The sequence below is a fragment of the Balaenoptera borealis genome (assembly GCF_965194805.1).
Source record: "Balaenoptera borealis genome assembly, chromosome: 6".
Taxonomy (NCBI): domain Eukaryota; kingdom Metazoa; phylum Chordata; class Mammalia; order Artiodactyla; family Balaenopteridae; genus Balaenoptera; species Balaenoptera borealis.
In genome coordinates, this window is record NC_138863.1 from 22,156,868 (window position 1) to 22,445,225 (window position 288,358).

At 38.4% G+C, this 288,358-nt stretch overlaps 1 protein-coding gene and 2 long non-coding RNA genes across 3 annotated transcripts; 2 read left to right on the forward strand and 1 right to left on the reverse strand.

Moving 5' to 3' along the window:
- The first annotated feature begins 36,434 nt into the window (after nucleotides 1–36,434).
- BARD1 (BRCA1 associated RING domain 1) lies at nucleotides 36,435–118,028 on the forward strand. Its single transcript, XM_082395856.1, has 11 exons — nucleotides 36,435–36,740; nucleotides 48,157–48,213; nucleotides 52,077–52,225; nucleotides 66,136–67,097; nucleotides 76,692–76,772; nucleotides 78,471–78,643; nucleotides 93,190–93,298; nucleotides 99,488–99,620; nucleotides 100,227–100,319; nucleotides 109,910–110,007; nucleotides 111,046–118,028. Exons 1-11 carry the CDS (start codon nucleotides 36,598–36,600, stop codon nucleotides 111,376–111,378), a joined length of 2,331 nt encoding a protein of 776 aa, XP_082251982.1. The 5' UTR covers nucleotides 36,435–36,597; the 3' UTR covers nucleotides 111,379–118,028.
- A 10,710-nt stretch (nucleotides 118,029–128,738) lies between these two features.
- Nucleotides 128,739–158,294, reverse strand: LOC309630544. Its single transcript, XR_014245747.1, has 2 exons — nucleotides 151,959–158,294; nucleotides 128,739–129,016 (listed from the first exon to the last, which is right to left on the reverse strand). It is a non-coding gene; the product is annotated as an uncharacterized lncRNA (long non-coding RNA).
- An 8,390-nt stretch (nucleotides 158,295–166,684) lies between these two features.
- LOC309631053 lies at nucleotides 166,685–171,930 on the forward strand. The gene is made up of 2 exons (XR_014246044.1): nucleotides 166,685–167,374; nucleotides 167,687–171,930. It is a non-coding gene; the product is annotated as an uncharacterized lncRNA (long non-coding RNA).
- Nucleotides 171,931–288,358: the final 116,428 nt, after the last annotated feature.

The window sequence follows — 288,358 nt, forward strand, 5'->3', positions numbered from 1 at the left end:
TTCAAACTACCAGTGGTGATGTCACCAAGTGCAGAGCTGGGAAGACATGGGTATGACCAGCAAGGGCAGGGAAGAACCAGCTCCAGCACACCACAGGGTGTTTTACAGTAAGGACACAACAGACAACCCCAGGGACATCCAAGGACAAGAAACAAATTATTGCTAGATCTTCTTTTAAAGCATTTGATGAGGAATCTTGTAACTTTTTTGCTTTTCTTTGGACAGATTCACTGATTTTAATCATGCCACTGACATGACATGTTTACCTTACTAAAGTACAACTTTCAGAGTCCAAACCAATAAAGGGAGCTAGTGTGTAGAGTCGTTTACAAAAATATCATTCTCTTTACAGAGACTGAGTAGGGCCAGTCTCTATGCTGTTCGTGGAGTACAGAGGTGGGAAATACCAATGCTCTCCTGTATAACTCAGTGGTGTGCCACAGGGGACAACCATCTGATGAAACACAGCTCTGAAACATGCAGCAAGAAAAACTAAGATTTATAGCAGACTATTCTCTTTTCTACATCCTGGAACTTCTATCACAGCCCAGTGACAATTCTCTAGAAGGAGCCTTCTGTAATCCACTGAATGGACAGTTTCCCTATGAGAATGATGCTGAGAAGAAAAACCAGGAATGGGATTAACTACCTTGGAAACTTCCACTGACAGCGATTATGAGAATTAATATCTTGTCTCTAGCACACTTTGGGACAAATAGTAGATTCTCAATAAATATTTTTGAATTGATAATTTTTCAAATACTAGCACATACAAGTATAAAGTTTATTTCATTTGACAGGATTTTAATGTGATCAATTAAAATATTTTAAAATTTCACATATAACTTGAAACAAATGGTTTTGTCTTTGTAATAGTTACCTTCCCAAATCTTGGAGAATGATTAATTTCTCTGGCCAGTGGTGATGTCACCATGAACCAGGTGTAAGGCTAGCTGCTGCAAGGGCAAGGATTGATAGAACACAGTCCTTTAGGAGCTCTAGACTAACTCAAACTTTCCAATTAAAACCAAAAACAAGATTATGAGATTTTTTTTTCAAAAATAAATTCAAATAAATCCAAAAGCCATGTTTTAGTCATCTTAATTTTCTGTTTTTTTTTTTTTTTTTTTTGGCTGTGTTGGGTCTTTGTTTCTGTGCAAGGGCTTTCTCTAGTTGTGGCAAGCGGGGTCCACTCTTCATTGCGGTGCGCGGGCCTCTCACTATCGCGGCCTCTCTTATTGCAGAGCACAGGCTCCAGACGCGCAGGCTCAGTAGTTGTGGCTCACGGGCCCAGTTGCTCCGCGGCATGTGGGATCTCCCAGACCAGGGCTCGAACCCGTGTCCCCTGCATTAGCAGGCAGATTCTCAACCACTGCACCACCAGGGAAGCCCTAATTTTCTGTTTTTAGGAGCAAACATCTGATAGTAATGCACTTTGTATGGGCTTTCCTCCCTTTCTTACAAGAACAATAGGAGTACTTCTTGTTAAATGATTAGCACAGATGCCTGGCCTGTTATGCATCTGTGTATCTTTTATTTAACATTATGATGAGCAGGTTACCACGGTCAGTGACCAGAGCTCAATCTTGCTGCAGACTCTTTAAGAGAATGTGTGGAATACACTTCAGAATTGTGCCACTGAGTTGTGAGTCCCAGGCAAGCCCCTTCCGCTATTTGTTGAGAGTTGGGTCTCTACTACTGGCACTAACCCTCCAGCGTCTCTGGGTGGCATGAGCACCTCCTTCCCTCTAGCTTCCCATTGCCTGGGGCTCATGCAAAGACCTCTCCTGAGGCAGATGCCTCACAAAATGATGTTTCTTCTCCTCAAGATCTGCTTTCACCTCCCCTCTTGGCTTCTAGACTAGTGACTGGGGTCAGGTCTCAGCATGGATCAAATGGGGGAAATACTGTCCCTGTTTTGTAGAAAACAGCTAATTTCCCCAGAGTTCTTCAGAACCTGGCTAGTATATATCAGCAAGAACCAGGAGCTTTGTATGATATGAATTTTGAGGGGGTTGAATGGGGGCTGGGGGTAAGGTGGGGACCGAATATTAACTTACTAGGGAAGAGTTTATCAATATGGGGTGCTCTCCTGTGACTTAGAGTGCAACACCTTGACAAGGATGCCTGGAGTCGGTCTCAGTACGCTGCTAGAATGACGCCTTGAACTTGGAGATAAGGACGTCTACAGTGGAGATGGAGATGCCAGCACTGCCTCAGCAAAATTTTGAGAAAGGGGTCCTGATACTCAAAGGGATGGGTTTATTACTTAAGTCCAGGGAACGCACTAGCTGACTCCGTTATCCAGAAGGGCCTGGGCAGGCACTCTTCAGGAAAACTCGAAGCATGCACTAGTGAGGGGGTGCCGGCATCATTGAAAAACTAAGTGATGGATGTCATCTCTAGGTCAGAGTTGACAATAGGGGAGACTGCTATGAAACTGAGCTTCCTGGTGATGAGGGAGATGAAAAGATTCTGGAATAACAGAGGCCAGGTGGCATCACTTAACTATTTCTATAACAGGCACAGACTGTAGTGGTAACCAAGGAAACTTGATCCACAAGGATCTGTGATGATGGTTAACTGACCAGGGTGTGCCTTGGAACTAGATAAGTACGCAACCAATAACAATTGTTGCTTGATTTGTATAAGCAAAAAGCTGGAAAGCAAATAGTTGATGTCAGCCATTGCAACAGCAAATTGTGATCACTTAACTTGTGTTCGCATCTGAGTCAGTTATCAGACCCACGACTCATTAATTAAGAAGAGGAGGCCAGGTTCCCTTCAAAAAGGGACTTGCAATATCATAGCAAGTATATAAAATAAATATTTCACCAAATCTTCTCCAAAAGAACCTCAGGCTTTTTATCATATTAACTTTCCACTAGAGAAAGGGTAACACCCAGACCTTTCAAGGATTGCTTGAAATAGAGTCAAAGATGACACTGATGCTGAGGGACACAAAATGTCATCATGGCCCCTGTTCAAGTGGGAATACACGGAGGCCAGATGACAAATAAGGGGTCCTGTCCCATGTCTATCTCACACTGAGTCCAATGAGTCCCCAGGTAATTGATCATTTCTCCATTATAAATGCAAAATTGGATATCCCTTGCAGCTAGCAGAAACCTCCCATTGGCTCCTTGACTTGCTAAATAAGTGCCATGGTGCTAGGAAAAACCAACGACAAGTCTTGGAAACTGGCCCTGCAAAATAGTAAATCAAAATCAATCTATATCTCAGTTGGAATGCCAGAGATTTTTGCCATCCTCAAAGTCTTAAAAGATAGACTCCATTGCATTCTCATTTAATCCATTGGTATAGCCCCTATAAAAATCAGGTTGATGACTGCACATAATAGTGGACTGCCATAAAACTGACCTTATTCACAGCTACTGTCATATGCGATATTGCTACTAGAACAAATCAACACAGCTGCTATTGACCTGAAAAATGAATTTTTAAAAATCATTATCAGGAAAGAGCATCAAAAGCACTTTACATCCATCTGGATGGAGAGCAGTATACATTTAGAGTCCTGCCCCAGGTCTTTGTAAACTTTCTTGCTTTCTCTTGCCGTAGAAGCTAAAGGAGCACTCCACAGAACATCATCCTGGTCCACTAGGTGAATAACATCATATTAATCAAACTAGTGAGCATGAAGTGGCAAATGCTCTGGAAAGTCATGTGTGAACTGGAAATTAAATAAACCCTAGGGACATCGCTGGTGGCACAGTGGTTAAGAATCCGCCTGCCAATGCAGAGGACATGCGTTCGAGCCCTGGTCCAGGAAGATCCCACATGCCACAGAGCAGTTAAGCCCGTGCGCCACAACTACTGAGCCTGCGTGCCACAACTACTGAAGTCTGCGCACCTAGAGTCCATGCTCCACAATAAGAGAAGCCACCGCAATGAGAAGTCCGTGCACCACAGTGAAGAGTAGCCCCTGCTCACCGCAACTGGAGAAAGACAGCATGCAGCAATGAAGACCCAACTCAGCCAAAAATAAATAAATAAATTTATAAAATAAATAAATAAACCCTAAAAAAATTCATAGTACATTAGTGATATTTTTATGACCCAATGTTTTGAGGAATGCCAGGACATCCCTTCAATACTGAAAAACAAGTTATTATACCCTTACCACAAAGAAAGAGGCACAGCCCTTTAGTTCTCTTTGGATTTGGGAGATACCTTATCAGTAGGGTTAACTATCTGACATTCCTTGCTCCTTCGTGGTAAAATTCAGAGATATGTTTTTCTCAGTCTCTCAGAAGATCCCCAGCAGGATTGAGCCTCAGTTGTCCACAATGGTGACTTCTCATTAACAGTGAATCTTTTATTGGCTTTTCTCCTTATTCTTCTCTCAGCACCACATCCTACAGTGCTTCTCAGGAATACTTCCTAAATAAATTACACCCAAATTCTTGCTCAGGATCTGCTATTGGAGGCACCCAAGCCAAGACAGTTTATAAGGGTAGAGACCGGGAAAATAGCTACAAAGTTATTGCCAGTAATCCAACAGGAGTTGATGATGGTTCAGTCAGGGTGGTAGCCCTGGAGATAATTGGAGTCATCAGGAGAGATTGAATTCTGGATGTATTTTGAAGTTAGATGTGTATAGTTGGATGTATGATATGAGGTAATGAAGGGGCCCAGGATGTTTCTAAAGATTTTCCTGGATTAACTGGAATGACTGAGTTTCTTTCAAGTAAGATGGAAAAGACTTCAAGAAGAGCAATTTTTCTGGAGTAGATACAGAGCTCAGTTTTGGTCAGCTGCACTTTGAGATGCCTACTAAATATTCCAGAGAGGCTTTCAAGTAGTTAGTTGGAAACATGAGTCTAGAGTTCAGGAGGAAGCTCCACCAAAGGGATACAATGGCAGTCATTGGTATATAGATGATATTTCCAGCAATGAGATCATCAGGAGAGTGAATACAGAGGGAAAGAGAAGACAACCAAAGCCTGAGCACTGCACCCCTCCAATGTTAAAAGGCTAGAGGGAAGAGAAGGAACAACAGAGATCAAAAAGAAGCTAGCAGTAGAATAGGAAGAAAACCCAGGAAATGGGATGTCCAAATGCGAGGCCAATGGGGCAAAGAAAAATGATGTATCAAGGAAGAGGTAGCAAATGCTGCTGCTAAGTTAGGTCAAATAAGGACTAAGCATTTATGAGTGGATTTAGCAATGGGAAGGTCAATTCAATCCTGATGACAAATTTTGGTTGTCTAAACACTTCATAAATCCAGTGAGCTTCAGTGGATATCTGAGCCTTCCTGGGACTAGATACAATCCATGCTTTCTCAAGAAGATGAAGAGGGTATGCATGAAAAGAAGGAAGGACTCTTAAAATGTACTTTGGCTGCTTTGCCATTTTGCCTAGGGTCAGACATGTCACTGACAATAAAACACTGGGAATAATATGAAGGGCAGAAGAACAAACTCCCCTCGGTGCTCTGGGGGAAAAATACTGGAACATTAGAATCTCCTGGCAATCAAGCCAGATTAATTTACTCAATGCTTTGTGATAGATTTTGCTGTAAAATAAATTGGATAGTAGATTCTTTTGAGCAATAGTACCTAAAATTTCCAATTTCAGAGTATTTTGGCTTATTACAATCAATGGGAGGCCCCTAGATGCCTGGAAATGATGGCTGGATCCAGGATGGTGCAGCCTCCTAATGATAATGCTGGAAATCGCCCAACAGTAAGCCTTCATTGTTCAATGAAAACTCAAGAGGGATAATGCCAAAAAGCCTTATATACAAAAAGCAACTGACTCCCAGAAAGGAGGGGGCAAAATAAGTTCACATAATCACATCATCCATCCTCTATGTGGCAAAAGTTGTTCTGTGTCTGGTTTTAACGTTGGTAAAAATAATAGATTATTTTTCTCTCTTGATCGTATTTGATTTTGATCCAGGAATTACCTTTAGCTTTACTTCATTGGTGCTCAATATCATCTTCTCTCCTGATGGAAAATCCTACCTAGTCAGTGTTTGCATTTCTTCATCCACCATCCTTCTCATGGCAATAGTCACACTTGGGATAAAAATAATACCTATCTATAGGGTTGTTGAGAGTATCATGCAACTTAATCTAGCTCATTCACTTAAAACAGTACTTGGAAAAGAGCTTGTGCTGTGTGTATGAGTGTTTCCTCTTATTTTTACCTTTATGTGGTAAATGTTCTACCTTTGCATGGCCTATGTTCATATTGGTTTCTGTTCTTTGTGACCGTGACAATTGTAAAATATAGAGTTTATTAAATCATTGTGAAAATGAATATCTCTAATTCTAAATGTATGAATGTGCTGGAAATGATGATCCTGAGACCTTCAGAAACCCCACAAACTCTGGAGACAAGAGTAAATATGAGCCACTCATATTCCAAAGGCCTGGATCAGACCTCAGAGTCTGAAGATCTCTGAGTCTGAGATAAGCAATCGACATATCCTAAATGAGTATTTACAGCAATTACATACTTCTAAGAAAACTAACGCACCTATCCCTCTGCCAACCCACTCCCCCCCCACCTCAGATTCAGTAGGTCTTGTCTTTGGCCCAAATAGGTCACAATTTATTGTCCAAGCCTGGACTTTTCTTTGTAAAGAGGTATTATTGATTACATGAGCACTGAGACCCTTGCAGAGGCTGGGAACTTTGGTGATTGGATCCAGCCATTCTTCAAGCTCCTAACACCTCCTTGGGATGCACTGAAGAGGTAGAGTGCAGGTCTGCTACTCCCAGGACCCCTAATCACCACCCTCCTAGGACCCTCTTTCAGTTTTGTCATGTCCAGTTCCTGATCCTAGGGCCTCAAAGCCCATCCCCTTTCTTGGACTATTTTCTTTCACAAAACAAAATTTTCTTAACTCTGCAAGATAAGGTCCAGTTCTCCATTCAACCAAAAGCCTAACCGGGACGGACGGGTTTGAGGAGGAGAGAAAATTCTTGTGCTTCTGCTCCATCTATAGCTGTGCAAACAAAACACAAATGAATTCCTCAGTGAATGATTCTGGCACATAGTAGTAAAGAGGGCTGTACCACCTCTTGCCTCTGACTTTCACACATGTCGCTTTCTCTGTCTGGAATAGTGCTGCTTTTCCTTCCTCCTTACCTGGCTAACTCCTACTCACTCTTCCCATCTTAGTCTAAACATCACTTAGCAAATTTAAACTATGCCTTGATTCATTATTTTAAAAAATCAGCACAGCTGAACATTTTCAAGAACATTAATACACTTTCACACACAATGTTCACTAGCACAGCTGAAAGTGAGGACAGGGTGGCCTGAGATGACCTGTGAATAAGGCCAGGTTTCTCTTCAAGGGCTCCTACTTCCTTCCGGCAACCTCCTCACTACAGGACGTCCACATTTTCTGGAGCTGAGTGCTCCCAGACTCTTGCACCTTTTCCTAAAATCTTCCTGCAGAAAAGGATCTGTAATCAGTCATTTGCATCTTAATGGAAATGTAAATTGCTGTGTTAAGTCTCCCAGGGCAGCTGCAGCTTAAACCTAGGTACTTTTGTGGAATAAGAAGCTTTGTTCCCAAGTAAAATGAAGTTAAGCTGCAGGGAGGATTTTGCTTATTTCAGTACGTATTAAGTGACTTTGGGCCTGCGCTAAACTCTCCCTATCAGTTAAATATCACCAAACTTATTCTGATTTTCCCAAGGGTTATTTTGAAAACCAAATGAGATAATGTACTTGAAAGTGTCCATAAACTATAAAGTATTACACAAATGTTAGTGCTATTATTAGTAAGTTATGAATTTGACATTCATTGGCATTCAAAGCAAGTCTAGAGATTCCTTATTCATAATTCCCAGACCTCAGACAAAGTTACTGTATTCTGTTCTGCATTCAGTAGAGTTTGTAATTCCATGTAGATTTAGGGAGAGGTTCTGAGTATTGTCATAAAGCAAGAAAGCATTTTTCTTTAAGAATAAAATGATACATGTGTCTTGCAATGATTTTTTTAATCTTTTTGAATTCTATCTTTTGTCTCAGTGGGAATCTTCCAGCCTTCCTTACTTTTATCCCGGAAGAGCATTTTATTTTCCTATATGACTTGATTTTTTTTTTTTCTGTCTGATCCAAGAGCTAAACTTTAATATTTATTAAAATAACTCACTTTTTCATTTTCAATAAAAATGGATCAGATCCTCTCTTAACTCCTAGTTAATTAGGAGAAAATATTATATTTATTACTTCTTATAAGCGAGTTACACAGAGCTATAGAAACATATCTTTTAAAAAACTACTTTTTTCTGCCTACCAAATGTGTGCAGTTCAAACATTAGCATGTATTTCATATTTCCTGCATATCACTAAGCCACTAAATTTTTCCTTTAATCAAATGTTTTGAATTTGCATGAATAAAAGTGATCACTGTCTATTCATATTGAAAGTTTATGTAAAGATTGGTCTCTGTTTAAAGTGGTCTTTGTGAATCTGTTTTTCTCTGAAGCCAGAAAATAGTTTCAGAAAATAGGCAGTGAGTTATCCCAGGAAAATAGAAACAAAAGAATCTGTTAGTTTATTTTCTGTTAAAGTGATATCTACTAGGTAAGAGTATGGCTGCTCCTGTTGCTAAATCAGAGGCAATGCCCTCTCAACCCAAATCAAATGAGCCACTGAGCTTTACTGACCCTGATGCACAGTAAACAAACAAATAAATCCATCTATCCATCCTCAAACTCAAGTACCTACCTCATGGGACCATTTATGTAGATACGTAGCTCTGAGTGTCAGAAAAGCGAACTGCAATGTCATGAGTCACATTGAGACTCTGTTGGCCTTTTAAAAAATTTTTTTTCATTCAAGTATTCATTTACTTACACATGCAACAAGTACTTTTGGCCAACTATGCGCCCGGCAACCATTTAGGTGAACAAGTGCCTGATCCAGGCATTCAGATGAGTAAGAGAGAGAGGATCCCCTGGCTTCATGGAGATTACGATCAAGTGGGTAGAAGGAGACCATAAACAAATGCATAAAACAAGATCATGAAGCCCTGCAATGAGGGAGACAGATTGGCAAACAAAGGGAAGGTGACTCATTTAGATTGGGTGTCCAGGAAACCCTCTCTGAGAACATGAAATCTGTTTGAAGATCTGAAGAACAAGAGGGAGCCAAACCCACAAAGAACTAGGGAAGAATGTTCTTGGCCCAGGGGATAGAAATGCAAAGGCCCTGAAGAAGGAAGAGACTTGGCCTTTTTAGTATTTCTGCAAGGAGCCAGAGTGGCTGCAGCTTAGTGAGCAGAGTGGAGAGTGACAGGACAGGAAGTTAGAGACGGAAGTGGGGCCCACATCGTCAAGCTTATGAAGATTACAGAAAGGGGTTTGAGTTTTACTCCACGTGGAAGAAGAAGCCACAGAAGAGCTTTAAGTACTGGAGTTACAGGGTCTGTTTACATTTACAGCATCACTCTGGCTGCTGTGCAGGGAATGAATTGCAAAATTGCAAGAGCAGAAATGGGAAAACTAATAGCAAAGTAATTGCAGTAGACTAGGTGAGAGATGGTGGTGGATCAGGTGAGAGCAGAGGGGATGGAGATAAGTTAATGGGTTTGTGGTACCTTTGAAGGTAAAGCCAATAGTTATCAAAATACTAGATTAGATACTGAGGAGGAGATGAGAGAAATCAAGGATAACTCCTAAATTTTTGAAATGAGGCACTGTGTTGAAGGCCATGCCATTTACTGAGATAGGAAGGCTAAGGGAGGGATAAGTTTTTGATAAATCAAGAGTTCCATGAAGAGTATGAAACTGGGCAGGAGAAGCTAACATACCAGAATACTATATCTATCAGGTTAGACAAAAAATAAACCAATCACTGGTAGCAGAACTGCAATTAGGGAGGCATGAAACATGGTTCTTCCAGACTTATCTTTTTTTCTGCTTCAAAGACTAGACAATGGGCACAAATAGTTTAATGGGCTCTATCTTGGGAGGGCTGTGATTGTGTTTAGCTGCAGAACACATAGATTCACGGTTCTACAAAACATTGATACATTTAATTTAATCATATAAGCTAGAAATATTTTACTAGCAGAAATATACATATATTATAGAACTAGAAAAGTGCCTGGTATATAGTATATGCTCAAGAAATATTTGTTGAATGAATGCAAATATGTATAAAATATAAAATAATTATGAGTACGTGTGTTCATGAAAAACTAGACTAAGAGTCATAAACTATTTATAGATGCATTCAGCAAAGTGGTGAGCATAGAGAAAGCCCGTGTGGACACAGATTAAGTGCAATTGTACTGTTGCTGATTCCACAGTTCCTATCTTTTCATTTTTTTCAAATAGGGAGAATCACTCAAGGAACATGTAATTTTAAAAATCAGCTTTCACCTGATGATACGATGAAATCTGCATCCACAAGGAAACGTGAGGATGTGGCCAGATGAAGGATATTCCTTCCTGGAAGCTGTAAGGACTAATGCTATAATTGATTTGGCTGTATTCTAGGGATGATTAAGTGGCCATAGATCATTGGGAAATAGAAGATTAACTAGAGAATATGTTCTTTGCTTTAGAGTAATAAGCTGGGAGTTTATGGTTTTTGATAATTTCACTATCCACTTTACATTTTTATTAAATCTGTGTTATCGGAGTACAAGTTAGCTGACTTTAGATGTAGCTTGTTATTCGTTGCAAAACATAGCTTTCAAGGAAATGCTGATATGGCTTCTAAAGGTTAAAGTTTCCAGTGTCAGATTTTCCTAGGCAACAGTTTAAAAGGCTTGACATTTGCTGAATAGCTGCTGAGAAAGGGCCTCTTACTAAAAGTGTTCTTCTTCTTGGCACATAGCATTTGTAGGAACTAGACTCATTCAACAAACATTAATCGAGGGTCTACTATACACTAGGCATGCTGGTCTGAGGCCTTGAGACAGACCTTCTATCTAATACAGAGATTAAATAGACCAACACCTACCCCCTTCCCTTCTCCACTGTTTAGTGGGGAAACAGCACAGCAAGGACAGGTACCCTGAGAGTCTAGAGGAGCAGCACCAGGCCCATTGCTGGAGCCTGGTGGCCCAGGAAGCCTTTCTGGAGGGGAATGACAAAGCAGCTGAGTTTTCAGAGATGAGTAAGATCTAAGGAGTTCACATTTCTAACATCTATCACCATTGTCTATTAACTGTCCGTTGTTCCTTACTTGTGGAATTTATATCATGTAAACTGTCATCTAAGGAACAATATTTTCTTAACTGAAACTTTGCATATTCAAACTACAAGAGTTCCAACCAGTGTGAGTATGTAGTTACTCTGAAAACTATGCTTAACTCACCTAATTGTTGAATTCATTATAAAGATTGAATTTAGCAAATTACATCCCAGAGCAAAGGTATCTGGGAATATCTTTAACAATAAGGTGCACATGTGTATGGGTGCTGTAAGGTTTCTCAGGCTTTGAGAGATATACTCAATTCCTGGAAGTTTGTTGGGCAAGTATGGAAGAATAGAAAGCCATTGCCTAGCTAAGCCTCACAGAAACTTTGGGTAATGTTTCTGAGTCAAGAAGCTTTTAAAATAGCTTTAAAAATAGTGGCTTTTAAAGGGAAAAAAAAGTTTCTGATACTGAGGTTGATTTATATATATATATGTATATATATACAAAGGTAAGACTAAGCCTAAACTCCTTAAGCTAATAGCTCTTATAAACTAAAATACATAAATAAAAAATAAAATCAACAAAATTGCAAATTAAATATAAATCAAAATATAAGTCTAATGCAGTTTAAATTGAAAACATTAACTATGTCTCATGCTACTATTTCAGTAAAATTAAATAGAAAACTAAATAAAAGACTGGATAAAATAATTAAATAATAGAAGGATTTGAAAGATACAGACTCAAGTCTTATATTTATGTATACTTTTTTTTTTTAACCACTGTGACAATCAAGGACCTTTATTCTATTTTTGTTTTCTACCATCTTTACCTGCCACTTCTTACAGTATTATTTCAACCCCATCTTATGTTAAAATATGTGTACATTTTTTAACCTCAATAATACTAATATGAATAAGGCTAATTCACATTAGTATTAATAATTTCAAGAATTTGCTTGCTATTTGAAGATAATCAGATCTTGTAATTAACTGAATTTTGTCCAGAGCAACCCTTGATTGTCAGTTTATTGAAATTTGCATTAAATAGATACCTAACTCCAGTTAGTGGTGAGGAAAAGAAAACAAATTTCTAATGTGTATCTATGATTCTATTTACCAAATACAAAGCCGGAATATGCCCATACATCTCTGTATTAGTTTCTTATGGTTGATGCACAAATTACTACAAACTTGGTGGCATAAAACAACACGTATGTATTATCTTGCAGTTCTTGGAGTCAAAAGTCCAAAATCGGTTTCACTGGGTTGGATTAAAGTGTCGGCAGGGCCAAGCTCCCCCGGGAGGCTCTAGGGGAGAATTTGTTTCCTTGCCTTTTCCAGCTTCTAGAGCTGCATTGCTTGTGTTCCTTGGCTTATGGCTCCTTCCTCCATCTTTAGATCTGTCTTTGCTTTACCATCACACCACCTTCTCCTTTTCTGTCTCTGTAGTCAAGTCTCCCTCTACCTCCCTCTTATAAGCCTGCCGCAACCTCCTTGCAAGTGTGGTTGTACTGTGGTGAAGACTTTTTTGAACTCAGCATGTTGTGTGGTCACTCAATATTTCCAACACTTTTCTCAAGTTCCATTCCTGGGAAACTCGCACTGATTTTAGTTGGCCTTTACTTGGTACATAAAATGTAAATGCAGTGTAGACACAAGCATGAGATTGGTGGCCATCCCAGTGATCCATGCATGAATCGGCTTATTTTTTCAGACTATCACATTTTTCAGCACATAAAATCTCTCTGGCCTGTTTGTCTACCATCATGGCAATTTAGCTCCTCTGAGCCTGAGTTTTGACTTCCCCAGGGTGAGGATTCAATTGGTTTGCCCAGCAGCATTTATAATAGGTTATCTCCTTTGGACAGAGCTTTTGTGCCAGACTGCCTAGCCTGGGCTAACAGTTATGGGATAAGCATCAGCAGGTCCAGTTATGCATAAAGCACTTTCTCTGGGGAAGGTAGGCAGTTTCTCAGAAGTGGGCAATCTAAATGCAAGTTTAATTGCATAATTTCTTTAGTAAAATTGGAATGGATTCCGTGATTCTAGAGCCTATGCAGTAATGAGGGTCACTAAATTGCTACAGTTGAGGAGATATGATAAATTCAAGGAAGAATACCCAAATTGATGAAATCTTTTTCACTATCAGTTACAGCTATATACAAGGCTAAAAGGATTGCTAAGTGCTTAGGGTGAAGAGGAAGGTGGGTTAAATTTGAGAAAACTGTCCAAGAGTTGTTATATCTTTATTGATTTCTTGCACGAAGAAAGGTTCTTCTCTTTGGAAGAAAGGAAGGGAAAAATACTTTCAGTGCAGGAATAAATACAGAAGAAAGTAAAAGTGTGAGAAACACATAGGAAAGATCAAGGTGCAATTTGTTTGACTTCAGCGGACAAATTAAGTTGGAGCAAAGCAGATAAGGGGATGCAATAGAAGCTTAAATTTATGGGTATTATGACTTCTCTAGTGAGTGAGAGACCCACAATTTAGGGTTCTTCTACCATAATTTGATGTCTGTCATTTATTTTGTCATGAATTTGAAAGCTTCAGAGAGGTAGAGTAAAATGACAGATGATGTTTATAGTTTCCATAGAGATTGTTCGGCAGAAAGGCACGGCAGTTACCATGGTCTAGCATTTTTATAATCTATTTTTTCTCATTCACCTCTCACAGTAATATATAATTTTTAGACCTCCTTGGGAAATTTAAATCATTTGGTAATTTTTATGTACTGCTAAGTTTCTAGGAACTTACTAAATTTTGATATGCATGAACTAAAATTACTGTGTGATTGAGTTTATTGAAGAATTTTATTCAAAACAAGACTAACAATAATTGAGAATCATCCTAAGACATCATTGTTGTTTATATTATTTCCCTGACCTATTCTTATAGGATGCTACTTCTTTGTTACTCATTGGAAAGTGAGAGAAATAGTGTATATGAGACAGAGTTCTTTTGCTCCTGCCATGGACCAAATTCTAAAAACAAATCTTATGGCCATTGTCCTAGGGAAATTGGTTGGTCATTTCTAATAATTACTAGAGCATGTTTGTGGCTGACAATGGGGGAAAAGTGGAATCAACAGTGTATTGTCAGAAGTGGTCCTCATTGTTTAAAGCAATGAGACGGTTCACAGGATTCTAAATAAAGAAATGACTGAAAAAAAAGGATGTTTCAAAAAGGGCAAGATATAGACCAAATTACTAGAATAGACAAGCATTAAAGATGGCAGAAAGGGGGTGCATCTCTACTGAATCTTTGCATTTACTGAATATCTGTTGGCCAATAATGGCTTGGTTTCTAATGCAACCAAATGCAAAACAATTTGGGCACTGAAAGTGCTTCTTCCAAAAGCAAATCTTTTTTTTGGAAAGCCAAACAAGTGAATTTTATGATGCATTATGATGATTTTTCCTAAATCGCTAGTACAAATAGAATGTGGAGATTTAAAATTATATGTGGAATTTTGCCAGAATGCCCATTCTTAATTATTTTTTGAATAGGATTGGATAGATTTAAGCTTGATTTACATTTTTAATCATCTTAGTTTCTTATGTAAACCTGATTTGAAAATTCACATTTATCCAGAGAAACTTTCAAAATGAATCAATACATCACTTTAAGTGAAAATTTCCAGAAATGCTAATTGGTAGAGAGAGCTTCATTTCCTAGCAACAAGTCTCATTCCAACGTTGTATTTCTCTGACTGTGAATATGCATTGTATCATAAGATTATAATTGCATTTAAAATTGTCATCATTTACAGTTATCTTTTCCCTACATATACAACTTAACAAAGTTAAAGACAAACCTAACACTCTGACTAATCATTTTTTTTTACCAGTTTAAACTGCCACAGAGAAAAGCAATTAAAATAGAGAATCTTTTGTTTGTTAACCGCTCACCGGTCAGACAGTGGGTAAGCAATTATTTTTCTGCTTTTTTTTAAGTTAAATTTTGAGATGAACAATTAACTTGTTAAAGACTAGGCATATATTCCCAAAATATATTATTATGACATGAGAATAGCATAACAAGATTTCTAAGGGTGAAATAATATTTCTCAATTTATTTCTCAATGATTTGAGAAATCATTTCTCAATGATTACATTTCATTTATATAAAATGATATTTCTCAATGATTATATTTCATTTATATAAAAATCAAGTCATTATAGGATGTTTGGGAAGACAGGCCATTCTTGATTATTTAGAGATCAGAGAGGTCTTTCTTCTGAGTTGTCATAATCAAATTCCTGGATTTATACAAGATTGTATAGGAAAGAAAATACAAAATACTTATAAATACATAATACAAAACTGGCCATTTATAAAATTAGTACTCACTCAACACAGAATTCTCTATGCCTAACACTAGATTGTATATCCCTGTTGCTTAAAGCATCAGCATCTGGACAATGTGATATAAATACAATGCAAATCAAATTCAAAGTAAAAATACAAATATTGCATAAGATGCAAACTTTCTTGAAGTCACTGAAAGTGACAGTGGACAGTTTCTAGAATCTTGAGCAAATGAGAATTTCACCACTCAACCACTGGAGAAGAGAAAAGAAAGCAGTAGCAATGATGACAAGGTAGGAGCTTCAAAAGAGAATTATTTGACTATCAAAGGATTAAGAGAGGCCCTTGGGAAAAGGTGGATTAATAATGCCATGTCCAACTATCAAAAACATTTCTTTGCCATGTTATACCTCAAAGCAATGAAGTTTTGGCTCATTCTTGGTTCATTCTAAAAATGAACACAAGGGCTTCCCCCTGGTGGCTCAGCGGTTGGGAGTCCTCCTGCCAATGCAGGGGACACGGGATCGAGCCGTGGTCCGGGAGGATCCCACATTAGCGGAGCAGCTAAGCCCATGAGTCACAGCTGCTGAGCCTGCGCTCTGGAGCCCACGAGCCACAGCTACTGAAGCCTGCGCGCCTAGAGCCCGTGCTCCGCAACAGGAGAGACCACCGCGCTGAGAAGCCCGCCCACTGCAACGAAGAGCAGCCCCGGCTCGCGGCAACTAGAGGAAGCCCGCACGCAGCAACAAAGACCCAACACAACCAAAAACAAATAAATAAATAAATTTATTTTTTAAAGAATGAACACATAATTGCAGTTATAACCTAAATGTTAAATAACATAATTTATTTTCACAATTTAAATTTCATTTTTTAAGCTAAAGATCCATCAAATCTCTTTTATCTTCCTCTTCATTCTTCTCCGTCGCCTCTTCCTTCTCTTTTTTTTTTTTTCGTTCTCCTACTTTAATATTTGTTATGAAATTTTGCCCCGGGGTTAAGAGGGCCAACCTCAAGTGGACCTTCCCCAGTACGAAATAGTGTCAGATCCCAGGGACCTACTGGGCAAAAACAGAAAAAGGAATGAGCCAGAGGCATTTCAGATCTCAATATTCTGAAAAAGATGAAAGAGCAGGCATTTTGGGACATAGGTAACAACACTTGTTCTGGAATGCCATCATCTTTTGGGGGTAGAATATCCAAAATCGGTGGCCTTTTCCCAGTTCTCAACCCTTGACCTCTCAGCGCTGGAGGAGAGTTTTTTAAAAAGAAGAATGCGATCGCGATGTTTTTCAGTCTCTTCCTCCCTGCACCCACCTTATTCACGTACAATCCCAAACTCTTCTTCAAAATAAGTTTTTTCAAACTTAAGTGATGCTTCCTCTATACCTGAATTTTTTCTTTTAATCTGCATCATCTTGCTTCTCCTGCCTCCTGATGTCATCAGTTCCCTAAGGTTCTTGTCCCTCTTCCTCAATACTTTCTCCTTGAATGTCCTGGATATCGAGAATCGGGTTTTTGAAATGCTTTATTTACCATGTGGTAAACAGGGACATTTTAGAGATCTTTCTAAATACTTGTCTGACCAAACAAAATTTTTTTCTAACGGAAATCAAGTTTCAACAAATCGAACAGGTACAACATGCACAGTCTCAGGAGGAGGCCATTCTGGTTGCATTACTATTCTACAACGTGTGGAAGCAAATCTCTCACATCCTTCCCTTTCATTCTGGACCTGAAACGGAATCTCTTTCTATTCAATGCATTCTTTTTGTTAATTCCAAGTATCAGAGAATACCATCACCAGAATAAATTTTCAGTCTCTCCCCGGCTTGAGTAATTGAAAAAGGGGATATGACTGAAGAGCTTTGCTCATTATGATTCAGCCAAGAGCATCCATACAAGTGAGGAATAAGAACCATGGGTACCTACCCTCCCAGTGCTTTCTAATGAACCATAGGTCATTAGTACTGGGTCATTTGGTCACCCCTAGTTCTAGTATAGATGCCCAATAAAAATATTAAGCATAAATTTTAGGTTGAGTTTGAATCTTAAGAGGCTGTCCATATTTGCAGTTTATTTTCTTCAGATACCTTACAACTGATCTTAATAGATTATTTTAAAGAAAATCTCACCAGTGACATAGCTCCAATATAAAATGTGAAATCATTATGCCTTATAAAAACATGATTTATACAGGATTTTATTATATTTCATGTAAATAGTTATTAAGTAAAATGTAGTTCATTGACTGATTATAAATTTTTATAAATTGTTTCATGATATTCTTCATTTCATTTATGCAGAATATGAATAATATATCATAGAAAGGAGCTGTTATCCCCTCCGAAGTCATGTTGGAAAACTACAAAAGAAAGTTTATTATTTTAAAAACAAATTCACAATTGTAAAGTTTTTCTTCCTATACTTCATTTCAGTGAGTTAAAATATTGATTTTCACAAACATGAATATTTTTAACTTTTACTGTATTAAAAAACATGCCAAACCTTGTAAAATAATGAGCACTGTATTTGTATTCAAATTTTCATTAGGAATTTTAATAAATATACTCTATGTATTAAGTAGTATACAAAGAAGATAACAAGTGAAGCTACTTTAAAATACAGAGGCTGCAGTACAATCAACTTGGAATAAGATTGTACTTCTCTTCCAAAGAGCTTGGTGCCATTTTTCTCCTTAAATGTTTCCTTTAAGAAGCGCATTGTTTGGAGATTAACCAAGATGGCGGAGTAGAAGGACGTGCTCTCACTCCCTCTTGCGAGAGCACCAGAATCACAACTGGCTGCTGGACAATCATTGACAGGAAGACCCTGGACTTCACCAAGGAGGATACCCCACGTCCAAGGACAGAGGAGAAGCCACAGTGAGACGGTAGGAGGGGCGCAATCAGAGTAAAATCAAATCCCATAACTGCTGGGTGGGTGACTCACAGACTGGAGAACACTTATACCACAGAAGTCCACCCACTGGAGTAAAGGTTCTGAGCCCCACGTCAGGCTTCCCAACCTGGGGGTCCGGCAACGGGAGGAGGAATTCCTAGAGAATCAGACTTTGAAGCCTAGTGGGAATTGATTGCAGGACTTTGACAGGACTGGGGGAAACAGAGACCCCACTCTTGGAGGGCACACACAAAGTAATGTGTGCATCGGGACCCAGGGGAAGGAGCAGTGACCCTGGGGGAGACTGAACCAGACCTACCTGCTGGTGTTGGGGGTCTCCTGCAGAGGCGAGTGGTGGCTCTGTTTCACCGTGGGGATAAGGACACTGGCAGCAGAGGTTCTGGGAAGTTCTCCTTGGCGTGAGCCCTCCCAGAGTCTGCCATTAACCCCACCAAAGAGCACGGGTAGGCTCCAGTGTTGGGTTGCCTCAGGCAAAACAGCCAACAGGGAGGGAACCCAGCCCCACCCGTCAACAGTCAAGTGGATTAAGGTTTTACTGAGCTCTGACCGCCACAGCAACAGGGAGGGAACCCAGCCCCACCCATCAACAGTCAAGTGGATTAAGGTTTTACTGAGCTCTGACCGCCAAAGCAACAGTCAGCTCTACCCACCACCAGAGCCTCCCATCAAGCCTCTTAGATAGCCTCAACCACCAGAGGGCAGACAACAGAAGCAAGAAAAACTATAATCCTGCAGCCTGTGGACCAAAAACCACAGTTACAGAAAGATAGAGAAGATGAAAAGGCAGAGGGCTATGTACCAGATGAAGGAACAAGAAAAAACCCCAGAAAAACAACTAAATGAAGTGGAGATAGGCAACCTTCCAGAAAAAGAATTCAGAATAATGATAGTGAAGATGATCCAGGACCTTGGAATAAGAATGGAGGCAAAGATTGAGAAGATGCAAGAAATGATTAACAAAGACCTAGAAGAATTAAAGAACAAACAAACAGAGATGACCAATACAATAACTGAAATGAAAACTACACTAGAAGGAATCAATAGCAGAATAACTGAGGCAGAAGAACGGATAGGTGACCTGGAAGACAGAATGCTGGAACTCACTGCTGCGGAACAGACTAAAGAAAAAAGAATGAAAAGAAATGAAGACAGCCTAAGAGACCTCTGGGACAACATTAAACGCAACAACATTCGCATTATAGGGGTCCCAGAAGAAGAAGAGAGAGAGAAAGGACCAGAGAAAATATTTGAAGAGATTATAGTCGAAAACTTCCCTAACATGGGAAAGGAAATAGCCACCCAAGTCCAGGAAGCGCAGAGAGTCCCATACAGAATAAACCCAAGGAGAAACACGCCGAGACACATAGTAATCAAAGTGGCAAAAATTAAAGACAAAGAAAAATTATTGAAAGCAGCAAGGGAAAAACGACAAATAACATACAAGGGAACTCCCATAAGGTTAACAGCTGATTTCTCAGCAGAAACTCTGCAAGCCAGAAGGGAGTGGCATGATATACTTAAAGTGATGAAAGGGAAGAACCTACAACCAAGATTACTCTACCCGGCAAGGATCTCATTTAGATTTGATGGAGAAATCAAAAGCTTTACAGACAAGCAAAAGCTACGAGAATTCAGCACCACCAAACCAGCTCTACAACAAATGCTAAAGGAACTTCTCTAAGTGGGAAACACAAGAGAAGAAAAGGACCTACAAAAACAAACCCAAAACAATTAAGAAAATGGTCATAGGAACATACATATCGATAATTACCTTAAACGTGAATGGATTAAATGCCCCAACCAAAAGACATAGACTGGCTGAATGGATACAAAAACAAGACCCATCTATATGCTGTCTACAGGAGACCCACTTTAGACCTAGGGACACATACAGACTGAAAGTGAGGGGATGGAAAAAGATATTCCATGCAAATGGAAATCAAAAGAAAGCTGGAGTAGCTATACTCATATCAGATAAAATAGACTTTAAAATAAAGAATGTTACAAGAGACAAGGAAGGACACTACATAATGATCCAGGGATCAATCCAAGAAGAAGATATAACAATTATAAATATATATGCACCCAACATAGGAGCACCTCAATACATAAGGCAACTGCTAACAGCTATAAAAGAGGAAATCGACAGTAACACAATAATAGTGGGGGACTTTAACACCTCACTTACACCAATGGACAGATCATCCAAAATGAAAATAAATAAGGAAACAGAAGCTTTAAATGACACAATAGACCAGATAGATTTAATTGATATATATAGGACATTCCATCCAAAAACAGCAGATTACACGTTCTTCTCAAGTGCGCACGGAACATTCTCCAAGATAGATCACATCTTGGGTCACAAATCAAGCCTCAGTAAATTTAAGAAAATTGAAATCATATCAAGCATCTTTTCTGACCACAACGCTATGAGATTAGAAATGAATTACAGGGAAAAAAACGTAAAAAGGACAAACACATGGAGGCTAAACAATACGTTACTAAATAACCAAGAGATCACTGAAGAAATCAAAGAGGAAATAAGAAAATACCTAGAGACAAATGACAATGAAAACACGACGACCCAAAACCTATGGGATGCAGCAAAAGCGGTTCTAAGAGGGAAGTTTATAGCTATACAAGCCTACCTCAAGAAACAAGAAAAATCTCAAGTAAACAATCTAACCTTACACCTAAAGAAACTAGAGAAAGAAGAACAAACAAAACCCAAAGTTAGCAGAAGGAAAGAAATCATAAAGATCAGAGCAGAAATAAATGAAATAGAAACAAATAAACAATAGCAAAGATCAATAAAACTAAAAGTTGGTTCTTTGAGAAGATAAACAAAATTAATAAGCCATTAGCCAGACTCATCAAGAAAAAGAGGGAGAGGACTCAAATCAATAAAATCAGAAATGAAAAAGGAGAAGTTACAACAGACACCGCAGAAATACAAAGCATCCTAAGAGACTACTACAAGCAACTTTATGCCAATAAAATGGACAACCTGGAAGAAATGGACAAATTCTTTGAAAGGTATAACCTTCCAAGACTGAACCAGGAAGAAACAGAAAATATGAACAGACCAATCACAAGTAATGAAATTGAAACTGTGATTAAAAATCTTCCAACAAACAAAAGTCCAGGACCAGATGGCTTCACAGGTGAATTCTATCAAACATTTAGAGAAGAGCTAACACCCATCCTTCTCAAACTCTTCCAAAAAATTGCAGAGGAAGGAACACTCCCAAACTCATTCTATGAGGCCACCATCACCCTGATACCAAAACCAGACAAAGACACTACAAAAAAAGAAAATTACAGACCAATATCACTGATGAATATAGATGCAAAAATCCTCAACAAAATACTAGCAAACAGAATCCAACAACACATTAAAGGATCATACACCACGATCAAGTGGGATTTATCCCAGGGATGCAAGGATTCTTCAATATACGCAAATCAATCAATGTGATACACCATATTAACAAATTGAAGAATAAAAACCATATGATCATCTCAATAGATGCAGAAAAAGCTTTTGACAAAATTCAACACCCATTTATGATAAAAACTCTCCAGAAAGTGGGCATAGAGGGAACCTACCTCAACATAATAAAGGCCATATATGACAAACCCACAGCAAACATCATTCTCAATGGTGAAAAACTGAAAGCATTTCCTCTAAGATCAGGAACGAGACAAGGATGTCCACTCTCACCACTATTATTCAACATAGTTTTGGAAGTCCTAGCCACGGCAATCAGAGAAGAAAAAGAAATAAAAGGAATACAAATTGGAAAAGAAGAAGTAAAACTGTCACTGTTTGCGGATGACATGATACTATACATAGAGAATCCTAAAACTGCCACCAGAAAACTGCTAGAGCTAATTAATGAATATGGTAAAGTTGCAGGATACAAAATTAATGCACAGAAATCTCTTGCATTCCTATACACTAATGATGAAAAATCTGAAAGAGAAATTATGGAAACACTCCCATTTACCATTGCAACAAAAAGAATAAAATACCTAGGAATAAACCTACCTAGGGAGACAAAAGACCTGTATGCAGAAAACTATAAGACACTGATGAAAGAAATTAAAGATGATACCAACAGATGGAGAGATATACCATGTTCTTGGATTGGAAGAATCAACATTGTGAAAATGAGTATACTACCCAAAGCAATCTACAGATTCAATGCAATCCCTATCAAATTACCAATGGCATTTTTTACAGAGCTAGAACAAATCATCTTAAAATTTGTATGGAGACACAAAAGACCCCGAATAGCCAAAGCAGTCTTGAGGCAAAAAAATGGAGCTGGAGGAATCAGACTCCCTGACTTCAGACTATACTACAAAGCTACAGTAATCAAGACAATATGGTACTGGCACAAAAACAGAAACATAGATCAATGGAACAAGATAGAAAGCCCAGAGATTAACCCACGCACCTATGGTCAACTAATCTATGACAAAGGAGGCAAAGATATACAATGGAGAAAAGACAGTCTCTTCAATAAGTGGTGCTGGGAAAACTGGACAGCTACATGTAAAAGAATGAAATTAGAATACTCCCTAACACCATACACAAAAATAAACTCAAAATGGACTAGAGACCTAAATATAAGACTGGACACTATAAAACTCTTAGAGGAAAACGTAGGAAGAACACTCTTTGACATAAATCACAGCAAGATCTTTTTTGATCCACCTCCTAGAGTAATGGAAATAAAAACAAAAATAAACAAGTGGGTCCTAATGAAACTTCAAAGCTTTTGCACAGCAAAGGAAACCATAAACAAGACGAAAAGACAACCCTCAGAATGGGAGAAAATATTTGCAAATGAATCAACGGACAAAGGATTAATCTCCAAAATATATAAACAGCTCATTCAGCTCAATATCAAAGAAACAAACACCCCAATCCAAAAATGGGCAGAAGACCTAAATAGACATTTCTCCAAAGAAGACATACAGATGGCCACGAAGCACATGAAAAGATGCTCAACATCACTAATTATTAGAGAAATGCAAATCAAAACTACAATGAGGTATCACCTCACTCCTGTTAGAATGGGCATCATCAGAAAATCTACAAACAACAAATGCTGGAGAGGGTGTGGTGAAAAGGGAAACCTCTTGCACTGTTGGTGGGAATGTAAATTGATACAGCCACTATGGAGAACAATATGGAGGTTCCTTAAAAAACTAAAAATAGAATTACCATATGACCCAGCAATCCCACTACTGGGCATATACCCAGAGAAAACCGTAATTCAAAAAGACACATGCACCCGAATGTTCATTGCAGCACTATTTACAATAGCCAGGTCATGGAAGCAACCTAAATGCCCATCAACAGACGAATGGATAAAGAAGATGTGGTACATATATACAATGGAATATTACTCAGCCATAAAAAAGAACGAAATTGAGTCATTTGTTGAGACGTGGATGGATCTAGAGACTGTCATACAGAGTGAAGTAAGTCAGAAAGAGAAAAACAAATATCGTATATTAATGCATGTATGCGGAACCTAGAAAAATGGTACAGATGAGCCAGTTTGCAGGGCAGAAGTTGAGACACAGATGTAGAGAATGGACATATGGACACCAAGGGGGGAAAACTGCAGTGGGGTGGGGATGGTGGTGTGCTGAATTGGGCGATTGGGATTGACATGTATACACTGATGTGTATAAAACTGATGCCTAATAAGAACCTGCAGTATAAAAGAACAAACAAAAAAAAAAAAAAAAGAAAAAGAAGCGCATTGTTTGAAATTCATATTGCTCTCTCTTAGTAAGGTTAGGTCCTTTGTTGCCTTGACAGGATATGGATGTCTTGATTCATGTTTGCACAGAACTAAACCATCACGGTGTATCACATGACTACTGAAACTATTTTATTGTCTTTCTGTCACATTACAAATTGAATTTAAAATACATTTGCCTTATAAAGACAAAAACTGCATTGCTTGTGCTTAAATATTGCATAAACCAAATTTAGTGATCTGTTTATTCTTTATGCTTGCTTGGGCCCAGTTGTTAGCACTTTGGAATGTCCAACTGTCTGCAATAATTTACTGCAGAATAAACTCTTTCCTATATTTCTAGAGTCTGCAACTCTTTAACCTTATGAATTTAAGAATGAGTCAGTTTAATCTTATATCCTACTACAATAATATATTTGTATGTATGTACTATTACATTTATATGCATTTGATCTTAGTTGTATATGTAGTGGTTTGTTCTGTGTTTACTTGGTTGTAAATTTAAGTAAAGCACAACAGAGAAATGAATACACATACTGATTTATTGACAAAGGCTGCAAACGTAGTTCAGTTTGTAGGAAAGAAGGTGATGTATTTATCTATTTTATTGTCTTATGGTAACCTTTATTTTCAAAAGTTAGTGGCGTCTTTATTTAGAAGATCAATGGATCAAATACTGTTTAAAGTAGGTATTACCACTATTTCAAAACTGGTATGCTTGTCAGCAAGTAACACTTAAAATACAAGAAATACTCATTTCAAGTAATACTTAATTTTTGAATAATTATAACACACTTAAGCAGAGCTGAGCTTGTCAAGATTGCTCGACCTGTGACCATGTTAGTGCTGTAATTTTATTTAAAGAGATATAGCACATGAATGAGAATAAGAGAGGATGTGGGGCTATGGTTCTGTTTGACTTGATATTAAATTTATTCTCTGAGTAAGCAAATTAAATTGTTACTTTAATTCAGTATTTTAAAAAATGATCTTTAGATTTTCTTTTTAAACTATGTTGTACTAATGTTGTGTAATTAAATACTACCTAAGTCTGAGGATATCTCTATTCAAATTATAGGATTTTCTTTTTTGTCTGTGGTTCAAATATCAGAACAGAATGAGTGCGATTTTGTGATTCTCCCCCAATGCTTCAATCATTTATTCTGGCACCCTATAATTCAAGAAAAGAAATTTAATTCCTACTTAGAAATGAAATGAAGAGGAGACATTTCAAAGCAAGCCACATTGTCTACTGATCATAATGGGAGTTGCACAAAATCTTGATAGATTTTTTTAAAAGAAGGTATTTTTTTTCGGCAGAGGCCATTGTGCACTGATGATTGAAGTTTAAAACATTTGTTTTAATTTTAACAAATGTAGGGTTCGCTGAGTACCTCTTATTTTGAGTTTGGATAAAGAGAAATATAATGATAATCATTCACGTGTATAGTTTACAAACTGCTTTTTTTTTTTAACATCTTTATTGGAGTATAATTGCTTTACAATGGTGTGTTAGTTTCTGCTTTATAACAAAGTGAATCAGTTATATATATACATATGTTCCCATATCTCTTCCCTCTTGCGTCTCCCTCCCTCCCACCCTCCCTATCCCACCCCTCTAGGTGGTCACACACCACCGAGCTGATCTCCCTGTGCTATGCGGCTGCTTCCCACTAGCTATCTATTTTACGAACAAACTGCTTTTACGTAAGGTATTCTCATTTGATCGTCACAGAAACACTATAAGAAGGCAATTATTATTTTTCCCATTGTAGGGTTAATAAAAGGGAAGCAGAGATTGTAAACTCTGTGATGAGGGGGTCAGGTTGGGCTTCCAACACCTAAGATAGTGACTGATACGTAAGCGCTCAAGAACCATCTGATGCGTGAGATAATTGGAAGAATGCATTAAATGGCTTAGGTAAAACAAATTAGCAAATGGCAGGGCCAGGGCTTGACCATGTATCTTATAGTTTCAAGGACAATGTCCTGTCTTTGTTTTTGTTTTGCCTATTCATTAGTTGTCATCCCACCTCTCCTGCTTTTTCCTGCCTGCTCCTTCCCCAAGAGATGCTCATGAATTCTCTTAAAAATATGTATACTTTTAAAGTATATTTCTCCTTTTAGTTTTAAATACTCTTAACCATTAAAAAGAGCTGGAAAACAAAGGGTCTTTTTCCTTTTCCTGTTCTTTCTGGGTTTTGATAATTACTGCTATCACAGCATCCACATTCACCTAAAATAATAAGCCAGAAAGATGTGAAAATCTTTGACATCAAGTCACTGAGTGTGAAAATAGAACTCTATTGAGAAGATAATATGATCAGAAAAAATTTCAGGTAATATATTTTACCCACACGGACTGTCGTTTCTTGCCTCTGGCAGGATAAGCCTTCATTTGCTGGGCTGTTTGGACAGTTTTGAGAGTGAGACGATAAAAGCCTGAAACATCTTCCAGCACCACGGCCTTTGTCCATCTTGTTCCGTAGCAAACCGTTTCCCCTTGGGGGCAGGAAGTATCTGATATTTAAAAAAAAACACAAAAACCAGAAGCTTCTTACCCAGCCCTACTGAGATAAAACAAAAGATTAGATTTCAAACCAGACTGGTGCAAATCTGAGCTCTCACCGTCTTTGCTAACAATTTCATACTTTCCTCATCATTTCAAGGTCCCGGATTGCCAGCCAGCTCCTACCTTTTTTTTTGGCCACATGATGATGTGCTCTGACGCTGATCTGTAAGCAATAATGTGTTCACCCAGTTCACTTGCACAAGAGACCTACCTGTTCAGACATGAAATATTATCACCTCTACAATCAGTGTACACAGCATCCTTAGCATTTTCCAGGGAGCCAGGCGCCATAAATCCATAGATTTCCGGTTTGTTTCCACAGTAATCCTACATCCAGCTAAAAGAGTTCCATAATTTAGGACTTGTTCTTAAGGTTCTCAGTCACCCAACTCCTGGGACTCTTCACTGGCTGCCTTTTCTTTTTGCAGTTCCCATCTCGTGACAATCTTGTCGCCTCCTCCTTCTGTCCCTCTCCCTCTCTTCCCCTTCCTCCTTCCCAAGCCCCAAACCTAATTTCTCTTGTCCATGGAAAGTAGTTTAAACACTGCCTGTTGCTGCTTTGGCTTTTGCTAATATCCCTCTTAGCCAAGCACCTTATCAAGAATTTTCCCAAACCATCTCACAAAAGAAATTCCAATCTGAACCATTAAGAAAATGCTTTTTTTTTTTTTTTTAACATTCTGATTTAACACACTCATAGGTTTTATTTCTCTTCATTCAGTTAGATTACATTACAACGTTCCAGTTACAACTTCATGTATGACTGGGGAATGGTGTGCGGAGAGGAATCTAAGCAATACCCACCAAGGAGAATTTAATCATCTTTAGAGAACTTGGAGGGCACAAATGATTTAGGAATGTCTAGAGAAAACAACAACAACAACAAACTTATCTTAATTAAAGAGAAAGTAGAGCAAGTTTGGTCCAGAAATAATGCCCCCAGCATCAAAGGGCCAAGCTGATTCTGACTACAGCGTATCTGTCGCTTTGTCCTCATTCATTCACTCACTCATTCATGTAAATACCTACTAAGCTCCTGGTGCTGTTCTGTGTGCTGCGGTTATAGCAATGAGTAGACAAAAATCCCTGCTTTCCTGGAGCTTACATTCCATGAGGAAACACAGATACTAAATTAGATAAATATAAGTTAAATATATAATGTATTAGCTAGTGATACCCGCCAGAAGCACACGGAGAAGGTAAAATAGGGTAGGAAGTGTTCCACCAGTCCGGCCCCTCACAGGCATGTGATGTGAACATAAAAGCACAGCAAAACCAGAAGCGTCAACTTCATACATCCTTTTTGGGAGATACTGAAGGCACTAGGCAACATAATTAGTACAGAGTAGGTACAAGATTGGGGAAAAGGAAATCTCCCTATTCTAATAAAGCAATGTTGACCCAGAATACCTTCCAAAGGCAGCAGCTAGAGATGATTTTGAGCTGGAGGGGTTGTGGAGTCCAAAGGAGTAAGAATCTCACCATCTCAGAGCGTATCAGGCTTCTGAGCCGAGGCAGCAGAAATCACTGCAGGGCTCAGAATCAAAGCCTAGGAAGAGGGAAAATCTAGATGCCAATACTGTAGCCAATAGCACTGTGTTTGTGAGTAAACGTGAAATATGGCCTGAAGACTTCCACTGGGTTGGGGGTGGGGGGTGCGGGGGAGACACCAGATCCAACACAGCAGGAAGATGCGCTGGTGTACGGGTAAATGTTGAACAACTGGCTTTCTGAGAGTAATTCCCACACACGTTCACTGATATTTGTGTTCAATTCATGAGTAACATAAAAGTGAAACTTGTTTGTCAGTGATGTGAGTGAACTGTTTGCTCAATCAGTTTTGAATACTGGAAAAATAAATCATCAGTTTTTTGTACCTATTCACGACACAAGAGCTATAGACATGACATATTAATCTGTATTATTAACATAGATTTCGAGCTACCAAGGTGATGTTACTGAACGTGGAGTTGGCAAGAAATGTGCAAGGGCATACCATTATATACTATGGCATGTACATTATAGACATTTTTTTAAAATGTAATTCACATTAAGAGGTTAGATAATAAAAAAAAAATGTAGTAAAACATTTAGGAAGTGATGAGTTTTAAATATTTATTACTTTTGTTTTAAGAAATTATGTAATTCTAAGTTTACACAATATGGTTTTTAATAATGGCTGTGTTTAACAAATAGCTAGTAAATTTCCTACAAATATAAGGTTGGCTCCTATGAGCCTGTATAAACCAGCTAGCACACATCACTGGTAGATGCCAAAACTATGTAAATGTAGATTGTTATTATTAATAATGTGACAATTTTTATTCTCAGGCTCAAGTTGCCCTGAAAGGGCAAGTTAAAAAAAAAAATTCAGTCCTTTAATTTTACTCTATTTGCTTTGATTGGACTGGGGCTTTTCTTTGAATCTCTAAGCAACCTATTTCCAAATCTCTCTTACAATGCATAAATGAGCAAATAATAATGTCAACCATTATTTGTTGATTCCTGCTAGCTTCCCTCTCAAGAAGGTGACTTTTCACTAATTCCTCTCCAAATTCCAGAAGTTCCTTTTTGCGTTCAGCTATGTACTATATGTAATCACTACTAGCTAGTATGCATTAGGTTGAGCCAGATGAAATTGCTGTTATCTGACCATTTCTGACCTACAAAAACAGTAATTTCATATGCTTCAGTCTAATGTCTTTGCTGTAGTCAAACTGGTGCCGATGTTCCCCCATCATTTGTGTCTCTGTGTTTATATCATTTTGCCCATTTGAAATAATCTTCCTCCACCCTTCTACTACTTTAAACCTCTCTGTCTCTAAGACTTAACTTCTGCTTTCACTTCCTCCACAAAGATATCCACGATCACCCCAGTCTTCTTTTTTAATAAACTTATTTATTTTAGGATCTGTTGGGTCTTTGTTGCTGCATGCAGGCTTTCTCTAGTTGCGGCGAGCGGGGGCTGCTCTTCATTGCGGTGCGCAGGCTTCTCATTGCGGTGGCTTGTCTTGTTGCGGAGCACAGGCTCTAGGCGTGTGGGCTTCAGTAGTTGCAGCACGCAGGCTCAGTAGTCGTGGCTCGCGGGCTCCAGAGCGCAGGCTCAGTAGTTGTGGCATGCAGGCTTAGTTGCTCCACGGCATGTGGGATCTTCCCGGACCAGGGCTCAAAACTGTGTCCCCTGCATTGGCAGGTGGATTCTTAACCACTGTGCCACCAGGGAAGTCCTCCCCAGTCTTCTGTAAGCAATTTTTTTTTTTTTTTTTGGCCGGGCCACAAGGCTTGCAGAGTCTTAGTTCCCTGACGACCAGGGATCGAACCTGGGCCACAGCAGTGAAAGCGCTAAGTCCTAACCACTGGACCAACAGGACCCTGTAAGCAATTTTAAGCATTCTCTTCCCTGACCTTTTGTGATACTTACATGTGCACCACATAACTGAACACTTAATTATAACCTGTCTCATATCATATTATTTGTATTGTTTCTTATATTAATCTTGTCTGTAGACAGTAAATTCTCTGAGAGGAAAGACTATAAGTTAAACTTCTTCTGTAATCGTACAATGCATAGTTGTGCTGAAAATCAGTACGCACCCTCATATTTAAACTGACTTGGACTTAAAGTCCTTGGAAGTTAATTAAAACTAGGTTATGCAGGTGCTTAAAATCTGGTCTTTGAAGTCAGGCAGACCTGAATCTATTTCCCTACTCTGCCGCTTATAACCTGTGTGTCCTTGGGATGATTACTAAACAACCTGAAGCCCCTTTCCCCCTTCTGTCAATTGGATAGATAATGACCTCTTTACCTTCAGGTGATGGTTAGGATTATATGGTAAGTCTAAATTATATAGACTCTTTGTGGAAACTTAAAACCAACGGATACAGTTGACCCATGAACAACAGGGGTTTGAACTGCACAGGTCCACTTATACGTGGACTTTTTTCAATAAACACAGTTGGCCCTCCATATCTGTAGTTTCTGCATCCACGGATTCAACCAACCATGGATCCCAAACTTAATACATGATCTAAGGTTGGTTTAACCCTTGGATATGGAACCCCAGATACAGAGGGCTTACATGGGACTTGAGCAACCTTGGATTTTGGTATCGTGATAGGTCATGGAACCAACACCCCCTCCATACCCCCTGACCCCTGTCCCATTCTGAGGAATGACTGTATATTTTTCTCAATGATTTGATTAATTCATGTAAAGGAAAGACTATCATTGTGTATGTCTGGCTTAACAATGAAAAGTGTTGTTATAGTTATTTTTAAGATAAGGTTTATTCGTTGAGGTAACGTCCCAATCTCCCAATTAACACCTAAAACTTGCATATATATATATGCAATTTATATATATATATATATATATATATTATTATATTATTTTGAGGCTGGGGGGAACAGATATTTTTAAAAGTTGAAATATACTGGATTGCAGTCTACCTGACTATCCAAGAGGATATTGTTCTTATTATCTAAGAATAAATTTCTTATCATTTTCTTTTTCTTTTTTTTTTTTTAATTTATTTATTTTTGGCTGTGTTGGGTCTTCATTGCTGCACATGGGCTTTCTCTAGTTGCAGTGAGCAGGGGCTACTCGTCGTTGCAGTGTGCAGACTTCTCACTGCGGTGGCTTCTCTTGTCGTGGAGCATGGGCTCTAGGCGCTTGGGCTTCCGTAGTTGTGGCGCACGGGCTGAGTTGCTCCGCGGCATGTGGGATCTTCCTGGGCCAGGGCTCGAACCCCTGTCCCCTGCATTGGCAGGCAGATTCTTAACCACTGCGCCACCAGGGAAGCCCCATTTTATTATTCTTGAACCTAGAGTAGAGTAGGTTTGTAGAGTAATAAGTGACAGCATTTATTAAGAACTTACTGTGTGTCAAGAACTTTGCTAAGGTTATTAGCTTATTTTATCCATGCAACAGCAATGAGGTATTTTCTATTATCCCTACTTCACAGATGAAAAAATATATAAGCTATCTTTTGAGATAGCGAGAAAAGCAACTAAATGAAGGCAATGCAAAAATATTGAGGAGAGATTTAATAAACTTTCTGTCACAGAGAGTGACTTTACAACAGTAGCTAAATTTTAATTCAATATTCTCAACTCCAAAATGTATTTCTAAAGGCCTATTAAGGGGTATTATCAATACTAGCAAAATGAATCCAGTATGAACAAGGCATAATTTCCAAAACAGTATATGTGAATGGAAAAAAAATAAAGCTGAAATGCACTTGGTAACTGGCCATTGCTTTCAGGGACAATGGTATACAGTCATTCACTCATTTCCCTATTTATCGAACATATACCGTGTCCAAGGCATACTTAAATATACTGGTTACCTTTTACGTGTCCTTGGAAAGAAATTTAAATTATTGTATGAATTTTGATTGCACTGATTACAAAATTTTGAAACACAGTGGAACCCAAACTAGGGTCAATGCTCATTTCCTAAATGAACATTTTATGTGCAAACAAACAGCTGCTGGAATTCAACAGAATTTAAAACAAGCTGTTTGTAAATTTTACAAACAGCTGTTTTTGGTGATTTTTGTCAACAGAATCTTCCTGCTTTGCATCACAACATTCTTTCATTATGGTGTCCCGTCAAAGAATAACTTGTTGGCTTTAATCACATTTACAGAGATTTATGACTTAATACTTATTCAGTGGTAGAGCTTCTCAACACAAAATGTCAGTGAGCCTGTTATAAATTGCTTCTGGCATTCCTACTCTATCTTTTATTTGGCTGGGAGTATTTCCACCTGAAAGTGATAAATTCCTGCTATAACCACTTTATGTGCTTCAGTAATTACACTGTACAGAAAAAGGGGGTTTCTACTGAGATCTCTCCTTAAAAACAGCAAGTGATAAAAGGCAGTGGAATGAGCTGAACTCTGAAGTCTGTTGAACCAGAAACAATGACCAGTGAAATATCTGTGTCAGACTGAATTTGATAAATGATCAGAAAATACAGAAGATACCAAAACCTTTAAAACCATTGCTGAAGGGACATAATAATATATCTATGTCCTTAGACTACATACTTTTGATTCTGTAACAGAAATTTGGCAGGTCAAGAATGGGGTTAACATCCTTTCAAAAACCATTTCAAAATATCTAGATGCTTCTAGTGACTTAGGTAATTTTTCAGTAAATGCCAAGGTCTACATGACACTGAGACTGTGTCTATATGTGCAACTCAGAGAGACTGTAGCCACTAACTTGATCAATACATGTATGTACAACTGTACTGCCCAAGTAGGGGTCCACATTCATCATATGGTGTCTGTGGGTGGTAGGTACTGATTAGTTTTGGCCATACTGTTTTGTTTGCTTCATATAAGCTGTCTATAGTACATAGGGCAAAATTACTGTTTTTAATTGTTGAGGTTTCCTTGCTCTTAAAGGAAGAACAAAATAAATAAAAGATCTCCAAGTTAACTGAACAAAACTATAAGGGTTTGCCAAGGATGGTGTTAGGAATTCAGTAGATAACTTCATTTGCGATGATACTAAGAGAGATTATGGTCATTAAGCAAAATTCAAGCTTCCTTTCAGAGTTATTGCACCATATTTGCAAAGGAATTGCTACGGCAAGTATCTATGTTCCATAGTCACGGAATTGAGCAGCTCCCTCTAGCTCAGAAGATGTACTCTTTCGTAAGAGAACTTTAAAACAAGCATAACTGGCTTAGTGCAACTCAACAATGCTAAAACCAGTTCTAAAGATGGGAAAATGTGTTGTGCGCTGTGACTTAAGCTTCACTATATGTATTAAAGTTCAGGACAGTCCATTGTGAAGGGATTTGCATTGGTTGTGCTGCATTCCTGGTTTAGACCAGTTTCATAGTTTGTAATTCCTTTCTCACGGCAACCCTGTGAGAGGTCGGTATACATTGATCTGACATTTACAAAAGATGAAACTAAGTTCCAAGATAGGTTAAACAACGGGCCCATGGGCGCAATTCTAGGAAGTGGCAGGGGTCGGTTTATAACCCAGTTCTGCTTGACTCCAGAGCTCTATGGCACTTAATCATTATACCACATTGGATTCCAGAAAAAATGGCACAGAGCTTATGACTTTAACTTAGGTTAATGGCATTTTCACGTAGGAAGGCTAGCTCAGTCAAACGCAGAGAGCAGACACCACACTCCTCGATGCTGTGGAGGTTTGTTCCACTCCATCAATTACCACATTCAATTGTTCTTTATCAATTGTTTTCAAACTGCATTTTCTGGGGGTAACTCTAGGTTTCATAGAGGTCCTTGCAAACAAAATTTATATCTGTCAAAGAGAGTGCACTCAAAAGAATTGAGGTCGTCGATTTCACTGCATGACACCATAATTCAAAGCCAGAGAAGAATTAGTGTACGTGCTGAATTTGTGAGATAGCTTCACATTCCACGGGCTGAGAGTCTGGGTGTTACTCTTGTCCCATTTTGCTTGTTCTATATGTTTATCCAAGTGAATATGAGGAAGATTTACTACTTGTAAAATACTTCACAACACAACAGAAGAAAAAAAAATTGCATTTAGACTGTTTTTAACAAACTGTTATATTGAGCCTAAAGATTGGGAAAGAGATCCAGGCTGGAGATGCCTTTGGAGTACAGTAGAATTACAGATGGTAATCAAAGTGATGCAGGGCAGGGCATGGAAAGAGAAGAATGGGTAAATAGGCTAAAGCAAGCCAATTTGTATGCCTCAGAATCCCCCCTGGGACCAGAGAGTTACACTGGGGTAGGATGAATCATTTTGGAAGGGTTGAAGGTTCTAAGGTTCTGGGGAATACTGCTTAACTGGAAGAAGAGGAGGATAGACTAGGAGTGAAATGGAGCAACAAACCTAAACTTGATGGACTCAGGAGGTCCTTGCAGGGAAACGGAAAGGGAAATAGGATACCATTTATCCCTTTTTAAAGTGGAGAGGGGGTATTATTAATGCCCTAAGCTAAGGCTTTACCAGGACCCTATAGCTGGACTGCATTTCCCTGGGGAACTTTTTTCTGGGAACAGAATTTCAGGATTTCACACATTGTTGGTGTACCTCATCCTGGGTAGGTCACCCATCTTTTACCTGCACACATAATGGACATGGGAGAAAGAATTGGCTCTTGAAATTCAGGATCCAGGCCTGCGAGGAAGAGTTGGTTCAAAAACACATACCCCATCTCCACTAAAAGCTAAGCATCAGTCACCTGAGCTGTAGCACTGCAGGGCTGGGAGGAAGCAAATGGAAGGGGAAGTGGCAGATGGAAGAGTAACCTTGCTTATTCTCTTGACCAGTGTACTATGGCCACCATGAAACAGCTGCCGAGAATTTCGTGAGTTTGAGGAGCGCTAATGGAGCAGTGGTAGAAGGAAGGAAGAGGAAACTAATAGGAGAAAGAAGTCATTGCACCTGCATCATAATTCATTTAATAGCCCTGTACGAACAGGCCAGTAACAATTGTTTGGTCCTCAAAGCATTTGACCAAAATGTGAAATTTTCATTTACTCTGATCACAGTTAAATTACGCCCTAATAAAAAAAAGCATCTGATAAAAATATTCAATGTCATTCTCTGTGGTAAGTAAAGCATTCACAGTACTGATCATCTTCACATTAGTTTTGAGTACTTATTATGTAGGTGCTTTTACATTTACTGTAATCCCACAAATCTACAGGATAAATACTATTATCCCGGTTTTGCAGATAAGGAAACAAATGCTCGGAGAACTTAAGGCTTGACTTAAATCACACAATTATTCAGTGGAGGAAGTGGGATTAGAAGTAGGACTTCTGGCTCCTGAAGTCTCCAGCTAACTGCATTATACACCATAGCATCTCTCCAAGTTCATTTAACATTTTAAGTTCTCTAGAGTTTGATTTCTCTGCAAAGGGTAAGCAATGGCTTAAAAAAATCAAGGATTAACTTCTTGGCTACCTGTGAGGTTAAATATATATATTTATATATATTTGGTTAATTTCATGTGCTATCATAGGTCAGGTAAAACACCCTGTAAGATCTTATTTAGTTTTACTCGTTCTGCGTCTACTAACCACGTGTTTATTTGGAAATGTTTTAGATGGCTGCCGTGTAGCTTAAAGACTGAGCGGGACTTGGGTGGACACCGGGTTATCAGCTAGAAGGCTATGGGAACACTCCAGGTGAAAATGATACAACTGGGCCTGTTGTGAAGACAGAGAGAAGTGGAAAGATTTGAGAGTAAGGGGGGAAAAAATGCAAGGGTTTGGCAGCGGACTGAATGGGGAGGGTGAAGGGGTGCGTAGTAGGTGTATCTGTATATATGGCCATCAATGAAAAGCCGGGGGTGGCGTGGGGAGAGAAAAGAAAGTTACTTTCTTAGGAATTAAGAGTGTCAATGTTACAAGCAAAGCGTTTCCAAGCTCAGCAGTAGTCGAAACAGCACTCCTTATAGACCATGCTCAACTAAAAAGTTTCTCGGTTTGTGACTTTCCATTGATTAAATTCAGCCAAGGGTCCCTAGAATCCGCGCTCTGGGAAAGCAAGGACTTGCTCATATTCTTACTTTTACGCCTCAGGGCAGCCTGTGGCCCCACCCCCTTTCCCGCCGACAGCGGGGGTCCTACCGCAGCCGCGCCCGGCGCCGAGGCCCCGCCCCGCGCCGAGGCCCCGCCCCCCGGCCCGCGCGCCGGGACTTTTGGCGCGTTTTGGCCGTGCCCCGCCCACCCCGCGCGCCTCGTCCCCTTAGGCGTCCCGCCGGCACAAAAGCGGGAACAGCTGGGGCGGGGGGCCCGGGGATCAGGTCGCAGGCCTGCGCTGTCTGGGTGGTTGCCCGAGTTCGCCCTGCCTCCCGCTCTCCCAGGAGCCTTCTCCGCGAGGGCGGGGCGATGCGGGGGAACCGGCAGCCGAGGATCCGCTCCGGGAACGAGCCTCATCCCGCGCCCGCCATGGAGCCGGCAGGTCGCGGGGCCTGGGCCCACAGCCGCGCCGCGCTCTACCGGTTGGAGAAGCTGCTGCGCTGCTCGCGTTGGTAAAGACCGACCCTCGAGGGGGCTGCCGGGAGGGCCTCGGCGGGGGCAGGCGTCTTTTCAAACCTCCGGTTTCCTCCGTTCATTCCCGTCTCCCCACCTCCCCCAGCAGTTGGGCCGCCGAGCAGAGTTAGTACCTGACCAGGGATCTGGTGTTATTTATCCCCACTCCGGGCCCCCATTCAACCCTTTCTGGGCGGCTTTCTAGCCTTTCTTGCACCAAACCCAACTAAGATGGTAGTTTTCGAACTTTAGCGGGCCTAAGAGTCTAGAGGCGTGGCTGAAGATGCGGATCCCTGTTCCCGCCTCCAGAGTTTGAATCTGTAGCTCTGGGGCATCTGCACTGTTCACCGGACCCGTGATTCTTGTGACCAGGGTAATTCCAGAACCTTAGGCCGAGGACTGTTAAGTTTGAAGAGGCCCACTAAATTTGAAGCAGCTGTCACTGTTTGCTGAGCTGGCCCCTTTGACCTTTTCTCCGTCGCAGCCTTATTTGGGGAGGGAGGAGAGTTTGGGGGACTTTTTTGGGGGGTAGATTGAAGATGGAGGTGTGATGGACACCGCCAATTTCTCATTCAATATCACATTTCCTTGGTTTGATCAAAGACTGTATGGCTTGGGGTTCCAGCTCTTAAGAGATGCTGTTTATTATTACTTTTTGCTTCTTATTTTCTTCATGCTGTTACACCATGGGAATCCTTTAAGTTCAAGGTTTTCCTTCCATCTGAAGACATCACTTTCTTGACTGGTCCTCCTTGCTTCTTCTTTTCCTGTAGCTCCTCCTAGTATAGAAATAAAGAAGATTTATAAAACCCAGGAAGGGCTTATCTCACTTTTCATTTCTTCCAAAAGCGTTTATTGAGCGCCTGCTGTGTGCACAGCTCAGTATTTCTGCATCAGTATCAACTCTGGCAGGTTTTCTCTCTGCTCGTAGCCGTTCTACCCTATTTGTTTTTTGGACTTTGTTTTGATTTCTTTTTCCCCCCTCTGATGTCCAACTTGCAGAACTTTGTTGTAGGTAAAGCGTAAGTAACATAGCAACTCTTTCTTTAAAAATGGAAAGGATGTAACTGTCAGAGTTTCGCACTTATATTTTGTTTTACGAAAACTGTAAACCTTGTGACAAAATGACATCATTACCCTCCTTAGAAAAGTGGCACTTTTGTACATGAAGACATTCTGATGTTGTGTGTGTTTTCCCATAGCACAAGGGTCATCCATCAGAGACTAAGAAATTTAAAACTGGCTCTGCTGGTTGCTATAATAGAAGCAATTGTAGTCACACCTTCATAGGTCAACGAAAGTTAGACGTTCAGATGGCACATTTCTGTATGGAAGGCACTAGGGCGGCAGCGGCATGCCTCACGTAGACCGTAGCGTCAGACTGCTGGGGTCAGGTTCCAGCTTTGCTACTGCTGAATGGCCCTAGTCATCCAACATCTCTGTGCCTCAGTTTCCTTATCTGAGTGACGATAGTGCTCAGCTCATCCTCCTGTGAGGATTCATTAATAATAAAAAAAATATATTATTGAACACCTACCAAGTGCCAGACTACTCTAGGCATTGGAGATTCATTAGTAAGCAAAGCAGACAGAAACCCCAACCCTTATGAAGCTAACGTTCTATGGGAGGGAAGAAACTAAATGAAATTATACACGTAAAGTGGTGAATGTGGTGATTGTTATAGAATAAGTGATTAGCAGCAGGTGTTTTATGAAAATACAGAAATACAGTCTGCTTGCTGAATGGTTTGGGGGAGACAAAAGAGGAATAATTTATGGCTCGTCCTGAAATCTAATAAAGCCAGTTTCACTTTTATCCCCTACCAGTATTTTTCCAGTTTCTAACTGAAGTGAGCAGACAGTAAGAGCCAAAAGACTGAAAGTAGACATCAGTAACTAGGTCCAGACTTTTAATACAACCCGTTTTGGATGGTTAATGATACTGAACTCCAGTGATTTGTTTATTTATGAAAAAACATTTTTTTTTTTTGGTCCGCAGCTCGCCATGCGGCTTGTGGGATCTTAGTTCCCCAACCAGGGATTGAATCCGGGCCCTTGGCAGTGAATGCGAGGAGTCCTAACCACTGGCCTGCCAGGGAATTCCCTCCAGTGATTAAAAAAAAAAAAAATTAATATACGAACCACTGATGGGTTAACTAAATCTCAGCTGTTTCTTTTAGTGCGTATTTTAACATAGGGCTCTGCAAACTTTCTCTGTTAAGGGTCATATGGTATATATTTTAGGCTTTGCTGTCACAAACAGTGTCTGTTCTTGTTTTTTTTTACAACCCTTAAAAACATAAAAAAAAAATTCTTAACTCAAGGGCTGTACAAAAACAGGCTACTGGCTTGATTTGGTGCATAGGCAGTAGTTTGCAAAACTGTTTTAACAGGTAAAACATCTTAAGGTTAAAAATCCTTTTTGGTGTAAAATTTAATGTCCCATGGGGTTTAGTGTTTAGAAGTGATTAGTGTTCCTCTGCCTGTCACTGCACGTTTGGCATTGTCTGTAGTGAGTAAAGCATAGGAAAAAACCAACCCATTCTTCCCTCCTGTGCTTTGCCTAGTAGCTGCCTGACATGATTACTCCAAAGGAGCAACTCAGGATGGCCTGCTTCTTGCTTTTGCTACCCGTCGTTCAACACAGTGTCATATTATTTGAAATTGTGTGTCAGTGTGTCTGTCCTTTTTACAGAGCTTCCAAGTTTTCCCCAGTGGGCTAGTGACTACCCCAATTACCCTCACATTCAGCTTGCAGCTGTCACCCATCTCGCGCTCCCAGCTGTCAGCTGTCCTGTGTAGCACATCGGATCTGTTTTGCAGCAAGCGTTACTTGTGAGTGAGGGCGGATTGGCTCCATTCCAGGGCATCTTTTCTTGACCTTTAACATAAGTATGACTCCAAGGTGAAGCTGATGAAATTGTTCAAGAGGCCAGATGTGACATATGTGTCAGGTCCAAGCCTCACAACCAGATAGAAGCTATTTAAAGATTTGGGAAAATGAGACAGGAAGCATGAGAATAATGGGTTCCTAAAGGAAGCAGGAAATGGGAGCTGTAGTGAAAAAGCCCAGGTGTCGCATGACACTGTTTTGGGAATTTAAATAATTAGATACCTCTTGATCTGTTTTTTGGTGGGTGCTGGGGTTTAGCATCTACCACAATTTTAATTCGGAGTTCTGGTGACTTTTATTTATTTATTATTATTATTTTAAAAAATTTTTATTTATTTATTTATTTTTGGCTGCACTGGGTCCTCGTTGCTGCGCGTGGGCTTTCTCTAGTTGCCGCGAGCGGGGGCTACTCTTCGTTGTGGTGCACAGGCTTCTCATTACGGTGGCTTCTCTTGTTGCAGAGCATGGACTCTAGCACGCAGGCTCAGCCCTGTGTGGCGCACGGGCTTAGTTGCTCCGCGGCATGTGGAATCTCCCCGGACCAGGGATCAAACCCGTGTCCCCTGCATTGGCAGGCGGATTCTTTTTTTTTTTTAAAGATTTATTTATTTATTGATTGATTGATTGATTGCTATATTGGGTCTTCGTTTCTGTGCGAGGGCTTTCTATAGTTGGCGGCAAGCGGGGGTCACTCTTCATCGCGGTGCGCGGGCCTCTCACTATCGCGGCCTCTCTTGTTGCGGAGCACAGGCTCCAGACGCGCAGGCTCAGCAATTGTGGTTCACGGGCCTAGTTTCTCCGCGGCATGTGGGATCCTCCCAGACCAGGGCTCGAACCCGTGTCCCCCTGCATTAGCAGGCAGATTCTCAACCATTGTGCCACCAGGGAAGCCCCTGGCAGGCGTATTCTTAACCACTGCACCACCAGGGAAGTCCTCTAGTGACTTTTAAAATTGTAGTTGATTTACAATGTTGTGTTAGCTTCCGGTGTACAGCAAAGTGATTCAGTTATACATATATGTACATTTTTTTATATTGTTTTCCATTATGGTTTATTACAGGATATTGAATATTCTCTGTGTTATACTGTAGGACCTTGTTATTTTTTAATCAACTTTTAGTAAAAAGTCAAAAAGCAGTCTTGTGATTTTTAAGATAGGTGATTTTATTTTTCTAAATTATCTCTTGTCGTTTTAGTAAAGGTGATTGAGATTGTTTTCTCTTATATTTTGAGGCTGCATAGTTTAGTGGTTAAGAGAATGGATTTTGGACCCTGGCTTCAAATCCTGGCTCAGTGATTTTGGGCAAATTATTTCATCTTTGTATGCTTCCTTTTCTTGACCTGCCGATGAGTTAGTAGTAGTTTACTACCAGTTAGTAGTAGTTTCTACTTTATAAGTTTGTTAGGGGAATTAAAAGAGTTAATTTGTAAGGTACTCAGAGCAGTGTGTGCTATGTTCTAAGTGCTATATGAATGCTTGTAAAATAAAGGGTAGATTTCCTGACTCCAGCATTAGCCTTTGTCTTTCTTCATTAGTTTGGAATGTTGAGAGGCATTCTTATAGGCCATTCATCCTTTGATGGGATGATTGCTCCCTTCATTGTTAGGATGGCAAACAATCCCTGAGGCACTGTAAGTGGTGGAAGTGGTGATGCAGAGAGGCTTTCCACCCTGAAGGAGCGATCCTTAGTTATAAGGGATGAAGTGTACACACAGTTCAGGGTAAATCAGGATGACCAGTGGAGGAAAGATTCCTGGACTTTTGAATTGGGGCTTGGAGAGATTTTTATAGGGTTAGAGGGGTAGAGGGTTATAGCAAATGAAAATATGCTAAAAAGTATGTAGAATACAGGGGGAGTGAGTCAGGTGGGCAGTGTTAAAGACAAGGTCAGATCCTAGGGATTAGAAGTTTAACATTGTTTCACATAGTTACTCCCTGAGGAGAGCAATTTGTGTAACTTTCCCAGGACTCCGGTGTCCTCATATGTAAAATGAGGAAAATGGATGAATTGATTTTTCAGGCTGTCTCCAATTCACAGGTTCTGGAATTATTAGTGTCTTTTGGATGCAAAATATTGTTTAAAACTTTTTAGTGAAGTTTGACATACACATAGAAAAGGGCACAAATCATTGGTGTTCACGTATCATATGCCCTCCAAATTATGGGATTTATTTACTTTTGTGGTATTTTGATTCTTTGACACCTGTCTCCTTCAGTTATACTGTACATTTCATAAAGACAGGCTCACATTTGCAGTCACAGTGCTGGACACATAGTTTCTTAGTGTTTGTTAGATTAAGACATGAAAAATTAGGTTAAGTTAGGATCACGTTGCAGGTGGAAATACCAGAGGACCTGGTTAATTCATTTGAATTGCCAAGAATCCTCCATAGGTTCCTGGTAGTAAACAGTGACTAAAGTTTCAGGGGAGATGTAGAAGGTGTAGGTCTTTCCCCCTGCGATTTAGAGCTAGAACCACGACATGCACAGTCCTGTTACAGGCTACACATGCCTGGTGTTATATAGGGCTTGTGACTGCCAGGGAGACTTACCAGACACATTGAGCACCCTTTAGTACTGTTCTCCATAGCAGAGGAGATGGAATTACAAGTGAAGTTACTGTTATGCAGGTCTGGGGCCCAGAGGACAGTTTTCAGGCCGAGAGTACAAATTTGAAAGTTATCTGCATATATGTGGCAATTGAAGGCATACTTCTGGAAGTGAGCTGGGAAGAGGGTATAAAGGTGAGTGCCTGTGTCTGAGCCTGGAAACTCAATATTTGAACATCGGGTGGAGGAAGTGATGCTTTAAGGACAGGAATATCAGCAGTTACTTAGATACTGTTTTGCTTTGGAGGAAAGGGAATGTAGAAGACAAAATAACCAAAACTGTTTGAGCTGGGTATACATGATATTGTCTGTGGCTTATCTGTCTCCTAATAGTAGATTCTATTATAAATAGTCATTAATAGATAGAATTCTATTACCCCTTTGATTTTGGGGATATTTGACTCATTGATTTATTCAGTATTTATTGACACTGAACAATTAGACATGAGTTACTCTTTTTCCCATGTGATTTACTTTAATATGGCATACAAAATAACTATACAAAATAAGATACTTTCATGTCATTATCCATATCCCTTACTTGTTAACAAGTTTATTTATTCTCCTCAAGAAAAATAAAGCCAATTGTTTAATTGGCTTGGGGATCCTCTGCATTTTGGTGTTAAATGTGTTGGTCCACACCTAAAAATAGCATGGGAATTTTCTAAAACGCAAGAGCACTGTAGTAGCTATCTTGCCTAATATTAAATAGCAGTTGCTATCTCATGGAAGCTTAGGGAGTCATTCAGTTAAGAAATAGGTCTGCCTCTGTATTGTAATCTCAACTGAATTTACTTTCCTTTTCTTCTTTGCACAGAAAATTTTCTCTCAATAGGACCTTTAAAAAGAAAAAAAAAAAAAAAGTTTGTTTTCCCTACTTAGTTCTTCCCTAAGTTATAATCCTCTGACTGTACCGGTCTTTCCAAATCAACTACATATAAAGTAGCAGACGTATGACTGCAGATGGAAAAAAATAAAGCAGCTGAATTTTCAAGGTACAGAAGTCCTGTTACCATGCAAATGTCTTTTGTTATTCTTCTGGATTCTTTTTCCTTCTAATATATATGTATATCAAACAAAAAATAGGGTAAGGATAAAATAGAATTGTTAATATAAATGCATTTTGTATGTAGTCTTCCACTTAGTTCGTTCACTAAGGATTTATTGAAATCCTGCTGTTCGCATAGCACCATGCTAGGTAGGTAATGGTGTGCTGGGGAGCTCAGAAGAATTGAAAGTCAAGATCTCTTGTCTGTAGGACTACAATCTATTTGGAGACTTAAAAAAAAAAAAAAAGAAAAGAAAGAATCAGGCAGATAAAATACAAAATACTTAGTTTTCAACATTGATTTCCAGAGCCCCAGCTTGATGCCATCTCTGGAACTTTAGAGCATTTTGTACTTAAGTCATATGTTAACTTGGCTTATAAAACTACCCAGCTAGATTATAAGCCCCTTAGGAAAGAGTGTAATGCAGTCAACTTTGTGTCCTTTGTATGTGTCTGCTGCAGGGTACAGATTCTGCACAAGTGATGGCATGGAAACTAAATTCCAAGACATTCTGTGCTTCTTTGTTTAGTGTCATTTTTATTGTATCATCCTGGATGGTATTTGGAAAATGTGTTCAGCTTGAATAGTTTTGTGGGAGGAGGAAGTATATTCTAGGCTGGGGACAGTCTGAGCAGTACTAGGCTTGGAATTGGTCATAAGGTGTTTGACAAATGTTACAGACACTGACTGGCCTGATAAGAGCAGTTTTTGTTGAGGAGCAGTGAGAACAAAGGTTGCCTGGCTTTGGAGTAACCAGACTGTGAAAAACTTTTTAATATTAAGTTTTTAAAAATTGAAAGTAATACATCTATATGCCAAATAATTAAAATAACATGGTATATGGTTATTAAATATTTGTTAAATGAATGACAAGTAAGTCTGAATCTTCTTCAAGAACCCACTCTGATCAGTTTCTTGTGTATCCTTTAAGAGATTCTCTATGTTTGTACCTCAGATGAGAGGGTACCAGTCATCAGGTAGATGTATCATGATTTATTTAACCATTTCCTTGGTAGAAATTTAGATTGTTTCCAGTCTTGTACTGTAATAAACACAAGACTTATGCTGGAGTGAATATCCTTGTCCATGTGCCTTTACATTAAAAATTTTTTATTAGAATTATACGTGAACACAGTTGACAAAGTCAGTAGGACAGAGATTATAATGAAAACATTCTTTTGCCTCATCCCTTATCACCCTTGAGTTCTATACTCCAGATACAACCTCTTTCATCTCTTTTAATTCTTTAATTTCCACATTACCAAATGTGTTTCTATTGCTAGTTCTAGATTTTTTTTTTCCATTTTAGACATTTTTTGTTAACTTCCTAACTTCCTACTCTGAGAGATGAGTTTTTTTTAATTACCAATGATCAACTTTCTACTATGGAAGATGACTGGATATAGAATTCAAAGTACAAAATAATTTTCAGTCATTACTGTGAAGGCCAAATGTTTGTTCCTTGTCACCCGTGAGATGTTTTATGCTATTCTGAATCCTTTAAAATATATATATATATTTATATATATATATATATTTATATACACACACACATATATGTATCTGACATTTTATTATTTCTTAGTTCCTGGAAGCTTTTGGTATTTTGTTTCGATAGATATCTTTAGTGTTCTGAAATTTCAATTTTTCAAGCATCTGAGATTATCTGAAGAATAAATTCCTTGCAGTAGGATAGTTGAGTTAAAGTTTGGTACATTTAAAATTTTGATAGATACTGTCTGGTTGTAATAATTCTTTTATTCCAGAGTGTCTTCTCAGCTAAGCTCTAGACATTTTCAGAAAGTCTCGCTTTGACAAAGATCCGTGCCACCCTCTGTGCAGTGTATCTATTCTTTGAGCTCTTCCATTAAAATTCTTTTGAACTTGGCACTACCGTCTCCCACCTTTGGCTATAACACTCCTCTCTCTGCTCCTTCCCCCAACACATGCGTGCACATACTTTTCATTCCCTCTCCCAGTGTCTTTTCTCATCTATTAACAGCAATAAAAAGTATTTTCTTGGTCACTAATTAGAATAATTAGTACAGTTGATCAATTATTTGTAGTACTAGATTCATTGCTACTTGCACTGTAGCATCTTGTTGCTAGGGTGAAGGGTAAGAACTATAGATCAAGGGGTACAGAGTCATCTTAGGATGGAAATTTAAGTTTAGAAATAGAATCAAGGCACTGAGTCAGGTATTGGCAGAGAAAGCCAGAAGGCTGTGGACTGCATCCTGGGGGTAAACCTACATGGAGAGATGGGAAAAGAAGCAGCTAAGGACGAGCTGAAATCAGCACATAAATGTGCTATAAGGAAATTAAAACTCAGTGGAAGGGAAGGTTTCAGGAAAGAAGGTGAGGTCGATGTTATTTCACAGAGGGTCAGGGAGAAAGAGGACCACAAGATGCTTTGGTGAGCAGTTTGAGCAGAGTGGTGGGAATTAAAGCTAGGAAGGAAAGGAGATGGAGTTAGCTGGTACAGAGCACCTACAGAGAACTTACAAGAACTTACATCCGCAAGAAAGGGAGGAGCTGGGGCAGACGGTAGAGTGGGGGGGCAGGGTATAAAGCAGGGGTCCCCAAGCCCCGGTCCGCGGCCTGTTAGGAACCAGGCCGCACAGCAGGAGCAAATGTTCATCTGCCTCGCTCCCCGTCGCCTGCATTACCACCTGTACCATCGCCCCCATCACTGGCCTTACTGCCTGATTCTGTCCTGCCGTGCCCACCCCGCCCCCCGTCCATGGAAAAATTGTGTTCCATGAAACCAGTCCCTGGTGCCAAAAAGGTTGGGGACTGCTGGTCTAAAGGGCTTTTTGTGTGTTTTAGTTTGCAGGAGAGATTACCTTTGCATGTTTAGATACAGATGGAAGATGAAAGGTGACTGTAATTATGAGAATAGACTCTTAGAAAGCAGAGAAGGTAAGGGGTCTAAGGACAATAGAGCAGCACATTTTATGAAGGAAGAATGACTGAAGGAGTTCTTTTCCTCTGAGCCTGGAGGGAGGGGTAAGATTATGGGTGGAGAGGTAGGAATGAGTCTGGTGGTGAAAAGCTCACACTGCTTGGCTTCAGTTAATGGGATTTAGGGCCTGGGGATTGTTTTGTATAGCCGTCTATTCATTTGTTTACCCACAGAACATCTACTACATCACTTTGGTAGAGATACAGAGGTGAGGAAACTACCAGATGAGTTTGTAGAGACAAGTTTGTGTATCTTCCTGTCTTTTTGTAATGGTTATTCAGAGCCTGAGAGCAGGCACGGGAGCGGACTGGTGAGCCTGTCTAGCATCGTATCAATAGATTGGCATCCTTGAGTGTCTAAGAGGTTAGTAGAATTAGGGTGGTGGTGAAGATGGCCCAGACCAAGTTAGCTCTGTGGCCTGGGCTGGTAGGGAATCCAAGGAGCTAATACTGAATGGAAGTCTTTCCATGTGGAAAGCAAACTGAATACGGAGGTTTGGTCAGGGTGATGGGATAAAAGAGAAGGGGGGGGATGTTATGATAGGAGGAAGCAAGATCACACCACTTTTGGGATCTTAGGGGCAGAGCTCGTAATGAAGTAGAATTCAGCACACTTGATTCGAGATCAGAGGTTAGGTTTGATAGGTCAAGTAATGAACAAAAATTACAGGACCAGCATGAGCATTGTAGTAAGGATCCTCTGAACTGCCAGAGTCACAGAAGTGGCTGGCACGTCGCAAGTCATAATTTTATCACCATGTTCTATGTAGTGTGATAGAAAAATCAGATATTCTGAGTTTTTAAAAAGTGATGGGTTTTATAATGTCAGTGAGCCCCATTTTCGATATCTTGAGTATAACATTGTGGGTGTGCTCTGTTTTTAGCACTCTTTCTGAAAGCTCAATTTCACTTTAATGTTCATATCTATTAAAATGTGCAGTGTGATACTTTTGATCTTTCAAGAAGTGTGGAAAACTGTTTTTATTGATATATGGTATGTGTACAGAGGTAATTGGATAATACTGGTGTAAATACCTACAGGTCCTAGGGTTAGTATAATAAACCAAGCACAAAAAATGTTCGTTCTTTAAAAGCTTTACTTCTCCTGTTTGCTCGTGCCTCATTACGCCCTCTGAATATAATGACTTGATATGTGTTTATTAGTTAAGTAGCATTACCTTCTTAGGATTATCAAACTTGGCAGGTGTTTTTTGATGGAAACGTTGGGAATACTTAATTGTCTGCAGACAGCCAACGTGATGATTCATTCCCATTTGCAGTTGCTTTAAAGAAAACAAACAACTTCCTATAAAATGAAAGAATGGCTGCATTTTTGATAAGACATCTGTAAAAAAATTGGTGGGTACTTGGCAACAACCGGAAACCAAATTTTTAAAATTCTTATGGTCAAAGTGACCAGATGTCCTATTTTTCTGTGGCAGCCCTGCTGTTCTATCTAGTTATCATTCCCCTTCACTCTCAGAAGTGTTCTCATTTGGACAATACACTACATAGTCATTCTACTTGTGGGTCTCATTTTGAGATTTATGGTCTACACTTTGAATCATTAGTTGAAAGAAGCAGCCAGTGGTTGGTTTTGCCTGTAAGAGGTTCAGAGATATTGAACAATGTTGCTTCTTTCTATGATTTCACAGTATATGCATTATAAAAAGTGTTACAATTTGAACTGAGTTTGGTAGTTGCTATTTGAATTCAGCAGGTGTGTGATGATACAATATTTAATCAGGGAGTAACAACCTTTCAAATGAATACATCCTTAATGTCTTCTGTTTTGAGAAAGAAATATGGTAGTGTTAGGCCTTGGACTTGTGAAATGTTGAGTAAAAAATGTTTATCTAACAACGACCTAAGTCTTGATTATTTTTCTTTCTTCAAACAGCACTAATATTCTGAGGGAGCCTGTGTGTTTAGGAGGGTGTGAGCACATCTTCTGTAGGTAAGTAATTATGGTTTATGATAGATACACACACATACACACAAATTTAGTGTAACTATGTTTTTTACTAGGTAATAGTCATGTAATCATGTTGATACTAGTATTACCTATGAGAGTTGTGTAACTCTCATAGATTGCAAAGTGACTTACTGTACATTATCTCATTTTGGTCCTTTCAACTGTCTTAATTTACAAATCAGAAACTAAAAGCTCAAAGAGGGTGACTTGTTGACAGTTACAAAGCTTAGTAAGTGGCTTTGCTAAGTTTTGGGGAAAAATTAATATCTGTTGTATAATTCAAATATGTCTCTTATTTTTCCAGTTAGTTTTGAATCCAGACTTCGCAAATTGTGAAACTTTAGTTCTTATCGTTACTGGATTAGTTTCCTAGGGCTGCCATAACAAAGTACCAAAAACTGGGTGGCTTAGAGCAACAGAAATTATTGTCTCACAGTTCTGGAGGCTAGAAGTGTGACAGCGAGGTGTCAGGTAGGTTGGTTTCTTCTGAGGGCGATGAGGGAAAATCTGTGCCATGCCTCTCTCCTACCTTCTGGTGGAGAATCTTTGGATTCTGGCATTCTTTCCTTGGCTTATATAGATACATCACTCTGATCTTAGCCTTCGTGTTCACATGGCAGTCTCCCTTGTATGCGTGTTTGTCTTTGTGTCCAAATTTCCTCTTTTTATAAAATACCAATTATATTGGATTAGGGTACTCACCCTGATGATCTCATCTTAACTTGATCATTTACAAAGACCCTATTTCCAAATAAGGTCACATTCACAGGTCCTAGGGTTTAAGACTTCAGCATCTTTTGGTGGGACACAATTTAAGCCATAACAGTTATTATAAAATTATATCCATTAAAGCCCTGGCTGAGAGGTTAGAATATTAGGTTTTCGTCTCATCTTATTTCTTATTCAGGAGGAATCAATTAAAGGAGTGAATGTCATAGTTTAATTGTCTGAGACAGGGTTAATATATCCTCCTTTGAAACTTTTAATTATTTCAAGTTATGACTGTGATTATCTGGCATGCACAGACTGCGATATGAAGTTTAAGCACATGTGGAAGTAATTTACTGTATGACTTCAGTGGGCTGGGGATGTGTGGAGGGCAGCTATGCTTGGGGTCCCAATTTTGTTTCTAGAAACATAGGTCTGTTACATAGGGCATATCCAGCAGGAGGATGGGGTAGGAAATAGTATCTATTGCCTACCTGATGTCTCCATCTGGATGACGAAATGGATTTCAGACTTGATATGTTCAGAGCAGATCTGTTGATCATCCTCCCCTTTACCCTGTTCCTGCCTCGGTAATCTTCATAGCAGTAACTGGTGCCACTGGAATAAATGGTATCAAAGTTGCTCAAAGCAAAAACCAGTAGTCATACCTGGTTGCTATTTTTCTTCCTTATCCCACGTCATTAAGTTCTGTCAGTTTCACCTCAAAATGTGCCCTAAATCTTGAATTTTCCCACTTTTCTCTATATTTACTACTGTTTATACTTTGGTCCAAGCCACCATCAAATTATCTCTCCTCAGACTATTGTCAAAAGTTCATAGCTGGTTCGCTTCCCCATTTTCTACGTTCTTGTGAGTGATCTCACAAGAGATCTTTTGGAAATGTAAATCACATTCCTATCATTACGGCTCTTAAAGTCCTTCAGTGACTTCCTATTACAATCAGAGTGAAATCCAAACTCTGCACTGAGGCCCACGAGACCCTGCGCAGGGCCCAGTCCTTGCCTGCCTCTCGGACCGCACGTCCCTCTGGCTCACACTGTTCAGCCGCCTTCTCCTTTTAGTGCATTAACACATCAAACTCACTCCTGCCCCAGGACTTTTGCACTTACTATTCCTTCCATCTAGAATGTACTTCTGCCAGATTTTTGGGAGGCTAGCTTTTCATCAGTTCCATTTCAGCTCAAATATTACCTCCTCCAAGAGGCCTCCCATTATTCCTGTATAAAATTTTGGCCACTCCCTGTCTTCACTCTGGAGCAAGCAGATTTGTTTCAGGGGTTGTACTCACTGTATATGACAGATTAGTGACAAATCTGGAACATAACAAACTTGAAATTGTATGTAATGAAATTGTATGTAAAGCTTGTGTATGTGTGTGTGTTTCATACATTTAATTGGATTCTAAAGGGGTCTGTGACTTAAAGTGGCCAATGAAAGATTAAGAGAGGCATGAGAACATCTTAAAAGAGAAAATGGTCATCTGTATATGAACAGAGGAAAGAATTGATTCAGTGTAGTTTTGGTTCATTTTCATTATATGATGCCAAGAATTAGGGTAGCTGTTTGTATTCTTTGCAGATTTGGAGATACGTAAAGCTGCTGAGCAGTGCTATAAATGCCATGAAGTTTTGTTTTTATTCTTTTTTTGGGGGGGGGGGCGCCACGCTGTGCGGCTTGCGGGATCTCAGTTCCCCAACCAGGGATTGAACCCGGGCCATGGCAGTGAAAGCCCAGAATCCTAACTACTAGGCCACCAGGGAACTCCTGCCATGCAGTTTTAAAAGATGGTTTTGATATGTCACAGTGCAACTGAAGCATTGGAGTCAAGGGGAGGTTGGAGGGAACACAGTTTTTTATCTTATTGACATGTTCTGCTAGCTTCAGAATACTTTCATGCCAATCCCTAATAAAAGTAGTCCATGAACTCTCTTTAAGACGTAAGTTTAAAAAAAGAAAGTCTTTAAGTCATGTGACAGGGGGACCCAAACTTTTTGGTCTCAGACCACTTTACACTCTTGAAAATTGATGACCCCAAAGAGATTTTGTTTACTTGTGTGTGTATTTCCCATATAAAACGGAGACATTTAAAAAATACTAATTCATTTAAAAATAACAGTAAAAAACCCATTACATAATAACATAAATAACACTTTTTAAAGAGGAATAACTATTTTGCAAACTAAAAAAAAATAGAAGAGTGGCACTGTTTTTACATTTTTGCAGATTTCTTTATTTTGCTGAGTAGAAGACACGTTACATATTTGGAAGGGCGCTCCATTGTAAGAATCCTCTGGCCCTACAAACGGGAGGGTCACATGAAAAGGGATGTAGTGTTTGGAGTAGATGTGGCTTTTATGACTATTATATTACCCAGTCCTGCTAGAGCCCATCTGGTGAAGCTAAGGGAGGTGTGGATTTAGAGCTTTCTTATTTCAGGATTCACAGATAGGCTTCAGGGGGGATTGTGAACAAACGCTTGTGCACATCTTCATCAGAGTCACAAAGGGTTTGTAACCCCCAAAGTTAGGAGAAACCTTTCTAACTATGAGACTGTAACTCTTGGACATATAACCCAAGGTAATTTAATTGAGTCTACAGGTTATAAAAGTACCTGAAGGAACCAAACATCCTTTCTCAAAAACTAAAGCCTTTAGACACTTGTACAAAAATAAAAGAAAAAACACCTTTCCCCATTTCTTTGCAGTAATTTTAGGTATCTCCATGAAGCACAGTGTTAGGTTTAGAGTAGGAAAGGTTGAGATGCATGGCTTACATGCATTAGGTACTAAATATTTTTTTTATATCTCCCTCTGTACTCTCACTCTTTAGAAACTATAGATTTATTTGCAGGGAAAAATTATGCAGACTATTGTCTGGCCAAGTGTAGTCTCTACATAGCAAATTACATAAGCAACTTTAGATTTAGATAGGGTGTGTGTGTGTTTGTGTGTCAGTGTCATACTCTTTCAAAAACACTTTTAACTAATATTTTATAATTGACCATTGTTTATTAGAACAGCCTCTGCTTCATTTACTTCAGTTCAAACTGTTTATTTTTTTCAATTCAGATCCTGCTGAATGTATTGATCTCTATATATTTTTTGATCCTTTTTAAGTAATTGTGTAAGTGACTGCATTGGAACCGCATGTCCAGTGTGTTACACCCCAGCCTGGATACAAGATGTGAAGATAAATAGACAATTGGACAGCATGATCCAGCTTTGCAGTAAGCTTCGAAATTTGCTACATGGCACTGATTTTTCAGGTGAGAAATTCCACTATCTCTCTTAGTTAAATAACTGATAAATTCATATTGATTTCATAAAGTATGTAAAATATGAATGACATATTTCAGATGTTAAGATTTATAGTGTTAGGAATCATTTTGAGAGGTGACAGATACCTTAGAGGTAATTAGGTCTGACTCCCTTATTTTATAGATGAGAAACCAGGGTCCAGAGAGGTTAAATGATCTTGCCTGAAGTCACACATGCAGTTAGTACCAGGAGCAGGAGAAATAGAGCCCGTTTCTTCTGATTGTCAGTCCAGAGACTTTTTCACCACCTATACTACCTGCTTTTTACAGTTATAATAATTTCTGTATAATATATATGGAATAGTGATTTTGTCCTTAAACTCAGTTAACTATTATTGCACAAGATAGAATACAACCTTTTGGGTATCACTTTTCTACAAATTAGTTAGATTAATTTTGCACATTTTTGGAAGAGCAAAAATCTAATATTCATTTTCTTTTCTATTTAAATGGAGGTTAATGTTTTTCAAATTGTTCTTACACTCTGTGTATTAACTATATATTTTCCCATTGTGCTTTCCGCTGAGAACTAATTAGCTGTGGAAAGCAAGTAAAGTGTTTTGAATCTTCATAATCAGATATTGAAATTGTCTTTTTGTTGACCAGATAACGTCATTTTAGCTTGTGTTTATGGGAGAACCTTTTCTTGACTGGCAGGATGCCATGAATGATTGATAAAGCTCATATAAAATGGTTGAATTTCTGTTTTGAAAACTTTTGATCTTAGCTTTCCAACATGATGTGTTATTGTCAGCTACTAAAGGTGAAGTTGATTGGGCAAAATAAAGAAATAAGGCAACTACTTTGAGTCTTATTGACAAGGTCCATATTTCTGAGAAGAATTTAAATTGCAGTTTACCTAAGAAATGTTTTCTTCGTCTCGTTTTCTGATTATTGTATTAGACTCCATTCTTCCATGACAAAATGTGCTATGGTGATAAAGTTTTACTGATTTTCAGATGTAATTATATATGCACATGTTTTAAAAAGTATTTTAAAAAAATGATATGTAGTAAACCTCTTTAACAGCACAGTGAGGAAAAGTTTTATTAGTTCCTCTGTATTGTTTTCCTTCTTTATCAAAGACAGTGCTGATAGTGTTTTATTTTCTGTTTAAAACAGATTAGTGTATGATCCGTTCCCCCTCCCCGCACCCCCTTACCATCGATTAAAACAGGAGTTCTTAATTAAGAGTCCATGCATCTTTAGCAGTGAACTAGCTAAAGTCGGGGGGAGTTAGTGAGTCTCTTGAGTTAAGTGTACAATATGAAAAATGTTCATGTCTATGTGAAAGTGGCTTTCCTCAGATTCTTAAAGATGTGTGGTCTGTTAGGAATGTTGGCCATGCATTGACATTTGGGTGTTATCTATATTTTTTCTGTGGCTGTCATGATGTTTGATTCTTCTTCAGTTGCTGTAGAGTAATACATTAGCTTGCTAGGGCTGCTGTAAGAAAGTACCACAGACTGGGTAGCTTATCAACAGAAATTTATTGTCTCGCAGTTCTGAAGGCGAGAAGTTCTAAATCAAGGGCTAGGTGAGTTTGGTTACTTTGAGGTCTGTGAGGGAGGCGTGTGTTCCAGACCTCTCCTTGACTTGTAGAAGGCGGTCTTCATGTTCACATGGCGTTCTCCATGTATGCGTGTTTGTGTCAAATTTCCCTTTTTTGTAGGAACACCATTCATACTGCATAGAGCCCCACTTTCCTCATCTTTACCAATTATATCTGCAATGACCCTGTTTCCAAATAAGGTCATGTTCTGAGGTAATGGGATTAGGACTTCATTATATGAATTTTGGGAGGGACACAGTTTAACCCATAAACAAGTAATGTGACATTTTTTTTTTTTTTTTTGACATTTTTAATGGTGATAATAGGGGAGCAGAATAACCTTCAGTGGGTTGATTGTAGTCAGTTATCGCATGCCGGGGTACTGCATACCATGTGGTGCAAAGAATTAGATGACTCCTCAAGAAATTTTGCTGTAGTTAGTGATGTTTGAATTATCAGTATGGTTTTCATATTTTGTGGACCATGGAATATGAAATGCCTTAATATTTCATCATTAAAAAAGATATTTAGGAAAATTGCCGAGTTGAGAACAAGTTTTTGTGTGGGACCTGAGGCCTTCTGAAATGCTGTCTTTCTCATCTCAGAGGAGAGGTGGAGTTTGGGGAGAGAATTATGGTGATTCACTTTCCAAAGGCCATTTTGTGTTCATTTTCCTTATTATAATGAATAATAATTACATTAGTCATTACCAGACTTTAGCTGTGCTGGCTTTAATATTTTACTTATTTTAAGATGAATTGAAATTTCACTGATTGCCTAACCTATAATCAGAATTTTAGGATCTTTATTCTGTAGGTGAGGAAATTGAGGGCCTAGGTTAAGCAGGGTGGTCATGCTGTCAGTTTCTTGCTTATTGTTTTATCATTTAACACGGTGCTTTTGTTAGAAGTGTGGGCATTTGTTTTATTTGTTGAATTGTGTTGGAGAAAAATTGGCAGTGTTAAGACTAATTCATATCCTAGAGACTAGACTTAATTAAAACAATTTTAAAACAAACTCTTAGGTTTTGGTTTCACTAATCCATTTTATAATGGTGACATCATCCTTTGCTACATTTAGAGAAGATGAAATAAGTCTAGAGTATAAACATATACTCTTCTATCTGGATCTGTAATTTCCATGGTACAAAGCGTTTTCTACTTATTGTAAGTTGCATTGTTATCAACTTTTCCTCCTAAGGTCCTCCAAAACAAATTTAGCCTCGAAGGGCATTGGAGGTGTTTTCTTTCAGTATATCCCTTGGTTCCTTATAGTTTATCTGTTCAATATATTTCATGTATATATACCTTTATGTTAGTTTATTATCTAGCAAGTACTTCTAAAACTAAAGTATAAGGCAAACTAGGTGAATACGTAGAGGGAACTAATAGTTGGGGACGAATAACGGTTGATCCTCTTTATAATGAGGAAATTGGAAAATGATATCATTATAAAATAAAGGTATTAGATTAAGTGATTCCTGAGTTCTAGCTCCAAAATCATATGGTTCTGTTAAATAGTCAAGTGCTGAAGATGATGAATTAAGTGGAATGGTTGGACATCTCCCACATTTTCTGTATTTATTTTTTTAAACCTGTAGTTCACAATTCATCTTCCAAATTAACCTTGTTACTTTCATTTACTATAAAATATATAATTACTATAATTAAGATGGGTAATTAGGAAGAACTTGTTAAATCGTGGGCATAGTATATAGTATATTGGAGATAAAGAAGCTTGATTTATAGTAATACTTTCTCAAATGAACTTCTAAATACTTGAAGAAATTTTTGTTGGTTCAGTGTACTTTAAAGAGAAGAGGTTGTCTGTCATAAATTTTTCTGACAACCATTTATGGATAATTTTACCTTATTCTTTAAAACGTAGTCTGCTTTCTACCAGTGGCGTTAAATTTAGAAGTTTTTATTTTCTCTTGCCCCCTATCATATTAAATCAGACCTTGCAGGTGCTGGTTAGGTTTTGTGAAGCATATGTTGGTGTTGGTGACATTAGAAAAAATGCTTTGATTATGCTTTCATAGGATCCCAACTTTCCTTTCTGTTTTCTGGTTTTGGGAGAGATCCTGGTCTTTCTGTAGCGAATTACATAGTGTTTCATATATGCTATGACTTTTTTATAATAGATGAAGATGAGCATTTGAATAGCTGTGTGGCTGTTGTTTTGTTTTAAATAGAACTGAATACTTCTTAACTTACAAAATAATCATTCTTTAGTGAAGGCGTTAATGTTGCACAGATGGTAGCAAAGTACTTTCCTTTGATTTTTAATAAGGGACTAGTTTGTCAAAGAGATTTCTCAACTTCTGTTGTGAAACCTATAATAGAGAATAATTTGAAAGGCACACAGTGTACATCATTATAATCCTTTGATGTAGATTAATGATAGCTAAATCACATTTTCTAATTGCCTCCCTTTTCTATAGTTTATTACTAAATTTTAAGAAAAACACTTGGCTAAGCAGCTCCTTAGCAACATGTGTGTGTGTGTTCCTCGAAATTTTGTGGTATACTCAGAAATATTTAAATTCAGAGAGTAGAATTCTTTTAAAAATGTCATCATTAAGAAATTTACTATGTAGAGGAAGGACCAATATTTTTCTTCATGAAATGAGTATGATAATTTATCATGCTTAGAAGCATTCACCCGTAAAAACGGTTGTAGCTGTTAGTAGTATGATTTATGTTCCAGCAGTGGTGGTGTTTTTGCTTTTTACAGTCTTAACTTAGCTATACTGTGCAAAATCCAGAACTTAAAATCATGCTTGCTGTAGTGGTTCTTGCTTAGTTAGGACAAGATGCATAATCAAAATCTTCTTAAGTAAATTTATTACTGGATGATTAGTGAGATTATTGTGTACATGTAAACTACATAAATATATGCTCTCTGCATTTACTCCTTTGTAAGTTAGGAAATATGTGCTCCTGAGTTTGAAGTTTTGTTGTCTTTTTAGATTTAGATTTTTTAGTTGATTGAGTGTGTTGTTACTACCTACAAGCCTTAATTTTCCTTTAAAATGCCTAATTCTGCATTTTGAAAGTTTTATAAGTGTGGAGGACTTCAGAATTCGACATTGTTTTTAAATGAAAATGTCATCAGCTGTGTTTAATAATAAATTTTAAAAAATCAAGTACGAGTTTTTACAGACTACCAGAGGATTAACCTTTAAGTCTTTGTAATCCGGAGTCTTTCTTAAAAAGTAATCCTGATAACATTTCATTTTGACCTTTTCTCTAGTCTCGAGATTATGTCGGAAAGGACTTGGTTTTGAAATCTACTTGTCACTGCAGAGAAAAGACCTTGTTGAATTTAGACATAAAGTCTGTGTGAATGGATCCTCATTCTGATTGTTTTTATTTCCAAGATCCTGTCCTAACAGCACTTTTCTGAGCAGGTGATGTTCAGTTCGGATGTAAAAGGGTGACAGAGGGTCTGCTCTTATTCGGATACCCACTCCTCCTTCCAGCTGGGTTTATCATTTACTGACTTTTCAGTGCAGTGCTTTCCTTTTCCATTTCCAGGAGGAAGGGATAGCTTCTTTGAAGTGGAGTGGAGTTTGAATTCTTTAGCTTAGCAGGAATCATATCCCTGAAATTTCTACAGAGATAAATGCTAATTGTTTTTCAAAATCCACTGTTTCATTTTTTTCTTGTCTGTTTAAAGTGCTGTCTTTTACTTGGCAGATCTATTTATAAAGATAGGACTTTTGTACTTAAGAAACATGAGGTGAAAGAATAGGCAAAAGAGATTTTGAATTTTAGAGAAGATCTGAGATTTTAGTTTATTAATCTTCTTGTGTATTAATAATTTTAAACTGATAAAATAACAAAGTGTTCTGTGTGAATAAAGAATATCTAAAAGGAATTCAAAAAATAATATTTCATAACTTCCTTTTCTTTTGCTAATATTTTAAGACATGAGAAATGTTGAAATGTATTCCCAGAAACAATAAGAAAAATGAAATTAAAATTATGTTGTCTCTTTTAAGTATGAAAGCTTTGTAGGAAGAGCACACTTGACAATTTTATATAACACTGTAGTAACGTCAGACGCGCTTATTCCCTACACAGTGGCTGTCACCAGTCCTTAGGCGAAAGATGCACCGCTGGCTGTTGGTTTTCTTCTTAAAGTAACTTAGTGTTAGAACTTGGTTCATTAAGATTTTCCTCTTGATTCCATAATGTAAGAAAACTGTTATACAGAGTTCTCTTCAGCTTCAATGAGGAGTGACCTCTCAGGAGAAAAACATGATGCAAATAATGTCCTTTTTCCTTCTTTTTAAAAAAATAAGACAAATAAAACATATTTCAGTTGTCCTAGTTGGTTATAGGAGATTCAGTCTGTGTTAATTTGGAGAATGAGTATCAGGCAATACGAAATTACTTGTTAGTCACTGTCAATCCTGTCAGGTGGTGGTGGTCGTGGTGATGGAGTTTTTTCCAGTTTCCCTGCCTTTCTGGTGTTCTTTTTGTACCTGAAATGGCCTCTTGATAATCCAGTTTGTGTGGAGAGAAGAGCACTGGATTGGGAGTTCGGAGACTCCCTTCCTCTCCTTTTTTAACTTTAATGCCTCATATTTAAAATGAGAGAATTGGACAGGTGATCCTCAAGACTTCTTCTAGCCCTTAAACTGAATTCTCACCTCCCTTGTATAAATACCTGTCAAGATTTAAGAGAGGATATCAGATAATTTATTCATCAGTTCATCAATGTTTTCTGAGCACGATTTATGTGCACACCTCTGTGCTGGGCTGACCTGGGTTGGTTTTACGTGCCTGTATGGGGCGAGAGAAGAGAATTTTAAGGGAATATTTTTTAAAGAAAAGTGAATGGGCTTAAAGGCAAAAACAAAGCAAGAGAACCTGAAGAGGGATCACTGCCAGAATCAGAAAGGGAAAACTGTACAGTTCATCACTATTTCTGGAGCGTCTGTTAACACGCAAGGTCGGTAGGTCTGAAAAAATACAGTACATACAAAGATTATACTATATGTGTGTAGAGAAAGACTCACTTCTCCTTTGTGCCTCCTCTACTCACACTACTGTGTTACATACAGTACCATTTCACTTATGACACCAGATGTGTGGGTTTTCCACACATCATGCCATTCTGTGACATCGGCTGGGTGTCCTACAGTTTACTCAATTCTGACACTGTCCACCTGGAGATAGCGTCAGATCTTACAGGTTAAGAGTCCCATAAGACCGCCCCGCCCCCCGCCCCCGCCTCCACTCCCCCTCCCCCCCCCAGGTGCAAATCTCAAGTCCAGGTTGTGCTTCTGACCAACTGGCTATAGATTGGAAGCTCCCGTCAACTCCTCAGGTTTGAATAATTTGCTAGAGTGACTCACAGAATTCAGGAAAACATTTTACTTACCAGATCACTGGTTTATTATAAAAGGATATACCTCAGGAACAGCCAGGCGGAAGAGATGCACGGGGCCAGGTATGTTGAAGGCGCAAGGGGCTTCCAAGCCCCCTCTGGGTGTGCCGCTCTCCCAGCAGCTTCGCACGTTCATCAACCTGGAAGCTCTCCAACCCTGTTTTGGGGGTTTTTTAATGGAGACTTCTTTACATAGGTATGATTGATTAAATCATTGGCCATTGGTGATTGGCTCAACCTCAATCCCTCCTCTCTTCCTGGAGGTCAGAGCGTGGGACTGCAAGTTCTAACCCTATAATCCGGGTTGGTTCCCTTGGCAACAAGCCCCTATCATTAGGGGCTTTCCAAAAGTCACCTCATTAACATTAACTCAGGTGTGGTTGAAACTGGGGCTTGTTATGAATAATAAAAGACACCCATTTCACCTTTTTCATTGGAGCTATTTTGGGAACTGGGAACACAACTAAGTATAACAAAAGATGCCCCTGTGGTTCATACAGGAAACTACAAGGGTTTTAGGAACTATGTGCCTGGGACAGTGGACAAAGACCAAATATATATTTCTTGTAAATCACAATATCACATATAGTGTGTACTTAGTGAAACTTTTTTTTTTTTAAACATCTTTATTGAAGTATAATTGCCTTACAATGCTGTGTTAGCTTCTGCTTTATAACAAAGTGAATCAGTTATACACATACAATATGTTCCCATATCTCTTCCCTCTTGCATCTCCCTCCATCCCACCCCTCTAGGTGGTCACAAAGCACCGAGCTGATCTCCCTGTGCTATGTGGCTGCTTCCCACTAGCTAGCTATTTTACATTTGGTAGTGTATATATGTCCATGACACTCTCTTACCCTGTCACATCTCACCCCACCCCCTCCCCATATCCTCAAGTCCATTCTCTAGTAGGTCTGTGTCTTTATTCCCGTCTTGCCACTAGGTTCTTCATGGCCTTTTTTTTCTTTTTTTTTTTTTCCTTAGATTCCGTATATATGTGTTAGCATACTGTATTTGTTTTTCTCTTTCTGACTTACTTCACTCTGTATGACAGACTCTAACTCCATCCACCTCATTACAAATACCTCCATTTCATTTCTTTTTATGGCTGAGTAATATTCCATTGTATATATGTGCCACATCTTCTTTATCCATTCATCTGTCGATGGACATTTAGGTTGCTTCCATGTCCTGGCTATTGTAAATAGAGTTGCAATGAACATTTTGGTACATGACTCTTTTTGAACTATGGTTTTCTCAGGGTATATGCCCAGTAGTGGGATTGCTGGGTCGTATGGTAGTTCTATTTGTAGTTTTTTAAGGAAACTCCATACTGTTCTCCATAGTGGCTGTATCAATTTACATTCCCACCAACAGTGCAAGAGTGTTCCCTTTCCTCCACACCCTCTCCAGCATTTATTGTTTCTAGATTTTTTGATGATGGCCATTCTGACCGGTGTGAGATGATATCTCATTGTAGTTTTGATTTGCATTTCTCTAATGATTAATGATGTTGAGCATTCTTTCATGTGTCTGTTGGCAATCTGTATATCTTCTCTGGAGAAATGTCTATTTAGGTCTTCTGCCCATTTTTGGATTGGGTTGTTCGTTTTTTTGTTATTGAGCTGCATGAGCTGCTTGTAAATCTTGGAGATTAATCCTTTGGCAGTTGCTTCATTTGCAAATATTTTCTCCCATTCTGAGGGTTGTCTTTTGGTCTTGTTTATGGTTTCCTTTGCTGTGCAAAAGCTTTTAAGTTTCATTAGGTCCCATTTGTTTATTTGTGTTCTTATTTCCATTTCTCTTAGTGAAACTTTTGAATGTTTACTTAGTGAAAACATATGAGTTCAGTTCATATGAACTGCCAGTTCATATGAAATGCCAGCTCTATCACCAATTAGGTATATAACTTGATGCAAGTTTTATTTTCTATTTGTTTAATTTACCTAAGAAATATAAGAGAACATTCTCTTAGCAACTGATTAAGCAATATAAAAGTGTATAAAGTGTGAAAGTCCCCCCTTCACCCTTTATCCCCCACCAAAAAACACAAAATCTTTTTCAGAGGTACTGTTTTCATTGTTTAACCTTCCTAGTCTTTCTTTTACGAATTCATGAAAATATTTGGACATAAACACAATAGAATTTTTAAAATGTAAATAGGGTTGTGCTACACTTAAAGTGTCTTGGGGATGTTTGCATGTTAATTGACATGTATCACGGCTACATAAGATTTTGTAATATAAATGCTCCGTAGTTAACTGATTTCCAGTGAGTGAACACTGACTTTTTTCCTAATTTGGGCTATTACAAATATGGCTGCAATTAACACACATCTATGTTTGCAGGCAGGCACATGTATGAATATTTTGTATATTTTGTAAGATAGGTTACTGGAGGTAAAGTTGCTTTGTGAAAGAGCATGTGCGTGTAAAATCTGCAAATATTTTATCACATTGCCCCTGAAATTCCTCAGTGCAGTGCTGCATCTTTGATGATACTTGGCAAAGGGCCTATCATGGCTTCCTGCACGTACAGGGGGTTGCGATACAGGAAAGGAGCTCTGAGCTTTGGGGAACTGACTGTTTTTATAGTAAGCAGAAATAGGCGTGCTTTTTTTCCCCTGGGGAGACGCTACTGCATCCCTCACGGTGGCTTGCTGCAAACACAGCCCTGAGAAATGGCCTGGGTAAAAAGCAGCCAGGGCCTTGCCTTCTTGGTACATCTGCAAGAGTGTGTAGGGATGTTTAGGAGCCCGGGCGGCCTGTCTCTTCCAGCATCAGTGTTTTTTCTCTAGGTGCCTTCAGTGGTGTAAGCCAGAAACATATGAATTGTTTTTGTCACCTTCTCCTTTATTCATTTCATCACCAAATCCTGTAAATCTTATCTCCTAAATATTTTTCAAATAATTCTACTTCTTTCTTTTTCTACTATCACCTCCCCAGGCTGTCATCTTCTACTTAGACTCCTATTTCGGCCTCTTAATGATTATTCTTGCATCCACTCTTGCCTTCTTCCGACCTATTCTCCCACACTCAAGCCAAGCGGGATCTTTTAAAAACACAGGTGTAGTCATGCCACCTGATTCATATAAAGCAATTTATTGGTTTTATATTGCTCTTAGCATAGGATCGAAGTCTTTAACATTGCCAGCAAGAACCTGCACGGTCTGGCTATTGCTTTATAGTCTTCATCTTTAAACCACTTTCTTCCTTGGTCTCTCTGCAAGGCAAATATACTGGTTGTCTTTTAGTTACTGAAATATATCATACGCTCTCTTGCTACTGGGCTTTAAGCATTTTATCATCTCTCCCCTGCCTATTTGTTTAGTTAATTAGTAGCCTTTTAGGTTTTGTATTTTACCATTTCTACTGCTACAGTGCTTGTCAGAGCCACTGTGATCTTTCTAGTGGATGATAGCTGTGTAATTGGTCACTGTGTCCATTCTTTTCTTCTAAAGTTCCTTCTCAGTAGCAGCCAGAGTGATCATTCTAAAGCATAAAACATTATTCTCCCTGAATTGAGTCTGAATGAGATCCAGCTTGCTTTAGCTGGATTATGTGATCCCATTAATTTCATTCATTTAGCAGGAGGTATTAATTGAACATCTACTATGTGTTAGACATTGAGTGGACACTGGGGAATGGCAGGGTAGAGATACAAACTTCTGCCTTCCTAGAGCTTCTATTCTGATAGGACGAGACAGACAAGATACAAAAAGAGATGTAAATAAGTAGGAGGTGAGAATTTGTAAATTTAAACAGAGTGTCAGGGATGATCTCACAAAAAATGTGACATTTGAGCAATGACCTGTAGTTGGTGAGAGGGTGAGCCATGCACATATTTGGGGAAGAGGTCTCCAGGCAAAGGGTCAGCAAATGTGAAGGCTTTGAGGCAGAAGCATACCTCGTGTGTTTGAGGAACAACAGGGAGGCCCAGTGGCTGGAATGGTGAGGAAGGAAAGAACAGGATGTGAGATCAGGAAGGAAATGGAGGGTCTGGTTATTTCTGACCTTTTAGACTAAAATTGTGGCTTTTATTAAGAGTCAGATTGACAGTCTTTGGTGGGTTTTAATGACAGGATCTGACCAGTTATAAAAGGACCACTGACTGCTGTGTTGAGAATCGACTTAGAGCGGAGGAGGCAAAGACATCGTCAGGGAGAGCACGAAGGAGGGTGGGGCAGTAATCTAGTGAGACAGTATGGTACCATGGTGGTAAGAGTGGAGGTGCAAAAAGTAGTCAGATTTTGGATGTATTTTTCAGGTAGAGCTGGTAGAACTTGCAATTTGCATACGGGATGTGAGAGAGAGAACAGAGACAAGTTTGACTCTTAAGGGTTTTGTCCTAAGGCATCTGGACCGATGGATATGCCATTTACTGAGATGGGAAAATTGTAGGAGGAGCAAGTTTGGGAGGATGTGGACCAGGAGCCCAGTTTTGGTCATGCTTGGTGTGAGATACTTACTAGGAGTAGACATGCAGGTAGAGTCGTTAAATAGGCAGTTGAATAGTGGAGCCTGGAGTCCAGGGGAGAGGTCTGGGCCGCACTTATACATTTGGAGTTGCCAGTGTATACATAAATAACTGCGTGTATGTTATATATATATATATGATTATTAAGGGAGAGACGGCAGATAAAGTCCTGATCCCTCCCACTTCAGAGGTCAGTGGAATGAGGAGTACCAGCAAAAAAACCCGAGACTGAGCTTTTTATAGAATGCTTCTGCTTACCTGCCTGACTTCATTTCCCTCCATTTTCTGCTCCTTCTACAAGTTCCAGCCACAATGGCATGCTATCCATTGAATATGCTAAACTTGTTCCCATCTTAGGACCTTGGCACTTACTCTTCCTTCTGCTTGGGAAACACTTTCCTAGATCCTTAAGTGGCTGCTTCCCTTTTGTCATTTAGGTCTCAACTTAAAAGTGAGCTCCTTAGAGAGGCCTTTCTTCATGACCTTAGCTGAAGCAGCAGGTGTTTGTGCAGAAGAGTGCTCACTCACAAAATGTCACACCTTGTCTACTTAGGGACAATGGTTATTTTCTTTTTTAAAATTCTACCGAATCTTTGTGTTTTAATTCCTGATTATAAATACGTATTTTTTTTAAAAAACTTTCTTTTATAGTATATAATACATACATCGTAAGTGTATATAACTTGATGAATTTTCACAAACTGAACTTACCCAGAAGAATAAACAGTACTCTAGAAGCCCCTCTCATTGCCTGTTTCCAGTCACTGCCTCCTTTCCCCATAGGGATGATCACTGTTCTGACTTAACACGTTAGGTTAGTTACAGCTGTTTCTATGTTCTCTTTTATATCTGGCTTCTTTTGCTCAAGAGTATGTTTGAGTATATAGTTATAGTTCATTCATTCTTGCTATTTTTCGTTTATATAGCTCGAGGTTATATTAGATGGTACCTGAAGAGTTGTGACTATTATCTTTAATTCCCTAGATTCATTTTGTCTGAAGTAAGTTGAAATCAGGTAGCATAGTCCTTTCAACTTTGTTCTTCTTCAGTGTTGTGTTGGCCATCCAGGTCTTTTGCTTTTCCACATTATAGTTACTTTGCTTTTCCATGCAAATTTTAGGATTAGCTTGTCTATTATTTTTTTAAAAAACATACTGGCATTTTCCTTGGGATTATGTTACAGTCTATAAATCTGTCTGGGAGAATTGACATCTTAACAATAATGAGTATTCCAGTTCATGAACACGGTATGTCTTTCCAATTGTATAGGATTTCTTTCATAAATATTGTTAATTTTCAGCAAGCAGAGCTTGTACATATCTTGTTAGACTTGTACTTAAGTATTTTTTTGGTACTATTACAATCAGTACCAGATTTTTAAAAAATTTCAGTTTACATGTTCATTGTTAGTATACAGAAATACAGTTGCAGTTGAACTTGGTACATTGACCTTGCATTCTATGACCTTGTTACAGTCACCTGTTTTATTAATTTTTTTTAAAAGATTCTCTGGGATATTCTATATAGCCAATCAAGTCAGCTGTGAATAGATACAGTTTTAGATCTTCCTTTACAATCTGTGTATTATCTTTTATTATCTTTTTCTTACCTTGGTGTGCTATCCAGGACTTTCAGTATGACGTTGAATAGGGATGGTGAGAGCAGACATCTTCACCTTGTTCTTGATGACAAGAACAAGATAATAGGAACAAAACAGTAGTTCCAGTCTTTCTTCATTAAGGATGGTACTAGCGGTGTGTAGTTTTGTAGATGTCCTTTATCAGGTTGAAGAAGTTTCCTTTTATCCCTAATGCTGAACCTTTTCAAAAATAATGAATGGATGTCGGATTTTGCCAGATTTTTTTTTTTCTATATCTGTTGAAAAAAGTCACATGGTTTTCTTTTAGTTTGTTGATACAGTGAATTATATTGATTGATTTTCAAGTCTTTTTTTTAAATTAAGCATCAGTTAATAAGTGTTAATTTTTTTTTGACTACTGCTTATTAAATCTCATACCTGCTTATCAGTCTGTTTATTTATTTAGTATAGCTTTTCTCCATGGCTCTTATCACTACCATACAGCAGACTGTATGTTCTACTTATTTATTTGTATATTTTGTCTTTCCCAGTGGAATAAATATACAAATATTTATTTGTATATTTTGTCTTTCCCATGTTTCGTTCCCTGCTGTATCTCCAGCCACTAGAACATTGTCTGAAATAAAGTAGGATTCTGTAAATATTTGTTGAATGAGGATATCTGCTTTCAAGGAGTTCAAAATCTAGGAGGGAAGGAAGAAGTACACAAATAAAAGGTGATACACCTTAGGAGAACTATCAACAAAATTCTTTGGGAGCTCAAGATGGGAGAGATTAAGTCGTAGAGATTAAGTCGTGTAACAGATTTCTTTTCCTTTTTCCTATCAGATTTGAAAGAAGAAACATCTAGGAAAAGTTTATTTAGTGATGCAGAATATAAGAAGAATTCAATAAAAATGTGGTTTAGTCCTCGAAGTAAGAAGGTCAGGTATGTTGTGAGTAAAGTTTCAGTGCAAACTCAGCCTCCTGTGATAAGTGATGAAAATGCTCAGCAGGCCTCCATGTACGAATTTGTCTCTACAAGCCCTCCAGTGGATGTTTCTGAGAGGGCTAAGAAGGCTTCCACAAAATCTGGAAAAAAACAGAAAAAGAAAACTTTGGCTGAAATCAACCAAAAATGGAATTTAGAGGCAGAAAAAGAAGATGGTAAACTTGACTCCAAAGAGGAATTTAAGGAAAAGCTAGTATCCTTCTGTAGCCAACCATTTGTTATTGCTAGTCCGCAGATAAATGGTAAAACAGACTTACTAGCAAGTGGCTCCGTAACAGAATCTGAATGTTTTAGAAGCTTAACTGAAGTCTCTTTACCATTGGCTGAGCAAATAGAGTCTCCAGAAATTGAGAGCAGGAATGAAGAAGTGACTCCTGAGAAGACTCTCTGTGAAAACGATCTTACATCTAAGAAATCCTTGCCATCAGGTCATATTGGGAAACATGGGCGTCGCAACAGACGTTCCAGTCCTGTTTCTAAGAGATGTAGAAGCAGCAGTCCGAGCACCAGTGGAAATTCAGTTAAGCAAACAGTGCTCTCAAAAAACGTGCCATTGCCTGGATGTTCTTCACCACCTTCAAAGGAACTTACAGTTGGTGACACACTGAGGAGGAAAAGCAGTAATATATTAGATGAATCCATTAACCTCTCACCAGGTACGCCCCCTTCTACACTGAATAGTCCAAGTTACAGACGAATGATGTGTAGTCCCTCAGCAATGAAGCTCTCGCCCAGTAGTCTTATGGCTATGAAAAGAAATCATCGAGGAGAGACTTTGCTCCATATTGCTTCAATTAAGGTAGGATGCTTACTCGAAAATACAACTTCAGAATGAGACCCAGTATAAAACAGTTTCTTTGGAGTTTGTGGAAAATGATATAAGATTACTAGGCTAATTAACCTAACCAGATGTGATACTCCCTGTGAACCAGAGAAGCAAAAATTCATAAGGACTGTATCCCTACCTCAGAGCAGTGGCCCCTGGTCCTGAGGAGCGTGATCTTGCAGGAGAAAACCAGTATTTCCGTATTTCAGCTTCAGCTTTGCCAAGCGCTTTTATTTTCGTCTATTCCATAATGTTTTTTTTTCAGTTTTCACCATTTTGTTTACCCATTCTTCTCATGCTTTATGGATATAGACAGACAACTGCCAAGTTACTGCTGGCAACACATCTTTATTACCTAACTTCAGAGCTCAGGGGCAGTGTGAGAGGGGATGAGCTTCTGTATTGTTGACACTCCTAGTGGGTACTGCCGGGATCTGGGAGGTTGCAAGACGTGGTCTGTACATTTCTCCAGTGACCTGAAAATTTGATTGTCAGAAATGGCTCCTGTGGTTCACCATAAAGGGGCTTCTCTGGGGCCCACAGTCAGCCCATTCCTTTTACTAGCCTATTCACTGAGTTACCTTTGTTGCCTCTACACCTGGGATGCGGCAGTGTTCATTTTCCGGAACCTGGCTAGTTTGCCGAGCATGTGGTGTACGTGCTTGCAGTGGTTAATCTTTGAAATTGACGCAAGTGCTGCACGTAGAGGGGAGCAGTTAGCATCATAGCTTTATAGACTTTGGTCTGTGAATCCATGCAAGTGTTATGAAAATACAATATGGGAGAGATTACTACTAAATTAGCATAGCTTTTATGATCTTTCAGTAAATTTACGGGGAAACCCTTGGGTCCTTTGCATGGATAAGGAACTTTGGGAGGTCTGGAAAGAGCCCCTTGAGACCCTGAACATGAAGCTGGTGAGCAACATAAAGTGTCTGGGAAGAACATGGAGTAGGCATTGAGTCCAGGGATTTCTGTATTTTTCTGTGGAGAAAGGGAAAAGCACAAAAGTGAGTTTCTTCCAACGCTTTTTTTTTTCTTGCTTTATCTTCCAATAAATGATGAATGTAGGATCTCTACGCCTGATGCCAGTAAGGGGAGAACCTGCCACATGACTACTTTCTAGGCATTTCGTATCCTTTGAACAACTTGAATTTTTGGAGTTGGCTCTGGTTACGTTTTAGTCTGATTTTTGCAAAGCATGATTTTAAAAAGCAGACTATATTTTTTGTCCTCTTTGTTTTATTTATATATATGTGTTTGTGTGTGTATTATATAATATATAAGGTATAATAATCCTAACATTATAATGTTATTAATGCTTCATAGATATAAGTAGCTAGCATAATAATAAATATTTTTTGTTCATTTTTCTGGCTAATACATACATGTAGACTGCTTTAGTTTCTACATTTTGCTTACTGGGAATTATTTTCAGACCAGCAGTTAAGCATCTGCTTTCATTGGTAGAGAATTTTTCACTCAGTCGTAAGAATCATTTATCTTTATTAGTGAGGATCTCTAGGACCTAGAGTCTAGGCCATGGTTTGGCAAATCTTTCTTAAAGGGGCAATTAGAGTAAATATTTTCGGCTTTTTAGGAATATAGTCTTAACTATTCAACTCTGATTTAGTGCAAAAGTAGTCATAGATAATATGTAAACCAATAAAACTTTACACATGAAATTAGGTGTCGGGCCTACAGGCTATAGTTTATCTGTGCTTGGCGTAGGCTGTGGAAAAAAGCCCAGTGGAATCTTAAGACAGGAAAAAATGGTGCCATGATGCCATCTTGGTGAATTTTCTCCATTGATATGTTCAAGATTGCTTCAATACAAGTTTTGTCAGATTGTCATTTTACTTAGCAATTGTCTTGCCAGAATTAGAATTACTCATTTTGATTCTCTTGAACTTATCAAATACTATACTGTCATTCATTGGCAGATTCTGATATAGTACATTTAAGAAAAGTTAATTGATTTCTATTGTTTTTTAAAATGCCTATTTAACAATAATGTTCTCTTTTACAAATTTATTATAAGTTGAATGCATGTCCCCATCTCAGCTTGATTTTAATAATCAAACAAATACTTGAAGAAAAATCAAAGGATTTATCAGTATATTTATCCTTTTATAAATAGTATTCATTTCATTTTCTATCCTAATTTTTTTGTTTGCAACCAAGAATGAATAATCTGTGCCTACTTGAAAACCAAATGCTGCAATCCTGCTGTCTTGTTTATGCTTTGTATCCACCTACTTCAAAAAAGGATTTGAGGTGGCTCTAAAGTTAAAGCTACAGTTGGCCTTTGAACAAGGCAGGGATCAGGAGTGCTGACCTCCACATAGTTGAAATCTTCGTGTAACTTTTGACTCTTAAAAAAGTTAACTACTAATAACCTACTGTTGACTGGAAGCATTATTGATAAAACAAAGTCGATTAACACATATTTTGTATATTATATGTATTATATACTGTATTCTTACAGTAAAGGAAGCTAGAGAAAAATATTAAGAAAATCATAAGGAAGAGAAAATACATTTATGGTACTGTACTGCATTAATTAATTAATTAATTAATTAATTAATTAATTAGGGCTGTGTTGGGTCTTCGTTTCTGTGCAAGGGCTTTATCCAGTTGTGGCGAGCGGGGGCCACTCTTCATCACGGTGCGCGGGCCTCTCACTGTCGCGGCCTCTCCCGTTGTGGAGCACAGGCTCCAGACGCGCAGGCTCGGTAGCTGTGGCTCACGGGCCCAGTTGCTCTGCGGCATGTGGGATCTTTCCGGACCGGGGCACAAACCCGTGTCCCGTGCATTGGCAGGCGGATTCCCAACCACTGCGCCACCAGGGAAGCCCTGTACTGCATTTAGATAGCATAAGTTTACGTCATCTGTTCATAAGATGAATTATCTGTCAGTACATGCATCAATGTTGTCTTATATGATACAAAACACTGTAGTCGGTATATGTATTACTAACACTAGACATCAAAAATGAAAAGCTATTGTGAAAGAGAAAGTCATATTTATTTACAGGTATAATGATTGATGCATTGATAAGAAGCAGCAATATGATTGCTTTATGGTAGACTAGTGTAATTGATAGAGTTGCATCACTGTAGCCTAGCTATATACTATAAATGAATCATAAAATTTTATGGCCTAAGTATTACAGTCATATTCATATTACAGTATTGGAAACATCGTTACGTTTTTTTAAAAACCACTTACCTGTGATGATAGGCTGATGGGCAGTTTCTCCAATTACAAGAGAGAGGCATGCTGTACAGAGAGGCATCTTGTATGGTAACGTAATTCTGTGAGAGCCAAGGTATAAAACAGTAAGAAGACTAACACGTTATTAATTTTATATTAAATATCACCTTATGTCTTTGTAAGGATAAACTATTATCTACGTATATTTTATGCATTCATGACATAACTAACTTTTCTTAATTTTTTTGATAGTTCTGTGCTACCTGGATTGTCTGCAAGTTTTTTCAAATTGTTGCAAATCTTCCAAAAACTTTCCGATATATTTATTGAAAAAAGTGTGTGTCTAAGCAGACCCGCACAGTTCAAATCTGTGTTGTTCAAGGGTCAGCTGTACTATAACATGGAACGAGGAGCAGGGAAAAGGAAAGAGTTACTGCAGCTGAGTCATGAATACAGACCTGATAACTTTGCAGGTAGCCAGAACAAATGAGGTTTTTTGCTGTCTAAGGTAGATTTTGTTGTTGTTATTGTAGTTGTTATTTTCCCCTGAAACATCTTGTAGACATGCAATGTCCACATTTTCCATGTTTCCCCCAGATCCTAAGTGTGCACTGTTGCACTGCGCGTGCCTGGTGGATGCGCTGAGGGCAGAGAGCCCCACGGTAGTTCTACTCTTCTGTTGGGCTAGTTAGCTTCCCTTGCTACAGTGATGGCTTTATAGAATGATCTTTGAACTTGGTCACGTCATTAATAAAATTCTTTAATATCTTGCCCCAGACCTACCTCTGGGCATCTTTGTTGGCCATAGCTATCACCCTAGTGGAAGCTACCTGTATTTTCTTGTCCTGACCACTTGAAATAGCTTCCTATTGCTGTCATAACAACTTTCCACAAATTTAGTGAGTTAAAACAAGGCAAATTTATTTTCTTACAGTTTTGTAGGCCAGAAGTCTGGTATGAGTCTCACCACACTAAAATCAGTTCGTTGGCTATGCTACTTTCTGGAGACACTAGGAGAGAACCCGTTTCCTTGCTTACTTGGGTTGTTGGCAGGAACTGTGTACTTCCTTCTGGTTGTAGGACTGAGATCCTGTTTTCTTGCTGGCTTATAGCTGAGGGCCCTTCTCAGGTTCTAGAGACTGTCACATTCCTTGGTGCGTGGACCTCTTCCTCTGGATTCAGAGCGGGCAGCAGCAGGTGGAGTCCTGGCATTCCATCCTTCTGCCCCAGCCAGGAAGAGTTCACTGCTTTTAAGGACTCATGTGATTAGATGGGAGCCACTAGGACAGTGCAGGATAATCTTCCCCACCTCCAGGTCTGTACACTTAATCACGTTGCAGAGTTCCTTTTGTTGTGTAAGGTAACATAGTCACACGTCCCTGGGGATTAGAACGTGGACATTGTTGGTGGCAGTGTGGGTGTTGTCAGTTTTCATCCACATCACTGAACTACCTTCTCAGCTTTTCCTCTGTACTTAGTGCACTCAGTGCTCTGTATAACAGCCAGAGTCATCTGACCAAAGTCATAACTTGTCTTTTCTGCGCTGCCCTACCAATAACTTCCCGGCTCACTTAAAATAAAATCCACAGTCCTCCTTATGGCCTATACAGACCTCTGCTCAGATGCCACCTCTTCAGAGAGACTTTTCTGAACTTACCTAAAATAGCAGTCTCTGCCATATGCTTAGCTTGTTTTGTTTTTCTTCCTATTATTATTTCTTGGCATCATTATTGTAGATCTCTTTGTTTCCTGTCTTTCTCTTTAGAATGAGAGCAAGAGTTGTTTGTTCAGTGTTCTGTCTTCAGTGTCTAGAACATTGCCTGGTATGTAATAGATTGATATTTGTTGAATAACTGAGTGATTTTCCCACTTAGCCATGATCTGAACCCTCTTCTTCTGACACTGAACTTTAATGCTACCAATACTTGGCACATGTTCTTTTTTCTGCCTCTTATATCCTTTCCTCCGCATCTTTCCCTTTTCCCTAATGATCCTTTGTATCTAACCTTCAAAATCTAGCTTATAGCCTGCCTTCTGAATCAGTCTTTTTCAGAATTCCCAGAGTTGGTTTTTCCTCTATGGTGACATTGTTTTGTTTGCATTTATATGTTTTTAGCTTTCTGTTTATTATATGACTCCTCAATTTGACTTTGTGGTTATGTGGAGTTTATTCCCCATTTAAAATGTAATTTCAAAATGTGGGTAATAACTTCATGCTTCAAAAATAAGAATAAAAGTACTTACAGTGGAAAGGCTCACTCCCATTTCTGTCCTCAGCCACCCTCTTGCTGAACAAGCCCTTTCTTGCTTTCTTGTGTATCTTTTGTGAATTTCTTTACACAAATATAAGTAAATGCTTTCCATATTAGTACACACTTTCTGTACATTCTGTTGTAGCATAGCGTTCCATGAATTTTTATTATTCTACTGGTCCCTTACTGATGGATGCCTGTGTTTCCATTGTTTTGCTTTTATAAACTGTGCTGCAGTGAGCAATCTTTGTTTCACATGTGAGCAGGTATATCCTTAGGATAAGTTCCTAGAAGTGGGACTTTTGGGTTAATGTAAAGCATCTGTTAACCTTATTTATCTTGAAACGGTCCATACTTGGCAGTAGAAGGCTCTTATTAAATATCCAGACTGCCTAAATACAAGGCTGCCTGAATGTAGACAGTTACTATATCATCAGCAGATAATGTTTATGTTCTCAGTTCTCAGATCCTTTTCTCCTCAGGATCATGGGCTTATAGGCCAGCCAGCTAGTTTTTGGACATTCAGTGACATTTGAATGCATACCTTAGACAGGATTATTTTTGAATTCTTTATTTATACATTTATTTTCTTACACTATGGAATTTCAAGCAGTATATTTATTAATACTGTGTCTGGGATGTTGTGAGTATCCTTATTCAACCAGAACAAAAGTTGAGATTCACTGTGCTCTCTTCACGCCCCCATGTTTGTACTTGAATATCTATGTCATCTATGGCTAAAGTGATTTTGAGAACATGATGTTATAAACAAGAGATTTTACGAGGAAATGTTATGCCTACATAGAAACTAAGATAAACACTCATTGTTTATTCTTCTGATTTAATAAGAAGAATCTTAGTATTTGACATTTCATTATACAGAGAGAAAAATTTGGTTTGTTATTCTGTTTTTTCACCTTTGCTTGAGAATTTGTTGATGCTGGAATAAACCGCCCCAAAGTTCTCTAGCACAGATTCTTCAAATGGTAATGATTACTCATAATTCATTGCCATAGCAGTGAATGTATTAGAAATAGAAGAATGACTTGAAGTTGACATGCCATGATGTATTTAAGGTGCAGACATAATAGATAATATTTTGAAGGCAACTTACAAGGGATGGTATGCCTAACATAACAAAGGTGATGAGGATCTTTTAGGTAGAGAGAAAATCCCCTGTGAGGCATCTCCTTTAGGGTTTGACTTAGTAACCATTCATTATACCTTAAGGTAGTCATGTTATATTGTGTGTAAAATCATGTTATTACTTATCCTCCATACTGGCTTCCTCAGACAATAACAAAGGACTCAAAAGCAAACTGGCATCTGTGATATTTTCAAGATTTCAATTTCTAGAGCACCTCTTGGAGTCAGTCTCCATTTTTCCCTTTGTCACCCACCATCTTTGTAATACCAATAACTTACTGTCACGATGGCTAGGTTGTCCAAGTCATCTGTGAAATTATTTTATTCAGTAAATAACTAAGACACCCAGAAAATGTTTAATAAACTTTAGAGCTCCGTTCCAGACGACTAAACTTTTTTTTTTTTTTTTAACAACACCTAGTTGCTAAAAGGAGAAATTTTAGGTACCTGGTTAGTTCATTTATGTGGAAAAGCTTAACTGTTTGGGTAAGTCATCATTATTGTACTTAATTGTAATGTCCTGTACTATTTTTATAAAAATATTTATTCTTAATAGTATTTTAAAAGAGCTAACCTTTATAAGGAAAAAGAGTTTTATTTGTGTGTGTGTGTATTTGTTTTTGGAAAGTTAACTTATACTACTGCCATATGCATGTATGAAGAATATTTCCTTTGAATGAAAGGTTAGCAATAAGAAAATTCAATGTGACACTCATGTTCCCTTATTTTCAGCCTTTAAGGTTTTATTTGAAAACACCGAGTCTGTTTAAAATTTTTTATAAGCCTTGGTAAATACTTTTTTCTTAGATGGTTTTTTCCCCCCTTGTGGTTTTAAGAGAATCTCAATTATTCTTTTAAGTTGTGAGAAGCCTAAAAGTGAGTGCTTATTACTCAGAAAATATTCTGTTTGAGAAGAAAGTAATTTAAAGAAATCAGAAGCAGAAGTTAATTTGTTTCCTGGAAACTTTATATTGGTTCAAGCTTATGCAGTTACTGTGGACCCTATCTAATTATCATAATTTTATTTATGTGCATGACATTAAATTTACATAAAGTAGAAGGAGAAAATATGACAAACTTTTAAGTACTAGGGAGGAAAAAGCAGATCGGGTATAAAAAGCAAGCAATTTGCAAATCAGCTATACATTTCAGGGAAGTATAGGGGTAAAATGTTAACAGAAGACACCTTTGATAATATGAAGAGGTGACATGAAAGAAAAATACCACTGGCTAGCAACCTGAAAAGAGATTCTGCTTTTAGCTTCTAAATTGTCACTAATTGTCTCTGTGACTCTTCCATGGGACTCTTCCATTCCACAGTTGTGTTTATATTATTTTACAGGCTTCTTTAGGTTAATATGTTTTTGTGATTGCCATGTAGAATTAGATTGAGGACATTTTTGAGAAGGTTTACATGTATTTTTTTGTGGATACTTCATTTTGAAGGTCAGGAATGTGTGTGGTTCTGGCAGTTCATCTGCCCCAATATTCATGGGATCGTTTAAAAAAAATCAAATTTGTATCTTGACAGATTTTCCTGAGCTCATTTGGAACTGACTTGAATATAGTGCAAAAGTCGCTAAGTGTTATGTTAACTTGCGCTAGAGGTGTAGAATTTGTACCTCTAAGGAACTATGGGAAATATTTTTTTTATTGGAAGTGGGGCATTTGATTTGAAACATATAGAATACTTGTTTTTTTAGGCCCATTTAATATTTAAGGTCATTTTGCTAATTTAGAATCTTAAAAATATATGTTGTATGCGGGTTTGTTTTTTTTTAGAAAACTGAGTAAGCTACCATTTTAAGGTTTGCTGTATTTGAGAGGTAGTCTGAAACAATCCAATACAAGCAAATGTTACTGTATTTAGGGGACTTAGTGACTTCTACATTTTTCAAACCAATAGGGAAAAACTCATTTCAGAAGAGTGCTGGGGCTGGGAGTGGTAGGAGAGAGGAGATGTCCTTCTCCCTAAAGAAGCTCTTCTCAAAACACAACATTGGGGCTTCCCTGGTGGCGCAGTGGTTGAGAGTCCGCCTGCCAATGCAGGGGACACGGGTTCGAGCCCTGGTCCAGGAAAATCCCACATGCCGCCGAGCGGCTGGGCCCGTGAGCCACAATTACTGAGCCTGCGCGTCTGGAGCCTGTGCCTCGCAACAAGAGAGGCCGCGACGGTGAGAGGCCCGCGCACCGCGATGAAGAGTGGCCCCCGCTTGCCACAACTAGAGAAAGCCCTCGCACAGAAACGAGGACCCAACACAGCCATAAATAAATAAATAAATAAATAAAAAAGATATCTTAAAAAAAACAAACAAAGAAACAAAAAACACAACATTGGCATGTATAACTTTTGTCATATGTAACTTTTATTTATTCAGCCTTTTTCAGAGTAAGCTGTCAGTTATTTTGGAGAAAATAAGCTTTGCTTTTGCCTAAAAAATATCTTTGAGCAAATAAAGTGAATATAAACTAAATTAATATCTCGAGGATAAGTGGATTAACTGCCAGTAAGACAACAGTTTTTGGCTTTCTAACATTGGTTTCACTGAGCAGCCCTCTTGGCTTTAATTTTGTTTTAAACGGAAATCAGAAACCATTTTCATGTATGCTCAGAAAGGATGTTTTTCACAAACGAAATGGTGACTTTAAAAACTTCATTTTGATCAGGTGATCTTTGGCTAGTGTCCTTGGTATTTTGAAATGAATTTTGATACAGGTTGCTAATAGCAGAGATTTTGTACTCTGTATTCAGTGATGGACCACATGGCTTTGATGAGTTGGCACCTCAGAACAACCCATGCATACATAGCTTACTATTTATTGACTCATGAGCAATAGGCATAGAAGAGAGAAGATTTAAATTTTATCTTGAAGATAAAATCTTAAATCTTAATTTTTTTTTTCTTTCCTTGATGATTTTTAATTTCTTTCTACCTTTTCATTTTTCTACTAGGGTGACATACCTTCTGTTGAATACCTCTTACAAAATGGAAGTGACCCGAATGTTAAAGACCATGCTGGATGGACACCATTGGTAGTTTTCTAGTTGTTTGTTTTTATTATCATTCTGTTTATGTTTTATAGTTATTATAGTTTATAGTTATGTAGTCATCTATATATCATCCTCTACCACCTATACAATCTCTTTGTAATCTGAAGAACTTATATTTTCAACAAATAAGAGTAAATGATTATGTTTTGTCTAGCTTTTCTGTTGTGATGGGTGAAAAATTGGCTACCTTTTGACTGACTACATTTAGATTTGAGAATCCAGTTACACCATATTGCTGAATTTAGCTCATTTATGGAGAGGTAACTGCTACAGCTGACATCAGGCTCCATTCTGCAGCATTGCATGTCATTGGAACCACATTTCTTGGAACAAAGAGAGGTCAGAGGAACTGGGTGTAGGAATGTATCACAAGGCAGTGATTCTTATTGAGGATCTGTCTTAGGCTGACTTATACCCTATCCAGGGTATAACACACAGAGGCAGTAGAAATCTTTGCTCATGTTAAACATTTTTTAAAGTCTTTGCTTATTATTACTAAAAAAAAAAACTGTGAAGGATAGTCTGGAAAAAGAATGGTACAAATACATGGGAACAAGTGCTATATCGGCTAATTACATTAGGACAGTAGCATGTGGCTTGAATGCAGCCATAGAAGTGTTAAGAGATGAGGTGGATGCCCTTATTCTGTGAACTGTAAATTCACAGAAATAGAGAGAGTCTCATTAGAACAGGTGCAAAAAGGTTTTAAATTTGTGTATAATGACTTCTCCTTGCCAATTTTTTAAGCTGGGAGTGTTTAGTCTGGATCAGAGTCACTTTGTTGTTTGGACTCCACAGGCTGGCTAACCTTTTCAAGGAATGGTTAATTTTTCTTTTAAGCCACTAAGGCAAACTGTAGTAGAAGTTGGTGAGTGATTTAGAGGACCTGATGCCTTATTTGGATTCCTTTCTCCTAGAAATAGACCTACAGACATTTGATGTGGTATATCGCCTATTAAGATTTCAATGTATGTACTTAAAAAGTATGGCATGCCAGAGGTTTATTAGAATAATACAACATAGTGGCATTGTTAGCAGATCATTAAACATAAGGAAAGATGTGCATGTAAAGCATCTTTGAACATTCATTCAGTAAGCTCTTTTTGAGTGCCTACTCTGTGTTTTTTCTGTTATCATTGGCACCAGCCATACAGTATCTGTAGCTTCAGCAGTTGGAGAAGCTTTTCTTGTAAATACTCTAGGATATTCACTTTGTTAGGCGCTTATATATACATGCAGGTGCACCGCTTCGCTTATGGCTAAGCCCCTGATTTGGTGAGTTCTATTCAGCCTTGGAGGATTTCAGATTTTATGCATGATCTGGTTGTTAAATATTTTCTATGTTTTTTTTTTTGTCTTGTTTTAAATTTCTTACTGTAGAACAATTTAGGAGCCATAATTGGCCCAAAGCTATATTTTCTTCCAAATTAAGAGAGCTTGACCCAAGGCTCAAATGAAAAAAATCTTTTTCCATGAATTGCATAAATCTTGATCGCCATGCATCTTACCATAAAGACTATTAATAGTGGCTTTTACTCTGTCAACAACTTATGGTTTAGTACGAGTATTTAGGTAAGAACCAATTTACTGATTGAGGTTCACATTTATTTTTCTGAAGTGTGGTTTTGTTATGATACTGTTCATTGCTCTTCCTCATCACTCTTCTTTTTCTTTAATTAGCACGAAGCCTGCAATCACGGGCACCTGAAGGTGGTGGAATTGCTGCTCCAGCACAAGGCGTTGGTGAACACCACTGGGTATCAGAACGACTCACCTCTTCACGACGCAGCCAAGAACGGGCATGTGGATATAGTCAAGCTGTTACTCTCCTATGGAGCCTCCAGGAACGCCGTGTAAGTAGTTCAACTTAAAAACTGTTTTTTTCACTGACTTATTCTTGAGTCAAGGTCTGTGATGAAACAGACTTTACTACCCAAGTTGATGGCTCTGTTTTCTTTCACAACTAAATTTAGATGTGGCCATTATATTCTGGATTTAAAATCAGCATTCATGCCCTTTTCCTTTATGATACTTACATATTTGAGGGAGATTTGCTCTTTTAATTCAGAAACAGTTGTCAAGTTAACTTTGGAAGCTTTGACTTTCTGGAAAAATTCACTTAGTTTTTATATTATATAAAGTGATTCATACTTATTAATAAGGCAAGAATTAGAAGCATATAACTACTTTGTATGCTTCCCAATACTTTAGAATTGTTTTAAATATTCTGTGCCTTTTCTCCTTTTTTTTTTTTTGCATATTTAGTGTAACCACAGTTAAAATATGTAAGAATTCAGATGTTAGGCAAGTGCAGTCAAATTATTTCTTAGATTTTTTTACATCATTCAAATGAGCTCTGGGTAAATTGTTTTGCAGTGTTAGGGCAGAGACACACATTAGTGAATGCTGGCGGCTGCATTTTAAAATTGCTGTTGTCAAGAGTGTCACAAGCAAATGCTGTATGTGGATTTTATATCTTTAATCTCTAACTTGGTTCATGTCTCCCTATATCTTATTTTACTCTTTTCAGTTAATGAGGTAGTTGAAATGAAAATGCAAGAATTGCCTCTCTGTGCCAGCATTACTTCTACAGGTTTGGAAGGAGCACACAGAAGTCAGGACTTAATGCTGGTTACAGAGGCAAATAAGGATTACAAAATGCAGAGCTTCTAGGTTGTAATTTTTTTATAGGTAATCATATAATGTAATTGAAAAACAAGTTAATAACACAGGAATGTACCATACCTTGGTGCTGTTAGTTTTGGTAAGTGTTTTTAATATCCTTTATTTCCCATCACATGTAATAAGATAGGGCAAGCTCAGGGAATACATATCTTATATTTTTAAATTTTTCTGTTTTTTTACGTACACACACATACACGTACATGGTATGTGTTCATGTATGTGTGTGTGTGTGTGTATATACATATATATACATATCTAACAGATATGACCCTCCTGTGGGCATAGCAGTCCATTTGATAGAGCAAGTGGTTGCTTGGGTCAGGTGAAACAGAATAGTTTCTATTCATGGGTTCTTAAATCAGCCATGACTACTCTAATGAATGGAGCACTGGTCAGGGCATTAGGGATTCCAGCTTTTATTTGTGACTCCATTATTGACTTTATAGCCTCAGGCAGGTTAGTTTCTGTGCCTTGGTGTCCTTACCTATAAAACATGGGTGATGCCGGCTGCTTTTCTATTTCTTCAGAGCACAGTGAGGATTAATGAGCCAAAACACAGGACCTGTCTTATGGTGTGTACACCATGATTCTTCGCTACATTGTGAAGCTCATTAATACCCAAGATGAGGGCCTGAGACAGTGAGCGGGTCTGCCTTCACAGGTGCCTTCTCAGATAGCTGTGTTGGTCTCAATAGGCTTACATAGTGAAGTGGCAGTTTTAGGTACATCGATAGCCCAGCATGTCCAGTAGATCTTTCTGCACTCATGAAAATGCTCCATATCTGTGCTGGGCACTCAGTAGCTACTAGACATCTGTTACTATTCAACACTTGAAATGTGGCTATTGCTACTGAGGAAATAAAATTTAAAATGTATTTTAATTAATTTAAATAGTCACATATGCCAAGTGGCTACTGCATTCCAGAGAGCTGGTTGATATAGTTAGGATAGTAGGGAAGGAAGGTTTATTTGGTGACAGAAGTTGGGAATGATGTTGGATAGAGGATAGTAAGGCAACTATAGGGCAAATGCAAGAGTCGATTTAATCTTGGGTATAACAGGGTGGGAGCTGTTTCTAAACATCCTTATTTTGTGGACTATTGGTCATTATACTTAAGTATTTTCTGTGTTTTCTGCTTTCTGTTTTATTTTGTGGTAGTTGTTGTTGACCTGATTGGCTTTGCCATTTACTAACTGGTTTCCTTTTCAGATTACTTTTCATAAAGCAGCCCGAGAACTTTAAAAATATGCAATTCTGGTCAAATGACTTACTTGCTTAAAACCCTTCACTGGCACCTCTTAATGTTTTTAAAATAGAAGTCAGACTTCAGAACATGGTTTGTGGGGCCCCAGACGGTCTGGCTCTCCTCATCCCTCCAGCCCCGTCTCTCCGCAGTTCCTCCTGTTCCCCTTCTCCTTCAGCCTTTTTTTGCACTAGTGTTTCTAAATTTTTATTTCCTTAAAATGTGCCAAGCTGTTTTGCTTCCTAACCTTTAAATATGCTTTCCCTTTTTCTGGAGTATTCGTTTTTGGTGGTCAGTTTCTCATTCTTTGGGTTTCATCTTAGGTATCATTTCTTTTTGGCTGGCTTTCCCGAATCCTTTGTCTGTATGTGACGCTTCCTCCCAGTCACAGACCAGAGGTGGTGGTGCCTCTGCCTCTTACTATCTTCTCATTAGGTAGTATGCGCTAGGTACCAGGGATCGTGCCTGCTCTCCCAGGCCCTGCCGAGTGCCTAACGTAGTCCGTACCCACATTTATTTGTAGAGTGAATTGGTAAGTGTTCCAATGCATAAAAAGATGGTATATTTTTTCCTCTCTTGATAAAAGGGGCTGATGAGCTGAAAATAGGAATTGCTTCCCTCTGCTCCCAACTTGACTGTAATTGTGAAGAGAATGTCTAAAACCAGGTTTCCATAAGCTGCACCTTGTCTAGGCCGGTAGAATGGGTTCCTGGTAGATGTCAGGGTAAATGATGTGAGCTCCCTGAGCAGAATTGTTAGTCTCTTGCCCATTAGGCATCCATGTTACCTTTTGTGGGATCGCAAAATAATTTCCCAAAGTAATTCCTCCAGCCTTGGCATTTTTAAGGTCTATTTTTCTTTCTGCCAGTGTTCTGGCTATTTTCTTTCTAGAGTTAAGTACTTCCAGGTGAGAATAGGTGACGTTTGTTCCTGTGCCTTCCTCCATCCCTTAAGCAGAGCATGGGGAGCGGGGCATAGGGACTATATAGGGTTCTTACTACTCTTTTTTTTTTTTTTGCCTGAAGTTCTTGTTCCTTTTTTTTTTTTTTTTAATTAATTAATTTATTTATTTATTTTTGGCTGTGTTGGGTCTTCGTTTCTGTGCGAGGGCTTTCTCCAGTTGTGGCGAGTGGGGGCCACTCTTCATCGCGGTGCGCGGGCCTCTCACTGTTGCGGCCTCTCCTGTTGCGGAGCACAGGCTCCAGATGCGCAGGCTCTGTAGTTGTGGCTCACGGGCTTAGTTGCTCCGCGGCATGTGGGATCTTCCCAGACCAGGGCTCGAACCCGTGTCCTCTGCATTGGCAGGCAGATTCTTAACCACTGCGCCACCAGGGAAGCCCTCTTGTTCCTTTTAAGCCATTAATATCTCAGACTCCAGACTCTGAGTTGGCAAACATGCTTTTCTTTTTTTTTTCTCTGTTACTCTTAATGTATCTCTTTTCTCAATAACCAGGACTAGACTCTTTCCATTCCTGGGAGAAGAGTAGGGAACTTCTCCCTACTCTTAGAGTGGAAGAAAGAGTAGAAGAAAGGGCAAAAACTATTCTTTTATCTTTCCTTTGTTTGGGCTTGGTACTTTGACTAATTGAAGTTGTAGATAAGTAGGGTCCTTTTGCTTATTCTAAATTTCTAAATGGCATTCTTTAGCTCTAGAACAGACATTTTGGCAATCTTTATTATCTCAAAGTTGAAGTCTTCTTTCTACTTAGATGCCTTCTTTTCCTGGGTTTCCAGTGAAATGCTGTTAGGTTTTCTCATTCTCTTCTCCATCACTCCCTTTACTTCTTCATCTCCCCAGTTGTTTTATCTGCTACTTGTATTCTAGTAGGAGTGAACAGACAGTTATATTGGTGGTTACAGAACAGTATGATACAGGCCTTCATAGCTCAGTGCCCCAAGATTCTATGAAAATCCAGGGTAGGGGCTAGAAATATGACTAGAGGACGTCATGAAAGGCTTTCTAGAGGAAGTAGCACTTCAACTGAATTTGAAGAAAAAGAATAGGAGGATGGGCTTTTCAGAAAGAGGATGATGGGTGCTAAGGTACTACGGCCAGACTGCTTGTTGGTTCACTTCTAGGAGCTGATACAAGACTGGAATGAAGGGAGGGAAGAGGATGAGATGAGAGGCCAGAGAAGGTGGGCAGAAGCAGTGAAAGGCCTTGTGTGCTAAAGAGTTCAAATTTTAAGTTGAAAACTTTCACCTCCACACTGGGCAGGAAGTTCAGTGAAGAGGTGTGTTCAATAATCTAGGGGACAAGTGATGAGAGTCTGAATTAAAGTGGTGACAGTAGCAGTGGGGGGTGGAGGGGGAATTGGCTGTTTTTATCAGTTTATTCCTTCACATGAAGTTTGATTTACTATGTTAAGTTTCAAAAATATCCTATTATGATTTTCATTAAAATTGGGTAAGTGTATAGATTATAGTAGATTAATAAAGTTGATTTCTCACTCAGGACCATGGTATGTTTCTCTGTTTATTTAAGTCTTCTGTTATACATCTTAGTCAAGTTTTTAATCTGTTTTATATATGTGTGTTTGTATACACATGCAACTAACTATTTATTGAGATTTTCCTAGGTATTTGAGCCTTTTGTTGCCCTGGTGAAGTGGATATTCTGTTAATAAATATAACTTGTTATTCCTGATACAGAGGAAAGCTGTTGATTTTAGTGTGTTTCTCTTATACCTAGCCAACACCTAATTTGAAGGATTTAATGGTCATTTATTAACTTTTATTTCTTACTGCCTTTGTCACAGTTTCCAGAACAATATTATAAAATAATATTGATAGTTGGCATGCTTATTTTATTCTCATTTTTAAAAGATATTGACTGTAGGTTTATAAGTCACTATTAAAATCAATATTAAAAGTAAAGATCTTCTCATACAGATGGCGAACAGGCACATGAAAAGGTCCTCATATCACTAATTATTAGAGAAATGCAGATCAAAACCACAGTGAGGTACCTACCACCTCACACTGGTCAGAATGGCCACCATCAAAAAGTCTACAAGTAATAAATGCTGGAGAGGGTGTGGAGAAAAGGGAACCCTCCTACACTGTTGATGGGAATGTAAATTGGTGCAACTGCTATGGAAAACAGTATGGAGACTCCTTAAAAAACTAAAAATAAAGCTGCCATATAATCCAGGGCTCCCACTCCTGGGCCTACACCCAGAGAAAACCATAATTCGAAAGGATGCATGCACCCTGATGTTCATTGCAGCACTGTTTACAATAGCCAAGACATGGAAGCAACCTAAACGTCCATTGACAGGAATTGATAAAGAAGAGGTGGTATACGTATAAATATAATGGAATATTACTCAGCTATGAAAAAGAATGAAATAATGCCATTTGCAGCAACATGGATGGACCTAGAGATTATCATACTAAGTGAAGTAAGTCAGACAGAGAAAGACAAATACCATATAATATCACTTTTATGTGGATTCTAAAATATGATACAAATGAACTTATTTACAAAACTGAAACAGACTCACAGACATAGAAAACAAACTTATAGTTACCAAAGGGGAAAGGGGATGGGGGAGGGATAAATTAGGAGTTTGGGATTAGCAGATACAAACTACTATCAATAAAATAGGTAAGCAACAAGGTCCTACTGTATAGCACAGGGAACTGTATTCATATCCTATAATAAACCATGGTGGAAAAGAATATGAAAAATATATATATATCTGTGTGTATATATGTATGTATAACTGAATCACTTTGCTATATACCAGAAAATAGCACAACATTGTAAAGCAACTATACTTCAATAAAAAAAAAAAAAAAAGATCTTCCTCCCAGTTGTTTTACCATTTTTAAACAAGACTGTATTTTATTTTATTAAATGATTTTGAGATGATCTTAGAGTTTTTGCCTGTTGATGTCATTAACACATTTAAAAATATTACACCATGTTGCATGCCTGGGATAAACTTGACTTTGTGTATTGTGTTATTCTTTAAACAAATACATTAGTTTGCTAGGGTTTTATTTAAGACTTTTGCATCTATAGGTATAAGTTAGAATGGTTTGTTGTTTTAGGTTTCATTTTTTGCCCTCAAATTTTGATATGAAAATCATACTTATAGCTTCTTAAAAATAATCAGGATGCTTTCCACCTTCTCTGGTCTGGGGGATGTGAATGGAGTATCTTACAGAAATAATTCCCACCCTACCTCCTGTTTTCCATCCCCTGTCCCTTGTCTCCAACCTGATATAACATTATTTAGATAGCTTTCATACTGTATAATATTTGGAGATCTCTCTCAATTTGGTTACTAGTTGTTATCACTCTGAAATACTAATGTGTTAATAATAGAGTACAGGAACTAAAGAGAAACGGACTTTTTGTTATCCCATTAAATTTATTCCGAAATCGTCCCTGTGGACTATAATACAAAGTTTACCTATTTTATAATTTTATCTGAGGCCATATATGTACTTCTGACTTTATCTTTTATTTTGATTTAATTTTAATATTCTAATACTTTACTGTTTTCTTTAAGTCACATTTTGCTTAGAGTACTTTCTTACGTGCTCTGAGCTTTCGCTGCGCAAACTTTGGCATTTTTTAAATGCCTCTTACATTTGAATACAGTGTTAATTCATTTAACTCTGAATTTACTTGTGTTTTGCATGAGAAATTTACTTCTTAAGGACTAAAATAAGAGTCCATTACCTAAGAAGGAAAATTCGTTCTATGTTAACTTCAGATATGAGAATAAGGGTCTCATATCTTCTATACTTCTGTGTTGCTCAAGAATATTCATACTGATGACTGTTCAAAACCTCACTGGCTCTCCATCTGCACTGCTTTCTGTGCATCCCAGTGTGAACTTAAAACCAGCGCTATTCCAGTCACATCACAACTATTTTGAGTGTTTGGAGAATATCATAGAAATACAGAGTTTAGGATTTGGTACTTTGTCTGCTATTAACAGAGTTTTCCTTGCAAGGATGTAGAATTCTTAATTAGAATAGTATATAGACCACTGGACTTATTAATTATTCCACTGCCCTAGTTAATGTTTAAAAAATTAATCTATAACAGAGATAATTTATGTTTTATAGCTTTTAGAAAAACATGTTGCTCTTTTGAATTTCTCTGCTTTTTCTTGCTTCACCGCAATTCAAGTGACTTGAAAGCTTAAAATCTATGTTTGCAATTTCATAGTTGTTCATAAAGGATTTCATCATGGACCGTCTTGGTATTCTGTCATGCATGATAGGTTTAGCAGTAGTAAAAAAGCCTTTTTGCATGTGTGTTTGGGATTGAATGATCTATATGTGCAAGTGCAAGTATAAATTTTCCCATCTCTCCTTCTCCCCTTCTACTAGTGGTAAAACTCATCTTGGGCACAGTTGTAGGTGGGTGTCTATTCTATCATTCTTGAGGGGAAAAGGACATTGAAGTGCTATACTATATTCTGAACTCTACCTTTGGGGTAAAGCCAAAATGTTAAACACCTGAAGAAAAGCTGAAGTGTTAAACTTCCTTTTTATTAGCCTTAGTGGTTAAAAAGAATCCTAGTGAGGAAAGGAATTTTCAGTCATCTAGTTTATACTTTTTTTTAAAAAATTAATTAATTAATTAATTTATTTATTTATTTATTTGGCTGTGTTGGGTCTTTGTTTCTGTGCGAGGGTTTTCTCTAGTTGTGGCGAGCGGGGGCCACTCTTCATCGCGGTGTGCGGGCCTCTCACTGTCGCGGCCTCTCTTGTTGCAGAGCACAAGCTCCAGATGCGCAGGCTCAGTAGTTGTGGCGCATGGGCCCAGTTGCTCCGCGGCATGTGGGATCTTCCCAGACCAGGGCTCGAACCCGTGTCCCCTGCATTGGCAGGCAGATTCTCAACCACTGCGCCACCAGGGAAGCCCCTAGTTTATACTTTTTTATCTTTACATTGTACCATTCATACTTTTTATCTTTATGTTGTACCATATAGGAAAACATAAATCTACTCCTATTTTAATGTTGCTAAGAAACCAGGCTTCTGTCCTTCCCTTTAGCGTACATCTAAATTGTCATTACAAAGCATACATGAAGTATGTCATAAAATTGGAGAAAATGAAGAGAAGAGGTCAACACTGGAGATGTAACTTATGTTCCTATATCTTCATTTTGTATCTGTCTCCCCCAAAATGCCAATCTGATAATATTAATAGCAAGCAATTATTGAGCACTTACTATCTGCCAGGCACTGTTTTAAGTGCTTTTGATACATTAATTCATTTGATCCTTACGTATATTAATCCTGCAAAGTAGGTTGTATTCTCATTTTACAGATGAGGAAACAGAGGCATAGGAGGTTAAATACCTCTAAAGTCATACAACTATTGAGTGGCAGAGCTGGAATCTAAATTCAGGCCGTCTGATTGTGTAACCCTAGCTCTTAGCTACCCTGCTCTGTTGATGATATCCCTTCTGCTTGCAACCGTCTAGGGAGCTGTTCAGGGTTTCTTGTGCCCTAAGGAGACAGTCCACCTCTTCAGTACCATCCTTTTTGTTTCTGGTCACAGCTTACATTTCCAGAACACCCCATTCTTCTGTGCATTCTCTCTCTTCTCTCTCTGTCTTTCTCCCCCTTCTTCTCTTCTGTCTTTCTTGCTCTTCTCTTTGTTTTTAAATTTTTTGGTGTTTCTCATTTGCCACACTAGCTCACTTCAGCGCCTTCGCACAAGCTTTTCTCTCTGCTGGGAGACTTATTCTACTTCTGTACCTCCTTTTATTCTACTTCTGTACCTCCTTTTATTCTTTCTCCTTTCACATCTAAGCAGCTTCACCAGGCTTTTAAGTTCTTCCTATTTTCTTTCCTCTGCTTTTGCCCCACTGAGCTCTGTGCAGACCTTATATCTCATTGGTTCTTTAGTGACTAAAAGAGTCGTTAGAAGTACTTGAATGAACGACTGTTTGTCAAACTGAGTACAAAGTGATGTTTGTAGCTTTTCCCCTATATGTACACAATTACCACTTGGTACCCACAGAGGACTGGTTCCAGGGCCCCCCACAGATACCAAAATCTATGGATGCTCAAGTCCCTTATATAAAATGGCATAGTGTTTGCATATAACCTATGCACAACCTCCCATATACTTTTCTTTTTTTTAAATAAATTTATTTATATTTTATTTATTTATTTTTGGCTGCATTGGGTCTTCGTTGCTGCACATGGGCTTTCTCTAATTGTGGTGAGCGGGGGCTACTCTTTGTTCCAGTGGCTTCTTGTTGTGGAGTACGGGCTCTAGGCACATGGTCTTCAGTAGTTGTGGCACGTGGGCTCAGTAGTTGTGGCTCGCAGGCTTTAGAGCATAGGCTCAACAGTGGTGGCACACAGGCTTAGTTGCTCCGCGGCATGTGGGATCTTCCCGGACCAGGGATCAAACCTGTGTCCCCTACATTGGCAGGCGGATTCTTAACTACTGCGCCACCAGGGAAGTCCCCTCCCATATACTTTAAATCATCTCTAGATTACTTATAATACCTAATACAATGTAATGCTATGTAAATAGTTGCTGGCACATGACAAATTCAAGTTTTGCTTTTTGGGAACTTCCTAAAGAAGAAAAAATTTTTTTTTTTAATGTTTTGACTGCTCTTGGTGAATCCGTGGACGTGGAACCCGTGGAAACGGAGGGCTGACTGTATGCACATATACTCATTCTGTGTGTGTTAAATAAATAAATGATTATTACTAGTTGTGATATATGTATATTATGCATATTAATATATACATGCATTTTTATGTTGAATCCATTAATCTGTATCAGTAACGATGATCCTTCAATATTTCTTAGTTACATTTTGATAGTAAAAAGCAATAACTTATGGGCACTTAGATCTTCAAAAGTCATATCTTCAAAAATTTTATATGAAATATTTTTAAAATTATGATTTAAAATCACAGCTAAAGGAATAGAGCACGAATATATCAGATGGAAAAAAACTGGTAAAATTTGCCAATGTACTGTGTTGTGAAGGAACAGAAAAAAAAATTTGGAATCAGAGATACCTTCTTGGTTAGTGACTATATAAAATGTTTCAATTACCAATTTTTATGATTTAGGATTGATAAAGTATATCTGTATGTAATCATTTGCAATTCACTGAATTATAAAGGGCTTTTTTTGATAAGGTCATTAAGAGAACTGAATTGTCAAAAGTGGTGCATTTGAAAGCTATTAATATACTGTCGTGTACTATATGTAAATTCAGCAGTGAAGAAGTTGATGTTTTCCTGTGTTCTGAAAATAGTTTTAATTATATTGGTGTTGCATTGACCCATATAGTTTAGCCAGTAGACAATTATGCTTCTCTGTGTTCACAGCTACATACTATCTTTGTCTCTAATGACTATTGCTTTATGCCTGATTATTTCATCAATTCTCCATATTGTGTTTGGCTCAGACACATGAGCATACAGTAATTAAACTCTTCAGCCTTGATAGAAGGCTTTCTTCCATTAATTCCATCCATTTCAACAATCACATCGCTTATTCCCTTTACAGGCCTTTCACATTCATCTACCAAATTCTAGTTTCTAGTCCTAGGTTTGAGGTCATTTTATTTGCTAATGTGTATCTTTTTTTTTTTTTTTTTTTTTTTACCTCCTTTGAAATCCATCTCACATTTTGCCTCATTACTTGTGCCTTGGTTTATACCTTATCAGTTTTATACTTATCTCTTGAATGAGTATTTGTCCTCAGTAGGATTACAGGCAAAGACAGTGTTTTCTAAGTTTTATGTATCCCTCCAAAATACCTAGTTTAAGGTTAAGGTTTTAGGTTAAAGTATGTCAGAAAATAGGGAACATGCTCTATTTAAGAACATTTAGAAAAAAATCATTCTATAAGCTCCCTTAGTAACCCATTCTAATAAAATAGCAAATTAAATTATTGATGTTTATCCTGAGTCCATGGTGTTGCAATAAATCTAAAACAAACAAAACACACTTCTTCCTTATGTAGAGATGGGGAATAATTGATATATCACTGTCTTCAATTAATAGTCACATTGAGGGCTTCCCTGGTGGTGCAGTGGTTAAGAATCCGCCTGCCAATGCAGGGGACACGGGTTCGAGCCCTGGTCCGGGAAGATCCCACATGCCATGCGGAGCAACTAAGCCCGTGCGCCACAACTACCGAGCCTGAGCTCTAGAGCCCACGAGCCACAACTACTGAGCCCACGTGCCACAACTACTGAAGCCCATGTGCCTAGAGCCTGTGCTCTGCAACAAGAGAAGCCACCACAATGAGAAGCCTGCACACTGCAATGAAGAGTAGCCCCCTCTCACCGCAACTAGAGAAAGCCCACAGGCAGCAACGAAGACCCAACACAGCCAAAAATAAATAAAAGATAAATAAATGAAAAAAATAGTCACATTGATAGTCCCTTGTGACTTGTCCTCCATGTATTACCTATTTTTTTAAAAAGAATAAATGTAATTATATATATTTTAAACTGATTTTTCACATAAATCTGTAAGCAAAGTATTATTCCATTCAAATATATCATTATGAGAAAAAAAAGTTTAATGACTTTCTTGTGCTCACATAATAAAGGAGAAGTCTTACGTATGCTCTGTCTTCTCTTGCTATGGTTTTCGAAGGTGTCACAAAATATTTTGTCTAATTCCAAATTTCAGTGGTCCACGGCAGAGCAGAATCATGACAGGATTTAATAGGCTCCATCTCTCACGATGCAGGACTAAGGGTTAACTGATTATTTCAATCTGTAGCTTTTTTTTTTTTTTTTAATTTATTTATTTTTGGCCGTGGTGGGTCTTTGTTTCTGTGCGAGGGCTTTCTCTAGTTGTGGCAAGCGGGGGCCACTCTTCATCGCGGTGCGCGGGCCTCTCACTGTCGCGGCCTCTCTTGTTGTGGAGCACAGGCTCCAGACGCGCAGGCTCGGTCGTTGTGGCTCACGGACCCAGCCGCTCCGTGGCATGTGGGGTCCTCCCAGACCAGGGCTCGAACCCTTGTCCCCTGCATTGGCAGGCAGACTCTCTACCACTGCGCCACCAGGGAAGCCCCAATCTGTAGCATTTTTAATGTGCCATTCTCCAGTTCATTAGCAATGCAGGAGGGCTAAGGGTTTAGCAAATTGTGTATAAGCAGAAGCCATCCATAATCCAAGTGGAGAAACCACATGGTTAAAAGCCATATCAGATAGTAAGCTTTTGTATTAGGGACTCTAAATGTAAATTAGGATCTTGCTAGTCATTTTATGAAGCAATTCTTTAGATGGTGAAAGCATCTTGTTTAAAGACAATTGTTTCATTGGTTATTTTTTGATTTAAAGTCCTTGTTAGCTGATAGTTGTTCTTTGGGAAGTAGTTTCACTTAACATTTTTAAATGTTGTCGTAGTGGACTTTTATTTGTATTTGTGTAAAATATCTATGCTGTAGTTGCTGTGCATTAAGTACACTGATTGGGCTCTTGAATTTTATTTCCTTGGAGAAATATACATTTGTCTTCGTGAAAAAGTCCTTATGTGTGCATTGATTGGGTTTTTTTTTTTTGATGCATGTAGTGACTTTTTTTTGGTTTGTTTATTCATTTTTGCACTTGGTGATTTAAGATCTAGAGTATTGATTCCTTTTTGATACATACTTACAACATATGTATGTGAGGAGTTTGTATATTTGGTACCTGGGCATAATAGAGAATGAAATTGCGAAGTATCAAGTGTAGTGGATGAGATCAGCTACCTTTTGAAATAAGGTGAGCTTGTCTGCTTTAATGTATGGGAATTTGGGAAGACCCAATTTCCAGTACAGTAACTTGTGTCACTTTGCTGTAAATCAGAAAGTTGAAATACAATTGATTGTATTGTACTTCAGTTCGAGAAAAACTGTTGCCAGAAGAAAGTTACAGGTTATAGAACCTGGGCATATAGGTGAATCTGAGAATACACGTTGACCAGTGTTTTTTTTTTTTTTTTTTTTAACATCTTTATTGGAGTATAATTGCTTTACAATGGTGTGTTAGTTTCTGCTTTATAACAAAGTGAATCAGCTATACATATACATATATCCCCATATCTCTTCCCTCTTGTGTCTTCCTCCCTCCCACCCTCCCTATCCCACCACTAGGTGGTCACAAAGCATTGATCAGTGTTTACGTAGCATTTTTCCCAAGAAGGAAGAGTGACTGAACCTGATAGTCACGAATAGCAGTCATTAGGGAAACATTTGCTGTGGTTCATTTCTTAATCTGTTAGCTTTCTTTTCCTACTCTGCCATCAAAACAGCTTTCTCCAAGGTCATTAATGACCTTATCTCTAAACCCGGTAGATGCTCGCATCCCTCATCCCTGTGCCCTCCAGGCAGCATCAGAGTTGACACCTTCTTCCTTCTTCCCCTTATGTTTCCCTCCGTTTCCTTCCAGATCTGTTTCTATACATTTAATACAAATTTAAAAACTAGTATTGTACCAGGTTTATCATTTTATATCCTGTTTAACACATTGCATTTTTTTACATGAACATTAATGACCATTATATAGATATCCTGTAATCTTAAAAAGCCATAGAAGATTTTAAAAGAAATGTTCATTTTAGAAAATTTTTCTGCCATGGTATAATAAAGTCATTTTGAAACCATATGTAAGGAAGTGGAATAAAGGACAAAGTGCTGTAGTTGTAACAATTTATTTATGATTGGAAGACTAGTCATGGGCAATATGGAATATTGTTGGAATGAATAGAAGGAAAATGTGACCTTTGTCAAGTCATTGGAACCTTTCTGTCTGTTTTCTAATCTATGAAATAACCATTGTACCATGTTTCTGAGGTCTCTTCCAGTATAATATTCTGTGACTCGTGAATTAGTGCATGCTGGGAATTCTGCATCAGTATGTTCTCTGCATCACATCAGTTTGCTCTGTGATGGCTGTGATTATTATAGATTATAGTGTACATACATAGTAAAATTAATTTTAAAAGTGCCCTGTTTACTACTTTATTAAATTGTTTGTCATGTGGCATAGTTTTCCTTCTAGTGGATCTAAATTCCTATCTTGTGAATTTATCTAATTTCTGTATTTATTTATATAGACTATGGAGCCTATAATAGCTACAGTAAATGATTTTTATTTGCATTTGAAATCATCTCACCCCATAGTGATTAATGATTATGAAGCTATATTTTAAAATATGAGTATGAATACACAAGAATACAGAGTTGTGAAAAAATTCATGTGTAAGTAACAATATATTCAGTTAGAAATACTCCCTATAATGGTCTGGTGTCAAATTGAAATTTTATATCTTTTTTCTAGTCAGCAGCTTGTGGTACTTGATCCTTATGCCTTATGTGAATTCTTGAGTCATTTATTTTAGTAAAAATTGTATGTTATTAAGGAAGTTGAAAAAGTTGTGCCACTAGTGTATTCATTTAGTTAAGAATCAGATCACACATTTTATTTACTTAAACCCATCTGCGCTTATTTTACCAGTAACATATTTGGTCTGCGGCCTGTGGATTATACAGACAGTGAAAATATGAAATCGCTGTTGCTGCTACCAGAGAAGAATGAATCATCATCAACTAGCCATTGTTCAGTAGTGAGTATGGTTTTAGCTTTGGGAAATTTATGTATTTTATTGAAATCAGCTATAAAATGAACATAATGGCAAAATTTCCAGTTAGCGAACTGCTTTCATTCACCAATTATTGAGCACTTTCTGTGTAGTAGCTATTGTGAATTCAAATTCAAAGACATAATCAGAATAAATCAACAAATACTTATTGACCTGCCCCCTCTATATTTTAGGCAGCACTCATACAGCAATAAATATGACTGATAGAACTCTTATTCTCAAGAAGCTTACATTCTAGTGAGAGCTAGGAAGGAAAAAGACTGTAAATATGTAAACTAATATAAATAAAATAATTTCGGGAACGTATAAATGAGTGCTTTGAAGAAGATTTTATAGAGTGTAGCGGAGTGGAGACAGTGGGCTCCAGAAAAGGCACTGTTTCAGCTGGGTCATCGAGGAGGGCCGTTAAAGAGCCGATACTTGGCCTGAAACCTGAATGAGGATGAGGGGGCATCCAGGTGACTATCTGGAGGACGAGTGTCCAAACAGAGGGAACAGCAAGTATGTAGGCCCTTCAGTGGATGACCTTGGTGTATTTGAAGATTAGAGAGAAGGTCATTATTGCTAGTGAATAGGGCATGTCTAAGAGTAATGGGAAACCATTGATAGGATTTAAAGCAAGGAATGGTATGATTTGATTTATGCTTTAGAAAGTTCACTCTAGCTGCTTTCTAACCAAGAGACATGGGGTGGCAGCAAGAGTGGAAGCAGGGAGATCACTTAGGACTGTTTCCTTGTGACAGGAGAAAGATACCGTCCTGGATTAAGGTAACAGCAGTGGAGATTATGAGAAGTAATGAGATTAGTATGTATTTTTTTAAATTAATTAATTAACTTATTTATTTATTTTTGGCTGTGTTGGGTCTTCGTTTCTGTGCGAGGGCTTTCTCTAGTTGTGGCAAACGGGGACCACTCTTCATCGCGGTGCGCGGGCCTCTCACTATCGCGGCCTCTCTTGTTGCGGAGCACAGGCTCCAGACGCGCAGGCTCAGTAGTTGTGGCTCACGGGCCTAGTTGCTCCACGGCATGTGGGATCTTCCCAGACCAGGGCTCGAACCCGTGTCCCCTGCATTAGCAGGCAGATTCTCAACCACTGCGCCACCAAGGAAGCCCAGTATGTATTTTTGAGTTAATGCCACCAGAACTTTTGGATGGATTACATACAAAGTGTGGAGAAGGAGTAGAATTAATAGTGGAGAAGATGGTGGTGCCATTTACTGCCTTGTGGAAAGAATGCCTATTCCTTAGGAACCTCTAGTTTAGTGGGGAATATGGATGTAAAAAAAAAATATTACACACTGCAGTGAATTTGTAATACATGCCATAGAAAATGTACAGTAGAATCATGAAGGAAGAAGCTGACTTTAGGAAGGATCAGAAGAGAAGGTGACAAGGTGTTTAAGTAAGGCTTTAAAGGTACAACTTTTAGCAAGGTATCTAATAGAGTGCTAGTGACTGCAAATAACAGAAAACGTTCACTCAAACGCTTAAAGGCAGTGTATTATCTTTTTTTTTTTAAATTAATTAATTAATTAATTAATTTTTGGCTGTGTTGGGTCTTTCGTTTCTGTGCCAGGGCTTTCTCTAGTTGCGGCGAGCGGGGGCCACTCTTCATCGCGGTGTGCGGGCCTCTCACTATCGCGGCCTCTCTTGTTGCGGAGCACAGGCTCCAGACGCGCAGGCTCAGTAATTGTGGCACACGGGCCTAGTCGCTCCGCAGCATGTGGGATCTTCCCAGACCAGGACTCGAACCCGTGTCCCCTGTATTGGCAGACGGATTCTCAACCACTGCACCACCAGGGAAGCCCGGCAGCGTATTATCTTATATAAAGATAATCCCAATATAGGATAGCTCTTAATTTGGTTAGTTTAGCAATTACGTGGCTGCACCAAAGACCCAAATTCTTTCTGTTGTTCTACTTTGCCATCCTCCGCTTGGTGGCTTTGTCCTCACTAATCTCCCTCCTAGTGGCTGCAGGATAATTGCCACAATTCCAGATGTGACAGTGTCCAGCGTTACGACTAAAACCTTTCCCAGAAGCCTTCCGGTGGACTTCCCCTTTATGTCTTACTGGTCAGAACTGGTCACACAATTGTTTTTGGCATACATCACGGTTGAAGATAGGGTCAGTCCTTGAAGAGTGGGTGTCTGAACAAAATTAGGATTCTCTTAGTGTGGAGGGAGTGAGGAATGGATTTTGATTGCCTGCTGCAATCAGGTATACGAAGCAGGGATGGCAAGCCAAATCTAAGGGACAGCTGGTCAGAGAAACAGAGACACGAAGGACCTTAGAAATTTGAGAAACTAGAGTTTAGTGTGAGAGGAGCATGAGGTGCGTTAAAGAGGAATTGGAGGTAAGGAGATTGTGAAAGAGCTTGAGTTCCCTGTGGAGTTTACACTTTATTCCCCAGTTAGTGGGGCGCCTTCAGCGTGTCTCTAAGTGGAATGGGGCTCTGCAGGGGATAGCTGGGGGCAGGCATGGACTGAAGACTGGTTAGGAGGCTACTGAAGTGGGGTCCAGGTGTGAAATGGTGAGGACTGCAGCTACACGTGGCGGGGGAAGGGGCAGGTGTGTGGAGAGGAGGTGAGGGGTTTTAGAGAGAGAGGGATGGTGGACACACTGTGTCTTAGCAACTGCTCAGACGGGGGAAAATGAGAGGAAAGGATGAGCTGAGATCTAGAACTGTTCAGAGAAGACTTCTTGTCTAGTGAGGGCAGTGGAGTAGTGATTGACCCCATTGTTTAAGATAAGGAGGTAACCGAAAGTGTTTATAATTTGAGGTGGTCATAGGTGCTGTCACAGGCTGGTTACCCTTATACTTTGCAGACTCTTAATGTCCTGCTCTAGACTTCAGCCTTTTAAGTGTGCCCCATCTATAGAATTGGAAGAGAACCTAGATATTAGCAGTTTAATTTCCTCATTTTATAAATGAGAAAACTGAGATGTAGTGTGATTTGCCCAGGGTTAACCAGCCATAGGAAAAAAAACTTTTTTAATGGATCAATTAGAACTTAAATTTCTTAAATCTTAGGTCAGTATTCATTCAGTCCCATCATACTTAACTATAAATTGGCACTTACTTTATTCATTTGGACTTGAACTCTGCTGGCAGAACATAACATAACTAAGTTGTCATTTGCCAATGTTTCTTTTATGTAAAGGCTGGGAAAGGATTATTTTAGATATGTCAAAAATAAAGATATCTTTATGGTATTATCGGAATCTGAGAGTGGCAATCTTCCTTTTAATTCAACTATCCAATTACTATAGTGTTTTTATTAAATGTAAGAAACCTATACTTTCTTCATGTCACATGGACATAGCCTGTGAATGTTGTTATTTACTATCTTAATGGTAGATCCTTGGCTAAGGAAGCGATAATGAATGGTAACAAGTCCTTAAGTTGAAAGGGTTGTTTCTTTACGTGCACTCATTAAAATCAAGCTCTGGGATCTGCTTCCCCAGCCACTTTCAGACTCCCTTTCACTCATCGTTTTCAGCCACATAGGCTGCCTTGCTGTTTCTTGAATCCCCCCCAAACACGGTCCCATTTCAGGTCCTTAGCATGAGCTGTTTTCTCCACCAGGAACAAATGTTGGGAGCCAGATGTACACATGGCATGCTTCCTCACTCCCTTCGACTCTTTGTGTAGTTTTTCAGGTCCTATTATTGATAGACTCATTAATTTTGATAAATTCAGAGTAACTAATTTTTCTAAGAAAAAGTTTCATATCTAATTATTCCTTAAATAAGAGTGTATTTAATGCCAGTGTACATAATATCTAATCTCTCTAAAAGCAGAGTATTGAAACTTTTGGATATTTTCTGAACATCTTCTGAACCTCCTGGTTCTGAGACCTCTGCTTACTCTCAAATCAGATGCCTTCCCCACTCCCACCTCCCACCCCACATCAGATATGTGGCTTTGATAGCTGTTTGCTTTATTTTATTCATTTTTTAAAGACCTTTCCTTAACTATGAAAAATTAGTGCCAGTTTCTATTTTTTATTCTAATTTAGAAACTGGATAGGAAAATGCTTGACCCACTTTGGTGCTTTCCTGAGGTTGGTGGAAATAGTATCATATGCTATATTTAGAATTGATATCTTTTCATTTTTCATTTCGTGCAGAGAACTACTTTAGCTGAAGTGGAGTTATATAAATTGAAAAGTAATGTGTTCCATTTAGAGCTATTTTATGGCACTTATTTGTATAAGTGACAAGAATATTTGAAATGTTGTTTTTTAATATTATCATTGTATAGCAATTGAATGATTGATAAAGTAGACTGAACTATTTTCACCTTATGGAGTGTTTACAGTGTTTAGGTTAGGCATGGTTACCTCATCTTATAATTTAGTGAATAGGAAAGGTAAGTGGACAGAAATGTGATGTCAGTATGTGTGTGGTGTGTGCACAGCACATCCAGGAAAACCTTTGCAACTTGAACCTTAGAGAAAGAAGTAATTTAGGAAGCTGAACTTTTAAGTGTTGAATATTGCCATTAAAAAAACTTTTTATAGAAATCTTTTTAAAAATGTCTTGAATACACACTTAAATACATAGTAGAATCTTAATGTATTTTGAGTGAATGAATTATTGAGATCAGTCTGTTTACAGTTGTAGCCAACAATTTATGTCTAATATTGTACGGCATCAGACTGGGTAAATTATCGCTACTCAGATATGTGAAGTGAATATTTAAATATCAATTTTCTCCCATCTACTTGCTGAACTATACTGGTAATTATACCTGCAGTGTTTCACTCATGTTCTGTGGAACTTTTGAGAGCCCAGATGTCCAGAATACATACATACTCATACATGTAGGAGGACCCTTTGTATGGTGTTTGAAAATTAAAGTATTGTGTTTGGCTTTTTATCTTGTAATACAGTAGTGCTGATTTACGTTTTCTTTCTTATCTGCTGGGTCATTGCTTTTCTTTTATCAGGTAGCTTTTGGCTAACTCTCACTCCAATTTCATTTATTAAATTTCTGTTGGTTGCTATTGAAAACACTGTCCCGTTGCTTCTTTGAATCTTCCATGTCTAATCTTTAACGGTATCCATTGGTGCCTCCTTTTTATTCTTCTTGTCTTTTTTGTCTTCTGTAAGTTCTAAGTCTTTCTATTAAAATGAAAATATTAGTCTTTGTTAGATCACTTCCCTTTTCATAAGCTGCATTGACTTACTACTGTTGGTGGATCTGATGTAACTTTGGTATTCCCTTGTCTGTTTTCACTTTCTTGGTTTCAAGAGGTAACTCTTTTAGTGTTAAAATTTTGTTTTCTGTCTTTGAGATCAGTGCTGTTCCAGAAGCCTTAGTTTTCTTTAATTTTTTATGTAATCTCAGTTTAAATTAAAAAGACCAAGTTGAGTTTAACTCCATTGGAATAAGTTAGTGGGGGGGAGATAGAGAATTGATCATTTTAAGTGGGTATTTTGGGTTACTTTAAAAAAAGGGGGGAGTGCTTACTGGTGACAGAATGAAGTTGTAAAACCCTAGGGAGACCCAATTTAACATCAAGGAGGGACTTCCTAGTGGCACAGGTTTTAAGAATCCGCCTGCCAGTGCAGAGGACACAGGTTCGATCCCTGGTCTGGGAAGATCCCACATGCTGTGCGGAGCAACTGAGCTCGTGTGCCACAACTGCTGAGCCTGCGTTCTAGAGCCTGTGAGCCGCAACTACTGAGCCCGCGTACCGCAACTACTGAAGCGCACGCACCTAGAGCCTGTGCTCCACAACAAGAGAAGCCACTGCAATGACAAGCATGTGTACCGCAGTAAAGAGTAGCCCCCCACTCGCCACAACTAGAGAAAGCCCTCGCGCATCAATGAAGACCCAATGCAGCCAAAAATAAATAAATAAAAAATAAAATAAATTTATTAAAAAAAAAAATAGAATCAAGGAAACAAGACATCCTGGGTATAGACAGCTAGCCCAGGTAGTGTTTTATTGGGAGAAGGGGGTAAAGAAATAGAAAAACAGTTGTTCAAATGCATTGAGCATTAAGGTTCAATGGAAATTTTTGAGAATTACTAGATAAACTAAGGAATGAAATCCAAGCTTGTATCAATTGAAAGTCAGTTTAATTTTTCTCTAATCTTTAAATGTTTTTAACACTGTGGCATCTCCTCTTCCATTGACAGGTAAACACTGGTCAGCGCAGGGATGGGCCTCTTGTACTTATAGGCAGTGGACTTTCTTCAGAACAACAGAAAATGCTCAGTGAGCTTGCAGCAATTCTTAAGGCTAAAAAATGTGCTGAGTTTGACAGTACAGGTGAGGATTATTTATTTATTTATTTATTTTTGGTTGAAGAAATTTTTAAATGGGTAATTCCATTGTAGAGCTCCCTTTGATAATTTATATGTTTTAACCATTGGGATCTGACTATATACTTTGAATCTGGTAATAATTCTAAAATGTTTTTACAGTTATAAACTACTTACAAGTCTTAATTTAGTTAGGAAATATAAAGTTTAAAGCTTTGCACCTATCTTTAAGACAGAACAATACGTCAGAGCAATTTTATGAGTTTGCTAATGACAAAAATATTGTAATGCAGCATAATGCTTTAATTCCTTAGTTATAATTTGAAATAGAAAAGAAAAATTTGTGTTGGCTACTGTGGCTTTAAGATATATGGTTTATTTAAAAAAAGAAAAATATATGGTTTATGATCTGGTTTTTCATGTTGGTAGCCAGAATAGAGAATGAAACTAAATTAAAGAAGTCTTATACCTAAGTATAAAAATTGTTGCCTTTCAAGAAAATTCAGGTATAAGTTTATAAAATGTAGACTTAACTGGTTATAAAAAGCAAACTGGTTAAAAAATTATTTCGGTTTATATTTCTGTTTCTCTTATTGCTTTTTTTGTTTTCCAGTAACTCACGTCATTGTTCCTGGTGATACAGTTCAAAGCACCCTGAAATGTATGCTTGGGATTCTCAGTGGTTGCTGGATCCTAAAATTTGAATGCAAGTATTGGATTTGGGAGAATTACAAAAGGAATTAAGTGATGAAATAAAATGAAATTGACTAATTTCATTTTTATAATGCACTACTGCCAATAATTATTTAAGGACCTTATGCTAATTTTTTTACCTCTGGTTAGTCACTGCATTTTGAAAAAGCATCTCATATTAATGGTATCATTTAGATGTTCTTAGTAAATATCCACAAGTATGTCCTGGTTTCAAAATCTTTTATTCTACAGTACCAACTATTTTAATCAAGAGTAAATGGATTATGTAATAGACCTGTAAGCTTAAACAATCTGTATTACCATTACATGATACATTTAACTTAATAAATGCATGTTTTAAATATAGAACTATGAAATGAAAGTAGTTTATTGCTTTCCCTTTTTGATTCCTACAAACTTAACTGTATAACTCTCTTTTGCTCTCTTAGCTAATATGGTATATTTTAGGAAGCTGTTTGGCAATTTAGACTGCCCTGTACTACCTGGTTTGGGGCGAATACACTAGGTAGTCTCTAAACCTCTGATGAAAATGTGTCCCCATTACCCCTTTCTAGTTACGTAGTCAAACACCACTACCTTTGGAGCTGCCTCTCACCTTCCCAGCTCTCACTTGTCTGTTTTTCTTAACCTTGGATTCACCTAGGACTTAACAAAATAAAAAGAAAGCTCATGCAAGGTTATTTTCTACTCCTCAATCACTAAAGTATCTACTTGTGTTATGATGGCTAATACAGGACAGTGAAATGACCTTTTTTGCTAGCTAATTGTTTATAAAAGAATAGTGGCTATTAAGGGGGTACACAGGGAATCTTGTTATGATGCAGTTGAGTATCTTGATCCTAGTGGTAGTTATGTTACACAGTCTACACATGTGATTAAATGTCAGATGTACGTGCGCATGCGCGCACACATACACAGAAAAGAGCATGTATAATTGATGAAATCTGAATAAGTTCTTTGGATTGTATCGGTGTCAGATTCTTGCTTTTGATAATTGTGCTATTGTTGTGTAAGATGTTAACATTGGAGATAGGGTGCATGGAACCTCCCTGTATGTTTCTTTGCAACCACCTGTGAATCTATAATTATTTCAAATTAAAAAGTTAAAAAAGAATAGTGAGTATTTTTAATGAAACTTTCCTTTTAAGGAGCAAATGATGGATTAGTTTTGAAAAATCTTTTGTTTTATAGCTTTGTGTTTTGAAGGTTTCATGGCAGAGATGCTTGATTTAATCAAAATCTTTATATTATTAATTTAATCTGTTGTTTGAAATTAACTTGGTTTGTAAAAAAGTTTCCTTTTAGCAACTGATATTCACATCTTTATAAAATATAGCTACCACTTTTCTTGTGATGGTAGTCTCCACTGATTTGGTCTGAGTCAGCTGTGACTAGCAATGCTACTCTATCTGTTCTCATCAATCAATATCTGTTACTAGTCTCTGCCAGTCAACCAGTTAAACAAGTATGATAAACAATTGGACTGATTGGCCATTTACATAGGAAAAAAAGTTTCTCTTTATGTCTCTTATTTTTGAACTTTCATTTCCTTTTCTAATCTGTGGCAAGCCTTATTGGGCCTCAGTATTTAAAAAAATGACTTAAAATGGTTCCAGGATTATAGATGTTTTTGTACTGAACTTGTGCCAGAAACCTTGCCTGTGGTTATAGGAAGGAATGGATTTTCATAATAATAAGGTCTCAATAATAAAGAAGCCATGTGAAATTTTGAATATTAAGACAGTTACCACCTACCCAGTAAGTCTAGTTCTTGTGAATTTGCCAAACTTGCATCTGGTTACGTATACAGACTACATGATTCATTTCCATAATATCTGCCTTCTTTAAGAAATGGAAGTTTTGTCACTTTAATGGCTTGGTCATGTCATTTTTATAGAATCACTGATGGACTCAAGCTGACCTAATAGCGTGCTGCTTGGTGATTTTCACAGTAGTGAATAATATACTCTAATATCAATCGTTCTTTTAGGATAAAAGATGGATGGAATCTCTTACTGAAGTTCATATCCCCATATTGTCTAATACAAAGTTCAAATAGGTTTGAGAAATAGGTTTAGGGTTTGAGACAATCACTTTAAATAGCCGCTGGGTTTATTAAAAGAAAGCAAGAACCCTCAAATACTTTCTATCCTAATACATTTTTCTATGGTTTCTGTGTTGTTCTTAATGTCAGGCAACTTAGTGTGATTTTTAAAAAAGTATTCACAGCTATTCAAAATTAGTTGAAAACCATCTATATTAAGGAAAGATGTGGTCGACCAAAGCTTTCAAAATTAATCATAAAGATTTATGACTTATTAAAATTAGATCTTGTGTTTGAGTATATCCACCAGCTTGCCTGGTAGACAGAAGCTTTACTGGCTGAACTATATAGAAAGTTTAGTATCAACTTTTTATGGCATTTTCCACAAACCAAGTAGATTAAAGAGGAAATTTCATCTAAATTTTCTCTGTAGAGAACTGTCTTATTTAAAAACTTAAGCAAATTTAAACAAATTAACAAAAAGAATTATACAAAACAGTCTGGATCCATTGGATCCAAATTTAACTATTGGAAGTCTTCTGTTGAAACTTACTTTGTCTTAATTGGTTCATATCTCTTATTTTTTTATATTATATATATATAGAGCATCTTACAGTGTCATAGTTAATGAACTTTGAATGAACATTCTAAGAATAGGGCATAATTATACTATTGTACTAGCCATTCTGTCTCATCATATTTATTTTACAGATATTTTATCAAATGGTATTTATCTTTATTTTACAGAAACAGGAGACACAGCTAAGAAAGTTCATTCTTCAAGATTAAATTTGTGCCTGAGATTCTGCTTTAGTCCTAGTTTTGGTGCTAATTACTCACAGGCAACTAATAACCATCCCCGTACAGGGTGAATTTTGGTAATTAAAGAGGTGACTAGAATGAAGATTAGAAGATATATAAATATGCCATTTTATTCATCTCTTAGAGAATGAAAAAGGTGGAATTGCATCCTAAGGATGTAAACTAGCCTTCAGAAAGTGAAAATGTATTTTACTGACCTGTTCTTTCAGTACACTGCTTTCAAAATCTCCTCTAGCCTAACCTTTTTTAAAAAAAAATTTAATTCTGCCTCTTCATTTCTCATCTCATTGTGAAGGGGAGAGCAGATGACTGTCCTCTTTTCTTTCATAATCTCTTCCTCTTCTCCACTCTCATCTAAGTTTAAGTAAAATTGCTGCTATAGAAATTCTGAAAGACCTCAGCACCTAAGGGAATTGCTGTGGGAATGTGCCAGACATTTTGCACTGGACTTGTGTCTGTGAGGAGAGGAAGGGCCAGATACGGTGTTTCTTTGTTTTTGTTTTAGATGAGGAAGATGGAGCCTAAGAGGCAATCCTTATATCATCGTTTTATAAATGACTTCATGATCAGATTAATAAACTTAAACTTTTCTATTAAAATTTATTTCTTCAAATGGATGTTGAGTGAGCTGTGGAATTTTAAAAATACAGGTAGTTTTTACTAGTCATATTTTGCTAATTATCAAAAAATAAGTATACCAAAGCATTTCTGTCAGCTAAGATTGATTAGGCAACTTCATGCTTAGAGAAATATTTTACAAAGATTGTCTAAGAATAAAAAAAAATTAACATCTGTTGATATAACATCTGTCCTACTTCTGAGAATGTACTCCAAGCAAGTAATAGAAAAGAAAGAAAAAAAATTATTTGCATTGTTATTTCTTATAACAAGAAGTAGGGGGGAATAACCGGAATATGAAAAAATAAAGAACATTCTGGAGTGCTTAAAGGTGTTTTCTGAAAAAAATTTTATTTTTATATGATAACTAGTAGGAGTGAAATATGAAAAAACAAATTTGCTTAAATATTTTAAAGAGCATAAAACAATTATATCTTCACTGTCAGTATATAAATGTGTGAATATGTACAGGGAAAGAAACAATCAAAACAGTTGTAGATCGGTAGGTAGAGGTCTGTTTGTTTATAACAGTTTTAAAATCAATGTATGTCTCTTAAATTCAAGTTTTTTGCGAAGAAGTTCAAATTCTCAAGTTCTAATAACAATTAGATCTTCTTTTTGATCTTTTCTACAAATTAATTGGGTAGGTAAGGGTTTCATTCTTAATCAGGGAAATTAGAACCTGTGCATGTATATTGCTCGCGTCCGGTGCACCGGATTGTTGACACCTGCTGTGCAGACCGAGCAGATACATTTTAACATGGTTGTTGTCCAAGAAAATGGAAGTCTTACATAAATATTTCAGTTTTAAATATATGACTAAAAAAAGAACACCAAGTATGAGTTTTTAAATTATTGAGAAAAATTTTGGACATTAGGCTGAGTTTGGTCTTTAACCACATTTATAAAGAGAAGGATTGTTTTGATATTATTATTCATAATACAGGGTTTTAGAATTGATACCCAAATTTTGCCCAAACAAATTTTATGATACAGTAATATATTTTTGTGATAGAATTTGACCAGCTTCTCAATATGCATTAAATAAAATAAATAAATTTAGCAAACTATCCTATGAGGAAATGGATTCTTATGTATGAATATGCTTATAATTAGAATATTGGCTTAAAAAGTAGCCAAAAATAAACAGTTGTTCAGTGGTATTTATTTGAAAACACAAAATCTAATGATCTGTGACAGGTGATTTCCTAAATCTAAATGTTTATGATGGCACGAGAGGAGCATTTACTTCTTATTTTACATTTTCAGCCTTCATTTTGTTGTCCTTCCACTCTTCCCTGTGGAATATCATAGTATTGGGCTTAGCTCTTCTTTTACTTGCCATCCAATTTTTAAAAAATTACAGTGAGAGTGAAAGTTGTTTTTCCATTTTTGTCATTGTTGTAAAAAGTTTCCTCTTAAAAACCATTTCCTTTTGTCTGAAGTTTAGTGATATCATAGCGTGTTTGACTAAAAAGCCTACTAGAAAAGCATCTAAAAGTAATTTTTTTTGTTTTTACAACTTGGGTGTTCATTTTCAATACAATCAGAAAGGAAATTCTTCAGTGTTTATTTTACTAATATGCGGTTTTCTTGAGTTACATAAGTGCCCAGTTTGGATCTAATGACATATATTTATTAGGATTTTTGATTTTGACATAAAATATTTGATTCTGTATTTTCTTTTTTTTTTTTTAGGATAACATTTAGTGTTGGCTAAGAGTAATATTTAATTCTGATTTTCAGTGCTATTTCAGTTACAAATAGCCAGTGGCTCCAGAAGAATAACAGTTCTTTAAATTAGGAATTTATTTATTGCTCTAGCTTTTGAAGAGAGTAAGCACATTCTGTGGTCTTCATGGAGGGATACTTTCCCCTTTGGACATTTGGAATTTTGGGCATTTAACAGATCTCCATTTTAACGCTTCATTCTGTCTTCATTGTATTCTATAATCATTTGTATGTAGCTGTAGATTCAGAAACCCTTTTTTCTACTCCCTCCCGTTTGTGCAGTCCTTCTTTTCTTTCTAAAACTAGGAAAAGTGACTAAGCTTGATATAGATTAATGAGCATCATCAGTGGTTCATGCAGCTGAAATGAAAATACACATCCATGGATATATGTGCTTTTATGAGGTAGGAGGCAAGAGTGGCTACTGGAGATTCAGAATAAAGGAATACATTTCTGGATGGTACAAGCTTCTTTTAAAAAAAAAAAATCATATCCCAGAATTCATAAGCTGCATTAGTATACAGATTCTAGACTTTGCTTAGGTAGCCAGAGCTACCTTAATGACTTTGAGTTAATGACTTTGAATTAAGCAGTACTTTGGGAATTGGGCTGCTTACCTCTATATAAAAAAGTAATAAAATCAGGGCAAAAGGAAAGCTTACCTGAAATGGTAGACATGATCCGGAATACATCTGTGCTGAAAAGAATCTTAGTTTTAATAAGATAGGTAGTTGATTCCTGTACTTCTGAAAAATGATAGCTTTGGCCAAAATCTTAAAATATAACAGAACATGTGAAAAGTAAGAAAGATGATATAAAGCATACATTTTACAAGGATAGTAGCTTGACGCATTTTAAAGTATATATCATTCTGGCATATTCAGAAATCTCCTGTGTTTACATAAACAATATAAATTATTCATGTATAGTCATTTCAGTTTGGATTCAGATCCTCCTATTTAGCTGAGAAAGTTAACTAGTGATCTTGCATATGCATATTTCTTCACAAGAATCCATTTCTGCTAAACTATTTTATTGGCAGATAATGGAATAATATGGACTTTATTAAGTACAAATACAAAATATAATTTGGTTGAGTTTTAGGACGTATTTTTTAATTGAAGTATAGTTGATTTACAGTGTATTAATTAGTGTTGTACAGCAAAGCGATTCAGTTATACATATATATACATTCTTTTTTATGTTCTTTTCCATTATAGTTTATCATAGAATATTGGATATAGTTCTGTGTGCTATACAGTAAGGAAGTAGCTTTAAATTGGGGGAAAATGACCTGTTTTAAAATCTTTATAGAGATTAAGGATTACAGTATATATTATACTTTAGATGAGTTTATGACTAGGAATGTTGTGAAAGTTCTGATTGTTTAACATGGAAAATAGATTTAACAATTCTTGCTGCAGTTTGCTTAACTAACTTATATTGAGTAATTAAAACCTTAAAATATTATCTATTATTTAAGTTTGTTAATTAGGTAGTATTTTGGCTTGTAGATTCTTCCATTTCATTGATGATGTTAATATATCAGCATTTAGGTTGCTGAAAGTTTAAAGCATTTCATTCTTGTTTTGGTAAATCAGTTCAATTGGTTTATCTCAAAAGAAATCTACTAGGAAGTTGATATGAAATGTAATTATCGTAAATGTCTACTGAGAAGTATGAACATTCTGAAACTCATAGGGTACAAATGAGAGAGTGGCAGCTTTGGCATCAGTCAGATTAAACAAACTCATTGATTCACTGAAAACAAAGCCAAATGCATTGTTCTCCCCCCTCCAACCCCCCCACTCCCAGGTAGTCAGCAGTTTTTGACATTTTGGTATACTTTTTGGCTAATCTCTTAAAAATAAGGATCTTCCTATTTAGTCATCTGTTAAGTGGTTATGTCATTTATTTTGAGATTCAGTATATTAAATCTGAGTAGACAGTACCTGGCATTTCCTAAGATGCTTTATTTTTTTGATAAAATAAAGATAAACACTGATCTAGAAGTTGGAGGATATCTGAGTTCTCATCTCACATGTATCACTGGGAAAGCTGTTTAAATCTCTTAGGATTTAAGTTTCCTTATCTATGAAATGAAGAGGTTGATTAGACAAGCATCAAGAGTTTCAAATTGGCAATCTAAGTCCAAAACAGATACAATTTATGTGGTTTAGTTCAGCATAATCATTTAATTTTTGTGTCTTTAGGTATCATGTACATTTTCCTATTTGTTACAGTCTCCATAACTCCCTGCCACTTAACACAAGGTTCCCCACATGATTATGTAATTTGAATGGCCCTTGTAGGGGTTCGAGTGACAGTCTTTGGACTAGATGTCACACCCGAGTTTCAAAAAATTCTCCATGTTTTCTGTTCCACAACAGCAATTCTAACGGATTGTTAATAGACCTAGAAACTGTTCCTTAGTGTTCAGGGGGAAGCCGTATTTTCCTTCTTTAGCTGATATTAAGTGGTAGAGAGAGTTGGCAAATTGTTACTTGGAATAAAAGGATATCAGAGGAGCACATTCTTCATGTAGCTCAGTAATTGTAATTAGAGCATTGGATTTTTCTTTCTGCCTTTACAGAAATTTACTGAACAATCGCTATAAGGCTGAAAGTTTTGTGACTTGAGGCATATTTACACTGAAAGAGTACTGGCATCTTCCTCTGGTAGTGCCATGCTGCCCTCTTGGTGTCTGCCATCTCATTTCTCTTGATGCCATGCTTATCTCCTTCTGGTATCTGTTAAGACTACATTCTGTTGATTGACTAGTGCTGGCATCTTGCCCAGATCAATTGAAACCATTTTAGTATGCTTTTTTGATAGTTTAAATAACCAGTCAAATAAACCCATAAAATGGATAAGCAGCCAGCATAGGCACAGCCGATTTATTTATTTCTGTAGTTAGACATTAGCTGTTTACTTGTTACAGTTACTTGATATTATAGGAGTATTCAATGTTCAGTCCTTGGCTTTATATGCTGGCATATACAGTTCATCTAAAGATACTGGTATAAATGCTCTTCAGATATCATCAGGAAAGGAGGTTTAGGAAGGGGGTTACATGCTTAAGTGATAAAAAGTAAAAGTAATAATTTATATGTGAAATAATGAGCTTGAGGTAAGTCAATGATTTGGCTAGATTGGTAATGTTTTTTGCGTTGGTGTTTAATGTAGAACCAATATGTGATGTCATGTAAGCACACTGTCAGTGTTTCTTGTATGGTTTTGACCTAGTCAAAAATTTTATTTTGAGACTCATTTTCAGTATACAGTAAAGTTAATATTTTAGTATTAGCTTCATTGGAAAGATAGTTTTTTATACCCTGTGAGTAGTTATTAAAAATTCTATTTTTAAAATATAATTTTTACTACATGCAAAAAACCAACAATTTTTTATAAAAACCATCATATTTATGATAAGTTAGTGAGAAGAGTAGAATTCAGCATAGCAAACTTAGCTAAATATGATCCTTGTATTGAAAACACTGGGGACGAAAACACAGGCAAAACTAGCAAAAAATTAAGAATCACATAATAGGGAATTATAGATATGCCAGGGTTGAGTGTTCAACTGGAATATGCATTAATAGTCCCAAGTTAAAAAATTCAGTCCCTTGACAAAGCTCTGCTTTTGGCGAGATAGATGTATTCAGTCATTAAGATATTCTAACTTTTATATGTTACGCAGTGTCTTGGAATATCTCAGTTGAAGCAGCTCTAAAACATTTGAAATATTCACCAAGTCATCTCTAGACTGGTGACTTCAGTGTGTACCTGTCAATTCCAAACACGTCCCAGACTCTGCTTTACTGTTTATTTTAACAAGAGCTGTAGAGCCCCTGTTATTTGACCAGCTTAATAAGCGAGGTGTTCTGGACTCAAGTACTTTCCTTAATGTCAGATCGCTTTTAGTCTAACAGGAGGTTAGGCATAGGACTGCCAGAATGAGTGGGGTAGATGATAAGACCTCAGGGTCAGATCATTGTGGGCTGAACTAAATGAGAGACTTTTTATTCATCTTAATTTTGATAATGGTTATAAATTAAAATTTAGATTTTTATTCTTGTACATGAAATAATGTACTGATTTAGGTTTTTCAGAAAGAAAACTAAAATTTGTATTCAGTACTACTTCATTGCTCAGTCCTCTGAAGGGAAGATTTCTTACATTTTCTTTATGTGGAAAACCAGTTTTATTACATTTTGTTTTGGCATAAGTAAGGTTTCTTTTTCTGTTTCAGAGCAATATTTAACCATGAAGAAGAAAAATCACTTAGGTAAATGGCATAATTTCAATGTGAAAGAAATAATGCTCACTTGATATTTATTTTGCTTTTATCCTCATTTTTTTCCCAGGGGTGAAAGCATGTCTACAAAGAAAAGAATGTGAACAGGAAGAAAAGTATGAAATTCCTGAAGGACCACATAGAAGCAGGCTCAACAGAGAACAGCTGGTATTTTCCTTTTGATACTACTTTTATTGTTCTTATTATAACTTAATACTATTATTACCGTCAGGAAAAACTTCTCCTGCCCTTTCAACAAGTACAGGTGACTGATTAAAATTTTAACTGTGCTTATTTCAAGCACTTGATTCTGAGAGATGATCACAATGAGCAGTAAAAACCAGAAGGTAATAATTTCATGCTGTTACTAGATTTTGGGCATCTTGAACATTCCCATAAACGTTTCAGAATCTGAGGTGGGTCTCAGATATAGGAAGTAGCTTGAGAGAAGACTTAGAGCTACTGCTCGGATTTAGTTAACCATGTCTTTATTACCACATATTGTAGTTTTAATGGCTAAAATTCCATTACCCTGTTGACATATAGGTATATTAAAAATGCCAAAGAAAAGTTTTTGTAGAAGGGACTTGTGAAACTTTTTCTGTAAAGCTCACAGAAGTGTGTTTCATATCTAATTGGATCCCTAGCCATGGCCTTATAATGTATTGTGTTCTAAGGAAAACATCTCTAGAATCCTGGAGGCCACACTCCCACATCACTGCCCTGGCGACCTTAGATTGGTAGTATCTAGGAACCTAAATATGGATGGGCAGAATTGGAAAACTCCATAGAAAAGCTGTTACTCTTACAATTAAGTTTAGCTTGGTATCCGTGAAGCATGTTTCAGATACCCTAGGAAGGAATTCTTGGGGCTTTAAGTCCCACGAAATATGAATAAATATTCTGATATAAGAGGCTTGATGAACAGGTTTTATGTGTATGTATACCACACACACACACAGAGCACACCTAAATGTGAGAAGAGTGAAAAGCACCAGAGTCTTAAGGAAAAAATTGTATAGGAAACCTTTATTTGCATGAGTATTTTTTTTGACCTAAATGGTTTATTTGAAATACAGCTTGTCCTAGCACCTCATTAAGTAGCTTCTTAACTGCTTGTGACTTTTATTTTTATTTCCCTATTCATATGCAGTGTTTTTAAATATTTTGGTCTGCTTTTAATAAGCTTTTTTTTTGTTTTTTCAGTTGCCAAAGCTGTTTGATGGATGCTATTTCTATTTTGGGGGAACCTTCAAACACCATCCAAAGGACAACCTTATTAAGCTTGTCACTGCAGCTGGGGGACAGATCCTCAGTAGAAAGCCCAAGCCAGACAGTGACGTGACTCAAACCATCAATACAGTCGCGTACCATGCCAAACCTGATTCTGATCAGCACTTCTGCACACAGTATATCATCTATGAGGATTTGTCTAATCATCGCCCAGAGAGAGTTAGGCAGGGCAAAGTCTGGATGGCTCCTTCCAGCTGGTTTATAGATTGTGTGATGTCCTTTGAGTTGCTCCCTCTTGACAGCTGAATCCTATAGCAGATGTACATTTCAAATTGAACTTACACAGTGTGAGAGCCCAGTGACTGCACTGTTTTGATCATTCACATTTTTACAAATAGGTAGACTCATCCATACATTTTTTTTTCCCTTGAATTAAAAAAAAACAAATTGTTTGCCAGATTATGAATTCATTCTATGTTTACCATTTAGATGCGGAGATTGCTTTAAGGGATTTTTCTTTTTAAAACTGGCATATGTGTTGATTCATCATGTCTTTCTATTCACATTATCAGCTGTCAGAGATTAATGAGGGGATCAGAACTGTTGGTTAAACATACAAGTGGTATCACTATGTCTCACCCTTTTAATGTTCTTTGATGAAAAAAATCCACACCTGCCACCAGCAAAAATACTTGCCTTCGTTTAGTAAGCAAATAATATTGTCAAATAATTTATTCTGGCTTTGTTATAATGAAAATAGATTACCTGGTCTAAATGTGCCACCATAGGTGTTAAATTCTTCTCCTGTCTACAGTTGTATTTATTTTGCTACTTATAATTTACTTGTTCCTACATTTTTGTTCCCTTTTTTAAAAAAAATCTTGTCTCTTAATCAGGAAATCATGATTTGAATCTAAACATTACTGTTCTCTGTTGGTGAAAGTCAACATTGGGCTCATGATATATATTTTTATTGTATATATTTGCTTATTGTTAATCAACTTATAACTGTTAGTAATATATATATATGTGTAGAACATTTTCTCTAACACATTTTAGAGACATTGTCAGTCAAATGTAAATAAATTAGGGAGCAGTCTTTCTGGTAGACCTTACGTATTGCTAAAATAATTTTTTCTGTAGGTCTTAATTTCTTTCTTCATAAATTGTTTTTCATTTTTGGATTGCTGGGGAGGCAGAAGTTGGTGATTACTTGATTTAGAACAGATTTTTGTCCAGGTGATACAAAAGGCTATGACAGTAAGTTTAACGGTAGTAGTGAAAAGGATTTATTCATAATACCAGGACCATCAAGGCTGCAGAATAGTAGACAGGACGTCACCTGAGAATGGGGAGACCTGGGAAGGTTACTGTGGTCTGAGTGTTCTTATTTGTGAATCAGTAAGGTAGACTAGATCATTTTAAAACATTTTCTGAGAAGTAGAATTCTTTAATAAGTCTTTCTAGAAATTTAGTGTACTTATAATATTAAAGACATGGAAAGGGTGTTACTGTTGAGACTTGCCAGTTTGGTCCCTTTTGGGCCAAAGGGAATGAATAGTTTGGTAACCACTAGATTAGAATACTGAGATTCTGAAGTTCATGAACATTTTAAGATCCATTTATTTGAAGTTTGAGATTCGGCTGATTATTTCAAAATAAAATTTACTTTAATCCCTTCTTTGACATGTTATTTTTCCATATCAAGAAATAAATTATGTGAACACAATAATACTGCTGACCTTGACCTTCAAGGGTGAATTAGCTCTGAAACACTCTCTCCAACCAGTATTGTGTTTGTTCCACATTTCATTCAAATGGAGAATGATGAACAACATAGCACCAAGCAAATCTGAGGGGTTAGATAATGTCTGGATTAAATAATTTAATAAGACTCTGGGATTTTGGTTGTCATTTTTGATTTATAACTGACTTGTAGTCACTTTCTATTGCCTCATTGGTCATATTCCTAGACAGGTTTGTGTTTGTTCCTCTGATCTGAATTCCCGTTTGTAAAAACACTTTGGGGAGTTGCTACTCGCTTTCCTTCATTCACTTTCTTGGTTTGTCCTCCTCCCTCTTTGTTGTATTTTGTGTCCCACTATTAAGCAGTTTTGTTTTTGGTTTCTTTAAATATTTATTTTGGCAGCAGTTAATTGATGTTAAGCTCTTGAAACTTGTATTTTCTGTATAGATATACTTGTAATTATTTTCATTTTTCAGTCATAGATTCAAGCTTCCTTTTTATTTACCATAAATCACTAAAGTTCTTTGTGCTTCCACATCTCTGTTTCTTCTATAGAGGTGACTTACTCTGCACTGTTGCAGAGCGAGCCTCTGCAAGACTTGTGAGGAAATCTTTCAGCTGACAAAAGCTTGTCTTTTTGACCGCTGTATTTCTGAAGTATATTAGGTACTTTATTACTTAAATAAACTTTTTTGAATGCAGTGTAACCTCGGTAGTTTGGAATCATCATTAAGACTGTCATTTATTACACAGTGATTCCCTTGTGGTTCATTTTTTTTTAAACTGAAGTGTAATAGACATAGTACTGTATCAGTCTCATATGTGCGTCATAGTGATTCAATATTTTATATACATTTCAAAATGGTCACCTTGTTAACTAGTTACCATTTATCACCACACAAAGTTATTACAATATTATTGACTATATTTCCTGTGCTTCGCATTACATCCCCATGACTTTATGTTATAACTGGAAGTCTGTACCTCTTAATCCCCTTCACTGATACTGCCTGAACCCAACCCGCCAACCGCTTTCCCCTCTGGCAACCACCAGTTTGTTTTCTGTATCTGTGAGACTGCTTCTGTTTTGTTTTTTAGATTCCACATATAAGTGAAATCATAGAGAGATTGTATTTCTCCGTCTTATTTCACTTAGCATAATACCCTTTATGTCCTTCCATGTTGTCGCAAATGGCAAGATTTCATTCTTTTTTATGGCTGAATTTGTTGATATTGTACATAAACATTGTACATATAAGTCACATCTTCTTTTTCCATTTTCTCTTGATGGGCTCTTAGGTTTTTTCTGTATCTTGGCTATTGTAAATAATGCTGCAGTGAACATTGGGGTGCACATATCTTTTCAACTTAGAGTTTTTGTTTTCTTCAGATAAATACCCAGAAGTAGGATTGCTGGATCATATGGTAGTTCTATTTTTAACTTTTTGAGGAACCTCCATATTGTTTTCCATAGTGGCTGCATGAATTACATTCCCACCAACAGTGTACAAGGGTTTCTTTTTCTTCACGTTCTCTCCAACACTTGTTATTTTTTGTCTTTTTGATCATTGCCATTCTGACAGGTGTAAGGTGATAAACACTGTGTTTTGATTTGCATTTCCCTGATGATTAGTGATGTTGAGCATCTTTTCATGTGCTTGTCGGCCATCTGTATGTCTTTGGAAAATGTCTCTTCAGGTCCTCTGTCCATTTTTAAATAGGGTTTTTCTGGGGTTTTTTGGGGGTTTTTTTAGGGGGGGGTTTGTTTGTTTTATTTTTGGATATTAAGTTGTAAAAATTCTTTATATAGTTTTGATATTAGCTCCTTATAGAATATATGATTTATGAATTCAGTAGGTTACCTTTTTATTTTGTTGATGGTTTCTTTTGCTATGCAAAAGCATTTTAGTTTGATGTAGTCCCATTTGTTTAATTTTGCTTTTGTGTCCCTTCCTTGCCTGAAGAGACAGGTTCAAAAAAATATTGATAAGACCAGTGTCAAAGAGCTTACTGCCTATGTTTTCTTCTAGGAGTTTTATGGTTTGCCTCCAGCTTTGTTCTTTCTCAAGATTGTTTTGGCTATTTGGGTCTTTTGTGATTCCATACAAAGTTTAGGATTCTTTGCTCTAGGTCAGTGAAAAATGCCATTGGTATTTTGATAGGGATTGCATAGTATCTGTAGATTGCCTGGGGTAGTGTAGACATTTTAACCGTGGTAATTCTTCCAATCTATGAGTATGGTATATTTTTCCATTTATTTGTGTTGTCTTCAAATTCTTTCAGAGTACAGGTCTTTCACCTCATTGGTTAAATGTATTCCTAGGTGTTTTATTCTCTTTTTATGCAATTGTAAATGAGACTGTTTTCTTAACTTCCTGATAGCTTGTTTTTGGTATATAGAAATGCAACTGATTTCTATAAAGTTTGTATCCTGCAATTTTACTAAATTTATGTATTCCAGTAATTTTTTCATGGCGTGTTGGATTTTCTGTATATAGTATCATGTCAACTGCAAACAGTGACATTTTTACTTCTTTTCCAGTTTGGATTCCTTTTATTTCTTTTTTTGTCAGATTGCTGTGGCTATGGCTTTCAATACTACACTGAATGAAAGTAGTGAGAGTGGGCATCTTTGTCTTGTTCCTATCTTAGAGGAAAAGGTTTAAACTTTTCCCCAGTGAGTATGATGTTAGCTGTATATTTGTCATATATAGTTTTTGTTATGTTGAGGTACATTTCCTATACCCACGTTATTGAGTTTTTATCAAGAATGGCTGTTGAATGTTGTCAGATGTTTTTTTCTGCATCTGTTGAGTTGATCGTATGATGTTTATCCTTTGTTTTTGTTAATGTTAATGTGGTATATCACACTGATGGATTTGCAGGTATTGAACCCTCCTTGCATTCCTGGAATAAATCCTATTTCATTATGCTTCATCATGATGTATGATCCTTCAATGTATTGTTGATGACTTTGGTTTGCCTTTTTTTTTTTTTTTTTGGTGTCTGGTTTTGGTATCAGGGTAATGCTGGCTTCGAAAATGAGTTTGGAAGTGTTCCTTCCTTTTCAACTTTTGGGAACAGTTTGAGAAGGATAAGTACTAACTTTAAAAATTTTTGATAGAATTCCCATGGGAGTTTTAAAATTCCTGTTTCAATTTCACTACTAGTAATTAATCTATTCAGATTTTATCTTTCTTCATGATTCAGTTTTGGAAGATTGTGTGTTTCTAGGAATTTAGCCATTTCTTCTAGGTTGTCTGATTTTTTTGGCATATGATTTTGTTCATAGTAATTTCTTATCCATGGCATTTCTATGGTATCAGTTGTAACTTCTCTTTCATTTCTGACTTTATTTGGCTTCTCTTTCTCTCTCCACTCCCCCCCCCACACACCCCCTTATGAGTCTGGTTAATGATTTATCAATTTTGTTTATCTTTTCAAAGAACCAGCACTTACTTTCATTGATCTTTTCTATTGTTTTTTATTTTTCTAGTCTCTATTTCAGTTATTTTTGTTCTGATCTTTATTGGTTCCTTCCTTCTACTAACTTTAAGCTTTGTTCTTCTTTTTCTAGTTTCTTTAGGTGTAAAGTTAGATTGTTTATTTGTAAATTTTCTTTTTTCTTTTTTTTAATTTTTATTTTTTAAAAATGTATTAAGATATAGTTGATTTACAATATTGTGTTAGTTTCAAGTGTACATTTTCTTATTCACATAGTCTTGTCTCTCTGAACTTCCCTCTTAGAGCTACTTTTGCTACATTCCACAGATTTGGGAAAGTTGTGTTTCCACTTTTATTTGTTCGATATATTTTGATTTCCTCTTTGATTTCTTCATTGGCTGATTGTTTAGTAGCATGTTGTTTAGTCTCAACGTGTTTGTGTTTTTTTCCAGTTTTCTTTTTGTAATTGATTTCTAGTTTCATACTGTTGTAGTTGGAAAAGATGCTTGATGATGATTTCAGTCTTATTAAATTTATTGAGACTTGTGTTGTGGCGTAACATGTGATCTGTCCTGGAGAATGTTTCATATGCACTTGAAAAGAATGTGTGTTCTGCAGTTTTTGGATGGGATGTTTTGTGTATATCTCTTAAGTTCATCTGGTCTAATGTGTCATTTAAGGTCAACGTTTCCTTATTAATTTTCTGTCTGGGTGATCTATTCATTGATGTAAGTGTGGTATTAAAGTCCCCTACTATTTTTGTATTACTGTCAATTCCTCCATTTATGTTCACTAATATTTGCTTTATGTATCTAGGTGCTCCTCTGTTGAATGCATAAATATTTTCAAATGTCATATCCTCTTGTTGGGTTGACCCCTTTATCATAATGTATTGTCCTTTGTCTTTTGTTACAGTTTTGGTTAAAGTCTGTTTCATCTGATATAAGTATTGCTACCCATGCTTTCTTTTTGTTTTCATTTGTATGGAATACCTTTTTCCATCCCTTCATTCTCATCCTGTTTGTGTCCTTAGATCTGAAGTGAGTATCTTGTAGGCAGCATATAGATAGGTCTTCTTTTTTTTTATTTTTTTATTTTTATCCATTCACTCACCCTATGTCTTTTGATTGGAGCATTTAGTTAATTTACATTTAAAGTAATTGTAAATAATTAGGAACTTACTGCCATTTGGTCAATTGTTTTCTGGGTTTTTTGTAATTCTCTGTTCCTATTTTCTTTTCCTATTCTTTTTCCTTGTGGTTTAATGATTTTCTTTAATGTTATGTTTGGATTCCTTTCTCTTTATTTTTTGATATATCTATTAGAAATTTCGGTTTGTAGTTACCATGAGGTTCATATATAACAGTCTATATATAAATCAATCTATTTTAAGTGGATAGTTGCTTAAGTTTGAGCACAGTTTAAAACACTAGGGACTTCCCTGGTGGCATAGTGGTTAAGAATACACCTGCCACTGCAGGGTACATGGGTTCAATCCCTGGTCCAGGAAGATCCCACATGCCGCGGGGTAACTAAGCCCGTGCGCCACAATTACTGAGCCTGTGCTCTAGAGCCCGCAAGACACAACTGCTGAGCCCATGTGCCTAGAGCCCATGCTCCACAACAAGAGAAGCCACTGCAATGAGAAGCCTGCGCACCTCAACGAAGAGTAGCCCCTGCTCACCGCAACTAGAGAAAGCCCGTGCACAGCAACGAAGACCCAACACAGCCAAAAATAAATAAATTTATAAAAATAAAAACACTACATCCCCCCCAAGGTTTATGTTTTTTACATCATATTTTACATCTTTTTGGTGCTTATTCTTTTATTACTTATTGTAGTTATAGTTGATTTACTACTTTTGTCTTTTTATCTTCATACTAGCTTTGTAAGTGGTTAATTCACTACCTTTACTATATATTTGCCTTTACCAGTGAGATTTATGTTTTTCATATATCAATATTTTCTTATTTCTATTTATGGTCTTTTCTGCTTAAAGAATTCCCTTTAACATTTCTTGTAAGGCCAGTTTAGTAGTGATGACTTCCTTTAATTTTTGCTTATCTGCAACACTCTTTATCTCTCCTTATATTCGGAATGACACCCTTGTCAGAGTGTTCTTGGTTGTAAGTTTTTTCCTTTCAGTGTTTTGAATATTGCATGCCACTCCTTTCTGGCCTGCAAAATTTCTGCTGAAAAGTCTGCTGATAGTCTTGTGGGGGTTCTCTTATATGTAATTAGATGTTTTTTTCTTCCTGCTTTTAAAATTCTCTCTTTAATTTTTGACATTTTAATTATAATGTGTCTTGGTGTGGACCTCTTTGGGTTCATCCTCTTTGGGACTCTGTCCTTCCTGGACCTGGATGTCTCTTTTCTTCCCCATGCTAGGGAAGTTTTCAGCCGTCATTTCTTCAAATAAATTTTCTGCCCCATTCTCTTTTCTCCTTCTGGAATCCCTATAATGTGAACGTTAGCACGCTCGATGTTGTTCTAGAGCCCCTTAAGCTATTCTCATTTTTTTTAATTCGTTTTTTCTTTTCGCTGTTCTTTTTCTTTTGCTGATCTGTGCAGTTTTAATCTCAGTTATGGTATTCTTCAAGTCTGAGTGGTTCCCTCTTATATTTTCTAACTGTTGAAGTTCTCACTGTGTTCATTCATTCTTTTGAGTTCACTGAGCGTATTTCTGACCATTACTTTTAATTTTTATCAGGTAGATTACTTATTTCTGTATCATTAAAGTCTTTTTCTGAGGTCTTGTCTTGTTCTTCCAGTTGGAACATATTTCTCTGTTTCCTCACTCTTCTTGGCTCTCCATATTTTTTCTATGTATTAGGCAAAACTTCTACTTCTCTTAGTCTTGAAGGAGTAGCCTCGTATAGGTGCTGATTCTTCTCATTCAACCCTGCACTAGCTCTTGGTTGTCTCTTGGGTCTTTGTGGTTGTCTATACTGCCTAATTTATTTCTGATAGGCCTCTGTTGTTCAGGGTGTGCTAATACCTGTCAATGTTCCAAGGGGATCTAGAGGTGTTCCTTGAGCAACAGTTGCAAAAATTAGGGCTCCTGATGAATGTATAAGCTCTTTTATGGGGAGTCTCCTTGAGCTGTAGGAAGACCAAGGAGGTGCATAAGGGTGGTGTCCCCTGCTTACATTCCCTGTGGGTGCCCCCTAACCTCTACATCTGTGGAAATCCTGAAGCCTGCCCCTCAGGATCAAGCTCCAGGCTAAGTAAATAGGCTTTTCACAAGGAAGATGGGTTGTGTTTCAGTCTCCTGTCTGTGTAGTTTCGTTGGGCAGGTTGGCCCACCTGTGCTAGCAGGTTAGGTGGGGAGTGCAACAATGGCCTCTCTCAGCAGCTCAATCTCTGGGTAGTGTTTCCACCATCCCAGCCCCTCCAGCTGATGCTTTCAGATTTGCAAATATCTCTCTTTCACACAGTCTTAGCACATTTCAAACTGGTGTTATTTAGCTGGGTCTTGATTTGAGAGAGACCACATGTGTGCCATTTAAGAGTGAAGTCTTAGTTTCCTATAGCACTTTGGGACCTTTTCTAAGCCAGACATTTTTGAGGCTGGTCTCTCTGGTATAGATCCTAGGGGCTGGGGTGCTTGATGTGGAGCCCCAACCCCACGCTCCTCCAGGAGAAGCACCTGCCTGGTGAAATCCCTCCTTATTGTGTGCCACCAGGTGTGGGTGGGATTTTTTGGCAAGAGTGTTTCTCTACCACTCCTACCCATCTTGATGTCCTTTTATCTTTTCTTGTGGAGCAAGTATTCAGTTCTCAGGTTCTATTCAGAAGGAATTGATCCAAATGTAGTTTTGTATTTGTCGTGTTTGTGGGAGGAGGTAAGTTCAGCCTCTTCCTATGCCGCCATCTTGAATCACCTCTGTCAGAGTCTTATGGTTCTACTGAAGTCAGGGTTGGGAGCTTTTCTACAGTGTTACACATGGCTATTTTCTAGTTCTAGTTCTACCGGTATCTTGCAGTTTTCCCCTTGACAGCTGCTACTTTATAGCTACTTATCTATTTCCATGAATACATTACCCTATCTAATTTGTTAATTTTTTTTTCTTTTGACTTTCTGGGAAGTGGAAACCAGATAGGAAGTATATTAGAATTATGGATGAAATAAGGATAAATAAACAATGTGTGAGAGTTTTAATGATTCACCTAAGAGTTAGATACTTAAATTTTCATAGGTAAGACTTATCATTTATCTCATCTTTCTTGATTTCTTTTGAGCCTTCTTTGTGAATTCAGCAATTAAGTGACCTCTGCATAGATGAAGATTGTGTTTTGGAAGGTTTGATGTTTCCTGTGGAAATAAGATGCAGAGAGGGGGACCACATTACACGTTAGCTCTTACTGCCTCCATGAGTTGGGGTAGAAAAAAGAGTCAGTGATGTTCTAAAGGTTTGTGGACCTCATCATAGTCACAAATGTCTCTTCTCTAAATGTGGCAGGAAATAATGTTTTTATTTGATAACAATAAGCCACTCTTTTATTTGAAGACGGAGTGAACTACAAATTGTGAACTTACTGTATATCTTTATAAGTCAGCCCTTTTCAAGAATGTGCACATCAAAGCAACTAATAAATGAAAACTAAGCAGTTCTAATTTTTTTTTCCCAGTCAACTGATATGTATTATGTTTGGCTACTTAGCTGCATACTCTCTTATGAATTAGGGATTGTTGATTATTTGTATAGCTTTCTAAGGCTCTGAGTGCACCTTTCTATACCTGGAAGTTTCTATTAGAATGGTGATATGGGAGAAGTGAGGAAAACACTGAACTGTTCTGACTCTGACCTGGCTTAAAGGGTTTGTGACTAACACCCCAGCACTTATAAGGATTCTTTTGGTCCTAGTGCTCCAGTTTGCCTGCGCAAGCCACTCTGAGAAGGTCAGTGAGCCTAACATCAGGCTTGAAGATTGGATTAAAGACCCAGGAAGGGCATGCCTCCTGCACAAGCTTTGAAGTCAGTTGGACTTGGGTTTGTTTACCATCTCTTTACTAGTTTAGTTAACCTGTGTGTACAGTTATAAAGTTGGGCTAATACTGTCTGTCTCACATGGATGTCAAGGTGGATGAAAGCACTGAGCACCTTGTAGGCACTCACAGGGTCACCTTTCATTCCTATGTGAGCCAGGTGGATCAGAGACACCTCTAAAAGCAGCTCTTGACAAGTGGCTTTAGGTAGCACAGCTTGTCTTGGTCCTGAATCATCCTGGCTATTGTCCCCATCTCCAGCTCAGCTGCTGGCTGTCCTATCTTCACTTTACTGACATTAGCCTTAACAACATCCAGGACCTGGCTTGTCTGGCTAATTTCTCACGTCTGACTTCTCTCCCCAGCTGTGAGTGAAGTTTCCCCAGCTATATGTAGCCTCTCCTACTCATTCAGGTAAGATTTTGTTTGGCTTTCATCCCCTGAATGCATGTACTTTGGGTACCAAGACTACTTACCTTCCATACTTAATATATGCCCCTTAGAAAGCACTGGCCAAACTTCTCCTGTCAGCATTGTGTCACAATCCCTTTTGGACACCTCAACCCTTCTGCTGTATGACTTCGGGATAAACTTACTTTACACATCTCTTAAAAAAAAAAAAGGTTGATTTTTTGCTGCCTTTGGTTTATAATTTGTGAAACTCATATTTTCATTATGAATACTACAAAATTTTCAAAATCACTCCCCATTGCCCGCTGGCTAAAATAATATTGCCAAAATATTCTTCCATCAGTGAAATATATAGGTCTTTTTCTAAATTTTACTAATGTGCCTACCTTCAAGTTTTTATAACTCTTCTTACAGAAGTATTACATAGTTACTGTAGAAAATTTGCAACATACAAAAACACAAGGAAGAAAATAATAGCCAAATTCAGGGACCATAAACTGACAAATTGGTTTTTGGCTTTCATAATGTAAAAAAATCGATTGAATGCTATTGAAAGGTCATGTATGCTTCGGGTTTCCACAGTCCCCATCACTCCTTACTGTCTTACCCTGCTTCCACTTTATTCATTTACTTGGGCCCTGGAAATATTGAGTTAATCCACAACTCAGAATAACGACTATTAACATTCTTATCTTTTCTTCTATGCAAGCACACATACATATAGCTTTTATAACTAAGGATTTAAACCCTGAAAATACTTCCCATATTTTTCCATGTAATTAAATATTCTTAAATGTAATTTCCTGTAGTTGTATAGTAACCTATCAACAACATGTAGTATAATTTATCAAATCTGTGCTATTGAATATTTGGGTTATTTCCATTACAGATAAAGCTGTATAAACATCTTTATAATACATTTTGGTCCTGGGGGAAGGGAGAGATTTTCTTTAAAATGTCAAGCCAAGTCAGTATCTACCATTACCATCTCTATAAAATGCAGTGCACACTCTACATATTTAAATTAAGACCTATAGTTATGCTTAAAATATAAAAATTAGAAAATGAAAAAGAAAATGAGCCTTCGTTGATTGCTATGATTTCATGAGTTGATGAGGCTTTACATGTAAGGTTCAGAACACTCCAGCTCTTATGGGTTAGAAGCTAATTAGAAAAAGAAGCAGAAAAGGAATTTTTGGCTGTTTGGTAGAGATCTTACGGGTCATCTTGCCAGTGAGGAGCTCTTGTGTTAAGATGAGGAAACGGGCCTGGAGACCTTTAGATCACATACCTCGTTGTTGTCTGGGCCCAGATTAAAAGCATGCATTCTTCTATTTCTGCCACGTCACCTTCCAGGGTACATTGCTTCTTTAAGAAATGCAAAGCACTCGCTGTTATAGAGCCTATAATCTGACTTCTACTTAAAAGAACTTATTAAGCTGATAATAGAGCATCTAGAAGAGTAGGTGGCATCCATCCGCTGCATGCTGTGACCCCCACCCGCCTCTACCTCAGCAGACGTTACTAATCATTACTTCTGTTTTTGAGACCAAAAAGGGTCTTAAAATCTTTCTCAACTCTTACTTCAGGCAGCCACAACCAACTGGTCAAGTTGGTTTATCAGTTTGGATGTATTTACCATCACTAAACTGAGCCATGCTTGAAAAACTTAAGGAATCTTTATATGTGCATTGCTTTCCCCACAGCATACGGGAAGTATAGGACCTATTCCAGTCAATAATTGTGGCTCAGTATAGAAGTGATTCTTAACTGGGAGGCCATGCCCTCCTAGTTGAGGGTTGAAGGAGGATAAAAGCTCAAAGACAGGGAGAAAGTGGGAAGGAGGAATATGGTTTGAAAAAGCTCTCTAGGTGATTTTAATGCCTGCACTTCCCACAGTACAAGTTACATCTTTGGTACTATTTATTGTTGGAAATGTATTTGTGATGTGGTCACACCATTTAGAGATTGTATTCTGATTCAGGCACCTATTGCAATGCAAAATGTGCATGTGTGTATTTGACTAGATGTAACTCTATATTGTGTATGTAATATATCTGATTCCTCAAGACATGCATTTCTAAAGGCAAGGTATGCGGTGTTTGCTATAGAATGTGGTTGATGCATGTGCCTTAAAACCATCATTCTCACTATAATAATCATTTCTTTTTTCTGTGAGTGCTGGAGTTCTGATACCTGGTGGTAAATTCATATTATTTTTCTGGGCTGTGGAAGTAATGATTAATAAGTATCATGTTTACTTTAAAAAGGAATTAATACATTGTGAAAAGTAAATGAAGTGTGAAGCTATTTTTCATTGACTTTTTTTTTTTGCAGATATGACAGAAGCACAAAGGGCAGGCAATTGACTTTTTCAGTAAGTATCCTCTTCAAGTGCTATGCAAAGATTCACTAGTAATTACACATAGCATTTTATCCTTCTCCATTTGAAAAATATAGATCTGATGTACGTTTTCAAAGGAGGTTGAACAAGAGTCTGATACTGATTCCCTCACTACTTTGTACATTGATTCATCAAATATTTATCTGGAAACTGCTGGATATCAGGCTTTGTTGCTCGGTTGGAGCAACGAAGGTGAATAAGACATGGTCGTAGCCCTTGAGGGGCTTACACTCCAGCAGGAGAGCCAACAAGTAGAGAGATGACTGCACAGGTGGTATTGTTTCTGGCAAGGCTGGCGCCTGTCACCTGTGCAGGAAGAACGCCTTGGTGGAGACCTGTACCCTAGTGGGCATTTCTATGTCGGAGCCTCAAGAAGGCTTCCTCACACACAGCCATACGTGACTGACTTGGCAGAAGGACCAACCAGCGTTTGCTCTGGATAGACAGGTATGTTTTGAAAAGGTTTCTAGGACTCATTCTTAGGACCAGATGAATTAATATTCACCATAAAACATTTTTTGATTTCCCTTGAGTGATATTTCTAAGAATGACATTTTATCAATATGTTATTAGGTTTTTTTTTTTAATTAGAAAGTCAAGTCAGAAATAGGAAGTGTAGCTTGCTGAAGCCATGAATAGGAAATGAGGTTTTTTTTTTTTTTTGGCTGTCAGTGTTTAATTTGCTAAGTTATCACATTTAATCTCAAGATAATTTAAACAGTAGTTAAAGCTATCCAGATTATGTCATCTACCTTTTTTCCAAAAAAATGCATATTTTTAATATTCATGCTGGTTTTCTATGAATTCAGATGTAGTCATTAAGAAGGGATTTTTTTTTTAATGTAAGAAAGGCTTTTTATATGGATTGTTGGCATTTAAAATAATTTCCATTCTGTAGCAAAGTAATTTGTGTACATAGTTTAAAAAGTCAAATAATACTAAAAGATTTAGATGAAAAAGCATCAGTCTTCTGAATCTCTCTCTCAGTCTCTCCCCAGAAACAATCATTTTGCACCCTTTCAGCAGTTTACTTTGGTATTTGCCTTCTCCATTAGTATGTATATGTGCCCTGCATTCTCTTGATTCATCCATTCTAGACACCTACTGATTTCCTCTTACGGTACATGGTCATCTTGGCAGTCTGAGATTCTGTCTCCTTTCGTCTCCAAATCTTCCTAATAAGTGACTTAAATCTCTCTTCAGGGTTTTCACCGTGATGACTATGGAAATATTCCCTGCTCTTTCAAGTTATTTGCAGTGATTGCATTTCCTGTCTGCAAACCTTTTTGTTTTTCTTGAATTTTTGTTAGTTTTTAAAAGTTACGTTCAAATGTTTGAACCTATGTATGTCTACATCTTCCACTACTTCCTGGCATCTTTGAGAAAGGTCTCACAATATAATTTTTCTCCAAGATGAACCTGTTTGGGTAATAGACTGGTTTCAGTGTTTTTCTGGACACTTCCCTCCTAAGCCCTCTGTTTTCCCCTCTCCAGTGTGGACTGCTCACCGGTAATATCTGCTGCATAGCTTTCATCCTGCGACTTCTCTTCTCTCCCAGGTCCTGGGAAACCCCTCTGCTTCTCTTCTCTATTGGAATCCCTGTTTTCTGCTTTACACCGATATTTTGATGAAGGATATCCTCCAGTAGCTTCATGAGAAGCAATACAATCTCTAAATATTTTGTCTGAAAAATGTTTTTATTCTCCCATCACCACTGACATTTGGCTTGGTAAATAATTCTTAGGTGGTAATGGTTTTCCCTCAGAGTGGGGTTTTAAGGGGTGAGTCAACTTCTTCCTCCTCGTCTGTGTTCCCTCTGCAGGCACTGGGGTTTGACCTTCCTCCCATTCACGAAGTCATTTTCATCTACTGTATACTGTTTTCATCCACCGTATATTGGGTTCTGCAGTGTGGTTTCCAGGCAGAGAAAGGGGCAAGCAATGGAACAATGCCTTTAACATCTGTACTCATTCTTCTGAAAACCAGAAATTTTTACCTTTTATATATAGTTAATAAAACAGTGCTTTGGACTACTTTGTCATTTGGAAATAACTGGGCATAGTTTGTTTAAAATGGTGTTCTCTGGCCCTCTTAGAGTAATGTTTGACAAAATAAGGCAGGCTAGTCATGTGGGGCTTGGAGCAACTTGCTAACCGAACTTAGTTAAACAGTTCCAAATGAGATTTGGGCCCTTGAATGGTGATTTTAAATGGCTGAATCATTCTTTGCCCAGAAAAGCCCACTGATTCCATCTGTAGTATTCTGTATACAAACTATCATGATATTCATGGTTAATCTTTTTAGCAGCAAGCCTTCGCACCTAATGTTTCCTGACCAGGCATGTTTTTCTTTAGGTAGTACTATTGAGATTTATAAATCTTAGAGCCTAAAAGTAAAGGCAGTATTCACAGGAGATCTGCTGAAATGAAATGAAAGTCATCTAGATGTAGGGGAGGTGATGGGGATTTTAAAAGGGCATAAGAAGAGAATGCTATCAGGTAATGATGACACAAAAAGATAAGGCCAATTGATGATGACCAACTGGACATTTTGGAGGGTGGAATACCAAGTAGAAAGTCTATCAATCTGCTAGAACTATGGTTGAGGAAAGAGGAAGAAAGAATAAACAAAATGAAGCATACATAATAATTGCTTTAATAAATACACAAATTACGCTATAATTTCTTAAGAATTGGCAGATAAGCTACACCTCTTCATTCAAAGGTAAGCTTGTGGTTTTGTGGCTTTTCATCTGTTAGAAAATATAGTCATTCAATTCTCAATATATCTGTATATTGTGGGAGTTTAGGGCAATAAACCTCTTACCCTGCTATGAGTGGTAAATAATCCATAGAAATATCATATTCAGGTGGTTATCTCTGGAGAATATCTTAATATTATATAATAATTTTTGAAGGAAAGGAATCCATAGAACAACAAAAAAAAAAATTCAGAGTTCAACATGTCCTTGATGGGATCATCCCTAGTAATACTGTCAACTTGTGTTGAGTTTCAGGAACTTGTGAATTAGAATCTCGATCCTGAGCCATTTTCTTCTCTTGTTTTGAACCTGTTCCAAAATTTTGTTCCATTATAAATCATTTCCATTTGTAGGTGATCTAAGGATCACTAAATATAGCATGTTGCTTCAGTTGTCTCGTTTAAAATGTTACATCAGGGCTTCCCTGGTGGCGCAGTGGTTGAGAATCTGCCTGCCAATGCAGGGGACACGGGTTCGAGCCCTGGTCTGGGAAAATCCCACATGCCACGGAGCGACTGGGCCCGTGAGCCACAATTACTGAGCCTGCGCGTCTGGAGCCTGTGCTCCGCAACGAGAGGCCGCGATGGTGAGAGGCCCGCGCACCACGATGAAGAGTGGTCCCCACTTGCCGCAACTAGAGAAAGCCCTCGCACAGAAACGAAGACCCAACACAGTCATAAATAAATAAATAAATAAATAAAAGAACGTGAATTTCTTTAAAAAAAAAAAAAAAAGCAAACTGCGCTATTCATTAAAAAAAATAAAATAAAAAAATAAAATGTTACATCACATATAAACTAAAAGGCTACAGAATTGGACCTAAGGGGTTTTTTTTCCCCCCATTTTTCTCCACTTTATATTTGAGTGTTTTCGTATTGCCAGTTCTACCACCAGATATTTTTAATACATTCTTCCTTAATAGAAAGGTCTCTGCCTCTACCTCTGCCCTACATCTGCATCTTGAACAGGAGACTGATTGCATTGTCTTTGGTTTCCTTTTTTTTTTTTTTGGCTTCAGCTAGACTTCCATTCCCCCCATATCACCATTCTCCTGCTTTCTCTGTATTTTTACTTCTCATTGACTGTTCAATGGCATTCAGTCTCAAAAAGTCTGTTTCCATGCTCCCCAGTGATTTTCTAGCTTTGTCATCCAAGAGGAAACAAGGTTCCACAGGATTCTTGGAATTGTCTACTTTTATAAAGCCATCAGAGGTTCACCCACTTTAGTAAATAAAACAGTACTTTTTTTTTTTTTTTTTTGCCTTATGAATTATTAGCTTTTTTTCTTTCTCTCTTTTTTTTCTCTCCAGAATTTGGGTTTTACTTCAACATTGACTCAGTGTGGCTATCAGAAAATTACCAAAACTTTTATTTCCAGTTACTGGTGAAAGTCAATGGTCTTTTGGCTCTTACGAAGGAAACCATGACCTAATTTGTATAAGCTCCTTAAAAGTCAGGACTATATAGGAATCAAAGCAGTGAATGCTTTCTTGTTGCATGCCTACCATGATTAGACATCATTTTCATTGGTTTACAAGTGTTAAATAATTCTTGTAACAGCTTTCATTTCCTTGGTACAATTTTTGTCCCATTTTAAAGATAAGCAAACAGGCTTTGAAAGTTTAAAAGTACTTTGGCCAAAGCCTTACAGATAGCTTTAGTCCTGCTGAGACTTGAATCCAGATAATCTCACTCAAGGGCGTGAACTATTTACTACCTCAGCCGTCCACAACATCTTGGAACGCACATGTGGCTCCAGAAGAGTTTTTAGTGCAAAGAATCAGTCCCTAAGCTCACTGAAGCAACAACTCTAAAGAGGATGAACTCGGAAAAGCAGTGTGAAAGAGAACGTAGTATAGTGGTTAATAATGGACTAACTTTAAGGAGTTTTTTGTTTTTTTAAAAAATTTATTTATTTATTTTTGGCTGTGTTGGGTCTTCGTTTCTGTGCGAGGGCTTTTTCTAGTTGTGGCAAGCGGGGACCACTCTTCATCGCAGTGCGCGGGCCTCTCACTATCGTGGCCTCTCTTGTTGCGGAGCACAGGCTCCAGACGCTCAGGCTCAGTAATTGTGGCTCACGGGCCCAGTTGCTCCGCGGCATGTGGGATCTTCCCAGACCAGGACTCGAACCCGTGTCCCCTGCATCGGCAGGCAGATTCTCAACCACTGCGCCACCAGGGAAGCCCTGGACTAACTTTAAATTATAAAGTTAACTTAAATGATTCGTGTCTGACACTCAGTTTCATCATCTGTAAAACGGGGACAAAAATGTCTTGAAGGGTCATGAAGATTAAATTAATACATATAAAGTGCTTGGCATGAATAGGGTAATAATTATACATGGAATCTGTCTTAGGAATAGATCAGTCACATGGATCTGAAAGGCAGTGGTCTAAATGAGGTAGGGAATTATTTTTATCTTATGTAACAAAAAAATCTAGAGGCAAGTGGTCCAAGGCTGGTACAGTGGGTCCCATTCTCCACCTTACAGCATTATTAAAGGTGTTCACTATAGCTTTGGCCATCTCGTCTGCATTTTAGACTGGAAGGAGAGAGCCGGAGAGCTACCAGCTCTGTCAACCACACCTAAAATCTGCTTCTTCTGTCTCATTGATCAGAAAGTCACATGATCACCCCATCTGCAAAGTGTTGACCCTTAACAACAACAAAAGAAAATGGAACTGTTAGCAACGAAGCAGGAGCTAGCCAACATAGGTATGTGAGTGTGCGTGTGTATTTATACATGGTGCTTACATGTGTGTGTTATGTACCAGAAGCCATAGCAGAAAGAACAAACTACCACAAAACTAGGGAAGAATTGGAGCAGTAGCAGCTATAGCCAGCAGCAAACGTAAGGAGCAACACCTCATAGAAGCCGGAGGAAATAAGTTAGAGAGGGAATGAAAGGATGTTCCTGCTACAAACATTAAAATATTAAGACAGAAAAAAATGAGCTTGACCCTTGCAAAAGAATGGTGTGCAGATGCCATTTTATATATATATAAAGGTCACAGTCACGTCTTAAGAAGTTACCTTAGTTGGTTAGGCAGAGTTATCACAAAGCCTCTGTATTGGGCTTGAACTCCACAGAGATTAATTACCTGCCCCCTTATCGTCTGTCCTTGGCCAACCTTCTCATAAATGAGTGTAGTCCAGACAGTAATGAATGTAGATTTTTTTCAACCTATCTTCTCTCCCATGGGGAAAGCAAACCCAAACCACAAAACATCCACTCAGTAGATAATGAACTGATAGCATCATCTTTGCTCTAAAGGACAAGAGGTGGTCTGTGGTGATAGAAGGCACGTGGTTGGCTTGGGGCTTTGTGGCCATCAGAAGGGGCCCATTTGTCATCAGCCCACTGCACACTGTATTCTTTTCTAGAGTGACATTTTCACATTGGAGGTCTCCTTACCAACATGGTCCAGTGGATTGACATTTGCCCTGCAAATGGTTGATTTCATTAGCCTTATTGATCTGTAATGAAAAATACTTTCAATGCTGAGGCTCCATTGCTCAAAACAATTATATAATCAAAGGTTAATTTAACCGTGGATACATGATCAGATTATATTTAGATGACATTTTGGTGTCTTTTCGTTTGACGAGGCTTAAGTTCATCTGAGGGTAAATGCAGATACAGTTATGCCAAACACATTTCTGAGGTTGATTTAAAACAAGGAAATTGTAACTATAAAACAGGGTAATAATTTTAATGATACTGAGTTTCACTCAAATAATTCAATTGGCAATATTTAATAGCTAAGATGATAAACAACAGGTACATATATTTCTTTAGCCATATATGTAATGGGTTAAATAAAGGAATCTTCAAGAGTGCCAATGCAAGATGGATGGAACAGATAGAAATATAACCCATGAAGAATAATGCCCAGGTTCACTGTTAATAGTGAATTTCTTATATAGTAATGCTGGGAAACAGCCTGGCTGAAAAAGATAACTATGATTTTTTCCCCCTATGTGCTTTAAAATATGAAGGTAATGTGATTTTAATATGCCTGCATTTGAGAGAGGACAGTGACCTGTATACATTTCTTTCACCTCTGGTCCGATAAAATTCATTTTTACCCTTTCAGAAGATAGGCTATTTCAGAGAAGATTCTTGCTTGTTAGGCAAAATGTACTAGTAACAAAAGAATGCAGAAAAGAGGGAAAATTTGTCCCACCTAGTGAAAAAGAAACATTTAAAAAATTGGAGATATATTTAAGTGCTGGGCTGTCTTGGGATCTTACCAGAAAATCCAGAACTGAGCCTTTAGTGTTTAAGAGTCGTCATCGCCCTTGGAGGAAGATAGGCATATTTGTGTCCTGCAGTTATGAGTCAAGCCCATTTCATTGTGGCATTGATGGAGTTTGCTGGCTTCAGCTGCTCGGTGTTTGCCGTTATAAAGATAAGAGCTGATGCAATCACACAGAATCTCCTGTTATTTATGTCGATGTACTCTCTCTGGCTTGAAGGATTCTGCTTTACCTAATTTCAAATCACTGCTAGGCATGATTGGGCCAGTACAGTGTTTCTCAATTTCTTGGAGCTTTGCTACATATTTCTGCCACACAAAAGTCAAGGATTTATGAAATTAAATCACCATCTCCTAATAATAAGATCTGCAACTGCCACTCTTACATCAGAGCGCACTCTCACATCCAGAAATTAAGATGTCAAGAATTTCTGCCTCTATCAGGACAAATTCAAGTATTTCTGAAACAGGGTTCAAATATAACATTTTGCCAAATATTTGTATTTATTTTATATATTAAGAACATAGCACTGAAACCATTTTTTTTTTTAACAAAGAAAGTTTCTTTTGGCTTGTATATCATTGCCAACAATGGTGACTCTGAAATCAGAATTTAGCCAGCTATATTTTTGATTTATGAGTACAGAATAGCATGCATTTTGCTCTTCTGTAGCAAGATTGCTTCCTCAGAAGGGGTGGTAGTAAAAAATTTATGTTTTCTGAGTAAGCTAAGCAGACGTGAATCAGAAGACACACAGGGAGGAAATATATGTTCTGCTGAGGCACTGTTTTTGCAAAGGCTCTTCTTGACAATAACCACACGTTATGTCCCCGTCCTTTACAATATTCTGTAATTTCTAATACAACATAAAATAAATGTACACTTTCCTTTTTAAGTCAACAGTTGTAGGTTCTGCTATCAATCCCTCAAATTATAGTATATTGTGTGGTTGGAAACAGCATGATACAGTAGCAAGTGCATTAAACCAGGCATGTCCAGACACTATCAAACTCTTAGAGGAAAACATAGGCAGAACACTCTATGACATACATCACAGCAAGATTCTTTTTGACCCAGCTCCCAGAGAAATGGAAATAAGAACACAAATAAACAAATGGGACCTAATGAAACTTAAAAGCTTTTGCACAGCAAAGGAAACCATAAACAAGACCAAAAGACAACCATCAGAATGGGAGAAAATATTTGCAAATGAAGCAACTGACAAAGGATTAATCTCCAAGATTTACAAGCAGCTCATGCAGCTCAATAACAAAAAAACGAACAACCCAATCCAAAAATGGGCAGAAGACCTAAATAGACATTTCTCCAAAGAGGATATACAGATGGCCTACAGACACATGAAGGAATGCTCAACATCATTAATCATTAGAGAAATGCAAATCAAAACTACAATGAGATATCATCTCACACCGGTCAGAATGGCCATCATCAAAAAATCTAGAAACAATAAGTGCTGGAGAGGGTGTGGAGGAAAGGGAACACTCTTGCACTGTTGGTGGGAATGTAAATTGATACAGCCACTATGGAGAACAGTATGGAGGTTCCTTAAAAAACTACAAATAGAACTACCATACGACCCAGCAATCCCACTACTGGGCATATACCCTGAGAAAACCATAGGTCAAAAAGTGTCATGTACCACAATGTTCATTGCAGCTCTATTTACAATAGCCAGGACATGGAAGCAACCTAAATGTCCATCGACAGATGAATGGATAAAGAATATGTGGCACATATATACAATGGAATATTACTCAGCCATAAAAAGAAATGAAATGGAGGTATTTGTAATGAGGTGGATGGAGTTAGAGTCTGTCATACAGAGTGAAGTAAGTCAGAAAGAGAAAAACAAATACAGTATGCTAACACATATATACGGAATCTAAGGAAAAAAAAAAAAAAGGCCATGAAGAACCTAGTGGCAAGATGGGAATAAAGACACAGACCTACTAGAGAATGGACTTGAGGATATGGGGAGGGGGTGGGGTGAGATGTGACAGGGTAAGAGAGTGTCATGGACATATATACACTACCAAATGTAAAATAGATAACTAGTGGGAAGCAGCCGCATAGCACAGGAAGATCAGCTCAGTGCTTTGTGACCACCTAGAGGGGTGGGATGGGGAGGGTGGGAGGGAGGGAGATGCAAGAGGGAAGAGAAATGGGAACATATTGTATATGTATAACTGATTCACTTTGTTATAAAGCAGAAGCTAACACACCATTGTAAGGCAATTATACTTCAATAAAGATGTTTAAAAAAAAAAAAAAAAAAAAACCAGGCATGTCCTGGATTGAGTCCCCACTGCGCCATTTACTAACTGTCAACTCGGACAAGGCTTTTCACAGTCTCCTTTTTTTGACCTGTACCACAAGAATAATCATCTTTGGCTATCCCATGGGGTTGCTTTGCACATCAAGTAATAATGTGCGTGTAAATTGTTAGGTCCTTTATAGATATAAGAAATTATAATTTAAGAGTCTTTTAACACCATACTAGCCTTTCTAAGTTCAGGGTTTATTCTATCAAGGGAAGAAATTTGCTGATAGATGTACTTGATCCAGGCAGGCAAAGTTATTGGCTGTCAGGAGAAATGGGAAGAGTTTTTGACATCAAACAGGTATGATATTTTAGAGATGGATAACACCTCCAGATGCTCTCTAGTTTCAAGATATAGGATTGCAATAATTGTAATATTATTGTCAGAATATTAGCCACCTATCTAAATTTGAAATATTTTATAGATGTCATGTAATTAAAGGTAAATAAAATCAATGATATTTTCAAATAAATGGTTTACACTCTATCAAAATAACAGATACATTATTTGTTACCGAGATACAATTATCATGCAGTTCTGATAATAATTCAATTCAGATTATTTATTATCCTTCCTTCATATTTAAGGTAGTAAGTTATTTCTTGGAAAAGGTTAATTACATTCTTAAGTGTGGAGATATTCTCAAATAAAAATGTTTTATTCCTAATCCTCTTTTTTTTTTAAACTTACAGAATAGAAAGTATATCTTCTTGGCTATTCTTCATAGTTACATACTCTCACTGGGATCAAATAATCATAAATTGCAGCCAAGATTAATGTTTACATTGGATTCTCAGTCACGCATATATTCAACATCACCTTCAAGAATTAAAAAGGGGAACTTTAGTGGCATAGACTATTGAAATCGCAAAGTAATCACATGAGAGGTATCTTAAAAAATGCATGTATTTTTGTTCTTTACAGTGTAGTAAAAATATGTGAATTTGAAATTTGGCTTTGAACTTAAAAACTTGCAAAACTCTACATGACAGTACAGGAAATATGTTCTCAAAAGTAATCAGAAACCAAAGGTCAACTCAATATGACCAACAGAGAGATTACTAAACGTTATTTTCTTTTTTTCCTTCCATTTTTTTTTTTTTTTTGGTTATTTTTTTGAAGGAAAGCATTCCATCTGTTAATGTCATTCTCCTTTAAATGCTCAAAATAATTTCCAAAAGAATGTCTTTTATTGAGATTTTTATGCTGCTTATCAAAAACTTTTCATTCTTTACACCCCATTTAGTCTTTTTTTTTTAAACATCTTTATTGGAGTATAACTGCTTTACAATGGTGTGTTAGTTTCTGCTTTATAACAAAGTGAATCAGTTATACATATACATATATCCCCATATCTCTTCCCTCTTGCATTTCCGTCCCTCCCACCCTCCCTATCCCACCCCTCCCATTTCGTTTTGACATTATAAATGTATATCTCTTGAAAAGCATCATATCTTAAATAAATATTTACAAAATGACCAGCTATACTACTGCTCAAGACAGTATGGACTTAAAGATAAGACATAGTTTTTGATTCATGAGGAGAAATTGTCTTTTCCTGATGATTTAACAAGTTTAAGAATCATTATTTTAAAGAGACAACAAATATTTTAAGTCTAAGTCAGATGAAAACAAATTGTATATTTTATCATCAGTCTAACATGGGAGGATGTGTATGTCAGTTATATATTACTGTATAACAAGACTTAGTGGCTTAAAAGTTATATTTCATGAACCTCTGGCTTGATTGGACTCACCTGGATGGTTCTGTTCTACCTGGTATCAGCTGGGACTGCAGACATCTGTAGCTTTGACTGGGTTGGGCCATTCAGTATGGGTCAAGTGAATCAACTTCTCTGCGGTACACACAGACCGGCAATCAACTACCCTATTGTCTGCTCCCTCTCCCCTCCTGTCCTTTGTCTTACCTATTCTTGGTCTTAAGTTGGAGACTTGATTATCTCTCTACTGCCCTGATTCCTACTTTATTTGAACTCTAGACTACAGCTTCCACAATTTTATCTCATTTGTCAGCACTCTTCCATCTGCTTTTTCTCTTCTAGAAATATGTTGAAACAGCCCATCTGCTGAAGGCCTCCATCTAGTCTTAGAGGACTTTTATCCTTTACTATCTTTTGAATGGGGTTCAATAAAGAGAGGAGACAAAGTCAAACCGCAGTCTAGAACAGCTGATCAATTGATGCTCTGCAGTGTCAAAGTGATTCAAAGGGATGTTTTTCATCTCTTCCCAGGCTCAGCCATGAATTGATTTCTGACTCCTCTAAATTATGTTGATAATCAGGTTTGTAACGTGATGCTCCAAGATCCTTTCTACTCTTTAGATGCTCTCTCACTGGTAAGAGTTGCAGATAGCATCTTGGTGTCTGCTTTTGGTCTGACCTATGTGCACTATATCTGCCCCACATCTCCTCGTTTCTGACATAGCTACACAATTTTTTTCCTCTTTTGATTATTTGAGTAGAAATCAGTGTGGTGTGGAGTTAAATGCCCACCTCAGTTGCCATTTGACTTGGAAGTCCTTTCCAACCCCTTAATTTACAGATAAGGACATTAAGTTCCATTAAAGTATGTTAAGATAGTAACAGCTATTTAGTAACAAGGGTGGACTTACATACACTTAGATCGTCTGACTCCTTCCCCAATGCTCTTTATACTACATCACTGCTACTAACTGGTTCCTGGGGCATGTATTATTCAGGGTCACTAATATCATGAATCATAGGTATCAATCATTTATTCTATCTTTCTGTCCTACATTCTGACTGTTGAATTGTTCTTATGTATGTTGAGCTAAAATTTGTAGCCCAGTTGCTAGTACCAGCTGGTGCTGGCTTTTTCTTAAGGTCACAAGAATAAGTTGTGTTTTGTTTTGTGTTTTTTTCCCATGTAGTGATTCTTCATTAATAGATTTGACCTCTTTCTTCTATCTTTTGACCCTGAGTCTTTCTCTTTTCCTGGTTAAACAATCTTTGTTCTTTCAGCAGATTTCCTTTTAAGCTTTTAATTGTGGTAAAATGCACATAGCATAAAATTTACCATCTTAACTATTTTTAAATCAACTGTTCCATAGTATTAAGTACATTCGCATTGTTGTGCAACCAATCCCCAGAGCTCTTTTTCATCTTACAAAACTGAACCTCTATACCCATTAAAAATGACAGCTCCAGAGTTCCTTGTGGCCTAGTGGTTAGGATTCTGGGCTTTCACTGTGTGGCCCGTGTTCAATCCCTAGTCGGGGAACTCAGATCCCACAAGCCGTGCAGCGTGGGCAAAAAATAAAATAAAATAAAATGGCCACTCCACATGCCACCTTCCCCTGAGTCCCTGTCGCAATGAATTTGACTCCTCTAAGACCCTCATAGAAGTGGAATCATAAAATTTTTGTGACTGGCTTATCTTACCTAGCATGTCCTCAAGGCAGTTCTTTTATACAGGATTTCAAACCCATCCCAGTCACTTTTTTTTTAATTTTCTCTTCTTTTTCCACATCCCATTCAAGAAGGTGAGGTTCAAATAGCACATATTAATCTAGGCATAGTCTGTGAGGCAGGGAACCCGTTCTGAATATTACATTTCTAATAAAGAATGTGTGAGAGTTTTTGATTGCCTCCTGCTACTGTTGACTCATATTGAGCTTTACTATCAACTCAGACTCCTAAATACTTTAAGCCACTTCTTCCCTGCTGCTCCTCCCTCACCATCATGTCACACCAGGCACAAGGAACATTAGAAATTGCATATTAAGGTCATAATGAGATTTTGAAAATCTGCATAGGATCTGCATGATGATGAATTTTCTTATGCTGTTTCTTTTATAATAACATTTCATGTTTTCATTAAACTCTGGTCCATAGGTAGAATGAAGGCTGTGACCTTGGGAAATAGAAAATAATAAAAATTATTAATATACATTGACCCTGTTCTCCAAATGCATGTTCTATAATGATCCAGAATTACTGTCTTTTTTTTTCCCTCTGAAGACACAACATATGAAATTGAATTTTTTCTTTACAGACACTTCAGTTTGCATTTAACAGGTTAACAGTTCTTCAAAACGATGTCAAGCCACACTTACGCAACTGTGATAAAAATGGATTGTGAACCCAGATATAGGTCGTTTGTTACTAACAAGAGTACCAAAGTTTATAAATGAGTTAGTTACCTTTTGTTAAAAATTAAGATAGACCCAAGATTCTCTCTCTTACGTGCTTTCTGATATGGGAGGAAAGGGGTGGAGTTATAATCATTAGCTAAGTGAGAAATGTTCGCATTTCACAGCCTGTCCTTGAAATGCAACTGCTGCTTATGTACTGATAATATGTGAGAGATTATGAATCATTTAAATCCTAATAAGTTGCAATTATTATTATTATTATTTAGTTTTAACAGTAAGGAAGACCGTAAGGATAAAGAAAGTATGAATAAAAATGTGAATTATAACTCTGCATTACATCCAGAGGTCCCAGCTATTTCTTTCTTTGTGTCAGCAAAATCTGTGTAACCAAGGGAATGGAACTTGTGAACATTGGCCAGTACATACGTTAAAGCTGAAAAAAAAAGTGTTGAGAACCACTAATGTAGGCAATTAGGATAAAACACATACATGTATATTCTATATTTATATATAGGATATACATATATATGTATAACTGAATCACTTTGCTGTATACTCGAAACTAACACAACATTGTAAATTAGCTATACTTTAAAAAACATATCTGGGGACACGAATATAATTTTTACATTATAAAAACTTATACATGTATAAGTCTATATTTTATGAGACACCTGAAGCATTGGTATTTAGGCAAGCAGTTACCTGGTACTGGTGAAATTCCCTAAGAATGTAATTTACTAGCCCCTGCTAGGGTAGAACTTTTGTAAAGTAGTCCTTAAAATGGATTTCAGAGACTCTGGGAGGGCTCACACCAAGGAGTACTTCCCAGAACTTCTGCTGCAGTGTCCTTGTTCCCATGGTGAGCCACAGAGGCTGCCCCTTGCCTCTGCAGGAACCCCTCCAACACCAGCAGCCGTGTGGCTGACAGGGCCTTCGTGCTCCAGCCAGGTGTCAGGCCTGTGCCTCTGAGGTGGGAGAGCTGAGTTCAGGACACTGGTCCACCAGAGACCTCCCAGCTCCACATAATATCAAACAGTAAAAGCTCTCCCAGAGATCTCCATCTCAAGGCTAAGACCCAGCTCCACTCAACGACCAGCAAGCTATAGTCCTGGACACCCTATGCCAAACAACTAGCAAGACAGGAACACAAAACCACCCATTAGCAGACAGGCTGCCTAAAATCATAATAAGGCCACAGACACCCCAAAACACACCACCGGACACTGTCCTGCCCACAAGAAAGACAAGATGCAGCCTCATCCACCAGAACACAGGCACCAGTCCCTTCCACCAGGAAGCGTACACAACACACTGAACCAACCTTAGCCACTGGGGGCAGACACCAAACACAACAGGAACTACGAACCTGCAGCCTGAGAAAAGGAGACCCCAAACACAGCAAATTAAGCAAAATGAGAAGACAGAGAAACACAGCAGATGAAGGAGCAAGGTAAAAACCCACCAGACCAAACAAATGAAAAGGAAATAGGCAGTCTACCTGAAAAAGACTTCAGAGTAATGATAATAAAGATGATCCAAAATCTTGGAAATAGAATGGAGAAAATACAAGAAACATTTAACAAGGACTTAGAAGAACTAAAGAGCAAACAAACAATGATGAACAACACAGTAAATAAAATTAAAAATTCTCTAGAAGGAATCAATAGAAGAATAACTGAGGCAGAAGAACGGATAAGTGACCGGGAAGATAAAATAGTGGAATAAGTACTACAGAGCAGAATAAAGAAAAAAGAATGAAAAGAATTGAGGACAGTCCCAGAGACCTCTGGGACAACATTAAACGCAACAACATTCGAATTATAAGGGTCCCAGAAGAAGAAGAGAAAAAGAAAGGGACTGAGAAAATATTTGAAGGGATTATAGTGGAAAACTTCCCTAATATGGGAAAGGAAATAGTCAATCAAGTCCAAGAAACACAGAGAGTCCGATACAGGATAAATCCAAGGAGAAACATGCCAAGATACATATTAATCATACTATCAAAAATTAAATACAAAGAAAAAATATTAAAAGCAGCAAGGGAAAAACAACAAATAAAATACAAGGGAATCCCCATAGGTTAACAGCTGATCTTTCAGCAGAAACTCTGCAAGCCAGAAGGGAGTGGCAGGACATATTTTAAGTGATGAAAGGGAAAAACCTACAACCAAGATTACTCTACCCAGCAAGGATCTCATTCAGATTTGATGGAGAAATTAAAACCTTTACAGACAAGCAAAAGCTAAGAGAATTCAGCACCAACAAACCAGCTTCACAACAAATGCTAAAGGAACTTCTCTAGGCAGGATACACAAGAGAAGGAAAAGACCTACAATAACAAACACAAAACAATTAAGAAAATAGTAATAGGAACACATATCGATAACTACCTTAAATGTAAATGAATTAAATGCTCCAACCAAGAGACAGACTAGCTGAATGGATACAAAAACAAGACCTGTATATATGCTGTCTACAAGAGAACCACTTCAGACCTACTGACACATACAGATTGAAAATGAGGAGATGGAAAAAGATATTCCATGCAAATGGAAATCAAAAGAAAGCTGGAGTAGCAATTCTCATATCAGACAAAATAGACTTTAAAATAAAGACTATTATAAGAGACAAAGAAGGACACTACATAATGATCAAGAGATCAATCCAAGAAGAAATATAACAATTGTAAATATTTATGCACCCAACATAGGAGCAACTCAATACATAAGGCAAATGCTAATAGCCATAAAAGGGGAAATTGACAGTAACACAATCATAGTAGGGGACTTTAACACCCCCTTTCAGCAATGGACAGATCATCCAAAATGAAAAGAAATAAACACAAACTTTGAATGATGCATTAAAAAAGATGGATTTAATTTATATTTATAGGACATTCCATCCAAAGAAACCAGAATACACTTTCTTCTCAAGTGTTCCTGGATCATTCTGCAGGATAGATCATATCTTGGGTCACAAATCAAGCCTTGGGAAATTTAAGAAAATTAAAATAATATCAAGTATCTTTTCTGACAATAATGCTATGAGACTAGATATCAATTACAGGCAAAAAATCTGTAAAAAATACAAATACATGGACACTAAACAATACACTACTAAATAACCAAGAGATCACTGAAGAAATCAAAGAGGAAATCTAAAAATACCTAGAAACAAATGACAATGAAAACACGACGAACCAAAACCTATGGGATGCAGCAAAAGCAGTTCTAAGTGGGAACTTTATAGCATTACAATCCTACCTCAAGAAACAACAAACATCTCAAATAGACAATCTAACCTTACACCTAAAGCAATTAGAGAAAGAAGAAAAGAACCCCCAAAGTTAGCTGAAGGAAAGAAATCATAAAAATCAGATCAGAAATAAATGAAAAAGAAATGAAGGAAACAATAGCAAAGATCAATAAAACTAAAAGCTGGTTCTCTGAGAAGATAAACAAAATTGATAAACCATTAGCGAGACTCATCAAGAAAAAAAGGGAGAAGACTCAAATCAATAGAATTAGAAGTGAAAAGGAGAAGTAACAACTGACACTGCAGAAATACAAAGGATCATGAGAGATTACTACAAGCAACTCTATGCCAATAAAATGGACAACCTGGAAAAAATGGACAAATTCTTAGAAAAGCACAACTTTCCGAGACTGAGCCAGGAAGAAATAGAAAATGTAAACAGACCAATCACAAGCACTAAAATTGAGGCTGTGATTAAAAATCTTCCAACAAACAAAAGCCCAGGACCAGATCTTCTCAGGCGAATTCTATGAAACGTTTAGAGAAGAGTTAACACCTATCCTTCTCAAAGTCTTCCAAAATATAGCAGAGAGAGGAACACTCCCCAACTCATTATATGAGGCCACCATCACCCTGATACCAATACCAGACAAAGATGTCACAAAGAAAGAAAACTACAGGCCAATATCACTGATGAACATCGATGCAAAAATCCTCAACAAAATACTAGCAAACAGAATCCAACAGCACATTAAAAGGATCACACACCATGATCAAGTGGGGTTTATCCCAGGAATGCAAGGATTCTTCAATATATGCAAATCAATCAGTGTGATAAAACATATTAACAAATTGAAGGAGAAAAACCATATGATCATCTCAACAGATGCAGAAAAAGCTTTTGACAAAATTCAACACCGATTTATGATAAAAACGCTCCAGAAAGTAGACATAGAGGGAACTTATCTCAACATAATAAAGGCCATATATGACAAACCCACAGCCAACATCGTTGTCAATGGTGAAAAACTGAAACCATTTCCTCTAAGATCAGGGACAATACAAGGTTGTCCACTCTCACCACTATTATTCAACATAGTTTTGGAATTTTTAGCCTCAGCAATCAGAGAACAAAAGAAATAAAAGGAATCCAAATCAGAAAAGAAGAAGTAAAGCTGTCACTGTTTGCAGATGACATGATACTATACATAGAGAATCCTAAAGATGCCACTAGAAAACTACAAGACCTAATCAATTAATTTGGTAAAGTAGCAGGATACAATATTAATGCACAGAAATCTCTTGCATTCCTATACACTAGTGATGAAAAATCTGAAAGAGAAATTAAGGAAACACTCCCATTTACCATTGCAACAAAAAGAATAAAATACCTAGGAATAAACCTATCTAAGGAGACAAAAGACCTGTATGCAGAAAACTATGACACTGATGAAAGAAATTAAAGGTGATACAAATAGATGGAGAGATATACCATGTTCTTGGATTGGAAGAATCAACATTGTGAAAATGACTACACTACCCAAAGCAATCTACATTTTCCATGCAATCCCTATCAAACTACCAGTGGCATTTTTCACAGAACTAGAACAAAAAAATTTCACAATTTGTATGGAAACATAAAAGACCCCGAATAGCCAAAGCAATCTTGAGAAAGAAAAATGGAGCTGGAGGAATCAGGCTCCCTGACTTCAGACTATACTACAAAGCTACAGTAATCAAGACAGTATGGTACTGGAACAATAACAGAAATATACATCAGTGGAATAGGATAGAAAGCCCAGAGATAAACCCCCGCACATATGGTCACCTTACCTTTGTTAAAGGAGGCAAGAATATACAATGGAGAAAGGACAGCCCTTTCAATAAGTGGTGCTGGGAAAACTGGACAGCTACATGTAAAAGAATGAAATTAGAACACTCCCTAACACTGCATACAAAAATAAACTCAAAATGGATTAAAGAACTAAGTGTACGGCCAGACACTATAAAACTCTTAGAGGGAAACATAGGCAGAACACTCTATGTCTTAAATCACAGCAAGATCCTTTTTGACCCACCTCCTAGAGAAATGGAAATAAAAACAAAAATAAACAAATGGGGCATAATGAATCTTAAAAGCTTTTGCACAGCAAAAGAAACCATAAACAAGACGGAAGGACAGCCCCCAGAATGGGAGAAAATATTTGCAAATGAAGCAACTGACAAAGGATTAATCTCCAGAATTTATAAGCAGCTCATGCAGCTCAGTATCCAAAAACAAACATCCCAATTCAAAAATGGGCAGAAGACCTAAATAGACATTTCTCCAAAGAAGATATACAGATTGCCAACAAACACGTGAAAGAATGCTCAACATCATTAATCATTAGAGAAATGCAAATCAAAACTACAATGAGGTATCACCTCACACCTGTCAGAATGGCCACCATCAAAAAATCTACAAACAATAAATGCTGGAGAGGGTATGGTGAAAAGGGAACCCTCTTGCACTGTTGGTGGGAATGTAAATTGATACAGCCACTATGGAGAACAGTATGGAGGTTCCTTAAAAAACTAAAAATAGATCTACCATACGACCCAGCAATCCCACGAATGGGCATATACCCTGAGAAAACCATAGGTCAAAAAGTGTCATGTACCACAATGTTCACTGCAGCTCTATTTACAATAGCCAGGACATGGAAGCAACCTAAGTGTCCATCGACAGATGAATGGATAAAGAAGATGTGGCACATATATACAATGGAATATTACTCAGCCATAAAAAGAAACGAAACTGAGTTATGTGTAGTGAGGTGGATGGACCTAGAGACTGTCATACAGAGTGAAGTAAGTCAGAAAGAGAAAAACAAATACCGTATGCTAACACATATGTATGGAATCTAAAAAAAAAAGAAAATGTTTCTGAAGAACCTAGGGACAGGACAGGAATAAAGATGCAGACGTACAGAATGGACTTGAGGACACAGGGAGGAGGAAGGGTAAGCTGGGGTGAAGCGAGAGAGTGGCATGGACATATATATACTATCAAATGTAAAATAGATAGTGGGAAGCAGCTGTATAGCACAGGGAGATCAGCTCGGTGCTTTGTGACCACCTAGAGGGGTGGGATAGGGAGGGTGAGAGGCAGGGAGGCACAAGAGGGAAGAGATAGGAGATATATGTATATGTATAGCTGATTCACTTTGTTATAAAACAGAAAGTAACACACCATTGTAAAGCAATTATACTCCAATAAAGGTGTTAAAAAGAAATGGATTGCATTCCAACCTCTGAAATAGTATTAAATATTAATAATGTTTATAAATATTAATACATATCTTTGAATTTGGAAAATTGTTTGACAGGTATAGTTTGCTGACTCTCCCTCTTAAAATACATGTAGCTTCTTAAAGCTATATTGGGTTTTCCAACAATATCAGCACCTTCAGAAAATACATATGACTCAGAAATAATACATTTATTACTGAAAACTAATTTGTGTACTTATTTATCAAAAAGCAGGGATAGAGAATTACTCTCTACTTTTTTACTGAGATTCATTCAAAAAATGTCAAGATGCTCAAATTGTTTCTAACAGCTAATTTATTAGCTTTACTTGACCATAATTGCCTTAATTTTCATAGTTTTCATAATTTTCATAAGTTTAGCTTTTGTTTTCTGATCTTTAGGTCATACTTCCATAGAGTTATATTTTATTGATAATTCTTTTCTAATTACATTATTCTATTTAAATTGCATAACAATCTCATGTTTCCTCTTTTAGGATGACTATAGATTTTTCTGCTTCTCTCTGTCCTCACTCTTTTGCTTCTTTTGCTTTGTGCATTTACTTATACACCCAATTGTTTTGCTCTTACTTTCTTATCATTTAACTTATCATATTGCACATATTAGTCCCTATAATCTCAGTTATTTCAGTTTGAGTTGATAAAATTTAGTTTGCTACTAAATGAGTAGACATTAAACTGCCCATTCACTGCCCCCAAGTTTTGTTACTGTGTAGTAGGGTTTCAGAGTGGTACCATTTAAGATTCTTTATGCAGTTATTGAACTTTTTCTTTAAAAATTATTTCTTTTTTACTAAACACTCTCTAGATTGCTGGGCTGGCTGGACACCCGTGCTCTTAGTGAAGGCCACAGGGTCTGAAGTGGGTGTAGCTGTCCCTTTCCCCTGCTGCCCTGCTTGGTATCTTCCTGCTGTCACTGTATTATTACACCTGGAATCTCTACAGTCAGCTCTGCTCTTAATTGCTCCCTTGACCCTTTACTGTGTTCATCTGTCTTCTTCTTTCTTACTTTTTTTTTTTTTAATAAATTTATTTATTTATTTTTGGCTGTGTTGGGTCTTCGTTTCTGTGTGAGGGTCACTATCGCGGCCTCTCTTGTTGCGGAGCACAGGCTCCAGATGCGCAGGCTCAGCAGTTTTGGCTCACAGGCCCAGCTGCTCCGCGGCATGTGGGATCTTCCCAGACCAGGGCTCGAACCCATGTCCCCTGCATTGGCAGGCAGATTCTCAACCACTGTACCACCAGGGAAGCCCTTCTTTCTTACTTTTTGCATTGTTCTTCCCACCCATCTGGCTTTGGTGTTGAAAAGCCTGATTTTAACCATTGCTATAGGTGTTTGTGGATTTCCTTCCTTATGGTTCTTCAACCAGCCAGGCACATGTCATCTTTTGTGGTGTTCCCATGTTTAACTTTAGCAGCGAATATCACCAATGATACTGGTTCATCTTTTGGCCATACCACTTTCTGCATGATGGATCTTGCTTCATGCTTGCCCCAGCATGGACAAAGATGGCTGCAGCAGCTCCAGACATCACACAGCAATCTCCCGTGTCTAGAAGAGTGTCTGTGCTTTTATAAGAGCAAAGAAGACTCCCCTACAAGTTACATCAACAGAATTGCTTTCTCATCTCAGTGGTCAGAACTGAATTGTTGGACCAATTCTGAAACCAGTCACTTGGGAGAGGAATGGAATTGCCATGATAGACTTATACTAAACAAGATCTTCCCACAGATCTGGGGAGGGGCCCAGCTTCCACTAAAGACGAGGGTACAGATTCTTGCACAGAATCAAGACTTTGTTAGCAAGAAGTCAGAGATGGGATTGGCTATTGATTAGGCCACAAGTACAACTGCTATAGGAATGAAGATATTTGATTGAACATGTATTGACTGGAACCAAATAACTGAGATCAGACTTGAGGAAGTATTCTATCCAAAAGGCTTTTTGTCAGGCCAAACCACCAGTGTCCTTTTGATTTCTGAAGCAACAGTTGATATAATACTCACTGACACTTAGCATATCTGAACTTTTGGAGTTAATTATCCTCTCATGTCTACGTTCTGTTTCCCCAACTAGATAATGGTGGTGGATAATATTTTGACATGTGGCAATCAGCAAAAGGACAATTGAGGGTTTCAGGTTATGACCTTGTTCCTAATCCCAGTCACACTTCCATGTACAGAGCAGAGATTGGCCCTGAGCACTGAATGTCTCCTCTTGCCTTCTCATTCAGGGGCTGCAGACTGCCAGCTGTGGGTGTGTCAAGTTCACAGACATGCTTTGTTTCAGTATTACAATGTTTTTGAAAAAAATTTTCTGAATAGTTATTAATATTTACAAAATGAGAGATGTTATATAAAATCCTGATTTCTCACTTCTTTTGAAAGATCTGATGCTATGACACCACTGGGTCTGCATCCGTCAGGGCCGCAACTGGCTCGGGCTGCCCAGTGCTGGCCTTTTTAGAAGGGAGCCTGTGATCTCCTTTCCTCCCACAGCTGGGTTCTCTTTACACTATGAGCATTTCATTCACTTAAGGTAACTGATTGGCCCCTAGACCATTTATATTTGAGACTCCTATTCCAAATCATTCTGTACAATACTGTCATATTGATTTTTAAAAACACTCTTCTGTTCTACACTTTTGATTTCTTCTAGTTGTCTTTAAATAGTTTTCAGCCTCCTTAGTAGCATTTTGTCCTACCACTTAAATGGAGATCTCCTACCTCCATTGCATAAACCCTTACCTCACCATTCCTCCAGTGGTGGTATCCCCACCTGCTTCCGTGCCTCTCGTCGGAAAACTTCTGTGGCCTGGAACACTTTCGTGGTAGGCTGAATAATGTCTCCTCTGCCCCAAAGATATCCACATCCTGATCTCTGAAACCTGTGAATATGTTACCTTATATGGAAAAGGGAACTCTGCAGATGTGGTTTAGTTAAGAATTTTGGGATGGGAAGATTATTCTGTATTATCCAGGTGTGCCCCATATATGCACAGAGTCCTTATAAGAGAGACACGGAAGATCACATTGGGAGAAGGTGATGTGAAGACAGAAGCAGAGATTGGAATGATGCTATTATGAGTTAAAAAATGCCAAGGTAGCCTTTAAAAGCTGGAAGAGGCAAGGACTGGATTCTCCTCTGGAGCCTCAAAAAGAAACCAGCCCTATTGACAACCTTGATTTTAGCTCTCTAATACTTAACGGTAGATTGCTGACTTCCAGAACTGTATTTACTTTGAGACAATATTTGTTTTGTTTTAAGCCACTAAGCTTGTGGTCATTTGTTACAGCTGCAACTAGAAAATCACTGTAACCTTCTTTTCTATATTTGCTTATAAATGTTACCTTCTTGAAGCACTTCTGGGTTTTCAAAACAATGCACAATCTCTCATTGATTTTGTGTGTATATATTTCTTAGTTCCCCTTCTGAGTTCCAAGCTCATTGACAACAGGCCATTGGTGATTGAGTGCTGTGTTTTTCCCAGGACTTACTGAGTGTGTGAACACAGTTAGTAGTTAAGGACTATTTGTTGAGTGAAAGGGAAGACTAAGGATGTCGGTGGCTAAAATGGTCATGAGAAGCAATTGTCGGTGAGCGAGTCGATTAGGATGCTTAAATAACAAGAGTTTATATGCTTTAGTATCTTGAAAGGTTAGTGCATCTAGGTTACTTGCATTGGCCTGATGAACCTGAAGGAGAGGAGAACACTATTAAAATGGAGTGATTTCCCCTTCAGTTTGGGTGTGGTATGGGTCCTGAAAAGCCTACGTTGCCTGTTGGATCCCAGGAGAAGAAATTTTACTCACTGAGTTTTAAATTCAGCTTCTATCGAGGGCTCCTCCCAGATGATATGGATTATGGATTGCTAAAGCGTTTTTTCCTTGTGGGAGCTTTGGTTTAGAAGGCTACTCCATGCTAGAAATTGTAGATTCCCTTAGCAAATGAGGTCAAGATAATTTTTATTTGTTTTTCTGACACAGTAGAGTAGGTTACAGCTATCTAAGTAGACAATGTGTTATTTCAGTTATACCTAGACAATGGCATCCAGACAGAATTTCTCCAGGGAAGGTGACACATTTGCATAATGTCACTGAAGGTTTGTGTTTCTGTATTAACTGACAGAGATGGGCAATGACAGGATGTCAGACGGCTGCAGTGATGACAGAGCCCTTGAAAATAGAGACTGCGTGTTCCTTCAAGACGACATCACTCTTCTGTTACAGGAAGGTGGGAGGACACCCAGAGGAAGGAGACAGGGGAAGGTGGGAAAAGAGCTGCTGAGGACTTGAGAGGGTGAAGAGTAGTGTTTGATCACTGAAGGAAGGAGGGAAGCAAATGTTATAATTATGTTCAAATTTTGATAACAGAATGAGAAATTTGGCACAGAAATGGCACAGATGAGTTAAGCATTTTAAATTTATTTATTTATTTATTTATTTATTTATTTATGACTGTGTTGGGTCTTCGTTTCTGTGCGAGGGCTTTCTCCATTTGCGACAAGTGGGGGCCACTCTTCATCGCGGTGCGCGGGCCTCTCACTATCGCGGCCTCTCTTGTTGCGGAGCACAGGCTCCAGACACGCAGGCTCAGTAATTGTGGCACACGGGCCTAGTCGCTCCGCAGCATGTGGGATCTTCCCAGACCAGGGCTCGAACCCGTGTCCCCTGCATTGTCAGGCAGACTCTCAACCACTGCGCCACCAGGGAAGCCCAAGTTAAGCATTTTATATGACTAAAGTCTAGGGTAAGACTAATATATTTCTGTTGTTTTCCCATTCCGTCTGTTTGTTACAACTTAAAATCTTGTATTTTATATGTGTAACCAGAGTGAAATGCACCCTAAATCTCTGGACCTGTATAGGTTCACAAGAGCAATTTCGGCATTTGTTTTTTGCCTCTCCTAATGAGGAACTCAGCACGTGGTCAGTTCTTCAAAAGAATCCACTCATGTGTGTGAACATCTTAGTGTGTGACATAGACATTACTTGATATTTTACAGAGGAGATGACTTGAATATGTGTGTATGTGGGGGAGTGGTTATATCACACAAATACCAGCTCTGTCTCAGCAAAATTTAAATTCTCAAATCCACTGAAAGAAAGGGCTCTCCAGTTAATAGGCTCTGCCAGTTTCAGAGGGCGGATTGCCTTTTCTTACCTATGCATCCTTTTCTTGTTGCAGCCAACACTGAAGTGGCTCACTGTCTTAGGTTGGGTTCTCAGAAGCAAACCCTCAGATGAGAAGTCAAGTGCAAGTGATTTATTTCAGATGCTCCCAGGAGAAATTGGAGAAGAAGTGAGGGAAGCAGAACATAGAAGAGGAAGAAGCCAAGCAAAGGTGTAACCTCAGGCGAAACCCTACCCTTGACATGATGCTGTGTGATACAAACTACACCTCATAGTTTGTGACTTAAGGCAAGAAGACTGGGCTTCCATGCGCTGGCACCATCGGTCATTGGCCAAGGGCCAACCTAAGGGTAATAAACTCTCATGTATTTGAGGCTGTCTGTATGTGCAGGCAAAGGACTCCAGGAGCCTAAGTACAGTCCCTCAAAGAAGAGGTACTACCATGGGCCTTGAGGGGCAAGTGCACGTTGAAGCTGGGATGAAGGTGCACAAAGAAACAGAATGAGGGACCCAAGAAGATGTAGGCTGGACACCGACAGTGTCTGCTACGCTATCAAAGTATTCTTTCCAAAGAGTGACTGCCCTTTCCAAGGGGGATTCTTGATGACATCTTTCTCTCCTATTTTATCCTTATTGCCCTTCACCAGAAGACTTTCCTGCTCTTGAACATTATGATGGGAATTGATCAAAGCATATTGCCCTTTAAAAATGGCATAGAGAGAGAGATGGGCGATATGGGTCAAAAATTTTCTTTCTACATGAGGTCTTCATTCTCTTGATTCCATTTGAGTACTCTGTCTAAACTGACTTTTTGGGCTCTGGTCCAGCACCCCCAAGTGACTTAATTGTGGTGCTTCTGCTGGTTTTCTAGCTAATCTAAAGCTTCACTGGTTTTGGAGTGACATCTTGACAAAATGCTTTCTTTCCATGATCTCTCTAGGTTTTAACCCTGCTCTGAATTACTGAGGTTCATTCCTCCCTTTTTAATGATAATGATGATAACAATAAAAGTGACAGCTACCATTTATTGAGTGCTTCTCAGGCAATTTAGATATAAATTCTCACTAAATTCTCACATCGGCCCTGAGAATGAGTAGTATTATCTTCCTTTTATGGGTGAGAAAACTGAGGCTAAGTAGGAAAAACAAAGACAAGAACAAAAAAACAACTTTCCCGAGGACCTTTCTACTCTTTCCACATGGTACACTGGGTTTATTATATCTAACAGCTCTTCTCCCCTCACACAGCCACTCAGTGTTCTCTCTTGGGCAAGTGACTTTTGAATTTTACACACTTGAGGCAAATTAAAGGCAAATACATGTTTTTTCAAGATCTGCGGTAGGTTGTCTTCTTTAGATGAATGACAATCTATTGTTCAACCTCTATGCGTGGGCTGTAAACTAACAGCAGAAAGGATAGTTAGCTGTTCCTTTTGAAGCCTAATGTTTTTTGGAATTGATGGTTTCCTCATTAGAGGCTCTCAGCATATAAAAATGCTGTTTTAAAAATCTCTCTGAGAATCCAAAGAGCAAACACAAGCACATTTTGATGTATTCATAATGAGGTGAGCTACTTCAGTTAATAAACAGGCCACAGCACTATGAATAGAAGTGCCCCCACAATGGTCCGCACAGATGAATCTAGTGATGTGAAAGCCCCCTGAGAGCTCGACATTTCTACTAGGCCGGGACTCCCATGACACCACTAAGTGGTAAGAGCAGGGAAAAGACCGTCTGCACTGGGACCAGTCTGGGCAGCTTTTCTTTTCCTTTTAAAGTCTAGATTAAACCAGTTTTAGATTATTTTTGTTTTCTTTTCAAAATCTAGGCTGGGATTTGATTCATCTGTCTCTCAAAGCTGCATCCTCATTTGCCACCATCTCATGACGATCTGGTTATCAGTTGTTGTGTAGTGAACCAGGCCAAAATTAGCGGCATCTTTAAGAAAAAAATTTATTATATCTCACAATCTTGTGCATCAAGGATTAGGTCAGAGCTCACCCAGGTGATTCTTTTACACTATGTGGCATCAGTGAGGATGAATCAGTGGTCCTCAGTTAACATTTAAGCTGTTGAAATAACTTGATGAATGAGATGAAGTGAAGAGAAAATGCAATCGAAGTAGGAATTAGTCAGTTGGAAAATCCAGTTGAGGGACTTTCTTTTAAGGCATCAGAAAAGGGTTTAAAAAAAAAATGGAAAGAATGAAAGAAAAGAGATATGAAGGCTAGATGTAGAAATGCCAACACTTCTTTAATATTAATCTCAGAAAGAAAAAAAAGGGAAGGGAGAAAATATCTAAGTAAATAATGATGGATACAAGTTTCACATACAAAAGTCAATAACTTTCTTCTGCAAAAGAGAATAAAAACTAAGTAGAAAATATAAGAAAACAAAATGCCTTTCATAAGAGCAACAGAAACTATGAAATACTGAGGAATAAAACTAACAGAATGCACAACATCTTCAGTAAAAAAAAAATTTTTTAAGCTTGTAAAGTTAGTAAAAGAAGACAAATAAGTCAATAGATATAATGTATTCAAAGATGAGATTATATGATATAGTAAAGTCCTAGTTTCTCCCCAAATTAATCTTAAATTCAATGCAATTCCAATTAGAATTCCTAGAGGATTCTTTTATGAAATTTGAGAAGCTGGCTTTCTAAAATTTATGTGGAAAAATAAGTCTACGAATAAGCAAACTCTTTTTAAGCACAAAATTGAGGACTATGTCCTATTAACCCTTGGGATCTAGTGCAAAGAAATAAAAACAAGATGGCACTGGTTCAGGAAAAGAGAATTGACTAATGGAAAAGTGTAAAGATCCCAGGGTTAGATCCACATATGTATGGATATTTGGTATATGACAGTAGGTATAGGGTGGATTATTAATAGATGATCTTGGAGAAACTCTCCTTCTATAGAGAGAAAAAATAAAATTGGATTACTACTTAATACCATATGAACCTCAGATGAGTTAAAGATTTAAACTGGTAAAGATTTTTTTTTTTCCAATCCTTTTTATTGAAATCACCAGCTTTTTAGTTTTTGTTTTTGTTTTCAATGTATTTATTTTTTTCTTCCAGTTTTATTGAGATATAATTGACATACAACACTGTATAAGTTTAAGGTATACAGCATAATGATTTGGCTCACATACATCATGAAATGATTATCACAATAAGTTTAGTGACGTCTGTCATCTCACAGAGATACAAAATTAAAGAAATAGAAAACAATTTTTTCTTGTGATGAGAACTCTTAGGATTTACTCTTTTGACAACTTTAATATATAACATAGAGCAGTTTTAATTGTATTTATCATACTATATGTTACCTCCATAGTACTTATTTATCTTATAACTGGGAGTCTGTACCTTTTGACTGCCTTCATCCAGTTCCCCTCCTCCTACCCCTTGCCTCTGGTAACCACAAATCTGATCTCTTTTTCTTCGAGTTTGTTTTTGAAATAAAACTGACATACAACACCATGTTAGTTCCTGGTGCATAACATAGTGATTCCATATGTCTATAGGTTTCAAAATGATCACCACAATATGTCTAATTATGTCACCATACAAAGATATTACATAATTGTTGGCTGTGTTCCCCACACTGTACATTTCATATCTGTGACTCATTTATTTTGCACCTGGAAGTTTGTACCTCTTAATTTCCTATTTTTAATTTCACCTATTTCTTTCCTCTTCCTACCTCACTCGCCTCTGGCAACCGCCTGTTTATTCCGTGTATCTATAACTCTGTTTCTGTTTTGTTATGTTTGTTCATTTGTTTTTTAGATTCCACATATAAGTGAAATTATCCAGTATTTATCTTTGTCTGACTTATTTCACTTAGCATAATACCCTCTATGTCTAACCATGTTGCCTAAAAAAACAAGATTTCATTCTTCTTTTATGGCTGAGTAATATTCCATTGTGCACGTGCGTGCACGTATGTGTGTGTGTACACACACATCTTCTTTATCCATTCATCTATTGATGGGCACTTAGGTTGCTTCCATATCTTGGTTATTGTAAATCATGCTGCAGTGAACATAGGGGTGCATATATCTTTTCTAATTAGTGTTTTCATTTTCTTAGGGTAAATACCCAAGAGTGGAATTGCTGGATCATATTGTAGTTCTATTTTTAATATTTTGAGGAACCTCCATACTGCTTTCCATAGTGGCTTTCCAATTTACATTCCCACCAACAGTGCCTGAGGGTTCCCTTTTCTCCACATCCTTGCCAACACCTGTTATTTGTTGTCTTTTTGATAATAGCCATTCTGACAAGTGTGTGGTGATATCTCATTGTGGTTATGATTTGTATTTCCCTGATGATTAGTGATGTTGAGCATCTTTTCATGTGCCTGTTGGCCCTCTGTATGTCTTTTTAAAAAAATATTCAGATCCTCTGGCCAGTTTTTAATCAGGTTGTTTGTTTATTTTTTCTAGTGTTGAGTTGCATGAGTTTTTGTATATTTTGGATATTAATCCATTGGATATATCATTTGTAAATATCTTCTCCTGTTCAGTAAGTAGCCTTTTCATTTTGTTGATAGTTACCTTAGCTGTAAAGATAAAATTTTAAAGTTAATAAAACAAAACATATGAGAACATCTTTATGACTTTGGATTATGGAAGGATTTTTGAAAAAATCAGATTCCTCAAAGCATTAACCATCAGGTAAAACTTCATGTTTGACCTTTATCATAAATCAACTTTTTTTGTTTAACAAAGTTTACCATAATGAAGTTAAAATATGATGGTAGATTGAGAGAAGATATTTTCAATTTCTAAAATATAAGAAGGGATTAAAACCTAGAACATAGAGGAAATGTCTGCAAATTAACAAGGAAAAGGAAGGAAACCCAATCAAAAATTGGGCAAAGACAGTGAATAGGTAATTCAGAGACAGGGAAACCAAATGGCTAAGAAGTATATGAAAAGATGTTCACTTTTTTTCAGTAAATAGAGAGACGCAACTTAAATTTATGAATAACACTACTTTGACAAACATCAAAATTGAGGAAGTCATGATGAGAGTGGGGAGGCCCTGGTCAAGGGAAGCATCACATACAGTCATTTGGGGAATGTCCTGCCTGTGCTTAGTGACATTAAATACAGATGGACTTGTAGACCCCACAAGCCCATTCCAGTGTATATACCTCAGAGAAACTGGCACAGACCCATGAGGGAATGTGTTTGACGAAGCTCACAGCTGCATTTCTATTGGGCAAAATTTGGTCCTTGATACATGATGGTCTTTAGGGGAATCAGACTCAAACTGTGGTAAAACCACACGGTGCAATATTATACTACCATCACAATTAATTAACTAGATTAACAACAGTGTGAGTTAGAACTCAAGAAAAGTGTAACCAGAAAAATTTAATAAATACTAAGATTTAAATCTAATGTTATTTATGAAATTTTATAAAACACAAAAGTATTTTAAGGGTACCTGTTTATCTAATATACATAAAGATGGTATATTAGGGGTATATTTTAAATACAGTAAAGTAGGTGACTGGAGACGAGAAAGGGAATGGGATGGGGACAGAGACAAAGCAGATATGTAATAAAATAAAATGAAACAAAGTAAATAGCTAGTGATGACAGTGGGCCATGAGGAGAGCCTCATTATCTTAATTGTACCTAAGATAAAGGAAATAAAGACAAAAAAAAAAAAAAAAGGAAAATAAAGAGAAAAGACAAGAAGAGCAGAAGAGCAGGAGAGAGAGTGAAACAGCATGAAGGGACCTTGTGGAGTGGGGACTTTGAGTCAAAATCCAGATACTGCACTGACTGGCCCAGCAAATCATCAGTTTATAATTCCCTAAACTTCTACAGTCCTTTCAATTCATTCATTCAATCCATAGGAAATTTCCTTCAAGCTTGTTGATGAAATTAGGAAGAATGACAACAGCTACACTTGGTACAAACAGCATTAGAAATATTGACAAAACAGGAAATAAACCCAATACTCTTGTTACTAAAGCCTCTAAAAAAAAAATCATACAATTCTGCTGACTATATTCCAACTTCTATTAAAAGTGCACTGTTTTTGAATTTTTTAAAATTAAAGTCATAGGCAGAAGAATCTATTTTCTAAAAACTGTTCTTAATCTAAATGTTGATTTAATCATGGGCACCAAGAATGGGTGTTTTATTTTCTCTGTGTTGCCCATCTTCACTTTTCACTGTCTTTAATGTGCTATCAGATGAGAAACTGAAAAGTCACTCGAGTGTGAAGTCACACCAAGTGTATTTTCTCCTAATGACTCTGCCATCACCTTGAATTTGGAAACTTGGGTATTGACTGACATGTGCTCAGAACCTCTTCTGGCGAAAGCCCATTGGCGACGGTTTTGGGAAATGTGAGATGGTAGATTTCTTTCCAAATAGGAAATAGACAAAGAGCATCAGTTGGAAATATTCGAGATTTTCAAAAACAAAACAACATGGCAAAAATCTGATGATTTTTTATACAGTTGTTTGGCTTCAAATTCTAGAGTCTAAGGGAGTCAGACCAAAATAGAAGACTGTGAGAATTCTAGTCTTGTTTACTTTTTTCATGAGATTATAATGACAGGAACTTCATACAGCTCCTGTAGCATATTTCTTTTAAGGATAGTTACATATAAAGAGGGAGGTTTGGGGACCAGATACGTAGACAGCAGACACCCAGAAACACTTAATGTAGCTCCTGCCTTCAGAGCCCTTTAAATATTCCGCACTCTCACCTCTGCCTTAATGGGGTTCTGAGAAAGCATTGACGTCTGGGGTTTTCTTACTGTCCCTCATGATGAAGAACTGGACTCCATAAGGAAGACAAATAGCACAAGTAGCAGAATTATTCTCCCTTAAAAAAGTCCCTCATTTTGTTCTTGGATAGCTGTGTATTTTGAGTACAAAGTGACATTAAAAACACATCTTAAATTGTTCCCAAAGAGTCTATGTATCTGAAATGATGATCATTACTAAAAAAAAAAATACATATATACATGTGTATATACACAAGTATATGTGTATACATATATACACGTATGCATACATGTATGCACGTATAGATGCATATGCATATGTACATATATACCTGTATATACATATATGCATACATAAGTATATGTACATTTATCTGTATTTACACATACATATATACACTCAAACTGTCGTGAACTGACCTAAACCCACTTGATCTGTCAAAAGTCCTTTTTGGAAGCTATCTGTGGCATCCAGTAGATAAAAGAAGGTGAGGGGCTATTGGTTCAGTTTGCTTGGACCAGATTCCATCAGTGCCTGTTATTCTAGTGTCCCATTCAGTTTAGTAGTTTAGCACTCTTAAAAGTGCCCTGCTTGGATGATAAATTATATGGTTACCCTGCTTTGGTCTCCTCCCCGACAACCTCCTTACCAGGTAGTATATTATATTGGAAACAAGTCTTGGACCCAATTCTGTCACATATAAAAACTTTTATTAGCAAGCAGGCACAAAAACAGTCATGCAGCCTGTTCTGAAATCTTGATTGAGAGCCATCTCTTTGTTCTTACAGGCCCTCGGGCAGCACCTTGCTTAAAGATCGTGTGTGGCCCAAAACTTAAATACTTCTGAAAGCTCTTTTTTACAAATTTATTTATTTAATTTTCCGTTGCATTGTGTCTTCGTTGCTGCGCGTGGGCTTTCTCTACTTGTGGCGAGCAGGGGCTACTCTTCATTGTGGTGCGCGGGCTTCTCATTGTGGTGGCTTCTGCTGTAGCAGAGCACAGGCTTCTAGGCACGTGGGCTTCAGTAGTTGTGGCACACCGGCTCAGTAGTTGTGTCTCACGGGCTCTAGAGCGCAGGCTCAGCAGTTGTGGTGCACAGGCTTAGTTGCTCCGCAGCATGTGGGATCCTCCTGGACCAGGGCTCGGACCTGTGTTCCGTGCATTGGCAGGTGGATTCTTAACCACTGCCTCACCAGGGAAGTCCCTGAGAGCACTTTTTAAGAAAAAAATAGTACAAAACTCCAAATTCAAAACTACAGGTAAAAATAAGTATATATTTAGAAAGAGAAAAGAAATCGCACAAAAAATTATTCAGTTTTTGTGGAGCTGACAGATATCACAAACAGTAAAAAATTCAGACAAATAATATAATATCCTGCCTGACTCTTTGGACATTTCTTCATACGTAAATTTATGTTATGTAAGTATATAAATTATAAATTATTTAAATTAATAGTATTTCGCTTTTTAGATTTATGTCTGCTGAATTTTTAATGGCTATTATAAAATGTATTTACTTATTTATTTTTGAATTGTTGAATATTTTATTTATTTTTTTAATACAGCAGGTTCTTATTAGTTATCCACTTTATACATACTAGTGTATATATGTCAATCCCAATCTCCCAATTCATCACACCATCCTTGTCTTGTTCGTGATATTAGAGGAAATGCTTTCAGTTTTTCACCATTGAGAATGATGTTGGCTGTGGGTTTGTCATATATGGCCTTTATTATATTGAGGTAGGTTCCCTCTATACCCACTTTCTGGAGAGTTTTTAACATAAATGGGTGTTGAATTTTGTCAAAAGCTTTCTCTGCATCTATTGAGATGATCATATGGTTTTTATTCTTCAATTTGTTAATATGCTGTATCACATTGATTGATTTGCGTATGTTGAAGAATCCTTGCATCTCTGGGATAAATCCCACTTGATCGTGGTGTATGGTCCTTTTAATGTGTTGTTGGATTCTGTTTGCTCATATTTTGCTGAGGATTTTTGCATCTCTATTCATCAGTGATATTGGTCTGTAATTTTCTTTTTTTGTAGTATCTTTGTCTGATTTTGGTATCAGGGTGATGGTGGCCTCATAGAATGAGTTTGGGAGTGTTCCTCCCTCTGCAATGTTTTGGAAGAGTTTGAGAAGGATGAGTGTTAGCTCTTCTCTAAATGTTTGATAGAATTCACCTGTGAAGCCATCTGGTCCTGGACTTTTGTTTGTTGGAAGATTTTTAATCACAGTTTCAATTTCATTACTTGTGATTTGTCTGTTCATATTTTCTACTTCTTCTTGGTTCAGTCTTGGAAGGTTATACCTTTGTAAGAATTTGTCCATTTCTTCCAGGTTGTCCATTTTATAGGCACAGAGTTGCTTGTAGTAGTCTCTTAGGATGCTTTGTATTTCTGCGGTGTCTGTTGTAACTTCTCCTTTTTCATTTCTAATTTTATTGATTTGAGTCCTCTCCCTCTTTTTCTTGATGAGTCTGGCTAATGGTTTATCAATTTTGTTTATCTTCTCAGAGGACCAGCTTTTAGTTTTGTTGATCTTTGCTATTGTTTTCTTTGTTTCTATTTCATTTATTTCTGCTCTGATCTTTATGATTTCTTTCCTTCTGCTAACTTTGGGTTTTGTTTGTTCTTCTTTCTCTAGTTCCTTTAGGTGTAAGGTTAGATTGTTTATTTGAGATGTTTGTTGTTTCTTGAGGTAGGATTGTATTGCTATAAACTTCCCTCTTAGAACTGCTTTTGCTGCATCCCATAGGTTTTGGATTGTCGTGTTTTCATTGTCATCTGTCTCTAGGTATTTTTTGATTTCCCCTTTGATTTCTTCAGTTATCTCTTGGTTATTTAGTAATGTATTGTTTAGCCTCCATGTGTTTGTGTTTTTTTACGTTTTTTTTGCTGTAATTGATTTCTAATCTCATAGCATTATGGTCAGAAAAGATGCTTGATATGATTTCAATTTTCTTAAATTTACTGAGGCTTGATTTGTGACCCAAGATGTGATCTATCCTGGAGAATGTTCCGTGTGCACTTGAGAAGAAAGTGTAATCTGCTGTTTTTGGATGGAATGTCCTATAAATATCAATTAAATCTATCTGGTCTATTGTTTCATTTAAAGCTTCTGTTTCCTTATTTATTTTCATTTTGGATGATCTGTCCATTGGTGAAAGTGGGGTGTTAAAGTCCCCTACTATTATTGTGTTACTGTCAATTTCCCCTTTTATGACTGTTAGCAGTTGCCTTATGTATTGAGGTGCTCCTATGTTGGGTGCATATATATTTATAATTGTTATATCTTCTTCTTGGATTGATCCCTTGATCATTACGTAGTGTCCTTCCTTGCCTCTTGTAACATTCTTTATTTTAAAGTCTGTTTTATCTGATATGTGTATTGCTACTCCAGCTTTCTTTTGATTTCCATTTGCATGGAATATCTTTTTCCATCCCCTCACTTTCAGTCTGTATGTGTCCCTAGGTCTGAAGTGGGTCTCTTGTAGACAGCATATATATGGGTCTTGTTTTTGTATCCATTCAGCGTGCCTGTGTCTTTTGGTTGGAGCATTTAATCCATTCATGTTTAAGGTAATTATCGATATGAATGTTCCTATTACCATTTTCTTAATTGTTTTGGGTTTGTTTTTGTAGGTCCTTTTCTTTTCTTGTGTTTCCCACTTAGAGAAGTTCCTTTAGCATTTGTTGTAGAGCTGGTTTGGTGGTGCTGAATTCTCGCAGCTTTTGCTTGTCTGTAAAGCTTTTGATTTCTCCATCGAATCTGAATGAGATCCTTGCCGAGTAGAGTAATCTTGGTTTTAGGTTCTTCCCCTTCATCACTTTAAATATGTCAGGCCACTCCCTCCTGGCTTGTAGAGTTTCTGCTGAGAAATCAGCTGTTAACCTTATGGGGATTCCCTTCAATGTTGTTTGTCGTTTTCCCTTGCTGCTTTCTGTAATTTTTCTGGGTCTTTAATTTTTGCCAACTTGATTACTATGTGTCTTGGCATGTTTCTCCTTGTGTTTATCCTGTATGGTACTCTCTGTGCTTCCTGGACTTCGGTGGCTATTTCCTTTCCCATGTTAGGGCAATTTTTGACTATAATCTCTTCAAATATTTTCTCGGGGGCTTTCTCTCTCTCTTCTCCTTCTGGGACCCCTATGATGTGAATGTTGTTGCGTTTAATGTTGTCCCAAAGGTCTCTTAGGCTATCTTCATTCTTTTCATTCTTTTTTGACTATTTTGTTCCGCAGCATTGAATTCCACCATTCTGTCTTCCAGGTCACTTATCCATTCTTCTGCCTCAGTTGTTCTGCTATTGATTCCTTGTAGTGTATTTTTTTTTTATGTTTTTTTCTTGTCAACTTTAAATATTGCAATTATGTTTTTCAAGTTTATAATCTGCCCTGCATTGAGCAGAAATTCTTCATTTTGATATACTTAAATTCATCACATTTTCTAACCTTTTGTTATGTGGGGTTTTAGCCTTTCCTCACCACTGTATCACAGCTATTCCCCAACATTTTCTTTCATTAGCTTCCTAGTTTTTTTATACTTATATCTTGAATTCATGTGGAGTTCCTCTCTAAGTTGTAAGGTAGGAATTCTGCTTTATTTTTCTTCATATTTGAAGCCATTTTTCACCAATCTCTCTCTCTCTCTCTCTTATTTTTTTTTTTTTTTTGGCTACACCTGAACGGCATGTGGGATCTTAGTTCCTCAGCCAGGGATTGAACCCGAGCCCCCTGCAGTGGAAGCACAGAGTTTTAACCACTGGACCTCCAGGGAAGTCCCACCAATCGCTCTTAAAAAAACCTGTCCTCTAGTGTATTTTTCATTTCAATTACTGTATTGTTCATCTCTGTTTGTTTGTTCTTTAATTCTTCTAGGTCTTTGTTAAACATTTCTTGCATCTTCTCGATCTTTGCCTCCATTCCTTTTCCGAGGTCCTGGATCATCTTCACTATCATTATTCTGAATTCTTTTTCTGGAAGGTTGCCTGTCTCCACTTCATTTAGTTGTTTTTCTGGGATTTTATCTTGTTCCTTCATCTGGTACATAGCCCTCTGCCTTTTCATCTTGTCTATCTTTCTGTGAATGTGGTTTTTGTTCCACAAGCTGCAGGATTGTAGTTCTTCTTGCTTCTGCTGTCTGCCCTCTGGTGGATGAGGCTATCTAAGAGGCTTGTGCAAGTTTCCTGATGGGAGGAACTGGAGGTGGGTAGAGCTGGGTGTTGCTCTGGTGGGCAGAGCTCAGTAAAACTTTAATCTGCTTGTCTGCTGATGGGTGGGGCTGGGTTCCCTCCTTGTTGGTTGTTTGGCCTGAGGCAACCCAACACTGGAGCCTACCTGGGCTCTTTGGTGGAGCTAATGGCGGACTCTGGGAGGGCTCACGCCAAGGAGTACTTCCCAGAACTCCTGCTGCCAGTGTCCTTGTCCTCATGGTGAGACACAGCCACCCCCTGCCTCTGCAGGAGACCTTCCAACACTAGCTGGTAGGTCTGGTTCAGTCTCCTGTGGGGTCACTGCTCCTTCCCCTGGGTCCCGATGCACACACTACTCTGTGTGTGCCCTCCAAGTGTGGAGTCTCTGTTTCCCCGAGTCCTGTTGAAGTTCTGCAATCAAATCCCACTAGCCTTCAAAGTCTGATTCTCTAGGAATTCCTCCTCCCGTTGCCAGACCCACAGGTTGGGAAGCCTGACGTGGGGCTCAGAACCTTCACTCCAGTGAGTGGACGTCTGTGTTCTCCAGTTTGTGAGTCACCCACCCAGCAGTTACAGGATTTGATTTTACTGTGATTGCGCCCCTCCTACCATCTCATTGTGGCTTCTCCTTTGTCTTTGGATGTGGGGTATCTTTTTTGGTGAGTTCCAGTGTCTTCCTGTCGATGATTGTTCAGCAGTTAGTTGTGATTCCAGTGCTCTCGCAAGAGGGAGTGAGAGCATGTCCTTCTACTCTTCCATCTTGAACCAATCTCCCTATTATAGAATTTATAATACCTATTTTTAACTTATCAGAGTCTAACTTAAAATACTATTATAGTACTTCATATGTAAGAGTCTTAAACAGAGTTATGTCCATTTCTCTCTCCTGTCCCTTTTACTATCATTGTTTCATTATATTTTTTCATGTGTTATAAATTCCACAATATATTATTATTTTTAATAAGTCAGAAATTTGGAAAATACAAGTCATATATTATCTACACATTAATTGTGTCTAGCTTTCTTCATTCCATGATGTACATTTGCATTTCCATGAGATATCCTTTTATTTCAATTTGAAGAACTTCTTTTAGTGTTTCTTGCACACAGGTCTGCTAGTGATAATTCTCTCCCTTTTTTTGTTGTCTGATAAAAGCCTTTATTTTCCCTTCATTTTTAAAGTATAATTTCACTGGACATAGAACTTGAGGTTGATAGTCTCTTTTCCATCACTTTAAAGATGTCATTCTATTGTCTTTTGGAATATTTTCCTTAAAGTGATGTGTCGTTTTTCTCTGGTTGCTTTTAAGACTGCCTTCTTATCACTGGATTTCAGCAATTTGATTATGATGTGCCTGCTTGGGGTTTGTTGAGTATATTGGATTTCTGTAGGTTTTTGTTTTTCAATAAATTTTTAAAAAGTTTGGACATTAGTTCTTTAATTTCTCTTCCTTTGCCCCCTGCTGATTCCTCAATTTCAATATTTAAATTTCTCGTATATTTAAAGTCTTGGTACTGTCCCATAAGTAACTGTTTGCTAATTTTTAGGTTTTTTTTTTTTTTTCCTTTCTGTGATTCAGTTTGGATGGTTTCTTTTGCCATAACTTCAAGTCATTATATGTGTCTTACCTGATATTAAGCACATATGGTGAATTTTCATTTCATACTTTTCATTTCTGGAAGTTCTTATTACTTCTTTTTTACATGTTCCATTTCTTTCTCCATTTTGCTTGTGTTTTCCTTTAAATCCAAGAACATATTTATAGTAGCTGTTTTTTTTTTTTTTAATTAATTATTTATTTATTTATTTATGGCTGTGTTGGGTCTTCATTTCTGTGCAAGGGCTTTCTCTAGTTGCGGCAAGTGGGGCCACTCTTCATCACGGTGCGCGGGCCTCTCATTATCGCGGCGTCTCTTGTTGCAGAGCACGGGCTCCAGACGCGCAGGCTCAGTAATTGTGGCTCACAGGCCTAGTTGCTCCGCGGCATGTGGGATCTTCCCAGACCAGGGCTCGAACCTGTGTCCCCTGCATTGGCAGGCAGATTCTCAACCACTGCGCTACCAGGGAAGCCCTATAGTAGCTGTTTTAAAGTTTTTGTGTACTAGTTTCATTATCTCTGACATTCTGTGACTTTTCCTTTTGGTTGATGTTTTTTCTTGGTTATGGATCACATTTTTCTGCTTCTTTGCATGTATAATAATTTTTAATTGGATGTCAGACATTATCATGTTAAATTATTGAGAATCAAGATTTTGTTGTCTTTTTAAGAAAGAATGTTGAATTTTGTTTGGCAGGCAGTTGAGATAGTGTGATACTTTTGAGGCTTGTTCTTAAGTTTGTTTGAGTGAGTCTTGTGTAGCCCCTACTATAGGACTGGTTTAGCCCCATTACTAAAAGCATGGCCCTTCTGGGGTCTCTACTGAATGTGTAGGTGCTTCAGTGATGTCTCCACTTTGGCTCACTAGAACTTGGATGTCTCCCAGCCCTGTGTGAGCAGTGAAAGTTATTCAGCTTACAGCTTATAGTTTTTCTGACTCAAGAGGTTGCCTAAGCAGGTTTCTTTGAGTTCTTTCTCTGTGTAGAAACTTTCTCTCCAGTGCTCTGCCCTGCAAATTTCAGCTGCCTCCATGACTCTGATCTTTGTCTTTTCTAGTCAGCAAGACCACTGTGGTTTGTTAGGGGTCCCCAATTTCTGTGCTACTGGTTGGAATGTGACTCCAGGCAGAAAGCAAGGGAAACATGTAGGGTTCACTTATTTGTTTACCTTCCCTTAGGGTTCACTGTCCTGGGCGCCCTGTTTTTCAGTGTCTGTAAACACTTATTTGTATTGTTTAGTTTTCAGATTGTGCTGGGGGCAGGGCAAGTCAGGTACTATTTAATCCATCATGGCTGGAAGCAGAAGTCAAATCCACTAATCTTACCAGGAAAAAAATTTTTCAAAAAATATATTAGATCCCTACAAGAATATAAATTTCTCTTTTTTTAATTGTTGTTGTTGTTCACTGATTTGGACCAAGTGCTGAAAATGCCTTTTATCATGTTGTTGCTCAATAAATATTTCTTAAATACATAAATAAATCAATAAAATCTATTTTGTTAAACTAGCATGACCTTTGCTATTAATCAGAAAGCAAGATTGATGATGTGATATATTAGCCTATTTGTGGAATGCGGGCTTTTGATTAAATAATTTTAAATACAAGTTATTAATAATAATAGTTACTATTAATAATTATTTAAGTGTGTATTCCTGATTAAGGCACTTCAAATATTAACTAACCCCCCAGGGTACAGGGATAAGTTTAAAATACTGAATGTGCACATGTATACCACACTATCTATGTTAAAGTCTTTTAGAGAAAAGTACAGACAACAGCCAACACAGAAAAGGTAAAAATTCTTCTTTCTGCCCCTAATTCTTATTCTCTCTCAATTCTTTTCTGCATGATTATTATTTTTTATTACCATCTTATGCATAGACAAGTTATATATAAATATCTAATCCCTCTTTTGTCCCACAAATGATTGTGTATTATATACAGTAAACTGCACCTTTTTAACTTCATGTAATTAGATCTGTTAAGGAGAATTTCATAAATCACTTCATTATTTTAACATTTACCTAGATTTCATTAAACAGATATGTCATAATTTATTTAAAATATTTCCTGTTGATAGATATTTAGTTTTTCCCCATTTATTTTTGGCTACAAACAGTGCTATAATCAAAAGCCTTGCATGTATGTCATTGTGCTTTCATGTGCCACAGATTCCATCATATGATTGTACAAAGCAGCAATAAAAATGTACCCCAAACCAAGTAATGAACAAGTAAGCCTTAAGTACAATAGTCTTTTATTGCTGCATTATAATTGCATATCCCCAGTTCAAATTATTCTAATAAGGAAATTTAGGTGCACAAATTTCCACAAAACGTGAACACTACTTTGTAATACACCTCTGCCTCTTCTCAATGGACTCTGTGTCATAATACATGGTATTACTATGGTAAAAGTCTTTTTTACTAAGAAAAAATTACATGCTTCCACTTCTTTGGTCTCTGGATTAGAAAGAAACAAATTTGAAACTCTGAGCCTTTTGTGTGTGTGTGTGTGCAAAAAAAAGAGAGGGGGTTTCACATAAATCGAGTCAATCTTGTTTTCATTTTCATTTTTTGTCTACTGTGTAATTCATTAAATTAGCTGTTTGCAGTCACAAGAGAACTGCATGTTTCTTGCTTTATTTTCTCATTATGTTGTCTTGGGATGCTACCTCTGACAGAGGAAACTCTTTTTTGCAATTCTAAAACACACGATAGCCTCGTGCAGATAGAATTATGGCTACAGCAAGTTATCCCTGAGAAGATGAGGCACAACTATTTTTTTCATATGTTAACGAAAAATCCAAGTCTCCCGCCAAATAATTGTAGGGCATGAAGTCCTTCACATACGTTTCTTGTTCGCCAATTAATATCTTTGTGTATTGAAGAAATTCGCAGTGGAAGCCTAAAGATGTTATTAAAACAAAGCAGAAGGTTGGATTTTGTAATGTAAAGATTCTAGATAGACACATGAGAGCCTAGACGGGGAATAGTTCTAAACTATTCCCAATTAAAGGTCATTTGGTAGGACACTGGAAATGTAATTTCCTTAAGGCTTTGATCCTTCATTGTTTTTTCCTTATCAACACCTGGAGGGTTCCCCAGACCTTGCATACTTCAGAGTGTTCCTTTTACAACAACTACCCAAAATGTTCAGAGCAGGTGATCTTAGAAAAGTCTTGTTAGGAGGGAGAAGAGCCAGAGGGCGATTTCTTTGGGAGACAGTCTGCTGGGTTATTCGTTCAGGTCACAGCACGTGCTAGCATTGGGGAGGGATAGAGGGTGCCTGCAAGATGGGAGGGGAGAGACCCAGATTTTCTGGAAAGCCAATGGAGCCATGCAGTTGTGGGAAAAATAAGGTGACACTCCAGGAACCGCTTCTGTTGACATTCCACTTGTACCTTCACTGCCCTGGGGTCTATGGTAAACTCCGATTTGACTAGCACTGTGGTGTTCAAATAATTGGAACTTGCTGAACAAAACCTCTCCCCTGATACCCAGCTTTACAGTAATGACAACTATTAAAAAAAAAGAAAACCTGACAGCAAACCATTGTTATTATTTAGCATTTATAGAATGTCAACAGCATGCTTGGTGTTGTGAAAAATGAGGACTGCAATACTGAGATAGCTTGATGAGTTTATGTTGTCAAGAAAACAGCAGCAGTTAGAGCACTTAGGTTATCCCCATGAAAGGGACAGGACAAATTTGTTGAATTCAGTGATTTGTTTTTCTTTGCCTCTTTGCTCCTTCTTTGTTTTTCTTGGATGTCTCATATCTCACAGCTCAGTGTTTGTCAAACTTGGCTACCTATAGGAATCACCCAGTGAGCTTTTAAAAATAAGATGGGGGCTTCCCTGGTGGTGCAGTGGTTGAGAATCTGCCTGCCAATGCAGAGGATACGGGTTCGAGCCCTGGTCTGGGAAGATCCCACGTGCTGCGGAGCAACTGGGCCCGTGAGCCACAATTACTGAGCCTGCGTGTCTGGAGCCTGTGCTCCGCAACAAGAAAGGCCACGATAATGAGAGGCCCGCGCACTGCGATGAAGAATGGCCCCCACTTGCCGCAACTAGAGAAAGCCCTTGCACAGAAACGAAGACCCAACACAGCCATAAAAATAAATAAATAAATAAACCCAAAGTTTAAAAAAAAAAAAAAAATAAGATGGTTCTCTAGAAAAATGGTACAGATGAACCAGTTTGCAGGGCAGAAATAGAGACACAAATGTAGAGAACAAACATATGGACACCAAGGGGGGAAAGTGGCGGGGGGGAGTGGTGGTGGTGGGATGAATTGGGAGATCGGGATTGACGTATATACATTAATATGTATAAAATGGATAACTAATAAGAACCTGCTGTATAAAAAAATAAATAAAATTCAAAAAAAAAATAACATGGTTCTTGCTTCTTATGCTTAACGACATTGAGGTAATAGATCTAGGGTGTGTTCTGGGCAACAGGATTTTTAAAAGTCCCCTACATGATTCCCATCTGCAGCTAAGGTTGTGAGCCACTTTCGTGGTTTTGTTTTTGTTATCGTTGCGTGTTCATTTTTTTTAAACATTTATTTATTTATTTATATTTATTTTTGGCTGTGTTGGGTCTTCCTTTCTGTGTGAGGGCTTTCTCCGGTTGTGGCGAGCAAGGGCCACTCTTCATCGCGGTGTGCGGGCCTCTCACCGTCGCGGCCTCTCCCGTTGTGGAGCACAGGTTCCAGACGCACAGGCTCAGTAGTTGTGGCTCACGGGCCCAGTTGCTCCGCGGCATGTGGGATCTTCCCAGACCAGGGCTCGAACCCGTGTCCCCTGCATTGGCAGGCAGATTCTTAACCACAGCGCCACCAGGGAAGCCCCGCTTGTTCATTTTTAAATCAACTGCCCCTGATAGCAGCACTTCAGTTAAAACCACCTTGGTCTTTATTCTAGTTTTTTTCTTTTCTCTTTGTGCCTTTTGCAAAAAAAAAAAAAAAAAGAAAAGAAAAAAGAAAAAAAAAAAGGAAGTTAACCGTATTAACAACCCCACCCTACTTCTGCCATAATATTAATGGAAGAGTGTTCTTGCTCCTCTCCCATGTGGCATTTTAACTGGAGTCTTCTGGAGACAATGTCTTATTTCTATCCAAAGCTGTGGGTCTAATGGTACAGATTTTAAGTGAATTATTTGGTAATAAGCCTCTACTTAACTCATGAATCGTGTTCCAGCCCTCAGTCTGTTTGCTTGGAGCAAATATGTAAGAAAGACCTCTGTTAAAGTCTACATGTTGTGCTTCTCAACCAGCTTCAGGTATTTGTTCTGGATCAGAGGGATGTCCTTCCCTTACGCAGCATCTTTATACAGACCCAGAGAGTCCAGATCGAGTTACAGCTGCACTTTTGCCCACCCCACATCCTTCTTCCTTTTCTTCTATCATCCAAAGAGCATACTGGATCATCTTTAGGTTCTGGGATGCCATCCCAGAAGTAGTTCTCATGTTGGGGTGTGGATATCCTAAGACCGCGTATATACAAAATGTAGGCAATGTCTAACTCCCACGTTTCAGGAGTAGGTAGGTGTATTAGTTACCCTATTGCTGTATAACAAATTACCCCACATTTTAGCAGCTTAAAACAACAGACATTTATTATTATCTCACTCAATTTCTGAGGGTTAGAAATTCAGAAGTGGCTTAGCTGAGTGGTCGTGGCTCAGGATCTTTCATGAGGTTGCCGATAAGTTGTCATCTGAAGGCTTGACGGGCTGGAGTATCCTCGCTCACATGGCTGTTGGCAGGCCTCAGTTTCTTGCTGGCTGTTGGTCAGCTGTCTCATTTTCTTACCACGTGGGGTTCTCCATAGGGCTGGTCATTATGTGGCAGCTGGCTTACACCAGAGTGCCTGTCAGAGAGAGAGAGAGAGAAATAAAGAGAGATCACGATATAAACAGAAGTGACTGTTATAATCAATATTGGAAATGACATGCCAAATTTCTGCTGTATTTTATTGTTCATACAGATTAATGCTGGTATAATATGAAAGAAGACTATATAAGGACGTCAGTACATAGAGATGGGATCATTGGGGGCCATCTTAGAGTCTGGCTACCACAAATGGACTGGACCAAACACAAGAGAATTGTATGAATTTTGTTGAGATTTACCACCTATTCTCATTAAGCATTCTACCCAGTTGTCTAACTGTTCCAGTCCTGACCGATGAAAGGGGGCAGGCGAAAGTCAGTACTCTCACAACTGAGCATTTCTTGGAGGTGGCTCTCTAGGATCCAGAAAACCCATTCACACTGATGGGCACTTGCTAGGGCCTTAGTTTGAACAGCAGACTTTTCCCCCAATGATAGATGGATGAAGTGTATGTTCATCATCTCTGTACGGCTTTGGTTTGTTTGAAATATACAGAAACACCTTGTGCCTTGTATCAAACCCTCAGAACTTGGACTCTGAATCTTCCATATAATTCTACTATATTATTTTCCATCTTAAGTGGTAATATATCATGCCTTGCCAGGGATTATGCTTGGAAAGGAAATGTTGATTATCAAAGAGATCATGATGACATCTTAAAGCTAGATTATGGTCCCTCTCACAAGCGTGATATTTTTGAGTTAGAGAGGATCGTGGAGACTTCGTTTCATACCATAGGGACTTTTTTGTCATTGTCATTTGTCATTGTCATTCTCCTATTTCTACTGTTTCATTTAACCACAATGTCTTGTGGGCTCTTTGGGAACAAACTAATTTTTGTGTCACAGTACATATAACACTCTGTAGATGCAAGGACTCTATAAAAAATATAAATTAGATGACACGGTTTAGATTACTTGATAAACATGTACTATATATTTTCATAGATTTTGCAAAATGAATGCAAATACTAGTATTTTAATGTTATACAGACTTGACCTTCGTGGTAATCTTGCAAAGTGAACTAGACAAATATTTTCATGTCATTAATATAGAACAGTCAGTGAGTGAAAATGCTAGACTCAGAACCCAAGACTTTTGACTCCTGCATTGTCTAACACTCCGTATACTACCTCCTTGGACAATAAAACATTCACTCTCAGAGACTCTTCTGATCAGGTAGCCTGATGAAAAAGATCCCTGTGGGATAAATGTCAAAATAATTATGTGAAGGAAAGAAGCCAGACAAGAAAGAGTATGCACACACCATGTGATTTCCTTTGTATAAAACTCTAGGACAGTGGTTCTCAATCAGAGCCAATTTTGCCCCTAGGAGACATTAGGCAATGTCTGGTTACATTTCTGGTGGTTATAACTGGAGCACAGGTACTACACACACATCTGATGGGTAGAGACTAAGGATGCTGATAAACCCCCGGCAATGCAGATAACAGCCCTCTACAACAAAGAATTATCTGGTCCAAAATGTCGATAGTGCTGAGGTTGAGAAACTCTGCAGTAGGAAATGCAAACTAATCTATAGTGACAAAGAGGAAATCAGTGGTTGCTTAGGGATGGGGGCCAAGGAAGGATGGGAGAAAGGGATTACAAAGACCACCAGGAAACTTTCAAGAGTGATGGAACATTCACTGACTTGATTTTAATGATCAGTTCATGGGTATAAACATACATCAAAAATAATCAATTTGAAAAGTTAAGTGTGTGCCATTCATTATTTGTCTATTATGCCTCAATAAAGCTGTTCCTTTAAATACTTGAAGAATGTAATGATTATATTTGGAGAATGTAAGTAGTTTAGAATTGATGTAGTATGAAAGAAGAGATTGGATCCAGTGGTGGGATATGAGCAAAAAGCAAGAGTCAACAAGAAGGAAACATTTTATCTTACTGATTAGTTTGGACTTTTGTTTTATAAATGGCAGGAAGTTAGTAAAGTATTTTAAGCAGGAAACACAAACTTGTTAGTATTTTGGAAAGACTGCTTTGGTGCGGGTGTGGAGAATTGATTTAATGCCTGTTCTCATTACTGAAGTCTAGAGATTTTTATTTCATCAATATTTTATTACTTCATTGTCATAAATTAATTGATTTGTACAATTATGTTTCATTACTAAGTGGCAAAAAAATGACTCTTTAAAAAAGAGAAGTAATTCCTTAACATAATTTCAATGTAAAGAGCCAGATAGAGAATTTTTTTTTCTTTTTTTATTGGGGTTTTAGTTCAGTAATGACAGTCTGAAACTACTCTCTGCCCCCATTAAGACATTAGAAGTCCCCAGTGGCTGAAGGGTGAGTGGGAGCAGGAGACAGGGTGAGCAAAACTGCTCAGGTCGTGATGAACAGCAGGAAGCCTCCTCTCAGGAGAGGGAAAGGGACGTGTTGCCCTTTAGAAAAAATGAGACTCTCAGCCTCTTCTGTACTGAAGAGGGAAGCAGGATTTACAAGCCACAAAACTCTGTCAGTTTCAGAAAGAAAAAATTCTCAGCTAACAGAGATCATTAATATTTTATCCTCCTGGACAGATATTGAGACCCTTTTATAAATCTGCAATGTCCTCTTGTCCTGGACAAACACTGTGACCCTTTATAGATCCTAAATGTGCTCTTGTACAATCCTGTGACCTCCTTCCGACGGATGTTATTGGTACCCCTTTCATAAAGCTTTTGTGTTCTGTGCTAACGTTTAAGTACACAGTGCATCCTTTCCTATTGAATGCCATGGTTTCTCATCTTTTTTTTTTTTTTAATAGTGGGTAATGTAAAGACTTCAGATGAAATAGATTGAGAAACTGATTGGAAATTGAATGCAAACTAAGACCACTTGACTGTTACTGAAATGAATAGCCCAGTTTGCGTTTTTTTTTTTTAAAGAAATTCACGTTCTTTTATTTATTTGTTTATTTATTTATGACTGTGTTGAGTCTTCGTCTCCGTGCGAGGGCCCCCCCCCAGCTGTGGCAAGTGGGGACCACCTTTCATCGCGGTGCGCGGGCCTCTCACCATCGCGGCCTCTCTTGTTGCGGAGCACAGGCTCCAGACGCGCAGGCTCAGCAATTGTGGCTCACGGGCCCAGTTGCTCCGCGGCATGTGGGATCTTCCCAGACCAGGGCTCGAACCCGTGTCCCCTGCATTGGCAGGCAGATTCTCAACCACTGCGCCACCAAGGAAGCCCTCTCATCTTTTTTTTAACTGAATATCATGTCACCTCCCTGCCCTGCTGACTACAAAGCAAATCTTGGAGGGTCTTAGACTGTAGTCAGGTACCAACCAAAGCCTATCATGTAGATGTGTTAGGAAACTGGATATGTTGGTTCATTCTTTCGGTGCTCTTTACTTCCTGCAGGACAGTTCGTATAAATAGCGAAGTCCTGTTTTTATAGTCTTAGCCCTAATTGATTTTTTTCTAGAACAGTATTGATTTAGCATATCATGTGGGGGGCCATTTATGCTCCCGGAATGGAAAAGTGGATATTGGAAAACTTAGGACCGGAGGAGGAAAATCAGAATGTGAGGAAACATCTGGGTACGCAGGAATGAAATGTAGCCAGGCCCGAGTCCTACACTTGCTGGGGAATGTTCCTGGAAACTTGCCTTTTTAAAAGTCAGTCTCACAGTAAGCACTTAGTAAACACAGTAAACACTTAGGCTCATGCTACATTATTTCTTTGCACCTGTTGAGTATATAAACAAAGACTCCATCATAGGCAGGTTGAGAAGAGGCCATGAGGACATAACGTTTCCCCAAGAAAATGCAAAAATGAGCTTATATGCCTGGCAGAATCCTCACTCTGAGAAGAGAGGTAGGTGGTATTCACACCTATTACTTCCATGCAGAAATTTGGAGACCTGGAAAGCTCTGTCTCCATTCAGGAGCACATAATTTTGTCTCTCTAAATTTTTAAATATGTGCTGTTAAAGGACTTCTCAAGCTCCTAACCAAAATTGCGGCTACTTTCCATTGATCATGTCACTATTCTGTTGAAACACACATGAGCATGTCATAAAATCTATAGGAAAAAATGGTACTCTAGGAAAACAGAAAAGATATGTGAGTGTGAACAAGAAAACATGATTAATGTCTTCAAATATTTGATGGGTTATCATGAGCTAGAAGGATTAGATTGTTCTATGTGGTTTCCAGTAGTAGAACTAGGACCAGAAAGCAGATATTGGGTCAAGATAGGGAAGATTTTTTTATATTAAGTGATTTAAGCTGGTCACAAGCAGCTTTTTACCATTGGATGTATTCAAATGAAAGTCTAATGACATCCTGTTAGGTCCAAATTGAGTCAGACTAGATATCTTCTATGTCTCTTGGAAATGGAATATTCTAGAATTCAAACAATATGATATGCTTAATGTTAAGGTTGTAAACTATGATCTTCATATAATTTTTGTGTCATTTGGGATAATCAAGTCACTACTTGTTTCTGTTTGCATCATAAGATGTCCTTGTTTCTCTTCTGTGACTGTTACTTTTTGTATTCAACAGCTATTTAATTTGTTCTTTCATTTGTTTATTTGTTCATTCAATCACTTATGCAACAAACACTGCTGACTTCCTCATCTATAGTACTAGTTACTGTGTTAAGGACCCAAAGATGAAAAAGACAGTATATCTGCTTTGACCCCATGAAGATATGAGTCTATGCTCAGCTGCTATCAAACTTGGAGCTTTAACTTTAAATGTATGTGATGCTTTTAGTTTTTTTTATCGGTTGTTTAGACCCTTAAAATAAAATATCATCCATTCAACCTGATGGTTCCAAGCAAGGATGAACTGAAAACAAATGTTCCATGAGTTAAATGAGAAGGCATATGAGAGACATTATTCAGTGGCATATTTTAATACTTTCTCCTTGACCATGACTGGGTGGTTGAACTTGTTGATGGTCAGTGCTTAAGGGCAAAGGCAGGGTTCAAACAGCACGATTCAAATTCTGCTTCCTCTGTTGATTAGCTATGAAACTTAGCTACCTAACCCTTCAGTGTCTTGATCTTTTCATCTGGCAAAGAGAATTATAATAGAACCTACCAATGAGGGTTCTTATGGGCAATAGAAATAATGTTTGTAAACTGCTTACCACAAGGCTTCACAGATAGTAATTTCTCAATGACAATAAGCTATGATTATGGTACCTTAGAGGAGGCTCTCCTCTGTGCTTATTTCTATTTTAGCGTTTATTGCATTGGATTTTAGTAACTGCAGTGGACCCTTGAACAACACAGGTTTGAACTCATGGGTCTACTTATATGCAGATTTTTTTTCAATAGTAGTTTAACAGGTTCAGTAACTGTTCTGTTGATTTTTTTTTCTGTTTTGAAAAGACTTCTACTCTCTAGCTCCATTCTTGTGCTTTAGAATTTAAATATTCTTTCTATGTTTTCTGCTTTCCAAATGTAAATCCTATGTCTTGAAATCTTGAGCTCCTTTCCCAAAATTTCCTTCACAGGAAATATGATGCCTGTCCAAATGCCTTGGAGTTTACAAGCTGGTTTAGGTTCTCAATTTCTCACTTAACTACCAATCACTTGCATGTACACACTAGTTTTATAAAGGATCATCAGGAGCAAGACATAAGGATATCTAATGTCTAGGTGAAGTTTCTATTTACTGTAGTTTAAAATTTCATGGCAATTGTTAGGGGGAGTTGCTTATTTCTCTACTTCTCTGTAGTCTATAGAAAGGGTTTTTTCTTAAATGCTCTAAGCCTCTTGCCTCAATCATTAGTCATGGAGGTGAAATAAGCTAATTTGTTGCTGGGTGAAAGGCATTGATTCACAGCTTTCGATTGGGTGGAGCCAATATATTAAAAGTTCTCAGGCATAGAGGATCCTGTCCCTTGTAGCTGTCCTATTTTCCCCTAAACAGTGCTAGGCACTGATCCTCAAGAATTGCATATACTCTTAGACTCCAACTTTTTCTTACGTAGACTGTTCCAAAATATAAACCAGAGTGGGGGTGGGGCAGGATGTTTTAGCGGATCTATTTGGCTCTTACACTAAGTCATTCCCTCCAAGATGGCTTTATCAGAAATCAGGTTGCCATTATGGCTTTCACCTCTCTGGTTTCTGTATCTGTATCTCAACTGGTTCTGAATTCAGGCAGAAAAGAGGATTGTCATTTATTAGGCCTTCCAAAATGCCAATCATATTCAATTGTTATTTATTGGTATTCAATTTGGATTAAAAAATAATCCTGAAAATAGAAGTGATATATATAGATGGTAAGACATTCCAACCATACACATGAATAAAGTGAAACATGAAATTCTCTTTGCTTCCCCTTGTCCTTCCCTACACAGTTAATCACTGTTAACATTTCTGTGAATCTTTAGAGAAGAAAGCACATACGCTCACATAGGTTTTTATGTACTCTAGAAAATGTAGACAAAACCTTGGGTTAGGCAACAATTTCTTAGATATGACATCAAAAGTACAAGTTATTTAAAAAAAGGAGATTGATAAGTTGTACTTCAAAGTTAAAAACTTTTGTGCTTTGAAGTACATCATCAAGATAGTGAAAAGACAACCCACAGAATGGAAGAAAATATTTGCACATCATATATGTGTTTAACGACTTGTATTCAAAATAAATGAATAACTCCTATAACTCAATAATAAAAGACAAATAACCCAATTGAAAAATGGGCAAAGGATCTGAATTGACATTTTTCCAAAGAAGATATATGAATGGCCAATAGCACATGAAAAGATGCTCAACATCATTAGTCATTAGGAAAGTACAAATTAAAACCAAAATGAGATGCCACTTTATACACAGTAGAATGGATGTAATAAAAAAGATGGACAGTAACAAACGTTGGTGAGGATGTGGAGAAATTGGAATCCTCTTACGTTGCTGGTGGGAATGTAAAATTCAGCCACTTTGGACAACAGCCTGACAGTTCCTCGAAATGTTAAATATAGAATTACCATATGACCCAGAATTTCCATTCCAACGTATATAGTCAAGGGGAATAAAAATATATGTCCACACAAAAACTTGTACACAAATGCACTTAAGAAGCATTATTCATCATAGCCAAAAAGTGGAAACAACCCAAATGTCCATCAATGAACAACTAGGTATATAAAATGTGATATATCCATACAATAGAATATCATTGGACCATAAAAAAGGAAGGCAGTACTGATGTATGGTACAATGTGGATGAATCTTGAAAACACTATGCTAAGTGAAAGAAGCCAGTCACAAAGGACCACATATTGTGTGGTTCCATGAATATCAGATGTTCAAAATCGGCACATCCGGAGAAACTGAAAGTAGTTTAATGGTTATCTAGGTCTGGGGGTAGGGAGAAGGTCAGGGACTGTTAATGGGTGCAGAGTTTCTTTTTAGAATAATGAAAATGCTCTATAATAAGATTATGGTGATTAGGTGTACAACCCTGTAAATACACTGAAAATCATGGAATTGTACAATTTAAACAGGTAAACTTATGGTATGTAAATTATATCTCAAAAAATATGTTAGAGGGGCTTCCCTGGTGGCGCAGTGGTTGAGAATCTGCCTGCCAATGCAGGGGACACGGGTTCGAACCCTGGTCTGGGAAGATCCCACATGCCATGGAGCAACTAGGCCTGTGAGCCACAGTTACTGAGCCTGCGCGTCTGGAGCCTGTGCTCCGCAACAAGAGAGGCCGCGATAGTGAGAGGCCCGCGCACCGCGATGAAGAGTGGCCCCCGCTCGCCGCAACTAGAGAAAGCCCTCACACAGAAACGAAGACCCAACACAGCCAAAAATAAATAAATAAATAAATAAATTACTGTTTATTAGTTTCTTAAAAAAAAAAAAAAAAAAATGTTAGAAACAAAAATGTCCACATATATAGTTATGGTATACACACTGCCACCTTACTTTTTTCATTTAACACATCTTAGTGTGTTTTTTTCCATATAAGAACATATAAAGCTGCTTATGTTTTTTTTTAAATTTTTTTTCTGATTTTTTAAAAATAAATTTATTTATTTATTTTTGGCTTTGTTGGGTCTTCATTGACATGAGGGGGCTTTCTTTAGTTGCAGCGAGTGGGGGCTACTGTTCTTCACAGTGTGCGGGCTTCTCATTGCGGTGGCTTTTCTTTGTTGCGAAGCACCGGCTCTAGGCGCACGGGCTTCAGTAGTTGTGGCACGTGGGCTCAGTAGTTGTGGCTTGCGGACTCTAGAGCACAAGCTCAGTAGTTGGGGCACACGGGCTTAGTTGCTCTGTGGCATGTGGGATCTTCCCAGACCAGGGCTCGAACCCATGTCCCCTGTATTGGCAGGCGGATTCTTAACCACCGCACTACCAGGGAAGTCCCAAGCTGGTACGTTGGGACTTTTTAAACGTCCCATTTACGTTTTTAAATGGTTATATAATATTCCAAATTATGGGACACTTGATTGTTTCCTATAATTTAAATTTATATCACAGAGTTTCCTGAAGTTAAAAAGCTCCTTGTTCTTGGCCTGTCTGTATCCTACAAATGACCACAATTAGGGGATGAGAAGCATTTAGAACCAGTACAGCAGAACATTAGGGCAAAGAGGTGAATAGGTTTTGTTGCTGTTGATGAGGCCAGGAGTACTGGAAAAGAGGCAGAATGGCTGCAGGCTGCTCATTTCTTTCTGAGAATCTTGCCTTGTCTGACCCCATACTTTTCCAGATATTAAAAATGGACCACCATGCCTGCCCTCAATAAGATGAACTTCATCAGAGTAAACTCAGTGCACCGGTATGGCAGGTGATTTTGCTTTTTGATTACACCTGTTTTGCATTTCTTTGTGGCGGTCTATAGGATTTTTAATATTTTATATGTTATTTTAATATTTTTGCCTCCTTTCCCAGCTCAGGTCTGTCAGTTTATTTTTATTCATAATTGAGTCCTTGGAGGTAGTAACTATTCTTTTATAAATATTTAGAAATATATTTTGCTGTTGGTTTCTGATAAGTCCTTTTATCAGGTTAATGATGTTTTCTTCCATTTCTTGATGAATAATTTTTCTTAAAAATCAGGAATGGATGTGGAGTTTTACCCAATTTGAGGGGATATGCATCATAATGGTTTATTTTTTTCTCCTTTAATCCTTTCATGTGATGAATTGCATTAGTGCATTTCCTAATCTATTTTCAATCATTCATTTGGCATTCATTTCACACATATTTATTTAGTGCCTTCTACATGGCAGATGCTGTGCTGAGCCCCAGTGATACAGTAATAAGCAACACAGACATTTTTCTTTAAACACCTTGCTAAATGCAATCTGCTAACATTTAACTTTTCTTGCATTTAGATTTTAGAATCTATCTCAAGAAATATTCAAATATACACTCACAGATATATTATAAAGCATGGTTATGACAACATTGTTTTTAAATGTTAATATGTCCATTTATAGGAGAATGTTGAAATATATTTTAGTTTTTCCACAGTGTAGAATAATATGTAGTAGTTCAAAAGAAGTTAGCTTAGTACACACAAATATGGAAAGATTTAAAAAAATCAAGTTGCAGGATTTATGTATATGTCATTATTGTAAAAATGAAAAAAAAACCAAACCCTGTGTGTTCATAGTTTCTATAGGCATGAAAAATAACTGGAAGAATATGAAACAGCAAACTAGTAAACATGGATTCCTTTAGAATATAGGATGAAGGGGTAGGGAGCGCGAGGAGAGATTTTTATTTTTCAGTGAATAACCTTTGTATTGCTTGATTTTTTTAATTTATTTTTTTTTTACAACAAGCAGGTATTATTTTTTTTTCAACATCTTTATTGGAGTATAATTGCTCTACAATGGTGTGTTAGCTTCTGCTGTATAACAAAGTGAATCAGCTGCACATATACATATATCCCCATATCCCCTCCCTCTTGCATCTCCCTCCCACCCTCCCTATCCCACCCCTCTAGGTGGTCACAAAACACCCAGCTGATCTCCCTGTGCTATGCGGCTGCTTCCCACTAGCTATCTATTTTACATTTGGGAGTGTATATATGTCCATGCCACTCTCGCTTCGTCCCAGCTTACCCTTCCCCCTCCCCGTGTCCTCACGTCCATTCTCTAGGTCTGCATCTTTATTCCTGTCCAAGCAGGTATTATTGTTGTAACTACAAAAGGAGAAAAATTAATGGTGGCGCTTAAGGACAGGAAGGAGGGCGAATGGGAACATTCTGAGCAGGACTCCATGGGGCAGGGCCCAAGTGTAAGCAGCAGCACCACTGGAGCTAGTTTTAAGCAGAATGGGGTTTTTTAACTATGGATAAGACAGCTTAACAATATTCTTGGAAAAGCTGAAGGAACAGGTGGTAGGTGGAATTTCCAGGAGCACCTCCAGATTCACCCTGCCTCCCTTGTGATCAGGGCAAGTTACTACCACTGCGGCAAGAAGCTAGAGAGTCAGGACGCTGCGGAGTGGGGACCTCAGAGCCACACAGCTTCTGCTGTGACCTGCTTCAGTCTGTGCCCCACAGACTGCCTCCCTTCCCATTCAGCTCACTTTCAGATTCTAGCCTCACATGACGGTGTCTGATTGGCAGAACCCAAGTCTCATCTGGAACCCTAGCCGCCAAGGAGTCTGAGTTATAATTTTCAGCTTTCCAAACATTGCAGTGTAGGAAGCTGTACTAGAAAGAGGCTGGAATGCATATTACGCAGGCAAGCTGCACAGTATCTGCCACGATGAACAAAGAGCACCTTGCTTTTCAAATACAATAAATGGCTATTTTCCCGCAAAGGCTGGGAAGATCATTGATTCACTGGCAAAATCTTTTTTTTGCATTATATAAAAATATATTGATATATTCTTATTGTAGAAAAATGAGGAAATAAGCTAGCACAGGTCAGAAAAAGGTAAATAAAGCATCTGAAATCTCACCATAGAATGTTAATATTTTGATGTATGACCTTTCAAACCCCTGCATACGCCATCCCCGCTCCCCCACCCCACAGACGCACAGACTTAAAACAAATAGGGACTTCGCTGGTGGTCCAGGGGTTAAGACTCCGCCTTCCAATACAGAGGACGCGGGTTCGATCCCCGGTCGGGGAACTAGGATCCCACGAGCCACGGGGCTACTGAGCCCGCACTTGCCACTACTAGAGAGCCCCTGGGCTGCAATGAAGAGTCTGCACATCTCAATGAAAAATCCCTCGTGCCGCAACTAACACCCGACACAGCCAAAAAAAAAAAAGGATAATCATATCACACATCGACAGAATCTGTTTTAAATGTGTAGGAAAGCTTGATCCAATGTATAAAAAGTAAAGTTAATTAAAAATCATAAAACACACATTGATGTAACAACTTGATTTATAAACTCATTGAGGTAATAGACACTGAGTTTTTTTTTTTAGACACTGAGTTTTAAAGAAAATGAAATTCACTTTTAGATCACTTTCATCAAGTCAAAAATAGGTTATCTTTTCTTCATTTTTAATGAACTCTAATTTTCAATCTAATCAGGTTTTGTTTTCAATTAACTTTTTTTAAAATTTGAAAAACATCTCCCTTCATACCTTGTTTCCTCCGGGATTGGGGGAAATTCTGTACACTGTCCAGTTTTGGTTTTTTAAAAAATTTATTTATTTATTTTTGTCTGTGTTGGGTTTTCGTTTCTGTGCGAGGGCTTTCTCTAGTTGCGGCAAGCGGGGGCCACTCTTCATCGCGGTGCGCGGGCCTCTCACTATCGCGGCCTCTCTTGTTGTGGAGCACAGGCTCCAGACGCGCAGGCTCAGTAGTTGTGGCTCACGGGCCCAGTTGCTCTGCGGCATGTGGGATCTTCCCAGACCAGGGCTCGAACCCGTGTCCCCTGCATTGGCAGGCAGATTCTCAACCACTGCGCCAGCAGGGAAGCCCCACTGTCTAGTTTTAAAACAATGGAAAGAAATACCTCGGTCAGTTGTTAACTATCCACATGACCCACACCAGCCATAAAACCTCTCTGTATCTTTGTTTCAATGTCTGTAAAGTGAAGAGGTTAAACTGTACTCTCAGGTTCAGATCTACGAGACTGAACATTCTATGAAGAAATTTCCATTCTTGGGTAAAGGTTTCAGTCTGCAGAATCCTGGCTTTGATTTCCAGGCCTGCTTTTTATGGACCAGGTGACCTTGAGCTCATTATGAACTGCTGGATGCCTGAGTTTATGTATCTGAGCCCTGAGATTAAAAGTAGTTCCTATTTACTTCCTGGAGTTTGACAAGGGCTGCCAGCTCCCTTGCAGAGAATTCCTATATACATATTATAACTAATTAAAGTAAAGACAGTAATGTGGTCCAAGAGACAGCTAAACAGAATTCTTTAATTTTGGTGTAGATTTTAATTTTGAGATGGCTCTGCGAGATGTAAAAGCAACAGTGACAACATTTTAAGATAACAAAAGAGCACAGGAATTTGTTTCAGCTAGTGAATGGATTAGATGATCACTCCAAAGGAAGAGTTTACCTAGCAACATATATTACTCTACTGCAACTACCAATCTACTGACTTACATTCCATATATCTACACATATCTATTAGAAAGGCTTTTACAAATTAAATGTGCTCTTCTCTGGGATGAACTTGCAAGTGATTTTCTGAATTTTCCAAGTTATTAATTAAATTATTTACCTTTAGTGAACAGAGGATATTTTTGTATCTAGAAAAAATATAATCAAGTATGTTTTTAAAATGTGTTTTAATGAAAAAAGTTGTGCTTTGCTGCATATATTCTAAGACTGCAGCAGGTAGTAACAAGGGAAGGAAGAGAATATACCTATTAAATTATTCTTCTCTGTTACAAGGAGACAGTGAGAGACCCAGTGGGTAGAGAGTTCCAAGGTCCTTTTAGTCATTCGTGACCCTAACTCCTCACCTGTCAGATGACCTTAAACTTTCACCTAGTTTTAGATTTATCTGTAGGAATCAATGTGGTCTTCTCAAAACTCATTTGTCTTCCTCAAGTTATATTTTCCAGTCTTTTACCAGAACTGGACTCATTCACTCTCTCCCTCATCTTCTTTATTCAACAATCATTTAATCCCATCCTTTTAGCACTTGAAGAGGTGGGTTCTGGGATTGCTAAGGAGCAGGGTGACACCGTCCCAGAGGAGCCTTTCTGCAGATGTCACCAGACTATTTCAGTAGACTCCTGTTTCTCACTGTCTCCAGTCCCTCCCCTAACCATTTTACAATCTCTTTCCCATTATTTTCTGAAGCACAGCTCTGATAGTTGCACTCCCTTGCTCAATAATCACAAGTGCATTCCCAGTATAGGAAAAAAACCAACTAAAACAAAAAAAACCAAACACAAAAAATACACAAAAAACCCAACAACAACAATCAACCAACCAAACCAAAAAACACCAAAAAAAATCCTCCAAAGTATTTAGGTGGATTTTCAAGGCCTTCTCGTCTGTCCCAACCTATCTTTTCAACCTATTCTTTCTTCATTCTACAATCCCTCCCTCTCCTGCTCTTTGCCTCTGCTCTTGCCAGTTCCTTGGACTGCCCTTCTCCATCACCTCCACACATCCATCTCCTTGTCATTTAGGATTCAGCTCAAACCCCCAGGAAGCCGTCCCCAATTCCCTTCCTTGAACTTCTCTATGCTTGCCTCTCTCAACTCCCGTAACAGTCCACTGTCTCTTTCCTTGGGCACTTGCTACCTTCTGCTGTGTATTGTGGTTATTTGTGCTCTCTGGGAGCCCAGCCATAAACACTCTGTCTCTGATCTGACTTGGTATTTTCTATTGAAGGCTTGTAATAAATATATGCTATTAAAGAATTGGATCCAACATTATTTCTGGGTTAGATCCCACCAGGGTAGCTATACAGTGGATGCCTATTGAGCTTTTGAAAAAAAAAATGAACTTCCCCAGGCCACAGAAGCACCATTTAGTGCATGAGGGTTACAATTTATTAAATGATCCAGACTTAGTTATTTTCTTGATGATGAATTGCCCATGGTTAACAATACACTGTCTTTTGAGGGGTTGTGAGCTCTTTCTTGGTACTAGCCCCTAAATCTGCATGGGTGCCTCTGAAACTAGAAAACGGAAAAGTCATTTATCATGGCCTTTGAAATCACAGGCAATGGAGTAAATTTTAAACTTACCACATTTTGCCCACTTTTCCTGCTTTGCCTCTTGCACCTCTGATTTATTTGTTTATACTTTTCTTTCTCATACAGTTTGGCTCTAGGCTATTTTTTAGAGTGATTCCTTTGGGGTAGCTGCCAACCTCTATTAATGACAACCTGTGAGTGCTTGAGGAGGTGGGAGCGAGTTTGGTGAGAAAGAGGCAGGGAAGGCTTTTTTTCTGAGGAAGGGGGTGTTTCATCAAGGACAGTGGAAGACCAGATTGCCCCCACCCCGGGTTATGTAAGCCATCCACCCCATCTTGTGTGGATACTTGAATCCATGAAGGTGATCCGAAATCAGCAGATGATCATGAAATGACCAATGTTAAATTTCTCCACTCAGGACTTCCCTGTTGGCACAGTGGTTAAGAATCTGCCTGCCAATGCAGGGGACACGGGTTCAAGCCCTGGTCCAGGAGGATCCCACATGTCGCAGAGCAACTAAACTCCGTGCACCACAACTACTGAGCCTGCGCTCTAGAGCCCGTGAGCCTCAACTACTGAGCCCGCGTGCTGTGACTACTGAAGCCCGCGCACCGAGAGCCCGTGCTTTGCAACAAGAGAAGCCCATGCACCGCAATGAAGAGTAGCCCCTGCTCGCCGCAACTAGAGAAAGCCTGCAGGCAGCAAGAAGACCCAATACAGCCAAAAAAAGCAAAAACAAAAATAATAATAAATAAATTTAAATAAATAAATAAATAAACAAATAAATGAGTAAATTTCTCCACTCAGCAACATGATGTTTCAGAATGGAAGATTAATTCAGATAGAGAACATAAAGTAACATTTCTTGAACAACTAGGTTTATGATCTGAAATTTGAACCCATTACATATAAATCATTTGTCACTTTCAGATGATTTTGTTTGATTATTCTGAGTCTGAGAAATTCTGGAGTCCCTAATCAAGTTGATTTTCTGGACTGTGAAGAGCCGTGATTAAGTCCTGGATAATGGTGACTTCACCAGAGATGTGGTGTTCTTGAAGTCTTTCCTTTGTAAGCCTTTGAACTTATCACCACAACTCTTTAAATTACTACAGAAAATATTAATGGGGAGAGAGAGGAGTGGCATTGATGTGGGCATGGTGACATGTTGTAGAGGTGGTTTGTTCTGGTTATTGATGTGGCAAAATTCTAAAAGAAGCTTGTAAATATTTTTATAATTATAAAGGGAATGATTCTATACTTTAGTTAAAAATAATATTTAAAATGTGTGTTGAACAAATATATGTAACTGCTGCTAAATTGTTTTGACAAAATTAGCCCTGGATACGCTTTTTAAAAATACTCATTTCTTTCTCTGATAGTGAACTAATTCACATGAATATAGGAAAATTAAAAGAGAAAAACATACAGAAGAAAATAATGCAGCAATATGGTTAAAATGGTACTTTTTAAAAAAAAATCGTTAAGTGTCAGCAGAAACTCCAAAGGCTAAGAATAATACAATAGGTTTCAGGTACCCCACATTGAAAAGTGAGATGTGTATCACCTGTGCAGGATGCCTGAAGAGATGGAGGGACTGGGCAGAGTGATCTCCCACCTGGAGAGCATTGAAGAGGTAAGAGCATTGAGAAGGTGAGTTGCTTCTTCCTCACCTTAGTCAAGTGAGACGAGGGATTTCAGAAGATCTGCTTGGAGGACTTGATATTCATCCCCTGGAGTCTGCTGAACTCAGAACTGGGGCCTGTTTCTTTCCAGGAGAAATCCTAAGGTAAGGACTGACCAGGGGATGCTGGGAGTGAACTGCGCTTCCTCTGAAGGTGGGACAGAGGTGTTTCTTTCTTGGGGACCAGACCCCATTGGAAGGAGCAGCCTGTCCAGAATACTATGTGTAAGGACAATAGGACCCCAGCCTGGATGTGGAGTGCTGGAAGTCCAGGGGCCCAGGGAGTGTCAGAAGTGTATTAGAGGAGAGGAATTGAGGGTGTAAGAGGAAACAGTAATCAGGGGTATCCAGGGATGAATGTCTGAGGAATTTGCAGAAGATCCCTATGAAAGAAACAGCCAGCTCTGGGCTGCCATTTCCAGGGCATCAACACCAGACTATGAGTGCGTCATTCTGGAAAGCTCTTCCCTGCACCTTTACCTCTCCACACGCTTCACCCTCAACCAACCCCCAAGAAGCACATATTTCAGTTAGCAAGCTGTGGAGGATGCAAAGGGAGAGGCTGAGCTGTCATCCCTTTTCCCCTGTGCAATCTTTCGTCGAAAGAGGGCCCAAGCAGTGGGACTGCTCAGGATACGTAAAGAGATACACTGAACATGAATTTGGAGCTTTAATAGTACGCCTGACTGGAATTGCGTGATTCATAGATTGTACCAGACTTTGTATTAGCCGGGAAAAGACTATTCCTTTATTATTTGAGTCACCATAAAAAAATATGGAAACTCTGTGAAATTTCATCCAACGGCGGGGCATAGCAGGTTCGTAGAGTGGATTAATAGAAGCAGCACTGAGAAAACGTGGCTGGTTTCTGCGTGCTCTTAGAGTACCAACCACCCGAGATAGCAACCGCCACAGATAACCAGTGCATCTCAGTTTCTTTCTTTCCAGCCTCTTTTCTTTGCCTACATACATTTTGTAAAAACAAAATTGGGATCGTATTCTGTTGGTTACAGTTACGTTTTCCATCTGTTTTCCTTAGTCCTTTACTAAAGTTTTTTTTAAAAGTTAGACAACAATAGCAAAATCCTTAAAAAAAAAAATAAATTGGGGTGAATCTGGAAGAGGCAAGGCACTTTAATGCCATCAATTTTCCGTAAAGTTCAAGGCAATTGTGTAATTGTGGAATGATTATCATTAAGGACTATTACAGTGCTTTGCAAATCGGTTACTTTTACTGGCTGAATTTTGTTGGCAGAAGTGAGGCATCGCCGTATCTGAGAGTTTTACATTCCATTTCTGTCCTGTGTCGAACCCAGAGTGTGTGTGTCCCTGGTCTGCCCCCTTCACCACGAGTCATCAGTCTCTGTTGAAGTATCAGAAACACCTGATAATTGCAGCAAGACAATAATTTTGGCACTATTTCATTAATTATGTTTCCTTCCCAGCTGGTGTTTTTATTTCCAGAATTTTTTTTTCTTTCCTGTGTAGATTTCATGCCCCTTGGGCAGGGGCCATATTTTGCATTTTGTCTTGTCTTCTGCTATTGCCTAACAAATGCTGAAATATAATTTAAAAAATGGATTTGATTCACTGAGTTAAGATTCATCTACAGAGACTGGCAATGCCACAGGTGTTTTTCAGCCTCGTGTCTTATGCTCCAAAGTTTTAGCTTTTCCAGCACCTTCTGTCGTCAGGAGCACATGCGCAAAGGACTCATGACTGTTTTGTAAATGAGGATGCCAGATATTAAAGGTATTCATAATCAGAAGGGACTACCCCTTTCAACTAAGGTGTGACATTGGCGAAGTTGCTGGTTTTTTTCTCTATCACAGTTGTAAATTGACAGCCTCGGATAGGCTTGTTTTATTTGCTTTACACATTTTTTGTATAAGTTGAATTAATTGATAATATATACAAATCAAGAGGCTCACATAAATGTTTAAGATAAAACAAAACAAAATTGCTGGCAACTCAAGGCTCACTCCTGCTTGACAACAATCAACTGAGTAGCTATTTTGCTTGTGGATAGGGCGTACACACTCCATAAGGCTACAGTCTCCGCTACTCTGTACTGTTACCAACTCTGTGGCAATATGATATTTATCACTTAACATTGCTTGCATTTTTTTCTAGGCACAGCCCACTTCAATCATTCGGATAGCTTGCCTTGTCCCTGTATGCATTTTACCTTTTGGCTGTGCAGCGCAGCATGTGGGGTCTCAGTTCCCCAACCAGGGATCGCACCTGTGCCCCCTGCAGGGGAAGCGTGGAGTCTTAACCACTGGACCACCAGGGAAGTCCCCTTGTTAGCATTTTAATTTTCTAAGTTCTGCTCCTTTCCTTGTCCAAGCCACCATCCTTTCTAGAAAACCCTCCTAACTTGTCTCCTTGAATGTCTCTTGACCTTCTCCAGGCAAGGCTTGGACAACAATGGCTTCCCATTATCTTCAGGACAAAATCCACTGTAATTAACAGCTCTCCAAGACCCTCCACCTTCCATTCCAGCTGGGATCTCTATCGTCTTTCCAGAATCCTTGTCTTTTTTCTGCCACCTCCAGACTCCCTCTCCTAAGGACATCATGCATGCTTTTTGCTTGTCCTGGAACACTCTTACCCCCTCAATTTACTTTATGTTTACTTTTCATCTTTTTTTTTTTAATAAATTATTTTATTTATTTATTTTTGACTGCACTGGGTCTTCATTGCTGCTCACAGGCTTTCTCTAGTTTCAGCAAGCGGGGGCTACTCTTCATTGTGGTGTGCAGGCTTCTCATTGCGGTGGCTCCTCTTGTTGCGGAACATGGGCTCTAGACACGCGGGCTTCCGTAGTTGTGGCACGCGGGCTCAGTAGTTGTGGCTCGCAGGCTCCAGAGCGCAGGCTCAGCAGCTGTGGCGCACGGGCCCAGCTGCTCCGCGGCATGTGGGATCTTCCCGGACCAGGGCTCGAACCCACATCCCCTGCATTGGCAGGCGGGCTCTCAACCACTGTGCCACCTGGGAAGCCCTACTTTTCATCTTAAACTTCCTTTCTCAGCCAGTGCCTCTTCATAATCGTGGGTACTCTCCTAGTATGCCATCATTTCCCTTTTGAAACAGCTTTCACATTTTAACTTCTTTGTTCAATATCTTGATCTCCACTAGGCTGTAAGGTTTATGATTCTATTTGTCTTATTCACAGTTGTAACTCCAGTACTTAACTCAGGGTCTAGTACCTGCTTTTTGTGCTCAAATACATGAAAGGAACCAAACATGAAGCCGTGAGGCTCTGTCAACATAAGAAATATGTATGAGAGGTGAAAAACCTGAGTGAATTGGTTATTTAGCACTAGAAAATTGTGCAGTTTTGTTACAGGAGTCAAGTAGAAAAACCATATGATGCAGAAAAATAAAGATAATAAAAATCACTCCAAATCCTCCTTTCAAGATAAATGAGAACTGTAAATATTTCTGTATAAATCATTCCTGTGTTTGATTCTAGGCACATATAGATATAGGCATAGGTTGGTAATTTGATTTTTTCTTGAACGTATTATGAAACTACTCCAATGCCATTAAATATTCTTTAAAATGTCATTTAATGCCCATGGTATATATGTTTCACAATTGATACCCACATTCTTGCCTATTATAGAATTTTTAGATTGCTCATATTTTAGTTTTTGCTTTTGTTTATACCTTAAGCATTTGTTTATTGTATGTCATGTCACGGCTGTGCCCTCTGCTTTCGGAATACTGGGAAGGACAGTATATTTTTGAAAGGTCTTAATATTGAGAAGTCCTACAGCAGAATGGTCAAGAGCATGGACTCTGGAACTACATTTCCCAGACTTGGATCATGACTCTGTCATTAACCAGTTTGTGTGACTTTGAACATGTTACTCAACTTCTGAGTGCTTTTGTTTCCTTATCTATAAAATGTAACATAATGCTGAATCAGGCTTTCACGAAATCTCACTTGGGCTCTTTCAATGGACTTTTTTCCTACTTTCCTTTGATCCTTCCTTCCATTCCAATTTATCGTCTGTTTTCTATTGACTCTTGAAGTACAGCTCTGATATTTTCATTCTGTTGTTCACAAATCACCAGTACCTTTCTATGTGGAAAAAAGCTGTAGACCCCTTTAGCTGAATAGTCAAGGCTCTCCAAGTCTGTGCTCCCACTCTGCCTCTTCACTCTTATTCTTTGTTTGTTTCTTGCTCTTCACCTTGGCTCTCGTCAGCGACTTGGCTTGGCACGCTCTTCCTAGCCTCTACTCATCCCTATTCTTATAACTGAGGACTCAGCTCAAACTTCTAGGAAGTTCAAAGTCCTTATTTCCTTCCTTTGAAGTGCCCTCTTCCCTCCTCCACATGCTCATTACACTTTATCTTTACTTCTCCTTGGTCACTTATGTTTTTCTCCGGTTGCATTTTGGTTATTTGTGATTTGGGGAGCTCAGCATGTGGTAACATGTGCACCATCTGTCTCTGATCTGGTTTGATTTTCGCTACAGGACTATGCCTTTGTAGGCATGCAATAAATATGTGCTAAATTAATAAAGGGATTCCAAAGTGTCTGGGGACTCGATCCCACTTTGCTTTAGGAAAAAATTAACTTTTCCAGCCCATAGTGTTTAAATCATGCAGTTAAAACAAGAATTAAAGCAACAATACATGCAAAGCACTTTCATCTAATTTAGTTCTGCTTTATGCATCTTTTCCTATACCCCCTATATTTTTCTCAGATATTCTATACCCATGGATTAAAAAAGCAGTATTTTTCAGCAGGGATTGCTAGCAGGTTTTGTTCTTTCATCCCCTCCACATACAGTACTTTTCGTGTAAACAGGTGCAATGACTATATCTGTGGCTCTCCTCTTTGCTCTTTCACTATCACATTTGCTGCTGCCTGGCTGCATTCTGGAATATACTATTTGTCAATTCATAGTAAAAGATGAGGGTGAGGATAGGGTCATGAGTATAGTGTTTAGTTTGTCTTGAAGAACAGTACTTTCATGCAGTTGAAGGGTGGTTGCCCAGGGTTTTGGTTGGCATAAACTATAGAACTCTCGTGTCAAGAAACAGATAGTAAAGGAAATCAACATGCCTTCTTACCTTAATTCATGCTGCCTGTGATTCATGAGGCACAGCCTGGGTCAGTTTTCCTGAGCCCATCATCATCATCAGCATCTCACTCCACCTGCCTCAAAGTTAGGGCAGAGACCACCCAGATTCTGGCACTGGGCTATCCGATAGTCTTCACTGTGTTACTTGTGAACACTGAATTTAAGTGGAAAGTGGGAAGTGTGTACTTCAGGTGTTCCTTGGCAGGTGTCTCTGTCAATTGGAAATCATGCAAAATAATTTTTTAAAAAAGTTTAATTCTTTTCTATAATTGAAAGTGTGTGTATGTAGCTGGTATGACTTATCATGCCACAATAGCAGCTTGTAACACCGTTTAAATGCCTAAGTCACGGCAACGGTCAGTGAAACTCCCTGTACAGATGGCATCCCACTTACTTGGTGGCATTTGGATATATATCCAAATACTTTCCACGTGGTGTAGCTTTGATCAGGATGAAAATGAGCCTTGTCAGTTTCATTTGGGAGGGAGAGTTCCCCTTCAGTTTGACATCGGATATGAAAGCCAGAAGGAAATGGGAGGAAAGAGAAAAGTTTGAGCCCAGAAGCTTAGGTCAAGCTCACCAAGCTTTCAGTGGTTCTGCTGGTGGAAGCCTAAGGATTGATGCAGAAACCAGGATTTTCCCGAGAAGTCAAACACAGAACTCCAGGTATCTATGCGTATATTTTTATCAAGACCCCATTTGTCGACACAAAGAGAATGAAGGGAGGACACACATTGGTTTTAGAATTCAGGAGTCTGGATTTATTTTCTCTTAATTATTATAAGCCCTGAAACTTGCTTATGCTGCACTTTGTAGGATCATAAGACATACATACATTTCTCATGGCATAAATATTTCTCAAATATTAGCATATTGACTAACTGACGGTACTGAGTTAAAATTTTTAAAATCAAGCAATCAAGAGAAACAAGGAAGTTGACATTATTGCTTCATAATGAGGGTTTGAAACTAGTAATTTAATCATTAGCTGGTTTGTGATTGCCAAGCAATCAGAAAGCATAAAGTTCCGTGAAAAGGCTTTGGAAGAAACACGGCGAGGTCAGACAGTGCCTTTTAAGTACATCATAAAGCAAATGCACAGATGGTGGCTTGGAATTTTTTTTTAAATAAAGGAATAATTTTGGAAACTCTTAAAATATTGCCTGTTTAGTATAGAGCTTTATCTTCTTCCTTCCCTGGCTTCCCCGTCCAGGCATGTGTTTTTGAAACTAGTGAACAGCGGTGGGGGGAAGCTGGCAGAAACAGCAGCACCAGTCCTCTTGAGGTGTGAGAGGCACCTACATGGTGCTGTGTCGCAAGGATCGCGAGGCCTTTCCTACCACACCGCCCAGGGCAAAGACACCCAGCTACTCCTGAGGCTGGGGCTTGCTCCTTTGGCCTCAGGCTGTAATTTGCAAATCCTGTTTGGCCACTATCTCTGGTTTGCATCTGGGTTTCCCTGGATTTGGTCAGCCTTCACCCAAGTTTGGTGTTGTGCTATCTGCCCCCTCATCCTCTGTGGAGCTAGTGAAAACAAAGATTCCTGGTCTCCATTCCAGACCCACAGAATCAGGATCTCTGGATCCTGAAGTGAGGCCTAGGAATCAGCATTAGCAATTCCTTTGGAAAGATTTAAAAACCCAAGAAAGTAAAATTAATATTTATCAAATACACGTATACCCTCCACCAGAATTAACAGACTTAATTTTATCACTTTTGTCTTGAATTTTTCAAAAAAGAGATAGCACATTTCAGGTACAATTTAAGCTTCTATTTCTCTCTCTCTACTCAACCCCCTGCCCCTTTTAGTTGTAATCACAGTTGTGAATATGGTTAATATTTCTTGCATCCAGGTTTTATATGTAGATTATGGTTTCCATGTGGGAATTCCTTGTTAGCATTTTTTGGGAAATTTATGTATTTTTTTAAATCCCAAATCTTGAGAAGAATCAGCTGAGAAATTGGAAAAATAGAATTCTCAGAGACATTGCTGATTGGAAGGAATTCATTCAAGTCGAAAGCAGAAGATACTGACAAGTGTTGCTGAAGGTTAAGGTTGATGCCTTCAGGAACCAGGACAGGAGTGGGTAGGAGAGAAGTGGTCGCCATTTGACCAGATAGCCTTGCTTCTGACTGTGGCCATATTAAAAGTGTGTGAGTATGAGTTTTCTCCCCTTTCTTAGTATATCAGTTATACTTCTTTTTATTTTATTTTTTACATTTCTTTGGGGTGCCTGAGTTTACAATATACATTTACAACTAATCAAAGTCTACTTTCAAATAACTATACTAATTCATGGGTGTTGTGAGTACCTTATCATAACAAAATAATTCTAATTCCTCCCTTCCATTCAGAGTATCATTGCTGTCATTCCTTCCACTTATATAAATAAGCATATATAGCATGCACATATATACATGCATATACATATACACACATATATATATATACACATAAGCATACATAATTGAATACATTATTGGTATTATTATTTTGAACAAACTGTTATCTGTTAGGTCAATTAAGAATTAGAAAAAAAAATTTGTTTTACTTTCACTTATTCCTTCTTCAGTGTTCTTTCTTACTTTCTGTAGATCTGACTCTTTCCTTCTCTCTAAGAACTTCTTTTAACATTTCTTGCAAAGCAAGTCTACTGGAAACAATTCCTTTAATTTTTGTTTGTCTGAGAAACTCCTTATTTCTCCTTCACTTTTGAAGGATAATTTCACAGGGTACAGAATTCTAGGTTGGGGGGTGCTTCTCTCAATACTTGAAAATTTCATTCAATTCTTTCCTGCTTGAATCATTTTTGAGGAGAAGTTGGATGTAATTTTCATCTTTGTTCTTCTATAGGTAAGGTATTTTTTCCTTCCGGCTTCTTGCAAGTTTTTTCTTTATTGTTGATCTTCTGTAGTTTGAAAATGATATGCCCAGGTGTAGATTTTGTGTGTTTGTTTCTGTTTGCATTTATCCTACTTGTTCTCTGAGCTTCCTGGATCTGTGGTTTGGAGTCTGATATTAATTTGGGGAAATTCTCAGTCCTTATGGTTTCAAATATTTCCACTGTTCCTTTCTCTCTTCTCCTGGTAGTCCCATGATGTGTACGTTACACTTTTTCTAACTGTTCCACAGTCGTTGGATAGTCTATTCAAGTTTTTGTAGTTTTTGTTCCCTTTGCTATTCAGTTTTCAAGGATTCTATTAATACATCCTCCAGCTCAGAGATTCTTTTCTTAGCTGTGTCCAGTCTACTAATAAGTCCATCAAAGGCATTCTTCATTTTTGTTAGCGTTTTTTATCTCTAACATTTCTTTTTGGTTCTTTCTTAGGATTTCCATCACGCTGCTCACATTGTCCATCTGTTCTTGCATTGCTGTCCATTTGATCCCTTAGAGCCCTTTGCATATTAATGATGCTGTTTTAAATTCCTGGCCTGATAATCCCAACATCCCTGCAGTGCCTGGTCTTGATGCTTGCTGTATCTGTTTACGTTATGTTTTTTGCTTCTGGTATGCCTTGTAATTTCTTTCTCATAGCTGGACATGATGTCCTGGGTAAGCAGGGCTTCAGTGATGTGGTGGTGGGGTGTTGGGGAGGAAGCATTCTGTAGTTTTATAATTAGGTCTCAGGCTTTTAGTAAGCCTGTACCTCTGCACTGTGTGCTTCACAAGTGTTTCTACTTTTTTCTATCGCCTTAGGTGGGAATGGTAGGACTCACTACAGTTGGGTATTTCCCTTCCCCCGGGTTAGTTAGGCTCTGATATCATCCTGGCGGGTCAGGCTCTGTTAATTGGTTTCTGCTGAAGCCAGGCCTTATTTAAGAAGAACAGAGGGCGCTGATGAATTTCAAAATGGTTCCCTTCCCTTCTGCTGCTGGAAGCTTGACGGGACTTTTCTCCAGTATTTACTGGCTCTGCTCGAGCTCCTGCAGGTAAATCTCACTATATTGTGGGAGCCCCCCCCACCCCGCGTGACTGGGCTCTCCTGTGACTTGTCTGCCCTGAGCCTCCAGGAATTCGTCAATTCCAGTCCAGCATTTCCTGCCTGGAGCTGGCTCCCCACGCTGTCCCCTCTTTGAGAGTCTCAGCTCTGGTAAGTCACAACTCCCTGTGTTCCCCTGTTCGTCTCCTCAGTCTTGGGGGCTCAGGTTTGCTCTGTGTCCTCCCCTCCGTTATGAATGCAAGAAGAGTTGTTGATTTTTTCAGTCTGTTAAGCTTTTAACTTGTTGTTTGGACGCACTGGGGACCTTGCAAGCTCCTTAAACGGGCAACTGGAAACCCATCATTCCTATTCCTCTGTTGATGGCCATCTGTTTCCAGTTTTCCACTTTAGGAAATAATGCTACCAAGACCATACTCATATAAGTCTCCTGTAAGATACTTAGGTACATATAACTAGAACTAGTATTTCTGGTTTATAAGATGCTGTGCTGTCAAGTCTACTATACTTTACCAAACTGTTTTCAAAGGTAAAACCAAATTACCCTCCCATGAGCGAGCAGTGCTTGAGTGTTCTTACTCTTCATTTTCTCCATAATACCTGGTATCATCAGGTTTTTGTCTTTGCTGGTGTGATAGATGTGAAATGGTATCTTATTGTTGTTTTAGTATGTTGTTATCACATTATTCTTATTTTAAAAATAGAGACTTTAATGTACAACAGAATTTAATAACTTAAAGTCATAGACCTAGAAGAGATTCCTGGAGCATAGAAAAGGAAAGTTTGGGCACTGAAATAAAATATTTCCCTGTTGATAATTCTCTCCAAGCTTGACTTGACTTGTACTCAACAAGTTATAGAAAAGAAAGTTGGCCAAAAGTAACCTAACTTTTGGATCGAATGGACAGCAATCTGGCCACAAAGTGGCCTCCTAAGAATATGTAAGTGTTGTCATTAAAAAAAAAAAAGTACTCGGCTCTGTAAAAGGTTCGGGTAGTACATCTGATTTTACCACCAGATAATTGTAGAGTTGGGTAAACACTTAATCCATCTGGTACTTAGTTTCCTCACCTGTAAAATGAGGGAGAAGGACCAAATAATTTTATTTCTCATTTCAAAAATGAAATTTTGGGTTTTTCCCCCAACTTATAAAACAGATAAAAGCTGAGCAACTTTGGTTAAAAAGGTGGGGGAGGGCTGCTTAGGCTTCACCTCTTTCTCTACATCATTTATGCCATCTCTCTGGAAGTTTCCCAGGATGCTAGGAAATACAGTTCAAAAACCACTGGGCAAAATGGTCTCTGAGGCCTATTCCCAGCACTAATAACCAGCAAAAATGCATATAGGTATTCTCAAAAATGGCTCAGTTTGTCAAAAACAAATGTTCCCTCAACTTGTGACTGCTTTTATCTATGCTCTAGGCCGTGAGTCAGTTTGCATCCTTTAAATGCACGATGGCATTTAACAAAACTCATAATGCTGGTATTTATCCCATTGTCAGTTTTTAATTTACACTGGTAAAAGCCTTGGGGCAGGTGTTTTGAATTAACTGACCCATGAGAGATGTGTTTTCATACACATGAGGTCATGCTCTGGATTTAAACATTGGTTACCACTTCTTTACCCAAATAGCTATAGCTATAATGTCTAACCTCAAAATGTAGTAGATGGAATTCCAGAAGCATTTTTAGTACCAAATATGATGGTCGGTTCTAGTCTTTCTGTGCTAACTACTTTAAATGGTTCCTTCTTCAACTCTTTATTAAGAAAAAAAATGAATTTAAGGAAGCCAATTAGAATATATTTTGCTTTCTTTTGCCAATTTTCTTTCAGCTTTCATGCTACCTTTTCTTGTGAGAATAAATCAGTTTACATTTTGCATAGAGAGAGATCTTTTGCATTTTTAACTTTCAATTCACAGCAAAATGCTCCTCCGTGCAGTAGAAAATTTATAATAATTAGTCCCATGGATTTGAAAAACATTCATGCGATTAAACCTAGTGATCAACGCGCAGGCACACATATTTATTAACTGGTATCTGAAGTATTATGGAACAGGAAAAAGTATATGTGGAACTGATAGAAAAAAATTACCCAGGGATTTAAGACTAAGCAACATGAAGAATAATTTACTGCCTTTGGATAATTTTATTTTTTTTAAGTTCATGAGAGCATGAAAAATTAAGCCCTGAACTATTTGCCTCCTGCTAAGGGAAAGAAAACAACCAAAGCCATTAATATCACATCACTTTAAGAGAATTGGACCTCAGCTGGAAGTGCTTGAATTTTCTAAACCAAAGCTTGGAATTTTATTGAGAGATGATTGTGGACTCTCAGACTAGGCAACTGAATGCAGAATGGTGCAGTATAGATCTGTTTGTGTTAACTGGAAAAGAAGAGACAGTAAAATAATGAGAGAATAAGTGTTGCTTTTCAGAAAAATTAGATATTTTCTAGTCAGCTATTTTCAGTGTCGGAGGACACCCTCACACAGGAAAAATAAATAACTGTAAAAAACAATACATTGGGGAGGGCTTCCCTGGTGGCGCAGTGGTTGAGAGTCTGCCTGCCGATTCAGGGGACACGGGTTCGAGCCCTGGTCTGGGAGGATCCCACATGCCGCCGAGCAGCTAGGCCCGTGGGCCACAATTACTGAGCCTGCGCGTCTGGAGCCCGTGTCCCGCAACAAGAGAAGCCGTGATAGTGAGAGGCCCGCGCATCGCGATGAAGGGTGGCCCCCACTTGCCGCAACTGGAGAAAGCCCTCGCACAGAAACGAAGATCCAGCACAGCCATATATAAATAAATAAATAAAAATAAATAATTAAAAAAAAAATACATTGAACAAGGAAGAGATTTAAAGAAGAAAATAAAGTTGTTACTTCATACAAGGATAAAAAGTAGAGCGAATACTATTTAGTCATAAAAACCATATTTTGGAGATGATCTTGGGATTCTAAGTATCAGAGAATCTCCTCAGTAAATTTTCATCCTTTTCTTGCCTTGAATAATTGAAAAAGCTGAAGTATTTTATTTTTGCTCTAGGACCTTCCTAAGGTTTATTAAAGATATTGTTTTATAATAGAAAAAAGTTAATAGCATAAACATTAAGCAATTGGGGAATAATTAAACTATTTTATAGCTCAACCATATGCTAGAATGTGCTCATTAAAATTACATCCAAAGAGCTACTAAGAATCATTTTTTAAAATAATATTTAATGATATGGGAAATGCTCATCTACAATGTTATGTGAAAAAGGAGCAGACCACAGAATGAAGTGGGAAGTATTTTCTCAGTTTTATAAGAAAATGCATATTTACATATTGTGTATATAGAAAAAGGACAGGCAAGAAATAAACCACAATTCATTTTCCAATCAGTAAATATAAACATTACAAAAGTAGACAAGCAGTTTCTTTTGATTATGACTTTATTCTTTTATGATAAAATTCCTTAGACAAACATTTTTTTTTCCTTTTCTCTTTTTTCCCCTTAATTCTTTGTCCCATAGCACAGTACCTGATATCTAGTAGATTCTTAATAATTACTTACTGAATATGGAAGTGTATTGTCATGAGTTTAAGACACTGGAAATTCAAATGAGAAATAAAATGTGATTAATTTCTTGGTCTTGCTACTGCGTTATCTTAATGAGGGGTTTATTAATTTTGTATGGACTAGTGCCTAAGAGTGCAGGCTCTGGAATCCAAATGCCTGGGTTCAGATCCAGTGCAATACTTTGCTGTGTGACCTGGGACACATGGCTTAACCTCTCTATTCTGATTCACTTTTTTTATGGGTGTATTGGAATTATTGAATGAGATGGCCCTTGTAAAAGTGCTTAACATAGTCTCACACACTGTAAATGTTTACTATATGTGGGCATTGCTTTTATTATGAAAACAAACATAAATTCAGAAATGATTTAATTTAAAATGAAACTGGAAAAAGGCTAGTTCACAAAGCATAATAATTTTTTTTCTTTTTTTTAAATTGGAGTATAGTTGCTTTACACTGCTGTGTCAGTTTCTGCTGTACAGCAAAGTGAATCAGCCATATGTATACATATATCCCCTCTTTTTTGGATTTCCTTCCCATTTAGGTCACCACAGAGCATTGAGTAGGGTTCCCTGTGCTATACAGTAGGTTCTCTTTAGTTATCTATTTTATACATAGTAGTGTATATATGTCAGTCCCAATCTCTCAATTCATCCCACCTCCCCCACTTGTTATCCATACATTTGTTCTCTATGTCTGTGTCTCTATTTCTGCTTTGCAAATAAGATCAGCTATACCGGTTTTCTAGATTCCACATATATGCGTTAACAAACGATATTTGTTTTTCTCTTTCTGACTTAACTTCACTCTGTATGACAGTCTCTAGGTCCATCCACGTCTCTGCAAATGACACAGTTTTGTTCCTTTTTATGGCTGAGTAATATTCCATTGTATATATGTACTACATCTTCTTTATCCATTCCTCTGTTGATGGACATTTAGGTTGCTTCCATGTCCTGGCTATTGTAAATAGTCCTGCAATGAACACTGGGGTGCATGACAAAGCACAATAATTTTTAATGAGATGCTTTTAGGGGCTACAAGATTATTGTCACAAATATTTTAAGAATTTGACACATAGTCATTACTCTTGTAAATATAAGAAAGATTTGTAGTATGTACATGTAATCCCATTTATATAAACTTTTAAAGTTATCTATCTTGTCTTATCACCCTCCATCCACCCACCCATTCATCCATTCATCCTCCCATCCACTTATCCATCTGTACAGAGATATATCTAGAGTGATATTAATACTGGTTATTTCTGAGTGGTGTGATTTAAGTGATTAATTGCCTTATTCTTTATACTTTCTGTAATTGTTGAACATTTTATGAATATGTACAATTTTTTGGTAAAAACTATAAAGGTATTATTTTAAAAATCATAGAATAAAAATGAATGTTGGGCTTCCCTGGTGGCGCAGTGGTTAAGAACCAGCCTACCGGTGCAGGGGACACAGGTTTGAGCCCCGGTCTGGGAAGATCCCACATGCCATGGAGCAACTAAGCCTGTGCGCCACAACTACTGAGCCTGTGCTCTAGAGCCCACAAGCCACAACTACTGAGCCTGTGTGCCACAACTACTGAAGCCCATGCACCTAGAGCCCGTGTTCCACAACAAGAGAAGCCACCGCAATGAGAAGCCCGTGCACCACAACAAAGAGTAGCCCCCGCTCGCCTCAACTAGGAAGTCTGCACGCAGCAACAAAGACCCAAGGCAGCCAAAAATAAATAATAAATAAATAAAATTTAAAAAAATCATATAAAAAGTGACTAAAAAATGAATGTCAATCCATCCTGTGTTACAATAATTATAAATCTAACTTAGTGGAACAGAATTAACAAAATTTTACTGTAGTTGTACCTTATAGGCAAAGAAGTGGTGGAATTGCATATGTGCTATTATCTTTTCATGGTGCAGAGTAGAAGTAGAATAAATTTAACAGAGAATTTGTAATAAGATGTGACTTTCACACACACTTTTAAGGCTTCATTTTGCATCAGAAGAGGAATATGCCTTATGTTCTGGAGGGTTTGAGCAAATATGTCCTAGTTACACATGAATCTAGAGAGAGTCTATTACAAAAAGATATTCATGTTGGAAGGAATTATTTGAAATTATTTCTATGCCATTTGTAACACTAATAATATTTTTAATACAAATGAGAAAGAACTACCTCATAATTACTGAGTGACCTAGGAAATATCTACACGACAAAAATCCCAATTATTGAATTCCGTTTATATGAGCTCAGAGGTATGAAAGACAACTACAGCTGCTCACTAGTGGATGCTGTGGTGCCACGCCCACATCCCCTCCAGGACTGAAGTTCTCAGTCCCCAGCTGCTTAGCAAGGATTTGCCTTCAGCTCAAGAGCTGCTGTTCCAAAAAAGGTCCTGCCCCTAACTGGGGGGCAATAGGATGGATGTGTCTTGGCCTCCCTTCCCATTCCTACCTCCTCCAAAAGTTGGTTACCTCAGTAATGCTAAATGGCATACTTCTAAACTTATTTCTTGATTTGATGACTTTAACCTCTATATATTTACCACTAGAAAAACTGAGGAATTTAGTATATATGTCCTATCCACTTCTCCCTTCTGGATTTTTTTAAGTTATGTTATTCTTTTTAGTTCTTCTAATTATTACTCTAGAACTATAAATTACCTAAACCTCTGGTTTTTGAGCCATTAATTTTAAGCAGTGTTTAATTATGTAAAATTAGGAAATTAACATAACTACACTCTCTGCCACTCTTTTTCACTCCTCTGGTCAGCTGTTCTATTGGTTTTTTGTTTTTTGTTTTTTGCTTGTTTGTTTTATAGAGGAGAGGTGTATAAGGATATAGACATACATAGTATATGCAGGTACAGTATGTGTTTATGTGTCATTTGTGCATGCATAGGTATATGGAAAAATGTATTTGTGTGTGTGTGTATATATATGTATATATATACACATGTATATATATAATCTGAGAGAGATTCTAGGATTTTGAGATCTGCCATAGGTTACTTATAAAAATTAAAACAATGAACATTACATATTATATTATGATTCTGTAAGTTGTATTCATCGTAAAACTAAACCAAGAAGTTCACGTCTAGATCCAGAGAGAAGGAAATATAATACCAGATTTAGCACCCTCTCTGGAGACTTTTAGAGCTTTCTCTTTAATTTCAGACCTCCAAAATTTCACCCAAGACCACGAAGTGTGAGCCTTTTGTCATTCAGTCTTCTTGACATTAGGTGACTTTTCCATCTGAAAATGCTGTATTTTTTTTTTAGTAACTTTTTCTTTTCTTTGCTCACCTTTCCTTTTTAATTCTCTCTGTATTTTCCTTATGGAATGCCTAGTAGACAGATGTTGTGCCTTCTGGATTGATCTTCTGTGTGCTTTAATTTTTCTCTGCTTCATCATTTTGTCTTTTAGCTTTAAATTTCAAGTGATTTATTTTTTTGTTATCTTTCAGATGTCTAACTTGGTCTTCAGCCATATTCATTCTAAGATTCAATCTCTTTAGTGAATTTCATATTTTGATAATTATATATAATTTCCAGGAATCCATTCTTGTTCTCAGAATCCTTTAAAAAAAAAAAAAGCAATGCTGTGCTTATTTTACCGATGTAATAATATTCTCTTTATTATCTTTGGGGGTAATTACAAATAAATTAAAATAGAATTAAACTTAGGATGGAACCAAGTTATTTCAACTATTTGTATCAGTTCTGGTTCCCTCACCATTATCTGGTTTGTGCATCTTGGTCATCCACTTTCCTGGTTGGTTTTCATCCAATGTCTGACAAGAAGACTAGGTTAATTTCTGTAGATGGCTAGCATAGGTTTCCTGTGCCATTGAATAAATCTCCTATTAAAGAGGCCTTGAATGGGAAGGTGTGTTGGATTAAAAATGGCTGCAAATTCTTTGGTATTCCCTTCCTCAAGAGGTGATGGTTGATGTCTCTGCCCCTTGATTCTGGATAAATTTTGTTACTGCTTCACTAATAGAATACAGTGGAGGTGATGTTGTGCCAGTTTCTGAGACCAGGCCTTAAAAGATCATCTACTTCTACTTCCTGTCTCTTAAAAAACTAGTTCTTGGAATCCAGCCACCATGCTGAGAGGAAGCCTGAGCAGCCCTGAGGAGAGGCCTATATGGTGAAGAACTAAGGCCCCTGACTGATAGCCCTGGGCAAACTCTCAGCCAGAAGCCGGCACTATCTGGCCAGCTATGTTAGTGAGTCATCTGGGAAGTGAATACCTCCAACCCCAGATGAACTGCCCCACTGATGCCATGTGGAGCATAGATAAGCTGTTCCCATCAAGTCCTGCCATTTGGCTGACTACTAAGGAAAATAAGTGCTTATTGCTATTTTAAATTTAGTTTTGGGGTGGTTGTGTTGCACAGCAATAGATAACTGGAACAGAGACTGTGAAGGTGGGCAAGCTCTGTTAATGGAGAGTTTCCTTTTGATTTACATGGCAGGGAATGGCAAGGCAAAATCAAGCTCAAGAAACTGAGTGAGTTGAGCCAGACATAAAAGAATAAATACTATATAACTCCATTTATATAAATTTGCAGAACAGACAAGATGTATCTATAGTGATAGAAATCAAATCAGTAGTTGCCTGGGTAGGCAGTGGAGGGACTGACTGGGAAAAGTCATGATGGCACTTTTGGGGTGATGGAAATGTTCTGTATCTTGATCAGGATGGTGGTTACACAGTGTATACTTTTGTCAGAACTCATCAAACTCTTAAAAAACCAGGTGCATTTTATTGGATTTAAATCATACCTTTATTAGATTGATTTTTAACATATGATAACTTTTCTCCTGTACCATATATATTCAAGGGCTCCATGCTGCTTAAATATTGTAAATATATCCAAATTCTTTTCTCTGGGATTCCAGGCTTCCATGATCTGGCAAATGCATTCTCCGTGGCAATTCCTGATTCATCCCATGCTCACACTTACCAATCTACTCACCATTCCCAAATATGAGTGTTCCTTCCTAGCATAACTTAGCTCTCCTAGCATAACCTTCCATACACAACTTAGCTCTCCCTAGTCTCCCTGCATGAAAGGCTTTCCCACTATCATTTCTTAATTTTCAAAATCCTATCTTTTAAGGCTAAAGTCTAATAAGTCTTTCTGGATTCTACAATCTGAATTGTCTTCCTCTTTTTTGGACTACCACAAGTTACTTGCCCCATTCCATAGAATGCATATGAGGATGCCTTACATTATAATTAGATTGTCTATATGTTTGGCATATTGGTCATCTACGCCACCAGACCTAAGCTCCTGAAGGACAAGGATGTTTTCTTGTTTAACATGTAACTTCAACAGTTCTCTGTCTATGGTAAATGCTCAATAGTTGCTTGTTAAGTTGAATTATCTCACCAGTTCTAAAATATCTGGTTTTAGGATAGGTCTGATGGCTAATTATGATTATACTCTTCTTTTGTATAGCAATTGTTTTTCCTGGCATTTCAAGTTAGCTTTGTTTTCAGCTTGTCATATATACCTCTATCTACCCTGTAGGCTGCCTCATTTCTCATTTTCTTTACTGTTATGAGTTTATATTGAATACTAATATTTTAGTGGTATAAAGAAGAGATAGAAATGAGTGTTTAATCCCTTATTTTAAACAGAAAATTCTGCTATAATATTCTAGCTATCCCAATTCTGTACAGTTATATACTATGTTCTGTTACTATGTTATCTCTGCAAACCTCTCTCTTTGGGGCTTCACTTCCTCATCTATAAAATGATTGGGGTAAACAACATGAACTTTCAAACATTTCAGGTTTAACATTTTAGTGCATTGGGGTTCTAGGCAGATAGTTATTTTTCCAATATTGAGAATTATTTGTGCACGCCTACCATAAGATACAATTATAGGAGAGAAGAAAAGAGTGATGTAGATTTAAGTTAGTTTACAATGATCATTATTCTAGCAATGACTCCTGTTAGCAGCTTTTGAATGAGATAGGAGGACAGCCTGTCTTTTTACATAGAAAATCCTTGTGTCTGTTTTTGCACAGAGATCAGATCGTCCTTCAAAAAGCCAAAACAGACGCTAGGAAACTGACTCAGTCTCTCATAATCCCAAATGACCCTGTGTGTGCTGTGGCAGCTCTAATGTGTAGGAGTAGCTTTTTAGAATGATTTATTTATGGTGTACAAAATGGGGTGATCTTAACTGTTGTTCATTGAAATGCTTTACAAATAAACACTAGTAGTAACACATAAAAATCTACCATCCTGAACAAGCTGTCTCATATTAGTTGCCAGTAATTATAACATTTACATTATTTTCTCCAGATTTCCAAAGATGTGTACCACTAAAACAGAAGTGTGAGGTACAAAACTGTGCTCATGAGAGAGGAAATCTGATCACGGTGAGTAGAATACATTTTGTTTTCTGGTGGGTTGTATTTTTCTGGGAACTTCATATGTGCACTTAGAAGATATTACTTTTCAGTTAAATTTAATTAAACCTACCTCCCATAATTCAAGGATGTAGGACTGTTACTATTGGAAATGTTACTATTGGAATTCAGCATAATACAAGGATGGGGGAAATAGAAGGAAAATAACCCTTCATAGAGGGAGGGTGGAGGAAGGGAAATCACTGGGTAACTATGGAACGAAGTCTCTATTTCAGTTGAAGGCTGAGTCTGGGCTCCTTCTGACCTGTAAGGAAAGGGAGGAATCTGCAAGAAAATGCTAACATCCTGGTGCCTGAACTTCAAAGTCAGGAAACAGAATCAGAACCAGGGGGTATTGTCAGTGCTGTGAGAATACTCTGGGGAGAAGGGTTGCTTGCTAAACAAGCACAGCAAACTCACAATTAATATTAATGCCTTGGTTATATAGAAACAAGATCACATTTCTGCACCTTGGAATCCCCTTGAGGTGTGTTGTAGCTTGCCTTTCATTTTCCATAGAGACTCAAGTGATTAATTTAGTATGTAAACTACTCTGGTTGAGGACCCCCAGCCTGGAACAGCTAAAAGGTAAAATGGTAGCCAGTTCCCCTTTTGGAAAAGAGAACCTTAGAAGCTATTGTTTGTTTTTTTTCATTTTCTTCAAAATGACACAACAGCAAACAACAAGGTCAAAAGGAATCCATCAAACACATACACATATGTAACTTACTGAGTGTACAGTAGCAACATGAGACACATGCATTCTGAAAACTCACCCTACAACGGGAGTTGCAGTGAAAATAAAAAAAATGCCGCAGCAGACATCTGAAGTTCATAACAGATGCTCTTTTGAGCTTGGTGAAGTAAAACCAGCAATCACCATCCTCAGGATCATTTCACTCAGAATCCCTTATTTTTCTCAGATGCTACTCAAGTATAACATGACACGTACAGTGAATAAACAATGTATTCCCTAAATAGATCAAACACTTCATTTTCTCCTCAGGGAGGTCTAATGGGAACCATGTAGCAATGGTTACCCTCTTTGTTCTTCCAAACCTCTAAATGTGAATTTTTGAATGCAGTATCGTTCAATTTTCAGAGTTCAAAACCCACTTTCAAAATGTTGTTCAGTTCTTGGATTGGAAGAATCAACAGTGTGAAAATGACTATACTACCCAAAGCAATCTACAGATTCAGTGCAATCCGTATCAAACTACCAATGGCATTTTTCACAGAAGTAGAAAAAAATTTCACAATTTGTATGGAAACACAAAAGACCCCGAATAGCCAAAGCAATCTTGAGAACGAAAAATGGAGCTGGGGGAATCAGGCTCCCTGACTTCAGACTATATTACAAAGCTACAGTAATCAAGACAGTTTGGTACTGGCACAAAAACAGAAATATAGATCAATGGAACAGGATAGAAAGCCCAGAGATAAACCCACGCACATATGGTCACCTTATCTTTGATAAAGGAGGCAAGAATATACAATGGAGAAAAGACAGTCTCTTCTATAAGTGGTGCTGGGAAAACTGGACAGCTACATGTAAAAGAATGAAATTAGAACACTCCCTAACACTGTATACAAAAATAAACTCAAAATGGATTAAAGACCTAAATGTAAGGCCAGAAACTATAAAAGTCTTAGAGGAAAACATAGGGAGAACACACTATGACTTAAACCACAGCAAGATCCTTTTTGACCCACCTCCTAGAGAAATGGAAGTAAAAACAAAAATAAACAAATGGGACCTAAAAAAACTTAAAAGCTTTTGCACAGCAAAGGAAACCATAAACAAGGCAAAAAGACAGCCCTCAGAATGGGAGAAAATATTTGCAAATGAAGCAACTGACAAAGGATTATCTCCAAAATATACAAGCAGCTCATGTAGCTCAATATCAAAAAAAACAAACAACCCAATCCGAAAATGGGCAGAAAACCTAAATAGACATTTCTCCAAAGAAGATATACAGATTGCCAACAAACATATGAAAGGATGCTCAACATCACTAATCATTAGAGAAATGCAAATCAAAACTGCAATGAGTTATCACCTCACACCTGTCAGAATGGCCATCATCAAAAAATCTAGAAACAATAAATGCTAGAGAGGGTGTGGAGAAAAGGGAACCCTCTTGCACTGTTGTTGGGAATGTAAATTGATACAGCCACTATGGAGAACAGTATGGAGGTTCCTTAAAAAACTAAATAGAACTACCATACGACCCAGCAATCCCACTACTGGTCATATACCCTGAGAAAATCATAATTCAAAAAGAGTCATGTACCACAATGTTCATTGCAGCTCTATTTACAATAGCCAGGATGTGGAAGCAGCCTTGTCCAAGTGTCCATGGACAGATGAATGGATAAAGAAGATGTGGCACATATATACAATGAAATATTACTCAGCCATAAAAAGAAACGAAATTGAGTTATTTGTAGTGAGGTGGATGGACCTAGAGTCTGTCATACAGAGTGAAGTAAGTCAGAAAGAGAAAAAAAAGGGTTCTGAAGAACCTAGGAGCATGACAGGAATAAAGATGCAGACATAGAGAATGGACTTGAGGACACGGGGAGGGGGAAGGGTAAGCTGGGACGAAGTGAGAGAGTGGCATGGACATATATATACTACCAAATGTAAAATAGATAGCTAGTGGGAAGCAGCTGCATAGCACCGGGAGATCAGCTCAGTGCTTTATGACCACCTAGAGGGGTGGGATAGGGATGGTGGGAGGGAGACACAAGAGGGAGGGGATATGGGGATATATGTATACATACAGCTGATTCACTTTGTTATACAGCAGAAACTAACACACCATTGTAAAGCAATTATACTCCAATAAAGATGTTTAAAAAAAAAGTTCAAACCTCAGCAGTAAGACTCATTGTGTTGGTGACTAAGACATGTTTCCTAGGTCACATGGGTTTTATTTGTGAATGTCCTCATGAGATTCATGCTTTCCGAAGTAGAGGTGCTTTTTAGTGATTATTAAAGAAATGAAGGCAACCCTGCTTTTTCATGTTGGTATCGTGATACTGCTGCTAATCACAGTTTCCAAGGCATACAATCACCTTTAGCTCTCCTACATATAACAAGAGAACTCAGTACCTATTTACACACACGTAAACAGAAAGGAGCAGCCTGGTGAGGATAACTTAATGGCAGAGGGCAAGCTGAGAGCTCTTTCAATGCTTACAGATCAATCGCCTTTCCACGTAAGATGAAGTGGGCATATTTCTAAGCATTTTCTCAAGAGCTTCATTACATCTCTATTTCCACCTTGACTGCACATGCCCTATTGGGTTTCATGGGGATGATAGCATAATTTCTAAAAGAGCCTTACAAGTCAAGATGTAGGTGACTCAGGGTTTTATAGGAAATCTGCTTTCAAGAGGGATGAAATGACTACGAGGGCCTGTTTCCTTTCCAAATTTATCACTGCCTAGAGAGCTTACTGTATTAATTTTATGCATGAGTGCCTTATTTGTTTCATATGAGATACAGCATGAGGCTTCCGGAGCAAAATATCATTAGGTCTGGAAAAGGATTGGGTCATTAATGCTTTGTCATCAAGGATCATTGGACACAGATTTTGTGTAACTTTTCAAGTATTAAGTAATAAGTATCAAATGAAGCATATTGGTATGTTGTACAAAGGAGTGACACTTGAAATCTGTTAGTAAAGTGATATCCCGCTTAAAAGCAAGGCACAAGTGCAGCTGTGTTTGTTACCAGTCTACGCCAGGGCACCTGTAACGATTTGTCTTCCTCTTCTAGTTTTGACTCTGGCATTGGTGGAAAACATAATCTTAGTCCAATTTCACTGCTGAGGATATTTTCTCATGGGTCTAGGCCTAAAGGCCTACTTAATACTTTGAAGAAAAGGGAGGGGCAGGGTAGGGTGTGAGGGATAGTTACAGGTGCTTCTGGATGTCTCTGCCTATCTATAGAGATAAGTTATTTTCATATATAATGTATATTGTTATAGCTTTATGTAGTAGTTAATAGCAGATTCAGATTGCTTGGGTTTGGTTCTCAGCCCTACAGCTTTAAGACCTTGGGTAGGTTAATCAGTCTCTCTGGTTCTCAGTTACCTAATCATCTCGCAATTCTACCTTATCTCGATTTTATTAATGGAGACACTCAGGTACAGAGGACTTAACAGTTTTCCTGACCTCATACATTTAATAAATGGTAAAGCTGAGGCTTGAACCCAGGTTGTCAGTTTCCAGGTCCATGTTTTTTACACTACATTCTATTGCCTTCAATTTTTGTAAGCATTTAGAACAGTATCTGGGACTTAGAAAATGCTTATTATGTGTATGAGAAAGTTAGCTGCTGCTATTAAAATTTTTGCAGAGCATTGTTATATGCCAGTCACTCTGCTAGATGCTGGGAGTATAAAAGTGAACTAAAGCTGACACTATCCCCGTGGAGATGATGGTGAATTTGCAGAGAATGATAATTAAAAAGGAGGCAAAAGTCTAATTATAAACTGTAAGAAAGGCTACAAAGTGAAGATACTTGAAATTCTAGTAGTATATAACAGGGGAATCTGACACAAACCAACGGGAAGGGAAAACCTTCCCCAAAGAAATGATGTTTGAACTGAGATCGAAGAATGAATAGACATTAACTAGATAAAGCCAGTAGGTGGGGGAAAGAAGTGCGGTTGAAGGGCTGGCCTTTCAATCAGAAAGAGAAATAGGAAGCATAGCCACTTTGGGGAAACTGAAGATGGCTGGTGTGTTTGGAGGGTCATGGTCGTAGGAGGTGGAGGCATAACATGGGACAGGAGATGTTGGCAGGGAACAGATATTGCCAGACGATGCGGACATGTTAGGGAGTTTGGATTTTTCCTAAGCGTAACGGAAAGTCATTGAAGTGTTTTAAACTGAGGAGTAACAAGCTTGACTTATAAAAAGATGGTTCTGACATCAAGATCTTCATACATCCCAACCCCCCATAAGACTTAATCTTCCTCATCCCTTTCTAATAATAAACTTTAAAACAAGTTATTATTTGCTCCAGGTTCTGCACATATCCTATGTACAAATTCTTGCCTTTCTTCTAGAGAACTCTAAGCTTATGAGTTATAACCTGCTTACTCTAAGAGTTGGAAATTTTTTTTTTTTTTTTTATATCCTATTATACCCAAAGCATTCTGCCGTGTTATAAAGTGTTTTCATCAATCTGGTTTTTTTTTTTTTTTTTCTGAGCACCTTAACACACCAACTTTTTTTTTTTTTTTTTTTAAAGTTTGGGTTTATTTATTTATTTATTTATTTATTTATGGCTGTGTTGGGTCTTCGTTTCTGTGTGAGGGCTTTCTCTAGTTGCAGCAAGTGGGGGCCATTCTTCATCGCGGTGCGCGGGCCTCTCATTATCGCGGCCTCTCTTGTTGCGGAGCACAGGCTCCAGATGCGCAGGCTCAGTAATTGTGGCTCACGGGCCTAGTTGGTCCGCGGCATGTGGGATCCTCCCAGACCAGGGCTCGAACCCGTGTCCCCTGCATTGGCAGGCAGGTTCTCAACCACTGCGCCACCAGGGAAGCCCGGAAATTTTTTTATATACTACATAGTAGTATTGCTGCTGCCTTTAGATGGTTTTTTTCCTCTTGCAAAGTATAATTTGTAGGTGTTATTAAAGGTTCAGTGTTTGATCCATTTCCCTAATTTCTACATCATTATACTTTGCTATACTAGTCTTTTCCATTGGTTCAGCTATAATCTTTATTCTTTTATTGAACAACTATTTTCCCCCAGCTTTACTGAGATATAATTGACTTAAAACATTGTGTAAGTTTAAGGTGTACAGCGTGTTGATTTGATACACTTACGTAATGCAAAAAGATAACCACCATAGGTTACCTAACGCCTGAATCACATGACATAATTACCATTTCTTTTTTGTGGTGTGAACATTTAAGATCTACTCCCTTAGTAACTTTCAAGAATATAATACCGTATTGTTATCTACAGTCACTATGCTGTACATTAGATCCCTAGAACTTATTCACCTTGTAGCTGGAAGTTTGTACTCTTTGACCAACATCTCCCCTTTTCCCCAATGAAATATTTATTAAGTAAATACTCTTAGTAGTTACCAGATTATGTGTTGAGTATTCAACAGTGAGGAAAACAGACACAGTTTCTGTCTTCATGGAACTTAGGTTTAGGTCTGCAGGTGACTGCCGAAGTCCAGACCTATTCATCCAGTGGTCTGCTGGCCCGGTCTCTAAGATCAAGGCTTGGAAATTACACAGCACATTCTCAGCAAGCTTTACTATGATGATTCCAAATTTCAAACTTCAGAGCTTTCTTGGCTCACTCCTTCCTGATGCCCTACTCTCCCATTGACCCCTGATCACAAATTCTCTCCCTTGAGACATTTGGCAAAACCTTCCTCTACCTTGTTCTTCAAATTCATTCCCTTCTTATTTCCAGAGCTGTCATCCTAGTGAAGGTTTGTTCCTTTGTACCTGGATCATTGCTTAATAAACTAGCTGATCTCGTGGATCTGTGGTCATTCTCTTCTCTAGACCATGATACTCCTGTGATGGCAGAGTCATTTTCTAGATGTACAGTTCTGATATGTCACTCTCCTTGTCACAGCTTTCTGTGGTGACCACATTCCTACTAAAAGAAACCCCAACTGTCTAGATGGACCCTCCAGACCCAAAGGTTCAGTACATTTTCCTCCTCTCCAGGCATCTTACATTGCAGTTAAACTGTATTACTGCTCTTCTCCAACACACCTCATGTTTTCTTGCTTTTGTGTCTTTTGCTAATGAGGTTCCATCTGGAATATCTTCCTGAACTATGTCACCTGTCAAATTCTTTCAAGACCCATCCTAAATGCCACCCACTTCATTAAGCTGTTCTTGAGTTCCCCAACCAGATATGTTCGCTTTTCTTTTTTTTTAGCTCGTCAGCAGACAAATACTAATAAAAGACAGCTTGTAAACATGTGTTCACTTTGGCAGGTTATTTATTAAACTATCAAATTAAAAGAAAAACACTGTACCAGGCACATTTTTTTTTGTTATTTCACATGTATGTACTTATCACATTCTATCTTATAATCCTGTAAACTAGAAGCAAGCTCATCCATCCATTCATCTTACAAATATTTGTCGGGCACCTGCTATGTTCTAGGTACTCTGCTCCTGAATGGGCTGAAATGGAAAGCCCCCGAGTGCATAGAGCAGATGCGTGTAAGGAGAGATGTCTCAGTGCTGGCCTGGCAGGAATGTTAAGAATGGGAACTGGACGTTCCTTTAAGTGGCAGAATTGTTTCGATATAGTAAATAAGGTGTGTCTGGGTGCTAAAGTGGGCAGGGGTGTAAGAGACAGCAAGCCCACACACCATTCGAGCTCCTCTTAAGTGGTGGTTAGTTCACTCTGTGTCTCAGCTGGTGGCACCCCGGGAGGTGATATAGGAAGCCATGCTATTCCTTTGTATCAGTGGTTGTATCTTTGTCCTCTGTCCATCCCATGTTCTGCTTATTTGACAGTGAACCAAAGTAAAAACCCATTTTGAACTGTGTCCTAGTGATAATTCTCATGCAGGAGGTATCTGATAAGGTCTTGAATACTCTAGTTTTCAACAGTCACCCCTCACAAAGTAGGAAGCAGGCTTTGGTTTTCAACACTGTTTGCATCTTGGCCTTACCTCATTATCTATAAAATTACACTAGACCCCCATGGGGCCTTTCTAGCTTCAGATGCTATAGCATCACACTTTTTAGAGCAGTAGAGGGAAGGGAGTCTGGCCATGTGACCTATGTAGACTGCACACATTTCTCCATATGTAGATAACCCCGAAGGCTGCCCTTCTTTTTCAGGAGAGCAAAGATTCTCCTCATTTAGTTTCCATCAGAAGGGATTTTTCCTAAAGTCTTCAGCTCTCTGTACCATCACCTTCTCCCACAGAAGTAGAATGAGTTACCTAGGTTATGGGTTGACTGGACAAGTTAATTTATCAAGTCTGTGCAAGGTGGAGTTAGCAAAAAGTAAAAAAAAAGCCTTAGGCCCCTCCTTAGCACAGACCACTTCCAAGGCCCTGGTTAGGGCCTCTTCAACTCAAAGGGTGATTAAGATTAGTTGCTGCAAGGAAATACTTAAAATGTCCTAAAATCCTACAGCTCATATGTGAATGAAACTTGACAGAGGTTTTTCCAAATTCAAGCCCGAAGACACCTTATCTAAACTCTCAGTTAAAAAGATCATCATTCTAGAGAAAAGAAGGAATTATCATTTTTATCTCTGTAGAAATATTATAAAATTTTTATCCTATGCAAAGACACCCAGACTACTCAGTGGAAAAAAAAATGGAGAAAAAGAGGGTTAGAGATGAATCCTAGGAAATCAATTAATAAAAGTATTATGTTATCTTGTAGTTTTTGATACTTGTTAGAGTTAAATTTTTGTTAAATTTGTTTCTCTGATTCTAAATGAATATTTACTTGGTACCTAACTTTGTATTTTTTTTTTTCCTTAAAAAAGACCTTGAAATTGTGTTGACTTCAAGCTCCTCAAAGCCTGGATCTACCCCCGCTTTCTGCACTTTCCACTACAGACAAGTGAGAGGTGGCGACTCTAGGTAAGTGTGTCTGCCCTGCAGATCCACACTTTCTCTGTTTGTGCTTCAAATCAGTGGTTCCTAAACTACAGCATTCATCAGAATCACCTGGATTGTCGGTCCACTGCCCATCTCCCCCAGGGGTTCTAATTCAGGAGGTCTGACCCTGATTTGCATTTGTAACAAGATCCTAGGTGATGCTGAGGTTGCTGTTCCAAGAGCCCCACTTTGAGAATCACTGCTCTAATCCAGTGGTTCTCAACTTTGGCTGCACAGTGGAAGCACCTGGAGGGGGTTTAAAACTACTGATGCCTGGGGCAAGTCCTTAGTGAGTCTTCTGATTTCATTGGCCTAAGCGTGGGATAGTTTATAAGTTTTCCAGGTATTTTTAAAGTACAGTCAAGGTTGAGAACCAGTGGTCTAGACCAGCGGTCCCTAACCTTTTTGGCACCAGGGACGGTTTCGTGGAAGATGATTTTTCCGTGGACGGGGGGGATGGTTCAGGTGGTAATGCGAGCGATGGGGAGTGATGGGGAGCGATGGCGAGCGGCAGAAGAAACTTTGCTCACTTGCCCGCTGCTCACCTCCTGCTTTGTGGCCGGGTTCCTAACAGGCTGCGGACCAGCACCGGTCCGCGGCCCAGGGGTTGGGGACCCCTTGTCCAGACTGTGCAACAGGAGTCAACCCACTTAGGTAGCAGATCTAAGCTATGCTCTCGCGTTATCAGTAACAAGGGTGACATTTTACACATCGTTTATTGTGCCCATGGTAGTCCAATGATGATGACATATGAAGTCTATTAACTAAGAAGACTTTGTTATATGAAACAAGTGTACATAGCATTACGCCACCTATAGCTTTTTATATTTTTAAAATATAATGTCAATATATATATGGAAAATCAACCATTAATATGTTGGGGAGATCATGATAGAATTCATTAAATGGAAGACTTTATAAGAACTCAGAAAATGAACAGTCTTCATCTTGGACTAGAAGTTGGATATTGTAGACTTTGGATTGGTGTACATATCACATGCATAATTTACCATGCTCTGGAAATCTGAACTAGCTTGAAGTTTCTCAGTAACATTTTTTGAATTATAATTTTATCTTCTTAAGTAATTTCATGTCATTTCTCGATTTGATCTGGCTTAGCAGCTCTAAGAAAATGTATTGTAATAGTTTATTTAATGCTCAATTTATAATTTTTTCTCACTGGAAACGAAATCTCCTATGATGGTATCTCTAAAACATAGCTGTTAGCCTCATTCACTAAGAACCAAAAGGATTATGGCATCTCTAGGTTTCTTTTTAACATGGCCCTAAAACAGCTGGCCATTGATCCTCTAGTGAGCAGTGGCTTGAGAATGAAAGTAATTTCTTCCTCTGAATATCTGTGCCTCATGGAGATGGGAAGTCTTGAACTACATACTACATCTCTATACTTATTATCATTCCATTTGGAAAAACATGTCACACAGAGCCAAAGAGATCCAGTTAGGCTGTGGATTCTGCTTAAATGAATACCCGATGAAGTGATAAACCCGTTTGAAAATGAATTTACTGCTCCCATCAATTCTTTGTGACTCTGAAAAATGTATCAAATAATAAAACTTGATAATCTGACCCTGCTAAAATGCTGCAAGCAATGTCCCAGGCTGCACATATGGTGAGCTCTTTATTTATTTAATTCCTAAAAGAAAAAAGAAAAAAAACCTCTGTAAAGGAATGTCTTTTCCATCTTCCAGATAATGCATTAAATCTGGCTACACATGAAACTTAAACAAATTGTATTGGGTTATTTGGACAAACATGGAATTAATTTGCATTAAGTGCAGGGTGACACTGTCATTAATTATGATAGAACAGAGTGTTACAGTGGGAGCAAAAAATGCCTGATTCTTGTGGCCGACTTTACCACTGGACAGGTCATGCAAGGAGGTCGAGTTTCCAACAGGGGAGTTACCCTCATTGACGGTGGAAAGAGCACACCTAGTGAGGTTATCTTCTCTTTCACAGGCTTTTGAACTCCATATGAATAGTCTTTGGGGTGAGGGAATGTATCTTGGTCCAAAAGCCATTATTAGGACTGGAAATTCATGCATCCCAGAAGTACAACTTTTATCCAAGTGCCTCATTTTATCCCGGTGAGAGATTAGCGAGTCTCGCAGGAGCACTGAAACTAATTGTTACAACAAATTAATTAATGACGTGTACAGAAGGAGTTATTCTCTTGCATGGAGAGGCCTAGAAAGGCAGCAGATATCATTTTTCTTAATAATTTAATTATAACGGAATGACTATGATAGCACCTTGTTTCTGTGGGTCTTCAAAAATTGAAGGCTTAGGTGTGATTTTATCGCTGGTTGGGGATGTGTTAAAGAAACTTTCAGTGTCACTCTTCATTTGCTGCTTTCCCATACCTACAGAGCAGCTTCCAAATGATAACTACTACTTACCATAATTACTTGTCCATATGACAGTGTAGTGTTGACCCTCCTGCAGTAGAAAATGGATTTTTAATTAATTTTTTTCCAGTTATAATGATGAGTTCGTACTGGGCTTGCCATGCTTCTTGACTTCACCATCTTTGTGATTAATAGTGTTTTTTTCTGAGATAACAACTTAAGCCTTTGATGACTATCTATTGGTTTTGCCTGTCATTTCCCCTTCTGATAATAACACTCCAGTGTTGGCGGGAGAACCAGCCCTCACCCATTTCAATCCATTTGGTTGAGGTGGTTGGTTCCTCTCCCCACTCCGGGGGTGGGTACATGGACCAGACATGGGAGATGAGAGCCCAGCATGTGCTTAGATACACTGATTGGTTCAGGGATAGTCATGTGATCATGAAACCTGGGATACTTGCTGGAAATTTTAGAAAAGAGAAGTTTCATGTTTTTCTTCTGGTGTTGCTAAGCTGGTAGTATGTGATTTGAGAGCTCCTGTTGGACCTTTGTGTCATTATTTGAGGAGAGCCTATCTGAAGAAAGTAGACCTGAGATATGGAGGGGGTGTGGTACAAATGCCTGAAGTTTGAGCACCTGAATCCAGCTATGCTTGAAGCAGACACTTGAACTCTTGAATTGTGAGAGGTTAAAAATCCTTCTTTTTGTTGGGTTGAATTGGGTTTCTATTACTTGCAACCAAAAGAGTACTCTTATACACATGTTCTGTGGTCATCATTCTGAGAATACTAACAAAGAGAAAAGTGCAAATAGAGTCCTCCCAAGTTATACCTGTGTAATGAAGAGTCTAAGGCATGGTGTTTCTAGCCAATTTCTCTGCATTATAATCCACATCAATTCTAAGTCTCAGAGTTCCTGAGGCGGGAGGGAGCTAAGAGTTTCTCACTTTAAAGTGGACAAACTTGGAAATCTTGAATGCTTTCATGAGAAATCGGGAACGTTGTTACTATCTTCTGCATCTGAACGTGAAAGCCCTTGTCTTTATTTACAACCAAGATTTGACCAAACCAAGCAAAAAACAAGAGAGAGGATTCATTTCTTTTTTGTAAAGTTTAGAATAGCTTTTTCTGTAGAATTCCCAGTCTTTTACAGAAGGGAAAGCTAGAATGGTTGATAAATGGTGATAAAATATTTGTGAGTAATGATTATTCAGTTTAAACTTTCCTGTAATTATTTCATTAGGTACAAAAGAAATAGTCACATGAGAACAGAGTTGTTAACCCCAGGCTATGATACCTCCAGATAGTTTTATTTGCGTTTGTTGCGCCTATGCATCGGTTTGTGTAGACTGTTCTGTTCTGTGAAGATTTTGTGGTTTTTTTTTTTTGCACAGTGTTAACCACATGGTCATGGAGGTCTGAAATAACATGGGAGAGTCTGTTTGAACTGGGATAAAGGTAGCCTCCCATTGGCTCTTTCCCGCTATTAGGCTACAGATTCTGGGACTCAGAAATCAAGGCTTTGTGAACAGCCAGTGCCCTGTTTTTTATTGGCTTCAGTTGTTCCGTGGGTCAGTCGGCAACAGCTAAGTGGCTAATGATGTGGAGGGATGAGGGCACTAATGAGCTCTGACGGGAATCACGCGTAGGATCTTGGCGTCGCTAGCCTTATCCTCCAAACCCCTGAGCACACTGGACATAGAGTGACAAATGAGAAGCTGGCAGGTCCAGCCTTTTGTTTGGCCACAGAGCTCACCAACACAGGTGTCATAGCGCATCTGAAAAGGAAGAAGCTGAATTTAGAAACCTCATTCTATCATTCCTCAGCCCCCCTCCTAATATTTGACCGATGAATTAATATCAATAAAATAGTGACTTTAGTTGGGGATGAGCTTAAACTTCTTAAAGAAAACATTTTTTTCCTTTATATATTTTAAGTATTGACTATGGGCAGTAGGTGTTATGGGTTGAACTGTGTCCTCCCCAAATTCATTTGCTAAAGTCCTAATGCCCTGTATCTCCAGATGTGACTTTATTTGGAGGATAGGGTCTTTATAGAGATAATCAAGTTGAAATGAGGTAATTGGTGTAGGCCCTGATCCAGTATGCCTGGCGTGCTTATAAAAAGGGGAAGTTTGGATACAGACATGCATAAAGGGAAGACGATGCGAAGAGATACAGGGAGAAGACAGCCATTTATAAACCAAGAAGAGAGGTCTGGACCAGCTCTTTCCCTCACAGCCCTCAGAAGGATCTAATCCTGCTGACACCTTGATTTTGAACCTCTGGTCCCCAGAACTGGGAGACAATAAAAACCTGTTTTTGAAGCCAGGCAGTCCCAGCAAACTGATAACAGTCAGCCAGTATCCAAGGCCCTATAACTCAGGATATCTCATTTAATCAGCCCCTGTGACGTAGTCATTACATATCCATTTAAAACTCAGGAGACTTGTCCACGGGAACACAGCTATCTAGTAGAAGAGCTTGAATTATAAACCAGGCATTTGATTGCAAGTCCAGTGGGTTTTCCACTCCCAGAAAAACAACTTCAGGAAGCTAAGGGAAATATATTACTTTTCTTAAAAAGGCAAAAAAACACAAATTTAAAAGGGCACAGAGAATACTGCTTATAAACACCCATTTAGGTGCCATCCAAATTTAACAAATGTTAACATGTTATTATGTTTCCTTCAGACTTTTTTCTTCAAGACATAAATCATTATGAATATTTTTCTTGTGTTTCTCTTTATAGAGCATTCCTTTTTCTCCTCCCTATAGGCAAACAGAGCCATTAATTTAGTTTATATTCAGTCCATATTTTAATATTCTCACTCTATTTATTTTCTAGTAAAAATAATTCTGCGCCAAGTAATGCTTCAGTGGAAATCATTGAGCATGTCCCTTGTGTATGTTTGCAAGAGTTTTCTTTAGATTCATGTAGCTGGAAACCAAATTGATGGGTTACCAGGTAGGCACTTCTCCATTTTTACTAAATATTGTCAAATTGATCTTCAAGTGGGTCATACCAAATCATACTCCCACTTATAGCATGTGAGAATTAGTTCTCCATGACCTTGGTATTATCAGACTTTAAGTTTTTAGCAATCTGTTGTAATTTTAAAATGTCATATATATACACATATAATATATGTATATGTACATCTATACATATATATTCATAAATAACATAGTATTGTTTCCATGTTTTAAAATTTATGCTAAATATATTATACTTTATGTATTCTATTGGAACTTGCTTTTTTTCGCTCAATGTATTTGTGAGATTTATCTAAGTTAATCTAAGTTGATGCTGTCCTTTTTACTGTTCCAGTTCATTCATTTTCACTGCTATATAATATGCCTCTGTGTAAACATATCCCAGTTTATTTATTCATTCTCCTCTTGATGGCTATTGAGGATGTTTCTGACTTCCTGGCCATGGCAGTCAACATTGCTCTGAATATAGTTATATATGTCTCCTTGTACATACATGTGAGGATTTCTCTGTATGCCCTAGGAAAGAAATTGCTGAGTCATAGGATAAATGTTAAGCTGTTTAATATCATTATCACCATCATTATTATTATACCTTGCCTTTTAAAAATATTTCTCTGTGCTTCAGTCCCGGTGAATACTTTCATACCTGCCTTCAAATGAATTATTTCTCACTTTGTATCCAGTGAATCATTTATAACCTATATTGAAATTAGTATTTTTAATTTCTAGGAATTCTAACTGGCTCTTTTTTATTCTAGTCTACTTATTCTTTTTAAAAAAAATTAATTAATTAATTTGCTTTTGGCTGCATTGGGTCTTTGTCACTGTGCGCAGGCTTTCTCTAGTTGTGGCGAGTGGGGGCTACTCTTCGTTGCGGTGCGCGGGCTTCTCATTGCGGTGGTTTCTCTTGTTGAGGAGCACAGGCTCTAGGCACGCGGGCTTCAGTAGTTGTGGCATGAGGGCTCAGTAGTTGTGGTGCACGGGCTTAGTTGCTCCACAGCATGTGGGATCTTCCCGGACCAGGGCTCGAACCCGTGTCCCCTGCATTGGCAGGCAGATTTTTATCCACTGAGCCACCAGGGAAGTCCTAGTCTGCCTATTCTTGATTCATACCCGACTGCTTTGGTCTCACAATTTTTGTTCTTATTTTACAAAAGTTATTTCTTTATTTCTTTGAAGATATAAAACATATCTACTTTAAGGTCATTTTTGACATTTCCTATTTGGATTTTCTTCCCTTCGCTCTGTTATTTATCACATACTTGAAATTTTAGTTTGCAAGTTCATGTTGAGTGACAGTTCCTTTTCACACTCTGTGTTCATTCCTTCCTGTCTCTGGTTTTGTAGAGGCTTCTACACTGACTCTGTTTTCTCCTATCTCAAGCCAGGCTCCATAGTGGTGCCTCTGTGCTCTTGTCCCATGGTGATGCTGGAGAAAGTTCAGACCCAATTGTGAGCTTTTGGGCAGCCTGGCTGGGGTCCCACCTGCACGGCTGTCTCTGCTTCCTTTAGCCCCACTTCCCCCAGCAAAGTATATTGCTTCACATGAACCAATGTCTTGAGAATTTGCATAGCTTTCCCAACTTCTTTTTAATGCTTCTGATGCCTTATTTCAGGTCCCTGGTTTAATACAATTAGTCTGGTTCAGGCATTTCCCCACATTCTACAGTAATAAAAAAATCTCAGCTGCTGTTTCCAGTCTTCAATTCCCCATTAATTTATATGTGTGTGTGTGTGTGTGTGTGTGTGTGTGTGTGTGTGTGTGTGTGTATATAGAGAGAGAGAGACTGAACGTTTGCCCCCCGCCACCCCATTCATATATTGAAGCCCTAACCCTCAATGTAATGGTATTTGGAAATGGGGTCTTTGAGAGGTAATTAGGCTCAGATGAAGTCATGAGGGTAGGGCCCTCTTGATGGGATTAGTGCCTTTATAAGAAGAGGAAGAGGCATAAGAGCTTTCTTTCTCCAAGAGCATGCATTGAAACAAGGCCGTGTGAGATGCAGCAAGAAGGTGCCAAATGCAAACCAGAAAGAGGGTTCTCACCAGGAACTGAATCTGTTGGCACCTTGATCTTAGACTTCTCAGACTCCAGAACTGTGAGAAATAGAGTCCTATTGTTGAAATTACCACTCTACAGGATTTTGTTATAGCAGCCTGAGCTGTCTAAGACATGTACAGTGAATAATTCTGGAATCTGGTTGACTGTAGCCCCTACTTATCTCTGTTTCTGTTCTATTTCCAACTCTTGTGCATATTTATATATTTTAAAAAATGTCTGTGGTTTTAATATTTTTAAAAGTATCTCATCTATCAGTACTGTGTGTGTGTGTGTGTGTGTCACAGAGAAAGTTGAGGTATTAATTCAAGGCACCATTTTGAATGGAAGCCTTTAGGCTATTTCTCTAGGAAGTTCTGTTAAATAAAAATGTAAGCTCAAACGATAATATGACAGAGATCGAGGTATGGATTAAGATAGAGGTGGCATGTTTAGGACAGATGCTCATTATTCAAGAAACCCCTGACATTTGCAGATTTAACATTTGCAGTTTTGAGTTTTCCCAAGTGACCTCCAGAGGGCCCTGGAATTTTGCTGCTCCCAGCAAGTGCATCTCAACGTGACTTGGTGGTCCTTTGTTCTTTATTAAGTGATCTTTATTGCATGTCGTCATCAAGTGCTCACAACTGATTTTTTTTTTAATGTGTGTAAAATAGAGGTGAAATAAGATATATGACAATAAACAATTAAAAAGAGGTAAATTTATTGGTTAGATATGGAAAGGAAACAGGTGATTTTCAGTAGAATGTGGTTATGAAGAAAACTAAGATACTTTGCAAAATGTTTTGGAATAGTGAATTTAAGGATATGTAGAGGACCCTGGAAGTATTCATAATGAATGTTGGATGTCCATGGTAAATATTTGTCCATCGAAATACTTTGAATTGGTCTTAGAAGTTGCCTATGTGATATGATTTGAGAAACAATAGGAAGACTCCATTGTCCCTGAATTCCTCCCCTACTATCAGTGTCTGATATTCCATTGTGTGAGATTCATTACTTTGTGCTTTGACCTCTCTCCAAAGATCTCTTTTAACATTTATATCCGTTATTGTGAAAGGAGCAAGTACATTGTTACCAACACTTTAGGCTATAGGTTTTCAGATCCACAGACCCAGCATCTCTTGAATGTCTCTTATATGCAAGACTCTTCAAGGTACTATGAATGACATGAAGATGAAACATAGATACTTGTCTTTTGGGAACTCATGGTCCAGTGGAAAAAGGGATAGAATGAAATATTAAACTATGATATAATGAGTGACATTAAAATGTATCAGTAAAGCTATCCTCTGGTAGCTTAGAGAAGGGAACAATGAATGATTCCAGGAGAAATAAGGACAATCTTTAGAGAGGAGGCCACATTTGTGTCTTATGAAGGACAAGGGGTATTGGCTTACTAGGAAGAGCTGGGAATGATTCTTCCTATGAATGAGAACCTTAAGTCCAGATCTGGAAGGTGAAAATATGGGTAAAGAAATGGGGCTCTGGGGGAAGGGGTACGTATGGCATAGACAGAGTTCATTTCTCAACGGTATTGTCATCTGTTCCAGCCAGTTAAGAATCCTAAGAAAAATGCTTTATTCCATAACACTAGGTGCTCTTCATAGTCTGAGTAAGACCTCAGTGATTTTATTTTATGTATGTATGTTTATTGCATGCTTGGGGTAGAGTAAAGACAAAAGTTTGCCTAGAAGTCTGAAGACTTAGCTTCTAGACCAGTTCCACCATTTACTAATCATGTAATTCTGTGCAAACCATTTAACCTTTTGGAGCTTCAGCTGCCCCAAAACGATAATGCAACACTAAGAGCTGCTCTGTCACTACAGTGAGTTCTTGGGATAGAAAGTTAACTAGCATATTTGAAAATAAATTGGAAAGTGCAAAGTACTACACAAATATAAAATTAAATATGAAGTATTCAGTAAGTCAATGGGTCAGACTAATGCATGGATCACCAGGGATAAAATGTCGGTAAAGGCTGAGTTTAAGGCACACAGCTAGTAAAATAGTGTAGAAGATTTTTTGCCCAAAGATATTTTCTGTATTGTGTTTGAGCTGTTGCCAGAATGAGCATACTCTACACATGGTTAACCCAACCCTAGTCCTATTCTTAATCTGCAATTTTGCAAACGAGGATATAAATATAGCTGGGCAGTTGCACTCTTGGGCATTTATCCCAGAAGAATGAAAACTTATGTTCACACAAAAACCTGTGCATGAATGTTCCTAGCAGTTTTATTTATAATACCCCAAACCTGGAAACAGCCCAAATGCCCTTGAGCGGGTGAATGGTTTGTTTAAACTGTGGTACATCCATACCATGGAATACTACTCAGCAAGAAAGAGGGACTAACTATTGATACATGCTACAACGTGGATTGAATCTCCAGAGAATTATGCTGAGTTAAGAAAGTCAACTGTAAGTGGAATTATACAGTTCCATTTACATAACATTCTTTTTTTTTTTTTTTTTTTTTTTTTAGGTGCGTGGGTTTATCTCTGGGCTTTCTATCTTGTTCCATTGATCTATGTTTCTGTTTTTGTGACAGTACCATATTGTCTTGATTACTGTAGCTTTGTAGTATAGTCTGAAGTCAGGAAGTCTGATTCCTCCAGCTCCGTTTTTTTCCCTCAAGACTGCTTTGGCTATTCGGGGTCTTTTGTATCTCCATACAAATTTTAAGATGATTTGTTCTAGTTCCGTAAAAAATGCCATTGGTAATTTGATAGGGATTGCATTGAATCTGTAGATTGCTTTGGGTAGTATAGTCATTTTCACAATGTTGATTCTTCCAATCCAAGAACATGGTATATCTCTCCATCTGTTGGTATCATCTTTAATTTCTTTCATCAGTGTCTTATAGTTTTCTGCATACAGGTCTTTTGTCTCCCTAGGTAGGTTTATCCCTAGGTATTTTATTCTTTTTGTTGTAATGGTAAATGGGAGTGTTTCCATAATTTCTCTTTCAGATTTTTCATCATTAGTGTATAGGAATGCAAGAGATTTCTGTGCATTAATTTTGTATCCTGGAACTTTACCATATTCATTAATTAGCTCTAGCAGTTTTCTGGTGGCAGTTTTAGGATTCTCTATGTATAATATCATGTCATCCGCAAACAGTGACAGTTTTACTTCTTCTTTTCCAATTTGTATTCCTTTTATTTCTTTTTCTTCTCTGATTGCCGTGGCTAAGACTTTCAGAACTATGTTGAATAACAGTGGTGAGAGTGGACATCCTTGTCTCGTTCCTGATCTTAGAGGAAATGCTTTCAGTTTTTCACCATTGAGAATGATGTTTGCTGTGGGTTTGTCATATATGGCCTTTATTATATTGAGGTAGGTTCCCTCTATGCCCACTTTCTGGAGAGTTTTTATCAGAAATGGGTGTTGAATTTTGTCAAAAGCCTTTTCTGCATCTATTGAGATGATCATATGGTTTTTCTTCTTCAATTTGTTAATATGGTGTATCACATTGATTGATTTGCGTATATTGAAGAATCCTTGCATCCCTGGGATAAATCCCACTTGATCGTGGTGTATGATCCTTTTAATGTGTTGTTGGATTCTGTTTGCTAGTATTTTGCTGAGGATTTTTGCATCTATATTCATCAGTGATATCGGTCTGTAATTTTCTTTCTTTGTAGTGTCTTTGTCTGGTTTTGGTATCAGGGTGATGGTGGCCTCATAGAATGAGTTTGGGAGTGTTCCTTCCTCTGCAATTTTTGGGAAGAGTTTGATAAGCATAGGTGTTAGCTCTTCTCTAAATGTTTGATAGAATTCACCTGTGAAGCCATCTGGTCCTGGACTTTTGTTTGTTGGAAGATTTTTAATCACAGTTTCAATTTCATTACTTGTGATTGGTCTGTTCATATTTTCTGTTTCTTCCTGGTTCAGTCTTGGAAGGTTATACCTTTGTAAGAATTTGTCCATTTCTTCCAGGTTGTCCATTTTATTGGCATAAAGTTGCTTGTAGTAGTCTCTTAGGATGCTTTGTATTTCTGCAGTGTCTGTTGTAACTTCTCCTTTTTCATTTCTAATTTTATTGATTTGAGTCCTCTCCCTCTTTTTCTTGATGAGTCTGGCTAATGGCTTATCAATTTTGTTTATCTTGTCAAAGAACCAGCTTTTAGTTTTATTGATCTTTGCTATTGTTTTCTTTGTTTCTATTTCATTTATTTCTGCTCTGATCTTTATGATTTCTTTCCTTCTGCTAACTTTGGGTTTTGTTTGTTCTTCTTTCTCTAGTTTCTTTAGGTGTAAGGTTAGATTGTTTACTTGAGATTTTTCTTGTTTCTTTAGGTAGGCTTGTATAGCTATAAACTTCCCTCTTAGAACTGCTTTTGCTGCATCCCATAGGTTTTGGGTTGTCGTGTTTTCATTGTCATTTGTCTCTAGGTATTTTTTGATTTCTTCTTTGATTTCTTCAGTGATCTCTTGGTTATTTAGTAACGTATTGTTTAGCCTCCATGTGTTTGTCTTTTTTACTTTTTTTTCCCTGTAATTCATTTCTAATCTCATAGCATTGTGGTCAGAAAAGATGCTTGATATGATTTCAATTTTCTTAAATTTACTGAGGCTTGATTTGTGACCCAAGATGTGATCTATCCTGGAGAATGTTCCGTGCGCACTTGAGAAGAACGTGTAATCTGCTGTTTTTGGATGGAATGTCCTATAAATATCAATTAAATCTATCTGGTCTATTGTGTCATTTAAAGCTTCTGTTTCCTTATTTATTTTCATTTTGGATGATCTGTCCATTGGTGTAAGTGCGGTGTTAACGTTCCCCACTATTATTGTGTTACTGTCAATTTCCTCTTTTATGGCTGTTAGCAGTTGCCTTATGTATTGAGGTGCTCCTATGTTGGGTGCATATATATTTATAATTGTTATATCTTCTTCTTGGATTGATCCCTTGATCATTATGTAGTGTCCTTCTTTGTCTCTTGTAACATTCTTTACTTTAAAATCTATTTTTTCTGATATGAGTATAGCTACTCCAGCTTTCTTTTGATTTCCATTTGCATGGAATATCTTTTTCCATCCCCTCACTTTCAGTCTGTATGTGTCCCTAGGTCTAAAGTGGGTCTCTTGTAGACAGCATATATATGGGTCTTGTTTTTGTATCCATTCAGCAAGCCTGTGTCTTTTGGTTGGAGCATTTAATCCATTCACGTTTAAGGTAATTATCAATATGGATGTTCCTATGACCATTTTCTTAATTGTTTTGGGTTTGTTTTTGTAGGTCCTTTTCTTCTCTTGTGTTTCCCACTTAGAGAATTTTCTTTAACATTTGTTGTAGAGCTGGTTTGGTGGTGCTGAATTCTTTTAGCTTTTGCTTGTCTGTAAAGCTTTTGATTTCTCCATCAAATCTAAATGAGATCCTTTCCAGGTAGCGTAATCTTGGTTGTAGGTTGTTCCTTTTCATCACTTTAAGTATATCATGCCACTCCCTTCTGGCTTGTAGAGTTTCTGCTGAGAAATCAGCTGTTAACCTTATGGGAGTTCCCTTGTATGTTATTTGTCGTTTTTCCCTTGCTGCTTTCAATAATTTTTCTTTGTCTTTAATTTTTGCCATTTTGATTACTATGTGTCTCGGCGTGTTTCTCCTTGGGTTTATCCTGTATGGGACTCTCTGCGCTTCCTGGACTTGGGTGGCTATTTCCTTTCCCATGTAAGGGAAGTTTTCTACTATAATGTCTTCAAATACTTTCTCGGGTCCTTTCTCTCTCTCTTCTCCTTCTGGGACCTCTATAATGCGAATGTTGTTGCGTTTAATGTTGTCCCAGAGGTCTCTTAGGGTGTCTTCATTTCTTTTCATTCTTTTTTCTTTAGTCTGTTCCACAGCAGTGAATTCCACCATTCTGTCTTCCAGGTCACTTATCCGTTCTTCTGCCTCAGTTATTCTGCTATTGATTCCTTCTAGTGTAGTTTTCATTTCAGTTATTGTATTGGTCATCTCTGTTTGTTTGTTCTTTAATTCTTCTAGGTCTTTGTTAATCATTTCTTGCATCTTCTCAATCTTTGTCTCCATTCTTATTCCGAGGTCCTGGATCATCTTCACTATCATTATTCTGAATTCTTTTTCTGGAAGGTTGCCTATCTCCACTCATTTAGTTGTTTTTCTGGGGTTTTTTCTTGTTCCTTCATCTGATATATAGCCCTCTGCCTTTTCATCTTGTCTATCTTTCTGTAACTGTGGGTTTTGGCCCACAGGCTGCAGGATTGTAGTTTTTCTTGCTTCTGTTGTCTGCCCTCTGGTGGTTGAGGCTATCTCTACATAACATTCTTGAAATGACAAAATTATAGAAATAGAGAATATATGGTTGCTAGGGATTTAAGATGAGGGGTTGAGGGCAAGAGAGAGGTGAATGGGTGTGGTTATAAAAGGGCAACAGGAGAGATCCTTGTGGTGATGGAAACGTTCTGTATCTTGACCATGGTGGTGGCTATAGGAGCCCACATGTGATAAAGTTGTATAGAACATTGGGCAGAGTTCCGGTTTTGAAAGATGAAGAGTTCTGGAGATTGGTTGCACGACAGTATCAGCGTATTTAACACTACTGAACTTTGCCCTTAAAAATCGTTAAGTTGGTAAAGTTTATATTGTGTGTATTTTACTAAACAAAAATTTAATTAAAAATGCTTGGGACTAAACACACACATACACACACTCAAGCACAAGTAGAACTGGAGAAATCTGAATAAGAGCTGTAGATGTAGCCATCTCAATATCTTAGATGTGATTTTGTACTATAATTTTGCAAGATGTTATACAGTGGGGGGAAACTAGGTAAAGGTTACGTGAAATCTCTCTGTATTATTTTTTTTACAACTGCATGTATGTCTACAATTATATTAAAATAAAAAGTTTATTTGAAAAAAAAATATAGCTGGGGATATGCAAACTCACGTTTAAGAATAAGGAAACAATTTAAGGGCATGCCATTGGACCAGAGGGACATCCCCTTTGTATACAGACAACCACCTCTTTAGTCACGAGGAAAAGTGAGTTGAGCTGTTCGTTCTTTAGCATGTAGTTGTTAACTTAGCAGAAACTGGAACCCACATCTCCCATCACACTTTTGTCTTTTGTATTTTGAGGAAAACAGCATTCCTACTCTTGTTTTTTGTACATGATACAAAATTAGCTAGACTAATAAGCTAAAGCAGTAACCTTGAAATTTGTGAAAGTTAAGGAAAATCGAATGTTGAGAGTTACACATCCGCAACTGAAATTAGTCCCAGGACCCCCTTCTCCTCTCAGATTCTGGGCATACCAATAAAATACCCAAAGACAAGCAATACAGTGAAAATTGGTTCTTTGGGTATCGTAGCATCTTGACTTAGAAGGGCTTTAACCTTGGCCTCATGCTTCCTGGGGGGCCTGTTGCCGATGCTGTGTAGATGCTAGAATTATCAAGCAGCACTCAGAATGTTTCATCTGAGTAAAATTAAAAATGAAACCTTCAAAGTCCTATTGATTCTAGACATGCTCTCTGTGCATTAAATTGAACTTAATGGACTGAGAAATGAGCATTTCAGCACATATAGGTAAAAATTATTTGTATGAGAATCAATTACTCACATGCCCTTTATCCAGCAATATATGTATTTATCTACATAGGTAGGTAACGCCAAAGCATCATGTTGAATCTATCTGAGATAACTGAGAATCACTTTTCATTCAAGCCACTTAAATTTGGCTCAACATTAATCCATCATTAGCTCTTGGCTTTGCTTCTCTAAAATATAAGCGACAAGATTTTATGAATATTTTGACCATTGGAAACACTGAGTAAGGGCTTTAGCATGAATAGAATACAGAAGAATGTGTGGCTGTACGGATGGATGACCTCCTGATCATCGTCCCATGTATCTTCATTTGGCTTCTTTCTATGTGTTATAACTGATATTTTCCCAGCTCTATAGTCTTTATGTGTTCAAGCTTATCTGCTTCATGTCTTTTATGTTGTTAGGACTCTTCACCCTGTGTTCCTATTTTAAGCTTGGCCTTGAACTTCAAACTCATATATCCAATGGTCTGCTGGAGAAAATGACTTAGAAATCTCACACAGTCACCTGTAATTTAACATGCTTAAAGTTGAAAGTCCTATTCCTACAAACCCAACCTGTTTTTCCCCTTGTAATTCAGCTCTCACTTAGACTACACTGCTTCCTCCTTTCAACTCCCATATTCAATTCTCAAGTCCTCATTTTACTGCCTAAATTTAGCTCAGATGGATCCATTTCTCTTTATCCCTATAAACAGTGCTCTAGTGTAGACTTCTGAGTACAGCTGCCCTCTAATCCTGCCTCAGTAGAGTGTCACTGCCCCAGATGCATTTTCACGGTGTAGCCAGAACCAGAATCCTCTCTCCAATGTGCACATTTGACCACATAGCTCCCCTTTTGAGAATCTCCCAGTGGTTTCCTAACATCGACCAACAGAAGTTTAAGTTCTTAACAGAGCTCACAAGATCCTTCCAGACTTGGTCTACACTTGTCTTATTAGCTTCATCTCTCAATCCGAGGGTACCATGGATTTGGTCGTAATTCTCCACACTTGCAGTGCTGCCTCACATTGCCTGTCCTTATTCGTGGTGTTCCCTTGGCTGCAACAGCCTGCTCAACCTTTTTGCGTCCAGTTAGCCCTTGTTCATCTTTCGAGACTCAGATGCAGTATCCTTTTCTCCAGAAAGACTTCTCTAAAATCCAGTGTGAAGTAACCCTCTCTCATGCTCCATCACCTCTTATGCAAACCTCTATATGTTGAAATTTTATTGACAGTTTTGTGTCTCTACTTCTCTAGGCTATAAAGTTTTTTGAGAAAAATACTACTTTGTATTCATCTTAGTACCCTCAACATGAAGCCCAGTGCCTTCCATTTGGTAAATGATTCAAAATGCTCATTAAATTGTCTTTGGGTAAAATTAACACATTTTAGAGTTTTATATAAGATTTCCTTTGGCTGAAAGTTTTAGGTAATTGGGTAGATTATGGAAAAGAACTTTGGAAGGATTCTTGATTTAGATACTCTCTGTGTCACTTATAGGTTGGAAACTGGTTTTAAGAGCAAGCATTGTGTTAAGAAACTCCCAAGGGATATACACCAAAGTTTCAGCTTAGTGTTTTAAGATACTGGCTAAAAGTTTCTGGGAACTGGTGGCACGGCCAGGATTATAGGATTGTTGCTATTGTGTAGTAACATGTACTATGAATGCATTTTAATTCTTAGAAATGTGAGTACCTTTATGTGTAAATTATCCATAATAATTAATGCCCATTAGATTAAGGAATTCACAGCCTCTGAGGCCCTTCCAGTTTTGGAGTTCTAGGAATTCCTAGAACTCACCCCTAAAAAAAGTCAGAATAAAAATTGTTTTAACTTTATTGTACCTGCCAAATCAGACTGTCACTTGGTTCTGTTGGTTATCTATAACTGCAAAAACTGAACCCATCATGTGACCATCTGAATCACTTTTGAAGAAAGCACTTTGTATTAACATGCTCTCTTGGTCATTTTAATCAATTTCCTCACAGTCTAAGAGTCTTGAAAGAAGAAATCAAAAAGTCTAATTTCTCTGAAGAAACAGGAGGTTAACATAAAAACACACAACACTTTAACTGTCTCCTCTCTTTGCCAAATACTTCATCCTGAATGGATCTACTAGCTGTGAGGAGGGGTATGCACATTACAAGTTTTTTTTAAAGATGTCATTTAATACTCTCCATGGATCCATTTGTCTGAGATGGGGTAATATGCTTCTTTTTAAGCAAATGTGTTTGCTCTCCTGATTTTCCGTTCATTTGGTGGGTTTTGCCACCAAAATGCTGAGCAGTTGGACCTCTAATTTAAGGAACCTATAATGCACACATTCCTGGAAATGAGGAAACATTTTGTGTTTGGAAAGAAGTAGATTTATTCGACACTCAAGAGTTTCTGGTTTGTTTGTTTATAGAGAGACTTACATATTTCTCCTGACATGAGAATACCAAGAAGAAGGAAACAAATCATAAAGTTTAGGGATAAAATTGATTTTGTATCTTGAGGACTTCTGCAATATTTAATTTTGTTCCTTTATTAATTCACCCATTCAAAAAATACTAGATGAAAATCTGCTATGTGCCAGGAACACTGCTAAATGCCTCATCAACTTATAGTCTGGTGGAAGGGACAGCTAAAAAATGTTACTTATGGGGTCATAGATATTCCAAAAAGAGAAGTCCAGAGGGCTAGGGAAGAACATCCTGGGGACCTGACCCAATCAGGGTGAGAGGCTAGTGTCCTTTACACTGAGAACTGAGGGCTGGGAAAGAGAAGGAGTGGGGGTAGGGTGGGTCCAGGTGTGCCAGGCCAAGATTACAGAGCACACAGTTCCTGCTAGGATGAGTTGTCCCCCTTGGGAAATATTTGACACTCTCTCTAGTCTCCAGTGACCCCAGCTTGGATGTCATGCTGCTTGTTCCTTCTCTATTTCAGAGCTAACCTTTCTGAGCTCACTTTCTAAGCCAGCGTAAGACTCTATTGATGAATGAAGGGAGGTGGTGATAAATGACAAATTTGGTTAGAAGTGATGAAATACTACAATGAAGGACAAGCCCTCATCTTCAAAAATAGAAACTGACCTTGACTGCTGGTGCTTTTTAACATTTATTTCTGCTTTGAAGCAGCTCCCTGTGTAGGAGTCCAGTACATTCATAAATTAATGTATCTTATTAAATCTGTAGAAGAAGAAAAAAAAGTAAGTTTATAAGAGATTTTTCCCCCATCTCTGATCTCTGGGTGAGATTTTAGGTTTTTTTAATATTAATGATTACATTTCTCCTAGTAAATCGAGGGATGTAGCTCTGGCAATGAAATCAAATCTCCTTTTTATAAAGAAAATAAAAGAATGTAATGATATGGATGAATTTCACAACAAGATGTGGAATGAAAGAAGCCAGGTTCAAAAAATACATATTGTCTGATTCTATAGAGTTTCAAAACAGGCCAAAGTGAGTTGTGCTGTTTGGAAGTTCACCATTCTTAGTGGGGGCTATCCTTGGTGGTGGTGAGGGCATTGACTGGAAGGGGGCACATGGGGACTTCTGGGGTGCTAGTGATACACCCTATATATCCCATGTCATAAGTATTATGTGTGTGCTTGAATGTATGTATAGTGGAAGTCAATGAGAAGCTTAAAAGATGTTCACTTACAATGAATCCTTTATACAAAGGAAGAAAGCATTTGGCTTTGCAAACGTGGTTCTGGGAATATCTACAGAGCCATTAAGAAGTGGGTCTTTACAAAGATACAGTTTCTTTGGTTCACCTCAGTAGCCATAAATCAGTTCTCAAAGAAAATTATTTTGGACTAGATTATTTAGTTCAACCCCAAGTCCGATGATGCTAAAGATGCAATTGCTCAAACTAAGCAAACAGTTTAAAAAAATCTGTATCTCATTGTGTGTCAGAGCTGAGGGTAAAAGAACATGTTTCTAGGTTGTATTTCACCACATGCGTGATGCATTTCCAACATGCCCTTTTATTTCTCCGGAAGACAACTAAAGAAGACTGTATGGTGCTATATACCCAGTCTATATACAGTGGATTTGTATGTCCTGAAATATAGATTTTTATGGTAAACAAAGAATATTTTTCTGAGTTGACATAATTTCAGTAGGCATGTGAGTTGGATGACTGACCTTCCGTCTTCTGTAAGAGCAAAACAATGGGATGGAATATGTGATTACAGATGTACATTCTGGTTTTACTTCCACAAGTGCAAAGAAGGACTATATCACTGCACGCTACATTGGTGTTATGAAATATCATAATTCTGTGCATTCTCCTATTTTTTTTTAAGTTACTTTATGCTTTGTGGATGAATCATTTCACAACTTTGCTACTGTGACCCTAGCCATCCCCGCTCACTGGAGGATAGCTAAAGGTTTTTTTAAAAAAAAGACCCAGTCAGAATCTCTTAATAAAGCTATTATAGGCTGCTGACTCTGGAGGCTGGGTAGCCAGTGGCCTGACTGCTGATAAAAAGCACATGCTGGAAGAAAGGGAGTGGGGAATGGACCACTGCTGTCTCTGCTCTCATTCATGACTGATGCTGGGGTCTCTCCCTCTACTATTCATATCCAAAGTGGCCTGTGTAGAGCTGTTCAATCACTCATGAGCTGGAAGATACAAGTGGGTATCTAAAGCAAACTCAGGCAATCACAGTCAACATTCCTGAGGTCAGAATACTTGTCAGGCTGAGAAACAGGCAGTTGAGTGGTGAGAACCTCCTGGAACACTGCTGAGTTCTCTGGAGAGCCCAAAGTGGCATCCAGCCCAGCCAACAGGATAGGAGCGTGCTTCATGTAAACAAGTGAAGCAGCCTGGAGGGCGTTCTCCTCTGGCCGCATGCAGGTATCCCCTGCATATCTGGATACTCAGGGCAGTCCTTCTGTGTTCATCTTACAGCAGTACTGCCCTGCAGGGCCTCAAGAGATAGTAAACAGAACAGATAAATGGAGGATATGTCCTCTCGAGCAGAAAAAATGACTGCCTAGTTGCAAAACAGAAACAAACAAAAAACAACCCCAAAAAAGCAATCGAACAAAAACCCAACTATATGTTTATGTTAATATTTTACACATTTAATACGAAACTTTTCTTTTTTATATGTAAAGCTCATTGTCACTGCAATGATTTTAGGTTCCACGCAGCTTGATTTTCATTCCCCTCTGCAACTCTCCTTTGCTCGTGTTCAACCTCCCTCTGAAATCAATGTACCACATGAGACACAAATGATTAGGGATGGAAAATTAGATCTATGAACAAGCAGAACTAATGAAATGCTTCACAGCAAGGCAAAGGTGGGATAAGAGTTACTGTAGGCTAAACAAGCCTGCAATTGTTAGGCACAAAAGTGGGAGAATGTTCTAGCTCTATGGAGACATAGCAAGTATGTGATCTTAATGACACAGCCATCAGTCCACCGTAATGTCTATAGCTTTTTAAATTTCTATCGATATACAGTCCTGTACTAGTAACACATGGATACAAATACACATATGCACCTTAGACATTTTCTACTTGCAGTTTAGAAATCGTATGCCTTATATTTATATATCCAGTAACCACAAATCTTCTTTATAAGATGTTGCCTAGCATCTTTTTAATTATCTCTTTGTAAAATTTTAACCCAGGAAACTTATTGACAATTGGTTTCAAGGCTAGTCTTATGAGTTTATAGAGTGCGCGGTCATCCTTAGATTGTCATTTCTGAACATTTGGGGAGGGCTGCTTGCTCACCAGTATGTCTCCTGCTTGCTTTCTGATGCTTTAATAAGGGCCGCAGTCTTCCATTCCACAGTTGAGCCTGGTACCAGGTAGGACAAATCAATAGGTGAAGCCAAAAATGTAAATACCATGGAAGGATGGCATTACCAAAATTCCTACTGAGATGCAAGGACAAGTTTTGATAAAAGTCAGTGTACTTAGTACCCCAGTTGGGTAGAGGACAGTGAATTCCACCGGTCAGTAAGCTGACTATAGAGCAAAGGACAGATGGCACCAAGATAAGTAAGTGATTCCTTAACAATAGGAAGGTGATGTTTATTTATTTGCTCAAAGTCCTTGGTTTAGTGTCAGGCACGTATTTATTGATTTGGATGGATTTCATTATTAGCAACAGGGGGGGCAGTTACATGGTCTGAGCTGTATCAGTAGAAAGTTCACCTTATATATCAATACTACACGAGGGCATTGGATACTTCCTCATTCTTTTGTCTAGTTGTTTCCTCTTTTAAAACTTATATTGCACATTCCATCTCCCAGGAAGCCTTCCCACAGGCCTGGGATGATGCCTTGCCTTGTGCAAATATTCCCAGTATGCCTGTTCATACTTGGAGCACAGCACGCCCCTCTCTGTCATTGTGGACTTGCCTCGCTAATTTGCCTCACCAGACTGTAAGCTCCTTGAGAGCAGGAAAAAAATGCCTCATTTAGTTTTTTTTTTTTAAAATTAGTTATTTACTTATTTATTTATTTTTGGCTGCATTGGGTCTTTGCTGCTGCTCATGGGCTTTCTCTAGTTGCGGTGAGCAGGGGCTACTCTTCGTTGTGATGCGCGGGCTTCTCATTGCGGTGGCTTCTCTTGTTGCGGGGCACGGGCTCTAGGCACACGGGCTCAGTAGTCGTGGCACGCAGGTTGTGGCTCACGGGCTCTAGAGCGCAGGCTCAGTAGTTGTGGCACATGAGCTTAGTTGCCCCACGGCATGTGGGATCTTCCCGGACCAGGGCTCGAACCCATGTCCCCTGCATTGGCAGGCAGATTCTTAACCACTGCACCACCAGGGAAGCCCTGCCTCATTTAGTTTTAACCCCAGTGTCTAGTTTCCTAGCTGGAACATTATTTATTGAATAATTGAATAAACTTTATTGAATATGACAAATCAAAGGAAAAGTCTGGATGCAGTGATTGGGTTAGCCACAAGGCAACATGGAGAAGAACCAGGAAACTTGAGCATTTACTTTATTAACATAATGCACTTTAAAAGGTCAAATCTATTTTTCTGAATTAAAAAATGACTTTATAGTCTTTTTGTCAGAGTTTGCTTGCATAATGAATTTGCAGTGGAGGAATCAGATAAGAGAGTCTGGATAAACTTTTCTGTGATAATTGAAAGGGCCCTAGAGAAGAGTGACTTCTGAAATGGCCACTAAGTCATGAGAAGAGTAGGTGGGTGAGGGCAGCTACTGCCTAGAAGCTAAATAACCTGTGAGTGTGCCTACCTTTCCCTTGAGACGGTAGCTACTGGGAGCTGGAGACAGACCTTTCAACAAGATTAAAGCGATGTTATTAATTGCTATCGATCATGGGTCAACAAATTAAATTGCATCTGCAACTGCATCTCTGAAAAGTCTAAATGAGAAATGCAGTTAATGGGTCTAGCTGACCCAATGTTGTGATTAATTAAAAAGTTTATGAAACCAAAAAACAAAGGCTAAGAAAAATGTATTGGGAACAGGGTGGATATCCTTGGAAATCTCAGATCAAAAGGTTCCCCCAGGAACTACTTTGTCACCTAATCCTGTATGTTCTGAAAAAAAAAAAGAGAGAAGGCAGATGGTTGAAAAAGTTCTTTCTTTTTGAATTTCCAAAACCCTGGTGAATGATAATGTAAAAACAAAACTGACATTTATATTCTGAAGGGGCATGAACAGAGAGAGGTGTTGGAAATTTATAAGCAGTTTGTATCATACTATGCAAAAGAAATTATTTCACCATGGTGTGAGATTAATATTTACCACAAATTAGTAAAGAATTCTGTTGTTCTTTCGATGCAAACCTTTGACTTCCATTTTAAGAATACTGTGAAAACATGTATGACCAGTGGAGGACTTTGGCTCTTCAAACTGCAATTATTCAGACCAGGATGAAAAAAGAATTGGTAAATAGAAACAGAGTGGGCTGCCCTGTAGACAAGCGTGTCTGAGGTTAATCCTAAATACCTTGGTATTATCAGCATCTTCAGCATAAAGTCTAAAGTGGGGTATGTGCCACCCCCAAAGAAAGCATGAGCTCCATGCTTTTGGTGGTTGTTATTAGCATCAATATCCTGCTAATCACCTGAACTAGAAATGTGGGCTATTTTAATTCTTGAATCCCATTTGTTCCTCCATGAAGTCTTGTCCCAACCAGTCTGTTAGAGGGTCGCCACTACCAGATCAGATCCTCATTATTCCTTCCTGGACTCTTGTAATTGCTTCTCCTTAGTGTCCCCACCTCTCTCTCACTAGACCCCATCCCGTCCCTCATTCTGCTGTCAGAATTGTTATTCTAAGACTTACATGTGGCCGTGTCACCCTCTTTTTGATGTTAATTAATCCACAGTATCAATAAGAACCAAGTCCAGTTTTCTGAGCATGATTTTCCATCACCCGACAGCTAGGTTTCCTTCCTGGACACATCTTTCACCATGTCCCACCATCTTCAACTTCACACTCAAATCACACCTGACTGCTTGTCACACTCCAAAGATACTATTTATTTTTAAATATGCCAATAGCAAACCCCAAATTCCTGCCTGTCTTTTACTCAAGCTTCATGATCCAAACCTAGGGCTACCTTATCCATGAGATTTCTTTTATCATACCATAACCTCATAATGATAGCTGACACATAATAGACCCTTCTTATGTGCCAGGCTCTATTCTAAGCTATTTTATGGGTAGCATTCTGTTTAATACTTACAGCCCTGATATAAAATTGGGCGAGCCTGTGAAAATGACTGAACTTCTCTGAACCTCACTGTTCCAGTCTGCAAAATGGGAATGCTAGTGCATGATTTCATGATAGTTATCAGAATGGTTGAGCTGATGAATGTAAGTCATTATCTCTTGTAAAGTAACCAATATAGTATCTGATGCACAGAAGGGGCTCAAGACGTGGTAGCTGAATAGCTGAACTTTATATCCGAATTCCTCTGCCACCTCACATAACTATTCATTTGAAAGGCTTTAAAACTGAAAATTAATTTTAAAAATACAGCTTTTTAAAAAGGGCCCCTACTCAAAGCCAGGGAGTAAGGTAAGCACTGGGCTAAATTAAACTGGAGTTTGGGCTTCAAAGAACTATGAGTTCAAGATTTTCAAATTTAAAGAGAAAACCATTAAGTCATTACCATAACTGAAAATGTTTGGCATATAAAACAAATTTTGAATCCTTAAAATTAAAGAAGTTCCTTTAACTCAATGTATTTAACTCTTATTCTATGAGAGGCACTAAGGCACTAGCTCATCAAAAGAACAATATGCCTTCTGGGTCTATAAGGTTGATCAGGGCGAATCCGGTGTTCATACCAGATAGTACAGTTTGAGGCTCACTGATAAGACTATCCCCCCAGTTGGAGGTACAAATCCCTTATAAACAGAGTAAGAAAGTATAGGTAAGGTTGCCAACTCAGAGATAGCATTTGTCCTTCAACATCATGAAGGTACCTTTCTTTAAAAGAGTAATATTACCAACATAAACCCTGAAATAACAACAAACCCAGGACTGTCTCAGTTCATAGCTTTCTCTCCTATGCTTTGAAGTGCCCTTCCATGGAAGTTGAATCAGAAATGAACTGTAAACAATCCTTTGCAAGGGGCATAGGGGGAAAGAGAGTTGGATGGATGGGAAACTGAAAAGCACGATAGTCTAATCTTGTTTTAAGAAAATGTTGGTGGAGCCGGGGGTGTGTAACCGTGTATGTGGGGATGCCATACTGATGTTTTCTTAGTGGTTGGCTTTTTTCTTTCTTCCTCCAACAATGCAGTAGATGATGGCAATTTATAAAGTATTGCTCTGCTTTACTCTGTTAGGCCGTATGTCTGTCTCAAGGAGAAGGAGAATAACAGTTTGCTCTTACTCCGTAAGGAAAGCTTACACACGTATAAAAGGCGGTGTCCTCTGGGTACTGGTCATTGGAAATGGTTCTCGGTCTGGGGCTTTGTTGCCCCTATTGGTAGAAAGCCTCTTGCCTACTGCTTGCCCTGCTTAGAGTCTAGGGAGGAGTTTAACATGGACTTTAAAAGAGTAATTTTCCCCAGCACAACCCCTCTGATAACAACAACAGACCCAGGAGTCTGTCAGAGTTCACAGCTGTGTGTTGGCAGGGTTCATATCCCTACTGTGGACTTAGGAGGCATAACGACCAAATGCGATGTTACAGATGGTTTGCTTTGGATCATGCAAACACCCCTCCTCCCCTGTAGTTTAGAAAAATCTAAGAAATTTGAATATAAACTGGATATTGATGATATTAAGAAATTATTAATTTTGTTAGGTTTGGTAAAAACTATCCCTTTTTTCAAAGAGATGATTACTCTCTTTGATGATGTAGGGATGAAATGATATACCTGATGTTTGCTTTAAAATACTCAAGGGAAAAAAATAGATGAAGTATTATGCAGAACCTTGAGAACTGTTGCATCTTGGCAATGGGTAAGTGGAGGTTCCTTATACAATCTTCTCAATTTTTGTGTATGATGGAAAACTTCTACAGTAAAAAATTTCTGCTTTGCCACTTAAGATCCTGTGACCTTGGGCAAAGCATTTAACCTCTTCGTATTCTGGTTTCCTCAACAGCAAAGCAGAGATAATAAGAGTCCCTGTCTCGTAGCTGTGCTGTGTGGATTGAATAGAAAAAGTTCAGGGCACAGCACAGGGCCTGCCACAGAGTAAGCCTTCAAAAATTACAGATTATCACTAGTAGTGTGCATGGATCTGGGTCAGGGAAATATTTTTCCTATCACTTACCCTCTCACTGCTGGTTTGGGTTCCTCTCTGATCCCTAAATCAGCCTTGCCTTCTATTATGAAAAATGAAAATATACTCAGACAAATGCTAAAGCTGATGCCTAATTCTAATTGAATATAACTCTAACAACACATGTATTTTCAGATGATAGAAGTCACTGAGAATTAGTCATTAAATGAAGAGTATGGAGAAGGGAGAAATTTAGGAAGGAAAATATACCACAAACCGTGTTTGCTGGTTAACACACTTTATATTTAACAAAATAGTTTTTTAATAATATATTCTTTTACACATCAAATATTGTTGCTAGAATCCCCTTTTTACAGTTGAGTGTTTAGTGTTTTTTTTTTTTTTTCTCACTAGTTTTTCAGGCACACCATTTTTCAAAGATTTTAGAAACTGAATCGTTTTTTTAACAGGCATCAGCTGACAATCAGGTTGTTGATCCCTTATTTAAACAGAGCTGTAGTTAAAGCCAAGAACCAAAGGCGGAGGAGATGTAGGAGGGTAAAGGTGATGGGGTAGCTGCAAACAAAGCTTTCAAAAGAAAAAAAAAAAACAACAACAGATGAAACCGGAACTCTGTTGTTCAGAGTTTGGAAAGGGTATCTCAATGACGTGGGTAGAAGGAAGTTGTAAAGTGTTTATCAGTTTATGAGAAATTCTGTCACAGTATAGGTTCATCTCTCCCTAAAGGGGGAGAAATGTCAGTGCTACAAAGTCTTAAAGGAAACAGCTTGTAGTGAGATTCTGAGAGGGAAAAAAAAATCCAAGGACAAGAATAAAATAATCCCTCTCTCTGGCTGGTAACAGAGGCTGCTGAACAGCCTTCATTCTGCAAACTCTCTGAAGAGAGTTTCTTGGTGGGTATTATACTCCATTCTCGAAAATCCTTGTTGTGACTCTCACTGTGCCCAGCCTTTGATGCAAAATTTCTGTACCCTGGCTTCCCAGTTGCTCTCGCCTTCTGTTTTCTACAAAGGACATAGTAACTCCTTAATAATAGTTAGGGTACTATGAAACATGGCTCTATTAATGATGTTTTCTGGGTTTCAAACCTTATTCCTGTCATTTATTATTATTATTTCTTTCCAAGAGTGAAGATTTTCAAGGCTGGCAGTAGGCAACCTCAGGGCAAAGAAAGCTCTATAATACATCTCTGTCTAGAAACAAGCTGAAGTGTGGAGTGCCTTTACTTTGAAGTGCAGGAATAAATCATGCAGAATTGTTCATGAATGATTCATGACTGTCTTTATGATGTATCCAGGGTGGCAACTGAAAAGCACCACCCTTGCTGCGAATTGGTGTTCTAAGGGAAGGCGGCTTGATGTTCTCCCTCGGATGGCGCCGGCCTGACTATGGGTATCAGAACACAAGCACAGTGTGTGTGAGAAGTGTCAGGTCCAACTCGTCAACACATTCATTTTGGAAATGGCGACTCTTTCTTGATGACGGGAGGAGCTTCCAGGGAGGAGAGGCTTGACGATTTTAAAGGAAAACCCAGTTGATGAGACTAAAGAGATGTGTGTCCTGAGGGTGGACCTGTGGCGGTGAAGCATCACTCCCTTTGGAGGAGACCCGTCCCCTTGGGGCTGCTGATGTGCCTGTCTGCAAGGGCTCAGAGGCTCCCCAAAGCCACAGCCTCAGCCAGACCTTGCCTGGTACTTCCCCCACCCCCGGTAGAAAACCACTCTGTACTGATTATTCTAGACCAATGGTTCTCAACCAGGTGAAATTCTGCCCCCTTGCACACACCCTGGGGACATTTGGCAACGTCCAGAGACATTCTGTTACTACAGTTAGGGTACTGATCTTGGCATTTAGTGGATGGAAGCCAAGAATGCTGCTAAACATCCTAAAAATGCACAGGACAGCTCCCAGTGACAATTAATTGTCTGGCCCCAAATGTCAGTAGCGCTGAGGTTGAGAAATCTTGTACAGGAATGCGGCAACTCCACTGGAGCTATGGCCAAGCCCAGGTGGGAGTGGGAGCAGGAAAGGAAAGAACATTGGTAATGAAGACAACCTTCAAGGTTCCTCAAGGACCCTACCAGATCTGTGCCAGGGTTTTCAAGACAGGAGAGTGGAATAAGTGACTAGCTATGCCATGTGGTTTCAGAATTGTTAAATTTGCACTTGAATAGAGGTGGCATCAGATACCCTGTGTATTTTATTTTTTCTGTTACTATACTAGCAGCATTACCAGGGCAACCTTGAGACTCTTCAAAGGTTCATTTGAATTGTTCAGTGTCTAATATATACATTTTAAAAAATGTTCAACAAATGGAATTGTATTGTGCAAGACTCACTCTACCCTAATCTTTAAATCAGCACTTGAGGTGGAAAGAGTGTCCTGAATCTATGTTTTAGACAGAGGGCTGAGCGGTCATTACTGTAACATGGCAAACACAGTCCCGAACTAGAAAAACTGCCTGTGTATGTGACAGGCTTTCAGCCAAATCTGAACTCAAAGGCCAGAAGGATTCAGATTCACAGTGGGGCTATTCACCCTGGTTCTGGTATTTATCATGCCAGGTGACAGAGTGGGTGTAGTGTGTTTCGTTATAAGCCAAACTTAAATTCAGCATCATGAGAAAGTCTGGTGATTGATGCTGCAATTTTGAATACCTGTCTCCCTTTGGATTCTTTAGTCAAGCTCATGGTATTCTTCACATATTAGTTTTTGATTGGCAGTTTCAAAATTTTGTGAATGAAATGTGTGGTTTGTAAGAATCAAGTTGTGAGTCCCCGCATAATGCACTGAGCTCCAGTTCCCCACCCAGCCCAGCAGTGGGTCCATCTATGTGCACGTCTCTTCTGACCCTGCAGGGCAAGATTCACTTGAGGGGAGTGATTGCTTGGCTGCTTTTGCATCTTCCTAATCAGGAGGGTCCTCACTCCTGACACTGCTTTACTGAAGCTTATTTGACACAACTCAAAACCTTACTGTGCAGTCAAATCTGGCCCCTTAGACTCTAAAGAGGAAAAAATAAATCACTCCAAGAGAAAAATGCCAGGTTTACAGAAGAGTAAAGATGGAGAAAGTCAGTAGATGGTGAGCTGGCAGGCCAGAGGTGTCACCAGAGAAGAAACCTGTACAAGGCTATTTCTTTCTTTTTGTTCCAGAAATCCAGTTGTCAAGTCACCATCAAGCATGGATAATTACAAAAGCAGTTTTGATAGCTATATGCTATATATATATTTTATATAGCAAGAAAGAAAGAAATTTCCTCTTAGTAAAATATTCACTTTTGTCAACCCTAAAAGGTTTTGCTGGTGACCCTGTTGTAGCTGGCAGGAGTTTGTTTGTTTTCTCTTGTTTTAAACATGTGCGGTGTAGAAGCCATAGCAGCCTCTCCTAAGAGCTTGTCATCGGGTGGGAATCTTCTACACAGTCTGCTTGCCTTGGCATTCGCGTTTTGAACACTGAGCAGGCTTCCACCAGTCCCCGTTGTGACAGTGACAGATGTTACATTCATCCACTTTCACTTCAATGCCAGCCGGAATGATCGTAGTTCCTGCAAAGCAGTTTGGACCTGGAACACATACATAGGTTGATTAGTTGATTAAGTCTGAGAGGCTCCCTTTCTTTCTTCCCGACCCCAATAAAAAGAATCCAACCCCCAAAGCCATGAACGAGTAGGTCAGACTACTCTTAACAGTGTATCTTTAAGGAATTTTCTAGTCATCTCCCTTAAATGCAGACTTTTAACTCCTACTGTCTTCTGCATACAGCTCACATTCCCCAGGTATGTCGCGCATTCAAAAGAAAAAAGATCCAATGCTCAAAATGTCTTATGGTCTGTTACTAAGTACATGCGATTTTCTAAAGCAAGGTAAGGATTAAACTCTATTTGCTTTATGCTCTGGGGTGTAGATGCTGCCGAAGTGTCCCCTGAAACCATCTAGGATGGTCAGCGTCACTTGTCAGTACCCTGTGGCCTGTCCTCTCCCTTCCCATGGTGGGTTTGAGGCAATGAACTCACTCCCTCGTGGGTTTTAGCACTTCCCTAAGCCCAGTTCCTGGAATCCCAGCTTGTTTCTTGATAACAATGAATAATTCATGACCAGATGATTTATTCATGTCCCAAACAAGCTTTGTTAGAGGTTCATTTGATTTTTGTAAATGGAGTTCCTTTAATCTGCTGGCTTTCTGTTTTTTTAAAGAATGACCCAAAGGTTTGGCTTTTGAAAGTCAGCAGGAATTTTATTTTACTTTTTCAGATTCAGAAAAGCTTTACTGAAAATGTCACTTGCTCGTTAAAGATGGATGATTTTTAAAATTCACCAATCTGTTGTTTACTTCTTGTCTTTCTCCCCTTTCTCTTACTTTCCTTTTATTTTCTCTCTCTTTTTTTTTCCCTTTGGTTTTTGTTTTCTTTTAACCTTCCCAATGTAGAAATGCGCATGTTCGGTATTGGTGATATTATTTCTCAAATTCAAATGAGATAAAGATTTCTTCCCAAGGTGCAGTGGATTATAGCAGAGTGATGCAAATTGCTGTTTCTTAGAAAAGATTTGGTATAAGTCTCTGAGGTATGTATTTAGATAAAGGGAGGGAGCACTGAGTTGTGTCTACTAGTGATTTATTCATCCAGCATTATTGGCCACTTGCCATTACCACTAAAAAGTAACATGGCAACATACATTGACATCAGTGCCCTACTTTCATTTGCTTACCACTTGATAAGAATTTACGAGACTATCTTTACCATGAAATAAATGAAATCGGGGTGGTTTGTAGTTCACTTCATAATTGGAATCTTGCCTTTCTAAAAATGGTAATTATTACATTACAATGACGATTTCTCAACACACAACTATTCAATATGCTACAGCTTTAATCACCATTGTTTCAGAGCTCCCGGAGCTCAACTGTGCATTTATTTACCAACTGCGTTTGTATACCTATGCCTTTCCTTCACTCAGGTGGACAGATACCTGGGGCGTGTGCCTGGGTGTGAAGAGCCAGCAAGAATAGGAGGGATATAATGGGTCCACACGGATAAATTAAACAGCTTAGTGAACTGTCTTCTTTCGCCCAGGAGGTGCTTCTTCTTAAGATGCTGTGGTTATAAGCTCTTGGCCATCTTAATTGCCGATTATTTAAGGATCACTATATCAATTCCATAAGTCTTAGCGTTTAAGTCATTGTTTGATAGACTGAACTGTCTTTGGGTCTACACCTCCCTGAGAAAATTCCACACCAAATCATGAATTTGTTCTGTTATTAGAGAACTTGGCAAGGAGTTTTTTTCAGAATGTAGCTGGTTCTCCCATGGCTGCTGTTGACAGACCTCTCTCAGCCCTGCTGGTTCTCAGCCAGACAGGGTCTGACCACAGCCATACTAGCTTCAGAAATTGAACTAGATGAACACTAACAACTGTTTTCCCAGAACTAGCCCAGAGAAGGCAATAGTTTCTCTCTTTCCACTTCTCCATATCCAACCGTTTTTACCCTAATTGTATACTTTTAACTTTTCCAGATGGGAAAATAATTTATTTTTTCTAAATAGTGGCTCCAAAACAAAGAAGTCCCTGAAACAGAATAGGTAGAATGTTACCCAGAAAGAGTTTTCCCAGCTTCTTGAAAGCGTTTGGAAATGTGTCAGTAGAATCTTCACACACTCTCTCTCCCCCTGTCCCCTCCACTCCTTTTCTCTCCTTTTTCTCTCTTTGTGTGTGTGTGTGTGTGGCACACTACTGGCTCACAGGGGGCAGGTTCATCTTAGTGGAACAATAAGAGAAAAAGGCAGGGAGGGATCTTGGTAAAAAGAGATTTCTAAGTCATCGTTCTTATCTTGAAGAGGGTTTTTACTAGAGCTCTGGTTTTCGTATCTGCCCCTTTTGGCATATGTTGGTACCATACAGTGATCAGCATGTATTTGATCAGCCTCTGTACATCATTTCTTAAAACTCATTTAGAATTCCTGCACTCTCAGCTCAGGAAATATTAATTTCTATTGATTGACAGAATGAAATGAAAGATCCTTTGCACTTTGCCAGGATTGACCAGTCAAAGGCGCTGCCCGTAAATGACATAGTAACCTCTGGACAGTCTACTTGGCAGCCAGAGGTATTGTACAGAATCAAAAACTCCTGTTTGATCTCATTAACAGTGATTTTATAAGCACCCGTCTGAGAACTTCAGGTGTAACTAAAGCAAGTCCCAAATTTGCTCGTTAATAGCCTTATCTGCTTAAAAGTAATTTAGATAATTGTCAAGCAAAATGGTTGGCACTATTTAGAAATTCTTCTGGTCTTGGCCCTTTTTCCTTAATAGTGGTGACAATAAATGCTATTTGCTTTCAGCGTGTGAGTGTCCTACATGAATTCCTTACATAGGAAATCTGTCCTTCTATCTACTCTCTTCCTTTAATTTGGGGGCTGCTTTCCTTTTGTCTTGGTTTATGTGAAAGAATAAGTTGCTTAGAAGAGTGAGCTCAATGGCAAAAGCAACAAATTTTAATGCTGAAGACTTGGAGAGAGTCCAGAGGGTGCAGTGAAAATGATTAAACTGAAGGCTGGCAAATAGGACCTCTGAGAAAAGGTTAAAGGGGTTGGAATTGTTTAATCTAGAAAGAGAAGACAAAGGTATAACTCAATAACTCTCAGGGAGTGAAGGCTTATTATGTGAAGAATGGTGACCAAATGTTCTTTCTTCTGACACCCAGAATAAGAGGAAATGGCGATGCATTGATTCTCAAGGAATTAGAAGCACACACACAAATTACTCAGCGAACTGAGAATTGAGTGTGGCAGTTGCCAATAGTGTGGTGAGGCCTTCTCTCTCAGAGACCTTTCAGAACACAGGAGGTCTCCTTTGTCAGGTAGATTGAAATCGTCAGTTCCTTGAAAACAGGAACGGAGTATCTGTTATTTCTGATGGTCCAGGCCTAATACTGTGTCTTGCAAATATTAAAAACTCAGTATGTGTTTGCTTAACTGAATGAAATAGTATGAACTAGCTAGTTATATATTGGAAGCAAAATTATTTTCTGAACTTATAGATCCAGCCTTACATATATATCAGGCCTAGCCCTAGTAATATTGAAATATTTGACCCATTGAGGAAGTTGGAAGTTGAAAAGCCAATGGGTTTAGAACGATGAGTGTACTGAGAAGTGGCTGGGAAAACAGGGGTGTTCTGGAACTGGGGGCTCCTGTTGGCTTGAGAGAGCCATTATTAAATATTCAGGAATTTTATAACCTTGTTGATATTATTTTGGTAGCTTGAAATTAACATTTGGGAAGTATTTATGCCACTAAAATCAGCAAATGCTACAAATCAGGATTTTAACTGCCCCTCCCCCCACCTGAGAGCCAAATGATATAATCATTTATATCACTAGGTTAGGGCTCAGGATTCAGGGCATTACTGGGCATGTTAAAGATTTTGCTCCTCATTCTAAAAGCAATGGGAAGCCAATGAATTATTTAGGTAGGGGTTCGTGTGTGTGTGTATGTATGCACACACATAAGCATCTGTGTATATGCAGGCACGTCTATAATCATGAAGTGAAGACTGATTCCATAAACTGCACCAGGGTCACCATGTGATTGGTCCACAATGCACCCATCTTTGGACTGTCCATGATGTCTCAGTGGAGGTAGGACCTTTGAGATTGCAGACAAAGAGTAGAACCCTCACAGGCCCTGGCCACTGTGTGATTCCTTTCTCCTTTGCTCTGAGGCATTAAAAGTATCTGCTGAAATGCTGGGGTAATATTAAATTAGCATCAGCAATTAACACATCGGCTTGAATTAACTGATCAGATTACCCCTTATAGAAAGTAAGGTCCTAAGGGAAAAAGCACCAGGAAATGTCCAATTTGATCTGGGAAAAGGAAAAGTGTTGTTGGGGGGGAGCAGGTAATTGCTAGGAAGACAGTTTAGCTGGAGTCTCTTAGGGGACCAGGGTCACTTTTAATCTGATGGAGATACTGGGCTGTTTGGGGAATTGGAGGAGCCTATCAGTCAAGCAACAAACCAGTCCTGGATAAGTCAAGCATAAAAGCACTAATTAAAGTTGTATCTAGAGAATATCCAGAATAGCCCAAAGAACCACGCTCGGAGGTAATACAGTCAGGAGCAAGGGCCAATATCATGCCACAGATAGGACCCAGTGAAGACACGCCTTGGGTGCAGATATAGCAGCCTGCTCCATCAATATTCCCAACCCAGGACCCTGGATGCGGCTATGAGGACCGTCAGCAGCGCTAGCTCCCTGACCAGTCCTGCCAGGATGAGGATTGTGTAGTTCTTCTTGAAGTCACTAGCTTTCAGTGGAAAGTGTGCAGTGGGTGAGCCTGGGGACAGAGCCCAGTCAAATTCCTGCACCCTAGCTGCAAGGGAGGCTGGGAGGTGGGTACCTGGCATTTGTAGCTTCTCTAGGGAGAGAGAGACTTTCTTCGCACATAGAGGATTCCCCAGTCACAGGAAGGAGGCAGTTGTTCATTTCGGATGCTAAGATGGATGGGGAGAGGGGTCAATGAGGGCAGATTTCATCTGCTTCAAAATGTTTTCTCTGGGGCTGACTGCCAGTATGCTTGTCTAGCAATCAGGTAACAAATATTCAGAAAAAGACCACTCTAAGCGTGAGTGATACAGCTGTTAAGACAGAGTTCCTGCCTTCGGGGAGTTGACATTCTAGTGGGGTGAATCAGACAAACAGTAGAAAAACAAACAGGACATTTCAAGTCATTCTGAGCTATGAAGAAAATAAACAAGACAGTGTAGTTGAGGGCCTAGACCCAGGGAGGGAACATTCGTTAGAGTTTATAGAACATGTTCGTATATGTTTTCTTGTTTCATATTTGCCGTAATGCTGTAAGGTGTCATCATGAATCCCATTGCATACATGAGGAAAGTAAAGCTCAGAGAGATTAAGGGACTTGATAAAAGGCAGAGAGCTAGATAATGGGAGAGCTTAAATACCAACCGTCTTATTCTGACTACTTTCCTCGAGGAGAGGCTTTTTTATGTGTCCTATCACTCCAAATGTCAGCCAGAATGGTGCCCTTTCCTGTTCCTGACTCCCCAGCTTGCTCTTGTAGGAAGCTCAGATGAGATCCAGATCCAGCTGGCAACAATGAATTCAGTGAACACCTTGGGAGTTCTTTTTAAGAATTTTCATGCACGACCTTATTTCCTCCTCACATGAGCTACTATTTGCTGTGTATTATAGGTCAGACAATGAGACACGGAAGTGTCAATGACTTTCTCAAAGTCACACAGCTAGTGAGTGATTGAGCTGGGACCCAGAGCCATTTTTCTAGGCTACGTCCCAGAAGTCAGTCTTCCTGTGAGTAGGAGCTACTTTTCACTTCCTGCAAGTTTTAATAACACCTGGGATGCTATGGGATGGATTAGAGGGAAAAGGTTAGGATGTTTAAATTCCTGTTTAAGTGTGTGTGTGTGTGTGTGTGTATGTGTGTGTGGGCATGCACACATGTGTAAGTAAAGGGAAGGTCTGGCTACACAGTCCCTGTGGGGCAGAGAATTGAGCCCCTCCAGCAGCATTATTCAGCCTCTTCTCCGTAAGTGCAAAGCAGGAATTGCTCCCAAGAAGCAGATGTAGCTGAGAAAAAGTGTGGCTCTAGCGATCGTCTCCAAAGGCCACCAGGCTGGCGCTGAGATCCTCAGAAGGAGAAGTCCTGTTCTTGTTGCCCCACATCTCCTTTACAGCCAAACCTCCTCCTTCCCAGAGACTTGGAAAGCCAGGTTGGTCATGACCATTTTATAGGCGCTTCTGGATTATAAACTGGTATATGGCGTCCCTGAAAACCCTCCTTCTGACAACAATTTCATATTGCTTGACAGGCCTTTTTTGAGTATTGCAATTTCTGGCCTTGATTTGAAAATTTATTATTGATGCTCAGTGTCTTTTAGAAATTGGCTGTAAACGATCTTCCTGCTGCATAAATGAGGCAGATTCCTATTGTGTTAGGCTATAAACATCCTATATTTATTTGGCAGGGCATCTAAATCATTGTTTCAGCAAATAGGAGGCTTGTAGGCATCAGTCTGGGATTGAATTGGATTGGATTATGTTCATCCTTTTAACTGATTTTAATTCTCTGCTCCATGAAGTCTGACAGATGTTATTGTGCTACCAAAAAGCAAATAGGCTTCCGATCAGGTGAACCCATTTCCGACTATTAAAATCTTGGAGAAAATGTTTCTAGCAACCAGTAATTAGAGCTGATTGCAGTGAAAATTGAACTAAGTGACTGAAACCTCCCCAGTAACACATTCCAATGGCCTTTTTAGGCCTGGACGGAGAGCAGAGATGAGGTTCAGGTTGCTAAGGGAGCTTGCAGACTGGAGAATGGGGTGCCGCTCTCTACCTGCTTCTAGACCCTCATCCCTACGTTACTTTTCAACTATTTTATTAAACCTGAGAACAAAAAGCTTCCTCGGATTAAGGTGGCAAGTCAGGAAGGATTGTTTTCTCAGAGGCTGCCCTAGAGCAGCCTGTTAATCAGCCTGTTAATCATTTTATTTGAAAATTCAGTACTGCTGAACTCCCACACAAATTGCAGTGTGAGGGCTCTGGAGAGTTTTTTGGCCCTTAAGTATGTAAGATTTATAGCATGGTGCTCCTATTAAGCAAAGTCCGAAGACTGGAGCACAGAGAGAAAGGACACGGTCAGTCTACACAATAGAGGTAAAGGTTGGCTGCTTTTTTCCTAATTCCAGGCAAATCAGCAGCTGTGAGAATCTGGCGTCATTCACAGTCTGCATTAGCTGGCCCTGTATGTCCAGTCTCACCTTCACAAGAATATGTGTGGTCAGAAAATGGCTTGGTTTGCTGTTGTATAAAACGCTATCTGGTTAGTTTTTGCTTCAAATGATGAAATAGTCTCAGCCCAATTTTCCAACCTTAAACCAGATGACCTCCCCTTGTTAGAGCTTTCAGTGATTTTCATGTTTCTTCTCAGCAATCCTAAAGGTAGGAAGAGCTGGTATTACTCTACCCATTTTACAGCTGAGGGCACTGAGTTTCAAACAGAGAGGAGGTGAGGTGATTTACTACTTACTTATTTCCTAGGTGAGGCGCTTTATTTTGAGGTGAGCAGATAGAACTCTGGAGTCATACTGTCTACATTTCAGTCCTTCTGCCATTTACTGGAGGTATCATCTCGGTGTCCTCAGCCATAAAGTGGGAATAATATTAAAGTAATAAGAGTATTTACCTTATGGAGATTTTGAAGAAGCAAATGAATTAACATATGTGAAGTACTTAGAACAATGCCTATCATGAACTAACAATAAATGTTAGTTGTTGCTATTTATCATTTTCATTATTATTATTACTTGAGTTACCATCTGTGCTACTTTGGGTAGCTTATGGATTCCAGGACCTTTGATTCCTAGTCTGTGTTTCTTTTTTTAATTTTAAAATATCAGTGAAGAAATTAATATGGTTAATGTCAACCAATATTTTTTGCAAAGTGAGTAGATGTACAACAAAAAAATCATTCCTATGTGGATTTTCCCCAGCTTTGTTTAGTATTTACCAGTAAGCCAGACAGTTGAAGAAAACAGCGAATAGAGAGAGCGTGACTGGGGAAAGTTAAGGGGAGATATATTAGTCTGAACCAGTTGTTGACTGTGGAAGAATTCATTAGGAAATTGATTTAAAATGATTTGCTTGGATGGTACAGACAACTGGTTTCATTTGTTGGAAAGAAAGAGCCCAGATACGGTGGGAGAATGTCTAAGGTAAAGGCTAACAAAGAGATTGCAAGCTAACTTATTTACTTATTTATCTATTTTTAAATTTTTTTTGTTAAATTTATTTATTTTTGGCTGCGTTGGGTCTTCGTTGCTGCGCGGGATTTCTCTAGTTGCGGTGAGCAGGAGCTACTCTTCGTTGTGGTGCGCGGCTTCTCATTGCGGTGGCTTCTCTTGTTGAGGAGCACGGGCTCTAGGTGCGCCGGCTTCAGTAGTTGCAGCATGCGGGCTCAGTAGTTGTGGCGCATGGGCTCTAGAGTGCAGGCTCAGTAGTGGTGGTGCACGGGCTTTGTTGCTCCATGGCATGTGGGATCTTCCTGGACCAGGGATGGAACCCACATCCCCTGCATTGGCAGGCAGATTCTTAACCACTGCGCCACCAGGGAAGTCCCTGCAAGCTAATTTAAAGAGAGAGTAGGCAATGATAGCTATCTATGGATCGATCAATTTATCTACCTATCTATCTAAAGGTTTCTGCTTTTTTATAGCATTTTCGTAGTGCTTAAAAAAAGGATAAGGTGTAAATGCCCAGCAATAACAGAAATAATGAATGAATTATGGTACTCCACTTCATAGACTCTTCTGTAGCCATGAAAAAGAATGAACTATAACCTCTAGCTGACTTGCAGGGATTTTCATGAGTTATTATTGAATAAGAAAGGAATTATGCAGAGAAGTGGGTATAATATCCTATTTAAAAAAAACAAATATAGACAAACTTATGTGTGTACATTCGTATAGAATTATATGAGGATGGAGGAAAAATAAGCACAAATACCAAGTTGTTAACGTGGATTATCTTGCTGGAGGAAGGGATTGCTGATGGGGGAGGAGATGGGGATAGGACACATAGCAGGAGGAAAACAAGTGCATCATGAGATATTTGGTTCTATGTGTAAAAATAAAGAGACGTTTTAGACTGACATGCATCTTAAAATCAATGTGTACACTTAATGCTATAATTGTTCCTTTTTTCCTTAAAATCTGTTAAATCGATAATGTGTCTGACAATCAGGTACATCTTAAAACTGAGAAAATGTAGTGAAAGTCATAGAAGTGGGCAGACCATGAAGAGCCCTCAATGCCCCAGTTTTCTTGACTCTAAAGTTCTATGGCACTGCTGCCCATGATAGCAGCCACTAGCCATATACGCCTATAGATCACTTGAGCTATGGCGAGTCCAAAATGAGATGCTCTGTAGATGTCAGAAACAGACATCAGACTTCAAGGAATTAGTAAGTCTTCGAACGTAAGAGAAAAGGAGTAAAATTACTCATTAATATCTTTTATATAAAGTATGTGTTGGGTGACAATATTTTGGATATATTGGGTTAAATAAAATGTATCAATAAAATTAATTTCATCTTTTTACTTTCTAATGTGGCTAATTTAGAAAATCGAATTTTAGAAAATTTACTTAAATTTGAAACTAAGTTTAGAGAATTTAAGACTCAGTGTACGTCTCACATGATATTTCTATGGGACAGTACTGGCCCTAAGGAATTACAAAAGGATGAAGAGGTGTTAGGAATGGCCAAGAGGAAACTAATTTTTACATAATTTGGGAGGAAGGAATGCTAGGTATTGTGGAAAAGGGCATAACTTTAAGACAGGGGTTCTCAAAACATGCGCCCTTGATCAACAGTATCACTGAGAATATCTTTGAAATGCAAATTCTCCAGCCCCACCAGACACCTACTGATCAGAAACTGTGGGTATGGGGTCCAAGATCTGTGTTTCTGTGTTTTAATAAACATTCTAGGTGATTTTGATGCAGGCTAAAATTTGCTTTAGGATAAGGCAGAGCTCGGATAAAAGCTGTAGAAGATAGGGTGGTTAGTCTGAGTTTTAGAAGATGCCTCAAAATAGGCTAAGCTTATCCCAAAGGCAGTGAATTCAGCGTGCTACATAGGCTTTTAGCAGTGGGTCATTCCTGAGGAGAAACTCTGAGCAAGAAAATGGTGGTTAAATGGTTCAATTACTTTCAGGTTTCAGCATCGGCCTCTGAGCTGTCATTATTGTGTTTCTTTGATAAGTGTGATTTTTATCCACACGATAGCTTTGAGAATCAGAGTCATGTGTGAAACTTGACATTTGAAACCATTTCAGATGCTTTAATGACCTCACTTTCCAAAACCAATTTGGTTATCACTGGAAAGAAAATAATATATATTTATCTTTGGGATAGAAACAGGTTAGAAAAGATTGTACTACTCAGTTTTATCTAACTTTCATATAAAAGATAGAATTTCTTTAAGCAACAAACTTTCTATCTCTGACAACGAATTTAGTATCATCTTTAAAACTGCCTACCTCATTGATGAAAAGATTGCAAACCTATTTTCATTTCCTTAAAATGCTTGAGTGAACGTACTAGAATGGAAGCATTCTCACTGTGGGGGAGGGGCATGGGACATGGGGTATGCTTGTCAACAAAGTGGGTACCAACACACACACACACACACACACACACACACACTATCCACACAGCATACTTCATAACGGAGATGAAACAGAAAACTTTCCATTTTCATTTTCTATGTTCAAACACACAAAATGTCTTGCAACTGAAAAAAAAAAAAAAAGGTGGTGAGCAGGTTATTTCATTAGTGGATCATATGACCAAAGGTGCCCTATTGACATTTCCATGATTTTCATGGTCATGAATTATTAGACATGCCATGGGTAAATTAAGAAACAAAATGACATTTTCTTTAATGTTCATCTAACAATGCCTGTAGCTAGCTAATAACTGTGGCACAGAAATGAGGATAAGATTAGTAAAAATAAATGTCCACACACTGTATACTGAGTCTAGTCTAGGAATATTTCTAGTCTAGAAATATAATGTTTAGTAGGTGGGCATATTTCCTTCCTGTATGGATGTGGCAAAAGTAGATACTGAATGTAAATAACAATGGGATAAAATTTGTAAAAAATAAAGAGTAAACATATTAAGGGGATTTAATTTGGTCTAGAAGTCAGAGAAGATGCCTTGAGGAGGTGATAGATGATAATGAGAGGGAGGAGGCAAAGGAGCTACATGTGAACATCTCCTAAGTGCAACAAAAGCTTGGCTCTTAGGGAAGCATTTAAGGTACTGCAGAGTAGAGACCCAGTGGAAGGGGGGAACCAAAGATAAAAGAAGAGATCTAAGTATGAGCAATTTCTTAGTATTTAAAAAAAAACTATATTTGGAGTTTTGGATTGCTTCTAGAGGGCCATTGAAACCATGCCATCATCAGATTTACTTTTCAACTAGATTATGCTGGCTTCAATGTAAATAATGAGCTGGAGCAGAGGTGACGGCCCTGCTGCAGAAAGTAGACCAATTGAATCAGTTCTTACATTAGTCCAGGCAAAGGTAAGTGTGGCCTAGTCTAGGGTGGTGGCCATGGGAATGGAGAGAAGTGAATGGATGTGAGCAGCATTTAGATTGAATCAACATGATTTGGTGGTGGAGCGAATGTGTGGAATGAGGTAGAAGATGGTCCTCAAGTTCCTGATGCAAGCAAGGATATGGGACACTGATGAAGGAGCAGGATTTGGAGGAAAGAGAATGCAGTTAGTGTTAGAAACATTGAATTTATGCACACGAGTCATCTAGATGGAGATGAATAGCAGAATAGAATTGACTGAGCTGCCAGGAAGAGTTGGGTGTCCCTGGCAAACGAGTGGTAATTGAAGCCAGGGGAGTGGATGAGGGGTCCCTGGAGCTTTTGGTGTAGGGCAAGAAGAAAGAGGGCCTAGGACAGCAGATGGGACAGTTGGAGCCAACTAAGGTGACTGAAATGAAGTCTCCAAAGGGGAAGGAGAAAAATTTAGCAGTACATGGCGTCAGAAAAGCAAAGGAAGGGAAATGTTTCTGGTAAGGGCAGTGACAGCAGTGTTGAATGCAGCTGAGATGGCAAATGAGATATGGGCTGAGAGAGGTTTATTGGTGACTCACAAGAGCACTTTCTGTGGAGTAGTAAAGGCAAAAGCCAGAAGGCTGAGGGAGGGGTGGACATAAAGGAAGCCTGGTCAGTAGCTGAATGAGGCCAGAATTGAGGGAGGATATTTAAGATGAGAGAGAGAAATATGTTTAAATGCTGGTGAGAGAGTCTCAGGGAGAAAGAAGAGCTGAATGTAAAAAGGTGGGATGTGGGGGGAATATAATTGACAGAACAGAGTCCCTGAGAAAGCAGGAGGGCACGGGATTCTGTGCTCTCAGATGGGAGAGGGGGAACTTCTTCCATTGTAATAGGCAATAGGAAGCTACAGGAGTTTCTTTCTGATAATTTCTATTTTCTCTGGGAAGTAGGAGGGACACTAATCTGCTGAGAGTGAAGGGAAAAGATGAGGAAGAGAGAGGGTTGACATAGTCATTCCAGGAATGAAAAAGATAGCAGTCTGGGGAAGCGTAATGGAATTGTCGAACAGGGGGAGGGTCCAGATGAGGATGCTGACCATAATTTGCAGCGGTACCCATTTGATTGCTCCTGTGATCTTCCCACTGGAGCCCAGCAATATTGTGGAAGAGTGCCCCAGGCAGAGAGCATCATTGAATAGCCTCGTGACCTTGGGCGAGTCACTTATTCTCCATTTCCTCATCTGTGAACTGGGAATAACAAGAGTACACATCTGATAGGATTGTTGAGATTATTAGATGAGTTAATACACATAAAGTACCGAGAATAGTTAGTAGATAGTGTACCCTGGATATTAAGTGGTTAGCTATTCTCCAGCTTTGGGGTTTTGACAGGCATGAGATGATAGGAGCAAAGGAATGGGAAATATTAACAAGAGAGCGGTTGAAATTGTAGATGAGGAGTTAAACTGGAGAACAAGGGAAGTGAAGCCATAGATTCTGAAAATCACTAGATTGTTTTGTATTTACTGGAAGTCCTCCTGGTATGGATTCCTGGCCTAAGATTAGAATACACTAGTTTTGCTGACAGAATTGGAGTGTTAATGGAAAATGAATAACAGTTTCTGAGCTCTGTTATTCCAGCTCCCATTCTATACTTTGGCTTTGGTACCCAATTACACGAGGAATTTACATCAAAAAGATGTCGCTGTTTTGAGAACTTTAGCTTGAAGCAGATCCTGTGCGTGATACTTTACGTTCTGAATTCCTGTGAAATGGGAAAGTTCTTAAGAAAAGAAAAAAATTTATAAGAAGCAATATTAAGGGAATCCCCTCAAGGTAAGGTAATTTTGTTTAAAGGCTGTAAATTTGCCAACTCTTCCTGTTCTTTTCCTTGAGGTCCACAATGCAATTTAAGCCAGAAAAACAATCAGTTTGGCCCAAGCTTGAATTGCTGCAGCATATCAGCCTCCAAAAGTGAAATTTAAAAGGAACTCTCTGCATCGCTGATGGGCCTAGACACTCACAGGTGTTATTTTGTCTCCAAGAATAGATTTTGTACGGTCACTCAGATCACACACTGGGACCCTGGCGTTTAATCATAAATGTAAATGGACTTTAGACACCAACATTTATTTCCAGGTTGGAAAATGATTGAGGTTTTATATGGTAAAAGTATTACTGACAAGCCTAGTGAGCTCTCTGAAAATAGTTTCATGTGCTAACTAGCAAATAAATAAAATACAATTATAGACTAGGGCCTGCCTCCCTAGGAGTCTAGAAATCTTGATTTTATTCTTGCCTGGGAAAATGATTTTTTCTTAATTTAGAGGAGACATTTAGAGGTGGGGAGGGTGGAGAGAGGAGAGATCAGGGTGGTCTATCTCAGGTGCAAATACCACCATTCTTATCTCAAAAATACCCCTTAATCTGTTGCCTTCCCAGAAATTGCCAATGGACAGATGCCAGTTTGGCAAATAAACTATTAAGGATAGTTTATTCATTTATTCAAAAGCATTTATTGAAACCTTCCTGTATGCCAGAGACTGTGCACATCCCTGGAGATACAGTGAGCACAAGACATATTCCCAAGTCTCAGTGGGGTATACTCTAGCGGGCGTGAGGCAAATACAAAGTTAGAAATAGGATTTTACAGGAGGATGTATGAGGGAACCCAATCAAAACAGAGGAAGAAGGAGGCTTCCTGGAGATGCAAAGACTGAGTGGATCATGAGGGGTGAATGGGAAAAATTTTGGTAAAGAATCAGGACGGTGTGGTGGTGAATGGGGAAGTTAGTGGCATAAGCAAAGAAGGGATTATGGCCCATTGGAAAAATGTAAGAACTTGTGTAGAGTTGGAGCTTAGGGTCCCAGGAGGAGAATAGGGAGCTGAAACTGGAAGAGAAGAAAGGGCAGTGGCCAGGTTCTGGAAGACCTTGTAAGCTGTACTGAGTAGAATGGACTTTACTATTACAGCACTGCGGGGACACTGAAGAATTTTTAAATGGCGGAGGGCTGTAACCATACTTAAGGCTTCAGCCAGATTGCTCCTGCTGCTGTGTGAGGTGGGGTTGGAAGGCCCCCAGACTGGTGGAAGCAAGAGCAGTAATTGCTCCAGGAAAGAAATGGGGAAGGTCCACCCAGAACCAGTGGCTGTAGGAATGGAGAAGAGGGGATAAATTGGGGTGATCTTAAAGGGAGAATTAATAGAATGTGGATGTAAGTGATACGGAAGAGAAAGGAAATAAAATGATGTCCATATTTTTTGCTTATGTACTGGCTAGCAGGTGGTATCTTCCACGGAAAGAAGAAATATAGGAACGAAGGCAAGTTTAGGTGGAAGGTCCAGAGTTCGGTTCTAGACGTATTGAGCTTGAAATGTCTTTAGCTTATAACAAGTGGAAAGCTTAGAGTAAGTAGTGGGATCTATGGCTTGAGATCTCATGGGAGATATTTGAACTGGAAGCACCAATTAACTTAGAAGTCTTCAGGATATAGATGGTGATTGAATACATGAAAGTGGCTTCTTAGGAAGAGAGAGAGTAAATAATGGGAAGATTACTATTGACAGAACCCAAGGAACTAACATTTACGTAATGAGTAGAGGAATGGAACTCTAAGAGTGGTGTGTGAATGAATGGTTATAGAGATGGGAGTAAGACGGTATAACAGAAGTTAATGGAGAAGAAGATTTCAATAAGGAGTCAGTGCTGCTGGATGTTAAATAAAATAAGGGTTGAACATATCCATTAAATTTAGTATCCAGCAGGCCCCGGATGGCCTCGGCAAAAGCATTTCCACGTCATTGTGGGGATGAAGCTGGATATCAGTGGATTTAAGAGTGACGTGTGGACAAAAATATGTCAACTACACATTCAAGAAAACTTGTTTTGAAAAGAAGGTGAAATGTAGGGCTAAGTGACGAGAGAGAGAACTTACTGGGCTGGAATTGAGTAATTCAGTCAACTTCTGAGTTTTGTTGTTGCCGTTTTTAACATCAGGAGATGTGCCCATCTATGTGCTTAGAGGAGAAAGCCCCTAGTGAAGGGAAAATTGCAGGTTCGGAGAAGAGGAAGTTCTGGATGTTCTGGCAGGGATGAGTTCTAGGAGTTGTTCATCGAAGTACCATGATCTTAGGGCCAGCAGCAAAGGCATCAGCAGAGAGCTTGTTAGAAGTGAGTAATGTCAGACCCTACCCTAAATTTATGCAACCAGAATCCACCTTTTAACAAGAAAGAACATTCTCCTGAGATAGGAAGATAAGGACAGATAAGTTTCTTGATGTTGGCCAAGAAGGGAGTTAAAATGATGTTATGTCATTTTGCTGTGAGGGAGTGAAGTGATTTACTGAGAATAAGTAAGGGGCAGTGCATGTAGTAAAAGAGAGCTGGCTAGTGGGGTCTGAATGGGTAGCACTGAAAGTGACGGAGAAAGAAACCCTGAGCTTACTGTGCTCTGCACGTGAAGGTTTGTGTGGATGTCTCCGACAGCCTAGGGCTGGTATAGGAGCGGGCAGACATTTAGGTTGATGTAGGTTTGGAGTTTTAGCAAAAGTGGGAGTCAGCAAGAGAGAGGGTGAATGAATGAACCACAGGGTCTCTGTTGGAAAGAGAAGTCAATGAACATCAATGGGAGCTGATAGACTGGAAGGAAATGGGCGTCAATCATAGTTATTTATAGAAATGAGAACTATTACACTGCCAGCAACAGTGGCCACTCGTCCAAAAAAAGCTCTTCCTTCTCACTGCAGTGTTTTTGTTTGTGTGTTTTGCAAATAACACATCTAAAACATTCACTATTCTCTCTCCCCTGGTCACCTATCGAACTAGAGTCTGAGGCTGCTCCAGGCACTGAAACTGCCCACTAAAATGGCATGCTCATTATGATATCGACTGTGGCTTCTCAGTTCTTTAAACGGGAATAAGAAGACTCGTAAGATCTGGCTGAGGGCTTTAAAAGATCAGAATGATATTCTTTGCTACCTTGAATGCCCTTTTTAAAATAACTATTTGCAAAATTTATACTGGAAGTGTGTTTTATGAATATTACACTGATTCTTCACCCAAATGTTTTTTCTTTAATTTTTGAACCTCAAAGCACTTTGTTCTTCCCTTATGACACTATTTAACCATACAGTTGGCCCTTGAACAACACGGGTTTGGACTGCACTGGTCCACTTATATGTGGATTTTTTTTCAATAATAAATACTATTGTACTACACGATCCATGGTTGGTTGAATACAGATACAGAGGAGCTGCCTGTATGGAGGGTCAACTGTAAAAGTTATTCGCAAATTTTTCACTACACAGAGGGTTTATGCCCCTAACCCTCACGTCACTCAAGGTTCAACTGTGTGTGTGTGTCTCTCTCTCTATTTTTAACATAGCTCAGTAGTTTCATCCCTTCTAAGAGACTGTAAAACTGTGAATATCAGGAGCTGTCTTGCTAATTTTTGTTGCATTGTTGAGCAAAGAGAAGGTTTTCTAGCTGAATCACAGGGTTCAGGAATAGGGTAGAGTATGCTAGAGAGACGACTGGTAGAAGATTATGAAATGCCTTTTGTACCAAAATTAAATGCTTGTATTTTAACCTCTAAGATAGGCAGTCACTAAAAAGTAAAGTAGGGAAGTGATATGATATGCATCTTCTGGAAGCTCACACTGTCCAGTCCAGAGAGTAGAGTACTGAACAGAGATGTGTAAGACGAGAGCAAGGACATGAGTTACAAAACCATTGTGTTGGTCCAGTTGAGAGACAAGGGTCTGAAATGAGGCATAACTTTAAATATGGACAGGAAGGCTTTCATTTACTACATTGTAGGATTTAATGACCTTGGAGGGGGGATGAGACAAGGGAAGAAGCCTGTAGCTCACTCTGGGTTTCTGGATTGGGTGACACAGGTAGTGCCATTCACTGAGATGGGCAGAGAGAGAAACAGGTTCAGGGAAGAGGAAGGGGATGGTTGATGATACGTGGAAGGTGGGGAGTGATCAATTTTAGAAATTCTAAACTACTTTACTTATGGTAATAAACATTGGTTGAATACGCTAGAAGAAAAATGAATATGAGACTGTTTTGAACTTTAAGGAAGAGCCAAGGTTGAAATGGAAACATGTTATTAAAAATGTTTACATTTATTTCCCCCAAGTGGAATTTATAAACCACTCCTACTGCCAAGTCTGTGGTGGGGAAGCAAAACATCTGGTTGAAATTCCACTGACCTTTAGATACACCTGAGTTTTCCTGTGATGCTCATTTTCATTCCAAATGGTACAGCAGAGCCCTAGGGATTGTACTTCCTGGAGCATTTCACCAATAAAGAGCATTTGTGCAGCACTTGCATTTCACACGCAGGTTTTTGAGCCAACTTGGTTCTAAACACTGAATTGGGCACTTTTAAAATATTTGCGTATCTGAGTTTGTTACTTCTTCACATCAGAAAGTTTGCAGAGTGATTGTGAAAGAGGTTAGGAAGTAAAGTCTCTGATCTAGTCAGTGTTTTTCTCTGAGCCTTAGCAGAGGCACAAAGATAAGGCAATAGAAGGAGCGTCAAGGATGTCCTGATTAGGAATCAAGAAGGAAGATTCAAGAAATGCACCCTATATTTCTAGACAGGTCCCAATTTTTCACAACATAAATATGTGGCTAGGCCAACTTCTTAAAACAGCTTGTTTCCAGTGGCAGAACTTAATGTTGTCCTAATTGCTTCTTTTCATTTGTGATTCTCTGATGCTTTTGAGGGGGGTATAATGTCCTAAGTACGTGGAGCTGCTGTTTTTGTGTCCTCTTTGCTATACCACCTGTGGTAAGCTGAATAATGGCCTCCTTGAAATGTTCACATCATAATCCTGGGAGCCTGTGAATATGTGACCTCATGTGATCAGAGGGGGTTTACAGATGTGATTAAATTGAGCATTTTGAGACAGGGAGATTATCATGGATTATCCACATGGGCCCGACGTAATAACAATTGTTCTTGTACGAGGGGAATGGGAGGATAAGAGACAGTAGTAGGACATGTGATTAGGGAAGCAAGAGATTGGAGTGATGAGAGAAAGGGGTCATGAATCAAGTATGCCAGTGACCTCTAGCAGCTAGGAAATGCAAGCAGAGTCTTTCCTGATGCCCAGGGGAATGCAGCAGCCCAGCCTACACCTTGATTTTAGAACACCACCCCTTGAGTCAACTTGCGGATGATGCTAGAGCAGGAAGGGTCGACTTAGATACCAAGCAGTATTTCCCAATGGATTTTAAAAGAATTTCAAACTGTATATTGATTACTAATGCTGTTATTAGTGCTCTTAAAAAGAATCTCTGGAGGGGTAAAAGTTTGGTCCACCCTAAACACAGAAGGTCAAAAAAGTTGCCCTTCTTAAGGAGGTTATTGTGGTGGCCACTTGACAAATTGTCTATGTTGACAACGTGGTTAGATCTGACTGAAGCATTTGTTGTCTGCCCTGACCTGCTTTCTGTGTACTTAAATCAAGGATTCTTCAATGCTCTCAGAATGGGACTTTGATCCACTGGATTTGGTTGAATTCCCTGCTCAGATCTGAATTTGCAGGCAGCATTTTAGAGTATTTATATCCTGTAGGGAAAACATGAAAATTTATTTATGAATTTAAGTCCTGGCTTGCCCTGTTCATTTACAGAAATCAAAAGTACATCATCTCTGCCAAATGCAGTTTTTTAAAAAAATTGCCCACGCAGATCCTAGAGAATATTGGCATAACATTTTTTACAAATTTGTGTAAATGTTTTAAGCTTATAAATGACAAGCCTTGTGTTGTCAAGTAGTGATGAAACACCCATAACACAAGGAGAGACGGTGAGTCACATAGCTTAACAGAACTAACAAGTTCTGAGTAGTACAAGTGACTAATTGCTCTGCTAGTATACTCCGGGCGATGAACCCCAGAGAGGAAAACATTCATGAGTCATAGGATTTTTGTAGATTTAATGGCAACCCTAGAATTACATTAGCATTGCCTCCAAATTGAGAAGACATTGAAGAAAGCAGAATTCAAATGAACTGGTGTGACTCAGTGTGAAACCTAAATCAATGAAAAAGAAGCTGGAAGAAGAAATAAAAACTCTCATGCATGCAGAAGAGGAAAACCTTCATGTATTTATGGATTCACTCAACAAGCTCTACTCAGTGCCTACTGTATATCATGCACTGTGCTTTTTCAGGACAAAATAATTTGCTTCCAACTGTGAATATGGGAGAATGGTCATACTAAGCTGAGAATGAATGAGGTCTTGGCAAGACTGTTTTCCACTAAAACCCAGGTACTTAGAAGTTGTGCTTTTACTTATTTGCATCCCATGAATTTCTGTACTTTTGGGTATCTGTGACATTGAATGTACTTAGAACACTTTAATGATTGAGTCCTGTTACTAGGGGAGAAAGCTAGGTCAGATTTTGCTGAGTTTTATTCTGCATTATCTTCAATGAGTGCTGCTCAATTGGTCTCTTACTCTCCAGTAACTTTCATATTGAGGCTGGTATTTATCATTAAAAAAATTAATTGTAGCATTTATTTTTAAATAAAGCCAGGAGCACAGATGTTAAGAATCACAGATCACTTGGTGAAAAATCTTTGAATATCTCCTATGCTGTCAGCCCTAGTAAATTTTACCTTGTCCCAGATTGTGTATGTAAAACGTTCTCCAGCCTACTCTAGGCTGGATTCATCTGCACCTGTCTGTTTTGTGCTACTCTTGCTTGAGTTCTACGGATGATTCAAGGATTTTAGGACAGTGTAAACTCAAAGGTTTGAGGATGTAACCCCAAGAGTTCTCTTTGTTTTCCTAGAATTTACCCAAGCCCTCAAATCATTGCTGGATACATATAGTGGCATTCAAGGGATTCTTCAGACCCCAATTAACAAAATGCCACCAGTTCCAACTGCCCATCCTCCCTATAGGGCCTTCCCTGCCCTGGGTTCTGTTCTCTACTGTGGCGTCTGTCACAGAAGGGTATTTATTTACAAGTTCATGTCCATGCTGGACTTTGAACATCACAAAGGCACTCAGCACAGTGTACAGAAGGAGTTCAGTAAGTGATTGTAGCATTTATCTAAATGTATTCCTGAAAGGAGGTTTTGCCTTTGGTATTAAAAATAGGGTATCATTCTCCTTGGGATTCCTTCTGTGACTCTTGGGTTTGGCAAAGAATCGCTTGAACATGCCAACTCTACCAATGAAAACCCTTCTCATTGAGCCACTTACATGGTTTGTGACATTCGATGCTCTCAGTGTTTGCTAAAAATGATGTTCATAAAACCTGGAACTTCAGGGATGGAAGAATGACATTCATTTCAAATGTGCCAACATGATCATGTGTCAAATGACAAGGTTTCCAAACATGGCATGAACTCTTCTGTTGTTAAAAATCTGATATTTGCAATAATTACTTGGCCTGCCTGTAAATGCTACACTTCATTTTTATGAAACTAAATCTGCCACATAGAAGTGCACTATTACTCCTACTGTGGCCATTTCTAGAATAAAACAGAGCTTTTGCATGTTCCCCACTAGAACGTTACTGAGAAAGGAAGGAAAACGTTAGAATTCAGGAGAATCTAGGCGATGCTAAAAGATTCAGCAAACAAGATCTAGAGAGCGTTTGGTTGAAAGAAACATAGCACAATGAACATATGGTAGTCAAACTGAAGTTTTGTACATCTTAGTACCTTTGTGCCAAATGCCACAGCGATTCCTTCTCACTGCTTAGTAAATGGGTCCAACCATAAGAGGAAATGAAAGATTCAACATCACGAGAAAGAAGAGATGATTAAGGCTTAGCTTGCTAGATGGTTTTAGGGGCAGTTAATTTCCTAGAGCTATGCTAGGTTGTTTCTCTCCTGTTTATACAAATTACCTCCCCCGTTCAACCCCAAGCAGGCTAATATTTATGCTCTGGCATGGGATTGCAAATCAAATCCAAAAATTAGTGAGTAGGGTTAGAGATGGAGGCGAGAGGAGAATGAATATAGAAATAGCTTACAGGAAGAGAATTATTTTTGGTGAGCATCCCTCAGTTATTTTTGTTAGTTCCAGTGTAAAAAATTCGAATTAGTTGATGCTGAATGATTAAGTGATTTCACGGATTATTTTCCCTCTAAGGTGTGGGAGTACGGAAAATCAGGTATTCCTCAAATTGTATCGTGAGGACCAGCAGGATATCACAGTTGTCTTTGTGGTGAGATTCTTGGAACATAGCTGTCAAGGATGTTTATGGAATTTCTTGTTTTCTCTGATCGTCTACCAAGAAAGTTTTTTTTTTAACCATATTTTCAATTTGGCTGAAATTAAAAAAAAAACAACCTTATAAAATTGCCACAGAGAAATTTTTTTCAGGTGAGGTATCAGTGCTTTTAGCTTTCTGCTAGCTCTGAAACAGAAATATCACATTATTTTAAAAAATGTTTTGTTTCTTGTAAGATGCAATGTTTGTTTAGACTTAGTATTACTGTCACAAATACGTTTTGTGTTTTGAGCAGAACGATGTCTTGTTCAAAACACACCCTTTACAATGATCATGTGCTACTGTGGTACTTAGTTAAATATAAGTTATGTCATTAATCCACCAGGCAACAGCCATGGATCATTCTATATTTTCTACAACAGCTTGGATAGCGCTGTTATTCAGCGTGTTGGCAGAGATATTACTTAAGAATGAGCAATTAATAATAACAGCTTTCAAAGTGAGAGTATACACAGATATAGCACATGCCAGTGCATCTAAAGTACCTGGTAGGTTTTTTTTCCTATTTAACTAATCTTTACAAAATACCTGTGCTGTAGATAATTCAGCTTTCCCGACTGACTTTGATTATTTTACTACTTTGCTTTTATAGTCTATTTAATAATTCTCCAAAGTTCTATTGAAGAATACATACATCCCATACTCTACTAAGCAGCTACCCTATCATTGCTAGAAGATGCATTTAGCGATGAATTCCTGGAGACTGGGCGTTTTACATCCTGCTATCCAAAGTAACAAACATTATTTTACAGTTTAAGTCACATGGAGTATGTGAAAAATCAGGATAATTGGGAAGCAGCATAGCATAGTGAATTTGGGAGCCTGGGTTCAAATCTCAGTTTTGCTACTAACTAGTTCCATACTCTTGATCAAGTTACTTACTTTGTCTATGCTGTAGTTTTCTCATCTTGCAAAATGGCATAGTACTAGTACTTACCTCATAGGGTTGCCAAAGGACATAAAATAATGCCTGATCCATAGTACAGTCTAAGAGATTAATCCATTAAAGTTCTGTAATCTTCTCAGAAAATTTGCAAAGAATGTAGTAATATCTCCCATTATAGACAAGAAAATTGGAACTCAGAGAGGTTAAAAGACTTTGCAAAGGTCCATGTCAGATCCCTGCACCATTCACCATTATTCAGTCACCTGTTGGTTACCAAGTCTTGGCTCGAGAGTCTTTACCCAACTATGAGGATGGAGTGGCGGCTGGGTCAGGGAGTATCAGGGGCACCAGTCTTAGGCTGGAATGTCCTAGGAAAGACAGCCAGGTGTAAGGGGGGTTCCTGGAAGGTTACCAGGCCTAAGGAACTTGTAAGTTACAGAGGGGCTAAAGAGAGGCACGGTGCTATCCAGTTTGGGTCAGTGGCTCCAACTGGCTGCTTGCTGGTGGCAGCTACTACCTTCTTGAAGGCTTTACAAGCCAGATCTTCTCACAGCACTGGGTTCTAGCTACAAAATGGACCAGCAACTCTGAGGATACATCTCTATGCCTGTACAGGCACATGCCCTGGAATATTCTGAATGCTAGGCCTTGGCTGTTCATGCCTTGAGTCCCTCCCCTGTCCCCTTAAATGAACACAAAGCAACAGACTTGGAATCAGAGGCCAGGAGCTCTAATTTCGGTTCTGTGTCTTTTTAGCTATATAATCTTTCTGAATCTTAAATCCTCATTTTTAGACAGGGATAGGAATATCATTCCTGTATTTTTATCCTCATAGGGCTGCAGGTTTATCAAATAAAATAAATAAGAAAACATTCCCATAACTTGCAGAGTGCTATGGTATTCTTATTTCCATAGTCACAATATTGGCGAATAACCACACTTTCTGGGTGTACCATAAAGACTCCAGGTTTTCCTCTTACCCAGAAACACAGTGAAAGTGAAGCCATTTGGCAGATCTGGCTGAAAGCCAGGATTTCTTAATGCCCTGTAGGAACCACTTAGCACTTTGGAATTAGCCAGACTGGTTTGGATTTGAGAGGGCATGTAGGACACTATTTGGAATTCCCTTGTTTATTCAGTTAAGTTGAGACCTTGCCAACCATCTTTATTTTCCTCTCTCTTATTTCTCTTGCTTTCTTTGGTCAGTGTATTCTGCTAGAGGATGACTATAACCTTTAAGTTTTCTGGGAGCAAATACAACATAGTTTGTATTTCTGGAAAGTGCTCTGTATAAGACAAATACTTTTTGTTGGTTATTGAATAACTATCTTGAAAAGCCCCTGTTTATGAAATGAGAAGGGAAGACCCTGATCATATTGATTTGGTTCACTTGATTAACTTTTTAAGTTGTGAAATCGAATTAGGTTTTCTCTATAATTTCTATTAAATTGAACCACACCCACATGGAATTACTGTCATGATCGGTATAGTTTTTGTAGTTAAACCAAATATATTTCAAGGAAAACTCCCTGGAGAATTGAGAGGCCTCAAAAATGAATCAAAGTTTGGCTCGGTTGGAAATTATGTTTGAACACATCTGAATGAAATCATTCCTGTTCAACCTTTTCAAGATTTCTGGAGGAACATGGGGAGGGGTCTTTTTGTAATTTAACTTGGAAGTCAAGTTTTCACATTAACCTCAAAGGGCTGCTGTCACGAGGTTGCTCTTGCTACTGAATATCTGTCAGAGGGATGCACGCTAAATACTGCATTCTCTTAGGTACGAGTCATTCTATGAGCAGGATTTAGAGTTTTTAATGAGAACCATCAGGAACTTACAAAGAAAAGGACTTAGTGTGATACAGTGACAGTCTAACGTGGGACGGGTGTGCAAGAAATGTTTGCTGAATAAAGGAACCTCAAGTTGGCACATGGTTTCTAAATTGTGCACATGTTTTGGTAATGGGAAGGTTTATATAAAACCTTGTTTTGGATGAAAGTGTACGAAAATTGTACAGCCATTAGCTATAATCACCCCTGGGATAAATCCATTCGTAGAGTGGGAAAGGCAGACAGAGGATGAAGGTTGAAAGATTGGAAAGGGCATAAGAGAGACACACTAGGGGGGTAATCAGATGCAGGGAGCTTGTTTTGATGGATGCCTGCAGCAATTTTCGCTTGCCTGGGGCACCCGGTCACCCCGTGGTGGACACTCGCTAAAGTAGGAATGGCCTCCGCAGCTCTAGCACCGGCATCTGGATCTTGCATTAACTGCATGTTTCTGAATGATGTCAGGGTCAATCGGAGCCAGGCAGCAGCAGGAGAAGTTTTCAGTCACTTCAACTTTGCTCCCACCTCTGTGTTAGGACCATCAAGTCTTGTCAGCAGCCGTGATTGCTCACTGATGCGCCAAGCGTGGAAGTTGGAAAGGCACTTGGCGATGCTCGTCCCCAGACAGGCGCACAGCTGCTGGGTCAGGCTCCTGAGAGGCACTGCGCTCCTGGTCGGGTTTTGAAGGTGCTGATGTTATTTTCCAAGCTGCTTGGAAGCTTGGTGGGTTGTGTACAAATGATCAGATGCAAATCGTCCCCAGTGATCACAGCTTGTTTTCCCCAGATTTTACTCTGCTGCACTCAAGGACAAGCTGAAGGGACTGTTACTAATCTACCGCCAGAGCCACCTAAGATGCCGGGAAGCCATTAAAGCCAGACAGACTGTCATGGGCATTCTGTTCGCCCCCGGGAGCCAACACTGGCCCATAATGAATGCCCTCTCCCACCCGAGCAAAATAAAACAACCACACAGCTCTTCTGCAGCTGAACTTCCCTTCTGGTGGCTGTTTATTATTGTTCTAAATTAGATGGAGCACTTTTACCTCAGGAAAAGGAAAGACTCAGCAGTGCTTACTCTTCCCCAGAACGCTAATGCTATTCTAAAATTCACCTAGAGTGTAGGAGGGTCAATGACTCATATTAAAATCTCCACATTATGAGGGTAAATGCATTAACTGTTTACCACCAAAAAAATAAGCAGTGCTATTATTATATATTTGCTTGGTGTCAGGCACAGAGCTGAGAGAGCCTGGAACAAGCTAATTGTCCCAGTTTTAGGGATGGGGAAGCCAAGGTTTGATGGGGTTGAGTGACTTGCCCAAGTCCCCAGCAAATGTATAGTAGCGCAGGGATGCAAGATGAAGACTGCCCTCCCCCCAAAGCTGGAGTCCTTCACCACGATGCATACTGTTAGTTTTATCCGTGCACCACTCAGAAAATTCTTCCATTATAAATTGCAAATTCATTCAATTACTTCCTTGACAAATGTTGTTTGAGTTCCTATTCTACGCCAGGAGCAAGCTCATCCATGAATCACCACTACCTGGAGTAATGAGGCAGCTCTCCTGGGGATGGGATAAGCAGCCCCCAGGAGGACATGTGCCTGAGACGCTCGGCTTGATGTGGAAATAGCTAAATGTCACTCAGAGACACGAACAAGGAGAACACACACAAGGGAGAGTTTTGGTTTTTGTTTGCCTCTTAGGGTGGTACCAAGACTGGAAACAAAATGAGGGAATTAAAAGGGATGAAGAATAAGGTATGTAAAGAGCCGAATGGCCTTAATAGGTGATGGCAGAATAGAGGACATATAGCTGTCCATCCGAACCCAGGTAGTTGTCTTTCACAGCATCGCACCACTTTGAGCCAAAGTGTTTCTGAAGTTGGTCTGAACAGAACACTGGATTTTACTAGCTGAAGTACCAATTTTCTGTGATTTTATCCCAAGTATTATCATCTAACTAGCATGTTAAAAAAAAAACTAAAAACAAACAGAAAAACCCAACAACGACAAAGTGCCACCTGAGATGGGAGAGGAAAAACTAAATTTTGAGACATGAGGAGGTAAAAGAAAGTGAAATATTTGGTGGCGGGGTACGGTGCTTTATTGGCTTCTTTCCTGTGTTGTCTAAAGAAAGGGGTTGGTCCCATCTGCTCACTATCTGGTAAAGGAGAGGACATTCTGACAATGCTGAGGGCGTATGTTACAGCATCATAAAATCTACCCCAGGTCTCTCCCATCTTGCTTTTCAGTGTGTTGTTTACAGATGCTAGGCATTTGAGAAGAAAAGCTCTCTTGTTTACCACATATTTCTCAAGGGGCAAATTAATTTCCCTGGGATTCCTCTAACACAGATGAGGTCTGGGTTCTTCTCATGCAAATATTAGTGAAAGTTTAATGTTGAAAAACATGGAACCCTGAAAATAAATGTCTTCCATCCAGGTACAGAAGATGTTGGTTATACACAAGAAATAAAGACACCAACTCTCCAATATGTGCCCACCATATATAAGGAGAAACCATCTCTTCTGGGAAAAAATAATGTTTCATTCTTAGACGGTATTGCACACTGGTTCCCAGTGGGGGTCATAGGGCCACAGTGCTTGGGTTTGGATCTTGCTCCAGAATTTACTACCTGTAGGATCTTGGCCAAGTTACCTCACTTCTCTGGGCTTCAGTATCCTTAGTTGTAAAATGGGATGTCCTGCTCTTAGGTTATTGAAGATTCAAGAGATAATGCACATAAAGATTCTACTAAGCGCCCATTAAATATTGTTTTTGTTGTAATAATCTATTATCTTTCTGATTTTTTCCAACACAGGTGGCTTATGTGGTATCCTTAGGACATGTAGATTCTATTCAATAAGCATTAGAGATTATCTACTATTTCATATGAGCCTCTCACCAAACAGGTGTCAACAATTCCAGGGAGATACTCAATTCTAAGTAGGCTTTCTTAGGAAGGATGAATCAGAAGTGGTAGGTTCTAAATTTTGTACCTCATTCCTTTAGCTAATTTATCTGATATTTTGAGTTTTCTGTGAATTCTGCCAATGTAAAACATACACCAAAAGCCCTAGGTAGCATTAAAAAATATATACCCCCAAATCAAAATTATTTTAGAGGTGAAATTTAAACTGTTTTAATTAAATTGTGCAATATGTTGTATTAGCCAATATCAGTGATGTTTAAAAGTTGTAGTTTATTTTCAATGAAGATAAAACAGTCTGTTCCAGGAAACTTAGTATCTTTGTTAAAATACTAGCTGGAAAAAGTTTAAGCAATTTAATCACAAGTTGCCTATCAAAAAGAAACAGTACATCAGAGAATACAGAATACAAAGCAAAACCCTCAGCTTATATTAGCTACTTTTAAACAAGGTCAGGATAACTTCATTATTCATTAACAAAGTTTGTGGATAAATATGGAATTTAGAGGGTCTCGATTTAATGGTTCAGAATAATAAGTAGTCAGACAGTAATGGACCTAAAAGGTCTCTTTCATTCTCACTGATCTTTTTTTCCTAATTGGTACAAGGTACACACAAAGATTTCAGCTGGCAGTGACAACTTTACTAACAGTGAACTAATCACAGCATTTATTTTGCATTTGCATTTTGATTGTGGCAAATTTTGGAAAAAGGAATGAAAGGGCTACTGAAATAATTTTATAAACTTTTCAGCAATTGAACTGAATACATTTAAGGAATAAACAGTTTTCCTTGATGCCAACTGGGCTATGCATTTTTGCGCCTCTAAGTTGATTTACATCTCCTTTGCAGTGTTATCAAGTGTTTGTTATAGTTCTTAGCCAAGCATGGTAGTCCCCAAACAAATCAGAGGCAGTATGGCCACCAAGGAGAGCACTGTCACACTGCCTTTTAAAAAACTTAATTGATTGAATAGTTGCTTCATTTTATGAGGAGGCATTACAGCAAGCATTGCTAGATATGAAGCCAGAGATCCATTCATGCAAGGAAAGATCTATAGATGCAATTTAAAAGTGCTCAGTTTAGAAATTATGAGGGTTTGTCCCCAGTGGAAATTTTAATGTGTGTTGTGCAAATAGCCTAGATAGCTAATTCCTCTCTCAAATAACTGAGAACTGAGGGTTTTGAGAGAAGTGATCCTGCATTCATCCACTTAACGTCTACCTCTTAAGTAACTTAAAGTTGACAAAGCAGAGTATTAAAATTAAGGTAGCAGGAAGTAAAATATTTTATAAATGTACTTGGGAGAAGGTGGAGAATACATTCCATTAAGGCATTTCTTTAACTAAAAGTATACTGTTACACTAAATTATATATACTAAATATAATATATACACTAGTATATATACTAAATTATACTAAAATTATACTGACAGTGAACTCTAAGGATCTGTTTGAATTTTTGAGTTTGCATTGCAATAGTCACCCAATAAAAAATATTTACTTTAGTCAAAATATTTTTATTTAGAGTATGTCCTCAGCCACAGCATTTGAAGCCACAAAGTTACTTGCTCAACACACTTTTGATGAACTGATTTAATCAGAGACGTTTGTACATGATAGTATTTGTTTAACTTGCATAAAATAGGCTAAACATCTCACTGTCTTTCTACTCGTACAAGGAGCCAACTGTACTTACCTCCAGAGTAGGAGGCTGTCTATGGGTCTAATCAAACTGATAATTTTCTAGAGTGATAACAGCTTCCAAGTATGTGAACAAATTAGTAGTTCATGAGGAACCATTCAGCAATAGTCAATGAATAGTACTCAGTCTGTCTCTCAGTCTTTTATTTTGTCTCTTGTGGTCATTCTGATATTGGGATATATGCTTCTCACATTGTTTGCCGCATCTTCTTGCAATCCAGTTCTGAGCAAAATCATCGCATTTCCTACAGTACTCTCATGTAAAATGGCAATAAGAATACACTTGCCCCCCCAAAGGAGAAAACTGCCTGGGGAGAGGGGATGGGCATGCATGATTACATACAAATTTACCCAGTGTTCAGTTCAAAATCTTATCCATAGCAAGCCCACCAGAAAGTCCACCACCAATCCATTTGGAAGCAATCTGCTTGTCCTTGGTTGGTTGTTTGGGTTTATTCATTGAGTAAATAGGTTCAATAAGAAATCCATGTAGAATCTTTCCGGGAGAAAGTATAAAATTAAAAAGGCATGGATATATTCTTTCGTTCCATGAAGTTTTGTTAAGTTTTGATTATAATAATAAGTATTATATTGGAACCTGGGGATCCAAAGACATTAAGACTCAAACCCTGCCTTCCAAGAACTTACAGACTACTAGGGAAGGGGTGAACTGACAGATGAGTTATGATAGTGAAAGTTTTCTTTAAGAGGGCCACCCAACCCAGCTTATGGGAACGTGTGCTGGGTGATGACTTGTATGTGTTTCTGGAAGACTGATCCCTGAGCTAATTAAAAAGATGAATAGAGATTAGCCTGGTGTGTGTCTCAGATACGAGTTTGTGGGTTTAGGAGAGAGAGGCATTATTATACAGAGAGGACAAGAGGGAGAAAAAAGAAATATGTATTTAGGAACTTGAAGTATTACAGATTTATTTTGGGGGTGGTGGCGGTTACTGTTGGGAAGAGTGCTAGGGCATGAGCTTGCAGAATAAGCAGGGGCTGGATCATCAAGCTTTTGGTAAGTCGTACCATGAATCTGGATGTTATGCTGAAGGCATTTGTGGGAATTTTAAGCGTGGAATGAAAAGATCAGGTATATATTTTTAGAAAACTCTCAAGAGGCAGTGAGGGTAAAACGCTTTTTTAGGATCATAAGAACAATGATAATAATTCTTGTTCTGTAAGAAGAGGTATATTTTTTTTCTATAAAAGAGATAAATGATAAATCTTTGTTTCTTTTTCCTATTTTTACCCACAAATTTTAAGTTTTTGAGCCTCCGTTGGATGTCACCAAAGTTTGAAATTTCCCATAATGGTTTAAATAGGTACTGGCCAGGAGGAGGCAGTCTCTTAGCTGGCTGAAAAGAATACAGACAGTACAGGAGGTAGCCAAGGCCATGAAGTTCACTCCTACTCATGGTGATCATGGGGAATATAGAAGGCACTGCTGGTCTAAAAACTGATTTCAAGTCCATCTAAGGTATTTTCTCATCCTGAAAGCTGACCTTGAATTGAAAGTGCACTACAACTTAGATACATGTTTATTGAGTGCTACTATAGGCCTGGAAGGCCCTGTGGCAGTTACTCAATAAATGTGTGTTTCATGAAAGAAAAAAAAAAAATGAACTCTTATTTTCAGTAATCCAAAAAATATTTACTGAGCCTTTACTATGTATCATACAACATGCTAGCCAATGGTACTCCAAGGTGGATGAAAATAGGTTCTCATGGGAGTCAGAGTGTAGTGTAATAATGAATGGGTAAGAAAACAGAATAAACACATCTCCTTTCTTATACCAATAAAGGTACTGGAGAATATTTAAATGAGTGTGCCAGGAGGACTGTCCAGGGCAAAGATTAGCCTTGGATGGAGAAAGCCCAAGAAACTGAGACAACGTATGCCCATTCTAGAAAAGGGCATAAGTTACTCACTTTGTAAGGTCAGAGCCCTGTCTCCTCTCTTGGATGTTCCCAGGTATAAAATATTGTGTGTGCATGTGTTTTCATTTTTGTGACTTGTGTTTGAATTTCTATGATGATTGTTAACTTCTGTTATAAAACTCCATTTACCGAATTGAGCTCAGTCCTGTGTAGCTGCTTCCAGCCTGAGTTAGGCTGACAGCCTAATACCTAATGTTTGAAACTGGGACGACTTGCACAATTTTAAGAATCACCCTTCTGTTTATATTTCTAAAATAAAAACACATGGTTTATAAGCAATCCTAGTGCCACTTAGATTATAGTTTTTAAAGTGGATCCTAAGTCTGCTTAAATGCAATAAACCTGGTGTTTTCCATCAGGAAACCAAACTCGGCTCACATTTCAATAGGCCAATGTGGATACAAGGGACTCTTGATTGGGAGGTGTGGCCTCACGCAGTGTGAGAATCTTGGACCTGAGGAGTTGAGAGGGACATGGGAAATTTTACAGAAAACGTATCTTCAGTATATCTGTTTTATAAATCAAATGACAGACTGTAAAGCTCAGTAAAAAATTTGGATGGTGGTGTGCAAAAGTTAGTCTGAGGAAACGGGAAAGAACAGAGTTGTGTGTGTGTGTGTGTGTGTGTGTGTGTGTGTGTGTGTGTGTGTGTGTATTTCACTCTCCCAAATCAGGGATGTTGTTTTGTTTGTGCTTGATTTAAAGCAGATTTCATTATTTAGCTCAAAGAATATACTTCCAGCTTGGGGGAAATGAACCTCCTAAAATCATTTTTGAAATACTGCCTATACTACTTCAATGAAACTTTTCTTTATGATTCCATTTTGTCTTTAATTTTTATGTAGTGTTTTCATTAGTTGTGAGAGAAACTAAACTGGTCAGCTGTCCAAGGATTTAACCTCTTGCCAAAGGCCTACTTCAAAACAAACAAGATGATTGGGAATTTTTTCCTGTTTTCACTAATATGACGCTAGTCACAAAAGCACTGCTTGAAAGAGGGAAACATTTGCATCAGTCCTATTACTTGATGTTTATGAATTGATCTTGACTCAGAATATGAGTCTAAGAGCTGGAGTTAATACTGGAGATGATCTCATGTAACCTTCTTGTTGAAAATGAGAAAAGTCAAGACCCAGAGAGCAGAAGAAGCGGCACCTATGTCTCCTAAATGGACATTTCTAATTTATTTGAGTCAGTTTTTCTTTAGGAGGATTTCCCTAGGGATATCTGTGAACTTGCAGGATTTCTTCACAGCACAACTCCAGGGGGCACTGTTCACATTGTGATCTGAGTGAATGGCGCCCCTTAGGGATATGCATCAACTTGAAGTCGTATACTCTCTGCAACCCCTACCACTGCTTTCTCGGTGGTGGTGACGTTATCTCTGTTTAAGTGGAAGGTGCTCAAAAACAGTCCCTAAGACTCCATCCGTATCACAACTTCAGTTTTGAAATGTTTCTGTCAGAGAATCCAGGGGTACTAGACAATGATCTGGAAACACAAGGAATGCAACAATTTCTTTTAAATCCTAAATTTTAATGGCAGCGTGTGTATAGCGCCCAGGACAGTGGTGACCTGAGCAGGAGGCAGTGCCGTGAGGTGGGCGTTAGGATGCGACATGGCTTTTCAGTACAGCTCAGTGTTGGCTCTATTTCACCATCTTGGCTGCAGTATTATCAGTACTTCGGACACTTACCACACATCTCAGAGATACAGGTGTGAATCGGAGGGTCCGATTTGGCCCTAAGTATGTCACCTCTGTGAACCTTTTCTGGGGCTTGGCCCTTGATTTCAGCCACCAATATCTGCAACTGAAGGGAATCAAGATGCGCTAGGGTTCTGAAGCTAGGACCAAGAAAGAGAGAGAGAATTGAAAGCGTTCCATCCATTTTATTGGCAATGAGTCAAGGAAAACAGTTTAGAAATCTTTGCTTGAAGAGGTACTCAAGAAGTCACAGTTACGTGGAAGGTTTATGGCTAAACTCTGCCTGCCGTTATCCATAGATAATCTCCAAAATTTAAATTATAGAAGCCTCATACAGATGATTCAGGGCAAAGTTATAGGCAGTCCCTAAAACCTTCTGTTTTTCACTTAGTTGGTTAAAACCAGAAAAATGTCTGTGACTTACTAGACAAATGCCTTAAATCAGAGAATTCCATGTGATTTTACTCTTGGGCTGAATTTGCATTTATATGAATAGAAATAACAAGTGTGCATTTGAGGGATATATCCTGTCTCTTATCTGTTTTTTTTCAATTACACTTATTAAATCCCTTGGCTTTTTTTTTTTTCCCCTCCCTAGCCTTTTAAGGGAGTTCATCACTCTAGATTGTTTTAAGGATGCGTGTTGAGGCAGGGAGAATCCAGAGTGGAAGTTACACAGTACAAGTCGGGGGTGAGGGGAGAGACCTGGCAAGAAAAGCTCTAAGTCGATTGCTCGGTATTAACAGCCTCGTGTAGAGCAGACTATGACAGCTGCAGGCTTATTCAATTATTCTGACTTTATCTTTAAATATTGCTACAGCATCTGATAAAGCTAGTGCTTTAAATATATATGTATGCACACATATACATATGTATTTATAATGACTGTTCAAAACAATCCCATGAGGTAGATTTGCACATTTCTGTGTTTCTGGGTTACAAGAGAAACTGGAGCTTGGGGAGGTTAAGTGGTTTATCAGGTAATTGTGAGCAGAGCTGTGAATCGGGTATAGTGAGGCAGGCAGAATTCTATTCTGCTCGCTTGTAGAGGTTGTGGGCTTTCCTGGGTTTTGTTCTATAAAAAGAGCCATGACTCTGGAAGTTGGTATATGTATCAGAAACTACTTTGGGTTGAGGGGAGGGGGTCATGAAAATGAACATGGAAGTCAGCCTACCAGGGACCAATCCCTCCAGCACAAGGTCACTGGCTCTGGCATCTAGTTCCCCAGGCCAGCCTCATGGGTTTTAATGGGGTTGCCCCTGGCTCTTCCCATCCAGGCTCAGGTGGCAGAGACTCAGGTGGGAGAAAGTTTGAGGTTTGTAGACTGACATCTGAAGTGAATGCTGCCTATTGCTCCCCACCCCACCTTCTATTCCCAGTTAGTTGAAACCACCAAATAGATAAAGTTGCCATTGTCAGTCTCTTATGTTCAGAAACATGTGACTTAAAAACAAAACATACAGCAACACACAAAAAATTCGATCGTTTCGTAAAAGCCAGTAACATTACTGTGGAGTTAAAATCAGAGATATTAGCCTTTCTCCTTCTCTCCTAATTTTGGTACCAACAGAATAGAGATGGATTTAAAAGACATTTCAACATATTCATAAAATTTTTATTAGACCGTTGGAAGAAATGGTGGGAATTTGGTTGATCCTACATGTCAGTGGAAAGGCTACTCATGTTGCATATGTGGGGTCTGTTTCTTAGTGTGGATCCAATGAAGTGAGTTATAATTTTTTTTTCCTAGTATACTTATCGAAAAACGCACATTCTTACCTCAGTATCCATGTGAGTAAAGCAAGAAATCAGATTTTATTGCCAGTTTTTACATCTAGAATCTGAAGTAATGATGATACGCCTAATATTATTACTACCCTTACTGTGACGTCTGGCTATTTATTGCTTCCCTACTATGTACCAAGTGCTCTGCAGGTGTTTCACTGTGATTGGAAGTGGGTTATGTCAATCATAGAGCAGGTTTTTGTCAGTCCCTGGTCTGTTTCCTATCTCCATGGCTGCCTTTGCATTCTGTGATCTAAAGGTTTATAACCACGCTTTGTGGAAATTCCCAGAGAATTAGATTTCTTTTTCTTCCCCTAATCTTACTGAGCCTACAGAGAAATAGCAAGTATTAAGGATAGCTCCTTTTGGAGGAAAGACTGTGCATTGCAGAAATATAAAATTAGTGTGTAAGGGGAAATATAATAATATTGCAACTGAGTATGTTACTGTAGTTTTCATTTCTTTTTTTTTTTTCTTTTAACATCTTTACTGGAGTATAATTGCTTTACAGTTGTGTGTTAGTTTCTGCTGTATAACAAAGTGAATCAGCTGTACATAAACATATATGCCCATATCTCCTCCCTCTTGCGTCTCCCTCCCACCCTCCCTATCCCACCCCACTAGGTGGACACAAAGCACCGAGCTGATCTCCCTGTGCTATGTGGCTGCTTCCCACTAGCTATATTTCTTACATTTGGTAGTGTATATATGTCCATTCCACTCTCTCACTTCGTCCCAGCTTACCCTTCCCCTCCCTGTGTCCTCAAGTCCATTCTCTACATCTGCGTCTTCATTCCTGCCCTGCCCCTAGGTTCTTCAGAACCATTTTTTTTTTTTTTTTTTTTTTAGATTCCATATATATGTGTTAGCACATGGTATTTGTTTTTCTCTTTCTGACTTACTTCACTCTGTAGGACAGACTCTAGGTCCATCCTCCTCACTACAAATAACTCAATTTCATTTCTTTTTATAGCTGAGTAATATTCCATTGTATATATGTGCCCCATCTTCTTTATCAATTCATCTGTCAGTGGATACTTAGGTTGCTTCCATGTCCTGGCTATTGTAAATAGAGCTGCAGTGAACATTGTGGTACATGACTCTTTTTGAATTATGGTTTTCTCAGGGTATATGCCCAGTAGTGGGTTGCTGGGTCATATGGTAGTTCTATTTTTAGTTTTTTAAAGAACCTCCATACTGTTCTCCATAGTGGCTGTATCAATTTACATTCTCACCAATAGTGCAAGAGGGTTCCCTTTTCACCAAACCCTTTCCAGCATTTATTGTTTCTGGATATTTTGATGATGATCACCATTCTGACCAGTGTGAGGTGATACCTCATTGCAGTTTTGATTTGCCTTTCTCTAATGATTAGTGATGTTGAGCATCCTTCATGTGTTTGTTGGAAATCTGTATATCTTCTTTGGAGAAATGTCTATTTAGGGCTTCTGTCCATTTTTGGATTGGGTTGTTTGTTTTTTTGATATTGAGCTGCATGAGCTGCTTGTATATTTTGGAGATTAATCCTTTGTCAGTTGCTTCATTTGCAAATATTTTCTCCCATTCTGAGGGTTGTCTTTTCATCTTGTTTATGGTTTCCTTTGCTGTGCAAAAGCTTTTAAGTTTCATTAGGTCCCATTTGTTTATTTTTGTTTTTATTTCCATTTCTCTAGGAGGTGGGTCAAAAAGGATCTTGCTGTGATTTATGTCATAGAGTGTTCTGCCTATGTTTTCCTCTAGGAGTTTTATAGTGTCTGGCCTTACATTTAGGTCTTTAACCCATTTTGAGTTTATTTTTGTATACAGTGTTAGGGAGTGTTCTAATTTCATTCTTTTACATGTAGCTGTCCAGTTTTCCCATCACCACTTATTGAAGAGGCTGCCTTTTCTCCATTGTATATTCTTGCCTCCTTTATCAAAAATAAGGTGACCACATGTGCATGGGTTTACTGGGCTTTCTATCCTGTTCCATTGATCTCTATTTCTGTTTTTGTGCCATTATCATACTGTCTTGATTACTGTAGCTTTGTAGTATAGTCTCAAGTCAGGAAGCCTGATTCCTCCAGCTCCATTTTTCTTTCTCAAGATTGCTTTGGCTCTTCAGGGTCTTTTGTGTTTCCATACAAATTGTGAAGTTTTTTGTTCTAGTTCTGTGAAAAATGCCAGTGGTAGTTTGATAGGGATTGCATTGAATCTGTAGATTGCTTTGGGTAGTAGAGTCATTTTCACATTGTTGATTCTTCCAATCCGAGAACATGGTATATCTCTCCATCTGTTTGTATCATCTTTAATTTCTTTCATCAGTGTCTTATAGTTTTATGCATACAGGTCTTTTGTCTCCTTATGTAGGTTTATTCCTAGGTATTTTATTCTTTTTGTTTCAGTGGTAAATGGGAGTGTTTCCTTAATTTCTCTTTCAGATTTTTCATCATCAGTGTATAGGAATGCAAGAGATGTCTGTTCATTAATTTTGTGTCCTGCTACTTTACCAAATTCATTGATTAGCTCTAGTAGTTTTCTGGTAGCATCTTTAGCATTCTCTGTGTATAGTATCATGTCATCTGCAGACAGTGACAGCTTTTCTTCTTCTTTTACGATTTGGATTCCTTTTATTTCTTTTTCTTCTCTGACTGCTGTGGCAAAAACTTCCAAAACTATTTTGAATAATAGTGGTCAGAGTGAGCAACCTTGTCTTATTCCTGATCTTAGTGGAGATGGTTTCAGTTTTTCATCATTGAGAATGATGTTGGCTGTGCGTTTGTCATATATGGCCTTTATTATGTTGAGGTAAGTTCCCTCTATGCCTACTTTCTGGAGAGTTTTTATCATAAATGGGTGCTGAATTTTGTTGAAAGATTTTTCTGCACTTATTGAGATGATCATATGGTTTTTCTCCTTAAATTTGTTAATATGGTGTGTCACATTGATTGATTTGCATATATTGAAGAATCCTTGCATTCCTGGGATAAACCCCACTTGATCATGGTGTATGATCCTTTTAATGTGCTGTTGGATTCTGTTTGCTAGTATTTTGTTGAGGATTTTTAGATATGTGTTCATCAGTGATATTGGTCTGTAGTTATCTTTTCTTGTGACATCTTTGATTTTGGTATCAGGGTAATGGTGGCCTTGTAGAAAGAGTTTGGGAGTGTTCCTCCCTCTGCTATATTTTGGAAGAGTTTCAGAAGGAGAGGTGTTAGCTCTTTGCTAAGTGTTAGAATTCCCCTGTGAATCCATCTGGTCCTGAGCTTTTGTTTGTTGGGGGATTTTTAATCACAGTTTCAATTTCAGTGCTTGTGACTGGTCTGTTTATATTTTCTATTTCTTCCTGGTTCTGTCTCGGAAGGTTGTGCTTTTCTAAGAATTTGTCCATTTCTTCCAGGTTGTCCATTTTATTGGCATATAGTTGCTTGTAGTAATCTCTCATGATCCTTTGTTTTTCTTCAATGTCAGTTGTTACTTCTCCTTTTTCATTTCTAATTCTATTGATTTGAGTCTTCTCCCTTTTTTTCTTGGTGAGTCTCGCTAATGGTTTATCAATTTTGTTTATCTTCTCAGAGAACCAGCTTTTAGTTTTATTGATCTTAGCTATTGTTTCCTTCATTTCTTTTTCATATATTTCTGATCTGATCTTTATGATTTCTTTCCTTCTGTTAACTTTGGGGGATTTTTGTTCTTTCTCTAATTGCTTTAGGTGTAAGATTAGGTTGTTTATTTGAGTTGTTTGTTGTTTCTTGAGGTAGGATTTATTGCTATAAACTTCCCTCTTAGAACTGTTTTTGCTGCATCCTATAGGTTTTGGGTCATCGTGTTTTCATTGTCGTTTGTTTCTAGTTATTTTTTTATTTCCTCTTTGATTTCTTCAGTGATCTCTTGGTTATTTAGTAGTGTATTGTTAGTCTCCATGTGTTTGTATTTTTTACAGATTTTTTCCTGTAATTGATATCTAGTTTCATAGTGTTGTAGTCGGAAAAGATACTTGATAAGATTTCAATTTTCTTATATTTACCAAGGCTTGATTTGTGACCCAAGATATGATCTATCCTGGAGAATGTTCCATGAACGCTTGAGAAGAAAGTATATTCTGTTGTTTTTGGATGGAATGTCCTATAAATATCAATTAAGTCCATCTTGTTTAATGTATCATTCAAAGCTTGTGTTTCCTTATTTATTTTCATTTTGCATGATCTATCCATTGGTGACAGAGGGGTGTTAAAGTCCCCTACTATGAATGTGTTACTGTCGATTTCCCCTTTTATGGCTATTAGAATTTGCCTTATGTATTGAGGTGCTCCTATGTTGGGTGCATAAATATTTACAATTGTTATATCTTCTTCTTGGGTTGATCCCTTGATTGTTATGTAGTGTCCTTCTTTGTCTCTTGTAATAGTCTTTATTTTAAACTATATTTTGTCTGATATGAGAATTACTACTCCAGCTTTCTTTTGATTTCTCCTCGCGTGGAATATCTTTTTCCATTCCTTCACTTTTAGTCTGTATGTGTCCCTAGGACTGAAGTGGGTCTCTTGTAGACAGCATATATATGGGTCTTGGTTTTGTATCCATTCATCCAGTCTGTGTCTTCTCGTTGGAGCATTTAATCCATTTACATTTAAGGTAATTATCGATATGTGTGTTTCTATTACCATTTTCTTAATTGTTCTGGGTTTGTTTTTGTAGTTCTTTTCCTTCTCTTGTGTTTCCTGCCTAGAGAAGTTCCTTTAGCATTTGTTGTAAAGCTGGTTTGGTGGTGCTGAATTCTCTTAGCTTTTGCTTGTCTGTAAAGGTTTTAATTTCTCCATCGAATCTGAATGAGATCCTTGCTGGGTGGAGTAATCTTGGTTGTAGGTTTTTCTCTTTCATCACTTTAAATATGTCCTGCCACTCCCTTCTGGCTTGCAGAGTTTCTGCTGAAAGATCAGCTGTTAACCTTATGGGGATTCCCTTGTATGTTATTTGTTGTTTTTCCCTTGCTGCTTTTAATATTCTTTCTTTGTATTTAATTTTTGATAGTTTGATTAATATGTGTCTTGGCGTGTTTCACCTTGTTTTTATCCTGTATGGGACTCTCTGCACTTCCTGGACTTGATTGACTATTTCCTTTCCCATATTAGGGAAATTTTCAACTATAATCTCTTCAAGTATTTTCTCAGTCCCTTTCTTTTTCTCTTCTTCTGGGACCCCCATAATTCGAACGTTGGTGTGCTTAATGTTGTCTCAGAGGTCTCTGAGACTGTCCTCAATTCTTTTCATTCTTTTTTCTTTATTCTGCTCTGCAGTTGTTATTTCCACTATTTTATCTTCCAGGTCAATTATCCCTTCTTTTGCCTCAATTATTCTGCATTGATTCCTTCTAGAGAATTTTTAATTTCATTTATTGTGTTGTTCATCATTGTTTGTTTGCTCTTTAGCTCTTCTAGGTCCTTGTTAAACGTTTCTTGTTTATCCTCCATTCTATTTCCAAGATTTTGGATCAGCTTTACTGTTATTACTCTGAATTCTGTTTCAGGTAGACTGCCTATTTCCTCTTCATTTGTTTGGTCTGGTAGGTTTTTACCTTGCTCCTTCATATGCTGTGTGTTTCTCTGTCTTCTCATTTTGCTTAACTTACTGTGTTTGGGGTCTCCTTTTTGCAGGCTGCAGGTTCATAGTTCCTGTTGTTTTTGGTGTCTGCCCCCAGTGGGTAAGATTGGTTCAGTGGGTTGTGTAGGCTTCCTGGTTGAGGGGACTGGTGCTGGTGTTCTGGTGGATGAGGCTGAATCTTTTCTTTCTGGTGGGCAGGACTAAGTCTGGTGGTGTGTTTTGGGGTGTCTGTGACCTTATGATTTCACGCAGCCTCTCTGTTAATCGGTGGGTTTGTTTTCCTTTCTTGTTAGTTGTTTGGCATAGGGTGTCCAGCACTGTAGGTTGCTGGTCGTTGAGTGGAGCTGGGTCTTAGCATTGAGATGGAGATCTCTGAGAGAGCTTTCACTGTTTGATATTACGTGGCGCCGGGAGGTCTCTGGTAGACCAGTGTCCTGACATCGGCTCTCCCACCTCAGAGGCTCAGGCCTGACACCCGGCCGGAGCACCAAGACCCTGTCAGCCACATGGCTCAGAAGAAAAGGGAGAAAAAGAAAGAAAGAAAGAAAAATAAAATAAAATAAAGTTGTTAAAATAAAAAATAAAAAAATATTAAAAATTAAAAAATTAAAAAGTATTTAAAAAAAAGAAAGAGGGAAAGAAGATAGAAACCAAACCAAAAAACAAATCCACCAATGATAACAAGCACTAAAAACTATAGTAAAAAAAAAAAAAAAAAAAAGACAGAACCCTAGGGCATATGGATAAGCAAAGCTATACAGACAAAATCACACAAAGAAGCATACATATACACACTCAGAAAAGGAAAAATATATGTAAAAAAAAAAAAAAAGGAAGAGAGCAACCAAATGAGTAAACAAATCTACCAATGATAATAAGCTCTAAATACTAAAGTAAAATAAACATGAAACCAGAAACAAATTACATGCAGAAAGCAAACCCCAAGTCTACAGTTGCTCCCAAAGTCCACCGCCTCAATTTGGGGATGATTCGTTGTCTGTTCAGGTATTCCACAGATTCACAGTACATCAAGTTGATTGTGGAGATCTAATCTGCTGCTCTTGAGGCTGCTGGGAGAGATTTCCCTTTCTCTTCTTTGTTCGCACAGCTCCTGGGGTTCAGCTTTGGATTTGGCCCTGCCTCTGCGTGTAGGTCGCCTGAGGTCATCTGTTCTTAGCTCAGAGAGGACGGGGCTAAAGGAGCAGCTGATTAGGGGGCTCTGGCTCACTCAGTCTGGGGGGAGGGAGGGGTAAGGAATGCAGGGTGAGCCTTCGGTGGCAGAGGCCTGCATGATGTTTCAATAGCCTGAGGCATGCCATGTGTTCTCCTGGGGAAGTTGTCCCTGGATCACGGGACCCTGGCAGTGGTGGGCTGCACAGGCTCCTGGGAGGGGAGGTGTGGATAGTGACCTGTGCTTGCACACAGGCTTCTTGGTGACTGCAATAGCAGCCTTAGCTTTTCATGCCTCTCTCTGGTGTCCACGCTGATAGCTGTGGCTCGTGCCCGTCTCTGGAGCTCATTTAGGCGGTGTTCTGAATCCCATCTCCTCTCGCACCCCGAAAGAATGGTCTCTTGACTCTTAGGCAGTTCCAGGTTTTTTTCCCGGACCCCCTCCCAGCTAGCTGTGGTGCACTATCCCCCTTCAGGCTGTGTTCACCTAGCCAACCCCGGTCCTCTCCCTGGGATCTGACCTCTGAAGCCTGAGCCTCAGCTCCCAGCCCCCGCCTGCCCTGGCAGGTGAGCAGACAAGCCTCTCGGGCTGGTGAGTGCTGGTCGGCACTGATCCTCTGTGCGGGATTCTCTCCGCTTTGCCCTCTGCACCCCTGTTCCTGTTCTCACCTCTGTGGCTCTGAAGCTTCCCCCCCCACCCACCCCCCATCTCCACCAGTGAAGGGGCTTCCTAGTGTGTGGAAACTTTTCCTCCTTCATAACTCCCTCCCAGAGGTGCAGGTCCCATCCCTATACTTTTGCCTCTGTTTTTTCTTTTATCTTTTGCCCTACCCAGGTAGGTGGGGAGTTTCTTGCCTTTTGGGAAGTCTGAGGTCTTCTGCCAGCATTCAATAGGTGTTCTGTAGGAGCTGTTCCACATATAGATGTATTTTTGATGTATTTAGGGGGAGGAAGGTGATCTCCATGTCTTCCTCCTCTGCCACCTTGAAGCTATCTCCTAGTTTTCATTTCTACTCATCCTTTTAATCTGCTAGTAAGGTAACTGAGGGAACCTGAATCCTGACATTTAAACTGGCTCTGTTTCACTAACAGAGTATGATAGTGGGAGCTTCCACTAACGTATTCCTGTGTGGGCTCTACCCCCGACAGTCAGTAACATGAGAAACTGCTTTGGTTGTGGTGTCCCATGGGCCACTTGTAGCTCTGACTCTGCCTTAATGTGAAGCAAGCCACTTCTGCAAAGAGCCCACTTAAGAAATGGCTTTGCTCGACATCTGCCTAGTGAAGAGTTCACCCTCCCCCAAAAAACAGAACACTTCACTCCCAGGAAAGTTGATTACCTGCAAAATGGAGCTAATACTCCAATATAGAGAAAATGCAAAGCTGCTTCTTTTATTTCCACATTTTTCTACTGTGCCAGAACGAATTACCTGTTCCTCTATACATTTGGAAGAAGGAAGGGCAGACTAAGGAAAAAATAACTTGATCTAAAAGGCATTTGTTACTTCCAAGTAATAATTATTTGGCACTGTTTCTTCACATCCTCAGCAGAAAAATAGGTCCTGACTAACACAATCAGAACGTGTTGACATGTGGAAAGTCCTATATATATTTGCTGGAGAGAGAGAACATGCTAGTTGTTTTGCTTGTTTTCCAGCATTGCTTGCATTTTTTATGTTTTCTGTGATCCCAACATGATCCAAGATTTGTAGAGGTGTCGGTTGGAAGGCCCTTGGGGAGTAACCACTTTACTTTTCAATCTCATTGAGTCTACAGAGAAGTAGCAAGATCAGTGCCAAAACACAGCAAAGTTCACTTCAGAATGAGAACAGAAATATCCTAGATTTGGGAAACACTAAAATTACTTTGTCGGTGGCAATATTAAACCATCCCTCTTGCAGATGCTACTGTAGCTTTCATTCTACTTATTCATCGTAACATGATTACCAATGCCTCTAACTAAAACACACAAAGTTAATATGGTTGTTTAGGCAATGGTTTAGAGATTTGGGGGTCTCCCTTTTATACAGGTGCCATGTTTTGTTTTGTTTTTAAAAATATAAAATTTTATTTTATTTTTTTTATACAGCAGGTTCTTATTAGTCATCAATTTTATACACATCATTGTATACATGTCAATCCCAATTGCCCAGTTCATCACACCCCCACCCCCACGCCCTGCAGCTTTCCCCCCTTGGTGTCCATACGTTTGTTCTCTACATCTGTGTCTCAATTTCTGCCCTGCAAACTGGTTCATCTGTACCATTTTTCTAGGCTCCTCATATATGCGTTAATATACGATATTTGTTTTTCTCTTTCTGACTTACTTCACTCTGTATGGCAGTCTCTAGATCCATCCATGTCTCTACAAATGACCCAGTTTCGTTCCTATTTATGGCTGAGTAATATTCCATTGTATATATGTACCACATCTTTATCCATTTGTCTGTTGATGGGCATTTAGGTTGTTTCCATGACCTGGCTATTGTAAATAGTGCTGCATGAACATTGGGGTGCATGTGTCTTTTTGAACTATGGTTTTCTCTGGGTATATGCCCAGTAGTGGGATTGCTGGATCATATGGTAATTCTATTTTTAGTTTTTTAAGGAACCTTCGTACTGTTCTCCATAGTGGCTGTATCAATTTACATTCCCACCAACAGTGCAAGAGGTTTCCCTTTTCTCCACACCCTCTCCAGCATTTGTTGTTTGTAGATTTTCTGATGATGCCCATTCTAACTGGTGTGAGGTGATACCTCATTGTAGTTTTGATTTGCATTTCTCTAATAATTAGTGATGTTGAGCAGCTTTTCATGTGCTTCTTGGCCATCTGTATGTCTTCTTTGGAGAAATTCTATTTAGGTCTTCTGCCCATTTTTGGATTGGGTTGTTTGTTTCTTTAATATTGAGGTGCATGAGCTGTTTATATATTTTGGAGATTAATCCTTTGTCCGTTGATTTGTTTGCAAATATTTTCGCCCATTCTGAGGGTTGTCTTTTCGTCTTGTTTATGGTTTCCTTTGCTGTGCAAAAGCTTTGAAGTTTCATTAGGTCCCATTTGTTTATTTTTGTTTTTATTTCCATTACTCTAGGAGGGGGATCAAAAAGGATCTTGCTGTGATTTATGTCAAAGAGTGTTCTTCCTATGTTTTCCTCTAAGAGTTTTATAGTGTCCGGTCTTACATTTAGGTCTCAAATCCATTTTGAGTTTATTTTTGTGTATGGTGTTAGGGAGTGTTCTAATTTCATTCTTTTACATGTAGCTGTCCAGTTTTCCCAGCACCACTTATTGAAGAGACTGTCTTTTCTCCATTGTATATCCTTGCCTCCTTTGTCATAGATTAGTTGACCATAGGTGTGTGGGTTTATCTCTGGGCTTTCTATCTTGTTCCATTGATCTATGTTTCTGTTTTTGTGGCAGTACCATATTGTCTTGATTACTGTAGCTTTATAGTATAGTCTGAAGTCAGGGAGTCTGATTCCTCCAGCTCCGTTTTTTTTCCCTCAAGACTGCTTTGGCTATTCGGGGTCTTTTGTGTCTCCATACAAATTTTAATATTTTTTGTTCTAGTTCCATAAAAAATGCCATTGGTAATTTGATAGGGATTGTATTGAATCTGTAGATTGCTTTGAGTAGTATAGTCATTTTCACAATATTGATTCTTCCAATCCAAGAACATGGTATATCTCTCCATCTGTTGGTATCATCTTTAATTTCTTTCATCAGTGTCTTATAGTTTTCTGCATACAGGTCTTTTGTCTCCCTAGGTAGGTTTATTCCTAGGTGTTTTATTCTTTTTGTTGCAATGGTAAATGGGAGTGTTTCCTTAATTTCTCTTTCAGATTTTTCATCATTAGTGTATAGGAATGCAAGAGATTTCTGTGCATTAACAGGTGCCATGTTAATGCTGTTTTTTTTTTTTTTTTGTAACAAGCTTTACTCATGAGTATGCATACATTTTATGTATCCTTACATCATTAACTTGCTACAGGATGGAAACATATAACAGCTTCTTCTGAAACTAATTTACTTTCAGAACTTGCACAAGTTATGCATAATTTACTGAAGTTGATTTCAATCCCTAATCTCCTCTTTATCCTCTCACTACCTGAAAGCTCCAGATTGGATTCCCCAGGTGGCTCCTCTTCTGGTGTTTTTCTCTTTACTCTCGCAGGTGGTCATGAGCCCATGAGCCAGGAGTGGGTGGCCAGGTGTGCCTATCTTTGCAGCGTCATCTGTGCTAAGAGTGTGCTTATATTAAAGGACCAGCTGCTATGGCATTGGGGCAGAGATAAATGTTACCTCTTGTATATTATAAACAAATGGCTAAGTGGGGATCAAAATTAATATTAGAAAATGAGGACTCTGCCATCACTCACAGCTGAACTCAACAGCAATCTCAACCCCCTCTCCCCTGCTTTTGGCATTAACTTGCCCTCCTCATGGAATAATTGCTGGTTGTCTGTGTTACCCACACACCATGAGCCATGGGAATGATGCTGTCATGACTTCCTCATTTTAACTAAGGAAAGGTGAGCTGTGAAGGAGAGAAGGTTTGGCTTGAGCCCCACTTGGCAGGAATTCATTTTAAAAGTACTCCGCAAAGAAAATAGAGACCTAAGTACAGAGTAATTTCATTTTTTCCCCCGTATGGTTAAGTTATTTTCTGAGCTACTGTAATTCTCATGACTCTGACATGGTTATTGCTGTTTCAACTGCTGGTGCTGTGAGATCTGAAGAACTACCGGTTGGGAGGAAGCTTGTTTTTTTAAATTTACGATGCTATTGAATTTACTGAATTGTATGACTTTATAATGGAGGCTCCTGGAATGCCAGTCCCTCACCTGATAGAAGATCAGGGATAAAACTATCAAATATCTAAGCTTAAGCATGAATCACTTTAATAGATGCACAGACACGATTTGGTAATTCCATCTATCTGAGAGAAATTAAAGAAACCTGAGTGACTGTTTGACTTCCTCACACATGGATGCCCTATGCAGGATCCATGCAGTAATGGAAATGACTCAGCACTTTCCCTCTGAACCCAGTTTGTAGAAAACTTTCATAATTTAGATGTAAACCTGCGATGGAGCAAAACCTGAACCTGGTGATGGCTTTGGTGCAAGTGCTTTGTGCCCCACAAGCTTTTTCAAATTATCTCCATGGGTTCAACTGCCTAAAGATGTAAAACAAATAGGCTTTCTTGTGTACTTGGAGGGAGAAATGACTTATAAAAAAACATACATTAAAACGAGAAAACAGATTTTGGTCATTTTGCTCCTATTGACTTTTTCAAGTTAAAAAAAGTCAGGAAACCCCTCACAACCAGGAACTATTAATAGTAAAGGCAAATGGTAGCGGTGAAATAATGAAACTGTCACACTTAGTCAGAGCCCCTGTGTTTCAATTCCCAGCTCCCTGATTTGTGATTTTAGCTAAGGTAATAAACTTCCCTGAGATTCAGTTTCTACATTTGTTTAATGTGGAGAAGATGATGGAATCCGCCTGGCAGTATAACACATTCACTTCGTCTCTAGGAATCCGAAGGGCTGCCCTCAGGTAGAGACTGTGTGATAC

Excerpts from the sequence above, each read along its gene's own strand:
- BARD1 (XM_082395856.1), top strand. The coding sequence starts at position 36,598 with ATGCGGGGGAACCGGCAGCCGAGGATCCGCTCCGGGAACGAGCCTCAT. Across the intron at positions 76,773-78,470 it reads ATGCTGGATGGACACCATTG|CACGAAGCCTGCAATCACGG; the intron begins GTAGTTTTCTAG and ends TTCTTTAATTAG. Across the intron at positions 93,299-99,487 it reads CAACTAGCCATTGTTCAGTA|GTAAACACTGGTCAGCGCAG; the intron begins GTGAGTATGGTT and ends TTCCATTGACAG.